The 288,358-nt window shown below is 46.3% G+C and overlaps 2 protein-coding genes across 2 annotated transcripts; both read left to right on the top strand.

Annotated features, from left to right (window-relative positions):
* The first annotated feature begins 26,683 nt into the window (after positions 1–26,683).
* On the top strand, positions 26,684–34,806 carry LOC139057552 (uncharacterized). The gene is made up of 2 exons (XM_070535970.1): positions 26,684–28,275; positions 34,746–34,806. Exons 1-2 carry the CDS (start codon positions 27,022–27,024, stop codon positions 34,782–34,784), a joined length of 1,293 nt encoding a protein of 430 aa, XP_070392071.1. The 5' UTR covers positions 26,684–27,021; the 3' UTR covers positions 34,785–34,806.
* An 18,718-nt stretch (positions 34,807–53,524) lies between these two features.
* On the top strand, positions 53,525–282,813 carry para (sodium voltage-gated channel paralytic). Its single transcript, XM_070531852.1, has 30 exons — positions 53,525–54,158; positions 213,272–213,730; positions 215,285–215,490; positions 217,025–217,153; positions 217,238–217,329; positions 217,957–218,154; positions 218,723–218,783; positions 219,933–220,077; positions 221,014–221,190; positions 223,896–224,168; positions 232,242–232,655; positions 234,633–234,732; positions 235,970–236,035; positions 237,681–237,934; positions 240,082–240,255; positions 244,043–244,218; positions 247,660–247,834; positions 248,832–248,993; positions 252,330–252,537; positions 252,652–252,773; positions 255,887–256,088; positions 260,299–260,579; positions 261,980–262,153; positions 268,822–268,944; positions 275,434–275,697; positions 277,748–277,804; positions 278,501–278,638; positions 279,108–279,215; positions 280,827–281,097; positions 281,716–282,813. The coding sequence occupies exons 2-30, from the start codon at positions 213,377–213,379 to the stop codon at positions 282,804–282,806; spliced, it is 6,195 nt and encodes a 2,064-aa protein (XP_070387953.1). The 5' UTR covers positions 53,525–54,158; positions 213,272–213,376; the 3' UTR covers positions 282,807–282,813.
* The last annotated feature ends 5,545 nt before the right edge of the window (positions 282,814–288,358 follow it).

The following is a 288,358-nucleotide window of genomic DNA, read 5'->3' as shown; positions in this document are numbered from 1 at the left end:
GAAATCGTGCGGTCCTCCACATCTCTTACACCGCTGCTCACCACGGCAGTACTTGGCCACATGTCCATAGCGCTGACGCTTGAAGCACCGAGGTGGTGTCTCAACGTAGTCAATGGTCTCGTGTCTTGTGAAGCCCAAGTTGATCTTCTCTGGACGGTCTGTATTTGGAGCGAACGTAAGAACCACGGAGCTGGTTCGCCTGGACTCCCAATCGGTTTCGGAAATTTGGACGCGTCGCATGACTCTCCTGGCATGGTAAACTCCTTGAGGTTTAAGGTATAGCAACAGTTCCTCGTCAGTGTACCACTTCGGTACTCCTCTAATAATGCACGTGTTTTGCAGGTACGAATTGGGCACTCGTGCTGAGATTGCAGTCCCTGAGATCGACTTGCAGCTGAGAAGGGAATTCACATGCTCTTCTGTCTGTACATCTAGAAGCAGGGCTCCTTGAGCAGTAAATATGCTCCTAACTGGCGATGCGCCAAGAATTTTTTCAATATCCGTAGACAGAACAATGGGATTTACTTTTTTCAGGTCGGCTCCTTCTGTGGCAGGCGTAACAATCACTGGGATTCCGACGGTCCTCTTCTTGCGGTGGCGCACAAGCCTGAAGCCTTCATCGTCCAGATCTGTGATGTCAGCTATGTCACAATCGTCAATAAGCGTAGACTCGTCGTCTGTTTCTGTAGCCTTGTATCGCTTACAGTCACGGTTGCTCTCGGGGTCAGTCGGTGGCCGCTGCCCCGGTGTCAGGTCAGGCGTAGTCATGACGGGGCTCTCGCCGCTACCAGATCGGGCTCTTCTGCAGGCTCCTATCGAAGCGACGGGAGGCGAAGGCCCCCCCGGCCTCCGGTAGGGAAGGTACCTTGGCGAGTCGTCCGACGTCTTCAACAAATCTATTTGACAAAACGTCGAAAAAATTCAAAAACACTAGGGAGCGAGACAGCAGTGCGACTGTGCCGAACCAAACTTCTTCTTCTTCTTCTTTTCTTTACAAAGCAAGTGGAACAACAGTGCATTTTACTGCAAGTTTGACGGCGCATATCTTGAAATCGGTGCCATCCCCAAAATTCATTCTAAGTCTATATGCCCTGCATGCTCACTAGCAAGAATTCATAAATAAAATACGTGACATAATGTAATTAGGAAATAATTAGCGTCATCATGGTAATTATGCAGTTAAGCATTTTAATGTATCGTAGAAGTAATGGCCGCTTCATAGAATAATTTAGACTAAGAGTTATGATTATGGTTTCTGCCCCAGAAAATTTTAAGGCGAAAGCCGTAAGTGGCTCGTTGCAATGGCTTATACTAGAAAAAAGCGGCGTCTAGTCTAGTGAAGCAAATGATATCATCATCAGGAATGGCTCATACCCCCGTAAGCAAGCAAAGATGCAATGGCTGAATGTGAATGAAGAAAAAACGAAAGAAAGAAAGAACCATTGCAAGAAATACGGAACGAAAGGAAGAACAAAAGAACCCTTATGCAGTTCATTAGGCACTTCGTGTGTCATTGAGGATGACGACCTACAGCTACATACGTTTACTTCAAACTGCGGCTCGTTAGGCCTTGCAAGTCTGACCACTCCGATCGCATAACTTATTGCATTACCACGTGGGCAGCAGGCTCTCGCCTTCACGTGTTACAGGAGTCTAACATGCTTACGAACATTTTTGGCTCTTTAAGAAATTGGTGTCGCTAAGAAGACATCTATCTATCGTTATATAGCATTTTGCCTATTTGATATTGTTCTTAAATTTCATGTTTAAAACCCCCCTCACTATACTGTGTCATTACCTACGCTTGCAATGACCCCGGTTCTATAGATCTCTTTCCTGCTTTATTTCCACGAATACTCTAATCATCTCCTACTTATCTCGACTGCTGACTAGTTATTCCTTGCGCCTTCTTTGACTCCCAACGCTTGTAGAACGTGAACACTCCCTGCAGGTCTGACTGGGTGAATATCTTAGCATTCCATTACCACGTGCCCAGCTGACTCCGGGCTCTTTTATTTTTGTTTTTCATCGCACACATGCCTCATACTGTGGCGCATATTTGCTCCGGTAGGTTTTGTCTTCAGGCAGCGCTCGGGCCTAAAATACCTAGGCAAGGCATTGTCCTTTGCGTTATGATACAGATTTTCCCTCCTGATTTCTTTCTTGCCACTTTAATGCGACAGCATCTTTTGCCCCAATTCGCGAAAGTCCGGCGTCGTCGGCGGCGTCGTCACCGAGCAACGGTACGAAAAATGGCTGACTGCGCAAAGAGTAAATACATGTAAAGAATGATCGGACTGACGTCGTATTTCTCAAGGAGGTTCCTGTACACAAAGTAAATATTAGCTTTGAAAATAAAATTTGTTACGTTTGGTGTGAGTGGGAATCGAACACGGGCCTCTGCGGTGCGAGACGAGCAAGTTCCCCAACGCCACGCCAGCTGCACTGTTCTGGCTGACTAAAGTTGTGTCTGGTGCGTGCGTCATTAAACACGTCACGTCGCAGCCATTTAGGCTGACTAAAGGTGTGGCCTAGTGTGTGAGTCATTGGGCACGTGACGGCGCAGCCAATCAGGAGGAGGTGGTGTCGCGTCCTGAGTGTGTTAATTGAGCGCGCTGCTTCCCGCGTGTCACATGCTCTTCGGATTCCATGGGTGCTGCGTCTACTGCCATGGACTCTCGACGCCACGTCACCTGTGTATAGAATGAACCACTCCGTGGAGAACGCACACGCAAACACACACATTCAATCATCAGAAACAACTTTAATGCCTTTCGAAAACATGAATCGATAACATTTTCCCAAAGGGACTATAATGCTTGCGCATTCCCACATGTAAGCAGTCTTAGGTGTGTCTGTCGAATTGTTTGTAAATCTTCGTGGTCTTTTTTGTTTCCATTCTTCGTGTACTGTTAGAGCTATTAGACCATCTACTACCCATTGACACAAGTTGGCGATAAAACGGTTAGAGACATAAAACCATGTCGGAAGGTGCATGAAGTATCTTTCGAATGCAAATCACATTAAAAGGTGGTGCGCCTGTCATTTCTTCTTCCGTGCTTCAAGAAATAGACCATCTACAAATGCCAGCGACACGGAGAGGAAGTAATTCAGTTTGTAAGGATCAATTAGGATGCCGCAGTCCCGCGTCACTCACACAAACAGACAAAATAACGAGGTCTGTAGATGAAGACTACAGCTCCCAGCCCAAACGAACAGTTTGGACACAGAAGTATATGAGGGACTTCGCCTACTTGCTGTCAAAAGTACCTCCTCGCTATACTCACGAACAGCGTGCGGGTAAGCACTACCACCTAGAAGATGCATCGAGGAAGTTCGAATGGGCGGGTTGACACATTAATTAAACGCTTAAAAAACGATGACGCGATAAGAACACTGTCATCCTTACAGCGACACATCCCCGTTTACAACGTACGTCAGCCAGAACCTTAGAATGTAAAGAGGAGCAGAACTACGCTATGGCCACCAAATGTTAATATTTACCGACGCTGTTGAACCAAATGCACCGAAATAATGGTCTCGATGTCCTACCTTTAAAAAAACTACCCGAAATATTTGCATGATGCGCACTGTCACCTTGACATAGTCACGTTCACTTTTGTTTCATCTCTACCATACCGGTTTCAAAAAGATGTATGAAATATTTCCATATTCATTTGTTTATGTAATCTTACCGTGGTTTCGGTGTCTGTATGAACTTCATTCTTTTTTTTTATTAATAGCGTTATGTAACATACGTGCTTTCGGTCAACCGCTACGAAACTGCCCAGTATATGAGGTGGCCAGGTTCCCCCCAAGCTGCGTTCTGCAGCTTTTTTGCCTGATCATCCGAGCTACTTTGTTGCAGAATAAACTCAATTCATTTCATTTACTTCCATGGGAAGAGATGCTTATCGATGCTGACAAGCAAATATCTCACCCTGCAGTGTTAGTTGTTCCACGACAGAGAAGACAAGGCAAAAATATTTGCCTTTTTCAGGTGCTTTATTTGTCGTGGAACCCTTCACACTTTTGAGTGCGTTATTGCTCGTCAGCAAGCATACGACGGATAAGGAAATATATGAATTCTAGCATGAATAGATTTTTGGAGCGAGTACTCTAGCTCCATCTGAAACGCACATACCACTGCATTCCTGAGAGCTGTCACGGACTACCGTTCCCCTAACTGCTGTTCGCAGTAAAATTACATTTTGGATATAAGCTCGCTTCTCTATGCATACACTGCACATCGCGCTTCGATGCAGTAAAGATGCAGTACAGAGCAATGCGGGGGCAATCCAATCCCACAGAGTTCCCTACGAAAGTGTGTGTCCGGTTCATCTTGGCACTAAAGAATTCTGTATTCTCATTCTTTTTTCTTTTGCTTTCGCTTGACGGACACTGTCCTTGTCGAATATTTTATTTCTTTCAACTCAGCCCCAACACTTTCTGTTTTTGGCTATCTTTGCTCATCTTTGCGGTTTGAATGTGAAGGTCTCCTCCTCTCAAAAGACCAGAGTAGCATGTATGCGCCATCTTCCGACAAAGCGGCGAAGTAACTTGAAGTCGTTCCGCCGCTGCCACAAGGTGTCGGGTTGTGTTTTTAGTGTACACCAGCTATATTCAGTGGGATTTCGCATGTGCAAAAGTTGCGAGGGGGGGATTGCTCTAAATAGAGCGTTTGGAAACATGAACACAAGTAAGCATACGAGCATACGAGCAGGTTAGAAGGGCGCATGCTGCACATGTAGAGCTTTGATGCAGATCGGATGTTACTCGGCTTCGCCATCTCTCGGCCCCAGCCGACAGTCTCGCACTGTGGCGCGAAACTTCTGCCCTAGGTTGCGCTACATACTCAATAAAGGGATGCTTTATTTTCAGTCCTTTAAATATGTACATAAGATGAGAAGCACGACTCGGAAGTTTCGTGGCCTCTGAAGTTTCTTCCCTAGAAGCAACGGAATCAAGCGTTTGCCAAGCAAACGTTTCAAGCAGCGGTTTCACGTTCTAGCGAAAAGCCAGCGCTTTTCAGATTGCGCTTTCAATGTGTGCATCCATGCCACGTGCCGCTTCAAGCCAGCAGCTGCACAGAACCTGGGTGCGAAACTTGGCTAACACGCCAATTTGGGAGACGTTGCGGAGGAGATACCTGGCGGATCTCGCAATCGCCTCCATGAGCAAAAATCTAATCCTGGAGCGACGGCTAGCAGGATAACAAATGGAACAAGAAATGGCATGAGTAACAGACGCTGGCAATGGAAAAAAAAAAAGAGCAGTGCCGACACTCATCGCTTATGCGCACCTGTTTTTAGCGTTGATTATCGACTGCCGACGTCTTGTGTAGCCGGCACACGAAAGCAGTCGCCTTTCGAACGCACCACGTGCGTGACTCTATGGACGGCGATCTGCTTCGATCTCTCTTTGCCTCGCGGGACAACCGTAGAAGCACTTAGTACGAGTGCTCAGCGCTACTTGCTCGTCGTCGGCGTTGTGACTGGTGTTGCAAGAAAGAGACGCATTCGCTCAGTGCGCACAATTGATGTATTTGTAACACGCAAGAATGTCACGAGGATGTCCTTTGTTCTGTAAGCTGCCTGGGAAGTATTGTTGATACGCCAGTCACAAGGACAAGGACTGTTTCTCGCGTCTGGTGGCTGCGTTAATTAGGTCAGCCAACGTAAGACTTTCCTCGTCGGATCTTTTTCTCGGTCTGTTTGTTACCTAAAGCTTTCTCTCCTGAATCAATCGCTGCAGCAGTTCAGTGGCTATGGGGTTCTGCCACGGAGTACGAGGTCGCGCGTTTGCTGAGCACGAGGTCGCGGGATCGAATCCCGGCTACGGCGGCCGCATTTCGAAGGGGGCGAAATGTGAAAACACCCGTGTACTTAGATTTAGGTGCACGTTAAAGAACCCCAGGTGGTCGAAATTTCCGGAGTCCCCCACTACGGCGTGCCTCATAGTCAGAAAGTAGTTTTGGCACGTAAAACCCCATAATTTTTTTAAGGTCGCGCGTTCGATTGCAATCCACAGCGACCCCATTTCGACTGGGCCAAATGAAAGACCTCTAGTCTACCGAACTACGGGTACATGTTAAAGAACCATTCATTCCAAATTATTCTGAAGCCATCCACTACATTTAATCAAGCAGTCATTGTATTCCTTTGGGAGGTTAAACCCCGGTAATCACTAAATCACTCAGACTCTTTGCTGTCAACATTGCAATGCTGCTAGATTGTACCAGGAATAGAGCAAACCGCTCCTAAACGACAATAAGTGACCACGGCCGTGAGGTGCGCCAATGAGAATGTTTTCTACGTTTCAGAGCCTGCATTGAAGCAACTGTGAACGTAATAAGCGCTGCTGCTTACTAGGCTGAGCCGCTGCACTACTGTGAATCTAACGTCGATAAAGTGGCGTCAAACGCTAGAGTGACGTCAGAGCTTCTCACTCGCCATAATTTAAAGGCTTGGTCAATATAGGAGGCTTTTGACGGGTCAGTACAGCAAGCACAGCTGTCGCATTGCTTAACAAGTCTCCCGGAGCCACGCCTTGAACTCTTGTTTTTTACATGTTTTGGTTCTTACCATCTTTATTGTTAGGCTGCGGTAAATAGCGACATATTTCATTTTTGGTAAAGCACCAGTTCGTATGATACAAGAATCGTAAGAACAGACGCTGGCGAGCAGTAACAGTATTATGAGCGAATGCAGTTGGCTGATAAGGCCAACGGCATTGGCTGGCATAGACTTTGATGAACTGTATGCGAAGGCGAATTGCTTTGCTAATGGGGCACCCAGAGCCCGTATAACGCAATTTTTTTTTTCGCCTGAACAATAATTTTTGTTCGCTTGAATGGGCGCACGTACAATAATTTAACTACTCTTCTAACTGAAATACAGAAATGATAGCAAAACGGGAAATTAAAGTGAACGAGAAGACAGCTTCCCTAGGTGAGTGCCGAACCAACTATTTCCGCATCAGACGTTCCATGCCCTACCAGTTGAGCTACGGCGGTAGCAATCTCCCTGTCGACTGTCTTGTATACTGATGTATGTGTATAAACCCTGCCTCGAGTGTGCCAATGCTGCACCCTTGAGTGCCACCCACGGCCATGGTGGATTGTTTCAAATTAGCGCATGGCCCTCCAAAAGCTGAGTCCATAAGTTACCAAATTTAGGCACTTCCTAAAACCTAGGCGTGGTTCCGTGGCCATGGTATATTTGAAAAAATTACCAAAATGTGACAATGTTTGGACACGATGCTGCTTAGGATGTTGGCGCTTTGCACTGAAGCATTCCCACAGCCAACAGCAATGCCGGAACACACTGCCTTACAAACGGAGAAAACAAAGTCCTTATCAGCAATCCGAAGCTGACTATTCTACCGGTTGAGAGACGACTTGATTTGCTGAAATTCTTTAACCAAGTGTGGGACAGAGGGTATATGCCACATTTACGGAAGGTATGGGTGGTACCGGTTCTGAAACTTGGAAAGAATCCTGCAGCTCTGGACTCGTACGGAGCGGTATCGCTGACCTCCTGTGCAACGAAGCTAATGGAGAAGATGGCGTGCACAAGACTCGCTTTGTGCGTCGAGCAGGGTCGGACACTGCTGTCGTGCATGACTGGCTTTCGGCAGCGCCTAAGAGCTCAATACAACGTTCTAGACCTGCTAAGTCAATAGAGCTATTCAGTGCGGATGGCCTGTCGACACTTGCTGTTTTTATGGCTATTTCCGAGGCTTACCACTACGTGTCTCAAACAGCCATCATCAGCCAGTTAAATGTTATACGCGTTACGGGTAATCTCTTGCACTTCATACATACGTTTCTCAATAACTGCCGCATCGGAGTTCGTCTTGACGGCATTTGAGCGATGAAATCAGTATATTTCACGAATCAGTATATTTCACGACATACCACAGGCGAGTGTTTTATTTCCCTTACTATTTAACATCCCCATGGCTAGTCTACAAAGAACAATAAACCAACCAACACCAGTTAAGATGTCTATGTATGCAGATGATATCTGCACATAGCTCTCCGCCTACCAGCGTCATCGGATTGCACGAATAGCCCGGGGAGCAGTAATTGTTATTCAGGGCCACTTGGCAAGGCTTGGCCTATCACTATCCGCAGAGAAATAAGCACCCATACTATTCCCTAAAATTAATAGAAAATCTACACCCCTGAAGATGAATTTGTACCGTTACCAGATTCAAAAAAGTCCCCAACGTCTAATTTCTTCGCGTACATTTAGCGACAGGCTACTCTGGCACAGCGCTGTTGATCACGTTGGGGCGTCATCGTCACAGAAGCTGCATGTGCTCGAGCGAGTTGCTGGCATACGTTGGTGCAACCAGCCTAAGTCGATGCTACGGCTGCATTCACCGTTGGTTACCAGTTGAATCCTATACCCCCAGCTACCTCTGATTTCACTCTCAGATAGTCTATACAAGCGCCTAGAAGCCATACACAAAAAAGCTCTTCGTATGTGCCAGGGAGTTCCCCAACCGGCTACGAACAAAAAGAAGTACTTTACGAACTTGAGCTAGGTTTACAATACTCTCATGACCCGTACACTACGTTTAAATGAATGTTCGCCCGGCAAAGGGCTCCTACGACGTATAGGTAACAGGTAACGCCCACACTTTTATGCAAGATGAACACGCTTCGAGTGTTAGGATTGCGCTGCTTGAGACAGAGGGTAAAAGGCAGATTTGCCCTTGACATTCGAATATATTACATGTAACTTAAGTTTACCACGATTGAAGTAAAAGAGCTGCCTTTCATCTGCAGAAGTCGAGCCACCAGTTCTGGAGCACTTGACCACGACTTACCCCTATCAGCTACAACTATAGACAGATCGGTCTGTCAAAGTAGACGAAGACCACTGCGCAGTTGCATTCTGCATTCCGTATTCGAGATATACGGGGTTTGACCGTCTGTACTGTATTGCCTTGTCGATAGTTGTGGAAGGCGTGGCTGTACGCAAACTGCTGCTCTATGCAAACTAAATACTTTGCCTCCGCAGAATGTGGTTCTTCTTACGGATTCAAAGGTTCTGTTGCATTAGCTCTATCGTGGTCTACCGTCCATCAAGTTCCCGCGCAAATCATTAGCCCTCGTGAAATAACTAAGCAACAAAGGGTTCACAGTAAAGTTTCAGTGGATTCGCTCCTACATTGGTATTTTTGGAATGAGAAAGCAGACGCTCTTGCATAAGCAGCGCTATATCATCCTGCTATAGTCAAGGCTCCAAATAGTAATCAAGTTAAAAAAAGCCTGACATTCGTAATCCCTTAGGGTCACACTGGGTTCCACCACATATGCCATGCGTGACCAAGAGATTTCGTCCACAGGAAGCCTCCCTTCAATATCGGATAAGGTGAAATCTGCTCGTACACCAGTGTGGTTATTTAAGACTGGGCGTATCAATCCTCCGAACTGTACGGAGTGCGACGAGACGGGAGACAATGAACATTTTTTGTACTCGTGTCCAAAGCACCCGAATGAAACATACGCTATTCTGGAGAACCTGAAAAAAAGAAAAATGACGTTCCGCGTGCGTGCCTGCAACACTTTGTGTTCGCAGAAGGATTAGTTATAACCTGCGAAGGAGCCTCACGTCTTCTTATTACATGTTGAAGAGAGACTCGTTTGATGGACATGTGATGAGACACCACAGTATATTGCAAGAGATGTTCGGGCGAAGCAGGTGTCGGCGTTGATCGCCAGGTTTAACCCGCCTGTTGCTCCAACCCACCACCAACAACAACAAAATAGAATTCAAAAGACGCGATTCACATTCGGCGATTGAGCTTCCAATCAGTCATCCCGGTGCGAGAGTGCCTGAGATCAGCAAATATTCGCATAAGCTGTCTCTCATGCGATGATTTGGCATAGTCGCGTTCGAGCACGGGGGCACGAACATTCGTGAGCTTAGGGTCTAGGCTGTGCAAAGCTCCGCGCGTAGCGCTCATACCAACGCTGAAACATGAATGCGCCTCTTGACGTTTGGAATGTCGCTTCATTTTCTTCGCAGCATTAAATTTCATTCTGGGGATTTACGTGCCAGAAGCACGAACTGATGATGAGGCCCGCCGCAGTGGGGCACTCAGGAATAATTGTGACCACTTGGAATCCTTTAACCGGCACACGATGTCCGTTAAATGCCAGTGTTGCCACCTCTGCAACTCTCAGTCACCGCACTTCAACTACAGCCACTGAACTAGCTGCACTACAGGCCACTTTGATTTACATCAACGACCAGAAATCTGAGTCTTTGGCCACCTTCAGCAACACAAGAGCGGCGCTGCAATCCCTGAACTCGCCACGCACGCAGGAACAACTCGTAATGAACATCAGACGCCTATGCAATAAAGCCTGCGAACTACATCACAGCGTTGAGCTACAGTGGTTACCAGCCCACTGAGGAATACAAGGCAACGTCCAGCCTGACCATGCTGCCAAAGCTGGACACGACACATCGAGAAAAATCGCCCGGGCAGATCTATCGACAAGGATGCGGCGACACTGGTACCTGGACACGCTTGGCGTCTCCAGAGATCCCTATTGACAGATTCCAGCTGCCAGTACGGACCCCTATACAAAATAGATCGATCGTGTGACTTTTACATGCCGCGAGGACTATACAGACAAGACCAAGCTGCCTTCCCCGCATAGGACTCAACGTGGCCAACACAAACTACTTCAGGTGTAAGATTCGACTTACGGGTGCGCACTTGTGCTCTGTAACGTGCGTGAAGACCTGCAACATATTCTGTGCGACTGCTGCCGCTATGCGTTAAAGAGAGAGAGAGAGTCTTTGAAAGGCCACTGCCCCTTCAACGGGGCTCGAGCTTGGCACTACACGCCACATAACTCGGCCCCCAGCAAAGCGCCACCTCCGCGTTACGTGCCACGAAAGCACTGCTGACGTTCTTGTGGGCGACGAGCCTTACAGTAACTTTTAAACATCTGTACAGTATATATATATATATATATATTATATATATATATATATATATATATATATATATATATATATATATATATATGTATGTATGTATGTATGTATGTATGTATGTATGTGTGTGTGTGTGTGTGTGTGTGTGTGTGTGTGTGGGTGTGGGTGTGGGTGTGTGTGTGTGTGTGTGTGTGTGTGTGTGTGTGTGTGACTGCATTGTGTCGACAAGTGTTTATCACTGTATATATCATAATCATCAGCTAACACTTCCAGCATCGGAATGCGGCTCATCGGAAGGCGGCCGCGGCGGCGAACATCGCACCCGCGACCTCGTGCTCAGCAGCGCAGCGCCATAGCCACTGAACTACCGTGGCTGGTTCTTCGTAACAATACCAGATAGCGTAGGTGACATTTGAATGATAAGTCAAAAAGTCCCACCGCAAGAATTCAACGGCAACAAACTCCCTGCCCTCCCCGACGGTAAATATTCTAAACTCTTACTGCTAAGGTAGCCCTTATATGACAAGGCGGTGTGGTTTCAGGCACTCCTGAAGCAAAGATGTGTTGCTGCATACTAAAGGCGCGTTTGTCTGTGAACAGAGGAGCACAAAAACTCGATCCGGCAGGTTAAGAGGTATCAAGCAGTATCCTGGCCGTCGGCGTTAAAAGATGGTGAGTGGTGTATAACGACCCTAGGCAGCTCTTTATCCGATTACCTCTTTCATATTTTGTATTCACACGTTCTTGGTGCGTGGCATTCCTCCCGTTTGAACCGGAGCGGAAAGCGCGCGGGGACATCAAAACGAAGCATAAAGAGATTGGTCAAAATGGCCCCAGAGGATAAAAAAGGGTCACGTCCAACAAAGGATGCCGCTAATCGCAATCGCAAGAGCGTGTGCGCATCACTTATTCATGACGCAGACGTCGGTAGCGGCGCGTTTCTTTTACTGTTGTTGATATTCGTAGATCTTCGTGATTTCCTTCTTCCTTCACCATTTCGTCCACATACCTTTTGCTTATCTCTTCCCTCTGCCGTCTGTGGCTCTCCCTTTCTCCTTCTCCCCGCTCCGCGCATCTGCGCGTGTTATCGTTCGTCGCGTATACTGTCCGTCCCCTTTCTCGTTTTTACATTTGGGAAACAAGGCCCCCGCGCTGTACAGATGCACACCGCCAGAACAGTAGCGACGGAGCCACAAACAAACACATGCGTACCCACGCACAAACACACACGCGCACGTGCGTGCGTACAGTCTGATTCCGGCGACCACGACAACGAGGACATAAAAGCCAAGTGCGTTGCGGCAGCTCTTACTGCTGCTGCTCGCTAACGCAGGGCGCGCATGAGAATAAACAGACGCACACGGACGCATGAAGGGGACGGCAGATCTCCTTTTTTTTTCTCTATCCTTACTCTCTTCATTTTATGTATATTCTTTACGTTTTCATTTCTTGCCTGTCGGCCTAATGGCACTCCCGTAATTGATCGGACCAACCCATGCATGTGCGCGCGCGCGCACCGCTGTCGGGCACCCGCCCGCCCCACCCCGACCGGACACCCCCAACACCCTCTAGAGAACTTAAGGCCTTCTGGCTGACCCTCTCCCCTTGAGCGACGTCACGCACAAGAGGCCAACATAGAAGTTCCGTGCAGCGTGCTACGAAGCTACGAGCGGCGCACCAGTTTTGAAAATGAAGCGCGGAAGATATACAATGGTTAACGCCGGCTATTCGAAGAAGACCGAGGGGACGAAAGCGGCGACAACAATTCAATTAGTTCCAGGAGCCCTGCCGCTCCTTGAATAGCTTCGGGGTTAAACAAGTCCCGGCATGCTCGGCCATGCTATTGCATGCTTCCGAACGCACATTTTTTTCTAGACGTGACCAGTGCATGTAGTCTCAACACTTGTGCTGTCCTTGCGATTGTGTGTACAGCGAGTCTTCATTGCCCCGGAATGTGGAATGCCATGCCAAGATATGCCTAATAAGTGCTGCGTGCCCAATAGCCGGAGCAATTACATGTACAAATCAAGGCAGAAAAATAATGTCTTCAAGTTTTGGCAAGATGAAGAAGCCCAGAGTGCCTGGATTAGGGCGCTACCACGTGCAGACTTCATTGTATTAGCGCACTCCAGGGTTAGATGTTCAGAACTTCTTTAAATAGTTACTTTTGAAAAATACGGAAAGGTTAATTGCTTAATTACAGCAAGTGCATTTACAGAAAGTGATGATTCCTCAGAGTTCGACGCCTGCGAGGATAGACAAATCTAAATTTGTGTTAAGGCACCTTTTGTAGTGTAGCACGAATATTTTATTGAAGAACTACTGCTGCAAGATGAATGACAAAATATTGGATGCCAATACTAAGGCAAGGAAGAGAAAAGCTGAAACTGCGCAATAAGGCAGCTGTTTTCGTGTAAATAGCTGCACAATGTTTTATATCCCATTTCTAAACTCATTTGAGTTGTAAATTGGTGGACTGCGGTAATTAGTGCGTCGAAAGCGAAATCATTCGTTTTACCATAATCTAGATTGTAATAAATACATGTGTCCCAAATAAAACCGTTCATACGCAATTGTGAAGCTAATCGAGTGCATTACATTCGTCATTGCCGTTCCGTAAAAACCACAAGTACAAAATACGGAAAGAGAGGTTTTTATAAATTCAATTTACTTGAAGTAATAGGTATGAAGTATGGGGTATAATAAATAATATTTCACAAAAAACGTACATTACAAAGATGACAAAGCGCGACGCTATAAAAGCTTCTGGCATCAATACATGCACAAGCTTTACAAAGCTGTTTTGTATCTGTGCCTCTAAATAAATGCTTTGTAAGGTGCCTGCTGCTCATTCCGCAGTTTCGACTGAAGAAAACGTGTGGAGTGGTCAATAAAAGCATACGGCTGCTAGGTGAAGCAAGCCGCGATCCCTTCACTGAACCCGTATCCCCGAGCGTGCCGATGGCCTCTTGCCCGTGACGTCACTCGCCGAGCACTCCGGCCTTCTAGTCTAGGAGGTGTTGACACCCCTCACCTCACGCCAGCGGAATCGTGAGAAGGGAGGGAGGGAGAGAGAGAGAGATCGGAGAAAATAAGAAAACCGCGACGCACTAACGCAGTTCCGAGAACCGCCGCGATGGCTCCGAACACCGAGACTTCATAGTTGGCAAGTCCACGTACCCCTTGATCCCCGGACGTCGTCACCAGCAGCCGAATCGCCATCGTGACTGAATATCCCCGTAGCTGCGACGCTTGGGTGCCACTGTGGGAAGGAGGGAGGTTATTCTAGAACAGAGGAGAGATCGCTGATCCTGGGGCCGGAAGTACAAGTCAGCGTACTAATTGCGTCTTCAGCATTGTGTGCGTGCGTGTGCGTGTGTGTGCGTGTGCGCGCGCATGTGTGTGTGTGTGTGTGTGTGTGTGTGTGTGTGTGTGTGTGTGTGTGTGTGTGTGTGTGTGTGTGTGTGTGTGTACGCGTGCGAGCATGGCCTCGCTTCTTTCTATTTATTGTCCTTGTTCAAAGAGATGTTTCAAGGAAAGAATATAGAAAAGAACACAGGGACAATAGTTCAAAAGTTCAAGATTCGCGCCCAACATAGGTACACAACATCTTCCTTCACGGCTTCTGTCTTGTTCTTTGTGTGGGCCCAGTCCTATTTCTCTGCCACTGGACACCATGAGCGTTACCTGTCGCATTCCGGCGCTGATGCACAATGGATTCTCCAACGGGATCATAACAATTACGTGCGCCCTCATGCTCATGCAGTGCACCACAAGGAGGCACGCTTTCAAGCAGGAGATTTATGAGTTTACTAGGGCAGGTCTTTATAATAGAACAAATAAATGGAACATACTGCGTGATAAAAGAAATGTGTGTAAAGCCTGGACGGTGGCCAGCCTCTAATACCGTACAAACCTGAAGCAAGTTACGCCTCCACTGTGTGACGGAGCCAAACAGGTAATGTTTTGGCAGCGTAATATTTGCAACACAGTGATTATCACGCGACCGATCCAAGTTTTATTTACAGAAACAAAATAACTCTAACACCGCAACAAATTTCGTAGCTGCTTTTATCTACGACACCCATACTTACAACACAAAAATACCACAATTATTTTACGCAGTAAAACTTTTTGCACATTTATTTGTGTTAAAGGGGCGTTTTTATCGTTTGTACGCCCTACATTGCACCTACTGAATATAAATAAATAAATAAATAAATAAATGGCGGACGACACCCGTCTCCTTTTGGTGCAATAGTTATAGGAGAAGCAAATGCGGATATAGAAGGCCGGATAATATCTGCGTCCAACACTTTTTGCAACTCCTTTTTAAGCCACACCTTTTTATCTCTCGACATTTTATAGGGGGCTCTACGAACCATTGTTTTATCTGCGAGCTCGAAAGGAATGACATGTGATTTCATCGCTGGAGAATAGTGCCACATGCATGTAAGCTCTGGGTGCTTTGTTTGCATGTCTTCCTGGTGAAAAATCAGCCTTGATATGCTAGGTTCGTCACCAGGATCTTCTGTTCTTATTGTGTCTTCAGCCATTACTCTGCCATCCGAATAGAGGTTTATCTTAAGTTTTTTCATGTCTGTGCGGGACAAAAGAAAACAATAGGTGACATTGGGAATTGCCAGTACGTCACTGGTAATAGAATGTCCTTGGAATTGAATTTCCAAGGTTACCCTTCCGCTCTGCATGGTCGCTGACTCATCGTAGGCTTGGACACACAATATCCTACCAGCGTGCAGACGACCGGAAATCACTCGAGTCTTGTTGATAATTGATACTGAAGCCCCACTGTCAACGAGAGCCTTCATTTCAATGCCATCTATCTACCTTAATGGGGGCATACAGTAAGCTTGAATACACCATATAAACTGTCTCACTGAAGTTATTTTTCTTGGGCTTGTGATCTACGGTAGTCAGATGATGTGTAACTAGTTTGTCGTGAACTGCGGTAATTGGTTCTTTACCATCCACACAGTCATAACTGACGCTTCCCAAGGGTTTGTTTATGAAGCTGTTTGTGAAGTCAAATGACGGGATCGACTCAAGATGTACACTCAGCTTACGAGAATCAAGTTGCTCTGTTCTACCACCTGGCTGTCTTCTCAATGTAATTATTGGCACTGAGTTCTGTAGAAAGTTCAGAAGGTCATCAAACGTTCTTGGACCTTTGAGCTGGACGGATCTCGATACACAACTCCTGAGTTACCAGGTCTACAGCAGCATGAGACGATTGCTTCGGTTCTGCAGAATAGGTGACGCTCATCAAGACAGTACTCAAGCAGTGAGCCACATGTATATCTGAACTGTAGTGCAGCATCCCATCTTTCTACTGCACTGCCTTCGAAAGGCTCTAAATAGTTGCTTTTCCACAGTTCCCAAAATGTTGGTCCATGATTCATGAGTTGCACATCATACCATATTCTCGCTATAGCCCCCATATAGCGGCGCACATTCAAAATCTTTGTCTCGTCGGAGTGCCACATATTCTTGTCACAGGCGTACTCGAAAAACAACAGCCATCAGTGCGCCGTTTGCGAGTTTTCTTCAAAAACATCCGGTTCAACAATACCCCGTGCTGGTTTCTCTCCATTAAGCGCTTGGACCAAAGTGCTCAGTATTTCATTCTGTTTCATAATGTGCCTTTGCAGTTGTTCTACAACAGTCAAGTCTAGGCTCACCTTCCCAGCAGGCGTTTCCTCTGTGAGGGTGCAACGTCGTATGGGTTCTAGAACGAGTTCGCTCCGTGTTTGGAGCTGTAGATTCACCGTCACTGATCCTGTTTGCGCCAGGGCTTGGCGGCTGATTGCAGATTGTTGCAGCACCACGTTGATCAGCGCGATAGAACTAACTTCGAAAGGAAGGTCCGTCGCTATCTCACCGCTCCAACCATCGTGTCTTATTTTATTTCTATTCAATAAAGTTTTTACTCTCTCTCTCTCACCATGCAATTGGTATCGGGTGAAAACAACAGACTCTGATGACGTCACCCGAATGTCTGGTCTTCGAAAACTGTCGGCTGCGCGAAATTGTAGCGTTCCTAACTAGAACGGCGGTAGAAGAGATATAATCTCAGTGAGACGGGTTTCTTCGGCCATTTTATTCTAACTTCTTCCTCGCTTCTCCCCTAGCCCAGTTCATCTTCTTTCATGCATCCAGCGCCGACCGCTTCACTTATCAGCAATGTATACTCATAACGCCATATTAAGTTTGTATGTGAGAAAAGAATAAACAATTAAAGTACTACCCATAAGAATGCTGAAAACAGTGTTTTGAAATCAGTACCTGCTGTTGCACTCTTTTCGCACAATCTAGGCAAGGTATTTATGCGCACCTCAAGCAGCCTCTGTGCAGGGTGTTTATGTGCACCCCATAAGGAAAGTGTTTTTAAATCGAATAACTTGTTCACTTACGTTTAAATCTCTCTTTACAGCTACAAGAGATTAAGAAAACATTTCTAGCCTAACGAATGTATAATTTTCTGCCATGCAAGATGCAGTCTGCTGCAAGTTTTTTTAATGAAATAAAGCAGCTTGATAGCACAAGAATTTTATTTGTTGAATAGTTAGTTTCTGTGTTCGATAATGATCATATTACACAATGTGCTTTTTTTTTCATGTCAGTACATCTATTACGTTGCACGAACGCTTCCTTTCTTTCTGCCCTAACCACACTATATTTATAGGCTACTTTTTTGCTCCAACTGCACAGGAAATTATGAACCGCAATTGCATGCATCTATGTTGCGTTCCTCGGCACTTACGACCAACTAGGGTATTATCAGAGCTTTAGCTGCAGAACATGCATGACAACATCACGCAAGTTTTTTGACAGATTATGAGCTCAGATACCAACATCTGAAGGGATGCAACGAGACAGCTACTTGGCGCAGAGGGTACAGAGTGTCTGGCTTCTCTACCTGATGCTCCTAGGTGCGAATCCACCTCTGTGCGTGTCTTCTGCAAACTGTTTACGGCTTAATGATTTGTCTTGTAATTGAGTACATGTAGTAATGTTAAACCAGAAAAGTGGAAAATGCGTCGCCCTTAAGAACATTCGGTTTTTTTTTCCCATTTCGGTCCTAGTTGGACCAAACAATATACTGAAGGCTGTTAATCGCAACACTCATTTTGTCGGGTGTTATCGTGTCACCTAAGGGGGTTAGCCATGGGGAAAAACCAGAAGCACCCTTAAGAATGCACATTTTTTATTTGATAGCTTCTTTATTTTTTCTCCTAGGGGCGCGGAGAAGCATTTATGTAGGAACGCAATGCGTATCACCCGAGGAATGAGACCTCGGACCGTGAATGTAGTACAACGGATATAGCTTTGAAAAAATGTACTTGCTCCGACCAAATTTTACGCGATTGAAGCGCTACACTGTACCTCATGGTGCGTAATACCGCAACGCTTACTATCGACAAATGCAAACTTTTGGATTTTTTGTATAGGCGAATGTCATCTGGCGGCGCGTTAACTGACTGCAACCGTGTCGCGCAAAGAGCAAGAAAGCCAGGTGCTTTCGAAGACGGCTCCGCGCTTGGAACAAAGCTATGGAATGCGATATGCTATGGATGGAAGGCAATAGGCGTCGCGAGAAGAAAGAGGCACCGCGGAACAATGACGCCAGATGGCATGCAGCCTACAGAAGCTCCCGGATGAAGGGGAAAGTGGTGCACGCGAGGCCGACGGCCGTGTTCGAGCGTCATCCGCGTCGCGCAGCGCGGATCGCGCGCCATCGTCATCGTGCCCGACGAACAGCGTTTGCGGAAACGCGTTGTCTCCCGATAGAGCTCACTCGAAAATGGCATTCGGCTCGGTCTTTTTCTGCGAGCGCGAACGCCGACACTCGCCGCGAAAGCTGTTCGACACATTTCCAGCACGCCATTGTTCTCGCGATTCTCCGTTTCCCCATGCGAAGAAACGAGAGCGGAAGGGGCATTTCTTTTGTTTCTTCTCCGCTACCGCCGATGATCCTCTGTCTTTCTGTCTTCATAGCTTAATGACCACCGGTAGCGTATACGGAACAAATAGCACAAACTCCGCTCTCTTTTTCTTCCTTTACTTTTTCCTCCCCCTTGCTTCTGACGACACTCTGAGGAGCTCGTCGCTTTTCTGAGGACGCCTTCAAGGAGTGCAGCTGCTTCTTTACCCAGAAGAAATAGACATCGGCAGAATATATGTGCGAAAATAAACGACGAAAAAAGTATTTTTCTTATATACGTTTTTGAACTTGACGTTGAGGAAGAAAAGCTGACCTATTATGGACACTTTTACTCAACACCACAGGCAAATAGAAAGAAAAAAAACACTATATTTACCTTTTGCCCTGCATCCCTTTTTTTTTCTCTTTGCACTGTTGGTGTTTGTTTAAATTGCCGTCGTGTTAGTTATCGAGGCAAGCGCACGGAAGTGTGAGCTTGGATATCAATTAATCAGCGTAGTTTCTTTACTTTTTTTATCTGACTTTTGACAAACAGACCATTCCATGACTTCTGTAATGCGGTGCTGCAGGAGCCTCTCATTCATCATTTAATTACAAAGTATGTACAGGTGTCACTGTCTATATCTATGTCTTTCTTTTTTGCATGTAGCAACAGTAAATATCCGCGACATTCACAACTCTCTGCTGAAATTTTTGTGTCGCCTGCAAGAGGTGCTCTTGGTTTCTTTAGCAACAAATGGCACCACACCTATCAGAGTGGCTAAACTCTGCATCATTAGCAAATAACCTAGTTGAAGTACACTCATGGATGGTGAAGCAGACAGTTGCGGAGTCGTCAGCGACTTGTAATGTGTCATTGCTTTTCATTATCTTCGTTCTTCACGGGAGTCGCTTCTATCACGATAAATACGTGCTAGCTCGACCACCTTTCAGTACCGCTGCGTGCTTGTATGTGTGGTGACATGTGAAGCTACTGAAGCATAAGTGAGGCACATGAACACGCAGATTACTTCACAAACAAGTGAAATTAGAGCTAAGCAGTCGCATGCAACCACAGAGGGCCCATAGAAAGAAAAACTGATAAGAATTAAGTAACCTTGAAGACAGAAAGAGGCAATGTTGTTTCTGAAAGTCTTTGCTGCTGTTTTTAATTGAGGGGTGCCTGCTTTGCATAATTAATCCACCGTAATATTCGTAGAGAAGAACAGGCTTTGGATAGAACTAAGCTTAATAAATTCTAAATTTAAAATAAACAGCATCAAGTTACCAGGTTTTTAACGCAAATCTTTTGCATTTCAGATTTCTTTAGTTTCAAAATGCTCCCTTTAAAAAAAAGTACAAGAAGATGCTTAGTAAACAACTTTGTTTGGTAATGTTTTCGCACTATCAAGCTCTGATCCGCAGCATGGAAGAACTGAAAATAGAAAGCCCCTCGATTCCACTTTCAAACCACATAATCAGCAATGAGTATGCTTGGCGTCGACAAGGCTTCGATGACATCGAAATATGAGTGCGCGCAATACGGCATTCTGCTGCGTGCTACGTGACACATTCGACAGCATAACTTGCGCCTGGCCTGAAACATTACTTGTTGGTGGTACCATTCAATGCGTTTATTATTTTTATTTTTATTCCATACTGCGCTAAGCTGCGCTTATGGATGATAAAAGTATTTGCTTGCGTCGGGCATGTCAGCTTCTTTTGTTCTAATCTCATAAATTACTTCGTGTGTGCGTGTATGCGTGTGTGCGTGTGTGTGTGTGTGTGTGTGTGTGTGTGTGTGTGTGTGTGTGTGCGTGGGTGTGTGCATGCGCGCGCCAGAATTCATTAAACACTCTCTCACTCTGCATTCTTTCTCTCGTCTAACTTCCCAAATGTGCTTTCTTATAGAGCCTTCTTCGACATTCGCCAAGCCCCGCAAGATGAAGTCCGGACGGACGCGACACCCCAGCGCGGCACCCTGTGTTGTCCTATCGGCGCTGCGGGTTGCCCCGACAACAACTTCATCGCCGCAGCCCGGCTAACGAGCGGAAGGAAAGGGGTGCCTCCAAAGTGGCGGGCGAGGCAGCAGAGAGAGGCCACGCAGGAAAGGGCGATCTGGAAAAGCAAAGCACAGCGCGGAAAGAAGCGGCCGGGCCATAAACGAAACGTGTATAGGCGAACGAAAACACGTAACGACCCGCGCCAGCGCGCGTACGGTGGCGGTGCAGCGTTTGGTACGGGACCTCGACATCACGTATTCCCCTCTTCAACCACCGCCGCAATCGAGTTACCATTTGCACACACACGCACATTCACACACGTACACACGGCGACGCTTGCCGGTGACTCGGCTGCCTGGAGGCGCAAAACGCGCAGTGAAGGGAAAACAAGGAACGCCCGACCACCAAATGGGATGTGTATCGACATTGAGGGAGCGCCCTTAATCTCCCATGCTTTCCTTTTGTAGGGTTACGTCCCTTTCGTTTTCTCAGCGTATGTACCATCGATTTTCTCCAACTGGCTAAAGCAAGAGGGTTTCTAGGGCGGAATAAGCTGTCAACACTCACCTCTGTTTGCGGGTGACGGTATGCGGAAACAAAGTGTTATTTCAATCTGAATAAGCACGAAGAGCTTCGTAGCAAATACAACCGCGATTGCACCCTCGTCGCCCAGCGCTTAGTTTACGATGAATCAGGGGGATCCTACAAACCCAGGTTGTAGCGAAGGAGGTTTTGTCATAACTGCGGAGTTCGTCAGCAAACGTAAGAGGGCTGTACTGTGAGAACCAGAAATAGGAATAAATTTCACGTTCCGCTAGGTGCTTCCTGCTGAGAGCAAACCTACACATATATAAGGCAACTGCTGGAGTCATTTTGCACAGCGTTATCGAAATGTCTTCGGCACACCACGGACATCAGTGACACACATCTGAAGCATATATTCAGAGCACCATAAATTTGGCTTTATGGGGGCTTGTGCCCCTTAACATATAAACAGTCGTCACAGACATGAAAACACACACACACACACAGAGAGAGAGAGAGAGAGAGAGCCTAAGGCTAACTGAAGGTATTTAGTAAACCAAGTACGTGGGCAGCAAGCTGCACGTACATACACACGGATAATTCGAGCAAAGCTCCTACCAATATTTTATTTATTAAGGAAATAAACTAAACTGCTTCACTGATACAAAAATCCATCATGACTAAAATGCCTAACACGATCAGCGGTCGGCCAAATACGCATATATAAAGCAATGAAATAAAATAAATGTAGACGCAAATCAAGATGTGTCGCATGCCCAGTGTGGCTTCGCTTTTGGAAAAGGAGGAAGGAAGGAAAAAGAAAAGCAGAAGACAGGAACGTTAACCAGAATAACGTCCGGTTGGCTACCTTACACCCGGGGGATGGGAAAGGGGAGAACAACGATGACAGAGATAGAAGAGGGAAGGAAAGAAGGAAATTAGTGGTTAGTTTGCTGACGTGCGTGGTCTAATAGTAATTGCACTAATAGTCACAGACGTTCACGCAAGCCCGTCGTCCTCAAGAAGTACAATAGTGCCTTCACCGCTTTATGGGCCGACGAGCGATAGGGGCGGTGTTCCAGCAGCACCCGCACGGAAAGCGGCCTATTGTCCAGTTTTTGGAAAACGTTAGGAAGTTCTTGTCTTTCTGGGGCATATCGTGGACAGTGGCACAGCAGGTGGTCGATATTTTCTTCGGTGCTGCAGACCTCGCATGCTGCACTGTCGGTTACTCCAATTAATGTAGAGTGTGCCTTTGTGAAGGCAACCCCTAACCAAAAGCGAAAGAGAAGCGTAGCTTCATGTCGAGGAAGTCCGAATGGAGGTCGGAGTTGCAGTGAGGGGTTTAATCCATGCAGTCGTGAATGTCTTAAGTTTGGCGACAGACGTACAGGCGCCCAAATCTTTAACTGGCGTGCGCGAGCGGCGACTTTTCCGTGCGTCAGCACCGTATGACGGGGCGAGGCTGGAAGCAGTCTGAGGCTAGGCGCATGCGGACAAAGCGCGCTCAGCTGGGCCCATCGTCTGCCAGGCTGTTTCCAGCCTCGCCCCGTCATACGGCGCTGACGCACGGAAAAGTCGCCGCTCGCGCACGCCAGTTAAAGATTTGGGCGCCTGTACATCTGTTACGACCATGCCCTTAAATAGAGGTATTTCTAGTATTCGCTGTAGTTCACCTACAGAAACCGTCAGGTGTGAAAGTCAACAATTTATACATAAACAGCGCTCCAACAAACGATAACGCAACCAGAGTAGCCTGAATTTTCCCGAGAATGTTCGCGACATTCATAAACGTCTTAGTAAATTGCGTTGAAGTAAGCCTTGTGACCACCTTCGGCAGCCGTGCCAAATGGAACCTGAATAGTGACTCTTTTCTCAGGCCTGTCAGAAAATGTTCTGCTGTACTGCTACTTTACTAGCAGCCTCAATCCACCAGCTGCGTAAGTCTGCGAATTGCAGTGGAGCATTAAAAGGCACGTCAACTTACAGAAAGTACTTTAGACCCTTGCTGCACTTTCTCAATAACAATCGAGTACTTCGCTATTCTAGAAAACTCAAGAGCCCGCCAGACTTGTCCGGTAAAGCATCGACGTGGTGCAACAAGCGTCCTTTGGCTTTTTTTTATTAGTGATGATGATGATTTATGGGCGTCGCCTTTGAAACAAAGCGGTGGCAAATAGCCACCTAATGTGCTTGATTTAATGAGGTACACCATGCATGTTTTCATTCTAGAAGTTTTTGTATACATCTCCATAAACATTATGCGTGCGTGCGTGTGCGTGTGTAAAAATTATGGGGTTGTACGAGCCAAAACCACTTTCTGATTATGAGGCACGCCGCAGTGGGGGACTCCGGAAATTTGGACCACCTGGCGTTCTTTAACGTGCAGCTAAATCTAAGTACACGGGTGTTTTCGCATTTCGTCCCCATCGAAATGATGCCGCCGTGACCGGGATTCGATCCCGCGACCTCGAGCTCAGCAGCCCAACACCATAGCCACTAAGCAACCACGGCGGGTAGTGTGTGTGTGTGTGTGCGCGCGCGCAGTGTTTGCCTCATATCCTGCTGCATAACGTCTACCATTTCCTTATATACCTACACTGTTGTAGGCAACGCCTCCATTTTCGTCTGTACTATTCTTGCAATCTCGGTTCTTTGCTTTTCATTCGTATTTAGAAATTATCATGCTATTGGTTTATTTTTAGCGTTAGGTTAAACGTTCATGATCCCTGCCTGAGCAATTATTTCCATGTTCTTCAATCATCATTTGGCCTTGTCGTTCGTAGACTGTTTCTGAAGAAAAGGCGCAGTCGATACATGATTGCCCGTTTCCGCATTGCCCCGTTACCTGTCCATGACAATGTCCATGACAATGTGAATGGCCTGTTATCTACTATAGGGTTCTGTTCATCGCACAAATTCAGCACTAAATAATGGTTGTAGTCTGTATATCCGAGATTCAGCTTTTGTTATTACGCCTCCTAGTGACGTAGTTTGCTTTATGTTCCGTAGTGATGAACAGAAAACTGAAGTTTCATATGTAACTATCAATGGGAATAGAAAGGCTTTACAAGGTATGTCCACGGCAAAAGCGACAGAAGATAGAATAGCAATATATTTGATAAAATACGGGAGTGTGGGATGTTCTTGAGACCTTATCTGCAATGACTCGCGATTGCAAGTGTACTATAGGCGTGGATGGATGTTAATATCACATTATTCCATACGAATGGAAACGCTAAGGAACTGAAAACTTGTAGGTCCATTAGCTTCTTCTCGGTATTATACAATATATTCAGGGCCGCAGAATCAGCGCTGCACTTAAATTAATTCAACCCAGCGACCGCACCAGCGTTAGGAAGGTATATTTAGGAATGTATTACATTCATGAATGAATCAATCAGGTAATTGAGAAATCTGTGCAGTAACACCAACTTTTAAGAGGAAGCTTTAGCTCAGGTGCTCCTATCTAAATACATGTAAAAGCAGAATTGGTTTTTCTCGGCAACCACTACACCAAATTTGACGAGGTATGTTGCATTTAAAAGAAAAACTTAGGGTCTAGTTACGATTGGTTTCAAATTCCGATTTACATCGTCAATTTTTATTAAGATTGGCAAAAATCAAAAATTTTCAGAAAACGAAACTGTCAAGTTTACAACTCTGTACGTGAGCAATGAAAAAATGATATCACAATTTTGTGAATTACACGTAATAGTACATCTAAAGCGGACAAAACTGATACGTTACGCATGAATCTTAAAAATTTAGCAATATGAAAATTCAGCTTTTGAAGACCCCTTGTAGACAACGTAACGAATTCACGTAACCTATAAATTGACAAATCGAATTTCATCGATTGGAATGATCTAATGGATGGCGTTTTCAGAACAGCGACATTGTTCTTGGTGCAGAGTTATTCATTTGTAGCCTTCGTGCTTCTATTTTTTTCGAACTGTCAAATTTTTAAAAATACTTTTAAAACAAACAGGCCATGAATCGAAATTCCGCTTCCGACAGTGACTAGAATTTAGCTTTCTCTCTCAAATGCAATAAATTTCATTAAAATCGGTCCAGGGATTATCTCAGAACTACGTTTTTGCGTTTTACATGTATTTGAATAGGCGGCGTCAGAGTTAGGCCCGTGCTAAAACTTCCCCTTAAGTACTATTTTCTAGTTTCTATTCGAGCATCAGCAGTTTTTAGCATTATGACTTCACGAGCACGCTCATGCTAGCCGTGACGGCAAATTTCAGGGCTGCCTCTAAAGGAATGCGGCCAGTGAGAGTGGAGTTTGTTTGCCATCATTGCTATTCAACAGTTCATACAGGACTAACTATACAAACTTTCCACGACACAGTAGATTAACGACAAAACTTAATATTCCTCGCATAGTTTATCATGATTGCAGTGCACCAGTCTTCTTCCCCGTAGTGAATGTTCAAACCTACACCTTCTCTCTCCCTTCTCTCTCTTCCCCTTCTCCCTTCGCCTAGCGTATAGGCTAGCCAATCAGACTCTTGACTAGTTGACATCCCTGTCTTCCTATATTCCTCTCTCTCCCTCTCTCTCTTTCTCTCTCTCTCCCTCTCTCTTTCTCTCTCTCTCTAGGTTATCCTTGGTTACACCTTTACAACCTAGGTTACACCTCTAAAAATATAGTACAGTAAACGTTTTCTCGCAGATAGTCACAACATCTGATGAAGCAGCAGGTGTCTGACCTTCATATCGGACCTCAAGAAGTAAAAAAAAAATAAGTAACGCAGTCATTGCCCTCCACACAATGCCACGCACTGTCATCACAACAAACATTCCTGTTCAGGCATAAACTGTTGTAGTTGCACTTTGTTCACTTTGGCGGAAGAGATGTATTCCTTAATGACGAGAAACATCACGCAGCACCGAATCGTGTCTGTAAACGAATGTCCCTCGTTAATAGTGGCAGCCCATACCACCGTGGTGCACCGATAGACAATCAACATTGAATGCGACACGGATTAAAAAGAGAAATTAATTAATTTCAAGGCGGAGTAAACGCTCGACACGCGAGAGACTGACGATTTTAAAGAAGTTCTGTTCGGTGACTCTTCTTCTTTAATCAAACCGAAGATAGCTTTACCTTAGCAGTATATTGGACCAGACCAAGAGAAATCCACAGTGCATTGCAAAACATTCAAAGCTGCTGCACGGGTAGCGAAAGGATTTCAATTAAAAACTCATAGAGTGAAGACAGGGGAAGGAAGAAGAAGACCACACAGGGCGGACGTGCTTCGTGTCGGCTCCGCTACTTTCCTATGTTTTTGGCGGTTTACCGAACTTCTCGTGGAAATTCTTCTTGCCAGCGACAGGCGGAAGCTTCAGGACTCCCTCAACGTCAAGTTCTGCCAGGTGGGCCCATATTCTGGACGATAGGCAGCGCCTTTTGTCCGCCACGCAAGCGCGGCAAGCTAAGCCTAGCATCTCCACGTACGTCACCATTGCGCGGCCGCCACGGCGGCGGGGCTTGCAAAGCCTAACTTGTCGCCGGAGCTCATTGGGGCTCCCAGTCGCCGACGGCAACGTGCCAGGCCTTTCCCGGCGTTAAATGGAAGTTGTCCAGGTAGAAGGAACAGAGATCAGGCCGCAAGATTTCGGCGAGGGAGCAGGGTGGTGCGATGTCAAGAGGAAGAAACAGGCCAACGGTGTGACCGAGTCGGCGGATAACCAGCAGGCGTATATGCAGCGACGGACGGCAGCCACGTCGAATACGGGAACCACCTCAGCGCAGTACAAAAGGAAGTACGCCCGACAAGTGCATCAGATTGCCATGGCAAGCCGAATGCCAGAGTTACCGCCGTACGATTACAAAATAGTCGTACGCCCCCGAGGTGGTTTCAACGTACGCGATTACGGGACGGATCGCATTTACTGCTGCCTACGTAACGCGGCGGGTGTAAGCAGAGAAGCGGCCGGGGAAGATAGCATCTGCCTGAACGTTAAACAGAACGTTGTGGTGCTCAGCACACCGTCTGAAGACAGAGCTAAACGTTACGGAGCTATCAGCAAGCTTTGCATCGGAGACCGAGAGTTCGTGGCGAACTCCTATCAAGCCGCCCCGGAGAACACTTCCAAGGGCCTGATCAGGAACATTACAAAGACCGAGAGCCCGGCAGACGTCATCGCTAATCTGGTGAGGCAGCGCAACATAATCGTTCTGTTCGACGGGTTCCACGTACCGAGATACGTATATTACGGACCTATGCTCGTCAGATGCTCCCTCTACAGGAAGCAAATTGACGTATGCTACGCGTGCGGGAGGGTGGGACACCGCGCCGACGTGTGCCCCAACCCCAACGACAAGATTTGCCGTGGATGCGGACGCAACAATCCGTCGCCTGACCACCAATGCGAGCCGCGTTGTCGACTATGTGGCAAGGGACACTTCACGGGAGACCGCAGGTGCAAGGCGCGATACAAGACCCCGTACATAGTCAAGCGCCGCCAGCTAGAGCGGAAAAGACAAGAAGAGGAAGAAGCGGCCGCAGAGTACGGCAGCTGTTACAACAGTAGCAGCGACTGTAATGGCAACGGATGCTACTACCTGAATTACCCAGAGATAGACCGTCATTTAGTCACCGACAACCGAAGAGGAAGCTCGGCTAGCCGCGGCGGGAAGGGCGCCGTGGGAAAATCCCGATCCCGATCCCGCTCTCGCCACCGGCCACAGCGGCCGAGAAGCACGTCGATGGCGCGCGGTGGTGCCGGTCCGGGCATCGCAGCTGTCGGCCACATCAGTCAACAAAGTCAGCAGCAGCAGCCGTGGCAGCAGCAACAAGATCACAGGAGCACTGGGCAACAGGTGAGCTGGGCGGCTGTCGCCGCTTCTCCCGGCGGCGGAGGCGCTCCGGTGGGACGCCCTGGCGGGCCCGCCGTCGGAGGCGGCGGTGGGAACGAGCTCGAGCGAGTGATAGAGCGAGTACTACGACAACGCCTAGAACCATTAGAATCGATGATTGCCGAGCTTAAACGCGAAAACGCGCTCCTTAGAGAGGAAAATTTGAAATTGAAAGGCGAGCCTCCACAATCGCAGCAACCACAACAACGTCACACGATGATGCCGCCATCCTCGGTGCCTCGATCACCGACTCCATCTCGGCCTGAGCCGGCCGGGTTGGACACGGATGACGAGGGTAGCTCGATGGAGACAGCGGATGAACGGGATAATCGTCCAGTTACCGCGAAAAGGATCGCACTAGATCCCGCAAGACCCGACACCAAAAAGCCATGCGGCCGTTACGAGAAATTAGAGAAACGAATAGACGGCATCGAGAAAAGCCTCGAGGAACGTTTTGCAAAACAGACGGCACATATGAACGAAATGTTTAATAACGCGGTGGCTAAGCTCTCTGAGCAAATAACACAAATGCTCGCCGCGCACTTGGCGCGCATAGACGACATAGAAGCGAGGCTGCCGCCAGCTGCGGGTAGACCAATAAGAACGATGAGCAAGCCCTACTCTAGACAACAACAACACAATCAGCCGCAGCAAAGCACGCTCACAGACGTAGAGACACAACCGCAGCAGCAACCAAGTCGCCTCGATGGCGACGGGTTAAATTAAACACAGGCATCATCATGGCTACACACGCAACGAACCACACTAACACTGGGAAACAACAACAATACACCATCTGGCAGTGGAACTGCCGGGGCTACAGGAGGAAGCGCGCTAATCTCCAGCAATTCATACGCAGCCGCGAGACGAAACCGGACGTAATCCTTTTACAGGAGACAAACCATCCGGTCAAACTAGCTGGCTACAAGGCCATAGATGCGACCGCGACGGACAACAGACGAAGAAGGAAACGGTCTACACCCCACGTGGCAGATGGCGCGGGGCCAGGGGCGGTGGTGGCGCGCCGGCCGTCGCCCCCGCCCCGCCCGTTGCCGGTCGCCGCCGTGCTCGTTCGGCGTAACGTCACTGTAGCGCAGCGCGAACTTCCCTCCGTAAAGATACCTCACGTATTCGTAGAATTAATTCCTAAGTGTGGCCGCGGACTCTTCGTCCTTAACGTGTACAGTAAACCCACGCTGCAGCACCGCTTCGCGGACCTGCTCCGGAGCGCGCGCGCGGCTTCTGGCGGCGAGCCTCTAGTTGTTGCAGGCGACTTTAATGCGCCCCACGGAGCCTGGGGCTACGCCCGAGAAACACCCAAAGGCAAACACCTTTGGGAAGACTCGCAAGACCATGGGCTTGAACTGATCGCGAATCCCGCCGATCCCACACGCCGAGGGAACAGCGTGAGTGTCGACACGCTACCCGACCTCGCGTTCGTTTCGAACGTAACCACAGCGCACTGGCAAAACACGCAAGAAGATTTAGGAAGTGACCACATGCTGATCGAGATGACGATAGGCACGGGCCCGAGCGGTCGTGGGACTAACCCTGTAAGCAAAGGCCGTAAACTCAAACTTGTGAAGTGGGACGCGTTCCGCAAGAAACGAGAAGAAGCGGAGCGAGGCGATGAGCCGATTACGGACATAGACAAGTGGACCGCGACGCTCAGAAAGGATGTAGACGCGGCAACGAGCGAAGTTCCGCCCGAGGCGAACCTTGAGATAATTGACAGCAGGCTGCTACACATGTGGGAAGCAAAGCGAGCACTTCTAAAGAGATGGAAATGTCAAAGACACAATAAGGCTTTGCGCAAACGCATAGCACAATTAGACAGAGAGATCGAAGAACACGCACTCCAGGTATCCAGGGCACAGTGGGAAGACACGTGCAACGGCCTCGAGAGGCAGATGGCCGGGGCGAGCGCTTGGCGCCTTTTTCAGCACCTATTAGATCCGGAGGAAACTAGGGCCGCTCAAGGCCACAAGACTCGTAGACTAGTAAGAGATTACAAAGGTGATAACTTCTTCGACGCAATACGTGATCGTTACTTTAAGAAGGCCGAAAGCATCCAATATGCCGAATACGACGGCGTCGCAAACGAGAAATTGGACGCGGAATTTAGCGAAGCAGAAATTCGGATAGTCCTGTTCGAACTAAACACCCGATCGGCGCCCGGCCCGGACCGGGTTACCAACAAGACTCTCCGTAACCTAGACGATGAGTCGATCTCCCGCCTCGCGACCTACGTCAACGAGTGCTGGCGAGGGGGCTCCCTTCCCGAAACGTGGAAACGGGCCCGCGTTATCATGATTCCAAAACCCGGCAAGCAAGTTACCCTCGATAACCTAAGACCGATTTCGCTTACGTCTTGCGTTGGCAAAGTCATGGAACACGCAGTTCTCACCCGCGTGACCGACTTTCTCGAGGATCGTGACGAGTTCCCGCACACCATGCTAGGATTCCGCCGCAACCTCTCCTCACAGGACGTATTGCTTCAGCTTAAACACCAGATCGTAGACGACACTTCCAGCTCCACTAAGGCAATCCTCGGCCTGGATATTAAAAAGGCCTTCGATAATGTTAAACACGAAGCAATCTTAAAAACAATTAGAACGTTAGGACTTGGTCAAAGAACGTATAATTACGTTAGAGATTTCCTCGCGTGCAGGCGTGCATGCATCGTCGTTGGCGACGAGGAATCGCCGGAATTTGAGACGGGTCCGTCCGGCACGCCGCAAGGATCCGTCATATCACCATTACTCGTTAATTTAGTTCTACTCGGTCTACCCGAGAAATTAACAGAAGTTGAAGGATTGCATCATAGTCTATACGCGGATGACATCACCCTCTGGGTTCCCGGGGGAGGATGTGACGGTCACGTCGAGCGAACGCTACAGGCAGGAGTAGATGCGGTCCAGAATTACTTGCGTGGAACGGGCCTCGAGTGCTCGGCTACCAAGTCCGAACTGTTAATCTACAAACCCACAAGGAGAGGTCGTAAAACCCTGCGCGACGAAGAACGGGAATACTCCAAAATACGTATTATATTGGCAGATGGTACTCCCGTACCGCACGTAGACAAAATTAGAATCCTGGGGTTACACCTGCAGGCAAATGGCCATAACGGAGAGACGGTGCGAAGACTTCGTCGTTCGGTAGATGACACGATCCGACTCTTGCGTCGCATCACGAATAGACGCAATGGTATGCGTGAAGACTGCGCGATCCGTCTCGTGCAGGCGTACGCGATAAGCCGCATAACGTATGTTGCCCCCTACCTTAAGTGGATAGGGTGCGAAAAAAACAAGGTCGAATGCATGATACGAAAGGCTTTTAAGAGGGCGGTCGGCGTTCCACTCAACGCGAGCACCGACAAGTTTCTGGAGCTCGAGCTTCACAACTCACTTGACGAGTTAATCGAGGCGCACGACATTGCGCAGTACGAACGATTATCTAATTCAAAGACAGGTCGATGCATCCTCGAGACACTCGGCATCGCGTACCACACTCAGCATGGAGTAAAGATGGCGGTTCAGGCCTTGGTCCGCGACCGCCTGATCATCCCGCCGCTTCCCAAAAACATGCACCCGACGCACCACGCCGCGAGGCGCAACAAACGAGCCAGAGACCTTCAGAAGAAGTTTGGCAACAACAACGAGGCGGTGTACGTAGACGCTGCGCGATATGAAGGAGAGAAAAGTGCACACGCGATCGCGGTTGTAGACCGCACGGGTAAGTGCCTCGCGAGCGCTACAGTGACTACAGGACACACGGAGGCGGCCGAAGAAGCAGCAATAGCCCTAGCACTGGCCACGGTGCCTAGCGCTGCGATCGTGATCAGCGACTCGCAGGCGGCAATCCGCGGCTTCGCGCGCGGTCGCGTCTCGCGGGAAGCGGTCCGCATACTCCAAATTTGTGACGGCGGCGGCTCGTCATCGCCCTCGCAACCCCAAAATTCTACAGTCTTCCTCCTCTGGACCCCGGCACACACCGATGTCCCGCTCGCGGGCAACGAGGCGGCCCATGCCACGGCTCGAGGACTCACACGCCGAGCCGCCGCTGATTATGTGGCCGCCTCCGCCCCCGAGAGCGGGGCATCGGATATGCCGGATCGGGACACTACAACAGAAACACAGCAACAAGAATCACAATGGGCGTGGGGTGATCGCCTGACCACGTTCAGAGATCTCACCCAACACTACAGACTCCACAGACGCACATTCCCGCCACCACACGACAAGTTAAACAGGAACGAGGCCGTAACTTTACGCTTGCTCCAGACGCACAGCTACCCTAGTCCCGCGGTCCTACATCACCTCTACCCAGGTTTATATCCCACAGATGCCTGTAAAGCTTGCGGACAGCGAGCAACGCTGCGACATATGCTATGGGAATGTGCCGGCAACCACGGTAATGGGACCACATCCGTTCGCGACGCGTCCGTAATCGCGGCCGTTACCACAGTACGGGAAGCCTCGAGCTCGCTTCTCCCCGACGCCGCCCCAGCTGCGGGTCCCGCCGGAGACCTTCTCCATCGGCGCCGCCGCCGCTGGGAGGCGGCTCTCAAAAGTTCAGAGTTGGCAGACCAACTCTGGGCCGTCCGGCACGCCAAAGATGCCGCCCGAGTCCAAGGACTTGGAGCCGCCACCTGAGGCCACCACAACGAAATTGCCGGCCATTCATTAATAAAGTTTCTTCTCTCTCTCTCTCTAGAGTGAAGACAATGACGTTCTTCTTATATCTATTTGCTTTACTTTCGTTTTTATTTCATATACAATCTGTAAGTATAAAATGAGATACAAAGTCACAAATTTCATGTAAGTGCGCAAAATGCATATAAACAGTGAGTGGCACTATGCTTTAAATAAGAGATTGTACACGGGATGTATATAAGGTGCCTAGGACTCTGGATGCCTTGTGCATAAAACAAAAGTATTTCAACACGAAGAACAAGGCGCTTTTAAATAGCCGTAGACAAAGTTTGCCTCTGTGAGTGGACATCTCCGGTCACGTAAGCAGTGGGTCCGAAACTTTCGCCTAACACTGCACATGATAAGAAATGGAGGGCTGGCATATTGAGATCATCGGGCCCCTTGTTGACATCACAAATCCACGCCACCCTCAGACGTGGTTATTTAACTAGCCTTGTCATGGCAGGCAAATGGTAACCACACTAGACTCGCGGAAATCTTTACGTCGCTATGTGGGGAAAGCTACGGAGGCAAATCGCGCACAAGTGAGAGCGTTTCTGAAGAGAGTCCCGTGTTCTAATTCACGTTAGCTTATGGTGGGAAATAGAAAACATAAATGCCGTATTAGCAACAGTTAAGTAAGACAGAACACACCACTGAGTGAAAAGGCTTACTTATTTTGTGGCTTTTCCCTTCCGCGTCTGGGAAAACGCGAAACCGTTGCAAGTGGAAGCTGTGTCGATTCAGCGTCGGTTCCGAGCAAATAAAAGCACTGTCAAACGCTGCCGAACTACTTGGCGCGGTAACACATGTGCAGCTGCCCCACGCCCGTACCTTTCCCTACATATCCACAGAAAGTTGACCGCGAGTATAACACGTTTACAAGTTTCTAAGGCCAATAAAACTACTATCCTCACTTCGTGTAGCTGTCCACTACTTTTCTATCGCAATCGATGCTCCGCCTTTCGGGCGAAACAGCGATTTTCTTTTATTTTTTTGTCTTGATTTGTCGTACCGCGGGTCACTTCATCTACGTAAACGTGGTTTAGTACAATTCTGGTGTATAGAACCTTTCCATATGGGATTTGTTAAATAAAGCACTTTTTAGTACGAAGCTCTTTTTACTAACGTTGTGCATGAATTAGAGTATCTATTTATTGAATGTATTGTACCTAGAGCTTCAAGAAACGTCAAGTAGTGCTAGAGCATTTTTGGTTTCTCCAGAAAACTTGAACAGCTTATTTTGAGATTTAAAAAAGTTGAACTAGAACTTGAAGACGAAATTCTCTGCGCTCTCGAGGCGTCCATACTACGAATGCCGCAGTAAGCTTTCCTCGCTTAGAAATAAGGCGCCACAAAAAAGTAATGACGTATGGATAAAGCATTAAGACGAATGAATGGTTCAAAGTTTTACATTTCCGTATTTCATAGTGCTTTGTCTGCGACGAATACAAATGGGCTATTATTACAGCACGTCTCGAACTGCTCGAAGGCCTCGTCCAGGCATGCGTCACGCATTCTGCACTCGGTAGATGCTCCTGAATGCTTGATCACCAAGAAGCGTAGAGTTTGTCCGTTTGAAGCCACTGCACCCTCTCTATGTGTTTCTTTCAAAGATTAATGTCGAACGACTCTCGCTGTTTTCGATACCTCCTCATTACCATGATACTGACTAGTCATCAGTCGGTGACCGTTAAGTGTCACTTCCAGAATCGTAGCACGCTTTCTGTTTATTTACAGTGGACAACCGCCAAGCATTTCACCCCTTCTTCCCACTGATGTGACATCAGATCAAACCAAATAAAAAGCCGCCTCCAAAAATTATGCCGTACTGTATCTGCGTATTGCGCGGTAACCAATAGATTACCGAAAGTCTGCTTTTACGGATGAGCGGTTACTGTCCCGTAAAATTAGAAACTTTTGCAAAACAAGCACGGCAATGAAAGAGCTACCTACGTCATCCCATTACAGATTTTTCTGTTATCAAAGGATGAAGTGAAATAAAGAAAGGTGCTAATCGATGTGTCAATCTCTGCTTTCACTGCACGCATGCTACGAGCACTAGCATGATGCATTAATATTGCATGAGTGGCCACGCACGCTATACCTTCGTTAAGTGGAAGTAATAAATAAGTTGGAAAGCAGTGGACAAGAATTAAGGTGCGCTGCGTACAGAATAAGAATTCACAACGCATGCGCCACCTGCGACTGCCTGCAGCGAAGGCTGCAAACATGAGCAGAGGATTTCTTCCCGCCCACATGGCGACTCTGCTGCACGGGACAGCACAAATGCAGTAGAACGGCAGCCGCGTCATGGTGGACATTGCACGTTGCCCGGGCAACGCCTACAGGGTCGCCCAGCTATGAACGCAGCCGTCACGGAATTCCGAACGGGAGGACCAGCCCTCCCTCACAGCTTTCATGGCGAAGCTGCTTTTGCGCTTTACCCCTTCCATGTTGGAAGGCTCCGTGCGCCAAGCCAAGCCTCTTTCCTTGCACCAACCCCCTTCCCTTTCCTCCCGCTTTCGTTCAGTGTAGTTTCAAACACGCACGGATAGCAGCGACAAGCGAAAAAACTGAAACAATAAAATATAGTCAGAAGGTTAAACAAAGGCAGGGTTACACCGGAAAGAGAGAGCGGCTGCCCGACACGGATCTTCTGCATGTACGTTGGACAGGAATGGCGTGCGGAACCGAGGAAGGGGGTGTCAACGCTTTCGGCCTCCTTTCTGCACCTTCGCGGCTGTGCGAGACCCAGCGGAGAATGGATCTCGCGAACGGCAGCTTGGACACTCGCCTTCTTCTGTGTTTGTCCGCGGGCGAAAAACATGCCGAAAAAGAGTTTGAAGCGCGACGAAAGGAAGCGACCCGGAAATCACCAACTTCAATGATCTGAAGTTCTGAAGGTAATCGTCCCCAAGCGGACAGCGCTTCGATCGGAAAATCTTTGCCGACCTGTGTCGTGAGAATCCTTCACGGTTCGCGTCTGGAGGAAATAAAACTTTGAGTAAGGTCGCATCATCTGGCAGAGTGATGTCACGCGACGCGCTGTTGTATCTATTCATGGTGCAACAAAGAACAAGAGGAGACCGTGCATATTTACTAGACAACGAAATTCGCATATCAAATTACATTGCACGTGGCTCGTGCTCTTATGAGCTTAGAGTGGTCTTCAGATCCTGCGTCGATAGCGAAAAATGATGTGCCTTCTGGGTGCTGAGTTTCATTCACGTGGGGACTTAAACGCTTACACGTATTTACACGCAGCCTATGCTGGTACTGAGAGTGTCATAACGAGGTTGACAAAACTGATTACAACTTTAGAGAACAGTTATTACTGTTAAAATTGGCTATAAGGATTCAGTCTTTTTAGTACATCTTTCTTCCGCCTTTCTTCGCTTCTCTCGCAAAAAAACTCCGCTTTCTTTTAACTGCAGGCTAGGTTCGTCACCTTGGCTGGAGGAGACTAAATATAAGTACTTGGGTGTCACACTCACTAATACTTTATCATAGAATTTACATATCGATAACATCTGCACTTTGCATTCCGCAAACTATACCTTATAAGACATAAGCTTAGAAATTCTCCCCCTAGCGTAAAATTACTTGCTTACGATTCACTAATTAGACCGAAACTTGAATATGCATGCGTTGTCTGGGACCCATTTAATAAACACAATATCACCCACCTAGAAAAGGTACAGAGAAAAGCTGTAAGGTTTATTTGCTCTAAATTCTCCCCGTATGACTCACCCTCTGAATTAATGCAGATAAACGGTATCCAATCTCTTGAACAACGAAGAAAAAATTTACGTTTGCGATTTCTTATCTTGCTTTGGAATCAAGATCTAGCTATTAACCCGTCGAGGTATACACGCCACCATCATCCTAATTCCCTGACGCCGTATTTTGCGCGAACAGATTTATTCAAGTTTTCATTCTTTCCTCGCACTGTAACAGACTATAATCATTCTTTATTGCCTTTCCCCACACTTTGATGTTTTTGAACTTTGTTATTATTGTTTTGTTGCCATTAAACCCACCCTACTTGGACCTGTACAAGATTTGCAGTATTGAATAAAGAAAGAAATACAATAATAGAATCCCAGCTGTACGAGAAGACAACTGAGGGTTAATAGAAATTTAAACTAATGCCTGTTTCAAAAATCGAACACATCAAAAATTTGTCCCGCGCATCATGTGGTGCCATTACTTATTTCTTGCACATTCAAGACAACAAGCCAATAGATCAAAAACGTTTTTGTGCACTGATTGGCGTTTGAAACCAAAGCTGTGTGTACGATGCCTCTATGTGCTCTTCTCCAAACAATTTACTGCTGTTTTCCGATTTGGCGCAAATGGTGGTTCAATTTGAATCATGGGCGCCTGCTTTCGAAGTTTGACTCACCCGTTCGCAATATAGGGAACTCAGTTTTTCTATTGGAAGCAATGCGGAAAAACGTTCGTGTACCTAGATTTAGACGAATGTTAAAGTTGCTGATGTGATCAAAATTAACGTCGCATTTTCGGCGTCACTTCATTTCTTATTTAGCTTATCTAAAATGAATGGTTCGGTGCAACTCCTTGATGCAATTTAGGTGTCGTGAATGAGGGGTCGTTTCTTGATGGGGCGTCAGGGGAAAAAAACTTAATATCCACTTGATATTATGTCTTACTTAAGTTACAGCATCCCCACTGTCACGGCTTGTCACCCGTTCTTGGAGCTCCATCTTGACATCATAGGCCAAGCGAAAGCATATTTTTGTTTGCTTAGCAGTTAATTTCCGGTTTATGTGTCATTAGTTTCCGTGGACATTATTTGACAAGTCTGCTGGAAATGCAAGAATTCCTCTGTCATCTCTTCGCCGTGACTTTGTTGCTGTGATAAGGTGGTTACGACATCCGGCGATTTGCCATCTCTGATTGGAGCCCAAGTGCGGCCATATCTTATTCGAGCTTTGTTGCCAACCAACCACTTGACTAAAGCATCGCGTCCCATAGATACAAGCATGTTCGTCAGACTCGCACTTTTTCTTTTTGCCAATGATGCGTTTTTGGATACATTTGGAACTTCAGATGAGCCAGACGTTTATGCACTCGTGTAGCAAGAAAGAAAACGTATTGGCAATAGCGCTGTAACAAAAAAAAAGAAAGTAAACAAGCTCAATATAAGGCTTAGAAGGGGCGTGCAGATTTTACACACGCTTGTCTGTCAGCCTATGCTACATGAGAAATGGATTGCCCTCGAAAACGCCCATTGCCTAGATAATTCAATGCGTGTTTTGACAGCGCACAAGTAGGCTCGGTTGACTTTTGCCGGATTCAATTCGGCGGCTGTCAACCAATCCTGTAACTCACATACGCCACCGCGCAGCTATATGTTTAATTCATTATTCAAGTCCACCGGGAAGAGCAAATGTCGCCACGTCTCAAGTCCACCAAGTAAACACTGCTCTGAAGATCTTGCTTGACGATCCTGCGTACTTTATGTTGTTCCTCAACAACCAAACATAGTTATTTATTTCGTCTTCATACTTAATATCAAGCAGACATCAAGATTTTTTTTTGACACGTACGCCTCACCAAGAAAAAACCGTTTATCATGACATCCGAATTGTGTCAAAGGGTCCCGCCGACCCATTCATCTTACGTCTGTCGACAACCACTTGTACACTGACCCCATGTTTCAGATTTTCTGATGACGCTTATGATATGTTATGTAGCATTCAAAGTCGGTACTTAATGTAGGCACTTAAGCTTGAAGTGTACAATATGGCATGAACAGTTTTTTGTACAGTGAAATAAAGCAGTCAATTAAACTACCTGCAACGCGACTGAACTTCGGTGCAATGTCACGTGCTGTCGAGTGCGCACTAGACCATGAGGTTGTATTTCTTCCTGACGGAGTTATAAAGCGAAAGCGATAGAGAGAAAAAAAAACTAGACTACACAGGCGCACCTTCACATGCTAATGTTTTGTTTACGCCGTATTTACTTCATTTTGTACGCTGTTTTCACTGTAACAGTCCACGTTGAGTACTCCTGCCGTAGTTTTTCGTCCTGCTTTCTTATAATGTTAATCCCTACGCCCAGCAGTTAAAAGATGAGCTGCTCTTTGAGCCAGCGTACGCATCACCTCGCATAGATCAGTAGCACAAATTAGGTGTCCCCCTTTGTCGCTCTAATTTTGTTTTCAATTTTCTTTATTCGAAATACTAACTGATGTAACCGCCTGTCTACCTCTGTCACCACAATTGTAAATGTGCTGACTTCTTTACTGTTTTTCAACTGATGACCTTGCTTTAAGTTTTTTGCTTGCAAACTCATTACTCTTTTGTATACAGTTATGCTCGTGCATTGGCGATTTTGTTAGTTTGTGGGTGGATGATTATTTGTTCTGTGCTTTATTATGTCATTCCTCAAACTTATTCATTTTGGTTCTTTGTATACATAGTCCTTTTTCTATGGGCCTTCCCCCCCTCTTTGAGACTTTAAACTTGGCTTTATTTTATTTTAATATTCTTACATTACTACTCAATTCTGTAACACCCTATGGCAGCTTGAACGAACGAAAATTATTTCATCAAGTAATTAATTGATAATTGATGAAAAGTCGTTTCACCCCAAAGGCAAAGCATCAATTACGTTTGCAAATCAGCGGACAGCTATACTAAGTAAGCATAGTAGTTTTAGCGGCCGTATAAAGTTGTAAACATAGGCGTACTAACTAAATTAACAAGCATAGCGTGGCGCGCGCACAAGCCAGAATGAACATATCTCACTCGATGACCACGGAAACTCGCTCTCAGAACGCTGCAGTGAGGAAACGGGGCAGCAGCAGTGAGCGTATTGACCTTCGTGCAGCCGCTCGCATCAAGGTAAACTACGCTGCGAAAACACAGTGCAGCCCAGATTATGTACCCGTATCAGATGGCCTTCAAGATACATAGGCCTGACCAGGCGCGCGCGGTCGCCCGGGCCATCCACAGTAGAACTCGCCGCCCCTCTTTACCCTCCTCCCGAAGCATTGCACGCGACGGAAGGCGGCGCGCTTCCTCCCTGCTTTCCGCCGTTGCGTGCACGAGATTGAGCCGCGATCGGCGGCTCAACGTCGCACGCTTTCATTCCCACATACAGCATACGGCGCGCGGCGACAATTTTATCGTCCGTGCATACTTAAAGAAGGGAATTGCGCTAAAAAAAAAGACACGGGCGAGTAAGGACATGGACGGTCGCAAGGATGGATGGACGGGTGCGCCCGTCCATGTCCTTACTCGTCTGTGTCTTTTTTATTTAGCGCAATTCCCTTCTTTAAGTATGTACGACCGACTCGCCCAACAACTTGCTCTCCTGAATTATCGCCCGTGCACTTTGTGCAGACTCTCACAGCGACACCGACGGCGACGGCAATGCTGACGTCAGAAATGTGCCTGGAGTGTCCATGTAACTGCTATCGCAATAATAAATCTGCCTCCCACCATATACTTTTTGACACTGCGTGCCCACCATCTTCCATTTTAAAACTCGTTCGCAACCACTCCGGGACTTCTTCCTAGGTGTGTATTGTTCGTTTTGTAAGCACCGCACGCGCAGTTGTCTTTGTTGAAAACCTTGTTACAAATAAAATACACGCTATGCTACAAACTAAGGCATCTACATAAAGCAGCAAATAAGTAAAGCTTTGCGGATCGCAATGTAATCCAAAAATAGATGACAGTGTACAATACAATCCGAATGGATTATGACTCACGTTTTGTACGCGGGTACCTTAACTATGAACCGAACAGGAGGTGAGTTGGTAAGCGGAGAGCATTTGCCGCATTTGCGATTTCGCGGCGTATACGGCGATGGAATGAACAATCGCGGAGCTGCTTTCACTGTACTGCCGCATCGGCATGCGCGCCTCCGTGGCCGACTCCCGCCTCGCGTTTTGTGCGCGCCGTCGGCACGCCCCAAAAAGCAGTATTCAGGGCTGGTATCTGCCGGCTACCGATGACAATAGCTGCAAGCAAGCCATATCCGCTTACTCCGTTAACAAAAGAACTATCGCGGAGCCTTCTTTCTTTCTTTTTTCTCTGCAGACATCAGTAGTCACCATGCCACCTGGAACGGTCAAACTGTGTGTCTCCATGAGCTCAGAAGCTTTCCGCTCTACTACGAGCTTCGTTCTGCCCGCAGCCTGTAGCGGTGAATTCATGCGCGCCGTCCTGCTTACCCGTGCGCCCGCACGCCATGCATCGGGGACCAAATTTCCGCTCCAGATTTTGCATCGTCGGAGGCGTACTGGCTGCGGAGCATAACTTATTCCAATCAACTGGACGTATTGCCAGCCGCCGCGCGAGTACAGGCCCTGGCCTGGGCGGTCGATACCGTAGCGTGATTTGTTCCTATCAGCGGGTGGGAGCAGACTTGACGGCGAACGCAAAAGGAAGAAAGAAAAAAAAAAGAAGGGCTAAGTACTTTGTCGGTCACGCTTAATTCGCAGGTGAACCATATCCTTGGAGAAGGATGCCGGCATTGGTCTTTTCAAGTTTGCTTGGCAGTGTCTTAAGCGACATCCGACGACATGTTTAATAAATGGAATCCTTATTGCCTAAATAATAATTAAAACGATGGCTACACCCCCCCCCCCCTAAAAAAGAAAAGAACGAGAAAGAGAAACGTTTCTAACAGACTAAGTTCGACTACGTAGATTCAAGAAAGCTATGTTTCCATCCGGTGTGAAGTGTCAACACTCTAGAAAGCTGCTATTGCACCAACGTTCACCTAAAGGTACCTCTCGAACAAAGACTAAATTCGAAATTTGCAAACCACCCGCCGATGTCGAAAAAGGAAAAAAAAAAGAAGGATAAAAGGGGCGCGTGAACTACGTCCGGTAACCCAGCCCAGAGCTTGTTGCTCCGGTGTCAAGATGCTCATGAACGGACCAGCGCTTCCATTATTGGGGTTAACCCCACGCGCAACACTCACTTTAACCCCATTCTTTTTTCTATTCTGTTCTTCTCGCCCCTGTTGCCGGTATCATAACAGCTGGCTCTGACCGTGGTCGCGGCGCAAGGTGCTAAAGGAAGCAGCTCCTTATACATTCCTTGTTATTACAAGGGATTCTAAGACGTGCGCTTCTCTCGTGCCTCTCTCCACATCGTTTGGGCTCTGAGGCCGCACCTCCTCATTCTCTTTCCAGGTGCGCGACGCTGCGCCGCTGTGCACCTATCACGCGAACCCTCTCCTTTCTTTTCTCCTTCTCTCGTTCGCTGCGAACGCGCGCGCGTGCCTTCCCTTCACGCACAGCGCACGGGTGGTCGTGTCGCGTCTTTTTCCGCGTGCGAGCGGCGGCCGCAGTTAGGGGTCGGCCCCGGCGGTCGAGCGTGGCGAAGCGTGCCTGGGTAACAGCCGCCGGCCCGCGCAGCCACTACTCATCAGCGCCGCAGTAAACTAGTAAATGTTTAATAAATCGGAAACGGCGGAGCCGCGGGGGCCATGTCTCGGTGCGGCTGCCGCCGGGTAGAGCGAAGCGGCCGCGCCACCCTGGCTTCTGTTTCGGATTCTTTTCTTTCTTTCGTTCGTTACCTTGTGCCCGAGCCGAGCGGCTCGCTGGCTGGCTACATGCTTGCTTTGCACGCTGTACGCGTCCCAACGCAAAGCGCCGCGCCCTGTCTGTGCGTGAGCGATAGAGAGAGAGAGAGAGAGAATGGGGGGAGGAAGGGGACGTGCTCGCTGCAGTAAGAAAAGCAGAAGTAAAACCGGACGAAACATGTTCGCTTACCTGGCTGCCGGTCGGTAGCTGGAGCATGTAAAAGTGATAGAGGGAGCAACTACAACTGCGCGTTTGGCCTCCGAGTTCGCCGGTTGGTTAGCTTAAGCGCGAAAACGGCGAGGGTAATTAGAGAGATAGGAGAATTGAAAGCACAGAAGCGAATAGCAGCGAAATGCGGAAATAGCGGGGTAAGAAAAAAAAAGCGATTTGAGGGCTCACCGAAGCAGTAGCGCGCATTCGATGTCCTTTCAGGAACCTCTCCCTTTTACCACGACCTGGAATAATTAAAACAGTAATTTTACCGTGCTAAGCCGACACTTCCATTATGGGAAGCGCCGTAGTGGAATTGTCGGAGTTAATATTCACCTTCTTGTATGTTTTAACGCTCGACTTAGTCTAAGTACGCTTGCTTCTTCAGCCTTTCATTCCCTTCCCATATGAACGCGGCCGCCACGACCGGTAGTCGAACTAGCGACCTCACGTTCAGCAATAGAAAGCGGTGGACACTTGGTATACAGCCCCCAGGTGGTCTATAAACTTGACTAGAGAACTCAAGTCTTTCTGGCTCTTAAATACTATGCTGCTGGATTATAAATACTGAATTGTGAAAAGGATATGGTACCGACAGAAGCGAACTTATGCTCAAAAGGACAAACCACATTCAAATCACAACGATAGTGGCGACTAGAGTCATCAGTCGTCAATTCTAATTCCGTACTGGCATGTGTACATTAGTAACCATACATTTCAGACCAATATCCGGTGCTTTCGTAGATTCCAGAATGTACAACACTGTTTACCTAACACGCGTAATTTGATTAAACGCGCCTTCTCACCATCGAATTCTAGATGACATTCGCTAAGTCCCAGATGCAGAAAGCGCCTCATGTGCGAGAGCGATAACCCTAAAGCAGTGGCATTTCAGTAAACTGGTCCTGTGCAAAAAAGTAAAACAGGAACGCGTGGCAATATGAAAAACTGAAATTCAAAGGGAAGACACGTGTTATCATCAATGTTTAAATACTACAACGCGTACAATGAATACGGCCTGTCTATTCACCGCTTATTTTTTAGGGTGCAGCGCATCGTCCTTAACGCAGGGTACCGCAACGAGGTTATTGGGAGATGTGTTTCTTCTTTTATTATGCTTTATTGTATCGCGAACTTGCATTCCTTGATTCCAGCTGGTGCGCGCACTGATTATTGAAAAAGCTCTCATTAAATCTCATTAGAACTAACGAAATACATATAGATTTTTCGTAATTCGTCCACACATGCAACAAATTGGGCGCCTTTGAAACCCACTTGTAGCTGCTGTCTTTCTTACAAGCAACTGACAACACCAAAAACCATTCGAAGTGCCCCTTCATTGTTCATGGAGTTTAATGTCCCAAGGCAACACTGGGGCCATAAATGACGCCGCAGTGAAGGCATCCGCGTTAAGTTTGACCGCTTGAGGTACCTTAACACGCACGCAAACCTAAGTACAAGGACGCTTTTACATTATACTGCCATTGAAATGCGGGCGCTGCTGCTGGGAATCGCGCCCACGACTCTGTGCACAGCAGCAGAGTGCCCTATAGCCACTGAGCCACCGCTACGGGTAAGAATCTCCCATCCATAAGTCACAGTAAATTATGAGTGAACATGTAGAGTACGGCGAGTACTCAGGTGTCAACTTCCATATCTCAAGCCTGTCTCCAAGTGCAAATAAAGTCTGCACCGGTGCGAGAGGGGAGCCTGTGTGTGAGAGTGTGAGAAAGAGAGAGAGGGAGAAAGAGAAAGAAGTAAATGAAAGGGCAGGGATGCTAACCAGGTTACACCTGGTTTGCTACCCTACACTAAGGGAGGAAAAAGTGCAAAAAAAAGAAACAAAGGTAAATAAGAATTAAGGGAATCTAGAATTGATGCGCTCCCAACACACAATAGCGTTCACTGCGAAATCAGAGGCGGTCGTAAATCCAATACATCTTCAAAAATTGCAGCAGTGCTCTTGTGGCCCACTGCGCGAATGAGGGTCGAGTCTGCGGTTCCAGTATTTTTGCTTCTGTGAACGCTCTGTCCTCCAGTATGGAGTAGCACGCAACATCTGTCTTTCGTTGTCAAAAGAAGGGCAATAGATAAGGTTGTGTTTTTTGGTCTGATCGCAATCAAAAACACGGCACGAGCTCCTGCCCATCATGCTGATACGGAAACAATGGGTGTTCGTAAATGCGCCGCCCAACCACAAGCGACAAAGAAAAATTGCATGAAAAGGTACCAGTTAGCGATGCAGCACTCTAGTTCTGCTGCACTCTATGTTAAAAAAAGTCCTTGAGAGAGATTACTCCGCGCGTATGTTCTTGCAGTGTTTCAACGTCACACTAAAAATGAGAACATTGGCCTTGCGGCTCAAATAAATTAGAAGCTGGTTAAGATGAAAGCACCCTAAAAATGAATTGTAACAGAAAACGAAGGAATACTCGATGTCAGTGTGCTGATTAATAGATAATTCATGACATTTATTCCACATCGGTTATGCCAACACCCTTTGAAGCAGCAATTGACCGAAAGCACCAAGGCTTGCAAAAATGGAAAACTACTTTGCAGCCACTGCGTCATTGCCAGTTGCATCAACATTATGAGAGCTATCGCACACAAGAAACTTATAATGCAGCGTGGGTGGTATAGTGAAACACTTATTTACTCACAAAAACAGGGGAGGGAGTGACAGATCAAATCAAAGAGACAGTAAATAGAAAATGGTAAATATTTAGGCACAGAAATACTACGGTGACAATGACGCTTCTGCAGCTGCTAGCATTCCTGTCATGGTCAGCTATCATGATCAGCACTTGCGCCATGGGACATAATCAAAACAGTGTCATTGAAGCAATGTGGCGGCCTGCCGGGCTGAGTGATATCCCACCTTGCATGATGATCCTGAATTAGTATTTAAACCAAAAAGCATATATCATGTATATGTATACATATATTCGGTTGAATGAGGCATACTACTCCCGTCTCCCTACTACTTAGGCTCGCTGCGCAGAAAAACTACGAGGTCAGTTACCTACCCCCGCCGCCCATTCCCACCTTCTCATTAGCTCTAGTATAACCACTGTCCAAAGCTGTAGAAAGAATGAAGACACCACTGAGAGCCGTCAAGGTCGCCTGCTTTGTGCCAATCTCAGCCCGGTAGTGAGACGGCGGTGTGACTGAACAGTCTGAATAGCCACCCAGGAACGCGAGTTTTCGGACGACAGCAGACAAGCAGACGCGACGAGCGAATCATACGACACTCAGGGCCTCTCGCCAAGCGATGAAAATTTTTCCCTTCTTTTTTCATTTTTACGCGCAAGCGTTAAGCTCTGTTCAAATTCAGCAAAAATATATCGTGTACCTAGGTGCGCTCAAAACAGCGTGCATGTGTAAGATGCGGGAAACAGGATAGCGCAACCGTGAATTGACACTATCTCGTGCAACCTATGCCGATCAGTAAAAACGCGCAAAGGGCGGACAAATTAGCGTATCTCTTACGCATGTAGCGCCCTCTGGGCCGTAATTATCGGCGACAAGGTAGCCTAGCCGCCTACGGGATTATCTTACTGAGCTATGTCTTATGCTCGGTAGCGATTGCCGGAAGTTAAAATCCCCCCTCCCCCCCCCCCCCTTTTGTTTAAACGATGGTGTATATGTGTATGACATCCTCCAGTGCACTACATGTGGAGGCTTGGAGTGGCGCCTGACACCGGCGAAAGATGCCGACAGCGAGTGGAGCTATACTAATCCAGGTACAACCAAATTAGGAAGGCCCACTAAGCTTGAACAAAGACACTCCCTCACTAGAACAGAATTGGCCCCCCTGGTGCAGTATTCGGCCACAACCTCCCTAATGAAATGATCTCCTCAATGAACCAATAGCCTTAAGTCCCAAGCGGCTGCGGAGCACCTGACCAAGGCGGCGGTAGCAACGTAGCAGAGGGTGCTAAGAATACCTGGGTCCGGACAGGCCGCCAACGGAAACTGACCATTGCAACGTTTAACACCCGAACCCTTTCGAGTGAGGCTAGCTTAGCAGGACTCTTCGAAGAACTATCAGACATTGTTTGGGATATTATCGGCGTTAGTGAGATTAGAAGAACTGGTGAGGCTTACACATTGCTGAATAACGGCCATGTCCTCTGCTATAGAGGTATCCCGGATAAGAAGCAATACGGGGTAGGATTCCTAATCCATAAAGACATAGCGGGCAACATTGACGAATTTTACAGCATCAACGAGAGGGTAGCAGTAGTAGTAATCAAATTCAATAAGAGGTATAGATTAAAGGTAGTACAAACCTACGCTCAAACGTCCAGTCACGACGATGATGAAGTAGATCAGTTTTATGAAGATGTTGAATTAGCGATGAGAAAAGTGCAAACGCGGTATACAGTAGTAATGGGGAACTTCAATGCAGAAGTGGGGAGAAAGGCGGGTGGACAGGCAATTGGCAACTACGGTGTCGATTCTAGAAACGCTAGAGGTGAGAAGCTGGTAGAATTCGCAGAAATGAATAAGCTGAGAATAATGAACACTCTTTTTAGGAAACGTAGCGAGGGAAAATGTACCTGGAAAAGCCCTAATGGTGAAACAAGAAATTAAATTGATTTCCTACTTACTGCCGATCCCAGCATAGTGCAGGATGTAGAAGTAATAGGTAGGGTAAAGTGTAGTGATCATAGGTTAGTGAGGGCCAGGATTCACCTCAATTTGAACAGAGAAAGAGTAAAATTGGTGAAGAAGAAACAGGTCAACTTAGAGGCAGTAAGGGTAAAAGCAGACAAATTCAGGCTGGTACTTGCAAGCAAATATGCAGCCTTATAACAGAGAGATGATGATGATGACATAGAAGTAATGAATGAAACCGTAACGAGGCAGGCTTCAGAGACAGCAATTGAAGTGGGAGGCAAGGCACCAAGGCAACCAGTAGGCAAGCTCTCCCAAGTAACAAAGGACCTAATAACGAAACGACAAAAAATAAAAGTGTCCAACTCAAGAGATAAGATAGAATGCGCGGAACTGTCAAAACTGATTAACAAAGCGAAAGTAAGTGATATTCAAAATTATAACGTGAGAAAGACTGAAGAAGTCTTTAAAAAGCGACGCAGCCTGAAATCAGTGAGAAGGAAACTTGGCATAGGACAAACCAAGATATATGCACTGAAAGATAAGCAGGGTAATATCATCAGCACTCTCGAAGGTATAATAAAAGCAGCGGAAGAATTCTGTATTGACCTTTAAAGTACCCAGAGGACTCAGGAGCACTCTATTCGAAACAATAATAAACAGTATACAGAAACTCCTCCTATAACTAGAGATGAGGTCAGAAAGGCCCTGCAAGGCATGAAACGCGGAAAAGCGGCAGGAGAGGATGGAATAACAGTCAATTTAATCAAAGAGGGATGGGACATAATGATAAGAAAACTGGCGGCTCTCTATACGAAGTGTCTATCAACTGCATGGGTCCCAGAAAATTGGAAGAATGCAAACATTATACTAATCTACAAAAAGGGCGACGTTAAAGAACTAAAAAATTACAGGCCTATTAGCTTACTCCCAGTATTATATAAAATATTTGCCAAAATTATCTCCAATAGAATAAGGACAACACTGGACTTTAGTCAACCAAGGGAGCAGGCCGGCTTCAGGGAAGGTTACTCTACAAGCGATCACGTCCATGTCGTTAACCAGGTTATCGAGAAATCCGCAGAGTACAATAAGCCTCTATATATGGCTTTCATAGATTAAGAAAAAGCATTTGATTCAGTAGATATACCAGCAATCATAGAGGCATTGCGTAATCAAGGAGTAAAGACCACTTACGTAAATACCCTGGAAAAACTCTACGGAGATTTCACAGCGACCTTAATTCTACACAAGAAAAGTAGGAAGACACCTATAAAGAAAGGGGCCAGACAAGGAGACACAATCTCTCCAATGCTATTCACTGCGTGCTTAGAAGAAGTATTCAAGCTATTAAACTCGGAAGGCTCAGGAGTAAAGATCGACGGCGAATACCCCTTAACCTTCGGTTTGCCGATGACATTGTTCTATACAGCAACAATGCAGACGAGTTACAACAAATTATTGAGGACCTTAACAGGGAGAGTGTAAGAGTGGGGCTGAAGATTAATATGCAGAAGAGAAAGATAATGATAAATAACCTAGCAAGGGAACAAGAGTTCAAGATCGCAAGTCAACCTCTAGAGTCTGTGGAGGAGTACGTTTACCTCAGTCAACTAATCACAGCGAACCCTGACCGTGAGAAGGAAATTCACAGAAGAATAAAAATGGGTTGGATCGCATACGGCAGACATCGTGAGCTCCTGACTGCGTGGGAGCGTACAGTTATCATTGAAAAGGAAAGTTTACAATCAGTGCATTTTACCGGTACTGATATTCGGTGCCGAGACTTGGAGGCTGACAAAGAAGCTTGAGAACAAGTTAAGGACAGCGCAAAGAGCGATGGAACGAAGAATGCTAGGCATAACATTAAGATACAGAAAGAGAGTGGTTTGGATCAGAGAGCAAGCGGGTATAGACGATATTCTAACAGACATTAACTGAAAAATGTGGCACGGGGCAGGTCATGTAATGCGCAGACTAGATAACCGTTGGGCCATTCGGGTGACAGAATGGATACCAAGAGAAGGGCAGCGCAGTAGAGGTATGCTATAGCAGAGGGTAGGGGCTGCAGCTTGACGAAGCCTCGGGGAGGGAACTCCGTTATTGTTTTCTTAAGCACTGCTTGCTTTATTTCCGTGCACTGCATTTCTGCTGAGAGAGAGATAGAGAATGAGAGAGAGAGAGAGAGCAGTGAGAACAATGGTAAAGGGGGCTGGAGGATGAGAACATGAAGAGAGGTTGACAGTATGCACGGTACACATATGTAATGAAGGTTTTATCCTTAAGTTTATGCCAAGAGGTCGCACAGGCTGGTTCATCTCAAGAAACGCTCTTCGAAGCTTTGCGCATCGCAGACGCGCGAGACCACGAAACCAGGATCGCCTCCTCTGAAAAAAAATATGCCTACCATCTAAGTACCCTAAAGCTGCCTGTAGAGCCAATCTCTCATCTTCGCACGATGGCCAGTCACACAGGAGGTGTATTAAGATTTCTTCTACACCACATATGTTGCTTTTGGCACTGTCCACCATTCGACTTACGAATGGATACGCGTTCGTAAAAGCAACGCCTACTCGCAGGCGGCACAGTAGCGTTTCTTCCCGTCGAGAATAACGGGGCAAACGTTGTAACTTCATACGTAGGCTCAAGATATTTCAGGCGGGGGGTTGCATAAGCAAACGAACACGTGTTCATTACCAAATATGACAACTTATCAAATAGAAAACGAGGCCGAGGTATGTGCCCGTGAGCTGAGTACTAATCCATGTCTACATTGTCACTATTCCGAGAGAACGCTGTTCAAGAGGTAAAGCCGCCAAAAGTTCTCGCTTTCCGGCGATTACACGCGCACCTCTCGGCACAATCCGCGAGTTAAATGTCTTTAGGGTCAGGGGCGTAAAACACGAAAAGCCCGGTGAGTATAACAGAACGGGAACTCGAAGAATTCGGGACTGAATAAATTCCTCCTCCCGAGAAATGGCCCTCCCTCTGAACGTCTGGCCGAGCCAGATATGGGACTTTGACGTCACCAACGACTGCAAAGGTTATGATGGCATTACTAGAGCTTACGGTTTTTCCGTCCTGAGTGGCACTCGAATATCCGACCCTTATACCTACCCACGTCGCGAAATCTTATGTCATAATGCCCACGTCTTTCGTCCAGTTCCTCCGTGCGAATAATAAAATGAATTTCAGCGTATAGTAATCCTTCTTTTGAAGTAAAGCATGACATTCGAGCAGATGCGTTCATGTCCATAACCTCGCACTTTATTTTTGGTCATTGTAGGCTGAGCTATATGTGCTTACAACAGCGCCGATGACACGGTTATGACATTTATATGAGCAAACACCTCAGTTTCGGCATGTCACAAGTGTTTGTAGATTATTTCTCGCCGTCTCAGTTTTCAGAAAGTTGCCGCACTTCCAGTGAGCTTCAGCAGCACAGCGCCCGCCGCGTTTACCAGTATTCAAACCACCGGGTTACGGCTTTATTTAACGCAACGCCATCTTTTCCCTTCCTTCGTCCGGTTTAGAAGCATATTATTTAGAGTATCATAAAAAAATCAACCGTTAAAAGAATAATGATCGAGTGAAGTAATTTTCAGGTCCAAAAGCAGAAAGAGGAATCGCGGTCTGGGAGCCTTAAATCTGTAGCCCTTACTTTTTGCACTAGAATATTTAGAAGGCCCCAGTGTACATTATATTCGAAAATACATGTATCGGCACAAGCATTCAATACAAATAGGTGAAGCAGAACACTTTCCAAACTGCTCAAGAGAGAGAGAGAGGAAAGGGGAAAGGCAGGGAGGTTAACCAGAGAAAAAAAAATCCGGTTGGCTACCCTACGCTGGGGAGAGAGGGGAGGGGGAGGTAAAGTGGAAACAAAGTAGAGATAAGGAAAGGAAGGAGCATAGACACACAATCACAATCACTGCTCAAGCATTTTTATTATAATAACGTAGCACACTGCCATGGGTCACGATGCTTCTGAAACAACTTTAGATTTCCTAGGAACCAGTTTTTAAAGCGGCAGGTTTTTTTTTTTGTTTTCTCTACCGACACAGTAGTGCGACTGAGTGCACCTCGGTTCACCTAATCGAACGATAAATCACGACATAAAACCTACTCATATAATACCAGCTCATAGGTCTTTTAATGAAATAGCGCATGATATTCAACGACTATTCTGATTTTCTTAAGTTTCTTATATTTAGGCAACTCAATCTTAGGGCAACTCTACTAGCTACGAGCCCTATATTAAACAATCCTACAGTATGGGCATGTGCTACTGTGACAAGGTCCCGAAATAATAAATGTGTTCAGATATGCGTCGCGGTTCTCTCTGCCATACAATTTCCCTCATAATTCTTCCCTCGATGAACATCAAGCAACAACTTCGCCCTCGTGACGTCACTGCATCCTCAATTTAAAGTGTGCCTTCGACTGAACTGCTCTGTGCATTTGGACATAGTTTTATGAACTGTGAAACGAATAGACGTAAACATTGCCCCACCAAAAAAGCTTGGCCAGTGATGTGCATATTCCTAAATACAGCATAGCATTACACGTTGCGTAGGCCTAAAATAAACTCTGAGTTGTACGCATCGCATTTAGTTGCATAAGATTTCTTTATCCGGTTCTATAAACCTTCGTTTAACGTATATTGCAACGTATGCTCCGGATTTGCATTGTACGATTAACGACCAATTTACTATCTCTGTATAAAGAACCAATTGTAAGTCGCTGTTAGTTAGTGGATGTGCTACACACCAGAATTCATGATGCCTTGCTGTGGAGAACGAGCTTTGCGTGCAATCAAACAGTATCGAGCAAAAATGCCACATTACTATAGACGACACACCTCGACACAACATAGCTTGTTATTCCTGCATACAGTTTGGCCCTAGACATAACAATATTCTACGCCTCATTCCAAACGACTGTTGCAGAATAAGTGATTGCCTTATTGGCGCTCATTTGCTTGGTTTCACAAAGTATCAAGCTCCTCTCTCTGCATTTTGCTTTTAGAATCTTTACCGACAGGTTTATTGCAAATAACGGAAGCGTATTAATGCTTTCATAGCCACACTCATATTGGAGTCCGTAAAATCTACAAGGTTAATTCTCCAGTTTCCAATGGTTGTCGACACTGTACACTAATTATCTGTTTATATAATAGTTGTTTACAAATTATGTTGCAGTTCCACATATCGAGGCTGCCTGTGCTTTAAACATGCACACTGATACGAACCTTGATACTAGCTTCAGTTTGATAGTATCAATACGCAAATTTGCTGTCAACTGCATTGGATTTGCGAATAATAGGTTCAGAAACAATCCCAGTCGAAAATCTTCGACTCAGCTAAGAGCAAAAGGTTCTGTAAAGAACTGAAAGCTTAACTATGTTTAGGTAGTTATCAGTCGTCAGTAATTATCTCACAGTTACCGACGTCCATCGCCGCTAGCAATACGTTGGCTTAAGGATATGTTATATTCTCTCCAACACGGTCTAAAAATTTTGCCCATTCCAGATTATCTCCAATATGTGTAACTACTATAAGCAAACGAGACCCGCTTTTTGCATATGCTCTACTAAATTCGGCCCCAGCAACTCGCGACCAGAACATAACGTACGCGTGGTGTGTGAACCTCTGGCGATGCCCGCAAGCGTGCAGCAAGAGCAGCCCCGATACCCGATACATTTGACAGCGCACGACTCGAAGACGAGGGCGAAACAAAGGAGGCGAAGAATGACCCACATTTGCGCTGAACCGGCGCCCCTATCCCCACTTCCTTCGCGTCTGCGCAGTTCCTGTACTTCCGGCACCTCCCTAAAGAACCCCAAAAACCTGCGCACCCTTTCCCTTTTATTCCAGAATCAATGTCACAAAAAGCTATGTCTCGCGGGCTTTCTCATCCTCAACGAGACACGCCGAGAGCCGTCTGAGTTCCGGTCCCTACTTCGTTCCCTAGATGGCGCCGCCGGCACAAAAAGAGGGAGACGAGTTTTGGGGAAGGATGGGGCCAGGGAAAGAGGGGGTGGCACCGCAGGTCCAAGCGGCCCCGGGGGGGAGTGGCGCCGATCGAAGGAACAGCGACTCGCCCAGGCAGCAGGACAAGCCTGGATCGAAGCAGGGCTGCAGCTGCAGCAGCGGGCTCGCGTCACGAACCGCCCAAGAACGGGCCGCCGCCGAAACCAAGAAGGAAACCCGCACGGAATATACCGCCGCCGGCGCCGAGGATGCGACCGTGGCACTGCGCCGCCCCCGGGAAGTAGGCGACGACCAACAGCAGCGCACGAGCAGTTCTTGTTTCTTTGGGAGGAATCCCGGGTCGTGTGGCCGCAGAGTGGCATAGCGTTGCCGCGCGGTCCAGCAGCGGGTCCCCGACGGAGCTTCGGCGCAGCAGCCTCCTCAGCAACGGTGTCGCCGCCGCCGTCCGCGCTCCAATGGTGGCAGCCCGGGGACGATGCTCTGTAAATGGAGGTTGCCCCCCGTGCGTCACCGCGTGAACGAGCCGGCCTAGGGGCGCCCGCCCTCCGCGCTAGGCCTGCAGCAGCTGCGGCGAAGGCCCACCCGCGGCCGAGAACATGCGCCCGCGCCCCGGCGGCGTGTGCAGCAGCAGCAGCCTAGTGGGCCAGCCCTGCGCGCTGTGCGAGCCGCCCACCGCCGCGTTATGATGCTTCCCTTCGGAACACCCACGGCCCGGAATCAAGACGAGCTTCTAGCTGCAGACACTTCTCCAAGGTGAGCCGACCCGCTTGGGGCAAACCCCTCTCTCGCCCCCGCAGCCGACGCCAGCCGCAGCCACGGCCCCACGCTGTTATGCGGGCCGGGACTCGGGCCACCGATGCCCCGCGACCTGGCTTGTTGGAGACGCGGGGCAGAGGGGAGGGGGCAAAGGGGCAAGGGCGCCACTAGGCCTAAAGCCAACGGCCCACGACCGTTTCCCGTTCCGGACAGTTCTCGCACGCGACTCGCGGTCATCCGGCCACTATACCGGAGAAAGAAGCATGCACGGAAAGGCGACGCGCGAGCCACCGCCGAGCCAGTCGTCGCACACAGAAACACCCGAGTGCAGCGTCATTCCTTCCACAGCCAGTGCACACATATACACACCTACCTCGCACGACGGCTACACGCACCCGCGAGCTCCGTACCTATAAGCCGACGGGAGACGCCCATGTAAACGCGTCCTTACACGGCCCGTGTCGCAGCGCCGGTCAAAGCTTTCGCCCTCAGTCCGGCGCTGGCGAGACCCTTTTCTGCGCTCGAAGGGCAGAGCAGGTCGTGCGAAGAGCGCTGCCAATGCCGGTGACCCACTTTCGGGACGGGACGTGCGCCGACACTAGGCCTAAGCGGTTGTCCAAATATGCGCAGTGCCTTCCCGGGGGTCCCGGTGTTCTCAGCTGCTTCTCTGTCCAGCCGCGGCTGCAGACACCAATTTTAAGTCCCAAGAATGGATATGAAAGGATCGATAAAGCAGTTGAGCCCGGTCTCGAAATGTTTAGCTTACCGTGACGCCTGGACGACCAAGTGGTGCACAATCGAGTACGGGTTTGTTTTGGATAGCAGAGTCGCTGTTTACGGCTGCGAATAGAATTACATGAAAAAGAAAAGTACCGGTATTTCGACTAGCATGTTGTGGTGCTGAAAGCAGGAGGTACGAGTGCCCACCCACTCCTCGCGGTGTACGTCTCTGTATCCACGTAATGGCTCTTGGAAACACCTACATGTACGGGTGTAGAGGCCTAGCCAGAGGTCACTTCGGGTAGGATTATCTCGAGACTGTTCTACTCTGTGATCAGGACACGTCACAATCAGTTTGCCGCCTCGCAAGACAGCATGTGCCTAGATCAGATCGCCTATGCGAGGGAAAGGTCACAGTGTCAAACCCACTCGCTGTTTCATTGATCTACACTGAGCGTCTCGGCGTATTAACGGTGGCCGTGGACGCCGGTGTTTTGAAACGTGAACCTTCAAACAAAAAACCCAAATCCTATCGTGCAATTTTTAAAAGCGCTTATTATTCTCTTCTACAATATCGTAGCCACCCATACTTTCATATTTAGAAGCAATTAATGTCTGCATTGAGGGTTTCGTTGCCGTGATGTGTTGGCGTATTTTGTATATCTGCTCAATGGTAACTCGTATTTATAACAAAGCGACGTTGCTTATGCCGTAATAGCTGCGACTTATTGCCAAAGCGCAGGAGATTGACTGTCCTCCTGTTTGAGTGAAAGAATCAGCCTGTCGATAAGCTAGAATCACACCCCCTACTGTCATTGTGGCATCGAAAGGATACGAGGACATTGTGTGGTTGCTTAATGTTAGTATTGAACTTTCACCGTGATACGTTAGCAGCTACGAGCAACCATACATACGCCATATATTTGCCGCTCGTGTACTTATCGACAAAAAAAAGGCAAAAAAAAGAAAGCTCTCACGGTACGAGTGCTTATATGTTGAGACGCCTGTTGTGTCGAGTACCCATCAAACAAATAAAACGCGTAAGTAACAGCGGAGCCTTCAAGTGTGCTTAGGAAATCGAGCTCGGAACAGCCGTTCCTTCTCTTTTTTTTTTTTTCGTTGGTGTGCTCACTGCAGCGTAGACGCAAGGCAACTGGCTGGGACACGCCCTTGTGCGTCAGCGGTTGTTTCGCAACCAGTGAATTTGGTTTAGGGGAGGCTTGCATTTATGACTAATAGAAAGAAAGTACTGAAGTTTTTGCCTATTTTAATCGCTAGACAAATGCGTAACATCTGTCAGCGTTATTTCTTTATGCATATTGTTTATTTCATTTGCCATTTTTCTTATTCGCAATTTGTCCGCACGGATTTATGCAGGACACACTTACTTGAAGATGACAAAGCCCAGTGATGTGCTTCATAGGTAACGGCTTTCCCGTGGTGTTGTGTGTCCATCCACCATAATGCATTATTTTCTCGTCACCGAGTGATGTGCATTACATTTTACCTGTCTTCTGTGTATATGTGCGTACGCTATACTCCTACCTGCTTTAAATTTTCGTTCAAGATGCTTTCTTCTTGTTGGTCTTTGTATTTTTTCTTTGTGTGTGTGCCTGTTCTGACACCTAGCTTTGCGTTTCCTTTACATTGTGTTCTTACTTTACGTCATAACCTTTATTTTACCCACCGTGGTTTCTCAGTGGATATGGTGTTAGGCTGCTGAGCACGAGGTCGCGGGATCAAATCCCGGCCACGGCGGGCGCTTTTCGATGGAAGCGAAATGTGAAAACGCCCTTGTACTGAGATTTAGGTACACGTTAAAGAACCCCAGGTGGTCCAAATTTCCGGAGTCCTCTACAACGGCGTGGATCATAATCAGAAAGTGGTTTTGCCACGTAACACCCCGTAACTTAAATTCCTTTTATTTTGTATTTGTTATTGCAACTAAATTAGATGGAGTAGGCGTCGTTAACGTAAGACGATAATGTACCGCATTCGTTCATAACTTTGCACCTATACAGAAAATCACAAGCCGAGAAATCAGCCGGCGAGGTGAAAATGTTCGTTCGCGATAACTATATACTGTAATTGGTCTATTGAATTATTGCTTCTCTAAAGATACTTCTCGTAATCATATCAATTTTGTAATGTAAACTATTTTCCCAGAAGGCAAGTGCCAACTATCGCTAACCAGTTCGGGCCTGAAATTAGATGCGTAGAACGTCCCAGCGATGCCATTCGTTTGCACTGCTTTCGTGCTTTCTGGATATCTTGCAACACGTTCGTCTTTGCAAGTAAGCTGAGCGTTATGTTACCGCTGATGTCGTAGACGTCACGCAGGCGTCAATGCGTCAAGAAGCAACTTGCACTAAGCTTCATACTCGTCTTGTTTATGTCCTTATGAGTTGATTAATACCTTTTTTCTTTTTTTGTTGTTGTTGATATGTGTCTTTGTACTTAAACGCTTTACCTAATGAAGAATGCTCCTTAAAATATTCCCTGAACTTGGTTCGCCTCCCAGGTGAGAATAAATGGAACACTCATGTAGGGCAACTCCGAAGCTTACTCTATGAAGTGCAGAAAAAAGGTTTTTAAAATTTGGCAGAAAATGTTTTCAAGCCAACTATGAGTATCGTGTCCAACGAATGACATTACAGCTGAACCACTTCAATATTAAAATCGGCAGATGAAGCTAAATTTTCTCACTCGATATGAAAGAAAGACTAGAAACTGCTGCCACTTGACGATTTAGAAACTTCAGAAGTTCAACGTGTTCAACCTGTCGTGTCTCATAAGCAATCTGGTTACAGCGTTACTCAACAATTCAGAAGATACAGTCTATTTTGTGCTACTGACAGCTGGTAGCACTGTTTTTGTGTGACATCGTCATGGTTTTATATTTATTCAGGTAAATAATTTAAAAAATGAATGTTATTCCTCAGAGAAACATAATATATGAAGCATTAGAGGTAGGAAGGTTAACAATAAAAAGGTCTCGTTTGCTACGGAATACTTAAAAAGGGAAGAATTTATGTTTTCATGGAGAGAGAAAGGAGCCTCTTCCTGTACCAGATATGTTTAATGGAAGGATGAGAAGCTAATAGAAAGATGAGACGGGGAAACAGAATGTTCTGTTAACACATACACCGACGAATAAAATCGCACGTGACCAAAGGCGACAACACCGGCCAGTCAACCTTCAGAGGCTTTCGCGCCCACAAACAGCGTGGTTGAGTTCCCGTATTTTACCTGTAGAAAATGGCCATCGTTTAAGGAATGAGAGAAAATCCTGTTGTGCATGCGAATGCGCCGCGAGTGGCAAACATACTATAGCGCATTTCCTTCTTCTAGTAAACGTCACTTCTCAAAAATACTTTGATGTTTAATTAACATTTGTCGACGCGGCCCCACGTTTTCACAAAATTTCATTGCTGAGATGACCACAATGTTGCGAACCTGATAGAGATTTACTAACAACGCCCAAATGCTTCATTTGGGAAAATTTGACTTCATCCTATATTGCTTTGGCTAGCGCAGGCATTCTGAGTGATGACATCATCGTAAATAAGACTGCCAAAGTGGAAAAAAAAATAACATTTACTTTTAGGTGCGCCGGGATTATACATGACAATCTTTTCGTGCCCAACAAGACAGCCTTAAATGAAATCAATATGGCGAAACGCACATTCCGAACGTGTACATAATTCAGACATCAATCACGACTGTAGGCAGAAGTGTGAGCATTTAGTAAACTATGCGCGATTAGTCCCTGGCGTAATTGTCCGGTGGGGATGATAGTCGGACATTGAATAAAACTGCAACGTGAAGCCACAATGTGCATCGTCTAAGACTTAGCAGAGTACTACGTTGTGTGAGTTGGTGCATAGCTAATCTGACGTACTGTGCGCAAACAAGAAGAAAACACGAAGAAAAAATAAGGAGACAGAAAGAGCGCTCTCTCTATCTCCTTCCTTTTTCTTCTGTTTTCTCTTCTTTTCTTTCTTTTCTTTCTTTTTAGTTCTTCTTTTTTTTTACTTTGCGCAACAGTAAGTCGAATTAGCTAAGGAGACTCTAGAGCCATGAATGTCGAAAACAAGGGACCAATACAGTTGCATGTCTTGCGAGTGAATAACGCCAGCGATGTCACCCACCTCGCGAAATAACGACAAACCCGTGGCGAGCTTTTGCCTCATGAGGACAGTCCAACAAATAACCGAGACCAACCCTTTCCTCGATGCTCTCTCCGTTACCGGACGAGCCTAACGGTGGGTCATCAGACGCTGTACGTTTGAACAGTCATAAGGAAAACGTACGAGTGCCACCGTCCTTCACTATACTGACAACCCATTTGAACAAGGGTGCCTGATGACGAGAGGACGCAGAGAAGCGTTTGCATTCGCCACCCGCTCCCTCACCATTGCCGTATCGAGTGCCTGGAATGACTGCCCGTGTAAACACGATACAATGGTCGCACAGAACAGCAGTGGGAAGGTACCCGTTGCTACTTATTCCGCCCGGCCACAAAGCGCTTCCGATGCACGTGCAGTGCAACTTTGCTGTCCAAGCCGTCTAATTCCAGTCAATAAATATCGAAGCTGTTGTGAAGATGCGTCCGTAAAACACAAAGGTGTCGCGCAGACGCGTCTGGAGAAACCAAAAAACCGTCATCATCAAGTCTCTTAAAATCAATGCTGTTGTGCAGACATGTTTGCAGAGGACAAGTCTGTTTTGCTGACGCGTCTTTTAGACATCAAGCGTATTGTCGAAAGGTATCGGTTAAAGAAAGAACAGTCGAAATTGATTTGCTGTTATGAAATTGCAATTGTTGACAACAAATGGGTTGCAGTCTCTACAGCGCCGAATCTTCTGAAAGAATAAAGAGGCGACACGAGAGAAGCTGATTCTTTACAGCAATAATGTAGTTCCATAACACTTGCTGGCCCGCGCAACAGTGAGAAAACGCTCGCATTTATTGAAACCTGCGCCATCAACACGGACCGGGCGATCAACAGAAGTAAAAGACGAGCGTATCTACGAGTACGAGCGGCCGCACCTCGGCATACTGCGTCGCATACCGACAGCGGCGCTGTGAATGGCTCGGCTCGAGGCGGGGTCGTCTTCGCTCGAAGACGCGCGACTCACATCCGACGTCCCGACGCGCCCCACAATGAGACCGCGCGTTTCAGACGTCAACACGCCGTATCGAGGGGAAGTCGAGGGGCCAATCAATACGCCATGAGCTCGGAACAATTGATCTTGGAAAGCTTTCGCAGCGGACCGCTCGCGGAGCGGCCACCACCGACCACCCAGCCACTTCTTCCGCTGCTTCTTCTGTATTAGCCACGAAACGTGGAATTTTTGCTCGCAGAAAAGGGGGCAACAACAAATTCAATGCTGCAACAATTGCAAAATGCTGTGCAAACAAGTCTATACAAAATCCGTAGTGGCTTCATCGTTACTTAGTTTCACTGCCATTCTTTCATTTGATTACTTATGTTATTATATGTTATATATGCCCCAGAGAGGCAAGAACTTGTCAAAGCTTTCCAAAAACTGGACAATCGGCCACTTTCTGTGCGAGTGCTGCTGGAACACCGCCCCCATCGCCCGTCGGCCCATAAGCGGTGAAGGCGCTTTTGTGTTTCTTAAGGACGACGGGTTTGTGCGACCATCTGTGACTTTTAATGGAATTTCTGTAAGACCACACGCACCAGCGAACTCGCCGCAATTTCCTTTTTTCCTTCCCTCCTCTCTCTCCCTGTGATCTTTGTTTTCCCCTTTCCCATTCCCCCGGTGTAGGGTAGCCAACCGGACGTTATTCTGGTTAACCTCCCTGCCTTCTACTTTTCTCTTCCCTTCCTATGTTATTATCATCGATTATTTCTTTAGTTCTGCTGAATATAACATGGGAAATGGAAAGTACTCTGCTTCAATTTTTTCACGGTATTTCGTGTATAACTGGTACAGGAGAGAAATAATAGGGAAGAGGAATAGCGCCGTCCCCCCAAGAGCACGAAGCTACAAAGTCGCAGTTTACCCGCCGTGGTTGCTTAGTGTTGGGCTGCTTCAAACACAAATGTACTGTTAGCACTGCGTCATGGGTCACATGAGCAGCTCGTCGCAGAGATCAGAGAAGTCCACCATCGCATAGTTGACGAAGGACACGATATATCAGCGGTTGCCCAGTCACTGTGGCATACATGGCAATGATCGAGCGGACGCAGCTGCCCAATCTGCCCATGGCGGCGTCAACTGCGTTGCCATTCCTCTTTCGAGAGCCTACACAGCTAAAAAACTTTCCGCGATTGCGCGTGACCTAACAATAGCTCAATGGAATTCATCCGAATTCACAAGTGCACGCCTTCATACCCTGGACCCTGATGTACAGCTCCTTATTCCGCGGTACCTTACACCACGTAACTGCACCCTCCTAGTCCATCTATGGCTTGTAGTAACATATTCAAATGCGTACTCATTTCTCATCAGAATGGCCAACAGCCCACTCTGTGACTTCTGCGGATGCAACGAAACAATCGAGCAAATTCTTTGTGAGTGTCCTCCTTTCAACCGACAAGGAGCAGCCCTCTCAGCCACCCTAGACCAACTGAACAAGCGCCCAATAAAAGGAAAACAACATCATTGGAAACTGGCCTACGCGAACATCAGCGCGAGCCGCTATGAAGGCACTGTTGTGTTATTTAAGAGACACCGGACTTTGTGACGAATTGTGACTGTACAGTGTGTGACGTAGATTGGGACGGTGACACTGTGTAACACTAGGAACGCCTTCGCAGACAGCGTGACAATGCCCACAGAAGCAGTTCTGTATTGTGTGTATGTGTGTGTGTGGACGTTCATTTTTTCATTCCCTTTTTTTTCTCTCTCGCCTATCGGATCCCTTTGCCCCACCCCGGTACAAGGTATCCAACAGGAGATAATCTCTGGTTAATCTCCCTGTCTTTCCTTTGCCATACTCTCTCTCTCTCTCTCTCTCTCAATCTGATATAAGCACGAGGCCACGGGATCAAATACCAGTCACGCCGGCCGCATTTCGCTGGGGGGAAAATGGGAAAACACCCATGCACTTAGAAAAATGCACGTTAAATAACCCCAGATGGTTCACTTTATTAAGGAGTCCCTCACTACAACGTGTCACACGTCATCAGATGGGGCTTTTGGCACGCAAACCCTATAATTTAAGTTAATACAACTTAATTTAATTAATTTGTACAGAGAAAGGGTGCCTATCTTAAGTGTTGACACAAGTCCAAGTATACCTTAGGAATAACTTCACTTTGTTCGCATCACAAACCAACCAACCAACCAATAAGCAAACAAACAATAGAATTTGTCAATCATTTTTATGTCGCGAGTGGCGATATCACTGGGTAGGGCCAGTAGAAACTATTTTTGGAAAGCACAGATTGCGAAAGTGCACATCAGTCATTACGATTAGTTTGCAGAAAACAAACACAAGTATTAGTCGCGCTGTTTGGCACATGTGCTCAACATGTATATCAAACATATATTTCACAACTGTGGATATATTAACATTGACGGAGACGTTGCCATCTGGCTGTTGCATTTCTTTTGGCCCAGAGAGAGAGAAACATATTTCAATTATTGCTCTCTCTCTTTCGGCCGAGAAGTCAAAACCCCGGCAATCCATGCCGCAGCTTAGAACTCAAACCTTGGTATTTCAACTTGGGTGTAGAGTTACCCTGCCACTATGTCTAATTTAGTATGTGTTTCTTCACAACTACACGAGAACAAAACACTCAGGCCTGCTTAATCTGGTAATTAAACATACACTCGCTACTAGGAAACCTAAGTGAACTAATTATAGTGAAGCAGTGTTCAAGACAAGCCCGTAGAGGTCGAGACACTACTGAAATCTCCGCCAATCCGCTCCTGTGAAGATGGTTGGTCAGCGAAGCTGTAGATATGTTGCACCTAAATTTGTCAAACACAGATCCTATGAGGTGCGCACATTACGCACATTGATCCTCAAAGTGATACATGACAGGAACACATGTTTAAATTCAGTTTACAAAACCTTTATTTTATTTATTACTCTGAAATTACTTCTGTAATTACTGCTTTCTGTTCGCTACGATACAAACAGATTTTTCCGTTATTATTTAATAAATGTTTCTGGCTAAGTTAAATCGATGCATCACCCGTAATTGGTCGAATCTGATCGTTGAAGTAACCGAGGCCAAAATCTTCCATGAAGGGGGTGAACCACTGCTTTGTTTCCGGTTTTGAGATGTCTACGTTGAAGTCTTTGACAACGACAACCGGCGAGGGATTGGCGGCAACGTACGTTGATCAACGCGGAAGTGCGCGCGCCTCGTCGTTAATCATGTTGTTTGAATAGAATGGAATGGAATGGAATGGAATGGAATGGAAAACTATATTGAGGTCCATCGGAACGTGCACTAGCACGCAGCGGGCCGCTCCCAAGTCAGGACAGAAAGGCCTAACCTCTCCGACGGCTGTTTTTATTTGCGTGTTTTGTATTGAAACGAAAGCTGTACTGTACGTTCGCTTCCCACCTCATCCTTACGGAGGTATGAGCCATTGCTCCTGGCCCAGGACTGTCACCGGCATCGGCCCAATGGGTTTCCTGTGGACGTCAAGGACGCGAAAAAAAAATCCCGGAATCCTAGCAATAGACAGCTTCGCTGTAATAAATCACCACGGTAACGAAGCTGGCGCTGCTTAATAACAAATTTTGAAATAGGAAAGAGAGAGAGAGAGAAAAGGGAAGGAAAGACAGGGAGGTTAGCCAGTGTAAGTACCGGCTAGCTAACTTGTGCTTCAGAAAGGGGGAAAGGGAATGAGAGAAGAAAGAAGAGAAAAAAACGAAAAAAATTCACACAGTAACGCGATACTACGCGCTACAACAGTCAAAGGTGGTCGCACAATTCACAAGCTCTTAAAAACTTCAGCAAGGCCCTTAAGGCCTTGAGTGCCGAAACACGTCTGGAACAGTGCCCTACAACTTTTTCTTCTGTGAAGAGGCGACTGTCCAGATTTTCGAGCGCGGTCACGAGCACTTTTCTTGGCACATTGTAACGGGAACAGTCACGGAGGAGGTGCGCGATCGTCTCCTCGTAGCTGCAGGTGTCGCAACTAGGGGCTGTCGGCCATTCCAATGCGGAAGGAATAGGAGTTCGTGAATGCCACGCTCAGCCACAGGCAGCCCAGAAGTGTTGCTTCCGCTCGTGGTAACCCTGGTGGAAGACGGAGTTGCAAACGTGGATCCAATCTGTGAAGACGTGCGTTCGTGAATTCACCGGTGTTCCACGGAGTTTGCGTAAGCTCGCGTGCGAGGGACGAAAACTTGTGGCTGCATTTGTTCTTGACAGTGGTATCGGTATAATATGGGCCCCATCGTGGGCCGATCGGCCAGCGTCATCCACACGAGAGAGGAAAGGCAGAAGTTAACCAAAGGCGAATTTCCGGTTTGCTACCCTGCACTCGGGCGGGGGACAGAGGGGTTGTAAAGACGACAAAGAGCGAGAGGGGAGAAATTAAGAAAAAAAGATGAAAAAGAAGAAGAAAAAAAGTAACAAAAGAAAGGCGTTCCAATCTCAGGCGTTCACGGAGGCCGGTCGATACTGTAAGCGCTACTGCGCTTGCACAGCCTTCTGATGCGATGTTAAGATGCGTAGATGTTTCAAAATTGTTTCTTCAGACAGAGGCTGGTCTTCCAACTGGTTCAGCACGACAGGAAGCGATTGTCTCTGCCCACTGTGCACCGGGCACTGGCAAAGAGCATTGGCAAAGAGTGAATTTAAATATTTGGTAGGCGGCTGTTTTGTTGTGTTTCGATTTGTGCGCCGTCATGTCTTTAGTCTTTTATAAAACAACTCTTCCAGATTTCCACAGAACTTTTCCACAGAATTTGTTTATTCGGTTATTCAAGATATGTATATTAGCTTCACAATAAGATATTAAGAAACAGTTCGGTGTTTATGTTTGTCTTGTGTTTGTTTCTTGTTCTTTTTGCCAGATTAACTACGAATTGTGACAGCGATTTCTTTATAAAGGTTGTTCGGTTATCATTGTATCCTCAGACGTAAATATGTAATCGTAAAACCAAAACCTCTGATCGGAGTCTGCAGAGGTTTTGATAGATTTTGTGTGAGATGTCAAGCGCAGCACTGGCGCAATTGACTGTTGAAATCAGTATAGCATATGCGTAGCAGATTACCTAGCGGTAAGTGGTGCAGCGCCATTATAAAGCGCCAGTACAGCCGTTTATTTAAGTTATGGGAAGACCAGGTTTATTTCCCGGCCGTGCCTGATTGTTCACCACCCAGCAAATACAATTGGAAGTTTGTTTGTTTGCTAGTTAGTTAGCTAACTAGTTCGTTAGTTAGTTAGTTAGTTAGTTAGTTAGTTAGTTAGTTAGTTAGTTAGTTAGTTAGTTAGTTAGTTAGTTAGTTAGTTAGTTAGTTAGTTAGTTAGTTAGTTAGTTAGTTAGTTAGTTAGTTAGTTAGTTAGTTAGTTAGTTAGTTAGTTAGTTAGTTAGTTAGTTAGTTAGTTAGTTAGTTAGTTAGTTAGTTAGTTAGTTAGTTAGTTAGTTAGTTAGTTAGCTGGTTAGTTAGTTAGTTAGTTAGTTAGTTAGTTAGTTAGTTAGTTAGTTAGTTAGTTAGTTAGTTAGTTAGTTAGTTAGTTAGTTAGTTAGTCAGTCAGTCAGTCAGTCAGTCAGTCAGTCAGTCAGTCAGTCAGTCAGTCAGTCAGTCAGTCTGTCTGTCTGTTTTTGTTTCTAAATAAAGGAAACAAGTACTTCTCGCATGCAAATTTCAGCAAGGCGTCGTACATATCGTGCTGCCATCTGTGTACTGCCGTATAGTGCTGCCATATCGCACTGCCAGTTCGTGTCTCATTTAAGGTTACTGTGTTTAATGAAGCATTCATCTGTTAAAATCATTATGCGTATATTTGTTTTATGTTAAACGTAATGCATGTCGGCTCCCTGAGAGTAATTAGTGACCTGCAATAATAAAGTTCTTTTTGTAAGCCTTCGTTCGCCTCTACATTCTTTTCACAAAGCAGCATAAATATTTATGTATGCCGTAATTTGAATGTTTATTATTTATTTTTATTTTTATTTTTGCACACAAGTGGCTTATAGTGTATAACTGAATGGTGAGACGTCAAACATCTAAACATCTGTTGCTTAATGATGTCGCCGATCTAAAAAAGTGTCACATATAGAACCTCAGGAATGATGTCAAAAATGTTCGAGTATATTACTATCTTCAAGTATCTTGCTTCTATAATGTAGTGCCAGTAAATGCCCCCTCCTTTATTTAGGGTAACACTAGTAAGCCGCAATATTGCTAGGACCTAAACTATAGAAATGCGAGCTCAGCGTTCATTTGAATCTCGATTCCTATTCAGCAAAGCACACCCATGCCTCGCGCTTGTAACGCTTATGCTGTTTTTCCTTTTATATAGCTCTGACGGTTCACATTTATTTGGAGTCATCCCGTTAATACAGCGTCCTCAATACGTTGATTACGCTGGACCTCGTAAACTTGGACTAGCGAGATAAGCATCGGTTCATCAATTTCACCGTTGTTGTTTTATTTACCTGAAATAGTGTTCATTATAATTGTGACTGTCGAAACATATTGCCAAGGATACCTGCTAATGTTTCTTGGCGTATCCTTTTGACTTTAGGCAAATAATGCAATGCTTAGCGCAGACTATTTCTTAAATGAGGGTCGTTGTGTCGCCTTCATCAGTTCCATGTGGTTGTTTTTGTTTTTGATGATGATGATGTTTTAAGTGCGCGAGGATGGGAAAGAACGGTCGTCAAAGCCTCTGAAGTCCAGTTGTGAAACTTTCGACAAGATAATATTTGTCCTGCGCTCGCACGGGAAACATGGTATTGCGATCAATACCTTCTAAGCAAGCGGTAGTCGCCCCTTTCGCGTTTCTCAACAACCAGTCCTTTGTTCTTTTTTTTTTTGCCGTCTTTAGCAACTGAAGACAACCCCATTTCTCTTCGCGGAAATGCAAATAAAACAGCGGTTATCACTGAATCATAATGCCTGCTTGCTGCGAGGGTGTTTAAACTCGTTTCAAAACTAGTTTTGTCAGATATGTTTCTTGGTCTTTTCCAGTGTCGTTATCGTCGACCGAGCGGATGCGTTTGCTGTCTTATGAATAAGGCATGTATCTCATTAGAGGCGACCATCTAAACTCCGATGACCTGTGCTTTCAGAAGTGGTTTCTCCTCTATGTGGCCACAGCCTACATGAACAATTGGAAGCAGAGATATGATTACACTACAATCAAGCGGTGGACGGAGGCACGACAAAGAATTTCGGGGGCTATCCGGGCACTGTAACATTGCTGGCAATGAAAGTGCCGACAAAGGCGCCCACGAGGCACCTGATGTACGTGAAAGCACCTCGATACTATTTCTAGAACGGACGCAGCGCGGCACACCAGCGGTCTTGCCCATATTATTAGCGTAAGAAAATCACCAACCGGCGCCTATATACGATCAACCCACATATTACATTGCAATTTTTACCTGGTTATAACCTATGGGAAAAAACGTTACTGTGCCGCTTGCGAGCAGCTGTTTCTTTCCCAAACATGGGGAGGGAAAGAGATAAGAAGAAGGTAGGGAGGTTAACCAGAATCACGTCCGGTTGGCTACCCTACACCGGGGGAACGGGAAAGGGGTAAAACAATGATAACAGGGAGAGAGCGGAGGGAAGGAAACATAATGCAAAAAAGAGGTGAGACGTGCAGACAGGACACAAGAGTAGAGAAGTGGACTGTCTGCACGCCTCACCTCTTTTTTGCATAATGAATTCTTACCAACTAGCTCAGCTTTCTGTCGTTCTAAGCTTTCACAAACGCCTACCCATTCCTAGTTTGAATGGCGGACACTCCCAATTGCAGCAGATGTGGTGTCGAAGAAACGACCAAACATATCCTGTGTGACTGCCCTACATACGAAGACGAGAGGAGTGCCCTTCGTGCAGCTTTGGAGCACTTAAATGAACGTCCTTTCACAGAGGAGAAGATCTTGTACCCGCGGCCTCGTGTGTCTGCTATGTGCAAGGCCACAAAGGCGCTGGTCCTTTTCTTGATATGCACCAACTTGTATGACCGCTTGTAACTGACTCAGTGGTGCACTCTTCTGTATCTAACAGTGGATACTGCGACCTTCCTTCTTCCTTCTCCTCTATGAGTACCATTTCCAGTACCAGTGCCGGGTAACCTACCGGGCTCAGCCAGGTTAACTTCCATACCTTTACCTTATGACTTATCTCTCTTCTCCTTTATGGCTTATTACGGCATGTGCTCAACGAAAGTGTACAACTACAGTTCTTCATATTATATAGTGAGTGAGACAGGATCGATTGTAGACGCATTCCGACGTTAAGCCCGTCGTAAAACCCGAACCCTCATTAACAATTCGTAGCTCTACCCGTGAATCACATTTTATGTGCCGGTAAGCCTGTGTTAACTATGGCGTAAACAACCGTCCTCTCGAAACGCTTTAAATTTTGGCTTGTTATGCTAGCGTCTGTAATTGTTAGCACGAAATAAAAATTTCTGCCTGCGGCTCAAACATGCGTCAGAGGCGCTTCGTTTCCTGCGCAATAATACACAAAACACAATCAGGCACCACAATGGTAAACATGACCTCGGCCAAAATACAAAAGAAACAGTACGTTGGTTAGAAAAGCATAATCTAATCATCACGTCAGCGTTCTGAGACACCTTCAGCACAACCATGAACCTTGCTAAAGTTTTCATTGCTTCGCCTTACAGGGCGCCACAGCAGTTTTTTTAAATTGTCAAGTTTGCATTTTCACCTGTATTTTACATTCCAACATGTTATCTTACATATTATATGTTTAGATTAAGAGGAAGCTCTAGCTGGTGCCCAACTCCGACGCGGCCTATTGAAATGCATGTAAAACGCAAAAACGTTTTTCTGAGATGATCACTGGACAGATTTTAATGAAATTTGTAGCATTTGACAGAGAAAGTTAAATTCTAGTGACTGTTGGAAGCGGAATTTCTATTTAGGGCTTGCGTTTTGTTTAAAAAATTTACAAATATTCGACAGTTTGAAAAACATAGAAGCACGAAGTTTACAATTTCATAGCTCTGCACCCAGAACAAATATTGCGGCTCTTTTTAAAAGGCATCCATTATATCATTCAAAGCGGACAAATTCGAAACGACATTTTACATCTTACGTGAATTGGTTACGTTGTTTAGAAGGGTTCTGCAAAAGCTGTATTTCCGTATCACTAATTTTTTTTTATGTTCATGTGTAACATATAAATTTTGTCCTCTTTAGATGCACTATTAGATGCAATTCATAGAACTGTATTATCGTTTTTCGTTGTTGATATACAAAGTTGTAAACTTGATAGATTCGTTTTTCAAAAATGTTCGATTTTTGACAATTTTTAATAAAAAATTAACAACCTAACTAAAGAATTCGAAACCAACTGTCACTAGATTTTAAGTTTTTCTTTTAAATGCAATAAATCTCGTGAAGTTTGGTGCAGTGGTTGCCGAGAAAAACGAATTTTCCTTTTACATGTATTTAGATTTGGGCACCCGAGCTAAAGCTTCCTCAACCATCTAACTTACTGTACACGCCGAGCACCATATGCCAAAATAAAGCCAATTATATTGTTTCTTTCCTATTTGTTACATCTTAGGGTGAGTGATTAGGGGAAAAGGGGACGGCACGAGAGACCGGCGGAGCCGAGAGTTATTATTCCACCTTTCCTTCTGTGTGCACCCATGATATTAGGTAGGTTGATTAGGGTCATTACTTGAACTTAATCAAAGTGTTAGCAACACCTATATGCTTATTATTGATTAGTGCAAGTGGTAACAGTAATTTGACTTTAGCGCTATCGTGTCCTACTACATTTAGTATTCAAGTAGTCCATTGATTTGGATAAGCGCAATAGCTTACGTCTGTTGTAGTTGTCTTTCTCGTATTCTTAATCTGGGGAGAACAGGCCTCACGTGCAGTTGTTTTGAGCTCAAATGGTAACCCTTTTAAAGCAGCTTCATAGTTCAAGGCGTCATTATGTCTCTCTATATCAGCATCACTGAAGGACTACGACGCGTGTCCACATAGTGGAACTCGCATAGTTCACATAGTGGTTGAGCTCGCATTTAAAAAGAATTGCAAAAGGAACAACCAAATAAGTATGATGTCGCTTCGTGAATCTAGGTAATGTTATCTGAACGAAAGGCATGACCCCAATCGTCCTCGCCATGGGCCCAACAGTCAATGGGGAATAAGAATTTCGCTACCATTTTCTACCATTGTAACTACATTGCTATCGAAGGCTGATTTCTTACATACCACACCAAATGTATGCTCTACAGCAAAAAGAAATCAAATTCCTTGGTCGGCGCTGTGTGCAACATGAAAGCTTGACACGCAAAGTGAACTAAACTACATAAATAGTCACACAAGCCACAGTTATTACTTGATGAGAAGCGCACACTGTACTTATTTGATACAAACACGACGCACCACCAACACACTCGATGCAAGCACTGTTTAAAAAATTCACCGAGGAGTACGTATTCTTTAATGCGGAATTTCGGCGCAGCTCTATACATGTTTTCATTTCGCGATATATTAGCTGCCGCGGACAATCTGTCTCGTGCGGCACGTTGCAAACGGAGCGAAATGTGGCGCGACTACCTCACTAATCGGGAGATCGCAAGAGGCAGCGCGTGGGTGACGCGTGGGCGTGATTCACCGCAGCCGCCGCAAAAAGACTTCTGCTCATGCAGCGCTTTGTTTCCATATGTGGCATTGGTAGATGCACTCGCCGCATGCCTTATGGATGGCGTAATCGGTGACCAGACGACGCGAGCTACTCTGGCGCCATCTCGCAGCGATCATCGCGGCAGAACACATCTCCGCCGCACGACACTTTTCTTCTCGCTCTTTCACCATACCTTCCTCCTCCGCTTTCCTATTCGCACTCTCTTCCCTATCATCGTCTTTTCTCTTCCGTTGCGCTCCGCATTCGCTCCTTCATCCTTCGCTGTGCTCGTTCGCTCGGTTACGGCGAGGTACGACGCTGAGGGACGTCGAGGGACGCTGACACTCAATGCAGGAACGGGCGCCTGAGAGCTGCGCTCTAAAGCACAGGTTGGTTTGCAGCCACAACGCGTGGCCCTAAAGGCAGATAACTTTCGGTGTCGATAAATCATATCAAGAGCTACATAGAAACTACGAAGCTTTTCCAGGACATTTGAGTGACAGCCATATACAGCACGTTACCGGCTTATTTTGGCACGTTGTCTCCCTGCGCCGGTGCATCCATTGGCACTGTAATCTTTGCCGAAACGTATTCTATCTGGTTTGGTGGCATGAGCGTTAAGCGCATGGTACACATTTCCACTGGAATGAAACCCCTTTTCTTATCACGTAGAATGAAGGAAACGCGCCTACCTCTTGCTATGCTGCTCCAAAAACACATCTGAAATACGTTACAGTTAGAAACATGCGCCCGCCTGGGCTTTCCGAAACCAGCCGGGATGTCGGCCACGGTTTTAGTGTGCTTATAAAAATGCAAAGCGTTTATCCAAGGCCACGCTAGAGCCACGCATTATGCTCCGGACTCAAAGGTCACTGCAAGCACCCCCGTGCCATGGCGCAACGTCTCTCACAATGTGAAGGTCAGCGATGCTTCTTTCGTGCCACGCTCGTGCATAAAGGCGCGCTTACGCGACGCGGCGCCGCATGCATCGTCTCGATGAGTCAACGACACCGCCGTTTCGATGCGCTGTGTCTTCGCGACGTCCTCTTATCCGCTATCCATTCAGTCGGCCAGCTTTGGTCGATTGCCCATTCACGTAGCCATAGCCGATTGCAAACGTGGGCAATATTTTAGAAATCGCTGACCGCATAATGCTCTTTCTCTTGTTTCGCGTGTTGAAACAATGCCCTTTTTCACAACTGAATGGTTGCAGTCCTGCTGAGAATGTATGTGGTATATTGATGACGTGCGCACAATTACAGAGCTAATATGCCCGCAAAAGTGAAGCCTTCTATGAGGGATAAACCAAGCGCCTACTCTTAACAGACGCCTAAAGAAGCCTCGAGTATCTGTGTGTTCTGCTTGATTTGTGTTTCTAGTAATTAATTAAATAATTTTTATTATGTTTAGGACAGCATGTCAATACGAGGATTTTAGAAGAGATGTGAAAACAACAAGTTTCAACTGCGTATGGAGTGCTGAAGCGTAGCGTAGCTCTAGTTTCTTATTTTAAGACACCCTGAGAAACCTAATGAAAGAAAAGAGAGAAGATGTCAGCGCAGTCTACTGCTTTAAAGCAACGGTAGTGCTTCTCTCTAAAACTCATATTCGCGGGAAGCTTAGATTTAAAAGCGACCGTATATACTATGATTAACTGCATACCTTGAAAAACTGGATATCTGCCAAGACTCATAATAATATTTCATTCGTGTGTACATGTGGAGCGGCGCAGTGACGCATACTCATCAGAAGGAAGGAAGGAAGGAAAAAGGGGGGAAGGAAAGGCAGGGAGGTTAGCCAGTTTAGCTTAACCGGTTTCCTACCCTACATATGGGAGAGGGATGAGAGCGATGAAAGATGGGGAAGGGAGAGAGAGAGAGAGAGAGCACATAGCACAGCACACACACATCGTCATTTAGAGTCCAAACTCTTGTTTACTCTCATAGGCGTGTATATATCGCCTTCCAGCAATTTCGATACCAAAAGATTTGCGGATATCTTGAGTGTTTGTCCCGCCCTATACTCATCAGAATGGGTGCATTTGTGCCAAGCGCTATAGGAACCATGCCTGTAGACACACGGGAGTTCTACATATAGGCCTGGGCAGCGTACAGCTGTGATACTAGTGAAGGGATACAAACGTAAGACCCTCACAGTCCCCACTTTACGAACAATAAGAAAATAGTACGCTCGCGAAAAGATTCAAGACCTTTAGGAATAGCGAACCCAAAATTAGCGGTCGATATCGAATCGAAGAGCGTGCGAAGAACTGGCAGCTTGGTTGACCATTCCGTCTCTTGCGATACGCTAACCGTCAGTTATGTTGTCAATTATTCCGTGCCATTCATTGAGATATTAATGGCTCAAGTAGTGCTTGGGTTTCACATATGCGCACGGGCGCACACGTTATTTCTTAGGCACGCTGATGTTCCTTCAGCGTAGAGAAGCCACTTGTACCTGTTACATCTGATCCTCTATAAATTCTTGCAAATTGGTCTTAACCCTTGTCGACATTTATCACGGTGACGCTGTTGATTGTTGCGGCAATCCGCCTTGGCAATATCGGCTTCTGTTCTCCACACTCGTGCGCTCCATCAGTGCGAACGGAGTGTCTACGAAATGAATGCTATGAAATCTTGTCATCAAGGAAAGACAGCGTCCCGCTATTGATTCCTATGTGGGTTATTAATGCCGACATACTTGATCGGCTATGTCTGTGTAGCGGGAGCGGCTGGCTGCACGAATTAATCGGCATTTGTCATCGTTGTTGAGACATTCGCTGTTAAAAATCAGGTATAACTGTCATTAGGGCGAGCGAGTAAGTGCATCATGTGTCTCAGGTATACGACGTGACTGTCTGATATGATGGGTGCAGCTTCTTCACGCATATCATTTCTTACAAAGGTCGCTAAAGAACGACCTACACGTTAGTAGTATGTTGTTATAGTTGTGCTTTACTGAACACAAACGAAAAGAAAAAAACGTAGGTGTAAGATGTGCACCTGTATTTGTAAGGTCCTCAGTGTGGGTGAAGCTAGCACGATTTACGACGAAGCTTCGAGCTGTGAGGCGACATGATGCTTAGTGGCGCTGCCATGGAACAAAAACTTTGGTTTGCTCGTCTGTGATTCAAACAAACATTTTTGTGGAACTGTCGATGGGACAGAAATGTTCGTCGCGGCGACAAATTTCCTGCCGTGGAATCGATCTGAAAGCCTCTCGGCACGACGCAATCGATTTCGTCGTAGCGACAAAAAGCTGCCCTAAAAACACATCGGCCTCATACAAGGAGATTCGGCCAGTGCATACGTATGACAAAATTTGTGTAAAATTTATATGGAAAAAATTTCAATTGGTTGTCTTTTACGTGCTGCGTAACTTTAATTTTCTCTGGGAGCGCTGAAGGCACTTCGATGTCAGCAGTGGTAGGTTTAATTAATCTTTGTCATGTTGTAAACTACAAATTTTATTCAAGAGAACGACGTAGGCTGCCAGAAGAGAAATCGATAAGGATGATGTCCCCAAAAAACTAGTGATATCAATAGTATCCATCATTTTAGCATCGTTTTGCTGCTGGCGCTTAACGAGTTCTTTAGCACCGGCATTCCCATGTTTGTCTTTTGTATAAAGCTCTGTTGGGACGCTTCATAAGGGCGACCGGCATGTTTGTTAGCACTGGCACACAAAGGAGGTTTTATCTATCCCTCTCTCTAACTTTTGGTAGGTGAACATTGACAAACAGTTTTACCTTCTCTTGGCCTCAATAATGAACTCTGCACTTTCTCTCTTGAGCACACACACCCACAGTCATTGCGTCAATATGACTCCTAACTAGCGCGAGTGAGTGCGAGTGATGTGAGCATGAATGTGAGTAAGTGCCTGTGATTGCGAAAATCAGTGACTGCCGGTGAATTTTCAACACGATGTGAATGTTTTAGCGAATGGGTGCCCGCGGGAGTGTGAGTACCCAAACGTAATGCTCATCAAGCAGGTCTGAAGCATCAAACTCACTCAAGGAACTCTTTAGGTTCTTGCGCACGAGTAGTCCATTAGAGATACTATAATTCTCATGGACACTCCCCGCCTTTTCTGTTTACTTTTCTCGTGCCATTGTTTTACCTCCCCCTATTATTCCGTCTTTTATTTCCCCTTACCGTTCCCTCAGTGCAGGATAGCAAACCAGAATCTCTTCCGGTTAACCTCCCTGCCTTAACCCCCCCCCCCCCGCCCCCGTTTATCTTTCTCTCTCTCGCATGAATGCGCTCGCATAAACTCAAATCCCGATGCCAGTTAGTGCGAACGCAACTAGTAGTACTGGTAAATCTGATCAAGCGAACACACCTGAATAAAGCGTGTGTGAGTGAGATTGAGTGAGGGTCACTCAGCCATATACAGTATGGTTTCTGTAGATCTTTAACGGTCATTACATTCTGACAGCGCATATGTGTTAATATCGAATACAGAACTTTAAGGAACTCTTGATCATCATCGTGTACTTGATTTTTGCTGTGCAAGATACTTAACAAGAACTTGAAATAACACCGGAAAAACGCTTCAGTAAATGCTCTAAAGCATACTTCAATACGTCGAAGAATCTTTTAATGTTTCATTTTTGGCCCATGCCTACACTCCGAAACCTCGACGTTATTCATGAACCGTAGAAATGCTCCCGTCGCTTTGCGAGACTTCGACGCTTGGGGCCATGGTCCAAAAATCTTTGTCTCAGAAAATGGTCTGATGTCTAATCGTTTTCACACACTCATGAAATCGACTGGCCTCAATGACCGATTGTAGGCGTGAAGTGATGGACAACCGCACATATTCATATTGATCGTACCTTTCTCCTTCTCTCTCATTTCGTTCTGGTCATCCCTTAACCCCCTTCGCCCCGCGTAAAGCAACAAACCGGATGCATGTCTGGTTTACCTCGCTACCTTTTCTTCCTTATTTTCCTCCTCCTTCTCGACGCTATGACAGCTTTACCTTTTCGACACGTAGACTTCAACTGTTTCGTTTGTGTTTGTAGGAAGGAAGAGAGTGTGTAAAAAGAGAAAAGGTAAGGAAGTCAACAGCACGAACGACCGGTTTCCTACCTTATATGGGAGTTAAAGGAAGACAGAATGAAGAAAAAATAGAAAGCGGGAACACGGTTCTGCCATCAAGGGTGTACCGCACAACAAACAGTCGCCCACCTGTGGCCAGTGCACTTTGAAAACTTCAGTAAGGCGCGAAATGATTTTATTGCCATAGCAATTCTATGGACAGTCCAGGCTCATTTCTGCCGTCGCCGTCGCCGTGAAGTCCCGCATAAAGTCCAAAGGGGATGAAATCGTCGCCGCGCGCTGTACGCTGTATGTGCGAGTGAAAGCGTGCGAGGGTGAGCCAGCGAACGCAGCTCAATCTCGTGTGCGCGAGCGACGAAGACGGGCCGGAAGCACGCCCTCTCCTGTTGCGCGCGAGGCACGGGGGTGAGGCGAGGGAGAGGGGGGCGTACTTCTCCGGTGGCTGCTGCTTACGGCGCGCCCGCGCGGGCGCCAAATCTTGAACGCGATCTGTGACATGGCCAAAGTGCCCGCCCGCGCGGGATTCACCTTCAAAGTGATCTGCGATGTTTGCAGAGTGTGCGTAGTGCTGGTAGCTACGTGTGCTCTGTGCTTTCGACAATTCGTTGGCGTTGAAGCGAGATATGCATCAAACTCAATATGATTGCTCCTGCCGGAATTCCTCATACCAGCATTTTGACAGCGAGTTTCCGTGTGCGCATGACACCATGCTTGTTAATTTAGTTAAAACACGCTGGCGGGGTAGTTAGTTTCAATCCATGATATAACAAGTAAGCGCGACTGAACGAGGACGTAGAAAGAAACGGGTACACAGAAACAGCGCTGTCTCTGTGTGTCGGTTTCTTTCTACGTCCTCGTTCAGTCGTGCTTACACATCATATTATTGTTAATTTAGTTAGTAAGCGAATATTTACAACTTTAGAGGGCCGATAAAACTACTATCCTTACTTTTTATAGCTATCCACTAATTTGCTATTGCAATAGATGCTTCGTTTTTCCGTCGAAACTGCACCTTTTTTGCCCTAGCACCAAGTTTAACCACACTCCAGGCATATTTGTCCTTATGCTGTACATCTGTGGCTGTAACCTTCGACACTCATTGCAGTATTCATCAAGTTTCCGCATACTACGCGACATGACACTTTCTCGCACTAACAGATACAAACCGGCGAAATAAAAATAAATATATGCTTGTTTAGAAGTGGCGTTAGCAAATCTCCGTGGCATAAACGAAAAGATAAATGCGAAAGCTTACAAGCCGTTCACACGGTGCGACGTTTCTAGTACACTAAGTCTCAGACCACACCGGCTGTCGGTGGCCAGGCACGGTTATAACAAATATTAAATGGAGGCAGCGTTTGGCGACCACGTCTTCCTTATTTCGTGAGCCTAAATGCGAATAGTGCACGAGCAGCGTGTAACTAACAATCAGCAACGGTGGTCTACAAGACCGCAGGTTCCCTGTTTACGGTTATTTCCCAAATCAGACGCCGCAAACGCCGAACACGAAAGAATATTGCGCAGCCGATCAAGTTCCTGTAAGAATCTTGCCAAGTACACCTGCACTGAAACGAGCTGTTCTTTCGCAAGAGCCCATTCGCCGTTGTACTAAATCTGCTCACCTTCGCTTCTCCTGCTACCCTTATCGAGGCCCGGACAAGGCTCCGGGATTATACTGCGCGCCCCCTTTCTCTACCACCACGGCTAAGAAACGCAGCGGCGGCGTATATAGGCTCTATTTTTTTCCCTAGCTCGTCTCCGGCCGATCTCTGAGTGCGCGCGAGGTAGTGAGCGCTTTCTGATCAAGCTTGGAAGGAGCTTGCATTAAGAAAGGTATGCGGGGATGGTAATTTCAGGCCTTGTCTCAATCCAGCCGTGGCATCAGAAAGCAAAAAGGACTTTCGACGAGAAGAAGGAGAAGAACCTAAGGCACTGCGGTGTGTCTTTAGGCCTTTGCGAATCGTGTAGAATACGTTCACCGCTAGTTCAGCCTGCTACCTCAGAGAGTAACCGACTTTCCGCTGCTTTTATTCCTTCCATTTCCCCTCTGGCTGCTCCTCCACATACCTAAAGCGTGCTTTACTGCAATAAGAGCGCTTATGCGGCGGAGCCAAAAAAATGCGCACGTTGGTGTGCTTAGAAAGAAAGAAAGAAAGAAAGAAAGAAAGAAAGAAAGAAAGAAAGAAAGAAAGAAAGAAAGAAAGAAAGAAAGAAAGAAAGAAAGAAAGAAAGAAAGAAAGAAAGAAAGAAAGAAAGAAAGAAAGAAAGAAAGAAAGAAAGAAAGAAAGAAAGAAAGAAAGAAAGAAAGAAAACATGCCATAAAGCATAGAGCGGGGAAGTTGGGCTGGGAAAACTGAGCACGACTTTGCGCCAGAACGCCGCGGCCGCCACCACCTCTTCGCGATTTTGGGTCGGCTGAGTTGCGAGTCCACGCTCCCTAAATACGGCGGCCGCCGACGGCACCGCCGCCGAACGCCGTGAAGGAAGTGGTCGATACTGGGTCTCAGGGTGCGCGAACGCCGCGCCGGCGTGTGTACATGTGTGTGTGCCGCTGGTGTCGTTTTGTTCTTATATGGCTCTGTTTCTCTTTTTTTTCCTGCTATTTCTTTCGTTCTCTTTCACTCCATCCCGTTCCCTTGCCGTTCATCTGTTCAATATGGCCTTGCCTCTTGGCGTCGGGTTATGTGCCGTATCGCGGACGACGTCGATGCGGTGGTGGTTTTTTTTTTCTGCTTCTGTGCCTGTTGTGTTTTGAGAAAACGCGGCGCTTCGTTTATGTCTCTGTATCCGAACGAATGGAGCTCGGTTAGGTGCTGACTAATGGACTCTACTTGGGTTCGAAAAATCTCGCGAGCTGAAACAGTGGGGTATATATGTGCGTTCGTGTGTGAGAGAGAGCGAGAAAGAGAGCTAAGGCCACTGAAAATTTTCTGTACGGGGAATAGGAATTGGCGAGACGCCTCTCTTTAGGCACTTAACGGCTTCTGTTTGTTTCTTTCTCGTCCTTGGGGGCCCCTGTGCGTGTGTACTTACGTTTGTGTAACCACTTGAGCAATTAGGAAGCATGGGTTGTACTTCAAGCCACTTAATCATTGACAAGGCCATCTTGAAGAGCTAGTTGGTACACGTTAGGTAATGGGTACCAACCGCGCCGACTCGGCAAATGATTAAAACTAAAAGACACAGAAAAGAAGTTTGAGCGCATAGTGCACAAAACTCTATTATTGAAACTTAGCGTTACCAAATATAGTGCAATGAATACTAGCAGAGCATGCACTTGTGCAACTTGTTTTATTTGTCTTCTCTTGTGACTTCATTTTCCAAGTGGGAACAGTTGGTACTTAACAGTTAGTAATAGTTATCGTGCATTTATAAGCAGCCCACACGCACACGAACACACACACATACTCCGGGACTTTTGTGAGCTGGCAAAATTTTTTCATAGAGTTAGAAACACCTTTATGAAATGCTCTACGGCGTACATAATTGCTAAGTTGATTGCCGCCAAATGCAATTACAATTAAGAACATTCTATTTTTTTACAATCCATGGCCTCCTTTGTTTTCTTCCCTTTTTGCACTACGACTTTAAATGTTGGATCAATAAATTGCCTAATTAATTGCTACAGAGCGACAAGGCACCAAATCATTGCTTTCCCATAGACACAAACATGTTTAACTCGACTTTTCCAACGTTACACACAAGGATGTTATGTATTTAAAGAATATAGCATCCTTGAAGATCAGTGAAATCAAACGGGATGAACGTAAAAACTTGCTAACCGGCTAACGCCGAAATCTGGGTAAGTGTTTGGTTGACTTGTGAGACACTTACAAAGCGCCGAAGACGAACGTGTAATATAAAATCGATAAGACGTCGCCTGTCCGTTCTATTTCATGTTAGGTGATCGTCTGTAACGCAGTTAATATGTTCTTTTGGTTGCAACTTGGATGCCTTGGCAAATGTGACACCATATCATACAGTGATATGAGAGCATAGCCTATCATACCACATCATATGATACGCTACCATGAGATACCATATGATATAATGACATGGTCACTGTGGCATCAAATAATCACTGCTTGTAGAAGACAATTACAGAAATATCTGTTTTCTTCCACCATAACGAACAAAGTGTCAGCGCACAACAGCAAAATAGTGCCTTTCCTTTTCTTTGATTCTCATTTGCTGCACCAAGTCAAAAACCGAGCGCGAAAGGAAGTAGGAATTACACTTGCTTTCTTTGGATATATCTAAACGTGTTCACAACTATATTGTGCGCTCTTTCGACTGATATGACCCTTCAATTTCTAAAATCTATAAATGATCATCATCAACAATCTTTTCTACGGTTTCCCCAAAAGTAACAAATTGTTCATTGTATAACATAAACTGAAATGATAAATTCCCGCGGAAATGTAGCTTTCACAAACGTACGTCAATTTAATATATAAATAATATGTAAAAAGCAAACAAAAAAGTCAGAAATATCAAAGAGAGTTCTGTAGTTAAAAGACTGGCTGTGTTAACAGATCGTAGCCTTAATAACATTATTTAACTAAAGTGTTGCTGTTTTCATGTAATGACACTTCGCGTGTTTTGTGGTATTTTTTTAAATGATTTGTTGTTCATAGCGTTAAAGCCGGTAACGCATCTTACGCTCATATATAGCTAAACCTTGATTTGCGATGCTTGGGTGACTTGTTCAATAGCAGAGTGTGTATCTTTTACGCGGTTGATTTGCTTGTACTTATCCACTGTTCCAAAGCAATAGCTCTCTTTGGCACTTTCACGGTTTTTCGCGGCCGTTCACTTTTCGTTCGCCTTCTTAGCCGCAAGACAAGATATATGTAACGAATGGGCTCGTACGTAGCCCCCCATCTGTTCTAGTCCTACACATGTGCCGGTGAACGCCACTCTTATCTACGGAATAGCGCAACGAATCAACAAATTACACTTAAACATCCTCACTGCAACAAATATAAGGCTTCAAGCGCATAATTCCGTAATTTAAGAGAAGCTTTCTTTGCCATATCTGGCGCATCTGCTCAGTCGGTTTCGCATTGATTAAAACTAGGACGCTGGCGGCGAGAGTGTAAATATGCGGACACATGGAACGCCTGAGTCGCGTGTTTGGGGGTCTCCACGTATCGCCGTCTCACCGAGCAGGCACGTATTCGCTGCGCCACAGAACACGTTGTGCCGAACACGATCCGTTACACTAGCCTATGCCTATACAGCGAAGCCACATGGCGCAAGACGTCTGCAATAAGAGAATAACGCGAACGATCGCTTGCACCTACTTGGAAACGAAGCAACAACGCACGCATCGTGTTTGTCATTGCATAACACTTGATTGCAACGTTACAAGAAAACTTCGCTTAACGCTGATTACATACAACAAGTACGATAGGTCTGCCGTAGCTTATTGTTACTGACTCCCGAACTACTGTCACTGGTGCGTTACGGGTATTGACTTGTGTCCGGTTGCGGAAGCGGGAACGATATCGTTCTGTCGTTCTAAATGAACAGCCGCATAGGCCATTAGGCTGTCGTGATGTTTATCACGAAATGCTCGCTGATTTTCCCTTCCATTTCTAATTGTATTCTTCTCTTTGTTTTGATAATAACAGCATCAGAGCTTAGGCTTACATTGCCCGCCACGCGCACCAAATACAGAATAAGGCGCGAGTTTGCACACATCTGGAAAAGTTCACAATTCGGGTGGCAACTGGTCCGAATACTAGTATGAAAGTCGCTTTTTCAATAGCATTGACAAAAGTCGTGTTTAAATTAGTACAAGTTTTGCATCACATCGATATTTTAAGCGCCTCGTATTTATATAAACCCGGATGATGCCCTAGGAAGACGCATCGCTTTAAAGTACCACACCTTGCAAGTTGAAGTCGCTTACAGGGAGTCCATGTAAACGCCTATCAAATCGCATCAAATGGAAAAGCGAAAGCGGGCCGCTGGGCACTCCTCCATTCAATGGCCAAGGCGTGTTCGCCTAAGAACAAATTCAAGCTCAGTTTTGGCGCCGTCGAACGAGGGTACACTCCAAACACTGAACGCTTGGTATTTTTTTTTTTATTTACTCTCATACCCACAGCGCCATTTAGGGATTGCAGTGTGTTTGTGTGTGTGGGGGGGGGGGGGTTCACATACATCAATATAAACAGCTTATGGCATCCAATAAACAGCATTAAACTATGCAATACAATGAAAGAGAGAAAAAAACCCGAATAGGAGAGTAGGATCCGAATAAGGAAATATAATCGACAAGAAACGATAAGAGAGAGAGAGTAGCGCAAGCGGCACTACTGTGCCACTTGCGCTACTTGGAGCTGGCGTCTCAACAGCGTGCTGGCCACGTATGCAGATGGAGCAAGTAAACGCGTGCCAGCAGAATGGCTCCAAAGCTTGCGCTCAGCTTCAAGGACACCTCGGCCCGAAAGAAGCGTCGCGCGGAACAGGAACGTCTTCGCTACGCAGCGAAACGTGGTGCACACAGCGAACGGGTGTATACAATGTATACATATAAATATAATAATTAGTTGGATTACGTAAATACGTCTCCCCGTGTGTTCTGTGGACTACGCTGACAAACAGCATCGGTGCACGTAAAGTAACGCCTAACATCAACTCACTGCTCTCGTGTTGGACCAAACGCTGAAGAAATTACACATTCGCCGCTAACATCACCGCTGATTATCGTCAATCAAAGCAAGCAGGCATACAAAGCTTCGCTTGCATCCATTCCCACAGCGCATGGGATCCGCCAATGTCTTCCTTTCTTGTTCCTTGCTTCTTTCTTCCTGCGCGATTCGCTTGCTACGTGTTTACAGGCTAAGCTATCTAACCGACCCGAGTATGACAGGCCCTGTCCTGTGAGTGCGTATATTTGTACTTCGGTACACTTGAGCAGAGTTTATTTCAGCGTGCAAGCTGCCAAAATGTGTCCTCAGAAAGGCTCGTCCGACGCCTTAAAGCAGGCGTGTCGAAACGTAAGCAAAACCGAAAACGAAAGAGCCCGCAATATATGCAGAGACGCTTCATTGCACTGAAATAGACATGCGCTGTCTCGCGAAACGGGCCGTCTGGAAAAGCAGACATGTCGTACAGATTCTTTTCTCTGGTCCAGGAGCAGCACGTAAATTTATGGACAGTGAACTGTTTAACCTGTGTTTTTTTATTATTATTATGTTCCAGTATGTCAGAGACTTGTAGTAGTACTATTACCTAACGTGAAGCTCCTTGGGTGTCTCTAGTCTGTGCAACCAAACATTGCTTTGCAGATGTGTCTGAAACGTTCGACCCCGCATTTCATCTTAAGTTTTAGCATTTGGCCTGCAACGTACGTTTTCTTTTTCCAAACTGCCTTTTTGTTGAACAAATTTTGAGCGCATTGCTTAGTTTTATATTAAACTTACTCGTATATAACGCCGCGCAGCCAGAAACAATGCTTTCCTTCTTCCAGAGAAGACTGGCAAGACTGGGTTTCATTTTTTTTAACTGTACTATTTCTCTGACGCGAGAGAGCATTCACTCTTTAAAAGCTATCACCATATATTACAGCTATTAAACGGAGACTTGAGGACTGAAAGTAAATGTGAGCCTCTCTAGATGTGGCAGTGAACTCAATCGGAACGCGACTGGGATATGAAGAGAAAGAAGCGATTAGTGTGAATATAAACAAAAAAATATTTTTTTTCTCTTTGTAATGCAACGTGGGAGGCAATGTTAAAGGCACAGAGCCTGGACGATCAGCGAAGTCTGGTGGACCGGGCCCGGGCTGCAGCATTGGCCAACGGCTTTCTGGACTGAGAGAGCCGCCCACCTAGGGCGAAGAAAGGACACTTTCTCGCTGTTTCTTAAAATAAACGTTCATTCCTCCTCCTCTTTGTAATGCAAGCGCAGGCTGCGAAAAAAAAATTGCAGGCAATTAGTCTTAGCCCTTCGACTACAGTTGGAGCTGCCCTGTTCAGCTAGCACATGCTGTACATGCGGGTACTGACAAGAGAACGACAGAAAGCTGAGCTAGTTGGTAAGGATTCATTATGCAAAACAGAGGTGAGGCGTCCACTTCTCTACTCTTGTGTCCTGTCTGCACGCCTCACCTCTTTTTTACATACTGACAAGAACACTTTAAGGGGCAATTTGGTTGATGATTATGAAGCAACTATCATGAATAAGAACTGTGATGATTAAACACTAAGAGGTCATGATGAACTGTGCTTATACTTTTTGTGTGTGTTCTTCTGCGTTATCCCTGTCTTTACATTCGCGCAGTAACTCCCCACGATAATCAAACACTGGCATTGTCAATAACAAGTAGAGAACTTAATTAGCATATGCATGATCACTCTCTCCTCCGCAACGCACATTCTGCAAATTGCGAGGAAATATAAAATGTAATAGCCAAACCAATCAAAAAAGTTCGGATTAACTGTATTCAATCTTGCTGGTTGAAGATATCCACAGGAGCAGCAAGGCTTACCTATGGTAGTCACTGACAATGGTTTAGTCGGTAAACTAAGGAGTATCTACTGCTCCTCGTTTGCTTCCAGGGGTCCGAGCCAGCGTAACATTCCACCAACGCAATGCACAATGTTAGGCCTTACAACTACTGATGAACACCAGTTATAGTTTCATAAGCTACACCTGCTAATGGCATGACGAGCGCTCTCAAACGCGACCATTCCCGGTCGGATGGGCAAACTTGCTGCCGAGATACGCCTCTTTGAACAACGCGCACGAGGCTAAATTTAGCTCCGCTTGCGTCATCAATGGCTACGACTACGGCGTCCTCAGCGAGCGCGACGCATGTATGTTCGAGTGATGGTTGCTTTCTTCCACACAGCGATACTAAAGTAAAACATGTGGGTAGTTTAGTTGCAAAGATATAAGCTATAATGTTATAGCATGTTTTCGTTGCGTCGGCTTCAGCAAGAGAGCTCCTTTCAGCGTTTTTAAAGACGATTCACGTCAAAAAAGTAAGGCAGGCGTATTCCCTCGAACTAAAGATTAAGTCTCTCAGACTGATCCTGCTGCTTTCGGATAACAAGTCTGTTGTCACCTTTAAGATCTCTAAGCAAGATTTCTTACTGCACTGCTGTTTAACGCGAAAGCGTTAAGGGCCCTGTGTCGCAGAAAATCCATTCTTCTACCACCAAAGTTGTTCATACCTTGTCTTTGATTCTTGACTGCGTTATTCCTCGGGATTTTGAGAACAGCATCCCAAAAACAAATGCAATAAAAAAAGACATTGAAAAACACTGAAATATTTAAGTGCGAAACAATAACAGGAGATCGACCCACGCAAGAGACCGTGTTTCTACCAGAAAGCTTGCCTTCGTGCATGGCGTCCACCGCCAGCGCTTCCCGGTAAACGTTACGGTTACATAAGCTGCAGTTGCCGGGAAGCATGAAAAGCAGTCAGGGGTCTTTTAATTCTATCGCGTTCCACTCGTAAAAGCAAAGCTTAAACGTCCTCCACCCTTTTTTTTTTCTTTCTGTCGCATCATGTATACACCCAATCTTGTTCCACGTAGCTGAGTTCCACTAACTAAACAGGACACATTTACAGAGATATCCCACATACCTAGTGGAAATTCTGCAGAACGAAGGGAAGAGTGCAGTCGTCGGTGTAGTTAAGACCTGATTCTGTTGATCTCGGCTCGTTCTTGTTTCAACTGAACTCAAGCGCAGACCTTGCTAATCTCATAAATTCAGAAGCCAAGGCAGTTCAGCACCATCTACAATATCGTTGACGAAAAAAGAAAACAGAAATCTAACCGCGTGCACCTATCATTTCCACTTTTCCGAACACTCGCGAACCTAGCAGTGCGCTGCATGTTGAATAGCATGAACTACAGCCGACTTATTTTTTTTCTCTCTCTATACAACGTAAACGCGTGGTCGCCTTCCTGCGCTCCGAAAAGACAGCTCCATTTGGGTCATCAGCAGTCCTTGAATAATTAATCGAATACGACAGGCGGCTTTGCTCAGGCGCTCTTCGTCAGCTTATATTATTCAAATTCGTTTTTGTTTTGAAGTAAATTAGAAAGGTAAGCTAGTTGGTGGCTCATTGTTGTGTTTCTTTACTTCCCAATTTATGCAGGAAGTTAAAGAAACATACTTGGGCGAGCCAAAACCGTACTGTAAGCGCCAATTTCGGAATTTCTCGCTAATGCGGTTCCCTTCCTCGGCTTATACCACTCTTATCTCAACCTTATCACCCACGTGGCCCCGTAAAGGCGTGTTCTCCCGATGCGACGAAAAGCCTGGTTCGGCGCAGCACGCCACGAACAAAGGTGCGACAGCCAAGGCACGCTATAAGACTTGAAAATGCCGCAGAATATTGATCCGCGTAGTACGGGAAATGACAGTCTGCGGGAGACGCGACGTCTTTTTTTTTTCTATGTCGTATTCCGACCTCTTACCTTTGTTATTGTTACCATCTCTTTGCTGCTTATAATGAAATAAAAAGTCAGCAAATTTGAGTATTTGCAGCGATATTTTTCGCATCGAAAAGGAAATTCTCCTCGGCCGAAACAACGCAACATTTAGAAGCACACTGGCAAGCTAAGGTATTCCGCCAATAAAGGCCCAGGCGGCGAGGCGAAACCAAGCTGAGTCGGGCTTCTTTTGTTGTTGCCGCAAAGTATGTCTCTTCGCTTCTTGCGTAACTCAATAATGCAAAACGCGGCTGCCTCTCTTTTCCTTCCGTCGCTGTGCCTTGTGCTTTCTTTTTTGCCATTTCGAGTAACTTCCAAGCTTTTTTATCACTTACCTTTTATTTGACGCAGTATTCCCACTTCTTCACCTTCTTTTCTTTTAGTGAATTGAGAGTCAAAGAAAGCTTTTGCCAGCGTTCAATGGCGACATCTACTCGTTTTCACACAGTAGTTATAAAGAGGGATACTAATATCAGAAAAATCCTAATAAATAACGTTACAATTTCACAAGATCACACGCAGAGAGAGGTGATGCAAAAAAAGTCGCTATATAATCCGAGGTATACATGAGCGTACGAACATAAAAGGCCAAATAAATGTTTATAATAAGATATACAGAATCCCTAAAGGCAGAAGTATACGAGCTCGCGGTGTAGACCAAGGTCTACGGGCACACATATGAGAAAAATGTGCAGCTTAGATATTACGCGTATGTAGATACTACAGGCGAAAGCGGGCTGCAGTATATCACTCTAAACACACTTGCACCCTTTAGGGTGTATGTTTGGCCCACAACAATAATAGTCATCTGTTTTTCTCGCATTTCCTTTCTTTAACGCTGCGAGCCCGGCACTTCCAAGTCACGAACGACATGCGCGTTATAAGCATGACAGCGCCGCGTTCTCGACAGGAAAGTAACGAGTGCAGCGTTTTCCAAAAAGGAAACGCAAGCAAGACAGATGACGATTATTGTTGTGTGACCGATATACACCCCAAAGGCTGTAGCTGTCTTTAGAGTGTACGAGACGCACGAAGTTGAGAATGATTCCCGCGTGTGCAGATTTGCAGTTAAAGAATGTTGGGCTCACACAACGCTACCCGGTCCTATGTGTGGCGTCACAGAACACTTCCACCAAACTGCAAAGTACGTTTTGTAAGAGGGCGAGAGCGAGTAAAGTACAGCCGTGTGGCACCCATAGTACATACCGGGCATGAATGGGTCCTCAAAACATATTCAAGCACATTCAATGCCTTCCGCCGTGTTGCTTTCGATGGCCGTGGATCTAGCAATGTGGGGCGAGAGAAACGGATCGATATGGGATCGATTCCCCGAAGTTCTTGCTCTAGTTTCCGTGTGTGCGTAGCGTGTCTGGGGCACTTGAGGTGCAAATTGCGAACGCCCTTCTCGTCGCGGCCGCAGTAGCAAGCTACTTTGACTTGTGCCGAAGGTAGATAGCCTCGGGAAACTTGGCAGACATTTAGGCCATTCTCAGACTTCTGTGCATAGTCGTTACATACTTGCACTTAGTGTTTCTAATGTTGACTCAATAAAATCGAGACATGGGTATCTCGGGCTGTTACGAAGAAGTGAAGGTCAGGAAGCGCTTTCGCTGACTCCAAGCTTATCAGGTCGCGCTCCACGTTTGCTGCAGCAACCGCATGAAACGCATTTCAGGCGTATGCATTGGGTGTGCATACGCCTGAAACGACGCTCGCATTTCGCACTGCACAATCATTAATTCTGTGATCACAGCCTAAACTGGCAGCATTTGGCTGCTGCTGAAAACTGATACACCACGTTGACAATGGTGCCCATTTAGAACGTGCGAATGTGTGGCCGAGAAATTGCGCGACGTTAAATCGGCCCCGACGCCAGTTGGCGCCACGCCGAAGATGTCCGTGTAGAAAATTTGGCGTGCGTGGTTGGTACTTCATATTCTGATCTGAGAGCTCCTGCTTGCCCATTGGAAAGCGTCATAACTTCACAAGTAATGTTCTGAAGGTGATTCGTTAACGCGATACAAGGGACTTGCTAATATTGCGCGCAACTTTGAAACGTTGATTCCAATAGCTTGCTTCTTCTCATTGTATTATCGTGGTGTCGGAAGAGAGCTTTTTTCTAGTCATGTGATTCCACAATCAGTCACATTCTTTCTATCGACAGCAGAGGCAAAACTTATTGCAACTCTATTGCTTCTCCGAGAGAACATTTTTAAAACGAGCGCGGATCGCTTCACCATCTTTATCCGATGTCTTAAAAGTCACTAAAGCGTCACTTAACTGTTCCTTGCTAAAGCAGCAAACAAACATAACTATGCGTTTAACCGCAAAGAGCCCAAAGGGGCAAGCCGTGCTTCACTTCTTGCCGTGCTTTTCCGCCTGGCGTAAGAAACAACAAACAATGCGCCTCCCAAGTCCTTGTAGTTCCCTCCGCAGTTTTATATAGCATTTATTTCCGGCCGAGCGTGCAGCCTTCACTCAAGCGGCTTAGCACGGGCGTTAGCACTGAGCGATATGAGCGGAATTAGGCGTTATCCTAAGCCGGGCTTAAGCCTAATCCACGGTCACAAGAGCCGGAAATATCCCGCTCTGTAAATAAAACAAAGGAATTAGAAGTTGGCTGCTCAGCGGAAAGCACGGAGCCTGCTCTTGAGAAAGAAGATCGATTTCGGAAAGTGTGCCTTCTGGTGTTTGATTTTCTGTGTGGAAGCAAACGAGAACACCATTAGCTCTAAGCAAACAACTGAACGGCGACAAGCATATGGTGGGGGAAAGCTCTTGAGAAAGAAAATAAAAATAAATCAAAACATATCTAAAGAAACACTAACGGCGTATTCGGGTTAACTTGAATATCTGACTTCTATCTAACTTTACAAAAGCTGCGTTGTTGTCGTTCTATTAGCTAAAATCCTTCTCAGCACCCATTCCGTGTATTCATTCTTTAAAGTCTGGTATAACAGTGCAAGCACTTTCTTTTTAATGCGGATAACCACAGAAACAACACGATAATTAAGGGCTATCGCGCAGTTTTCGAACCTAAAACAGACAATTTGCAAAACAGCCGAGATGCAAAACAGCTAAGATTCAAAACACCAAAGATGCAAAAAACGCCCGTTTACCACGCATTGGGTGCACGTTAAAGAACAGCACGTGGTCGAAATTATTCCGGAGTTCCCCGCAACAGGGCGTGACTCATAATCAGATCGTGGTTTTGGAACCGAATACCCCAAAATTTATTTTCAATCGAGGAGAGAATTAAAAGTCGTCGCCTTTGCATGTGTAACCTCCTGAAACGTGACGACAACTGAGCGACACAGTGATTTTTAAGTTAGGTCGTTATTCTGCGTCAGATTCATGCGCGTCGGAAAAAAAGTAAGCTTATTCTCGTATATATTGACGCATAAGCCGCTCTTTGTATAAACGCGGAAGATGAAGGTACTGTTTCACCGCGTATGGCGAACTCGGGGCATTGAAAAACAGAAAACGTACTTTGCGGATCTTTCTTGTCACCTGTGGCGACGAAATGTCTAGGTCAAATTAGTATCAATTATATCGATATAAATTGGCGACAAGAACACGATTAGATCACTTTCATGAAGTTTCGCATGCGTCTGGCCTTATACACATAGCGAATACTTTACGTAATCACTTGTGACTTCATTTTAAGAGGAACTGAATGCAAGGCGCACTACAACGTGGTAAAGTCCAGCTTAAGGTTTGCAACAGCGCAACGCAAGGCACGTACAAAAGCAAGGTAAAAAAGGACAACGCGGCACTGACTCTCAACTGATATGTTATTGAAGAAACGTGTAACTTGTATATATACAGGTGCCAGTTCAAAAACCATGACATGCGAGAGACACAGAGATGCATCAAGGCAGCTGCGACGAACTTACGCATAATCAAGAGTGTCAAAAGTAACGAAATTCATTGTTGTGAAAAGCGATAGACGGTTCGCTGATACATTCCGTGTCCGTAATCTTAATATTGCAAGCCTGAGCGATTTCTCTTGTCAATTGGCTCGCGCGTATATAAATCACATTAGCCTATTTTTTTTAGTATCATTTGAGGGTCAGCGACATGTTGTTATTTTTTTTTTACTTACCTTTTGTCCATGCTTTTGTTGCGCTGTTACGAACCTTAAAATGAACCCTAACGAACTGGCCCAGCTTGCCGTCTTGATGAAGGTCCATGTAGCGTGATCTGACATGCAACCGCGGTAATGCTCGGTGTTATTTTTAGTGCAGACTTAAGGCACTGTCCTTGCTGTCCGCATTCCCAGGATATATGTTGAACATTCCCATCGTGCTGGAGCGGCACAGATTCAGTGGGCGATAATCTTGCAAAGAACAACTTGTCAAACGCGTGGGTTTTTTTTTTTCATGTACTTCTTTATCGTTCATCTTTGCACTGCTATACTCACCTCTCCTTCGATGCTTGTTTTGAAAAGCTTGCTGCATGTACTTGAGGCAGTGCCATCTGTAAACATTTATTACTGTTGAGAAAGTGCGTTGCTTACATAAGCGCTCTTTATTATTATTATTATTATTATTATTATTATTATTATTATTATTATTATTATTATTATTATTATTATTATTATTATTATTATTATTATTATTATTATTATTATTATTATTCATGGCCTGACGACGACTTCTGCACAAAAAGCACAACTTCCTCCAGAATTTGAACACAGCTTTAGGCTGCAGCTTCAGCTTAAAAATGGTATATTATGCATATATTTTTGTCCGTTAAGGCAGTATCTCAAGATGTTTGGGATAACGCTTGAATTGCTCTGGTACCCATGTCTCAGTCCTAATAACAGAAGAGATTTTATGTGCAAAGTAGTCGTGAAACGTTTGTGTGTGTTGGGCGTACCCGCAACCACATTATTTAAACTTAGATTAGCGCGACCGACCTACTTTTCCTTGCGGTGCTGTCATCGTGTGCCCAATCTAGAAGCATCAGCAGCCTCGGTGTCCCTAGTTGGACCAATCTAGGTATCAACGCTTGAGCAATGGAGCCACCGATGCGTCAGTGCTCCCCTGAGGAAAACACGCTGACAAAGGGACACAGAAAGAAAAGAGACGTGCACCGCATTACAGAAGCGGCAGTCTTCGGTTTTCGTGCCCGCCCATCTACCTCGCATAAATGAAAAGTAAAAAAAAGGGGAGGAGTAGGAAGAAAGCAGAAAAAAAAAATGTAATGTAACGCGCATATTGTGATGCGTATGCCCGTATCGTGACCCAAAACGTGCCTCCGGTTAGAGTGTGAAACGAAAGAACTAGAAACCTCCATGAGGGCAAACGACGTGCGCTCGCGATGGAGATGGGCGGCAAAGAGGAGGAACGAGAGGAAGGGAAGACAGCAGAACAGAAGCAACCGTCGCACCCCGAACTTTCACTGACAGCAAAAGCTAAGCAACGAAATGCGACAGAAAGCGGGAAACCGCAACACACATTTGCGCACAGCGCTAGAAAGCGCCTATCGGAGAGACAAAAGGAGGAAGTGGAGACTCCTACGAAACACAAACACGCGCGCAGCAACGAAAGACAAGGAGTCCAACTGGAAAGCTGCGTTCGAGGTGGAAGGGAGGTGCGGTTCAACGTGGCATCTTCAGCGCCAACGATAGCATGCAGAATCGTGCAAGCAGGCGTGCTCAAAGGGGCGTGCGCGACCGCGTACGCTAAGCGAACGACGAAGACTAGTTGGCCAAGCGCTCGGCGAACATAACACCGCTCGCGAAGTTCCGTGCACCGCAGATGAATAGAAACGCGGGTGCGCGCACGCACGAACTCGCACCTACCATATAAAAGAGTACTTCACGTTCCCATCGCGATACAGTCACGTTCGCACGTACTTCATTCGGCTTATGCTAATATTTGACGCGCGGATTCTAAAACGTAGCGCTACCTTCGGACATCTCTGATGCTCGACGGCATTGCGGAGGGAGTGAGTGTTCTCGACCGAGAGCGAAGTGATGCCGCGGGGAGGAGCGTTATGCGAGCCGCAAGCGCAGCATCCACAACGCTGCGCAGAACTTGGCCGTTGACGCTAAGCGGAGCTCGATCGCTGTGCCGGCGCTGCACTCTTTATTTTATTCGGAGACATACCATCCAGCGTCGACGCGGGGGAGGGCGCCGACTCCGGCGAGGACCTTCCCTTTCCCCCCACGCGGCGGCGCCAGCCGACTGTCACGCCACCTATTGGCGCCGGCGCTTTGCTTCTCCGGTCGCCATGGGGCTCTTGCATTGCCCAGGGGGCGCTGCGAAATAGGTGCTAAAAAGCGCCCTCCGTCCTAAAATGGGTCGTACCAAGCTCGGTGGTCTGCTTCGGAAAGCACGTTTACAATATGGACCCGCCACTTTCGGTTGTGTTGTATCACGGCCTGCAGCGAATATCCGGTGCCGAAGATTTTTTCAGGGGTGGCACGCTGCGTAAGGGCAAGAAATTATGCAGTGCGGAATACCTGTATGCCGTTCAAGAATTAAGCGGCGAAGATTTAGCGCGCTGTCAATCGCAAGTGAAGCGAGTCGCGTACGAAGTGGAACTTCAGGTTAGGTTTGCACGCTGCTAGATTCAGGCGCACAAACGCGAGGAAATGCTTGATATAAATGAATCCTTAGCAGCGATAAGCAGACATCATGTGTACGGAACTGCTCGAGCACACGATCGTACGCGCCGCGAAGGCAGCGGTCTTTCGACATGCCGCGAAACGGCGGGCCTCCTGCAATCTTTGTTGACTGCATGCCGCTAAACAAGTAGTTATGCCTGCGTTGTAGTAGCGGCCATCTGTCCTTTTTAGTAACTGGTAATAACTGATGCAATGCATATGAGCTCTCACGTACCTGCGAATCGCGCTGCAGCGCGAGCTCGTGCGCTGCTCGCTTGACGTAGCTTTTAGTGACAGCGCTCGAACATCGATCTGCTGTAATCAATACTACCTTGCTGCGCTGCCTCAACATGCTGACTTGATGAGGTCAAGTATGAGCACATTTAACTCTAACCTGTGCTGCTCTTAGTGGGGCAGTGAATTGTCACCGAATCAGCCCGGCCATTTGTGGTCATTTACACAAACGGTCACTTAACCACTTCGCATCGGTCGAATTGTTAATTGTCGCTGTGGCCGGGTCTCGAATCGTGAATTACCAGCCATGCTAGCTGCTATGTCGGTGTGCTGTCGGGACTGTAGGTGCAAAAGACCGAAATTTAGAACGCAGATAATCAAGCAAGCTTCAAGACAGGCGATGGCGCGAAGTTTTGCTTACTCAGCTCGACGAACTGCAGCTATGCAGCGCGCCCGACGCTCCACTTCGTGAGGCCTTGAAGGAAAACGGTAGAATCTGATGTTGGTATTCAGGCCTTCTTGTTCATGGCAGCCCACGACGCAAGTAATGACGGTGACGCCTTCTCGAGGCTGGGCTAAGTCTCTCCGGATCGGCGTCACCGATTCCGTCTGCTCCCAGCATTACGTCCCACGGCACACAGAGAGCCCGTTTTCGGTAAACTATAGGCTGCGGCGAGCTCGCAGCGTGGTCGGCATGGTCTGCGAGAAGTGACGAGCCTTTTCGCACTCGCAACAGGGCAGAAAAAAGTGCGAATCGACGTAAAACTCGGCCTAGAAACGTGCTTCACCACAGCCAGGGCTCAATACGACCCAAGCTGGTACGCCCCAGATGTAGTTTCCCGCGCCGCCACCATGCGCCGCTACTATACCTCAAACTCCAGCGCAAGACGCCCATCGCGCAATGCAGGCGTTGTCCGCGGCGTTTGCAACGATGTCGCCAGGGCTGTTGAAGCGTCTTCTCTACTTTCTTGTTTCGACATTTCGCTTTTTATTCAGCTGCCCCAATTTTGAAACCGAAATTCGTGCGGATGACACCGGCGTCGCGCGGTTAGTAGTGAGGAATCTGGGGATGCGCGAATGAACATCCCGTCGCTGCTTTCCCAGCGCTTCGCGCTATTGTGTGGAGTCTGTGGCCGCGGAAAGTTTTTAGGATCGGCGCTCTCGTGAAGCGTAATGCTTGCTCTCTTGAAGCACGATCAATACACGGGTCACTCGGTCACCCACAAGGCGTCCTAGCGAACGCTTTGTGGAAATGCCACGTGAATAAAGAGAAATATCAGTGAACGCGTCTGTTTTCCCTTCCCCTGATTGGACATTAGTTACACAGAAAATAGTGAGCAAACGCTATACATTTACACGCCTCATTTGCATGCTATCCGACTTTGTTTTGCCCCCCCTCCAGTAATTCGATACTATGCTTATTTTCTAGTTCTTTTAAACAAGCCAGTAAAAAAATTAATATAATGAGTGTTCTTGTCGAGCTTGTCATTGTTATCGTGAAAATTATGAGTCGCTTTTGTTTTTGGTTTTTCATATTCATACTGCATTGTTGAAAACATGACTGCAGCCAGGAAATAACATTCGGCTCATTAAAAATGCACTCGATGGAAAAACTTGGGAGACGTTTAAAAGGAAGCTTTAGCTCAGGCCCAATTCCGACGCGGCCTCTTCAAATGCATGTAAAACGCAAAAATGCTTACTACTGGACCGATTTTAATGAAATTTGTTCAACTTGAGAAAGAAAGTTAAATTCTAGTGACTGTTGGAAACGGAATTTCGATTTAGGGCCTGAATTTTGTTACGAGGATATTCAAAGTTCAAAAGTTGGAAAAAAATAGAAGCACGAAGTTTACAAAGTAATAGCTGTGCATCAAGAACAGATATTGCGGTACTGTAAGCGGCATCCATTAGATGTTTGAAAGCGGACAAATTGGATATGCCATTTTTTATCTTAGGTGACTTTGTTACGTTGCGTACAAGGGTTCTGCGAAAGTTGTACTTCCATATTACAATTTTTTTTTTAGATTTATGTGTAACATACCAATTTTGCCCGCTTTATATGTACTAGTAGACACAATTCACAGAATTGCGTTATCATTTTCATTGCTGATTTGCACAGTTGTAAACTGGATAGTCTCGTTTTCTAAAAATTTTCTATTTTTGTCAATTTTTAACAAAAGGATTTACTACCTAAATAAAAAATTCGAGACTAACAGTCACCCGATTTTAAGTTTTCTTTTAAATGCAACAACCCTCGCCAACTTTGGTGCATTGGTTGCCGAGAAAAACGAATTCTCCTTTTACACGTATTTAGATAGGAGCACCCGAGCTGAAGCTTCTCTTAAGCTTCACCTTGAAGAGTAGAACGCGATAGCATTAAGGGGTCCCTGACTGCTTCTGACGCTTCCCGGAAATTTCAGCTTATGCAACCGTAATCTTTACCGGGAAACGCTTGCGTCGAATGCTATGCACGAAGGCCAGCTTTTTGGTTCTTGTTCTTGTCCCCCCCCCCCCCCCCCCGGCGCTGCTGCTGCGGGCGGTAGGAACGTGGTGTTCTGCGCTATGACTGGTAGAAAGCATACGGCGCGCGCCTCTCTGTGATTGGTATAAATGTGGCGCCCGCAGCGCTGTGATTGGTAGATTTGTTTCGCTCACGGTCAACCGCGGTCAATTCACGCTCAATGCCACGGACGGCGTGCTCACTGCGCGACGGGGCCCTTAAAGCTATGGCTTACTATAGCATCCAGCACGGAGGATGCTCAAGAACGGAGGCGGGAGCTACGGCGAGACGTCGTTTTGTTATTGAGCAAAGGCCTAACTGCGCGGTTGTTCTTCTATCTATCTCATCGTATAATTCAGGCGCCTGTGTTTGTATTTTGGTACTCAGTAGTACCAAGTCAGAGAGTTTAATAACGTTCTTGCTGAACTATAGAATGCGTCCTGGCCTTTCGCGGGCGTATTGGCACTGCTGTGGTGGGCAAAGTTCTTTCTTAGCTATACAGCGCCTCCTGGCCTATCGCGGGTGTATGTATGGGCACTGCTGTGGTGGGCAGCACGAACGTCATGAGGCGACAAGAGCAATACACGCCCCTTACCGATAGAAACACACACACACTCACACACACACGAATAAAGACAAAGTGCAAGCAAACGGTATTTGTTGAGCATATCTACACTACGCGTCCACATTGTGTTACGGTTTTCAATATACGCATCACCGACCTTTTTTGTCTCGCGTGTAAATAATGCTCTCAAAGCAAAAAGCGGAGCAGCCCATTTTTCCTAATGTTCTCGAGCAAGTCATCGAATTTACACAATCCGTCGCGACATGCACGCTCACATGCTCCGACACATGTGCATTCGCAACAACAGCAAGCCAAAGTCTCTAACTTCAAATAAATTATACAGGCGAGTGAAAGTGAGGTGAAGTCACAGTTTATTTATTACCGCAATATTGCTCGCAATTTCGTCTTTTACGTGTAACAGCAACGCAGGCTACAACTCAAACGCCGAATGAGAGATATGAGAAACTTAACAATGTTGTGTCGTGCTATGAATTTCAATAAAGTGTGATGTCGTGTTGGCACACAATTTAAGCGGAAGCTCTAGCTCAAACCCTGGTCATTCACGCAAGCATGGGACATGCAAACGTGCTCCAATGAGAGCTCCGCTAAACTTGTTTAAACAAATTTATTGCACAAAGCACTTTTAGTGGAGGGCTGGCAACAAATACTTCTTAGCCCTGAAATTCTATTGTCCTAAAGATTTGCAATTTTCGACGAGTTAGACGTTACGTTTATAAATCTTTAGGCCTTTAACAGCAGCAAAGAAGATCTGAAGTCCCTGCAATCCGCATTCTTTAGAGTGCTCATTAACATCGACAAAACTTTTCATCTCATACGGGGCTCTACAAGCAAGTCCCTACTTTGTACATATATCTTCCGTGAAACTCGAGTAAATATGGCACAATTTTCAAGTAAGTGCAAATTAAAATATTGGTTTTGTCCCTCTTAACAGCTTTATGTGCCAGAATTTACACGTTAGCAGTCACTGCTCTTGCTTTGCAGTTAGACAATTCTAAAATAGAGCCTTATATAGTCTTTCAACGGTGTATTTCTTTTGTGTTTGGTTTTGCTTAGGAAAGCAAACGTATCTAATTTGTCTTCCGGAATTATTTTTCTACAAGAACGTGATATCAGTGCATTTCTTATCATGTACTATAGTAAGCAACCAGTATCTCTGTCCACTACGAGCCGTCTTTCTTTTTCGATGAAGAAATTAAGAAACTGGGACAACCACACAGGACTCCATGCCATACTCTCATGTTATTCTTAGCTCAGCCTCCCATTTGTCATACCAAATGCATAGGCCTTACGGTGCAGTCGGAACGTGAATGCGTGCTGTTTCGTTTAGATATTATTGTAGTGCTCTTTTGTGTTACTACTTTCAATAAAAAGTTCTAACGAAGAGGAAGATTCATTGAAATTCTTTTTTTTTCTGTTTTGTTGATGCGTAGTCGACATGCGGACTGCCTTTGTGTGGGAAAAGGAAGAAAGCCTGCCCATAGCAGCATTTTGCATTCGAAAAGAAGGGAGGAAGAGGCGGAAATAAAGAGAGAAGGTAGGGATGTTAACCATTAATGCGTCTGGTTGGCTACCCTCCTCTGGGGGGGGGGGGGATAGAAAGATACGATAGAGAGAGGGGGGAGGGGGAGGAAAGCCGTAGTGAGCTCGCGCACGCACTTGGAGGGCCTGAATGAGTCAAATACGTTCACAAAAAAAAATTTAAAATAAGCTATGTTCTCTGTTTTTATTTAATGCTTGTATTCTAATACAACGAATGACCACCCATTTAGCTTTTTTTCTTCTTTAATAATCACGCCAGAAGCGCTGTCATTACGTCTTTTGCTTTTATTTGCAGCCTCTATTTGTGACTCGCAATAATTTTGCATTCGCAAAGTAATTTTTATGGAAATATATTTATCTGCGTCATATGCGTTACATACTACTAATTAACGACAATATGTTCAAGAAATTTCTTAATACTTCTACTAGCTTAATTAATCAAGTAAAGTTCACTGTGTTTGAAAATTTGACACATTAAAATTCTCATATTTTTCATGCGATCAGGAGCAGTGACCTTTCGGGCAACCAGCACGTAGTAAATTGGAATGAAGCATTTAAAAGACCTCTCGTACAGTGACTACATGCTTTACTAGTCGCAAAATCCACGCACCGCCTTTCTTTCATTCACTGATTTTCTTTTGACGCTTCAGTAAGTGTGTCAACATGACTGCTTTAAGTTCACCGCCCACGAAGTGTACTTAAGTCTTCCACTACGAGGACATTAGGCTTCGCGTGGCCTGCACATGAGATGTCTAACCCAAGCATTCAGCTCAAGCGCGCAATCAAATCTCAATCACATCTGCAGTCCCCGCGCTTATTCTCCCTCCCCACGACCCAGACAGCCGTTAGCACATCGGGGAAGAAGAAAGGACCTCATCACTTCCCCTCCATTGGAGACCGATACATGCGGCAAAAGGGGAAGGGAGGCTTTGGTTTTGATTTGCGGCGGCGCGTATATCGAGGGGGCCAGCGCGAAATGCCTGCACAGGGCAAAGCCGTCGCCATCCAATGGCACAGACGTCCACGCTCGCTGGTGACCCGTCGTTCCCAGCCTTGTTCCCATGGCAACATTGATCGCGAGGGAGAGTGGGGCGCCTGGATCACCGCTTTAGTCGCTTGTCTGGCCACCAAGGACCCGCCGTTGCCCGCCCTCTCCCCACTTACCGCTTGCGCCCGTTCTCTCCATACCCTTTGCTGCTCCGCAGCCTTGCACCCCTTTCCGCTAGCTGGTCGAGTTTCGCGAAAGAGCAGCGAGAGGGAGAGCGTGAGCAAATACTATCGTATGACTCGTTTCCGTCTCTGTACGGGATGATTTGCTCGCAGGCGTAGGAGAACTTCACCGGGCCGATGGTTCGGACAACGTGCTCGCATCCCCTGCTTAGCGGCTTTCTCGCTTCGCGTACAGCGGGCAGGGTTTAGGCAGCTACGCCTCGCCAGCGGCCACGATCATCTCCATCCGCTCTCCTGGGAGAGGAACGAATTGTGGAAAAGGCGCTACCGCTTTGGCCGGGACTAATTCTCTTCCTCCGCGGAACGATTAAACGCTTGTCTGCGGGGCTTTGCGCCCCGGACGGCACCGCGCGATCTCTACTTCGCGCTACGAGAGTCACTCGAGCACTGACGCGGCACTCCGGGCCGTCCCTGTGAATCTGCTTTCGCTTTGATCGCATCGGCCCGGCTTGTTCAGCTGCGCCTTTTCCTTTTCACTCTCGCGCTCTCGAGCTCCGAGTCTGAGAGCGCGGCTTCTGACTGAGCGCGCTGCCCACTTAGGGATTCTGTGCATGCGACGACGCCGTCGAGAGAACGGGATCGATGGCGAAGGAACCTCTTTGTTTACGATCATCTGAAGGCAAAGTTTGTTTGTCTGGCCGTAAGTGGGAAAGGCGGCGGCGGAGCGAGGTTCCGACAATGAGCTCGGGCCCACATCGGTGCTTGCCAGCGTCAGACCTTTGCGTTGATGCGGGCGCGAGTTTGCACGACGGAAGTATTCAATGTCAAAGCCCGAGTTGCTTGCTTAGTGCCCAGGTAACTCGCAGAAGCTTATTGGCACTGTTCCACAGCGTCAAAACATGTTTGGCACATAAAGCGCGGGATGTTATTCCGAAATGGTTGACTTCGTGACATTAGTTTTCGTTTTCCTGGCCAGGTGTGCTCCCCGAATACTGGTTTACTTGGTTAAGCTGGTATATATAGTGAAAGAAAGCACGAATCCCGGTTGGCAGTGTCGCGTATCATAATTTGATATTCATATTTTGTAATTCTGTGAGCATCTCAAAACGAGAGAGTGTTCGAGCAGAAATAATAGCAGTTGCGTTAAACTTCTTTCTTTCTTTTTTTAACTATCTTTTGCATAAGCACTAAGCTTATGTTTAGCTGCCAGGAACAGAAGTATTATGATTACATTGTCCTATATTTGTTCTCAACAGTGGTCGAACAATTAAAAGATGTACTTCGAGCCATCCAGAACAGTAAATATAAGTAGATTTTAGAGCGATTCCTAGGAGTCGGGCCAACACATCCCACGTTCATATTAAAAAAATATATAATACGAGAAGCTGAGTACGCCAGGTTATCCTGCCAGTAACGAACGGTTAGAGCTCTTCCAACTGATTCCCATCTTGGTAAATGCCGCGCGTAATGACAACGACAAATAAGACACCTCAAAACACCAGAGATTAAGTCTGAGCGGGCAAAAAAGCAAATGCTGATCATCGAAATGCAGCCCAGAACGCTCAAAGTCACTATTTCATAGTTTCCTTTTGCGTGGCACTTAGAGCGCTGAGCTTGTCGTTCTAAAACCGTGCAGTATTCAAGAAGACACAGCTACGAGTCAGTCATTCATGATACTGGGCGCACAAGTTCTCCGGTGGGCGGTGACTTAGTACGCATGGCGCTTTTGTGAAGCACTTCGGCGCATTGGTACTTGTAAGCGATGCGTATAGACGCTATGTCCCAGCTCTGCACTGCTTTATCTGGCGCGCTATAGTTGCCACGCACGCACCTCCCACAGCTTCCCCAACACTGCGCGGTTGTAGAGAGTTGCCGTATAACCGGGGCGCCCGGGCTCGAACTTATCTTGGCAGCGCCCATGCATCGGGGTCGCTCCTTGGTTGCGCCCTCTCCTCGGGAACTTCCCGTTAGGCTTCGCGCTGCGCTCGGGTGCAATAATCGCATTAGTGGGCCAGCCGGCTGCTTCTTCCACCTAGCACGCGCCGGCGAGAGTACGTCGGAGGGAGCCCTGGCCGGCGTACGTGTGTTCCCTGTGTGCACACTCCGGCTCGCCAACCGCGGAAGCTCGGCAGACGTCGCGTACCGCGTTAAAGGGCAACCGCATCGGACGCAACGTACTAAGTGCGTAAGCTATGGAAGTGGATACGCGCGGCCTCGGTGGGCGGAGACTGGAGCTGTTTGCCGAGTCATTACACGCAGCGTCGGCAATAGCGAAACGTAAGGCTGCTCTGATGGTGACGGTTGCTGTCGAAATTTCCATTAATAGACGATGTAAAAAAAGCCGTTAATGCTAATCAGCGAGCGCGTGTCGGCATTCACCATGCGTTGCGTTCTTTACGCAATGCGTAGCACGTATGAAGCAATGGCGCGTTGGTTACATAACTGACACCGAGATTTCATTTAGGACTTGTACGCCATCAAGTGGCGGGAAAAAGGGAAAGGGTTGGGTGGGGGGCAGTAGACGCGTCTCACGTGTCATGACGCCTGATTAACCAGCGCGCAGGCCTATGCAGAAAGTTATCGGCTGCGTCACTCAGGCGGAAGGAATGCTGGCAGTAGTTGTGCAAGGCCCATACACGGTAACACCATCACCACTAACGGCTACTCCGGCAAACAAGTAAGCGTGCTTTCAAAAACTGAACGAGGTAACACAAAACGGTGATAAGGAATGCACTTCTATCAGCTTTAAGCAGCGATACAGGAATGCATTGCTGACGTATTTTTTTTTTTTAATTGTGGGGTTTAGCGTCCCGGAACTCCTCATTTGATTATGGGGGACGCTGTAGTGGAGCACTCGGGATCAATTTTGAACACCTGGGATTCCTTAAAGTGCTGCACTATACACAAGCGTTTTTCGCATGTCGCTCTCATCAAAGTGTGGCCGCTACAGCCAGGATCGAACCTACGACCTGGGCTCAGCAGCGCAACGCCATGCCACTGATTTACTGCGGCAGGTGCATATTTTCGCCAGTACATTTTTTACAGGCATTGGCTACGGCTGCGTTATTTTTTTCTCGCACTTATTCAGTCCACGTGCCCACCGGAAGAAAACTGGATACCCAACGCTATACGCATTTTGAATATCGAACGACGCTGTTACGTGAAATGGACGTGCTGACTTCTGACGACGTTATTTCGTAGCTATGTCGGAATCACTTCGTGCATAGGGTTGCCATCGTATAGTTCGTCCAATAAAACAAATTGAGCGCGTGTTTCAATGCTGCTTTTATAGTTGTTGATGACTAGATAAAAATTTCAACATGTATAGTCCGCGATAGCCCTTTAGATATGAGTCCTATTTGCATTACACTGACACGCAAATCGCACGCTAACCTACCTTCCTGTATTATTGCTTTAATAGCAAAATATTACATGCTTCATGCGTGTTAAAATGAAGGTGATAACCACAAGTTCGTGTTACCTTACATCGGCTCAGTGCATTTGACCAACTTTACGATTCATTACGTGTGCGTAAACTACCTTGGTTTATTTGCATCAAACATGCACATCGTTATTACGAGGCGTCTGCTATGTGTCCATATTATAACCGATATCTCCCTTGCTTTCCTAAGCACTTTCCTGGCATGCCGGGCCCACTGCTACCAGAAAGTCCCTTCTTTCAAGTACAAAGAAAAAAGATACCTACGTGTGTTTCCACTTACGAAATTTGGTAATTTCAACATGAAATCATAGGTTTTTAAACGGAGCCTGGAGCATCCAGCACCAGGTTAAAGTGAAATATTTGCCCACGCCCCCTTGCTTGTTTCGTCAGGAAGGAATGAATCAATCACGAGCATCTCACTTTCTGTCACAAGGATGCAGCTCGTATGTGAGAGCAGCAGCTTGTACTCACGAAATTCCTCGCAGAAAACATTCCTAGCAGGCACATGACTAACCATTCATAAGAGACACGTTTCAGCTTGGGTCGTTCGCATTTGCTACAATTGCAGTGGTTAGCATTGTACTTGTCTTGCAGCCATCTTAGTTTATGTTTCTTGACATCTGCAAGCTGCGCTTTCGTGCAAGGTGCCAACGTGCAATTATTCTCGAACTGGCATGCTGGCAGGTCCATTACTTCTATGCGATAACAACTCGGCAACTTCATCGCGTGGCCGAAGTAGTGTGGCCGAACACGAAACTATAGAAAAGAAGTGTAGTTCTACGGTACGCGCTTATGCAGACGTTTTCTTTTTTGTGCTTTTCTTCCTTCGGCACTACTCTTCCCACTGCTGTTTCCGAAGTGACCACAGAGCGCCGAGTCGAGATACCTTCCTGGAAGGTATTTTACTTTTCTTTACTTCCTTCCTGCCCCGATGTTTGTGCACACGGACTTCGCAGGAAGCGCCCCCAACTATGCTTTTTTCTCGTCTATCTTTTTGTAGCCAGTTTGTACCCGGGGATGTTGCTTTTGTCAAGTTCTGTGCCGGGAACCTCGAGTACTTCCTCAATATGTTTGTCGTCATTCGCAAGATCGAAACGCAGAAAGTCGCCGCGTGGGCTTCGGAGAAGTGGTCGTGCTTGACAAATAACTTCTCCAATTTTGCTCTCGGATACGTGCGCAGAAAGAAGAGAAAACACTCGCGACACGACGCTTCCTACGACGAGCATGGCAAATAAAGAAACATAGGGGGACGAGCGCAAGGAAAGACGGGTGAAAGGTAGGAGTAGTTCTTAATGTTTCATGTTCGTCTCCTCGGAAATATAGTGGTGAAACACGTAACGCACTCTCATAAAGAATGATCACACTCTTAGCAGCGTAGGCTAGCATTCATAAAAGAAAGAAAGAAAGAAAGAAAGAAAGAAAGAAAGAAAGAAAGAAAGAAAGAAAGAAAGAAAGAAAGAAAGAAAGAAAGAAAGAAAGAAAGAAAGAAAGAAAGAAAGAAAGAAAGAAAGAAAGAAAGAAAAGCAAGGGCCCGTATTCACAAGAATCTTCTTACGCAAAAGCTTTTTGTAGGAGGTGGCGTCGGTCAATTGTCATGTTGAATATATCTAATGTAACGTGCAGGACAATGGTTAATTGTCCAGAGATACTCGACGAAGAGTATCTAAGATATATATAAGAGATGATGGTCACCAATCACAGGCGATGAAGAGGTATGCTGCTGCTGCTGATAGCGATGATGACGTACAGATGACAAATATGTGCAGAATAAATGCCAGCAATATTATTAGCGAAGGCGGCTGATTAATGACAGATCAATATGACTTACGAACAAAAAGTTTCATGTATTCGATGGAAGGAGGTTCTTGCGGGAAACACAGCCGGCTTTGAACTCTTTCTTATACCTGATGCCTTTGGATGACTGTAGAAGAAAACTTCCTCACTTCTTTATCAAACAGCACTACGACCCGGATGACAGACGTTTGGTCAGAAGTCATATTTAGTGCCAATAATACTAATCTTGTCCAAATTACCATACTGTATGCAACTTACTATATGCTTAGCGCGTGTTTATCTATCTTTTTATTCTTCCTATATCAGGCTGAAATGCATTTTGAATCTGTTATTGAAAAATTTCCTGCATTGCTCAACCGTTAGCAAGATGCTTCTTGGGGAGTTTACACGTCTAAAGTAAGGTGGTGGTGGTGGTTGCTGTAGTGCTGGTAATAATGACGATGACTAATAATAATAAGAAATAGGACAAGCTACAGTACAGTCAAAGGATGCGACAGCAAGTGGAAACACCTAAATCGACATAACATATTGCAAAGAAGATTTAGCACTGCCTTTACGACATACCTTACAGACTGTTCTATTAAAAACCGCTTACTTAATTATCTGGCACACTTCCCTCGTCATATACGCTTCCACGCATTGGTAAGATTGTTACACTAAAGAAGCTCGCTCATGTACACGTTTCTTTTTAATGCCCCAATCAGCCATACGGAGTTCGCATTCATTTCGTTATTTTTGTTTTTTGGCTGCATACATACGGGTCACGTATTAAAAAAAAAGTTTGGGTAACGAAGTGTATTTAGGAGGCGCTTACTCATACAGAGTGCAGAAGAGAGAAACACGTAACAGCTCCACCGCATTTGCAATTCTGCTGCCCTCAGCGCCTTCGCTGCATTCATAGCGGTGCGACCGAGGAAGGTCGAGAGCTGGGCGGACATTGAAAGGCCACGGGGAGCGAGAGGGGACACAGTGTTTGTGCCGCGGCGACAGCGGCGACGAGAAGAGCAAGCAGGCGACCGCCGGTGAGCCAACAATGGCCGCGCGAAAGGGACGACGAGCAGCGGCGTTAATTAATTGGATGACCACAATCAGGCACCGGGGAGAAGACAAAAGGAAAAAGGCGCCTCTCGCACCGAGGCCCGCCGACCGGCACGGCGCCGACACGGCAACGGAGCTCGCTGTGCCGCGCGCGACGAGCGAGCTGACGCCGAGCGCGCAAAACGGGCGCGTGTGAGAACCTCGCATTCGGGAAGCACCAGTGACGAGCGGGGAGGCAACTCAGGGAGGCAAGGTGCAGCGTCAACGGTGACTGCGAATAGTTTCAGCACAGCTAGCACCAATGCTACTGAAGCCACCGAGGAGACTTTTCAACACCTTCTTTGTGACTGTCCTCGATATAATTTACAGAGACAATCACTCGCAACCGCGATAGTGCGCTCTGACCAAAGACCTCTCACAGAGGAGCTTATTTTAAGATACCGCAATCATAAGCCATCGCAGCAGAGGGCGACGAGGGCACTGTTGCGGTATTTGAGGGCGACAGAACTGGACAGGCGGCTGTAGCCTGAACAGATGTTGATAGTGCTGGAAGTGTCACTGTGCTGTGCGATGACAGTGTTCGGTGACAGTGACCGATTGTGATTGTGTGTCTATGCTCCTTCCTTTCCTTATCTCTACTTTGTTATCACTTTACCTCCCCCTCCCCTCTCTCCCCAGCGTAGGGTAGCCAACCGGATTTTTTTTTCTCTGGTTAACCTCCCTGCCTTTCCCCTTTCCTCTCTCTCTCTCTTTTCTCGTATCTTTTCTTCGGGAAACGGCATTTGTTTAGGCTGTTTCACAATTATGAGTATTGCTAAAACGGGAAGAGTCCAGCGATGAACATGGTACAGCAAGAATCAAAACGCGACGGTCATAAACTGGTTCTGATTCCTTGTGTATGCAGTGTTCAGCGCGGTTCTTTTTCTCTTTCATCGTTTCTATTGCTGCAATTGCTGCACGTTTAACGTGCAGCAATTGAACATACTGCCACCTTGCTAATGTGGCAGTATAGCGGGAGCCACAACTAATTATCCTGTATTTACCACCAGCCAATCTGGAGCGCGATTATACGATTGCCCGTGTTCCTTCAACGCGTCTGCCATTGAACGTCACTTGCTCAGTAACCGCACGTAGCGTCGACCTCCAGCTAACGCCTCTCAGCAATAACTACACATGCCTCACTTTGCAGCGCATAAGCACTTACTCACATATACAACGGCTGGCGTTCGTCCTTCGGTTAAGAAATCGTCGCTTTTAGACAATTTCGTTTTACGACGAAGATTCAGCAACTTCTCATGCTTTCCTCAATCCCGACATTTACATTCAGGAATCGCAGCGCAAGAAGAGATAGGCACGCAAGGAAAGGTATAGGGACAGCAGAAGCGCTGCCTTTAAACTAAAGCTTTATACTTGTCACATATTTTCAACATTTTCAACAAACCTCTAATTAAAGGACAGTGCTCGTGCCTTTGCTAGCTTTCCTTGTCTGTGTCTTTTTGCCCTTTTAAATCATTGAGCTGTTCCATTCTCCAAGCACCTCATTATTGTTGCCGGAATTTGGGCTCTAGCGCAAACTTACGCGCTCCTTTGTACAGCGCTCGGATAAAGCCATGACTATGTAAATTTTAAAAAAAAGGGGGGGGGGCGGGGGACAGCCTTTCCGAAAGAGTCGGAGAAAGGGATTAAGCACAGAACCCTCGCCAAGGACGGACCTCATGCCGCAGTAATTCACGTGCCAGAACGGGGAATTACACGTGAGAAAAGCTGTTGTTAGAGGTGATAATATTGTTACGGGAGGATAAAAGAAAAGAAAGGAGGAGGAAGATTGCGAGACGCTGGCTGCTGCGTGTTGTTACTGGTCAGCCATCTTAACCACATTGACTCTGCTTGCAGATATATTGTAGATACAGTCTGTTTATACTCCCAACATCCCCGTAACATATTGGTGGAGGTGCGGTGTACCACGGCTGGAAACGGAGCTGCGCAGTGAACGTCGCATCACCGTCCCCACCCTGAATGACGGCGAGCACGCGGGATCATCGTCGTTGCCGCCTCCAACGCTATCGTCGCCAGCTACGTCGCTGTCCCCTTCGGTTGGGGTTATGCAGCCCAAGGATCCCGGAACTTCCTGTGGGATCGATGGCGCCGATATTAAAGAGTGGGTTGCTATATACGAACGCGTGAGTGGAATCGACAGATGGGACCCTACGCCTATGGTAACTAACCTGCTGTTCTACATAAGAGACTCAGCAAAGATGCGGTACGAGAACCACGAAAAGAAGCTAACCAGCTGGAACTAATGCAAAGAGAAGTTAACAGAGTTGTTTGGCAAACTAGCCGGCCGTAAAATTGCCACAAAGCAGGAACTGGTCTCCCGTGCCCAATGCCCCACGAAGTCCTATGTCTCGTACATCCAGGACGTGCTGGCACTTTTTCGTAAACCCGATCACGACATGACAGAAGCTGAGAAGGTCGGGCACGTGCTGAAGGGAATCGCTGACGACGCCTTTAATTTGATCATGTGCAAAAGCTGCTCTGCAGTTGATGCTATCATCAAAGAGTGCCGACGATTCTAGCAGGCCAGAAGTCGATGCGTCCTTCCCAATACTGCCACAACCTCGGCGTGTGAAGATCAGCCCGCACAGCAGCATGCGTCGCCATCAGAAGACGTGGGGCGAATCGTTTGACGTGAACAGGATTCGATGGCGCCCACATCTTTCTGTTCGCGTAGCCCTGATGCTACCTATTTTTGAGTTCCCCTCGTACAAGCCATCGTTCGCCAGGAACTTCAAAGCATCCGTCTACATTCTGTCTGTGCTGTCGCCAACTTCAGAGCCAACGAATGCCGTTCTACTATTTTCGCTCCACCCCGACGCTTCTCTCCGCGTTATCGCAGCCCGACTGAGTGGAGAGCTGCGGACGACCAGCCGATATATTTCACCTGTCGCAGCATTGGTCATGTCGCCCGATACTATCGTAAATCCTGGCCCTCAAAACCTTGCACGCCGACCAACCTGAGCCGTTTTGATGGGAATGCCCGCAATGTTTCGCCCAGCGCCGAGTCTAACAGCGCCGGTAACTCAGGAACACGTGGTACAGTCGCTCACCATCGCCGCGCGGACACGGAAAACACGTCGCCCACCTTCCTATTCACCGCAGCCACGTCGCCTTTCATCCCCTGTGGCTGTCGCCAGCACCTTTTCGGGAAACTAAGAAATGCAGCCCTTGGCGGTGGTGCTGCATTGCCTACTGCTGCAGCACATCCTGTCTGTGCCCACAAAGAGAAGTGTTCACCCTTGAATGAACAGCTAATCTCTATAGTTAAATGTCACCTTTTCAGACTAGCTCCGCGGGTCTTCAGCAAATCACTAATGAATAACCGACATTTGCCATTTTCACTACTCCGCTATCGCTGCAGAGTCGTTAAAGGTAGCTGATAATTCACTTGATGATTTCTAACAGCATCCCCTTTGAATCGGGGTAGCAAGAAACACCTTTGTGAGCTATCGTAATTGAGCCTATCTGCTTTATGTCTAAAAACGTATACCTATGCCTGTGATGACTCCACCTTCGTATTCACCCCAATTCTTGTTCCCCCTAATGCCCTAAACGTCTGTTGCTTATGTCGATCGCTTTTCACTTACCTTTACCCTGCATCGCGTGTCACATACAGTGATTTGCCCTGCGTATGAATGTCGCGCCTGCCGTGTCTGTAGCCACTTCAACGCTTAAGCCACAGCCCAGAGACAGCGAAAGCATAGCAATAAACAACGGTGGAATGACCCTACGCTGTACAAGTAGTTACGATACCGCAAGTTTACTAGGCAGCGACGATCCTGGTACTTGTTCAATGATCCTAGAACGTGACAACAACTTCTTTACCGGGCCGATAAAAACCACCATGAACGTTTAATTTAAACACACGCCGCTTATTCTAACGCTAATGATTTTGCAACATGTTCACACTGTTGCCAGCTTGTTATACACATAGCATGCTAGGCGCATGGCCCGGCAACATCAATAAATGTCTCTCCACCTCTCTCTCTATTGCTGTCTATCAGTATTAACGCGCTGTCAATGTGAACACTGTCAAACGGTGCAATTCAAGCGCTTTATCCTCTGCCATTTCTCATGTTACGTAACTGAAAAATCTGTCACAGCTTCCGTTACATGATGCGGCCTACTAAATATATTTGTAGCTCACAATTTCATATGCTGGCTAACGCAGGCTCTGTCTCTCCTTATCATGGTCAAGTCATGAGTTCGTTTGCATCACTTTGACTTCAGACAAGCCGTCCTCGTAGCCGCCTTTATTATGAATCTGCCAGAAACGAAAGCCATAAACGGCTTCACCTAAATTGTACCATACTAGCACTACCAGGTTGCGCCCACTGTAATTGAAACAAGTGCAGTTGCTTACCAAAACAAAAAGGCTAGGAACGAAGGGCACAGAAGAGAAACGGTGGATTGACGTTTCCAAACCATCACGTAGACTGTTCACCCTGAGATGCATATGTGTCAGTCTTTTGTTGTAATAAATAATGCATAGCGTATTGATCGTACGCACATCGCAGGCAGGATGCCACACTGCCTGTTTATAGTACGAGGTGCCGTCTGAATCAGTAGTGAGTGCAGAAAAGGCTAAGCTGTCAAGATTAAAAATCTTCCCATCCAAACTATGCATCTTAATTCTACTTTATGCCTCGGCCCCAGCGACAAAGCACTAGGCTCTCATGTCCATCGTCCTGACAATGGAGTGAGCAGCAATCTATAGGTCATAGCCACATTACAGAAACTACACAACTCGTTTGTTTGATTGTTGCTTTAATCACTGCCAACTTTTACAACACCCCGTGCAATCAACAAAAGGTACAGAACTCCTCTGAGAACCGAGAAGATATCAGCCTGCCTTTTGTTTGCGTTCGCACTTGCCAGCGATTTCTTTCCCGGATCAGTAGACCGTTTTGCCGTAGCGCGGTCCGTGACCGTGGTGTTGTACACCCTCCGTCCAGGTGAGCGTATCCACCTCCCATTCCCACGTTATTCCATCGCGCAGTATCGTATAACTCTTAATCACGTGCCGCATAGGTTTCAATAAGTGGAACATCTCAATCTCGTTTCAGATAGGCTCCACCCATTCGGTGCGAGATATTTGCAAACATTTTCCGCTTGTTCGGAGGAACCTAGCGGAGCGAGATTAACAGTGTTGTCTCGGTAAGCGACTGTATCTCTGCAAAAATGCAACAACGATTGCAACAATGACACTCGCTGGACTTTCTACGAACTTATGTCCACCAGTTAAGTACGCACTCGGCGTTCAGGACGCGCCATTTCTTTGTCACCGCTACGTACGCCCTCCTAAACGCTGGCCTGAATCCACGATTTATCACGTGGGAGGAGCTTGACCCGTCCTTTCGCCGAGATAGACGTGCCGCCTCTGAGGACTTATTTCCAGACTGAACCACAAGCTCTCTACGGCGGCTCTGCAAACTGCGCTGTTCTTCGTTTTACTGCACAGAAAACAAAGCGACGCTCGAAAACAGACATCAAGCGCAAAGACAAAACGCCGTCGCGTAAGGGAGTGAGGGAAGGAAGCTTCCTGCGCCCCAAACTGCGGTGGCAGAAAAACGGGCTGCGGTTGTGAAAAACAATTTCAATGAGCTGGGCGAAACTCCTCGGGGGGCGCCCATTTTACGGTCCCGGTGGCCGTAAGTGAAGGAAACGAAGCGACAAAAAGACGAGCAGCGGGGTCGATGAGAGAAGCTGAAAACAAGCAAATAAGTTATAAAAATGGGACAATTTTCAGAAAAGTAATATACGTTGGCGAAAGCTTGAAGGAACCAAAGACGAGAGACACAGTAGAAGCGGCGTAGTGGACCGTAGAGAGGGCGAAGAGCATAGCGGGGCTTTAGCGTGCCCATGATGAAAGGCACGCGCGGAGAGTGATAGAAAGTGTGCGAGAGCAATAACTTAAGCCTCGGGCCCCCAGCGCAGCACGTCCGAACACGTCCGAGAGAAGTGTGTGCGCGTGCGGGGAGAAAGGGGTAGGTTCGTTTGGCACGAGAGAGAGAGAGGGAGAGAGAAATAGAGTGCTTATGTCGGGGACGAGAGAGTTGCGGTGGTGCCACAGAAGGCCGAAGGTTGATGAGGAAAAGGGAAGGGGGAATAGAAGGGAGCGGGGCAGCGTAGGGGTGCACCAAAAATAAGCCTCCCGATACGAACCCTTCCCCGCTCCTCTCCCACGAACTCTTAGCCGAAAGCACTCGCACGTTTCCTTCCCGGGGCCTTTGTTTTTCTCCCTTTCCTTCGCCAAGGTCGTAGAATCGATCCCCCACCCTTCGCTCGGGTGCGCGCTGCCCCGAGCCGTCGGCGAGTTGTGGCCGGGGTCCGAGTGCGTAGCGGTGTGTCCGGCCCAAACGGACCCCGCCGCCGCCGGCGTCAGCGGCCGCCACCATTAGAGGCGGTACGGCGGGGCCGCCCAAGGACAGCCCATGCGAGCGCGCACACACATACGCGCAGCCCCGACACAGCAGCGCCCAGTACTCAGCCAGCAGCACGTCGCCGTCATGTCCCTCTGCATAGACGTTGCGATATAGCGCCGCCGAGCCTATGGGGAGTGAGAAATGGAGAGGGGCAGAGGAAGCAAGAGAGAAGCGAGAGAGAACAGACAGCGGCATCGCTGTTTTGTTAAGCTTCTCTGGACACGGCAACGCTGCTGACGTTTCTGCTGGTGCCCTTCGTCATTAAGTGGCGGTGTATATAGACCGCAGTTAAGGGGGAGTCACGATAGCGTCACCCGACGGTACCAGGTGTCGCGGCCACGGTTCTTGATAGTACAGAGAGGGTGAGAATAGAAAGGAATAGTAAATAACAAATATATCTCGCCACATTGGTAACGTTGATGAGTTGTCCGAAATTTAATAGCTGATGACGATATGCGCAAAAGCGACGTTAAAGAAAGCTAGAATTCTGATCTTACGCAAAAAAAAAAGGTTCGCAAGTACGAGCGCCGGGCACCTGCAAATGTTTTATGAGCTGAACAGTTTGCGAGTTTGGCACAAGTTTTTTGCAGTTGAAACACTTGAGAAGCTCATGCAGATAGATTAACATATCGAAACCTTCTATTTGATGTCTGCATGATACAGTATGAATGTGTACGTCAATATTGATTCAATTAAAGCAGTACAATCTGTTTATTTTTCTGCCTGCGTCATATAATGATGACAACCTTTACGAAATTAAGAATCACTTTAAGGTAATTTTGTCATACCTTTGACTAAAACAAGGTGAAGATACTGATATTTTTTCTATCTAAGTTCGCGGTGATAAGTTGTAACCTCATTTTCGCGTTCCTGCATCAACGCTTCCGTTTCGAAAACGATTATTTTCATAGTCATGGCTACTTAGTCAACATTATAACATTAATAATTACTTCTAGATATTTGCAGGAAAGTAAGGCATCTGTTAGTTAAATTGCGTCAGCAGACGCGATTCAAATACACCCACCAGGACGACACAAGAAACTAGGATGCTAAGGTCCCTGTACAGTGTGGAGTTGTGACGAGCAGGAGCGGATGGCACTCATCAGCAGACCTGTGAAACAAGAACTCTATCGGTTAAGACCTGCTTACCTGCCCACTCGTGTTGCTGAGGGGGTACCTGCAGCTGCCTCCATGCCTTCATTGCTGGATCAGGTGGCTCGGAAACAGGCATCGTAAACTGCATTTGGAAGAAATAAAAGCACACTATTACCACTCTCTTCAAATATGTGCTTTCAAAATGTGGAATGAAAACTTAAGTCAATAATTATTGCCTCTGAAGTTTCCAATTGCATATGGATGGAAGAAACTTTATTGAAAATCCGGCGAAGTTTAACGACCCGGGCTCAAGTCCCCCATGAGGGGACTTCAAGGCATTGCCTTGTCACCGCCTCTCGGGCCTGCTGGACTGCCCACTGTTGTGTCTTGAGGTTGGAGCTGCGTAGAGCGGCGGCCCATTTCGAGGCAAGAACCTCCGGGGCTCCTGCCCTTTTAGCTGCTATAACAGGACACTCCCACATGTGCGAGAGCGTCGCTCTAGTTGCCTGACTTAACTTGCAAAGAGCACTCGTTTATTGCACGGGGGAATTGTGCCGCAATCGCACCGTACTGGGGAAGATATGTGTCTGCAGTTGTCGCCAGACGATTGCCTGGCGACGTTCCAATTAGGAGTTAGGTGGGGGCAATATCCGCCTGCCTAACTGGTAGTGCTTGGTGATGTCATTGCATCTGACTAAGCGTTCTCGCGTGTTTCGCCCCAGCAGGCCCGAAATCGAAGAGGGGGTTCCCGACTCTGCGCGGCCGATCATTTCTCGCGCATAGCGTTGTGCTACCTCGTTCTTAGGGGGGCCCTCATCGGTGAGGGTAGCGCCGCGCGCTGAAAACCATATGATTGCGGTGCTATCAAGGTGCTGTCTACCAGCTTTCCTTAGCGCCGAAATGCGCCTCCGCGCGTAGTTACGAACTGCGGATTGTGAGTCGGCAAGAACTACCTTGCAAAGGGGGTCGGTAGAGCGCAAGCGCTATCGCAACCTATTGCGCTGTTTCCGGGTGTTCCGTGCTGACGCTACACGTGTGCGTAAGCCGAGAGTTGACGTCTACGACTACCGCCTTGAAGCGGCGTACTTTTGTGTATTCTGCCGCGTTTACGAAGGGCGTATTCCTCTTCCCACCAAAGGAGCGCAGCAGTGCCTTGGCACGGGCCTGACGTCGGCCACCGTTATGTTCGGGAGGTATGTTTCTAGGGGTAGCAGATCACTGATACATTTCCTGCAGCAAGTCCGAATCATGCAAACAGAAGCAGCTCCGCGGGGGATTGTAATTGTTCCCTTTCTAGGGTACACTGCTAATTCTTAAGTTTTAATTCCACTTGGCTCTCTGAAGCCTCTTTACCTCACTGTGAGTGTGCTGCTGCTTGCGTCATACCTCCAATCTAACGTTTACGGCTGATGATACGAATGCGAGTAGGTTCCGTTGGTAGACTAACAAGAATGGACACTGTAGCCCTCATCACGGCTTCTTTTTGCGGACTAGCTGATGGCACATGTCCAGACCTTACAGTTCACGTGCAGTTGCTCTTTACTTCGCCCAAAGTCCTTCAACAGACAGTTTATTATACAACTGTAGCGTTATCGCTCCTTTTGGAGACCAACACTACGTCTCGAGAGGACATATATTACGTCTATACGCATATGCAGTAGCAGAAACATTGCGTTCGGGAACGCTTCGCACGGTTTTTGCTGCCGCCAGTATGAAAATAAATCGATACTATAGTTTGATGTTCTGAAAAGCTGGCTTTGCCTTCGTATGATAAATCTTGCGGTGCAGTACCATTTAGTTTCAGAAACCTGCTTACAAGCACTAATACGGAAAAATGCTCCGTTTGTGATACGCGTATTATTGTACATTAATGGCTCTGATGACACCAGCGTGCTTGGCCTCAATATAACTGTTCCTGGCACAGTTGTTTCACATAATAGAAAAAGTATGTCATTTTCTCCTTTATGCTTGCGAGTGCCTTCGGTTACCCACCGTGAAGAATAGACGCCAGAATCATCCGGCAATTCGCTTTATTTAGAAAAAATCTTATTCCATTTCTACGTTTCTGTCTCCTCCTTTCTGAAGAGCAGGCAGGGTTGTGCCCCTTCCGGTGGCAGTTTCCAACCTGCTCCTCGCTTATCCTTTCCTGTCAAGTGCATATATTTTTTATTATAATAATAATAATAATAATAATAATAATAATAATACTAATAATAATAATAATAATAATAATAATGACGACGATGACGGTGGTGGTGTGATGATGATGATGATGATGATTATGATGATGATGATTATGGTGGTGGTGGTGGTGGTGGTGGTGGTGGCGGTGGTGGTAATTCTCATGCATGAAGCCTGCAACATTTCATGTTACTGCAAAACTCAGAATCAACAACCTAAACCAAGTTACAATGAGCCCAAAGAAGAAGAATAGAACGACGCTTGATTATTGAGACGCAGCCTCATCCCGGTGCGTCAAAAATAGGAAGGTGAGACAGCAGAAGTCGCTCAATACATCTAGACAAACTTCCATATCGTGAGAATACGTGTAAACAGTGGTATCAGAGACGACAATTTCTGTAAGGTTGTGCTATTCATAGAAGCAAGCCTGATCCAGCAGACATTTACATGGTTTGTACAAATGACGCAGCTTCTTCCTCAAGCCCAACAAACTGCTTATAAAAGGCTGAACGCGCAGCGTAGGGGTATAATCGTGACCAGAAAGAAGAAAGCTAAGATGCATGTGTTCTTAAGTGCAACTTTCCGTAAGTATTTCCTTTCTCAAATGGGGAGGAAGACGGAGGTAGAGAATAGCACTTTCTTGAGCACGTTGTCAAAAAGATTCATGTTGTTTTTGCTCTGTCAAGTCTGAGCGTCGCAACGTCAATACCTTCAGGCAATTTAAAGATTCATATTAATTTTTTATGCCTCAACGCTGAACCTCGCAACGCCAGTACCTTCAGGCAACTTCTATGAAGTCAGTAAGACATAACAATTTGTTCAAAATTATACGGGTATTCTACTTCAGCTGGTTCCGCATACACTAAAGTGAAAAATGATTTCTCCTGCATCAGTAAATTACTGTTCTAGAACACCAAAAACACCACTCTTGCAACGATGAGACATTTGGTAAGCCAGAAAAAGCGCAAGAACAAAATACCGGGTGCGACGCCTACTTAAGTTTCCGCACCTGAGGGCTGTGACGTCTTAGATATTGATGGCATCTTCTAGGGCCTACTAATTGTATATAGCGGTACAGATTGACTACAATGTGTCCTGATGGAACCAAATATTAAACAGGGTAAGTTTCGGGAACCTTTATTCAGCCAACGTGGCCCAAATGCGAAAACATAATTTGGAATCCCTGACGTCACGCTGACGTACCGGCGCTGGGGTTTCGGCGCGAAATTCAAATACTGATACTTCGACCTTCATTTTCTCATCTAATAATCAAACTATTTTTTTAAATGACTGACTGCAGAGTTCTCAAACAATACTTCATTAGTCTAAACTGATTGATTGTTTCGCTCTAGTGTCCCTTTAACGTCGCAACGCCACATAAGAACTCTCCGAGCGATACTAATACTTTAAATTTATTTCTTGCAAAGAATGTTATCGAACATCTAGCGAGGAACGTTATCGAAAATTAAACTGCGTTACCTGGATCTCAGACGTCCTTCACTCGATAGTTAGAATTAAATTTATGTGAAGTGACATGGCTGTCAACAAACATGTGCGTGCAATGCTGACTTTCATCTATTTACACTGCCAAACTTCTTAGCATACCTAAACATCTACACAGCAGAAAGACAAAATGGTCACCATTGAAATTAGCTTTAACTTACGGATGCTGTTATGTTTCGCAGGCGCGCTAAATAGTAGGACAGCCAGAGCGCCCTCCCGGATAAAAAGGAACAAATCATGAAGATGGCGCAGCAAAGAACAATAAACAGGAAAGTAAGCCCGTGTGTACGGCAGAACGCTGAGATTAACATGGCGTGTTAGGCGATAAAGTTTAGAGGCCTCACGATAGGGCAAGCACAGCGAACACGGCAAAAAATCTGCCCCCTTTTGAACGTCGTTCCAAATTCCTTTGTTATTTGATTTCGTTTCTAGCACGCTCTCAAGATTTACGCCCTACTGAGACGCGCGAAAACGTTCACGCCTTTGGCGGTACACAAAATAAAACGCCCACAAAATGTGTCAAGGGAAAACACACCGTAAAGAAGCCCCGAGGTCCTAGCCCAAATGCGAGTGGCGGGAAGGCGGCGTATAAATGCAGAGAACGTACGTTGCAGGGGGCTGTAGGAGGGAAGCTAAATGACTGGCAAACATCGGGCCATGCATAAAACACAACAGGCTTTGTTTTAAACATTGTCTCCCCTCGGAGAAACAACAGCGACAGAAGAGAAGCCTTGCTTCAAAAAAAAAAAAAGAGGAGGGAGAGAGGGCAGAAGAACACAACGATGAAGCAAATTAGGACGCCAAACATCGTGTCGGTATCACGTAAGAAGGAAGAAACTACAATACAAGTGTTTTTCTTTTTCTCACAGGTGCATAATATCCGAGCGAAGAAGAATATAAGAAGCCAAGAAGGAAACGACTAAAAGATGAAAGCGTTTCTGTAGAAGTTCTCACTCGCTCCGTTTTGCCGTCCTCTTTTCTTGCGTTCCCGCAACAGCGACAAAAAGTCCAAGTGAAGCGGTGTTTACAAGAAAATTGAGAGATACACATATACGCACGCACGCGTGCACGCCCTCTTGAGCAAGTAAAGAGGAAACAGAAAAAAAAAGATAGGGAAGGGAGTTTCGGAAAGGCGAGGCTTAAGGCTCCTCGGCGATGCAAAAAATTTCAAGGGATATGTGAAAATCGTGCGAAGTGCAGGGTAACCCCGTGCACGGGCGCAAAAGACAAAGAAACACAGGCGCGGCCCGCGAAGCCATCGAAGGAGGCGGCGCTACATCTGCGCCAAGCGTGTCTCTTCATCGGCGGCGCAGGCGCGATCCCTTTGTGCGATGTCTGGCACCTCGTTCCGTGTTTTGCGTTGGACCGGAATAGCTTAACCTTTTTTTTTTTGTTCTCTTACCTACTTCAGCTTCGATAATTCAGCTTAACTCGAACAGTCGCTTCCTTTTCCTTTCTTTTCTCCTTTTCATTTCTCGGTACTCAAAGACTGCTTCCTTGTTCGTCTTCGCCTCCTTCTTCATACACACCGAAAAACGTTCTCCCTTCCTGTACGACAGCTGACCTCACCGAACGATACGCTGTTCGCAAGACACGAAAGTCAGTAGGACGAATTAAAGATTCGCAGCATGGTTGTTTAAAAGGTGCTCCAGCAAAGCTCGCTGCTTGTGGGTGTTGCATCTCACTTATACAGCCCGTTCCCCATTTCTTTTCTGAGCACTTTCTTTATTTTCATAGCTCGTGATTAATCGAATTCTTCATATAATGATTCGCCTACGTTACTGGCAAAACCTCATCACAGCTTTAAACAATTCCTCCCGGCGGTAATTGAAATTACTAGAACAGTAAACTGGCAACGTTGACAGCCTCTAGAAAGTGGCACCTGAGCACGTTTGCGTCATGGTAGAGAATTCTTCAGTGCATGAACTAAAATATTCAATTTAACTTTGTTGCTTCTTTGGGGTACCAATCATTCGAGTAGAGACGTTAACGGAATGGCTGCTTAGATATTCTGGCACAATGCTTAACTATGAAAGGAAAAAAACGTGAAAAGATAATCGCTATATATAAGCATTTCTTATTATTATTATGTTTATAGTAACAAGAAAAATTTCCCTTAATATTTTTGCTTCCGTAATTTACATTATATTCAAAAGTGAAAGAGGGAGGAACATTTCGAACAGGGCTTATACAGTCAAAGGCGACGCCGTCAGAATCCATCTGGGTCTCTGACTGTAATGCCGAGTCTAATCGATTGCACCCGATGACGCGCTTTATGTGAACCGTCAGCGGTGGCCATATAACATAAGGCGTAATGTTTCCGGTGGAGCTATCCAGGGGCGCTATAACGTAAAGCTATTCCAAACTTTTCTATTCCAGTTCTGGAGTCAGCCCTCCACGATTGGTCAAAATCTTTTTTGGGCCACCCTTACTTCGCCTGTCAGTCACACGACATCACGGAAACCGCGATAGCTCCCCATCTGATAAGACGTGTACACTGTGATTATGCATGATTGGACTGAAATAAAGAAAAATAGTTATTTCAGATTCGACCCCTCTTCACCATTAGCACTCGGCTATTGGTCAAACGTTTTCGAGCTGCACCCACTTCACCTGCCTGTCACGCGACGTCACAAAGCCGCGAAAATTCACCGCGCCAAACTGACGTGTACGCGTTAAAGATGCATTAATATGCCGAAGAAAACTAAATTTTTCGCTAAATAGCGCAGGCTTCCCCGTTTCGAAAGGAATAAAGCATGTGTGCCTCCGATCGCTCAGGCCCTGGCTACTCGGTCCTGCCGGAGAGCATGCGTTTATTTGCGTACAATAAAGCTATTTACGTGGCCGCGTAACGTTTACGACCTCACTCAGCGAACTTTTATTTGCTGAGGATCCTTTTTAGCGGCATTTTTAACCTTCCGTGGCACGCCGCCGCGATTTCCGACCAGCCACCGCAAGCTAAATAAAGGAAAACACACCAATCGCAGACGCCGGCACCACCCTCTTCATCCGGTTATCGATTTTCAGTGCACTGGCTCAGCCCCATCGAATCCCTCTCCACTTGAGCGTGCTGCTCGCCTCCTGTGAGCCAATTAGATAAGACAAGCCGCTCAGTGCAGGCAATGTATTCATTTTTAAAGCAAACAAAAGTGACCTCTTATTGAACGAGGAGAGCGTTCGAATGGTCTGTTTAGACAACCCTGCGGGTCACCGCCCGATGCTTGCGTCGATGGTTACGCAAATATGACGTCAGGAGACTGGAATAAAAATATATTTGAATAGTTTTACGTTATAGGTCCCCAGCTCTCTCAATTGCAAGGCACTGAAAGTGCCATGCTCGAATAATTTTGCATGTGGCGGGAATAGCACTGCGGGGTATTCCAGGTGATGATATGTAGCACGTTCGGATACTTGTCCCATACCTGACACGTTGGTTTGCGCAGTCTGGTATTGTATACTATCTTCGGGTAGAATTAGGACCTGTTTCTGACCTTTTAGCATTACCTTGTTTCTAGCGTGCTTGCGTGCGTAGGCGCGATGAATATGCCAAGAAGTGTGTTGCTTGTAAATTCTTGAGCCGGTTCAATAATTAGCAATGCTTGGCTCTGTTTCCTATGGGGCAATAGGTGTCGTGCCAATTTACGAAGTCGTTCGGTGTCCATGAAGTTCTGAGCTTGTTTGGTACCCTGTGTACCTTCGTGAGCCAGGCCAGCTGCAGAGAAATATATAAGCTAAGATGCTTTTGCAATATATTTCGTCAATGCAGTGCATGCATGACCAGGTAAGGGCACGTATCACACAAATACATATTCTCTCTAACTATCTGCACGTGTTGTAATAATTTCGTAATGTAATAAGTCCGTTCTGAGCCATGAGCAAGGCATAAGTTGTAGTTGTCGCGACCGCACGTGGCTGTATTATCAGCATCGGTTTTTCGTCTGCCTTGTTAAGTGCCCACGTTCATATCTTTGAAAATGAATGCGACCTTCATGTTCGATATGGTATCATGGCGCTGGAACTGGTCGAACTTTATGCAGATACCGTGCGTCCCACCCCAGACATCGAAGCATTGCACGACCTTAATTAAATAAATTATGGGGTTTTACGTGCCAAAAGCACTTGCTGATTATGAGGCACGCCGTAGTGGGGGACTACGGAAATTCGTACCACCTGGGGTTCTTTAACGTGCACCTAAATCTAAGTACACGGGTGTGTTCGCATTTCGCCCTCATTCAAATTCGGCCGCTGTGGCCGGGATTCGATCCCGCGACCTTGTGCTCAGCAGCCCAACACCATAGCCACTAAGCAACCACGGCGGGTTCACGACCTTGAGTATACGTTATTAGCCGAAGATCTTGAGCTTTTTTGGCATTACTCGTTTGTTAGAGTTTGTTCTGCGTGGCGGTTATCTGTAAGTCTCAGGTCTTGGAATAGAACTTCAAGCTCTGTTTTTTTGGCGTCTTCAGACTGTGCTTTAAGCTAGCTTAGTTGCGATTTGTTGATACAAAGATACACGTCAAAATAGACCATCACCATTTCCTCGCATCAAGAGAATGTCAAAAGTCGCAGAAGTTGACGTCTGGCGTTATGCTTTAGCACAGAAACAACATTAAACTCCTCCGCAAAACGAGAAGAAAAGACGAATTGAGCATCAAGTAAACGATGGTAGAAAAACTTTGGGCAGTTAAAACGGGGGCACTTACTTTCTTCTTCGTGGCAACCTTTGATTGCAATAGTCAAGAGAAACCATTTCATCTTACTCGATAGATGTCAGTAAAAGCCATGCTAATGAACCTCAGAGCAGGAATCAGAGACAAATGCCATTGAAGAATATGGACTAAATGCAACCAAAAGTTTGAAGCAGTGTTACAAAACCCAAGCTACGAAAATCACGACGTATAACGACTGCGACCATGGCAGTTAGGCCTAGACAAATATGAATTTGAGAGCATCCGTCCTGAAAATATTTCTTTCCCATGGTAATGTGCATTGAATAAACAACTCTAACTCTCTGCTCAGCGCCTTAGAATAAGAATAATTCACTGCTTGTGTCATGTGAACAACTCGTGTCGGAGATACGAGAAATGCACCATCTCATGATCGCGAAAGGACACGACGTCGTGTTTCAGTGGCTGCCTGGTCATTGCGGTATCTCCGGCAACGACCTCGCTGACGAAGCTGCTAGAAAAGCACACGAAGGAGCAACCCTTGTTTCAATACCTTTATCGCGGACCGACGCAGCCCAACACTTAGGCAAGCTAGCGCACTCTTTGACATTGGAGAAGTGGCACACATCTGAATTCACTCACCATCGCTTGCATTCTCTCGATCCCTCTATGCAACTGCGGCTGTTACCAGGTCTTCCACGAAATGAGGAAACAGTGCTGTGCCGCTTACGTTTGGGAGTCGCATTCACAAATGCTTATGCATTTCTGATTGGAATGGCTGATAGCGCCAAGTGCAATGCCTGCGGTGTCGAGGAAACCATAGAACACCTACTGTGCTACTGCCCATCTTATGAAAACGAAAGGCAAGACCTCTGCACAGCTCTCAATCAGCTGGATGGGAAGCCGTTAACCTTGAAGAAGATCTTGGGACCATGGCCTCGCATATCGCAGCTACAAAAGGCCACAAAAGCGCTGCTGCGATATTTGAAAGCGACCGGATTGAGTGAGCGCCTGTGATTCGGACTGAGTGACCGACTGATATCTCCAGTGGACTTTCTCTTCTTTTCATCTTTCCGTCCCCCTTTCCCTTTCCCCAGTGTAGGGTAGCCAACCGGGCTCAGTCCTGGTTAACCTCCCTACGTTTTTTTTATCATTTTCTCTCTCTCTCTCACTGCTTCTTTGTGTTGGAATCTCACGATCAGAGATTATGCCAGCCTAGAAAGACTTGTTAAGAACGCCTTAATCATTTTAACGAATTCTCTAGCATATTGTCTTTCAATTAGGCAATGCTTTTGCAGCTCGAAGGAATCTTCCTTATGTACTGATGCTACGACTGCAATGTCCCACACAATGAAGACACTTTGCTGCTCATTTCAAAAAGTTGCAGGAGTGACACAAGAGCATTTGGCACGTCTCATGGAGCTTTCTGCCCTAACGTGATACTATCTGGCTGCTCTTCGTTTTTCAACTTTTTCTGACAACCATGACAGAAAGGTAAACGACCGCGTGAGCAGCACGTACACTGACCTGTCCTCCCATGCACGACCTTTCCGGACGCGGTGAGAAGGGCCGTGAACCTTGACGGCACCTTCATATGTCCCGTGCTTTCCCGCAACCATGATTCCCCGAACCACGAATCTAAAAACACTGAAAATAGCCCCGTTCGCTGGCCGTCTCTTAGCTAACAACACCGAGCGCGCTTCCTTCTTCCCGCGGCCGCCCACTGTAGTGCACAATTCCGCTCACGACAGAATTAATCATCGGATAATGGAGGGTCGAGGGGGAGGGGAGGCCTGGAAGGCGCTTAGCGCTTGCCACGCGCGCGACGGGTGGGATGATAAGTTCAATTACGTTCAACGACCACGATGGCCGGAATAGACGCGGCGGTGCAGTTGACGCGGCCCGCGATGAGCTGCGTCCTTGACAGCGGCGCTACCGACTCCCTAAATGGGGATATCTTCTTCCCGGAGATGCCTTCCCCAAGAAGAAGGGAAGACGCCGCCACTCGGAAACACGCCGAGTGTAAGCACCTCTTCTTCTTCGCGAGCGGTGGCCGAGAAAAACAACGCGCCAAGGGCCGTCTTTCCCCTCCCCGGCGTTCCGCCGTCCGAAACGCACGTCTCGGTCGGCGTCGCGCGCGCGCGCGCTGGCCCTGCGTCGTCGCTGCAGCCGCCTCCGCTGCCTTGGCTGCCGCCCCGGCCCAATTGAATCAATTTCTGGCCTGGGGCTGGCCGTCGCCGTAAGGAGGGAGTGTGAAGGAAGAAGGGATAGAGCGAACAACGGGCGATCCGCTGAAAGAACGAGGAGGAAGGGGACGCCAAGAATAACCGTGGTAGAAGCCGAGAACAAAGAAGTGAAGGAGAAAAAAAGGAGAGAGGGGGACAGTGAAAGAGAGAGAAACAAAATGTGGGAAAAGAGGGAGCGACGCAGCTCTTCTTTTTTTTTTCGGGAGAAAGGAAGACGGAGGAGGAGGAGGGTGACAGTGGTCGCTGCGGCAGCCGGCTTTTCATGCCAACTGCAGTGACGTCACAGATGATCGCTGCACCCTAGAGGGGCTGGAACCAAAACGTATATACCTCTACTCTAGCCAGCCTCTCTCTCCCTTTGTCTCCCGCTGTAGCGTACGGTCTGGGCGCTGTACTTCGAGGGCAGCTGGCTTCCTTCCCCGTGAGAGCAATAAGGCGACTCCCAGCCCATGTCGCTTTTACTACGATCTTTTCGACTTTCGTTCAGAGAGTGGTTATATTTAACCAAGACCGTGGCAGTCGAAGATTTCACGATTATTTGTTTTTTTCTTTCCCTAGAGTCGTCGTTTCTCCTTTCCACGTCGGACTTGTGTTGTGACAGATCCATACTCATGCGTGTGCACAATAGAAAATGTCGCAGTGAATCTTGAAACGCAATCGTTTCTGTCGTTACATTTTTTGCAGTGCATAATAAGTGAGGGAACTGCATGCACTGGGTCATTAGACGTATTGCATACCGATGTAACTTAGCTCTGCTAACACGAAAGTTCAGATACGAGTGCTTTAGCTAAATGTATTCTGCATAATAGTGAACTGGGGTGACAAACGCAGTTAACTGAGACGTCCGCACAATTAGAACAAATTTCGCGATCTGTGCTGTAATAAGCGGTCAAGCATTCCCATTCCAGTTGACGTTGCATGCACTTCGAGCTGCGTGGTTGCGCAGCTTTCTCGACAAAGACACAGTTGTCCACGTTACGTCTCAATTATATTTTATCGCTATAACATTGGGACAAATTTTAATGGAGCTGACTTCATAAAGACTAGCGGATCCTTTAAGTTACTGCTGTCCCTTATACACTTTCCATGACCTGCAGTTACCCTTGCATGATCGCTTTACTGCACCACACGTTGCCGCTTTAGAAGTGCGAAGCGCTTCTAAAGCAGCCGTTTGAAAGCGTTGACATGCAGCCGATCCGCATGGCACGAACTCGAGCAGCAGCTTTCGCGATACGGCCACAAACCCCCGCCAGCTATCCGACAGGCACGACTCGCAAGACCGCCAGCGCTTAGCGAACGCAAAGCGGTCGGCGCAGCGGACGGAACCGAGGACACGTACCGGACACTCGCGCGGCCTTTAATATCGAGGAATAAGGCCTGACAAATGGCGGCCACTTTCGCCAGCGCCGACCCGGCGTGGTCCTTCTCTCCGCCGCTAGAAGAGAAAGCGCGGTAAAGGACGAGAATACGGCGGCGGGATCCGAAAAGTAAGGACGACGGCGCGACGGCGAAGGGAGGTATTCACGGCGCTGCGAGGTTGCGTGAGCCGAAAGAAAAGAGCGGAGTGGCGCACCTCCCGTTCGCGCTCGGCGCGGTCATTAGTCTAGTCCCGCCGGATCTAGCAGGCCGGCAAGACCGACTTGGTGGCCGCGCGTGTGCGTGCGTGACTGTGTTTGTGGGAGTGAGCGGGTGAGCGCGTCCCCAGAAGTATTGAGCACGTCAGCGCCGCGTCATTGTGTCGCCGTCTTCGCCACAGCTGTCGTATCCGTCGCTGAAGGACGCCGTCTTTCTTTTCTTTTGAGTACCACTTCCTTCCTATGGGCAGGGTAGGAGGACCCGAGACGCATCGCTTAAGGCAAAAGCGCCGCTCGAACGACGCGTATACTTATGGATCAGTGTTACAGTGTGGAATTGTCGGTATGGAATCGTAAGGTTTTATAGTAAAGCAAGCAGAAACATGTTCCTGTTTCCGCAACAAAAGGACCTCATGATAGTATCCATGGATTGCCAAAATCAGACATGCGCCTATCGGTATCCTACAACTCATTAGTGTAATTTGAGTGGAACATGAGAAGTCGTGTAAGCGGAAAGCGTTTCTTTTTTCTCAAGTCTCTTCAAACGTATTTTCCTAGAGCCAAGACGCTTCGCAGTTCTTGACAAAACATTATGAGGCGATAAATGCTCTTTAATTATACGGCACGCATCGCTGTATCTGATGACTGAAGGCGCAGTGGGACCTGCATCACGGTAGTCGATAGCTGTGGAGGCTAAGAAAAAATGTATCGTCCTTATTCTCAACAGCCTTGGAAAGCCAGGAGTGCTGCTGCTTACTGGAACCACAGCGGGCAATCGCATTCCGCAAATTCGTGAACGACGTACACATAAATGGACCTCTGCATGAAGCGCTTCATGCGCAGGACTGTACGAGAGCCACAAGATGTTCCCTTATATATGATATGATTATGAGGCAAGTCATAGTTGCAACCTCCGGATTAATTTTGACCCCCTTGGGTTCTTTAGCGTGCACCTAATGCACGGTAAATCGGCGTTTTTGCATTTCGCCCCCATTAAACTACGTCCACCACGACCGGATGTCAAAACCTCGACCTCGCGCTCAGCAGCTCAACGCGACAGCCAGTAAGACACCCCGGCGGGTAGTCAGGTTGGTTTTCCCAGCAGCCGCAGTAAAGTGGAAGCACTGGCCATTCTGCATCGTGTGCTAGGCGCTTTGTCAACCACATCGGACTCTTTGTGAATAAATGTCGCTTGTTTACTTAGACTCAAACATATGTTCTTCAAATATGGTTTCTTCAAGCCAATTTAAGTTCATTGAAAGTTGTACGCTTTCCGATCAACGGAAAACTGTATAAAAAATTGGGAAAACATACGTATTTCCCGCAGAAGTGTTTGTCACACGTTTGCTGCAATTTAAAGAAGGCTCTTGATAGTCGGTGTAGTTCGATCAACTGTTATTACAATATATTACTATCAGATTTTAGTTTGCCTTTTGTGAAGACTGCAACATGGATACTTGAGATTTTCTCTATTACATTTCATTTTATATCCGCATTACGAGAGTGCTACGTGCGCTTTCCGAGTGCAAGCACGTGATAAATATGCATGGAGCCCTAATAAGCCAACACATATTTCGTGATTGAAATGGGCAAGTCATAAGAAATGACGTGTACCATTGCTTATAATAAAGTATTACATGTGCTCAGGAGGTACGTGTAATGATATGGCACGTTGCGCAATGAGTAGGTACTGTTCTAGAAACATGACTCAGGAAGTTCCACAAAATTAAAATTGAATGGGAACTAGAAAGGTTGTTGCAGCATTGATTGACGCTTCCCCGAATACGTCTACCACTGCAGAGCATGCTGGATGCCGCATGGATCTCTATTTTCTTGTTCAGTTTATTCCAACAGTCTCGCGCTGTTTGATGTATGATCATTTTTCACCTTTTCTTGCGCGCATGTTAAGTAAACTACAACCACACTATAAAAGGGTTCATATATAGGGAAAGTACAAGCTTAGTAGAGAGTGGCCCTTGTCCCGATTGCACTTTCTCAGAGGTGCATGTATTTTTCTCTCGATGTGCTTTGGAATGGTATAGTGAAGAAACGGATACGGCTGTCAAGAAAACGCTATTATTTAACTATATTCACGTAAACGTGAATGTCTGAGCCTGCGTGGCTATAACGCTATGACCTATCACCGGCCCCCATTCTTGGAAGCCTACGTGGTTCTGCGGATGATGATGATGATGATGATGATGATGATGATGATGACGACGACGACGACGACGACGACGACGACGACGACGACGACGAAGACGACGACGACGATGAAGTCTCAGAGAACAGCACAAACCCACTGTGGGGGATAGGCCACGAACGCAGCGCACGAAGACCGAAGAAGAAGCAGTATTTGTGTCGTCTCTTTCTTCTTTGTGTTTTGTCATTGTGCACTTAGTACTGAGGGGGACTCATTACTGAGTCTGAACGCGTACCATATTGCTCAATCATTGAATTCACAGAAATGCGAAATGAGAAAAGACCCGCGTACTTACATTCAGGTGCACGTTAAATGACCGCAGGTGATCCAAATTTCTGGAGTCCCCCATTCCTAGGTACGCACCTCATAATCCGATCGTGGTTTTTGCACGTAAAAGCCACCAACTTAATTAAATTTTAAGATGAGTTTTGAGCACGCAACACAAGTCCACAGTACGGCCCGGAAAAACAGACCTACATAAGAACAAAATTACACCGATGAAACACGGAAAAACAAGTCAAAACCGCTTCAACTTACCAACAGGTGGACTGCTAACAGATTTGTGCAGAAAGGTTAGAGGATAGTCATGTTAAAGGTGTAAAAGAATTTCATGTCACATTATCCATCCATCCTACCATCCATCCACCCACCAACCCGCCCACCCACTTACCCACCCACCCATTTTCGCAGTGCCGGGATGGCGGGTCACTTTTTTTTTCTTGCGTGTTCCTCAGATGAACGCTAATGCTTCCGCCATCTAGTACAACTGTAATGCCAGGCAGGTGCGTTACGAGCCGCGCCGTCATTTCGGAAGACTCACAGCGCAAATATTCAAAGCTGGGCATTGGCTAGGCTCGATGAGTTACTAAGCACGGTCTGCAATATGCGCCATTCCTAATGACTTCCAACTCAGAAAACTATCTACGAGGTGTTCGACGGGCTCGGAGATTTCCGTACCATCCACAAGAAGCACATTTGCATCCCTACCTGGATGAAAAGACTGCAGCCTCGGCTCGACTTCATGTGTTGCTGTGAAGTCAGTACGCTTATATTCAAGCCGCCATACTGCTGATCAGAACGGAAAGTTCCCTGCAATGTCGTGATCGCGAAACCCACCGACGAGCTCGCATCGCGCGATGGAGACAATCAGCAGTGGTTCTTTTTCTTTCCGTTTATTTATTTATTTATTCATTCATTTATTTATTTATTCATTCATTCATTCATTCATTCATTCATTCATTCATTCATTTATTTATTTATTTATTTATTTATTTATTTATTTATTTATTTATTTATTTATTTATTTATTTATTTATTTATTTTTATTTTCCTCCACGACACAAACGTGCGCCTTTTAGTACAGCTCCGCCGCAGCAACGATGTTCTTGCAGTGAAGCACGCTTTAGGTCAGAAGAGGAACGAAAAGAAAATGGGAGTTTGTCAGTGTCTCACGAAGGCGAAAGCGTGGAAAGTGACAACAAAGTTTTGCGTTGTGCTGAAGGTGTCTTAGAAAGCTGGAACGATGTGGATCGCCCCCTCTCTATTTTAGCAGGCTTCGCATCTAGATGATGAAGGAGATGATACAAGGAAAACCACCAGCGCTCAGCAGTGCCAAAAAAAAAAAAAGGGAAGCCTTAGAATGTCCTTGATGTTTGCCGGTCCTACCGTTCAGACCAATGTACGCACCATGGTGTAATTTGTACGCAGCTTCTCAGCAGAGATGCTAATGGGTGAGGGCACATCGCTCATGCCAACAGCGGAAGCCATAACGCGGTATTTGCACCGGCAGGGACTTTCGGGCACCACTTAACGGTGCATCGAGTTGGCCTCATCGCTTTTTGCAGTCAAACGCATTGTGCGTCTCCGGATATAAGCGATCACGCACGAGTTCGCGCATGTGCGTTCTTATCGTGACAGCACGACAACTCCAAAGGCGACGACACAAGCGTGCCTCGAGAGTACGTAAAGTTGCCATCGCAATAAAAACAAGCAGGGGGAAGAAGTCATCTTTTTAATGCAGCAGGTTCGGGGGAATTGGTTGGCTTACCGCCGCGCAGATGCAGGGATTGCTTACCCACCTTGTTCCCTTTCTTTATCTTTATATCTTGCTTTCTAGTTTCTCTTGAGCTAAAGCTTACATGCCAGGAAAATGACAGTGCGTGGGCAGAAACCCTTCTCTCGGCATTTGTATCACTGCTTTGTGGATAATCACGGCATTAGTCTTTGTAAACGACTTTGGCAGCGCAGCACCAGCAGTGTCAGTTACGCCTGCTGTTGAATTTTCTGGGAAAACAAGCACGGACGTGCCCGTGAATCAAGGTAAATGTCCCTCACAAGATTTAAGAAGTTAAATATGCCGGGCCACTTGCGGGGTCCTGAAAGAAAGGAGTATATTTCGTCTACTTGACACCGATGCTGTGATAAATCATATCGAACAAACCACTGAGAATAAGCATTTCCTTTAAGCGCTAGAGGATTAGTTTAAATTCTCTTGAATTTATGATTCTGCTTTCGTACACAGAAGTAGTCAAGATATATATTTAGAAAAAAAAGACATTTCCTAGGTCAAGTACTTCATGTGTCTCTTTCTTATGCGGAAAGTAAAGCGGCTTATGTGTGGCTTACCGGAGCCTCGTGAGCTCCTGCAAGATTCATTATTTTTTGTGACTTCGTGGTTCCATAAAATGCCGAAGGTTTGTCGTACGCAGGATGTGCATAGCGAACTTCCCGTACACGCTAACACTACAACTCCTAAAACTTGCTATTAGATTCAAACATCCGGGCATAAACTTCATAGAAGATATATCACTGTTTTGCCCAGCTCAGCCTATAACACAACATATTACATACATACTTTTTAGCGGCAGAATAATTTATACTTATATTTGTACAGTCGCATCGCACTTGCTATGCAGGATGCCAGCTGCTTCCTAGGGAATCCAGTTGAGATAATGTGCTTGATCAAAATTTTGGCCTGGATTAGCTAGTTAAGAAGTCAACTAAGTTAACTAAGTTAAGAAGTTAGTTAGAAGTTAAGACACGCGGGAGTACAAGACACAAAATAAACACACGTGCACACACGGGAGCCATTTCTTAAAACGGTTGTGCCACAAGGTCGTTAGCCGAACAGAAATTTTCCGCTGTCATTGACAGTGGTAGTTTGGGGCGCCTAAATTAGCTAAGCGGTTATTCACTCGCAGTGATAAACGCCCCATAGACAACAGCGAATACGTCCATTACTCACGCATTGTAAATAAAAGCCATTGTTTACCAAACCAATATACCACATAACTTGAGCCAAGAATTTAAAAATGAAAGGAGCGTCGCAAGTGAATTGAACCGAACGCATGCTATTCGCAATAGCCTATAGTAACTCAGACGTCTTTTTTTTTTGTTTTCCCCATAACTCACTAATTAATTAAGCTTAATTACGCAACTTTCTAGTTATTGATTGAGGACCCCAAGTACGATACGCAGATTTGTAGAGCACCTTCAGAAACCACACAGTCACTGCCTTCGAATCCGGTATTTAAACACTGCCACTAAGGCATTAATAAAAAAGTTAGTTATTAATTTTCTGTTAGTTTATCTTCCGGGGATCATTTTATTAGCAGTAATGTATGTCCGCCTCACCTAGGAACTCGTCTGCAAGAACGCCACGTTCGCTGCGCATATAGCCCTTGTATAAAGAAAAATCTGTATTGTCTAAAAAAACACCCTATGTATAGAAAAGAGCGCAGCCACATGTCCAGGAAGAACATACCAGGCACGGGCCCACATCTCTCGCGTTCATCAACACGACAAAAAGCTATAAAAATACAGCAGACCTTAGCAAAATTCACTAGACGGTTAGAAACATTTACACATTTCTTTTCTAGGGTGTTCGTAACTGTGCGGTGAAATTTGGTAAGCTTTATAGAATGCTTAGAGTGTAAATGATAAGCCGTGCAGGTCGACGGCGGAATAGAGGGCGCGTAGCCTGTTGTACCCCTCTTAAGACCTATCCTTGCCATTAGTATTCCCTTGTGTTATCAGATGCCACGTGACTGGCTCCTATCAGGATCCTACCACTTTTGATAAGTGGAGCTCGGGTATAGCAATCGCTGGCACATTTTACAGGGCTAGGTTCGCCTGCAGCTCGCAATACTCTGCCGAGATTGTAATTGCGAGTGGCTTCAACCATGACATGAAACCCACACAAGTTTCCAGTCCTTAAAAATAGGCCCCTTTTCGTTAGTACCGCTAAATAAAACTCAAGTATCTCATCAAGAAAAAAACGCCCCCCTTGCACAATCATTAGAGAATGTGGCAGCGACACCCTTACAGTATCCTCTAAACGCTACGGATAAATAAATGCTATGCTAACGAGAATTTACCGCAAATTATGACCTTATCGATCAGTTCCTCCGAATTTGCCAGCAGTAGTTCAAATAACCTTGTCAGTTTCCTTCCGTGCGCGCTTAAGTGTCTTAAGCCCGTTTTGATCTTCACAAGCAGGGAGCCTCTCTTTTGTCCACCGATGTCCCGCTGCATTTACAGAGAGGATAAAAGAAAGGGAGAAGACAGGGATGCTAATCCCATAAACGTCTGGTTGATTACTCTGCACAAGGGAGAAAAAGCGCAACAGAAAGATGAGAGATTGAGGCTGGAAAGATACGGTGAATGCGTGCACTCACGCGAAGGGTATCACGCAGTCGAAGGCGCTGACACAATAATAGCAAGGAATGAGAAGACCAGCCGTATGAAAACGACGGGGCTGGCCGATCCTCGGACCATGGATCAAGACTGCACTTGTATGATGGGAAGGGTGTTTGTTGTGAACTTATTAATAACTTAAGTCACAAGCTTTCCACAGACCTCTTGCCACATAAACAAGAAATTTTCATTTCGGCTGCGCCTGTTTGAAGAAATTAAAACTAGGAAGTGACTGGGCTTGTCAGCTATTCCGAATGTTTGGTTAATATTTCCTTCATTTGAAGATGCAGATTAAGCTGCAGCCCTCTATAGAAGAAGAGATAGGTGCCGACAAGAGTGAAGAAGATACTGAACTCCAAATATTGTGAGCTATCATGTTCACAACTCAGTTACTTCGTATTATGAATCTCAATGTTATACGATTCGTGCAATTTGCTGCGTTAACAGCGCACTTTACCGCCGTATTAAATTGCAATGCGCGTAACACTGTAAAGGCAGAGAAAATCAGTTTCACGAAACCATTAGTTAATATACAGTGGCGTATGCAGCTCTTCCACGCCCTCCAGCAGCAGTAGTTCAAAAAGTACTTGTATTATAAACTGCTCTTGTACTTTGAGGAAATTTCGTTATTTTAGGTCAACTTTTTTCGATTACAGTCATTCTTTAGGATCAGCAATTAGATTAAAATGCTTTTATTGAAGTCAACGGAATTCAATGTTATTTACAGGCCACAAGCTTTATCGAGAACAGTAAACCAAGCTTTATCGAGAAATGTCGACGCATTCACTACATACTGTACTACACACAGCACAGTAAAATCGGTAGTCTGTAAACAAGACTAGAGTGTACTAGAAGGGGGAGTAGGTCCAGGGCGGGCTTCCCGGTGAGGCTATATTTTACTGAAAGTTGGTGGCGCCACCGTCGCCTTCACCTGAATGACCAGCCCTGCCCGCCGGCAAGACGCTTGTCTCGTCGGAAACCCCACCGCTGCAGCAGGAGCTTTGACCAGCGTTTCCCTCTGTTGCATCTAGTTTTCACACTCGGTGGCGGAAACAGTGATCTTATTCCCCACCAACCTGTAGTCAATAAAATAGAGAAAGAGCCGGGAAAGCGATGCAAACGACGAAACAACGATGGGGCGTTGAGCAGAAGACAGCTACTCCGCCCGAGCTCGCCTCAGCCAATGGGCGCTTCCGCAACAGCGCCACCGCAATTTCAGCGCTTTTCGCATCCCCTTCGGCGCTTGTTAAGGCGTCCGCTGGACCCAGTCGCCTACTCTGGTACACTCCAACAAGACCGCAGTGTTAGCTTTAACGCGATAGCGTTATGGGGCCCGTGTCGCAGAAAATCCGGCGCCCGGCAACTGACGTCGTTACAGCAAAAATATTTTCCAACCACGTATACACAGGCCTTCCACGGGACGCAAGGAATTGACTGAACTAATTTCTCAAGCTAAAATACGTAGAAAAATCGTAAACTACGACTTGCAAACGACCTACAAACATGATAGCTCTCGAGTTGTAATTTGGCTATACGAGGAAAGATAGTTCTGTAACGCGAAAACTCACAGAAGCCCCTTCACACACACAAACCGGCCGCGGATTTCACAGACAGGCCGCGGCGTCCGCCATTTAGCGCGCGCCGGTGCATTGGGTGTTTTGGGGGCCATGGAGCGGCACGCCCAGTTCCTTGCAATAACTCCAGCCGGCGCTCGCCTCCGCCGCATCACGGCCCACTCAAGAGGCTGTGCTTCCACCACAAAGCACGCCTTCGTGCATAGCTTTCACGGTAAGCGTTTCCCAGTAAACATTACGGTCACATACGCTCCATTTGCCGGGAAGCGTGAGAAGCAGTCAAGGATCTTTGAATGCTATCGCGTTCCACTCTTAAAAGCGGAGCTCAAGCTTCCCCTAATTTTTTTTTCTTCTTTCACCCCCGCCAGTTTAAGCCGCAGCCCCTCAAAATTAATCAGAGAGGCGTAAATTTCTTTATTCAGATTCAATCTGTAGGCAGGATGGTCTTCATCTACGCTGGATTAAGGCACCCGAGAAAGAAAATACAGTAAGGACCGCGTTTCTGAAGCTAACGAATAAACTGTTCTAAAAACAGTTCCGGTCGACTGAAAATGCAGGCCACGTCATTTCCTGTATGGCACCTCTATGCGTGCGTAGAAGGGCGATTTATCTCAACGGCAAAATTGCATTAACGTCTCTGCAGTGTCCTTTCGCTTGCTTACGCAGTTTTTCCTTTTGCGCACAGTGTATCGGGCGTTTTTCTCAGCCCCGCTGCCGTGATCACTACACCATTTACATTTCCTTCGCAATTCCTGTATTACGTGCGTGCGTGCGTGCGTGCGTGCGTGCGTGCGTGCGTGCGTGCGTGCGTGCGTGCGTGCGTGCGTGCGTGCGTGCGTGCGTGCGTGCGTGCGTGCGTGCGTGCGTTCGGGTGCGTGTCCGTGCGGGGTGAGGGCAAAGGCACAAGAAAATTATCTGGAATGAGTGCTGGTTCATTGGCAAGGTTCAAAGCAAATATTGTGCCGAGTTTCCATTTTTCTGGAAATTGATCCCGGTAAATGCGGACCCAACACTTGCGTGAACTTCGAATGAACGGCTTTCATAAGCCGATTGTAATGAAATAACTGTCACGTTATACTTTAACCATAACTAGCGGAAGCCGATGTCTTACTTGATGCCAATAAAAAACACGACGTGCGGCAATGCTCAAACTGGCTCGCAAGCACTCCATCACATCGCGCGCCTTCTACATAAAAAAAAAAACTTTTTCTTTACTGCTAATTCGTAACGGGGCAGTAAGGCATACTTAAAAAAATAAAATTTGGGGGTTTTACGTGCGAAGATCACAATCTCATTATGACGCACACAGCATTGCGGGACTCCGGGATAACTTTGTCCACTTAGGCTTTCTTAGCATATACCCAATTCATGGTACACGAGTGTTCTTCTTGTTTTATTTTTTTTCCGCACTCATCAAAGTGAGGCCGCCGTTGCTTGCATCGAATCCGCGACATCGCGCTCAGCTGCACAACGCCACAGCCATTGAGCTACCACGGTGGGTCTGTAAGGGTGTGATTCCGGTAATTTCAGCAACAGAAGTGGTTGCCTTGCCAGTGAAGGTTGCACTGAGCATTGTATTGGGGGATCAAACTAACGCCACTGCGGAAACGTGCAGTTGAAAGTCGAGTGCACTAACCACTGAGCCACCAAGCAGTTGGTACGGGGATTGTAGCGTGCTCGACGCAGACATGGTAGGTGGTGGCACCTTGTGCATATTTTCGGAAACAACGGCAGGCGTGACACTCACGCGGCGTATACGGTGCGCGAAACTGCAGGCGTTGGCAACGCGAATTTCAGCGTACAGCTGTCAATTTCGGCGTTTCTCTCGCAGAGATGGTTTATTTTAGCTGTCGGTCAACCAAGTGTCGTCGTCATTTCTTCGCCATCCTTGTTGTCCTCCGCGCGGTCGTCACGCCACCGTCATTGTCGTAGCTGCCGTATCTTCGTCGGCTTCGTAGCCGGCTTGTCATTGCATACAGGCAGGGGAGCATGGACAAAAAAAATGCTGGGAGCTTGCACAAATTTGGGGGGCCGGTGTTGGGCGAGCAGCTGCTGCCGCAGTAAATGAGGTTGGAGCCTGCTGCGCTGACCTCATTCTGTCTTTCTTTTTCTAACTTTTTTTATTTCTTTATTTTATTTTTATTTTTTTCGCTGAGAACTAACGTTCATGGCGGAGCGCCGTCACCACTGCGCCACTACGGTAGGCTTCAGTCACCTGCAAACCCACACTGCAGTTGCAGTTGCGGGGACGAACCAGTGTGCACGGCAAAAGTAAAGCGATCGCACCACGTAGTGTCGTTCTATTTTCTTCCTTTCCAATGCAACTTATTTCCTCCACCATACTGTGATATGTGTTTGTCGTGGATCGTTCGTTTGTGCGCTCCGAGCTGCATGTATTCCACGCGCATGCTGAATACATCTTGCGACGGTGTGTCACACGGGGCGAATAAAGAATATGCGGAGACCGCGAGTAGAACGGAAGGTTCTACTCGGTTGTATTTTGTTCTGCTTTGATCGCTTTCGCACTTCTCCACTACCACTGCGCCACAAGCTCGTCCCCAGTACTAGGAACTGCGATTGAAGGTGTGGGAGATCTGGCTAGTTGATATTAAATGACCTTTTCTTTTGTTGAGGGGGTGGGGGGGGGGGGGGTTCTCTCGAAAACTACAGACACAAAAAGGGCGCAACAGGGACGCGCGCTTGTCTTATCGCTTCTCTGCGCGCGGTTCCTGTACGGCAAAAATTTTTTGCTGTTAACGCGAGGATACGAATGTTCGAAGCACGCAACTTAAATATCAAAGTGAGCACACGAAGACGCTATTCGCATGTCGATGGGGGGAAAATGCGAAAACACCCATGTACCTAGATTTAGGTACATAGGTGTTTAGACCCAGGCGGTCCAAATTTCCAGAGTCACCCACTACGGCGTACCTCATAATCAGATCGTGGTTTTGGCACGTAAAACCCCATTATTTTTTTAACGAAGACGCTATTTGCAATTTCGTCCTTACAAAAGTGCGATGGAGACACGTGCGGCCCACTCGCAAGCACTCGAGCTTACGTGTAGATTTCGCGTCGCGTTGTGCATTCTCCGCGCCCTTCGATTGGATTGGATTGGATTGGATTGGAGACAACTTTATTTATGCCTGCAGTTGGGCGCGCGCGCGCCCCGACCAGGGTCTACGTCGCGCCCTTCGAGAGCCCGCTGCGAAGCATGCCAGCTCGTGAGGAAACTCGCAAACCCTTTGTTGTTTTCTCATGGGAGGGTAGTGCTCAAGGAAGGGAAGCCCTTCGGAAGCCTTGTGCTTGGAATCTAGCGTGTTATAGAGTAAGGATGCAGACAGATGAGAGTTGCGCTGAATAAACACATACGTTCTTAGAAAAGAAATGAAAGAAGCTGCACCCTCTTATCTGTCAGTTGGAGAAGTGTCGTACGAAGAAAACCTGGCTTTAAGATTCTCTCTGGCTCGTCTGTATGTACTTACGAGACTTCGTTTTTTGCATTAATATGGCTTTTGTATCTGCATGTGACCTTTATTCAGTAAAGTGCCGTTTCACGCTGTGCATGGTTGTGCTCTTTCCTCTTTTCTATTATTATGTGTCCATTCTATGTACATCTAGTAGTCCATACCATTCGAAAAAGCAATTATCTCCTAAATATCACTAAGTTGTTTCTAAAAACGTTGAAAAAAATTAAGAACTAGCGCAGTTTTTTTACGACTGTGCGGTGAACCTGGGACCAGATTCACAAAGCGCTTGTCGTTCGTAAGGACTCTTTTCCATTAGCCGACGTCCTTACACAGTACACTCTCTTAGGCATCGACCCACTTTGCTGTGACACTCACTTACCAAGGGCAATGACAGCGTAGTTACGATGATGGGGTATTGTCAATGGTACGACAAAGGCGACGCGACGACGACACGAAGAGCATGGCATGGCATGGCAAATGATGATTATTATTATTATTATTATTATTATTATTATTATTATTATTATTATTATTATTATTATTATTATTATTATTATTATTATTATGGTGATGATGATGGTGGTGGTGGTATAACGATGGCACCGTGACTGCGAGGCTTCAGAACAAAGGAATAATGACGAGTGTATGACGACGACAACGTGACGACGACGGCATGCCGACAACCTGATTATGAAGCTGGAATGATGACGAAGGCATGACCATGACGTTATGTTGACGACAGTGTGACAACGCATGAATCAGATCGACAGCATGACAACGATGGCATGACAAGGGTGCCATAATCACGATATTCAATGACGACAACATGATTATGACATAATGATGAAGAAAGAATATGACGACAAGGGCACGATGACAATGGGATCACGACTACTGTGTGACAATGATGGTGTGGTGAGAGTCGCATAACTATAAGTTTGAATGAAGACGGCATGACGACAATAAGAATACGTTTCTGAAGCGACATCGACAGTAAAACGACCACGTGACGACGACAGCATGGTGGCAATGGCATGACAACGGCTTTTCGAAGACAGTGGCATGAGGACGACGACATGTCGAGGTTAGAATGACGACAATAGAACAACCACGATGACTTCACGACGAAGGTATAACAAATGCACCCGCCGTGGTTGCTCAGTGGCTATGGTGTTAGGCTGCTGAGCACGAGGTCGCGGGATCGAATCCCGGCCACGGCGGCCGCATTTCGATGGGGGCGAAATGCGAAAACACCCGTGTACTTAGATTTAGGTGCACGTTAAAGATCCCCAGGTGGTCGAAATTTCCGGAGTTCTCCACTACGGAGTGCCTCATAATCAGAAAGTGGTTTTGGCACGTGAAACCCCACAATTTTTTTAAAGACAACAAATGCATGACGACGACTGTGTGACAACGATGCAAAGACGCTAATGGCATGACAGTGGTACGAGGTCAACGGAATGGCGACAAGCATGTGACGATGATCGCGTGACGACGATTGTATTAGGAAAACTGTATGATGACGGTGGAATGACGAGAGTTGAATGATGAAACTGGAGTGACAACGGTGAAACGACCAGGACAGCCTCACCGTGACGGTGTGACAAAGAATGCATAGCTACTGCATGACGAAGACGGCATGACGCCGAAGCGAAGACCTGATGAAAGTCGGAAGAAAAACCAGGAATGACGACAATGCAACAACCACGGCGTTACCCCGGTCTTGAGCTCATACCTAGCGGCCCAACCCATTGGAAAACTTGGGCCGCCTGATCGGAGTAAAGGGCATGACGATGACTGCATGACGAGAGCCAGATGAGGAAGCTTTAATGACGACGATGGAATGACCGTCACGGCATTACGGCCAGAGCACATATTTGGTTGCCCAAATTGGTAGACAACGTGGGTCACTGGGTCGGCGCAAGATTAGATAGATAGATAGATAGATAGATAGATAGATAGATAGATAGATAGATAGATAGATAGATAGATAGATAGATAGATAGATAGATAGATAGATAGATAGATAGATAGATAGATAGATAGATAGATAGATAGATAGATAGATAGATAGATAGATAGATAGATAGATAGATAGATAGATAGATAGATAGATAGATAGATAGATAGATAGATAGATAGATAGATAGATAGATAGATAGATAGATAGATAGATAGATAGATAGATAGATAGATAGATAGATAGATAGATAGATAGATAGATAGATAGATAGATAGATAGATAGATAGATAGATAGATAGATAACAAAACGTCTGAAGTGGGCAAAGATTGCTAATCGCATTAATAATAATTCACTAATACAGCGCTTTTTGCGAAAGGCCATCATCCTTCCGCAAACGAGACACATGTCTAGGAAATAAATGACAACCTATGTCTAGCTAACGTAAAAAAAGCAATCAAAACTCTCTTTTGCCGGCTATACCTATAATTACAAATCTGAATACGCCGCCGGTCGAAAAAAGATTGCCACACACGCCCACGTAAAATTGCGTTATGCCGGCAAACAGAAAGTCATGACGCAGAAGATTACGCGAAGCCCAGAAATGATTACGCGGCTCGGGCGAAACTTTGCAACTTCTCTAGAAACATTTCGCAACACAACAACTGTCTCGAGCCAACACCGTCCAAGCGAGATCCAAACGAGACTTGAGGCCACCTGCTATCCGCAATCCAGTTACGCTTCGCATAAACCCTACCTCCTCATCCGCGAATCATCTTCGGGCTCCGCTTATTACTGTCGACACAAGTTAGACCCACGTAGCGGTGTAAGAATACAACACGACGTTGCGCTTTTTTATTTGCAAACTGTTAATATCTTCTGTCGCAAGGACGTAAGCTCGAGGGCGTGATAAGGATTTGCAACGCCGTTAATTCTGCGGGCGGCGAGTACCAGCGCACAAATTGGACGAAGGTTGGGGAGAGCGGGGCGCGCTGCGCCTTCGGCTTCGCGGTACTAAGAGCGGCAGTTGCTTCCCACGAAACGACCCATGCATCCGAGACTTAATTTGACGCCCCGCCCTGAACGACTAATGGTTGCCGCTGCTTCGTTAGGGCGCGTCTAACGACACCGCCGAACGCTCGTCGGATCTTTGCATTAGCGTAGCGGGATCTTGTCGCCCACCGACTATATAGCTCCACCTCGAGCGCAGCCTGCGCGCGTTGTGTCTTTCCCGTGAATACGTTTGCGCGTGTCTTACTCAGCTGCGATGTCTTTGTGATCAGTTTCACCTCGACTGTTAGTTTATCGACTCGTTTAGCTCCGGCTGTCTTTTCGTGCCTCGAGCAAAGTTATCACAATTTACCGGCTAAAATTTTTGCCTGTTATGATTACTTTTGTTTTGTTTTTTTTTTTTTTTTTTTTTTGCACCGAAGCTGTGTATGGCTAGGATTGCATGTATTTTTGGTGTCCGGGCGTCAACAATAGCAAATGTAAGCGTGAGCCGATCCCGGAGATTGTGCGATACCGGGCGGACCCACGGCGGAGCTGAAGCAGGCTTCAAGCATTCCGCCTCTAATAATAATCATAATCATGGGCTCACGAGCAGGAAGCATTGCACTCAAAGGACAAAATTTATGTACAACCATACACTTCCGAAGCACGAGAGGACACTGCCACTGACTGTGAGGATGTCTGTGCAATACAAACGAAAGACAGAATTGTGACATCTACTATGCGCATATCTCCAGGCACACTGAAGTGTGATATCGAGAAGTTCATGACCACGCACTTTGCATGAGTCAGCCATGGTGAGAACAACCCTGTGGTCATCGTTGGAGAGCTCAATGTGGACACTTCAAAACAAGACAAGAAATGAATCACTCAATTTGTGCTGGAAGAGTTTGAAGTGTCACACCAATCCAAGTCACTCAATTACTCAACGACGATCGTGCACAGACTTAACTCTGTCCAAGATTCTGTCTAAGGTTGTAACCGAACGTATCAGTGTATATCGCAGTAATCACAAAGCTATCGTCACTACCATTATCAAATGATGAAAATAAGTACATGAGCCCATGTCTAACCCTGTGTGATGTGCTGCAGCTTCGCTGGTCATCCACCTTCACAGAGTGGGATGGCTCGTCAATTTTTCTGACGCGGGCTAGATTCAGCCTGCAGGCATCATTTCCTACGCGCTTTGAAATTGTACGTAAAGGTTCCGTTTGAACGCTGCACTTAACTATGCGGCAGAATGCTTCACAATTCACATATTATACCATATGCTGTAGAACTAAGCAAATCGTCCGGAACACAAACAGAACAACGCACAATGTCGACGCTAGTGACCTGTATCGTTCGGCCTGTAATTCCGCCCCTTTGCGATGTTTTAGCGTTGGTACCCTCCCCACGTATAGGGTAGCGAACTAGACTCAGTCTGGTTAACCTCCCTGCCTTTCCTTCTTCCCTTCTTTCTCTGCTTCTTTTGGTGACTGCGATGGCTTGTCCTGTTCGCTACTACTTCTGAATAACAGACTTTCAAGAGACGCTGACAAACACCGAAAAAATCTCTTAATGCTTCTGATATGAGTGTTCACGCAGCAGTCGGGCACAGTCAGTTGTCGTGAGAGTGCTGACTCAATGATGTGACTGTTTTCCGTGCCAAGATTACAACGTGTCTCGGTGCTACGTGTATATGTAAGTATTAAGGGAAATGCAGTGAATGTCTGTACAACCTCCATTAGGAGCTAGCGAGCTTCTTAAAGATATTGAGTATTTTGTAAAAAGTTGTCAAAGAATGCCTGGTTGGTGCATCACCCTAACCAAAGTCATGCGTGATATTTAATTGCATCTCAAGAAAAACTCTATTGAAAGCAGTAAAAAGTCAATGTAATCATAATTAAATTTCAGGGTAAATTTTCCTTAAGGCCATATTTAAACGTCAGTACCGTAAGCAATGAAGACACATAAAGAAAAGTGTCTGAGTAAATAAACGTCTTCAACCAGCAATATATGAACAAAAAAATAAATCTTTTTAAGAATAACAACAATAGTATATACATTGCCTTGAAAATTAACTCAAACGCCCCTCCCAAAGTATGACAAATGAGCTGACAACTATTTTCTTTTCTTTTCTTTTCTTTTTTTTACATGGTAAACGAAACTTATAACTCACTCAGACTTCGTAAGCACTAGGATACAAACAAGTTGTGAAAACACAGGCTCTCTCTTTTATTCTACCCTGAATAATTTGTTTGGCGCTCCATCCGGGTCGAAGGCAGCAGGCAATGTTATGTCCTAAACACTGTTTCCAAACATTTCGATTCTCTCCAAACATCATGTCCAAACGTAGCAAATTAAAAAAAATTATCACCACCAACAAAAATCACAAAATTTTGTGCCCATGTGTGGAGGTCATCCAGGTTTGTAAGGCGCTACAAAAGAGCATTATACCAGTCACTAACTGGGATCTCCAGGCTCTTGGAATGTGTCTAGCACACCGCGTCATTTATACGCTTAAAAACGGGTAATGCTGCGACCACTGTTCACATGGATCTCCATTTAGTGACATCCACGAACAGTGAGTTGTTCGAGCTGTCCATAGAAGGTGATTATAGCAAGAGATCCCATTAGAATGCTTCACTTGAGGACCTCTTTTTGTACATTTTTTAGCCAAGCACTGTGTCATATTCCATTCTAATAAACTTATACCAGAATCGAAACGCTGAAGACAGGACGGAGCAAAAGCGAAATACAATTGCCATGCCACTGCAACATTACTTTACATAAGCATAGGTGACCCGGGCCGCCGCCGAAACTCATGACACAGCATTCGAAACAGCTCTTACGTTTTGTACGTAAAAAATAATCTGAGCATCTTCAAGCAACGGCAAACAACATTACCTTGGTTCTGTCCAGGTACGTGGAATGTGCATATGCTTAATGTTTGGCTCAAATTACGTGGTACACCCTATATACGCATCAGGAGCAGCTCTTCGCGGTGGCTCGTTGGTCGGGTGTGTCGCCACAATATGTCCTACTGAGCGGAAAAGGAATCCTAGCCTTCAGCATGAGTTCTGAGTCACTGCCTTTCACTTGTAAGCTGGGTTTTATAATGAATAAGTAATAAACAGTACTTTTGAAGTGACCGAATGACCAACTTTGAGCATAACGTGAGACCCCCTAGCATATCATAATGCACATGGCCTTTATTATTTTTCAAGGTTAACTCGCAAGCGATTACATATAACTTTTGCTGATACAACAAACATGTTAAAATATCCTTTCTTGAAATGAATATTGAAGCGAATAATTGCTATAAAACAAAACGGGACATGTCATGCTGTCTTTATTGTAACCTAAGCAGCGTTTTATGCAGTCTTTTTGCTTGTGCACCGTACAGGATGCAGCTTTAATGTGACGTAATGTTTATCTTTACGGCGCTACACCATTCACAACTTAAGCCGTTATGCGAACACCAGTTCATGTGAATGCGCACTGCGAGACGCTGACGCGGTGATGTTCCGAGGACGAAGGTGATGTCTGTCGAGGGATGACCGGTGAGCGGAGATGTACGTGCTGAGAGAAGTACGACACGAACTACACGGGTGAGGATGACCATCAATTTTCCTTCCCGCTTCATTCCTGCGTCCATGGCCTAACAGAAACCGGCGCCCGCAAGCATGCTCGCGTGGTTACGTGCACACGTGCTACGCGAAGTGAGCCACGCGCCTATTCGGCAAGACCGTAGATGTCACGGTCAGGAACATCTAGAACGGATCGCTAAGAAAGCTTGGCGTTAAAATATTCATCGCCGATGAAGCGTCGGATGTACACTGGACTGCGTGGAAGTAGTTTAGTCACGGTCTTGCCGTCGGCTTTCGTGAAAATTGTCAGTAAATTGATATGTGACACTGTGTCGCCATCGATTACGAAAAGCCCACGTGAAGTGCGTCTCGAATAGGCCGAGTTGGTAGGAAAGTCTAGCGTGTAGCATCGACATGCAAACCTGCCTCACGGTAATACACCTTCGCTGTATTTAGACAAGGAAAAACGGCGGGTGCTATAACTTAAAGCTACCCCAAACTTTTCTATTCCAATTCTGCAATAAGCCCTTCACGATCGGCCACAAAATTTTGGGGCCACCCCCACTTCGAGTGTCTGTCCCGCGATGTAACGAAAACCGCGATAGCTCCCCATCTGTTATGACGTGTACACACTAATTATGAATGATTGGACTGAACGAAAGAATAATTCTTATTCCTGTTTCTACGCTTTTTTGCCATTAGCCCTCTGATACTGGTCAAAAGATTTCGGGCTGCGCCCGCTTCACCTGTCTGACCCGCGACGCCACAAAACCGTCGTAACTCACCGCGTCAAAGTGACGTGCACGCGTTAAAGAGACATTAATATGCCGACCAAAACTGGATTATCTTATGTACAGCGGGAGACTGCCCAGTTCCGAAAGGAATAGAACATAGCTGCTCGCCGATCGCTCAGGCACTGGCTACTGGCACCTGCCACAGAGCATGGCTTTATTTGCGTATAAGTAAACTTTTTTCGTGGCAGTATAACGTTATCGAGACCCGCCGTGGTTCCTCAGTGGCTATGGTGTTAGGCTGCTGAGCATGAGGTCGCCGGATCGAATTCTGGTCACGGCGGCCGCATTTCGATGGGGTCGAAATGCGAAAACACCCGCGTACTTAGATTTAGGTGCACGTTAAAGAACCCCAGGTGGTCAGAATTTCCGGAGTACCCCACTACGGCGTGCCTCATAATCAGAAAGTGGTTTTGGCACGTAAAACCCCATATATTATTATTATTATTATTATTATTATTATTATTATTATTATTATTATTATTATTATTATTATTATTATTATTATTATTATTATTATTATTATTATTATTATTATTATTATTATTATTATTATTATAACGTTATCGAGCACTTTCGGCGCGTATGCGACATCGCGCTGCCAGCTCTTCTTTGCTGAGGATCCGTTTTAGCGTCATTCTTCGCCTTCCGTTGCACACCGCTGCTATTATCGACCAACCACAGCAAGTAACTAAGGGGTAGCAGACAGCACCACAATCGCAGACACTGGCACCAACCTCCTCACCCGGTTATCTATTTTCGCTGCGCTGGCTCGGTCTCGTCGAAACCTTCTCCACTTGAGCGTGCTCCTCGCCTCGTGTCAGCCAATCGGATAAGAAAAACCGCTCAATTCAGGCAATGTTCTTCGTTCTTGAAGCAAGCAAAAGTGGCCTGCCATAAACGAGGAGAGCACTTGATTTCGCTATTCAGACAACACTGCGGGTCACCGCCCGATGCTTACGTCGGCGGTTGCGCGAATTCGACGTAAGGAGATTGGGATGAAAACAGATTGAAATAGTTCTGCGTTGAAGGGCCCAGTGTTTCCCACGTACGTGAAGATGAATAATTAAGCATTTAATAGGAGCATTTAAACGAAAAGAATTACATACAAGTCCGTAATAAGACCCCAATTGACAGGCGACTGCGCCCTTGGGCTATCTTGGGCATACGCAACTTGACGCGCAAGGAAATTGACTGCGCACGCCCCACTGCGCGTGCTTCTCAGCAGGCTTGGCATTGCATCCACTGTACGCGATGTGCGACAATAAACAAGGGATCTCTGTGAGTGCGTAGACAGATTCGTCTTGTGACAAATGCTAGATTCGCAAGAAACAACGTAAGTGAATAAGGAGTGCCTACACATCGAAATATGGTAACTCGTGTCAATATATTGCAAATGGCGGAAGCCCGCTGACAGCTGCATGTGGTGACTCCATTATCAGAGGAAACATCGGTTCCCCTCGGTTATAACTGCTACAGCTCATTCACTGTCAAAAGCCGACAGGGTCATAATTTTCATCGCACTTCTGTCAGAAGAAGAGTCACGTTTTCATGCGACATATGCTTCCAAAATAAACCAGTTCCACCTAGACAACGTCTTACTGTTGCAGAGTGATGTATGGATGCAAAGCGCAGCTAAAACTGATAATCTGTGCGATTTACTTATGGAGAAACTTCATTGTATTGAAATGCACTATCAGTGGGCTCATAGTGTGCTGTAGTATGTTATTAAAATTTGATACTATGCCTATTAATCTCCTTTATCTTCTTCCATAGTTCTCCAACTTATTTGTTCGCTGTTCGACAGGTTTTTTTTATTATTATTATTATTGAAACGAAAATACAAGAAAGGGATCTAGTCACCATGTAATTGTGATGACTACTCCTTTTCGCATTGCAGAAACAACAATATAAAAGCATAGGTAGTAAGAAAATTAAAAGAAACCATGTCATAGGACAAGAAATCCACAGCAAACTGACCTATACACCCAGGAACATACATATATACAAAAGCAAGTCGCACCACAGCGAGTTTGTAAACAAAATCACAAACACTCACAAGCGGCCTGGATGTGGCCTGTGTGACGCGCATATAAACAGATGAGAATACACAGAATACAAGAGTATAGCACGTAATATACAAGCGCTATCAGTTACAAGTAACAGAAGCAAGTTGTAGTTACATCGTCTGACTATTCAGTGGAATATCTAGTACTTGCTAAGGATGCCCGTGTCATCGTAAAAATGTTCGAATGCATTCAATGTTTTTCGCTATGCTATTTCCGATGGCCATGGGCCCAGCAGCGCTGCGAGTGAGAAAGGTTGATGAGTATCAATAGGGTGTAGCTCTTATTGCCGTCTTTGCGTCGCGTATATGGGACATTCGAGGCGAACATCCTCATCGTCGTGGCCACAGGAGCAAGCCGAGGAAGAAGCCCGTTTTATGCGATGTAGGAAAAGTTCGGTGTACGCCGTCCCAGGGAGCAGTCGATGATCTAGTGTGGTCTACTAGTCTAGTCTACGTCCAGCTGGTATTTGAGTTGAGGGTCCACTTCGGAAAGAACTGATTCCTTAGCATTGTCATTAAACCAGGTTGACATGCACAAGTCCTTCTTTAATACTCTTAATGTACGTTGCGTGTCCATTGGTGATAAAGGGATGAGTTGAATTTCTGCATCTTTGTGGGCCCATTTACGAACGAGTTCGCTTATTCGTTGCCTGCCATACCAGCATGCCCCGAGACCCACTGCAATATCACTTCATGTTTTCTTTCAGTAGACTAAGTTAAACTCTTCAGTGCTGCGTATCTTATTCATGCATGCGGTTGGCTGTCATCAATATTTTCAACACATGCTGAAGCCGATCAGAAATTAGCACAAATTGCCCCCTTTTATGGCTTTTCATTGTTTTGATAAAATAGGTGTTCGTTATTGCTTTCTGTTTGGTGTGCTGCTTTCAGGCCTTGAGGCCAATTGGTAAATCCTGTAATAGCAACCAAAATCTACACCAACCAATAAACTGCCAATTAATACCTAAAACCCGTAGCGACTAAAAATTGAATGCGGTGTATGGAGACTGGCCCTGTTCAGCAGCAATTGCCCTCATGTAATGTCCCTTCTGGGGACCCTTGAGATTCAAATCAAATAAAAAAAATTAAAAAGGTAGGAAGAAAAAAAAAACAGACGAGGACACTGACAAACCAAATTGATTTGACCCTTGCTCTCTCAAGGCGAAAGTGAAGGCAAGAAACCATTTCCTTTTGATACTGCACTGCGCGACCAATCACATGCATGGATGGCACGTTTCCGTCGTTTATGGTTGAAGCTATCTGCCATTTGTTGGGGGAAAAGCAATGCGATGACGGTGCCTCAAATATCTTCATTAGTGAGCCGGCTCTAACTCGGGGAAACGAATCTACGACTCCTCCCGTCCGCCGTCTGCTTGTGAAGCTTCAGAAATCGCGTTTCCATAACAACGCGCACCATATTGTTCCACCCTTGGAACGCTGGCGACCCCTTTACCTAGATCATCTTTATTATTTTATTTTGCGAAACTTATTTTCTGATTTTCTTGTTTCTTTTTTCGCTCGGGTAGCTTTCAACAAATATTGGCGGCGCTGTCACCCTCCGCCCTTCGCAGCCTTTTGTTCCGTCTGCCAGTTCGTATGCTGGCTCAGCAGCGCTTGTCTGGGCCAGACAAAGAGAAAGACGGTTGAAGAGAAGAGAAAAAAATATACGCTGCAGAACTGGGCGAAATAGAGCAGGCGAGCGTAGTGGAAGCGGCGGCGACGATGGCGTGTACCTCGCTGTGGCATCGCGCCGCGTCGGAATAGTAGGGCGCAATGACAACGTCACAGCCCTGTGCCTCATCACCAGCATCGCCCCCTTCCTTCGCCTCTCCGAGAGCGATTTTTACATATTAAATTCCGGCCAGCCTCACTATGGCCCACTGCGTGCTATACAGTGAGAAAGAGAGAGCGAGAGGAAAGGGCAACGAAACGCAGAGCGCAGAGAAGGGAGGCGTGCCCCTCGGCCAAGAGCGCGCGCCAAACACGACCGACGCAGGCGCCACTCCGCTTATGAGAGTCGTAATGGCGCTTGCCCCAGTTTCCCCGTTGGCGCCACCGTGACGCGAGGAGGAAACGGCGAGGGAAAAGGAGAGAAGCATGCCGCGTGCGGTGCTTCTGCTGCTGCTGCTGCTGCTGCTGCTGCTGCTGCTGCTGCTGCCGTTAGACGCTGCTACCACTTTTGTTGCTGTTTATTCCAGCGCTGCGGCTTCCGGTGCAGGGAGCTTCGAACAGAGATAAAGGAGAAGGGCACAAGGCCGCCGTCTACCCTTTCCACCCTTTCTTTCTTTATTTATTTATCTCGCTCGTTCTCCCTTTCTTTCCTTTATTCTTTCTTTCTGCTTTCTTGCTTGCTTTTTCTGATCGTTTTTTTTTTATTATTATTATTTTCTCCTCAAGCACGAACGTGCGCGTTTTGCGTCGACTTCGCCGCATAAACACTGCGCTTGCAGAGAAGCACGCTTTAGGTATCGGGGGAAGGGGCCGAAGAGAAAACGAAACGAGCAAAAGAGCAGTGGAAAGTGGGTTACTCTTTGAGGTAGGAGGTTCGGTCGACCCGATGCGTTTGCAAGCGGCTGCGCGGGTGCGGAGCTTTGCGCTGAATAACGAGGCGAAAGCGACCACGCGTAAACATTGGCTTCGGTTTTTGAGAAAGACTGAAAAGCGAGAAAAGGTCAGGCAACGTAATCGGGTTTTCGGCGCTCCTGAAAAAATCCAGAGCTACGTGTCGTTTACCTTCCTACGCGACATTTATCACGAGATCCTGAATGAAACTAAATAGTTAAAAAGGAACACGCCGGGTTTCTTTGATTGCTGCCAATCTGTCTGTGCACCTATGTCCACAATCCCTGCCACTCCGTATTTTGATGGTAAAGTTTCTCGCTCCTTGCGTTTCGGGTATGCGCTCCTTGTACGTCTGTGCAATTTCTCACGGGAACTCAACTGGATTACTATAAGTTCTATATCGTCTCGTGGAGCTCCAGCGATGCATTTTGATGTTCCAGAACAGACGCTTTAAGCAAAACAGAGTCACTGATGGAACCCAAAGCGTTATGGCCGAAACAACCAAAAGCCCTTAGGTTTTATTACTGTAACCTAGAGGGATCTACGGACCTCAGCCTAAAAACCTGAAGCCATTGCCTACGGCAATGTTAGCTTCCTCTAGTTCGTGCGCATAAAAGAATACTCGTGCAGCTTAAACAGTTCAAAAATGTATCGCTAACCACAAGGAGATCCACTTCCTCGGGGCCCTACTCGTAGGTTGGACGAACGTTGGCAATAGTAAAAGTAGACTCGAGCGGTTCGCTTGCTTAGCCGTGGTTTGCCTCGAGTCGGAAGGGTCACGCCGGCCCGGTTCCAGAAAACCTCCGCCTGGCTCTCACCGACAGCATGGCCGGGTTAGAAAAAAATAAGGATAGAAATAGAAAAAAACAATGTAGGCGTGGACATGCATGATTCATGCCGCTCCACTGCTGTTGCCGTTGGCATAGCTTCTTGTCTGTTCCTGGTAGGGTTAGACGCGAAAGAAACTGGCGGAAAATATTGTCGGCCTCTCTTGCCCCCCCCCCCCCTCTCCTTCTTGCGCTCGCGTAATGGCCAGAAATGGAGGCCAATCGGCATACGTCTGCCACTCTCTGGCGCCTCGAGAGTCCGGCCTTTGCCATAAAAATTGCCTCGTAATTTCTGCATCTTCTATTAGTATTTTCTGTTCGTACGTCCCTCTCGCGTCTCCCAGTCTTCAGCGGCGTCTGGTGATCTGCAGTTCTTTTCCCGAAGACTCACGGCTATTTAGTATACGTGGGAGTTGTGCCAGGTTTGCTCGTATTTTATGGGACCACTTTACAAGCAAAATATAAGTAGAATATTGTTTAGGAGCAACTTGCAAAACAAAAATTTACACGACAAAGGGGTGAAGCACGAGGCGTACGCGAGCTTAACCTTAGCTATCCTGAATCATCATTATTGACTTACGAACACCCGAATAGTTGTGAACAGTAATTAATTGTGGAATATTGTTCGCCTCCGCAGAATTGTTTCTTTAGATCATCACCCTCCTCTCACTCTTAGTCTTGGTTAATCTCCTTCCTCTTAGCACTAGCACCAGTCGCTCACCTCTTCCTCAGCGTCTAAAAGTGGAAATGTTTTTTTTTTTCACTGAAATTTATATTGTACTCACTTGGAGAGCACGCAGCATCTTATGCCTTACAGTTAGCTGTATTGGTTGCGAATATTGCTGCCGATACCCACTTACCACGCGCCCAATGTCACCTGCTTGTCTTCTACTGCCATACGCTTTAGGGTAAAAGGAAATGACGAAATATTAGTTCGTAGACTTCACACCGAAAACTAATATCTATTTAAGACTGCCCAATATATGTGCATCTGAACTTGTTTTAAACCTTCCAATGAATCCAGGATTGTTGCAGACTATGGTTTCTGTTCATGCACGCATAAGCAATTCGTGTAAGACGCAGAACGATGTTCCTAACATGCTCACCAAGTTCGTCAAACTCGCAATCATAGGTCATTCCTTGCAATTCACTTCCACTCCCGGATAGGGCGCGCTTCGCTTTTCGCTGATCAGTGACACACGATGCACAGTCCGCAGCAAATGTGTGAAGAACACGACGGTGCCTTAACGTTCCAGCCATGGCAGCCAACTTTGGTTCGTAGCAAGATTAAAGCGTCGTTTCCCGGTAGGCGAATGACGGCTAGTGTAATTCGTGGGCCTATGCATCGCCAGCACGCGTCAGGAAGAGCTCACATGCCCTGGCGACGACAGCGGTGACTTCACACTTTTGTAATGACTCCACAGTTTTAGTGAGAAATTATGATGACACTGCGTGGAGGGAGGGCCGATAAGTTGATAGACTAGATGACGGGCAATTTCTTTTCTTTAAAAATAAATTAGCTACTTCCCGAACAAGATTCTGTACGCGAGAAGTTAATAGCTCTTGTTTTTCTTTAACGTTAGTATGCAAATTTCACATGCATTCTGCCTCACCCTTGTTCCGTCGTCCCCGTTGTTTCTTCAGGCGCCTGAACGTTGTTGTTTTTGCGGAAGGCGACCCTCAGGTACGCGAAATATTTCACTGCGTCAAGCGGTGTGATGCCGCGCTCCAAAATAGAGCGCTGTCGCGGAAAGCGTGGACAGCAAAGCGCAGCCCGTTTTCTGCTGAGGACCACTGTCATAATGCCAAGGCACGGCCCTGCAGCTGACGTCGTGCTCACTTTAAGCCTGTTGCTTACGGGCAGTGTAGACAGCGAGAATATAGTTGAAGCTGACGTAAGCGCGCGGCTGAGCATCCCAACCACACTTCTCCGGAGTGAGGCAGAAAGGTAATCTTTTCCGCATTAAAGAGCAAACACCTCGTACCTACGCTTAACTAAAAAAAGTACGTTACAGAGTGTGATTTAACATTTTGCTATATCAAAAAATAAAAACAAACAAAAGTCAGAAGGTCTAGCTGGATCAATATTTTACTTTGTGCTAGATAGTGATTGTTTATTTGATAATCTTTGAAGAAGAACACACAAGGAAAAAGAAATAATGTATGAATACAGCACAGCGCTGCACCCGTAGTTAAACTTCCTTTAAAATTATGTTTCATTTATATAACAAGAAACAAACAAGCACCAAGAATACTAGTCTATTTACCAAACCACAGCATAGCAGAGCATAGCAGAGCCTAACGGTAGGATGCGCTTTCACAAGACTCTTAAACGCTTTGTCCAATTGATATTTATTTATTTATTTATTTATTTATTTATTTATTTATTTATTTATTTATTCATTTATTTATTTATTTATTTATTAAACTTTTTTATTTATTTCTTTATTTTTATTGTAGCTAGAATTTTCTCGTCACTACCGTGTTTACCTCTTATTGTGCATATGAAGGCAATTTTTTAAACTTGCAACACTAACTTTTGTTATGATCGCTGCGGAGTGTCATCGCCTTCTGCCTGTCTTACGCATGCGCTGTCTCAAACAAAGACGAAGTTGACAGGCGTACTCTGGATATACTTAAAAGAAATATATATATATATATATATATATATATATATATATATATATATATATATGTATTGTGTGCTTCCTGCGTTACCCGCAAAGACTTTTCGATCAAAGCCTGTTGCACCCGATTTGTGAGAGGGCGCTCTATCTCTTACTGTTATTGGAAGACGGACGAATGACGGCACGCAGACGTCCGTGGGTGCAACGATTACTGAATATGGCTGTCGGGCCCGCGATATAAACGGTCTAAGCAGGCCGCAGGCTGTAGAAGTTACACTTGAACAGCAATCGGGCTGTTGCAACTACGCTAGCAATGAATAAGTGAATGTTTGCATGTGAGTTAGCCCTGTTGTGACGCCTACATACTGCGATAACAGATGGCTTGTAATGCACTGTTTGTGGGATAGTTGGTTTTTGGGTTATGGTGAACGTATAGCAGAGTTGAAGCATGGGCGTTGATGATGACTCGCTAGTGCGAGCAGACTTTTGCCAGCGCCGAGCAACCACTGCAAAGCATTACAAAAACGATAGACGTGCCTGCTTCTCGCTTGCAGAGTTCCTAATAATTAATACAATAAAACAACTAAGCGTTGCTTTTAACAGCAAAGCTGTGCTAAGTCCAGCCTTCGCCATCCGGCGTGCGGTGTCACACAGGGGGGCCGGTTCCAAAACTCAGTGCCAGAGGGTGCGCCGAGGGTAGGAGCTGGGCCCCACCAGGATGGGATCAGGCCAATCGGAGGGCGCATCGGAGGATGGGGAAGAGCAGACCAATCAGAGCACGCGCCGGGGGAGGCGGAGAAGAGGGGTACAGGAGCAGGTGTTTCGCCGGCGCGCGCCATTTCGCCCCATGGATTCCGCTCGGCGCGAGCGGCAGCGGCAGCTCGCACGAAAGCGGCAGCGCCGACGTCGTGCGAATCCCTAGCTTCGAGAGCGGAAAGTACAAGCAAAGCGCCAGCGGAGGCGAGCCGCTGCTGCTACCACCCGATCGAGAACGGGCAGCGCAAGCCAAACCACCCCCACCCCCCTTTGAAGAGGCAGCAACCCAAGCCAAGTGCCAGCAGAGGCAAGCTATCCCCAAACTTCGAGAACAGGAGGCTGAGCAGAGATGTCGACGCAGAGAGATTCCTCCCACGGAGGGTGCCGATGGACGGTCGAAGAAAGGATTCCTCGAGCGTGAGTGCGACCACAGCTGCAAGGTGTGTGACAGACTGGTTTGAGCACAACCTCACGGAACTGAAGAGTGTGCGCAATCCGGAACCGAACCTCGATTCTAGCAAAATGACGACAACGAGACAGACTTTGAAAATCGAGCTAAACACGTGTTCAAACTTGACAAAACGACCACCAGCTTCGCTATTTTGACAGCTTTCACTGCTTGGGACTGGCCTTCTTTTTTTTTGTGCCGCCGAATGCCTGCTTGTTCTAAAAGCGAAAAACGAGGAAAAGAACAGGGCGATCCCAAACCAATAGGAGATCTTCAATAGATAAAGCTAAGAGCAGGTTCGTATGAAGCGACGAATGGCTTTATCAGTGTTTTCTTAGAGCACACTGCACCTGCACTGCGGTATCTTGCGCCGATCTGGTCCATGATTTAGACGCATAATTCAATCAATCAACCAATCAATCAGTTTGCATGCATGCAGTCAATCAGTAAGTCAGACAATCAATAAATAAAGCAGGCAAACAATATTGCAATGAATATACATCGCCCTTGCAGTCACGGTGTAATCATTTGTGCACGCGACTTGTTTTTCGCCAGTGGTGGCAAAAAAGAAACCTCTGACATCAAGTTGCGGGTAAATCTAACCTCCTGCATAGTCAATGTGACTTGATTTCGGTTCAGCGCACTGAGTATTGCTACTTTGAGCTACTTTGGTGAAGGCATTGCCTTGTTTGCCATAAGTTCGACGTTCTGCATTCCGCTGGCGTTAGCAAACGAATCGCCTTTTCTTTCTCGTAATGCTTGCATCCAATGACTAACCTGCTCACGTGCTTTGACCCTGTCAGTCCCTTATTCACAAAAAAAGGCAAGATCAATGGCTGTACATTAATTGAATATTTCATCACTCCATAATTATAAGTACTGCATGTACTACAAAGCGTCATCCTACGGCCTTGACTTTTCTACGGTGTCGCATTTATGCAACTTTGATGCATTTATGAGCAGTAGATTGTAATGCGCGACTGAAGCGGATAGAAATCGTCAAAGAAAAAGAAATAAAACATGCTTGGCCGAAAGCCAGCTGTAACATTTACTGGTGTATGTTGCGGTAGAAACGATCGTGACAAAGCTTTTGGATGCGAAGACGCTCGAGTGGGAAACGTGCCTTCTCGGAAGAAAGAAAAAAGTAAAGCTGCATTAAAAGAGGCGGCGGAGCTGACTTGCACGGTTCGTGAACTGAGCGCAGCGAAACTTTCCGCTACGCTATTTATATCCCTCCGAGGCGCGGTCTAAAACAGCCGATGATTAGCGTCGCGACGCTCTTGCGTTCATTTTGTTAAAATATCGAGCGAGTGAAACGTCTTTCTCAAGAGCGCTCGTCGACGATCGATCACAGATTGCGATGTATATAGGCGGCGCAAAATATATAAATCTAAGAAAGGCACGACGCGCGCCCGCATAAAGTAGCACAGGCTAAAAGCACATATGAAAAAAAAGGAGCACACTCACACATACACACAAACAAATCGTAGTGCATTATGAAAATGCTACTATTGAAATCATTAGGAAGAGTAAATCGCGAACAAAGTGAGATCAGGGTCGGGTAATGTAGGCAGTACGTTGGAAAAAAAGTTGATATCGACGCGCGAGGTTTATTAGTTGTCGCTACGAGGCGTTTTTATCGTGTTTTCTGCTCTCGCGCGGGTACGCGCTCGCTGTGTCAGACAACGCATAACTCTTGAACGTGGGAGTAAACAGGCCCGTCACATATCAGTTTGTAGGTGCGCCAACAGATTGTTGTGCCACGTTATACAGTGAAGTGGCTAGCCGATTCGTCCGTCCGTCCGTCCGTCCGTCCGTCCATAGATCTGTCGGTCACCTGTACCCCGAAAACTCCGGCGCAACCCCATGCGCAAGCGCGAAAAAGAAAGAAGAGAGGGAGAAAGGCATGCGATTAACCAACGCCACCTAGATAGGACAAGGCCTGTTTACTCGATCCGCTCTATGACGTCACGCTACTTGACCCGAAATTTCCATTGAAAAGGCTGACGTCAAAATCACTGTTGCCTAGTCGGGAGCATCCCCATTAGATACTGTGGCAGTCGGGCCAAGTAACATGACGTCATGGCTCGGAGTGAAAAGGTTTTGAGCTATCTAGGTGGTGTTGCACTAGCTGCGCCAGTAGTCACGTCGCTGCTCTCCGTCGCAGCCAAGGGCGCGTGCAGCGGTTTCTCTCCGGCTCCGAAATGGATAGGCCACGTGTCATACGTACTCCTGAGGAGCAGGCTGCTTTCGATCAGCAACGCCGCGATAAAAAGCGTGAGCGAGCTCGTCCATGCCGTGGCGATGCTGCAGCCCGGGCACAATAAGAACAGGCTCTTACAGCCGAGCACAAGCAGCAACGGCTTACCGAGGATCCGGCAACCTACGACGCCGTCGTTTAATGAACTGTCGAGATTAACCCAGTGATAAACACTGGGTCCGCGCGTTTCAGCTTCGCTGGGTAACCACCAGTGCGGAGTACTTGGGTGGCGATTTTACATTGCTATTGTAGCTATCGAGCTATGTATTAGCTTAGATGAAGTAAGTTCACCCAATAAAGTGTTTACAGTTTATTGCTTCTCCTCCTGCCTGCCTATCTCTCTGCCTGTATGCCGTCACAACTATTGCAATTATGCTTTTTCAAATGCTTTCATCATAGTCGCTGTGGTTTGATTCTCCAGTTATTCGGTCGAAAGGGAACGCGCACTTGTCATCGTGGCGCATGTCCTTAGAGTACAGTGAGAGTGCAAGATCCCTCTACTTGGGACAGTAGAAATTGAAAGCTAATACAAAGGAAAAACACGAAATGAATGCACTGATCACGCTCTCGCTCTAGGCCGCTGATCGGCGAGCGATATGAGGGAAGGCGTCTCCAGCTCAAAATTTTATCACACTGCGGTGACTTTTGTTTTGCGTCTGCGTTGGATTTGGCATAAGTCCATGAGACGAGCCCGGCCAGTGCGAGAAGCCACAATTTGCTGCAAGTCGTATAGGATGACTGATTGGCCGGGTCGGCATTGGCTTCGCGTTGCCCTAATGGGATAACGCCTTTCACGAGCATGCGCAGCTGATGATGCATTCACTCATGGGAGGACTCCATCGACACCTCATAGAAAACAGAAGCTCTCTATGAGGTTTTTCTACGCGCCCTGACTGGGATGTGGCCTGAAAAGACTGATGCTCCAACTAAGGGGCGTGCTTCGGGAAAAGGACGACGTGCACGCTAATCTGAAATGTATGGATTGTCGGCCTTCGTTGAGGATTTCTCGGCTTAAAACACCCATGCCTCCCATTAATAAAAGATATTGGTAAATGGTCATCTGGCAATAATATTATACAGCAAGTGCTATAATTCTACATTACGAGGACTCTATTAGCGCAGGAAAGTGCACCGAACAATTTTCAAGTGCACTTGGTTGGTGTATCTATGCGTATCTATCTGGCATAATTAACGTGTATCCGTCATTTTAATAAATGGCATGCCTGCCGTGTGAGCAGACTAGCAGAACTTTGTAGGTGCGCGTAGTCTCGAGAACAACGCTTTGTCAAGGCGACGCAAGGTGACTGAACACTGTGTCACCCAGATCAGGTGTTTTAATTGCAGGCACTCAGCGTCATGCGTCTTATATCAACTAAGACACCGGTGCAGGTTGTTAATCAGGAGTACTTCTGGTTGGGGACGTTGATGCAATGTATTTCAAATTTATCCTTCGCGCAAATATAAAAACAGAAAGACGCGGAAACACAGGTGCTATGTTCACGTGTCTGTCGGTCTTCATGCAAATTGGTAACCAGTCATTTTTTTTTTACGTATATGAAAGTGTACTGGGCCCCGAGTGCGTAATATATTTGCGCATCATGCCTCAATCACATTAGTAATTCGATGCTGCCATCGCAGCGCTCCATGAAAACCCTTGAGGTTGAAAGCTGCAGTAACAATAACGTAACTAGAAAGAAAGAAAACAAGAAAAAGAGACAAAGTGTTCGCTACACACACGGAAATCTCGCAGTCTCCGTTATAAAGAGCGCATGGAAGGTGTAACATTAACCACTCCTTCCTTCTTTCGTGGTCTGAAGTCGGACAGCAGCGAAAACCGAGTAAAGATAGAAAAATGAGATAGTAAAGGCAGGGAGGCTAACTGGAAGAGAGGCTTCGGGTCTTCTATATATATATATATATATATATATAGAGAGAGAGAGAGAGAGAGAGAGAGAGAACATACAAGCACACAAAGGAAGCAGGGAGGGCCGGAGCAAACGCACAACTGCCACCGAGAGGGGCACAACGCCTGCTTCCTCTTTCGGGAGGAGGGGGAATGAAAAGAGGAGAAAGATAGAGTAGATAGAGTAGAGGTAAACCAAACAAACTATACAACACAACGTAATCCGGGGGTATTTTGCACGGAAACCTTTTTCTTTTTATTTTCTCACGGAACGAGATTTCCGGACGATGCGACACACAGATGACCATCCTCCGCGCGTGCAACGACGTCTCTACGTGTTTGGAGTGCGACGCCGAGGTGCGGCAGCGTACGCTATTCTGGCAGCGGAGGCAGCGAGAGAGCTTTCCGGGGCGCATCAATTCGAAGCGCAGGCCGCCGGCGCTGTCAAGTGCACGGATTCGCCTCCACGACGCTGGCGGCGGCGGCGGCGGCTGCGACAACGACTGCGCGCAGCGCAATACGTCACGCCGCGGCAACGGCCGGCCCCTTTACTTCGCGCCGAGGGCCGATGTTTGCGCCCCGTTTTACCCCGTTTTTACGGGACGGGCTTCGCGGCGCCAAGGGGCCTCTTTGGCGAGTTGAAGAAATGAGTGCTTCGACGCGTTGTAAAGGTGTGTCGCACGGCCTCCGCATGTTACGCCGACGAGATTTATAAGCATGCCGAATCTGCGCGCTTCATTTTACGTGGAGAGCTCGCCGACTTTTTTTCGGTTCCTAAGCTGGAGGCGACGCAATTGATAACGGCCTTCTACGGACGGTTGAAGCTAAGTGCTTGAGGGGGCAGAAGTTTAGCAAGCATAGCAAACGCTTTTAAGTTGAACATATTGGTTATAGCTCTGGTGAGCCCGTTTTCTAGCGCTCGGCTGCTAAACAACGCCATCTAATTTTCATTCCTTCATTCAGCAGTAACTCGTTTCGCGATATGTATTGCAGTCGGTTGCCACGCCTGATTCTTTTACCCAACTTCAACACTTATTGGTAAGGCGATGTGCAAGGAACTCTAAGAAAAAAACCACCCAATATACCACCAGCATATCGACAACTCAAGAAAAAGAATGTATACTTGCGCTTGTCTTTAAGGTTTCAGCCCGCTCAATGTCAACAGTTTTGATAGGAAGGCACGTTCAAGCATACTTTGTGAACGATGTATCTCTACACAAGAAACGCTTGGCAGCTGGTATATTTCATCGCTTCTAGGATTGACATCCCATTCCGACAAGGTTAAATCTACGGACTATTCCTATACTCTGGCAGCTGTACAAAGCTCGCCTGCCAGATCGCAAACACGCGAGCAGCGGGCCTACATGCAAAAAGTCTACATACGGGATATCCTCCAGTCCGGCTGGCCGCGTATGTAAGCTCCCTACGGCGGCGGCGCTTTGCGCGCCAACAAAGTAACGAACGGTTCGTTCATAGGCCCACTCACTCAAATTCACACATATAAGACTCAAGCGTGACTCTAACCACGGTATTCACAAATAGAAGCGTACTCGAAGTTCTTCCTCCACATCGAGGAGTGCGGCATGTCGCCGTCTGTCGCCAGTTCTTTTATAACCCTCATCCGCAACTCTCTCGACAAGTATTTGCTTTTGAAACAGCCCTGCGGTTTGTCGAATTTCAATAAACCTTGAGGGGGCATGGGTAAAATTTCTGGCTCTGCAGAAGGTTTGCCTTTCGTTCGCTCGTAGGTGTGCTATGAAAGTACAGGTACCGTTTTATACGAGATGTCCCGCTGCCCTCCCATTTCTGGAGTGACTCTGAAGTATTCAAAGTGCAGTGAAAAGTGAAGTTCGAACTGCAGTCTAATCAGCTCCTACAAAGATAGAATGCACGCAAGATGTTATACAAACAGAGACCAAAATTAGCGAACGTTTCATGTGCGTTATTACGCCATCTGATCTGTTGCCGTAAATACATATATATGCTTCCTAAACTCAGCAATAATGTAGCGAGCGCGAGGTGGCTTAAATACGAACGCGCGAAATTGCAACAAAGTTCAGTTGGTTCCTGTGTGTGTCCTTGTGCGCCCCACTTGCAGCCCGCGTCCTGCAGCGCATCCCCGCACAATTGCGAATCACCAGCAATGCCCAGGAAGCCGAACTCCTAATACATGTCGCGTTCCGTGGTTGACGCGGAGCTCAGCTGCACCTTTGGCGCCGCTTCAACGGTCGCGACGCTCGAGTGACCGCTCCATGTCCACAGCTGGAGACTCTGCGTTGACATAGAGCCAGTGTCGCGACACGTTTGCTTGTAAGCGTCCACCAAATTCGACACCGTAGCTGAGGAAAGTCTCGGGAACATGCTCGTTACCGACTTTCACTGCATGAGATGCCGGAAAGACAGTGCGGCGTATTCTATACTCGCTTACTCTTTCTTGCGTGCTCAGCACATGCGTTCTCTCGACGGTGCCTTAAAGATAAAGATTTTAATATATCTTTCTTAAAACATATGCTTGTCAGATTTTTTTTTCACACCTGTGTCTTGAAATTTTCAGTGTTGATTATCTTCTGCTTCGCCGTTTATAGATATGCTTTAAACCCACTGATCATAGTGGTAATGGTCAAAATTTGGTTAATTTCTCGCTGTATCAACGGAAGAAATTTTGCAAATTTCGGCCGTCTTTCCATTAACCCAGCTGGCAAGGAAAATTTTGAGGATTTTCCTTATGCAATGTCAAGGACAGCTAGCTAAGGACTGCCAGTACAACATATATCAAACATTTTTATCCTGCACGTTTGTTCGGAGCTATGCGCTGCGAACAGAGTGTTGCTGAAATGCACTTCGAAGTTATATTCGTCTGCTCGGTTACCTCCGGTTAAAAGCGGGAAGCTATTTTGTTTCTGTTCATTACAGCTGCTCGTATCCACTGCATCGCTTTCTCCAACGCAGTCCTCACATGAGGACGGCGTGCGACGCCAAATCGATAGCGACCTTTTGGTCATTCTTCAAGGTTACTTGTTCCCACTTCCATTTCTTCGCACCATATTTGTGTCATATTTGTCGTGGCAGTTATGAGGCAAACTTTTCAAGCAACTAGACAGAGTCCTGTGGAACTTAACTAAATCACTTCAAGCAAATGACTTCGTGTTCCATGTGCCGCGAGAAAAACTCTTCTGCCAAGATCAAACAAAGACATTCCTGAAACTTAAGTAGCCACTAAAGCAACGAGAGATCAGTGAAGAGATCACGGAACATATTTTGGGACGCTCAATTTGAGTTTGGAATTATGCCTGCCTTCGTCATTGGCTCGCAAGAAGCCGCGTCGCCGCTATCGCGGGAATCGATCATTTGGCGCGACCAATGATTAAGAAAGAAGAACGGGAAATGAAATTCACTGTCATAAAGTGGACCCATTTCTCGCGCCCTCATGTCTGCATTAACGAAAGTGGGCCGGAATAACGTAACGACTCTATTCCAATCCTTCTTTCTTTCTTTCTTTTTTTTCTTTTCAAGCTTCATCACTGACCACTGATGCCAGTAAAAGTGGCGCTCCCGATGTTTTCACCGGGACCGACCTGCCGTGAATGGTGGGTGATAGAAAAGGAAAAACACTGAGCGAAAGGCACCCTTATCTTACATCTGCCTTGCTGTTATCGCAAGTACTGTACGATATTACCCTTCGCCTCGGGGATCACCTCGTTATCGCGGCAATAACTACCGAGTTTCGCGGGCGGTCCGAACGTCAGCCAACGAGAAACTCTTATACGTATGCGTGAGGCTTTGTAAATACGAGCCCTATTGCTTTAGAAACTTCGCTGGGCCCGAAAAAAAAAATGAAGCGCGTTGCACCCGCACAGCTAATCAGCACAAATCGTCCCGGCTAGAGGGCGTTTCGGACGTCGCGGAGCGGTGGCAGTTCTGTTCGAGCACCGAGGCTTTCGGAGCCGCGCGTCCTCGGGTGCGTCCTTCCGAACCGCTGATGGTCGTTCAGCGGCGCTGCGCAGCCGCGGCGGCACGTATTGTGTAGCAGTATCTGTAGTACGTGCGGCAAGGGTGGCCGATACTGCGGCGCCGGCGTGGCCCGCCGCCGCCACCAATGGCGTCGGCGGCGGCGGGGAGGTCCCGTACCGTACCGCGCTTTGCAGCGTGTCGCGCTCTACATCCCAGGCCGACCTTGACCGTGCGCCGCGCACCCTACCACGCCGCCGTCCTGCGCCAGCCGCTATTAGGCAAGGGTATCCCTGAGCGTCGCGCTGCTGCCGGCGCTGATGAAGCGTCGTCCGCTGCCTGACCACCGGCCGCCGCCGCCGCAGCAGCAGCCGTGCGCGGGTACGACGCGGGACCGCACCCGAGCGCCACTGAAATATTCACCTCTCGACCCGCTGCACGGCTGATTGTGCTGCTGCCGCGCGGGCAGTGCTACCGATGCTGCTGCCTTTCCCATCGCCTATCTTTATCCGTTACCCTTTTTCGTTTCTTTTTTCTTGCTCCTTTACTTGCATGCTCATTACTTCGCGCCCCCATCTTCGCGCTCGAGTGTGTCGTATCTCTGGGCACTTGATTGCAATCAAGCAAATTGAAGAAGAAAACGGGACGGGGGTCAGCTCGTCTCACTGGCCGCAGTTTGAGGGAGATCGAGCATGGCGCTCCCAGCGACAAGGTCTGCGAGCGTGGTCAGAAGTTAAACGCGAGGGGGGCGATGCCTGTTTAAGGTGCGGCGTTTTCTTTTTTAATCATTAGTATTCATTGTCTTTTTGTTATCGCTTTCTATTTTTTTCCGTTGCGAGTGCGTACGCATGCCTCGTAAATATTACAGCCGTCGCCGATGCTCTTACGTGGACTGCAGGAAAGAGACCCACGAGTCCGAGCAAGATGAGAACACCGTAGTTGGACAGGTGTAAACTGTCATTGCACTCGTCGCTGGCGTCCGGTTTTATCTAAAGAGACGAAGTTGGCTGCATTGTTTATTAACTCAGGACCTCACGTCGGCTAAGCGTGTGCTTATAGTCTCCGTCGTGTTGTTCTCTGCGTACATTTAATGAGCATTCCTGCTCGCTCGTGAATTTGTCTCCTCGTCAAATCCGATGCGCGTCGAGAGCCGTCGGGTGAGTAACCACAGGAGCGTAACTGCGGGCTATCGAAAATTGCTGAAACGTGAAATTCGCTACAACTGCACTACAACATGAACTTCCCATGTTTGGATGTGCGGTTCGAACTGTTTTCCTAAAACGGTGACTAATTAAACTTTGTCATTTAAAATTGTTTCGATGTGTCTGGCCACAAAAGTACGAAAATGAAAAGACGGGCACAAAGCGAGGCTCTCATATATTTATGGACGCATAATTCATAAATGAACTGTTACGTCAGATGTCACTGGCGTAGTGCGTTATCATGCTGGTAACTACTTTCCTGCCAGAAGCGTCTAGATGTCCTGAACGACTAAATGTCGGAGTGCTTATCTGCAAAAAAAGATCACAATAAAAAAATGTAGCTCCTGTGGGTTCTTCAATATTTAAAACGCATTTTTCCTTTTCTTTTTCTTTTTCATTTTTTGGGAGGCGCGTTCTACTCCGGGCCGCTGTACTTTGAAAGCCATCTTCGATGAGGACAGAGTCCGCCGCGCGCTGTGTTTTCGCGTTATAGTTCGCGTTGAAGCGAGAGGCAGCACAAAGAAAATTCGCTCGCTGCTGCTGCCGCGCATCCTCACTGTAGCGTTTTGACAGCGAGTTTCCGCGGTCACCGAGTGAGATGTGTTCGTGTTTGCTTGTGCGCCTGTGACACCACGCTTGTTAATTTAGTTAGCAAGCGATTGTTTACAAATTTATACGGCCGATAAGGGTGCTATCCTCACTTCGTACAGCTGTGTACTAATTTGCTATCGCAATCAATGCTTTGCCTTTAGGGCGAAACTGCGACTTTTTTTCGTAATAGATACATTCGAATAGCCTTTTCATTTTTCGCCCACCTTTAGCGCTTAGAAATATCTATGCCACGCATTATAGCATGTCGGTAAAGTTTTGGTTGTATATTTTATATCTTACAAATTGATTTTTGTTAATGTGATTTGTATTTTTATGCCTTCCCTTCTCGCACATCGTGTTTGCAGCATGCAATAAAGAAGTACAATTAACTAAATATGTCAGGCAATGAAGGGCCGTCGTCATCACTGTGGTCGTTATAGTTACATGCAGTTTTCTTTTTTTTTTTCTCTGAAGATTAGAAAATGTGGCAGTAGTCTTCTACATGGTCTGGAGAAATTATGGCAAGCCTGGCGAGTAATTGCTGTCTCACTAGTTGAGTTAAGGAGTATAATATCGCTGGGTCGCCTGCAGATGTTTTTTTTTTTTCTCGCGTCATTTGTACGTTTCTCTTTGCTAAATATGGAAGATAACAAGGACGCCCTTTCTCTCTCTCTCTCTACATTTTCTTTGAATTACCTTTCTTTTTCCTCTCCGTATTCTTTCTTAGCGAAACCGACACAAGCCAGAAAAAGTGCCCGGTGAGAGCCGTAATGAAGAAAAGAGAACCAAAAGCGAAACAAAAAGAAAGTGGGAGTACCGACAACAGAAAGGAACGGCGATGAGGCGAAGCAACTTCCTTCTCGTGCGCTAATAGAGCTCATCCCCCCTCCCCCTCCGCACCTCCTTGCCGACAGTGCGACCAGCCACAGCGGCTCAGACGCAGCCGTGCCATCCGCGAGAAACGTGCTTCCGAAAATTAGCGGCCTCGCAGAGCTCGAGAAACAAAAGGCCCCAGCCCCGAATGAGACGTTGTCGTCGTGTAGCGCGCTTCGTAGCGGCTCCACAAAGAAGGAGAAAACGAGGAAAGGGGGACGGAAGGAAGGAAGGCGTCGCGACAGGAACTCTCCACTTGACTTGGAGAGAAAGAAAGGAAAAAAAATAAAAGAGGCAGACGATACAAAAATACAGCGATGCCACGTCAGAAAACAAGCATCGCGTCGATGCGACTTGCCTCAGTCAATATTTCGTTTCCATTTTACTTTACTTTTTTTTTCTCTCGTTCTTTCTGTTCGTGCTTTCTGACATGCCTCCAACATCTCGACTCGATCGAAGGTATTGAAAACTGTCTGGAACTTCGGAACGCACTGCGGGTTACGGTTTTTTTTTTTTTTCTCGGAGTCGTAATGCAAACCGACGCCGCATGCATTTGGTACACAGCGCACTGCGCCAGCGATAAGAAAAGGGTAAAATTATGCAGGAGCCATTAGAATAAAAAAAAAACGAAAGTGTTGATGCGGACTATACTTGGTGACGAGAAGCACAGGTACGCGCCCGATATAACCTACAGCGTAAGTGTGGAAAGTGCCGGGAAAGGCTTATGTTTCTATATACTACGATGTAAGCCGTGCTCTAGATGCAGACTAAATGGACAAGGCAAGGAATGACGCTCTTACAGCCTATGTGATTTTGCTTCCGCCTCTGTTCGTCGATTAAAAAAAGACCATAAGATACGTCAACTTGCATTTCAAAAGAACGCGCTCAGCGCTTCAATTTTACTACCTCGTGCCCAGCGCTTTTCAATGAAAAAAACTCGCTAGAAAGTTTTTATTATTAAATGTATTTAAGGAGAGGCTGGTGCCTATGTGTGGCGCCGGCTACTCGTTTTCTCTTACACGATAGTTATCGTCGAAAAGTTGTCAGCAATAAAAAAACTGTACTAATAAACACATGAAGGAACATTCACGTACTAAGTCTCAGTACTGCAATATAAGCAAATGTTCGCTCAACAGAAGAGCTCACATAGCATAAATACTCAAGAACAGGAGTGTTCACACGCAACGCATGAGTTTACAGAGAAGCATGGATGTTCAGAAAACCAAGTTGTTCACACAGAAGATGCTGCGAATTAGGTCCCTTTTAAATGCCGCACTCTAAATACAACAAATACAAATGTTACACGAAAACGAAAACACAATGAAGATGTAATTAAGGCTGCCTGTTAATATAATAACAATGCGAGCAATAACTGTTGTATGACTTAAAATTTTCATGATATTTTATTTTATTTCTTCAAAAATTGTACTGAGGCGCGCGCAGTGATGTTTCGAAGTTTTTCTGTTGCCCACGGACCTAAAATTCTTTCTAAGCATAGTGGCCGTCTATCGTTCTCCGAAAGGTTCTTGATGGGAGCATCATGATTTTTACAGTGTAGAAGGTGTTCTATGTCTTCTTCAGCCTCTTCAGAGGAGCATGTAGCGCTGTTAGTTTTTCTTATCCTATAGAGGAAGCTTTTCGTATAGGCAGTGCCTAGCCGAAGCCAATGGACTGTTGTTTCAACAGATCGGCTAACTTTAAACGGAATATTTAATTATATTCCATGATCTATATTATATAATTGAGAGTTCTGCGCATCACTTATAAACCAAGTTTCCTTGGACAATCTACGGCATAGTTTGTTCAATAGACATCGCGAATCACTCGCCGCTAGAGAAAGTAGTGATAATTCATTCTCTGGATGTGCTGCACTTGCTATGTGATCAGTTGTAACATTTCCTCTGATTTCATAATGACCTCGAATACCCTAGAAAGTTATGTCATGTTGTAGATCTTTCGCTACGGCGTACATTGTATGTGTTCTGTATTTCGTATTTCAATGTGCTGTTTGCTTTTCTTAAGCTGATTTCATTTAAGCACACCAACGAGGCTTGTGAGTCACTTAGAATTACCCGGCGAAGTGGTTCTGACTGATGACGTATGTAACGCAAAGCAGAAAATATTGCGTAAAGTTCGGCCATTGTGGACGTTGTGCATTGGCAAAACGTATAAGCTCCTCGCTCTTGGTATGCAGATTTATATTCGATTTACTATAATAAAACCAAAATTGATAGGTAAATTTACCTACGGGAACCTCATTACATTTCAAAACGAACTGATCACAGTTACAAATCCTCGAGTACCCTGCCAAGACGAACATGTATGCCAACTCATTTTTTGTTCGAACAATTAAACAGTGAAATAGGCTGACTGAAAAGTAAGTGCATTGTGTGAATGAAGATGTACTTTATTCCACGTTGTAATCCCCCTGCTGTAATGCATTTGGGCGCTGCGGGGTAATTGATAAATAAATAAACAATAAAGAATATAAAACGCAGATGTAGAGCTCTGTTTCCAGCATGATTCATCGGTATACACGTGAATGCGATCTACGTACTTACTGTAGAGATGTGATAAAGTTAATTGCTTTATCGCAACTACGGGCATATCACACTTGCGAGCTACTCTCGGAATTGAAGTGACTTTTTTTGGAACTGCTAGTCGCCATGGGGGATAAGTAGCGCGAGTAGGCCAGTGTTCGTAAGCAGCTAGTAACTTTTTGCCGTGCCATACTTCTACATGTATGCGTGCAGCGGTTCTATCCTGAAGGTCTTAGCATAGCGGATGATTAGCGTGTTGTGTAGCCAAACGAAAAAAGTAACGACAAGTTGCCGTAAATCTCAGTGCATGAAAAGCTGATTGGTGGAACTCAGCATTTACCAAAACACTGGCAGATGCACGCGGAACACCAAGACAGATGTGAAGGCTTATGGCCAGCAATATTTGAATTGTTTCCTCTAGATTACAGGATATTCCGTGTAGTACAGGACCAGAGTATGTTATCCTTTGGCTAATGATTGCTGAGTGAGTGCGTAATAAGGAAGAGGTCCTACTACCCCATCTCACTCCAGCAAATCGATGAAGAATATTGATTAGAAAGTTGACTTTCTCTTCTAATACTTTCATTTGGGGAGCCCATGATAGCCGTCTGTCTATGACAATACCCAAGAATTTGTGTTGCCGCACAAGTTGCAGACGCTGAGAGTCTAGGACGAGCTGGAAGCTCTTGAGGCATTTCCATGTAAAATGAAGCACAGCAGTTTTCTCATGTGAAATAATCATACCTCTGCTTCTCAAAAAATCCTCAATGAGTGTTAGGCCAGCTTGCAGCTTTTGCTAAACGGCTTGAGTACTCGAGTCAGATGCTCGAATGCACAAGTCGTCTGCGTATAGTGAATAATTCAAGGTGGCAGGGAGGCTATGGGGTGATTCAGCCATAACATAGTTACATAGAAATGGACTGAGTACACTACCCTGCGGAACGCCTTGATTCACTTTATGCTCTGTGCTTTTGGCATCAGCAGTTTCAATAAAAAAATCTCCTGTGTTTTAAGACATCCACAATTCATCTCAGTGTGCGGCCAACTATGCCCAACTGAATTAACTCGTGTAGTACGTGAGTAGGGCTGGCTGTGTCAAACGCACGCTTTATGTCTAGAAACACTACAATAGTTATTCTTCCACAACTCCTCTCATGATCCACGTGTGTAACAAGATCTAAAATACCGCCCATCATACACCGGCACCTGCGGAAGCCCGCCACATTTTCGCGTAGCGCGTTTGTGCATTCTGTCCCCCGCTGAAGCCTAGCGTCCGTCATATTTTCCATAAATTTACATAGGCAAATTGTCAGACTGACAGGGCGGAAACAATTTAGCGATAAAGGACTTTTACCCGCTTTTAGCATTGAAACCGCTCGTGAAATTTTCCAGGAAGGGGGAAGACATTCCGATATCCACGCATCGTTCAGTAATTTTAACAAAGTTTTTGTGGCCACAGGACCCAGGTTCCTCAGGGCAGCATATGTGACCCCGTCAGGTAGAGCCGCTGTCCTCTGGCGACACGATATAAGTGTTTTCTTTAATTATTCTAATGAAAACGGCTGGTCTAGGGCATGATGATGGCTATTGATAGAAAAATTGATCGATGCTTTAGCTTCTTCGACAGAGTTACTGTGTTCAGGCGTGTTTACTGATGCACTTGGGCATTGTCAAGAACGGCGAGTTGCGCAACAAGATTGCCACCTTGCCACCCGATTACGACAAGGGGTGCAAGACGCGCACCTCCCCCTCTCCGTCGCTGCAGCTGCGAGGCGTTCAAAGAAGCGACCTTTGCGCTGGAATCCGCCGCCTCCCTCCAGCCCCTTCGACATTGTGACGGGACGAGTTCGGTGTGTGGACAATGATTCCACGCGGAGCTGATTCGACCCGCCTGGTCAAGCTGCCGCGGGAACGACTTATTTTTGTGCTTCTCACGGTTCAGAGTGGCTCGGAACAATGAGCGACGCGCGATCGACAACGACAGTTTCCCGGAACGGCACCCCGTGCGGTTGCCTCTGTGTACGGAATGTGTGTGCCTTTGTGTCTGTAAACTGGTCTTCAGAGCAGCTGCGAGTTGGTGATGTGTAAACGAACAGCCGCCGCGTCGTAGGACCGGCGGATCGAGTGTATAAAAACTGTGGTTGTGCGAATGTTGGACACACTTATCTTGAGCAGTCATGTTAGACTGAGTCACTTCTCTCATGCAGTCCTGTTGGACTAATACTCTTTTTCTCAAGCAGTCATGTTAGACTGAGTTAATTTCTGTAAATAAACCCCTTTTTCCTCGTTCTCGATGAGAAGCAGTTCTTCACTTCATCAACAATCTCAGCATAAATAAGTTGGACGACGGCATGGGCCAGCTACCTCCGAATTCATGCCGTACTCCAATCTTGGCAAAGGACCACGGACGATGGGATTAAGCCCCCAATCCTGACAACTGGCTGACAGCGGTGAGATGGACTTTGCGACATGGTGCTGTATCTGCGGTGAGTGCTTGGTTTTTGCTTTGACTCTCTAGGCTTCATTTTGTGGTTGTTCTGTTTAGAACAGTAGGGAAGCTAGATTGTTGTGTGTTAGCTAGGTTGTGTTTTCCTAGCTAGATTTAGAGAGCAGAATCAAGGCAGTAAAGCAGCAGTCATGGAGTTAAGGACACTGCTGAGAGACGAGTTGTTGATTGTTGGTGAGGAACTGGGCCTAGATGTACGCAAGGAAATGCTCAAATCGGAATTATTGGAGCTAATTTCCAATCAGGCCAGTGAGCAAGATATTGAAATGGGATTGGAACTTCTCAAAAAGAGAGAGAAACGGGAAAAAGAAAGAGAAAAACGAGAGAGAGAGGAACGCGATAAAGAAAGGGAGGAACGCGATAAAGAAAGGGAGGAACGCGATAAAGATCGCGAGTTAAGAAAAATGCAACTGGAACTTGAAAGCAAACGTTTGGAGATGTCTCAAGGAAGTGAAGGCGCTCTGGGACGATCAAGTGAGGCAGAATCGTACCGCATGGACAGGCTATTAAAGCCATTTGAGGTCGGGACCGACATAGGCTTGTTCCTAAGCAATTTTGAAAGGACTTGCGAAAAGATGAACTTCGGCCCGAGTACATGGCCACAGCGGTTGCTGTCTATGTTGCCGTGTGAGGCGGCGGAAGTAATCGCCAGACTAAGTGTGCAGGATGCATATGATTATGCGAAAGTTAAGGCTAGTCTCCTGAAGAAATACCGCCTTTCAGCCGAAGCTTTTCGGCAAAGGTTTAGGAGCACAGGCAAGAAAGATAGCGAGGGCTATCCGGAGTTTGCATATAGCTTAAAGGCCAACCTAGTCGAGTGGCTTAAAAGCGCGGAAGCGTACGACAGCAGAGACATGATCATTGAATGCATGTGTCTAGAGCAGTTTTACAAAACCATCCCCCAAGCTGTGAAACTGTGGGTGCAAGACAGAGGTAATGTAAACACTGTGGAAAGGGCGGCTGAATTAGCCGAAGAGTACGCAACCCGTAGAAAGTTGAACGCCGAGGAGGGAAACTGGGACGGTCGAAATGGACCGCGGAAACCATTTCCGTTCAAAAAGGGTGCGCAAACGAGACGATCAGAGCCTGTAGACATGGCGGAAAAGCCCGCAGAAAAGAGCGAGGAGAAACTTAACGGAGAAACCACACAAAAAGAACAGAAAAGAAAATTCGAATCTGTTAGACCAATTCGCTGTTACAAATGCCACAAACTGGGACATATAGCTGTAAACTGCGAGAAGTCTAGCGTAGTTTTTTCCTACGTGGAGGAAAAGGATGAGAATATGGAACTTTTAAGTCCATATCTCCACGACCTGCAAGTTAATGGAAAACCATGCCGAGTGCTAAGAGACAGTGCCGCCACGCTGGACATTGTCCATCCGTCCTACGTGATGGTAGATGACTTCACCGGAGAAGTAGCATGGATAAAACAGGTTGTAGAAGAACACAGCGTGTGTCTGCCCATGGCCAAAGTCAAAATCAGTGGACCATTCGGGGAGCTAGAGACTGAGGCTGCAGTTTCCAAATTTTTGTCACTGCAGTATCCCTACATCTTTTCGAATCGTTCGAATCAGTTACTGCGTGACAGAGGGCTCAAACTGGGAGAGGGCATAGTACAGGCATTGACCAGAGGCCAAGCTCGTAAGATCGCGGCGCTTTCGGCTGAAAATGCTCAAGCTCCTCCAGCTGAAGTAGAAAAGGGGATAGCTTCAATACCCGAATCCGAGCTAGGCCCGAGGGACAAAAGAACAGGTGAGGAGAGCCTGCCAGTTGACCAGCTCAATGAGAGCGTAGCACTAGAGTGTCAGAGTTCTAGCCTGCAGGAAGAGCATGCAGATGCGCTCACAAGCGAGACAGGGTCGTTATTATCACCGGCCTCAAAGAACTTTGATCAACTCTTACGCGTGGATAGAGAGTCACTGGCAGCCGAGCAAAAGAATGATGAGAGCTTAGCTAAATTACGTGACACAGCTAAAGAAGGCATTGCTAGGCGCAACGTAACGATACATGAGAGAGGAGGATTGTTGTATCGGCATTACAGAGATCGAAAGGGTAAGATTTTAGATCAGTTAGTCATACCTACTAAGTATAGGGAGGACCTTTTGAGTCTTTGTCATGGAAATGGGTGGTCCGGCCACCTAGGCATAAACAAATCAAAGGAAAGATTGCTTATGGAATACTACTGGCCTGGCTGTTTCAAAGATGTAGAAAACTTTGTAAGATCATGCGACACCTGCCAGCGTTCTGGTAAACCAGGAGAGACTTGGAAAGCTCCACTGAAGGTAGTGCCCTTAATAACAGAGCCTTTCAGACGGCTTGTAATAGACACGGTAGGGCCTCTTCCAAAAACAAAATCAGGCTACAGGTACTTGTTTACCATGCTGTGTCCGGCTACCAAGTTTCCAGAAGCAATCCCTTTGAAAGAGCTCAGCTCCACTGAAGTAGTAGACGCGCTTTTGACAGTGTTTGCACGAGTTGGGTTTCCAGCCGAAATTCAGGCAGATCAAGGGTCAGTATTCACGAGCGCACTGACTTCCACATTCTTGCAAAAGTGCGGGGTAAAGTTAATACACAGTTCTGTCTATCACCCTCAGTCAAACAGTGTAGAGAGGTGGCATTCGGTGCTTAAGCGAGTTTTGCGTGCGCTCTGTTACGAGCACAAGGAGGACTGGGAGAACTGTCTGCCGGCAACTTTGTTTGCTTTGCGAACGGTTCCACATGAGGCGACAGGGTTCTCACCAGCAGAACTAGTGTATGGGAGGACACTCCGGTCTCCACTGAGAATGTTAAGAGAGATGTGGGAGGAAAGAGGGGAGAGTCCAACCGTGGTTGAATACGTGCTAAATTTACTGGAACGGCTAAGCGCAACCCAAGAACTAGTCGGAAAGAACATGGCACTAGCTCAAAAGAACGCCAAATTCTATTACGACAGGAATGCGAGGCTTCGTACGTTTAACGCCGGAGACCAGGTAATGATCCTCAAACCTTCAAGAAAGAACAAGCTTGAAGTTCACTGGGACGGGCCCGTTAAAGTGTTGCACAAACTTTCAGAAACTAACTATGCTTTGAGAATGCCCGGTCGCAGGAAGGAAGTGAGGATATATCACTGTAATTTGATGAAGCCGTATGTAGAGCGGAGCGGAGTCGTTAACTATACTGTCAAAGAGCCGGATGGCATTGGTACCCAGTTTAAGGAGTATAGAACGACATCCAACTCTGAAATCGGCCTAGAAGAAGTAGTAGAACACTCGGTAAGCTCGCATGCTCTAAGACCCGAGCAGCTAGATGGGCTAAAAGGGGTGTTAGGGGAATATATCGACAGATTTAGCGATCGGCCGGGTAGAACCGAACTGATAACGCATGAAATTGAGCTGACCTCTGCCGAACCAGTAAGATCAAAACCTTACAGGGTGTCTCCAAGACAGAGAGAGATTATGGAGGCAGAGATACAGCGCATGCTAGAGTTGGGAGTTATTGAGCCCGCTGAGAGTGACTACACGTCACCGCTAATACTCGTAGAAACCCCTAACAAGGACCCTCGTCCATGTGTTGACTACAGGAAGTTAAATGCGATCACTAGGGATCAGCTGTACCCGATACCCAACATTGAGGAACGAATTGAAAGAGTTAGCGCTGCTAAATACATTTCAACTATAGATCTCGTGCGGGGGTACTGGCAAGTTCCCCTTTCAGAAAGTGCCAGCCGCTATGCCGCATTCATCTCGCCTGTAGGCACTTTTCGCCCTCTCACACTCAGCTTCGGGCTGAAGAACGCGCCGTTTAGCTTCTCTAAGTTAATGGATATTGTCCTAAAAGACTTTCAGGAGTTCGCCTTACCTTATCTTGATGATGTAGCCATTTTTTCGGACAGCTGGGAACAACACGTATCGCACCTCAAACAGGTGTTCTCACGGTTAAGGGAAGCCGGCTTAACGATGAAAGCGGAAAAGTGTAGGTTTGGTTGTTCGCAGGTTACTTATCTGGGCCATGTTGTTGGTCAGGGCATGAGACGGCCGGCTGAGCTGAAAATAGCTACGATTGGAGATTTTTCTCAGCCGCGCACGAAAACGGACGTTCGTTCATTTTTGGGACTTGTGGGGTACTATCAACGGTACATTCCGAATTACTCGCAATTGGCAAGTCCATTAACAGACGCCCTCCGAAAGGGAGCACCGAGTAACGTACACTGGGATAAGGACAAAGAGAACGCTTTCCAAAGTTTGAAGACGCTATTGGTTTCTCGCCCTGTGCTTCGCGCGCCAGACTACACAAAGGAATTCATAGTTCAATGCGACGCAAGCGACAGAGGTATGGGCGTGGTACTTAGTCAAGTCGGCGACGATAACGAGGAGCATCCTATCCTCTACGCCAGCCGTAAACTAAATGTAAGAGAGGAAGCCTACAGCGCTTCAGAGAAGGAATGCGCTTGTTTGGTTTGGGCCGCCCAGAAGTTGTCGTGTTACTTGTACGGAGCGAAGTTCATCTTCGAGACCGACCACTGTCCTCTGACGTGGCTCAATCAAATGTCACACAAAAACGGCCGCTTGCTCCGATGGAGCCTCACTCTCCAAGAGTACAACTTCTCCGTTAGATATAAGAAGGGAAAGTTGCATAGCAATGCGGATGGTTTGAGCAGGCTAATTTGAATTCTGCGTTTGGGGGTCCCGCCTAAATTTTAGGGTTACTAGTGTTAATTTTATTAAGCGAAGAAGATCCCCTCTCATTTAGCAGGATTCCCTCCATGATTGCTGAATTTGTCAGCAGGAATTGGCTTCAGAAATTGGCATAGCGAAATGCAGCATTTTTTGTTTGCTTCTGCACTTATGTTGTTGTTGTTTTTTTTGAAGCCTAGCGAGTTTAAAGTGAGAGCCAATGCGCGTCATCTCGGCGCAGAGCCGTGTTGTGGGGTTCATTTTGCAGTTGCCTGTCCTTGTTGGATGTTTTGGGGCGGTGACATCAATGCACAAGTAGTCGCTGCGAGCCAAGACATCAATCCCCCCCCTGACCAGCAGCCGTTCTCTTCCTGCCTAGCGGTTGTCAGCGCTAGACAGTCGAGACTTTTCGGGCCATGGAGGCGCTGTCAAGAACGGCGAGTTGCGCAACAAGATTGCCACCTTGCCACCCGATTACGACAAGGGGTGCAAGACGCGCACCTCCCCCTCTCCGTCGCTGCAGCTGCGAGGCGTTCAAAGAAGCGACCTTTGCGCTGGAATCCGCCGCCTCCCTCCAGCCCCTTCGACATTGTGACGGGACGAGTTCGGTGTGTGGACAATGATTCCACGCGGAGCTGATTCGACCCGCCTGGTCAAGCTGCCGCGGGAACGACTTATTTTTGTGCTTCTCACGGTTCAGAGTGGCTCGGAACAATGAGCGACGCGCGATCGACAACGACAGTTTCCCGGAACGGCACCCCGTGCGGTTGCCTCTGTGTACGGAATGTGTGTGCCTTTGTGTCTGTAAACTGGTCTTCAGAGCAGCTGCGAGTTGGTGATGTGTAAACGAACAGCCGCCGCGTCGTAGGACCGGCGGATCGAGTGTATAAAAACTGTGGTTGTGCGAATGTTGGACACACTTATCTTGAGCAGTCATGTTAGACTGAGTCACTTCTCTCATGCAGTCCTGTTGGACTAATACTCTTTTTCTCAAGCAGTCATGTTAGACTGAGTTAATTTCTGTAAATAAACCCCTTTTTCCTCGTTCTCGATGAGAAGCAGTTCTTCACTTCATCAACGATCTCAGCATAAATAAGTTGGACGACGGCATGGGCCAGCTACCTCCGAATTCATGCCGTACTCCAATCTTGGCAAAGGACCACGGACGATGGGATTAAGCCCCCAATCCTGACAGCATGTAATAAGCTGACAGAACTCGTTTGCAACGGTCGTTTCCGATACAACGTCGTTTCCGATACTTTCCCGACTAAAGCTAGAGTTCTGAATGGTTGTTGGTGCGTTACTGGCCCATTCAAAGAGCGCAAAATATTACATAATTTTGATTCGGGTATAAGGGAAGTAAGTGAAGTGCAGAATTCCTGCCAGCGCTTTGTACCTAGGCTTCCAGCTGCCAACCCATACGATCATATATCTTTTGATTTTATCGGCAATCTTCAATAAGGCATGTGCGTTGGTATTTTCTTTAAGCTTTGCGGCGTATAGCTTTGAGCCTTTCGTATTCAAAGTGTACACCAGCGTAACCTTCAGGAATTTCAACAAACTTTCAAAACAGGTTTAATTTCTCTTCTATAAGCGATTATAGACTGTCTGTATCACTGACCGCCTAAGCTAAGTTGACCTCTAATGTGATATCGAAATGCCTGCCAATTTCTTTTGATTAATTTTCATCTAAAAATATCTATATTAACGCACATGGATAGCAATGTTAGATAAGTTCTGCCCGATTTTTTTTTTACTTAATTCCTGGTATCGGGGCAAAGAGCAAGCGTAAATGTGGATCAAAGTGGGCGGTCTGGGCCATTTGGGCACTGCCGTGTTTCTTACGCAATCACGGTGACGGTAGGCCACGGTATACAAGGTGCATGCACCGATGGCCTAACGTAGATGCATTAACATAGTAATGTCGCGGCAACGTAGACGTATTACGCAAAGCTATAACTCTCTAACAGCAATATGAGAGCGTTTTATTGTGAGTAATTGGTTCTGCGCTTTCATAATCTGATATCTGCTGATCGTGTCAGGAGACAACTTTCTCTAAGTTATAGAATATATAGCAGTGGCACTGGGGTAGCCAACCAACCCGAATTTAGCGGAACAGTTCAGACGTTTGAATAAATGTGCCGTGTTCTTACTTGAGCCAGTTGGGAAGGCGAAATGTCTAGACATTTGCGTTTTATTTTCTACAGGATAACAAATAAGCAGGTGAACTTTCCTTTTTAGAATGCCTGACAGCTCGTTTCCACATGCGTTTTTTTTGTATTGCGTTTCATTCTCATAAACATAAAGACAGTTTCGTTTTGTCATGGCTCTTTTTCTGTTATTTTATACCTAACCGTTTACAGTACCTCTATCCGTATTGGTAACTCATCTACTGTACCTTTCTTGTTATAAATCACGATACGGTAAGACTGAAAAAATATTGTTCAACTTTGTTGCGTGTACAGACTGGTTACTCCTGGCACTGACAGGGACAGTAGTTCCTACATCCATTCAAAAAAAAAGAAGAAGAAGAACAAGAACAAAAGCCGCTGCTTTTAATACGTCTACGCGGTCCTACTGACCGATTTTCGCAACTTGGCGCTGTATATGGATCTGGCCTATGAAGCTCACTACAAGGGAAAGCTTCCGGGGTAATATTGACAAATTCTTCCTAATCGACATTTTTCTCTCACTTCTTTTTTATCATTCCGACTTCCTCAGAATGCAGCTGCCGTGTAATTATTGTCACACAGCATCGATTTCTTGGCATAATACTTGATAGGCAGCTATCCTGGGCACCCCACATGACCAAACTCGAAAACGAGGTGAATGCAATAGCAACTGTACTTCGCAGACTTGCAGGCACATCATGGGTCGGATCAGTATCGTCCATGCTGGCTGTTTACAATGCATTAATACGACAAAAAATTGCTTATTCTGCGGCCATCTTACGCGGACTTTCCACATGTCAGAAGAGTGATTTCAAAGACATTTAGCTAGAGGACTACGCATATGTCTAGGAGTTCCACGAGCGACTTCTAGCTGTCCTGTCATAGCTGAGGCTTGCCAGTCACCATGTCCAGTTATGACAACTGCAGAAACATGCCGACATTAATTCCCTTTTTAAACTCAGCATAAAAGCCACCCATTGGCTCTAGACATAATCAAACGATATAGATGTCATGTTCGTAAAGAAATTCGAGAAAATCTTCATATATTGCCAAGAAATTAATTTTGGAACTCAGACGTCGAATATCCTCCATGGCTGCTTACACTTCCAAAAATCGTATTGTCAGTAGACGGGATACTCAGAAAAATAGACATGTTCATTCAAGCTGCTTAACAACTAGCACTTTACCAGATATATATGCGGTATTCAGGATACAGACACGTCTATACAGATGGCTCCAGTACAGCAACCTTTTCAACTTTAGCATTCATTATACCGCACCTCAACAAAGAAGAATCATTTAAGTTTTCTCGTGCGACTTCGTCAACAACGGCTGAGCTGTTCGCAATTCTATGTGCGATAAAATTTATATTGTCAGTAAGAGATGAGCAAAAATGGGTAATTTTCAGGGATTCACAGGCGGCTCTAACGTCACTCTACAGCACAAAAAGAAAAACTATAAGTAATAGTATAATATACGAAGCACTTAAAGACCTCACAAATGCAAACCAAGCGAAGCATGAAATAGCATTCCAGTGGATACCAAGGCATTGAAACATTCGTAGCAACGCAGCAGCCGATAAAGCAGAATGACAAGCACACCTAAAAGATGATGTGATTCCGCTCCCAATATCAAAGAATGAATTATGCCGCATTATAAGGACAACGTCCTTCAAAATGTGTAGAAATACGCGGTTTGATCAGAATTCTAAGAGCTCGGATTTGTATCATATTAATCCGTTTATTGAATTCAAGGTTTCATTCTCATTAGGCAGAAATATGAATACCGTTATTCATCGATTAAGGCGAGGCACAGCCTACACAAAACATTTCTTACACAGAATTTGCCGTGCGGAAACCCCCAAGTGTGATTGTGGATTTGTAGACGACGATAAACATCACCTCCCTCTAGATTGCCCACATCACGACACACCAAGACGCCGACTTAAATCAACCCCTATTACATTAGACCGCAGATCTTTCAGTTTAAAGAAACTTTTGGGTCCTTGGCCAACAGCGCCCTTGCAGAAGAGCGCGGTAAAAGCACTAGAAATTTTTATTGTAGACAGCGGCATTGTTGGCCGTTACTAACTAGTTTATTATTCCTTTCATTTCAATGTCGCTGTATATATTTATGTGTTTGTGGTTATGTTAAGTTGACTGTTCTGTTGTGACTATATGTGATAACGCATTTAAACGATGTATGTACCACCCGCTGACTAGAGACTGAGCTATTAGGCGACAGTACCATTTGTATTTTTGAGACGTTTTTCTACAGAACTGTAGAGTCACTTAACTTGTATATTTTATGAGCATGTGTCTCTTACGTCATAGTGTTACTGTGAAAGCGTTGCTTGACAAGTCCTGGTGCTTGTATGAAAAGGTCACTTGATGTGTAATCTTGTATCCTGTATGTTGTAAGCTAGACCCTTTCAAATGCTAAGGAGTACACGGCACCTTGCATTGTGCGTCAACATCTCCTGATATCATATCAATAAAATTTAAAATAAACTAGACCCGCTACATACAGGGGGAGGAGGAGGAGTGCTGCTTGGCGCAGGCGGAACTAACCTTGCAAAAGTTGCCGGCAATTGCCCCGCCTGAAGGCCACCTATCAAAAATGATACGGTCTGAAATTCTTCGCAATCCATTTAACAACACAAAAACAAGTCTATGCAGAGCCCGATGTGTTGCGTGCTTTCCAAACCGAAACCATCCACACGGCTAACCATCCACCTTCGTATTCTGTATCACCTGTGTACGTCAAGCAATATATTCAAGTGTGCGTGTTGCTTCACTGTGACCGCAAGCAGTCCTACAAGCAGGCGTAAGCGTTAATCGGTGTTCCGTGGTTTTAAGAGAATATTCTTTGTTAAGCAGTTGAGGTGGCCCCGTCTGGTTACTCATTTAAAACATGCATAAAATTGCAGTAATTTTGACTTTTGTTCATTAAATTCGGTTGACAACAACGTTAAAAATTAAAATAAGTCTGGAGACACTTGATATAAGCACAAAAGTAAAGTGTCAATTATTGTTACTTGGTAACAAAGAGGAGAAAGGACAAGCAAGGAGTAGGCTGGCAACTGTCACCGAAAGGGCCACAACGCATCCCACCTCTTCAGGAAAGAGGAGGGGACAGAAGCATAGAAATGGAAGACATGAAGAAGAAAAAAAGGGGGAAAGACAGAACAAGAATGACAGATCTTAAAAGAACAATGCAAAATAATGACAACAAACGAAATGCGGCGGGTCACTGTAGGCCACTCTACTAAAATTATATATATATATACTTTCTTGTTGACCGGATTGTCGCGAAAAGAGTATAGCGCGGGCCTCTTTGCTTGCTTTCCGGGAATTTTGTGGGCTCCTCGACGCGGGGGGACACCTTTGTACCCCAAATAACCACGACGGGGCCGGGCATGTACTGCCGCCCGGCCGCAGCGCCTGACGTCACACGTGCACCTGACGCGTCCTCGTCCCACGCTCGGCTGTCAAAAGCTGATTAGTTATGGTCAGAGTGCTTTTGTATACGGAGTGTTGACGCGACCATTTCTTGACCCCTTGAACCCTGACGCTCACTGGATGATGTCGGCTGGCCTGATTGGTCGGAGTAACGAAGTAGCCCATTGGTGGAGAAAAGGGTCCGTTGGATGCTGTGTAAACTTAGGGATAGTTCGAGTAGTTTTTGAGAGTGAGCAAGTAGACAGCAGCAGGCACAGCGCAACTTCACCAGGGGAGACCAGGCCGGTCAGGCAGGCCGACGACGACGGGTATGACATCGTTCTGTTTGTAAATATTTTTATACAGTGTTAACTCAAAGTAAATCTCAGGTGAATAAACTTAGTTATTGAAATGCTACTTCTCGTCGTCGTACCTGTGAATTTGGACTTGCCCCTGCCAGAGCTCATCCCCGTTCAACTTCGTCTCCCTGGTGAGCTGATGCGTCAGAGATCTCACGGCTGCGTCACTTCGCTACAGTATGTTTTAAAAAATGTCGCAGTTTCTCCCGAAAAGAAGCATCGATTGTGATAGCAAATAAGTGGACAGCTAGCTGTACGAAATACGTAGAGTAGTTTTATCGGCCGCATAAACTTGTAAACATAGGCATGCTAAATAAACTAATGTGTCACAGGTGCACAAGCAAACATTAACACATCTCACTCCATGACCGCGAAAACTCGCTGTCAAAACGCTGGAGTGAGGAAGCGCAGGAGCAGCAGCGAGTGAATTGATGTTCTGGCTGCGTCTCGCATCAACGCGAACTTAGCCGCGAAAACACAGCGCGCGTTGTACTCTGTCCCCATGGCAGATAGCTTTCAAGATACAGCGAAGTAGAGCGCGCCCTGCCCCTCCCTAACCTCCTCCCGTATCCTTGCGCGCGACGGAAGACGGCCGCGTGCTTCCTGCCCGCTTTCCTCGCTTGTGTGCGCGAGATTTAGCCACGATCGCCGGCTCACTCTGGCGCGCTTCCATCACACATACAACACATGGCGCGCGGCCACAATGTTATCGATCTCGGACTTTATAAGGAACCCCACGATGACGCTGAAGGCGACGGCAGAAATGCACCTGCAGTGTTCATGATTGTAATCGCAATAAAAGTTATGCATAGTCAACTTACGTGTTGTAATGTATGTCAAGAGCGAGAGAGAGAGAAATTGACAAATGCAAAGCAGGGAGTTTAACCAGGACTGAGATCGGTTGGCTACGCTACACTGGGGAAGAGGAAAGGGAAAGGAAAGATTAAGAGAATAATAGAAAGTCCGCTCTAGATATCGCCGAATTACAACAGTTTTCTGTGGCGAAGCGGCTAATTAAATTATATGTAACTAAATTTGATCCATACAATTGTTTTTGCGTTCACCTACCTAATAATTCACCTACCTCATTCTCGGGTGGCTGCAGGTGTGTTCCCGTTATTGGCCAATACCCCGCAATATGTATCTCCAACGGTGACACAAGAGGTATAGAAGGCTGGAATGTACTTGTATATTATATGTACTGCACTTCTATCTGCGTGCATGTGCCTGTCCTTGCCATTATTCTCTCGCGACACATCGAACATTGTCTTCGTCTTCACGACATCGCTACGTGGACATTTTGCTTGTGCCTAGTGTAGCATATGCACAACCATAAACGTTGCATGACGTTAAAATCGTGACGTGCGCGGCGCATAAATAGAAAACGTTATTTAGTTTAGGCATTGCCTTGGTTGAAAAGTAACAAGTTATGCGCACCGGACTCAATTTTATAGCATTTATTTAATCGCTTCCCGAATTCCTCGCTGCAAATAGATTCCAACCAGTGCGTTGGATCTGCATGGATGTTATCTCAAAAAACGTGGTCTATGTTTAAAAGAAAAGTATAACAATAGCATAAATTTCAGTGCAAGTAAACTTATTTCACGGCACGAGAAATTAGACGTCTTAAGTGCCTCTTTTGAGTAACTTCAGCTTCACACTCGTGCTCTTTCAGACTGTCAGATCGCGGCACTATAATAGAAGGTCCAACAAAATGCATGGGCGATCTAAGTGGATTGCAAGAGTCGTTTTGGCGCAATGATTGCGTGGAATAAATTTCAGCGCTTGGAATCCGTTCCTGCCGTGCTTTCCTTTTTTTTTGTGGTGGTTGTTGTTGTTTTTTTTTTCAATAATCCTGACCCCAATAATACGTGTGCACGTTGACTCTTTGATGCGTGAATAAATGTAGAGAAAAACACCATAACGTCTTTATTGCTGAAGGTTGCGTAAGTAAGTGGCAACGCGCAACAATTCGATCAAGCTCCTATGCTTCTTTTATTATTCTATTTTATTCTCTATTACTCTCTTCTTATTTTATTTTATTTTGTTATTATTATCTGGCTCTTTATATGACATCGGTTAATCTTCGTTCTATGCCCATGGCCTTTTTCTCTCAAGTGATGGATAAATTTCACGATTTCGCACGTCAGTTGATCGTGACTGCCCTGTCGGAGAAACTACTGTATACACAGCAAGGCCGGCCTGGAATCGCAGAAGACTGACCATTTTCCAGGACTCCCTCTATTGATCACAAGAAGCGCACGGCGGAGAGCCGCGAGCTCTGCAGCTGTAGACGTAGTGATACGGGAAGTCTTGAACCTTTGGGTTATTGCCCTTGTTGGTATACCTAGAGCGCCACCGGAACTGGTTGATGTAGTTCTCTTTTCAATGGATACCAGGCCGCTGCGGTACCATTGGAAATTATGACGCAGATAAAGCAGCTCGGACGTCAAACCAAGAGGACCGCTGCGTCGCCATTCATCTCTCAAGGGCAGACGCTGCGAGATAGCTTCGCATTCTAGCACGCACACTCTCGTTAGCTGAGTAGAATACCGCACATACAAGGTGCACCAGACTGCACAAACTGAGCATTTCGCTACAAGTTGGAAATCCGGCCGGACGGCACCGACGCGAAGCATCTTTTCTGTGTCGGTCATGAGTGTGACGAACGCTTATTTAACAGTAATTGGAATGGCTGACAATCCTGCATATGACGCCTGCAACTGCTAGGAGGAAGATTGACCACCAATTTTTCCACTGTCCTCAGTTTGAAGTACAAAAACAAGTCGCATTCAAGAAATTAAATTATCGTCTTCTGAGTGAACAGAGAATACTAAAACACCGTCCCCACCGATCATCGGCTCAGAAGGCAGTGAAGGCACTTTTGTGCTTTCTCAGGACGTCTGGCTTGTGCGAGCGCCTTTGACTCAATAGTGCTGTCTGTGCACGTCTCGCTACCTCTCTGTCTCTCTTTCTCTCATTTCTTTCTATTCCTCTCTTTTCTTTCTATTCCTCTCCTCCCTTCCTCCAGCGTAGGGTAGCCACGGACTCTTCTTGACTAGTTGACATCCCTGCCTTCCTTTTATCTCTCTCTCCCTCTCTCTTCCATGATACCACTTCAACACTAGAAATCGTAAAGCAGCGCGTGCATGCAACATATTTATTTATTTATTTATTTATTTATTTATTTATTTACAAGTAAATATGGATGCCCCTTTCATGTAGATAGTGCAACAGCCGCTTGTGAAATGCATAGTTTATGAGCCATCGTTCATAGTCTTCAGTTTGGTCACTTCTTAATAATTTTGCACCCCTAAGTACACTTTCGCATTTATAGACCACATAGGAGACATGTGAACGTGACGTACAGTATATCACACACACACCAATATCAATTTCACACATTATAAGGTATACATAGGCACACACAAAAGTAAAAAAGTGCGAAATTGGTACGGTAAACAATAAGAAACAAATGAAAAGTGTTTGGTCAATACAGAATCAGAGTATAACCGCCACAAATAGAGTCAGCGTGTCACCTGCAGAGCGAGATGTGAACTAACAGTTAGAGAGTACATGTTTCATCCGCGTGACTACTTCATTTCGTAATTAGGCTGGAAAAAAAGAAGTCAAAGGTTGCACGGGCAGCGCTTAATTCTTTCCCGTTCACGCTTCGGGCATCAGGGAACAAGACGGCTCGCTTCCATCAGGTTTCGTCTTTGTTACTGTTGAAGGGTTTTTCAGTGATGCAGCAGCACTCGGTTGATTAACGCGTCCCCGTTTTCCGAGTGTGAACTCCGATGGAGCAGTTGCGTTAATTTTTGAGAGAAGCAGTTCCGGATCGATAGCTACCACGGTGATCCTTAGAACGCCCGTACCTTTGGAAAAGGAAGAAAGAAGAAATGTCAGAAACACGAGAACGCGTCGTTTGCGAAGAAGCGCGTTGCTCCCTGAGGCGTAAAGCCGCTCTCTTGAAAAATGCAGGGTGAAAGCTCGAAGGCCAAGTCGAGCACGCGAGCGTGCAAACGGAGCGGACGTAACAGATTTGCACTTTGATCTGCCATTCAGTGAGAAAGGAGAGACAAAGAAAGAAAGGATGGTTCTAAAGAGCGCTTTCACTAAGATCACGTTCATTGTGATCATCCACAGTGTAAGAGCCCGACACAAGCGCCGATTGCGTCTTTAACACGTATTAAAAGCCACATCAGCGCTTAAACAAGTATGTTTCGGGTCTTGCGTTGCATACGCGATTGATTGATTGATTGATTGATTGATTGGTTGATTGATTGATTGATTGATTGATTGATTGATTGATTGATTGATTGATTGATTGATTGATTGATTGATTGATTGATTGATTGATTGATTGATTGATTGATTGATTGATTGATTGATTGATTGATTGATTGACCGCAGCCTGCCGGCCATACCTTTCCTTTCAAACCTCCTAGCGGGACCTAGCTCCACTCAGTTCTAGTGAAACAGCACGGAAACAGAAATAACGGAACGCATGGAAAAGAAATGGTAAAACATGCCCCCCCCCCCGCCCTCTCCCCGCTTCGGCGATGACTCGTTGGATAGACTGAGTGTAATGTCTCCGCGGTAACACGGATCACGTGGGTCGCCTGGTGAGGTTGGCTGATTGATCACGTGTTAGCTAGGTGCCGAAATGCGAAACATGCCACCGCTATGTTTCATTCATTTCCCTGTACCTACACTTCTGTTCATAACGCTTTCTTGAGTTCTCGCAAAACGTCGCATTAGCCAGCAATTCATCGTTGCATCAACGTCGCAGACTATCAGGCCATGTAAACACGTGTTTTTTCTTAAGCACAAAGAGTAATTAATCGCACAGGTTTGAAGTAAAGCACAGTTGTTCGCATTATGTGTCTCTGCAATGCATTTAATTGAAACGGTTCAAGAGAGCTTCTCTTAACGCAGATTCCAACAAATTCATTGGATCAGCCGTAATGTATTTAGCTCATCTTCACTCTACGGCGATGGCCATGTCATTTTTGCGTTGTTATATAGAGACCAAATGATAAGCGACTACGTCTACCAGGGTGTCTCTCAGTCTCTTGTTTGGACGAAGTGCTTAACAATTGGGCTGAACATTCCTACACATCTGCACGGTTGGATGCGCTGCGCAGAGTACAACTACGCAACAAAAAATGTATCATAAGTTTTGAGAAAACAATTTAAATGACATACACAGCGATAAGTAAAAAAAAATGAAAGGCTTTCTTCTCACTTAGAGCCATGCAGTTGCCAAATTTTGCGTCTGCACCACAAACTTCAACCTGCATGCAAAACCTGCTTTTTGGAATTTCCCACAACACCAACAAACCGACCTTTCGGGCACTTTAGTTACTTTCCCAACATAGTATGTTCTAAATGACAGTTCAGCCTACGGCAAGCACATTTCTGATGGCTTTCTGCTTCCCTTGGTTCTTACTGTGCTTTTCCATTGGCGACATTCAGTGTTCGCGGACCAACGTTTCCCCTGCACTAACATACCCTCAGCTGTGTCGTAGAAGTTTCTAGGTGCAAAGGGACGATGGCACCCGTTTTGTGCTAATGTCCTCTCTTCGTAACAAAAAAAAAGAAAGCAGTCTGCATCATGCTCGACAAGAGTCACAACCGTCCCCTTACAGAGAATGAAATTCTCGGACCCTCTTTCCAGCCAACGTCAGCTCGAATTGCTCTGTCTGAAGAACCAGTGTGTGTTCTTTAAGGATCGGGACGGAACGGTAACGTGTAGTCGTTGTCACTTACCTGCCTTTTATGTAGCACGTACTGAGCGAAGGAAAGCTGTATCAGGAGCTTTTCATGTTGCTCTACAATTTTCTCATTGACACTTTTCATCTAAATACAATATTTGAGAAGGCGATTAAATAATTGAGACTAATTATCTAATAAGCGCAATTCAAAAATAATCTTAGTATCTCCAAGCGACGGGAAACGACAATATCTTGATTACGTCCAGCTACGTGGCATTTTCATACGTTTAAATCTTGGTGCATGATAGTTGGGAAACCCTGTATGTTTGAGTTGAGAGTGTGTGCAATGCTGATTCGCTGTCGATGTTCAGTAGCTAAATGAATTTTGTATCCTTAGACAGTGGCCATCATTCACTCTGAATAGCGTTATTGACGTGTCACCCTCTTTATCGACGACCGGGTGCCGCGTTGTAGGAGTCTACCTACAACAAGTTCATAAGAATTCGCGCATATCTAGTGCGCATATTCATGCGCATATCTAGCGGTGCAGAACCTGTCGACGCTTCTCTGTAATCTATAAGGGCATAACTGGTAGCAGGCGCAGGCGCTGAGTTTAGCGCGAGATAGGATGATAGCTCTCAAAACCTTACAAAGGCTGTTGACGCTGAGTACGCAATATACGTTAAAGGAAGGTAGTAGTTACACGTTACAACGAGGAGGGGAGTGCAAATCATTTGCCATCACGTATCTGATTGCACCACATACAAAAATTGCGAGGCAGGCTTACGTAAAAGAGTAGCATATTATTAGACCGGCTCCTTATCGTAATACCGTATTTTCCTTACTATAGTCCGTGCACCGTGTATAGTCCGCAGGGGGACATTTGGGCTTGGGATAAAAATATTTTCTTACGTAGTCCGCTGCATATTCCGCAGGGACAAATTTCTAGTGAAAATGGGTTTTGCAGCTTGTCTGCAATAGTGTAGCCTAGGTGAAAAAAAAATTATTTCTTCGTCTTTCTGATACCACGAAAACTGTTCCGGTTTGCGCATATATGAGGTCACGTATAATTGCGTTCCACGTTTTGAAACGAGGTGCAAGTATGAGCTGGAAATATTGCCTGCGCACAGCTACACTAATTGCCGAACTGATTTCACTGGGTGATCTAACCCGGAAAAAAATTTGCAGGATCCGTCTGGTCTTCCCTTTTGTCAAGCGTGCCTCCTATCGTAAAAAATAACATCATGTGTAGTTCACACCCTGCGAAATTTCGCTTTTCATCTTGTAATGTCTGCGGACTATATTCAGGAAAATACGCTCGTAACGTCGTGGTATCTGTTGCGCCACGCAAAACACGATATCAACAGGACAGACAACAGGGCAACTCGCTACTGAAAGACTTCACTAATGTCTTTGTCTTTTTTTTGTCGCTTGTTTATTTTAGCCGTTCATTTTTTATAAGCTGAGTTTGGATAAGAAACGAGTAGTGGGAGTCACCCATGATGCCAATCTCTCCTAAACGCACATTAATTTTTTTTAGGTAACCACACATGTAAATAGCTCCAAACAACCCACACCGGAGTCATGCATGCGCAGAAACCAGACAAAGAATCAAGGAGGTGTGGACAGCAATACAACTCTTTTGCTTGGACTATTTTTCTTTCGACGTTATTCGTATTGAACTGTTTGTTTCTTCGGTTTTAATAAAGTATTTCATTTGCGAATGGCGAAATCGTCCGTATTCTTATTCTCTTCTGCTTCTTGCCCTAAGACGCCACTATGAATCTATAGCAACTAGCTCAAATTTAAGCTAATCTTCTTAATAGTAACAAAGGGAAAATTAGCATGTAGTATGGCGCAGCGGCGTGCAGTTCAGTAATATTGCAAACAGCTTGACGGAAACTGCACGGCCGAGAAAGAAAACAAAGACAGTCTGGCCTGCACAAGACACGTATAGCTAGAGCTATAGCTATAAGTACGTTAACAAGAAAATCTGCAACAACAATACAGAAAACAATCTGCAACCACACATTTAGGCTGCTCGTCACTCGATTCCACGCACTTCCACTCCGAACGGAAATTTCCGACTGCCTACTTCGGTGCGACACACTTCAGCTCGTCGGGAGCTCGTTTGCGAGGTGTGCAATGCTTTGATGGAAAACACAATGCCGAGGCTTATTCCAGCTTAAACCAGGCCGCTGCGTTCGATGCAACGAGAGGGTCGAAGCCTGTTCTTTATTTACGTTCTTCTTTTAAGCCCGGACGTGAGCTGCTGACGTGCTCCCAGCGAGAGCCTGTTTGCTTTCTATGTTTTCTTCCTTTCTTCTCGGCAGATGCTCATTCGTAAAGGATTTTAAAAGTGAAAGTTCCTAGCCGCGAGCGCCAACATGTTGAAGTATGGCCGATCACGCTTACACGCACATGTACCGGGTTTTCTTTTTACAGCGAAGCTGTTTATGGCTAGGTTCTGGTGAATCCAGTCTCCGTGGGCATAGACCAACTATTTTTCATACGTGGGCCGATCCTGAAGACAGTGCAATATCGCGCCGACCCGCGGCGGAAGTTCAGTTCGCCAGTACGGGGCCTACATTCACAACTTCGCTGGTCATCCTTCTTCACAGAGTGGAAGGGCACTGAATTTCTTTTTGTTTCTTTAGCTGGACCAAATTTTTGAAACTTGCGTGTCGCATTTAGCACAATTCTAACCCTTGATCAAAATTACTCTATGGGGCGGCCGTTACCTTTACAAGGAATGTAAATATTTTACTGACCGACAGCCCAACCTGTGACCACTGCGGCCATGAAGAATCAATTGGCCATATTCTGTGTGCCTGCCCGCAGTACAGTACACAGAGGGCATGCCTTCGCCACGAACTTGACAAACTGGACGACCAAGCGCTATCCGAAAACAGAATTCTACAACATCGAAAGGACCTACCGTCACAGAAGAAGGCCGTGCAAGCGCTATTGCGCTTTTTGCGATCTACCGGCCTGAGTGAACGACTTTAACTGGAACGCCTTTTTGTGTGTGTGCCTCCATGTGTGCGTGTTTTTTTTTCCTTTTTTTTAGCGTTTTCCTCTCTGTCATCTTTCTAACCCCTATCCCCCATCCCCAGTGTAGGGTAGCAAACCGGAGACTCATATCTGGTTAACCTCCCTGCCTTTCCTCTTCATTCTCTCTCTCTCTCTCTTACTGAATCATAAACATAAGTGCGTTAATTGTGTGTTGACGAATTACTTTACCGCACATATTTCAATCTACGAATTGGAGCTAGTGAGTTTGAAAGGCATATCAACTTCGAACGTATTCTGAGGATGTCATTGGCATCGAGATATGCGCCGTCAAAGTTGCGGTAAGAAAGCACTGGTGTTTCACTTACTTTTTAAAGAGAACGGCTGTTCTTTACATTGAAGCACAAAAGTAACTGGAACGCCAATGCATTTTGTCGGACACTTTGAAAATTATTATCTCGAAACTGGTGGTGTCCTGAGGATCCGTTCTAAGTTGGTAAGTTTTGCGAGCTCACCGGCAAGAATGCATAGATTATTTGTACCGTGAAATAAATAATTGAAAAGTTAATCAGCATAAGTAAGATAATATTTCAATTAAAGATTTTGATTTAATCTAAAGGTGATCGCAGCCACATCGAGTAATTTAGATCAACGGTTAGAATTGCGCTAACTGCCACAGGCTATTTTTTTGCTTTTGAATTTGGTCGAGCTAAAAAAAAATAAAACACCATGTATACCGGGAACGTAGGCAAAGACTGTATTTCTCTCTGCCAATTTCGCGGACTTATTTTTAAACTGCGGCCGAATACGCATAGCCTTTGGTTCATAAGAACCGCTTGAGAATGGCCGGCTAATTTAGCCAACATAGCCCTTTTAATGTCGTATCACATAGATTGTATAAAGTAACCGGAACATACTTGAAAAAATGTATCATTTAGTAAGTAAAACCCTTTGTGGAACGCATGTCCTTGTGGTTAGGCTCTTCCTTCGGCGGAGCTTCACGCAACTGCTATTATAGTGTATTTCTCAATCTCGTCTTACATAGCTGTGATAGTTAAGTAGAAGATCTTAAACTCGTTCCACTTAGGTTCCACTAAATAAGTGGAGCGTATATGCAAAATTGTTTCACCTAATGAAACTTATACGGAACAATATTTAGAGCGCGTGTTTGCTATAACGAATAGCAGGCGCATCTACTTACCCATCAATTTCGTGCGCGCGCTGTTTTATAGGTAACTATGGACTCTGGGGCCCGTACTTACAAAACGTTGTTACGCCAGAAGAGTTCGTAAGAGCAGATGGCAGGCGATCGTGATGTCGGGCGGTTAGCGAATACGGCTGGCAAAAAAAAGAAAGCTCTGTGAATTCGTTTTCTATATTTAGTATTACACACGGTGAACATTTAAGGAAAACAGTCGTTGTTGTAAAACGAGGAGCTCTTTCGGCGACAGCGTGGCTGGAACGGGGGCACCAGCGGATTGGTAGGCGAACGCCGATACCTTTGAAGTCCCGCGAAGCAGAAGTCGAGGCGAAGAGTATGATAAAACAAAACTTTTCCCACCACCACCACCATTACAATAAATAAATAGGTGATAGTAAAGATGACGATAACAAAGATAAGGATGCCGCAATGGAGAACTCGCTCAACAGCATCCGCCACTGAACTCAAAGTTCAGCTTGCCCGCAGTACCTTGACGCAGGCTAGTTAATAAAATTTCAAAGTTTATGTTCCCTGAAGAACAGTCAACACAGTGTATGGGCCAATATCATCATCAGCAGCAGCAGCAGCCTGGTTACGCCCACAGCAGGGCAAAGGCCTCTCCCATACTTGTCCAATTATCCCGGTCATGTACTAATTGTGGCCATGTTGTCTCTGCAAACTTCTTAATCTCATTCGCCCACCTAACTTTCTGCCGCTCCCTGCTACGCTTCCCTTCCCTTAGAATCCAGTCCGTAACCCTTAATGACCATCGGTTATCTTCCCTCCTCATTACATGTCCGGCCCATGCCCATTTCGTTTTCTTGATTTCAACTAAGATGTAATTAACTCGTGTTTGTTCCCTCCCACAATCTGCTCTTTTCTTATTTCTTAACGTTACACCCATCATTCTTCTTTCCATAGCTCGTTGTGTCGTCCTCAATTTAAGTAGAACCCTTTTCGTAGAAAGGGTTAGTAGAAAGGGAAAGTAGAAACCTCCAGGTTTCTGCCCCGTATGTGAGTACTGGTCCAATATAAGGTAACTCAAAACTTCTGGACGGCTGATCAGATCAAATACTCTTGTCAAGTCGAGAGCCTTAGGAAGAAGGAGAACGATCTATGAAAGGCAGGGAGGGTGACCACGACTGAGTCCGGTTTGCGATCCTGCACTGGGAGAAGAGGTAAAGGGGAGGGGGGAATATTACGAGCTTGTCATCCTCATAAGCAGTCGCATATAGCTGTGTGAAATATGAACGCCAGTTTATTGCTTGCTTGTTCGTTCGTTTGCGTGTTCCTTTTTATGTTTGATGCGCATGTCATGCACCTGCAGTATACATAGTGCTTCCGTTGTTGTCAGAATCACCAAATACCGACTGAAACACTATACAGCTTGTATGAACTGCGCTACGCTTTTGTACGTTATTAGCGCTTTTCGTATAGTAAAATGCTGTAGGTGAGCCCCGTTCACTTGAATAGATCACATTCAGACAGAAACAATAATTGAGATCATTCACAATGACCGTCATTAGCACAGCACATATTCTACTGAAAGAAGTGGAATATGTACTGTGCTGAAGCAAGGGGTGGCCTTCATTAAGTCCTTTGCATTCCGAATCGAGTGGGCCGACGACGCCTCGTGTGATGACTGTGGTAGCGAGGAGATTCTTCAACACCTTCTCTGTGACTGCCCTCGCTATAATTTACAGGGACGATCGCTCAACATCTCTATAGCGCGATTCGACCAAATACCTCTAACAGAGGAGCTTATTTTAGAATGCCGAAATCACAAACCATCACAGCGGAGGGCGACGCGGGCACTGTTGCACTTTTCAAGGGCAACAGAAGTGGACAAGCGGCTGTAGCCTGAACAGATATTTATAGTGCTGCAAGTGCTACTGTGCTGTCTGGTGACTGCATACGCTGACAGTATTTGACTGTGATTGTATATCTATGCTCCTTTCTTTCTTTATCTCTACTTCGCTATCACTTTACCTCCCCCTGCCCTCTCTCCCCAGCGTAGGGTAGCAAACCTGATCTACCCATCTGGTTAACCTCCCGGCCTTCCCCCTTCTTCTGTCTCCCTCTCTCTATCTCTATCTCTCCAATGAAACACAAATGCGCAGCGCAGATGGGATAGCGATAAGTTAAGCTACCACTGAATATGTCATCCGGTACGACTTTGATATTTCCTGCAGTTTTCATTCTGGCAATGTTTTGTGGGCGCAGAATTATTTTCACAGTGCTAGCTGCACGCCTTACACTGTAGTTGAAGCGAACGCCGAACGGTGGCCGTACGTGCAGATGTAAACAAATGCTACGCTACGTTAAATGAATATTAAAACGCAGAAAGATGCGCTCTAGTGCCGCGACTATGAAAAGTGGCTTCCTGAGAATGGGTAAAGCGAATGAAAAAGCGAGCAGCACATGTCGAAATCCGCGGCAAAAGTCAACGGCAGCCACATTGGTGTGGGACTAGGGTCGTCGTCTCGCTGCAGTGTGGCGAAAATTGCCTCACTGTCTGCCAACGGCTGCGCTCCCGCTGACGCGCCGCCAACGCGGCCGTCCGCGGGAAGTCTGCAGGCTTTTAATGTTGGCACAGTGCGACAGCTACGTAGACGCAATGAAGAAAGCTGTCGCGTAAGGTCATCAGGCCGAAATCAGCGGCGTATCGGCCTAGTGTGGCCAGGCCTTTATAAGAATGCAACTTTCTCCTGGTTATAGAAACTATTGTGGATTCGCAAGAACGTTGGCGTCTTAGTGGCACGTGCAAAATGAATTTCATTGCCCTTGAAGACAGCAGCAAAGATGCATACAGTGCTCGCAGAAGCATAGAAGTCGCCGTTCTCACCGCCAGGGTGTGCTACCTCCGCTGTAGGGGCGCTGCGCTCCCAGCCACTCTCACGCAGCGAGACTGGATTTTTATCTCTCTCCGTACACATGCTGGCGACAACATTCTTGTCGTACAAGAACTGGCACGAACTAACGAGGAGGTCCTTGTTCTTAACACTTTTGTGACAGGCAGAAAGACGCTGTTGTCATTTATACACTAAGCGACGATGTTCATTTATAAGTATATGCACAACTGTAGATGCAAAACTATATATCATTCTGAATGTATGTAATAAACTTGAATTACATTGAAAAGATGTGTTTCTGGTTTGTTTGTTTGTTTGTTTGTTTGTTTGTTTGTTTGTTTGTTTGTTTGTTTGTTTGTTTGTTTGTTTGTTTGTTTGTTTGTTTGTTTGTTTGTTTGTTTGTTTGTTTTGTAAACAGGAAACAAGTGGCTCTCATATGCAAATTTTAGCAAGGCGTGGTGCATTTCTTGCTGCTGCCACCTGTACAAATTATATCTGCAAGATGCCGATGTGGTAATAATTTCAAGTAGGTTTTCGTCACTAGAAAACGAAGACCGATGGCTCCAAATTCTCCCCCATTTACGAGGGCACAGCTTAAATGTCCATGCTATGCACTAGATACTTATTTAGCTGACGAGTGAATCAGTATACGCGTGCTAAAAAATAATTATAAAAAAAACGACAAAAGTTGCTTTGAATACATGACTGCGTATGTTATTTTGCAAACACTACAAGTATTTATTCTTTTTAAAAAAAAGCTTTGTGTAGCGTTCGCAGAATCACGGGATATAACTGAAACAGGCCTGAGACACTGCTCGCTCTGCTTTCCTGCGTGCTGGCTGTTTCGTAGAACTCCCGAACCCTATAATGTCAGTGTCGGTAAATTAGTTCAGGTCTGTATTTCAACTCCGTCTGATGAAACGCTTCTCGCAAATGCTACGGCGGCGTCTCGTTCGAAGAAGCCGTACATACTCTGTCAGCGACACGACATCGTGTTTCGAGACGGACTGGAGTCGACTGCTATGAGGATTTGCGTGCGCCGTGTCGAGTGTGCGTTGTCTTATCTCGAGCCGCTAAAGCTTCTTATCTAGAAGCGCCCTCCTTAATCCCACGACAGTCTCAGCGGCTTATGCAGGGCACAGTAGGGATTCGCCGGAGGGGGATTCTCGTAGTCAGATTAAGAAGCCTTCGGGCCTCCTGCAGCGGACATACGCGCCGCGCTAATCGTGCTTAAACGCCCCGCAGCCGAGCCAGCGTCAATTGTTTTCTTTGCATTCGTCCCTTGTTCGGTGGTCACCGCGGCGTGCTTTGTTTGTTCCTTTGTTTCTTTTTTATTTATCCATAGAGACAACCTGGTCGAGGTACAGAGGTTAAATAGGGAGAATTCTTCCAAGAACACATTTAGCAAACGTCAAAAAGAAAGGTAAAGGGTGTGTTGTTTAGCATAGAAAATTGATGCACGGATCTCACTCGACGATGCATGGCGTAATGCCTAAGCGCGCACGTTGAAAACATTGAGTACACGTACATATGCAGCAGTTTCAGCTCCTAGGAGGTTTAGCGTCACAGGATAGCAACGATTGCCTGCAACGCTCCCTTCGCCACAGAAGTATGGCGCGACACAAGCCGCAGTCGGTCGATGCAACACAGTTTACTTCCTTCGTCAAATTTGAAGATGAGTAGCCGGAAGTGCAAATCTTCGTTTCGATTTCAAAGGCGGTCCGGACCATCGCTGAAACTTTTTTAAATGATGCTACGTAGATCCTCTGATAGCGCAGGAGATAAGAAAAAACTGATTTGGCTGTTCTCCGAAACCTCTCTGTGAGCCGTGTCGCGCTCGTACGCTGGCCGCGAACCACGCATCTTTATTCTCTTCCTCCTCGCATGGCTGCTAATTCTGCGATCGTTCTTAAGCTGTTGGATGGAAAAGGTCACTACATGCAAATGTTCTGCGATGTTCTCGCCTCCGTTAATCCGTCTCGTGTTACATACAACGTAGTAAGGAATGTCCGTAACGCTGTAACATTCTAGAAATTTCAGTAACAGACTTGTGCCTGATGGCTGGTGTTCGCTCTTCGAGCTTTAGCATGCCAAAGAAGGGGGCAAGCTATTCATCTTCCCGTTATTTCTTCGATACACTTATCACCCATGTAATCGCGAAGGGTAGCAGGAGTTTAGCACTTCTGTGTCTACCAATTTATGAAATGACCATGGCCGCTCGAGATATGCTATAGCTACAAGGTTCAATGGGAACTGATTACGCCTTCCCATCAACATCTCGTGTGTCGCTGACATGCGCACACGATAACATGCGTGTACCGGGCTAAGTATGTAATGCTCTTTCTTCTTCTTCTTCTTCTTCTTCTTCTTCTTCTTCTTCTTCTTCTTCTTCTTCTTCTTCTTCTTCTTCTTCTTCTTCTTCTTTTTTTAAGTTACGTTACGAGCGTTCTCGTATAGCAAAAGAGTTGCCCATGGAGCCGAATGTATATTCGCGAGCATCGTATTACTGCTGCCGACGCCTTCGTCAGCAGCACAGATCTGTGTAGCGTATTCTCCCATCTTAATAACAATTTCGCGTACCTTGGCAACGGATGTCACCAGCAATGTTGCTGTTTTTTAGTAAGCATGGGCAAGAAGGGGATGTCACCGACAAGGCTGCTGTGTTCTAATAAGCCTCGCGCATAACAGTAATGGCTAAATGCAAACGTCCAAGCTAAAAATACTCTCTTCGACAAAAACGTCTAAGGATGACTCGCATATAATTCGCATATCAAGCTTACAGCCTGTGCTAAATTGCGCTTACTAAATGGAATATTTTTTTTAGATATGTTCCACTTACGTAGTGGTACATAACTAAAACCTGCGTGGAACGCGATTAAGGACGCAGTGTAGAATCCCGGAGCACTTCACATTTCTCGCATTGTGCACAACGGCCACAGCAAAGGCAGCCAGTCGTTATCGCGTTCTTTCCCTGCTTAAGTGCCGTTAGTGCTAGCCATGATTGAAATGAAAACTCATTAAAAAAAGCCCGCTCTAAGCACACAGAGAGTTAGTGCATGGAGAGGTCATTCTAGGTGTTTGAGCCCTGCCTATTACGCCTGCTATTGTTAATGTTTTAAATTTCCCTCTTCATTTCTTCTGTCCGTCTTGTTGCTTCAATTAAGGTTAAGATCTCCAAGACAGTCGGTTATATCACAGCCTATTTTCCCACTTTCTCGTCACTAGTTAAACAAAACAAAAAAAAACGGCACGAAAAAAAGCATGCTGACGAGAGCCGGCTTCTGAAAAACACCACGCTCATCTGCCTGAGAAAAAGATGAAAGTAAAGTATAACTTCAAACAAAGCACATTACAGACCCACAGGAAATTACTTAGCTGATGCTGCCTACTTCATAAGAAGTTTGAACATGATTCAGTAGAACCCGCCACAACCGCCGCGGTAGTTCAGTGGCTATGGCAGTGCACTGCTGAGCTCGAGGTCACGGGATCGATTCCGGCGGCGGCGGCCGCATTTCGACGGGGGCGGTACGAAAAAACACGCTCGAGTGAAGTGCATTGGGTGCAAGTTAGGAAAACCCCAGGATCAATCCGGAGCCCACCCCGACTACGGCATGCCTCATAATCAGATCGTGGTTCTGGCACTTAAAACTCCAGTGTTTACTTCTAATTTTTAATGGTCTCCACGGTAGTTCAAGCTGTGGCTGTCTCAGACAGGAGAGCCAGTAAAGTGCGCAGTAAATGAGGCCGACAAAACTTACTTGTGAACGCGAGGCGAGAGGCTGCTGGTATCGATTCTCATCAATATTATCAGCAGATTGCCGTAATTACTGTCCTGGGATTATGGCGGAGGCAAAGATACAGATTTTTAAAAAATATCCCTGTCTTTTGCCAAGAACTAAAGTCATTAAGGTTTCAGGGAAGTGTCGCATCTAAATTTGGGATGCAGGATTTTAGCAGAAGGTCATTAGCAAACAACAAGAAACCTGAGCTTCCTGTTGATCTGAGCGAGATTAAATTTTCTGTTAATAAAAACTACCAGCTATATTTCAACATGCGCAAAAATGTGAGAAGTATTTCGCAACAATTCATTGTATTTTCCATTTTTCATTCCTTATCACTCGTTACGACCGATCCCAGCTGTAACAGCGCTGCGGCGACGTCCAAGTCATTTACGAAGGTGTAAAAGTAAAGAAAATGTAGTGGATCGTTACGAAACATGGTCCAGGTACTGATTTAGAACGGCACGGTGAGTTATCGTGTAATTCTGCGAAACACAAGCAATAACGGGTCTTTTCGATTCCCTGCACTAGCTGAACCAGATCACGAGGTACGGCATATTGTGATGCGTTTCAGCGGTGCAGTAATGGGGCCTTCAGAACCACGGCGTTTGTTTCAAACGATGCAGGAAACGTGCAGGGCTGGTACACAATTTCCCTGCACCCTCTCTACTATTACGACTTTGAGGTTGTACCGTAGCGATCGTCACCCTTTCGTGACAGAGCGTTGGTAGCGAAGACTCCGAGTCAGGCGTCGGTGAGAATAACGAAAGGGACTTTGTACATTATATACAGGCCATTATACAGGACAGGATCGGATCGGCACGGGGGCCGAGAGCTAACAGCAAACGCGACTGTTCCCGCTCGGCGACGTCCGGTGAGACTCCAACGCGTGACACATCTCGCTCCACGATTCACGATTCACTCACGATTCAGTTCCGCATAAGGCGATTATTTTCGCACTTGCAACCGCGGGAATTTCGGGTCGTCTACTCCAGTTTGTGCATAATTTTCTATCGGAGCGCCGCATGAAAGTGCGTGTCGGAGGAGTAACCAGTGAATACCGAAATGTGAAGTGCGGTGTTCCACAGGGCAGCGTATTATCGCCGCTTTTGTTTAACGCGGTACTCGCCGCGCTTCCAAGTCGTTTGCCTCGACACACTGACTTCCCTGTGAGCATAGCTGTCTACGCAGATGACATTGCTCTGTGGATCAGCGGCCCTTCGCACCTTGGTCCGCGGCTTCGTGCAAGCTTGCAAAGAGCTCTCAACGCTACTTCGGAGTACTTGGGTGAAGTTGGCCTGCTCATATCACCTGCTAAGTCGGCTGCGATAGCATATCACCCTAAACAACGCGCTCGTCGAACAATGAGCCGACTGTATCTTGACGAAACGCCTATAAACTGGGTGCGACAACACCGTTATTTGGGCTTAATTGTGGATGATCGCATCTCTTGGCGTCCTGCCGTTAAATCTGTACGACGCAAATCGCATTCCCTTCTTAAGTATGTGGCCGCCTTGACTGCTCGAGGTGCTGGTTGCGACCAAACAACGGCTCTTCAGGTGTACCAGTCATCTGTACTCTCAGGCATACTGTACGCATTACCACTTCTGAACATACCACCTAGTTTGATGGCCCAACTGGAGCGAGATCATCGCGTTGCCCTTCGACTAATGCTTGGCTTACCTCGTGAGGCGCAGTCTATTGCATTACTTACTGAAGCACATCAGTTACCCCTGAGGCTGCAAGCAGATCAGAGAGCTCTATATCATACTGAGCGTCTGCACCGCACATCGAATGGTCAAGCGCTTTTTGATCGTCTGATTCACCGCCCATTATCTCGCATGGGAAAAATTGCGGCATTATTTATGGATATCACTACCATTTCTGATCATGCTGCTTCAGATACGTCTCCGCCTCCAAAAGGTATCACGACACATGTATTCCCCATTTTCCTCACAATCCCTGGCATGCACAAGAAGTCTGATATGGCTGTTTCGGCAATATTCCAATTGGCTCAATCACACTTGTTCGAAAAGTTTCCAGATCATCTTCAAGTTTTCACAGATGCATCTGTACACAACGACGGTCAAGGCGCCTCTGCAGCTTTTTACTGCCCTTCAACTCAAGTACGACGTATCTTTCAGATACCTCATCCAACTTCGTCAACAACTGCGGAACTAGCAGCGATTAATGTTGCATTGAAATACGTGCTAGAGGAGTTAATTACATCGAAGGTCGTCATCTTTACGGACTCTCGTGCTGCCCTTAGCAGGTTACAACGCAGTGAGCTTGATTGTCCACTTGTGCGCAGTATTAATGACTCTGCGAGCAAAATTACATCACGTGGCGTATCTCTCGTTGCTCAATGGATACCTTCACACGTAGGAATCACCGGAAATGAAGAGGCTGATCGGCTCGCTTCAAGTTGCGTTCATAACAACTGTGACTGCCCAGAAATTTTGTGCAAGCTTGATGACGCTCGTCTGCTGATTCGTCGCCACCTACTCAAGCAGCATCCAGATCAGCGCGTCGCAAATGGAACGTTCCCGCCCCGTGTTCGTGGTCGAGGCTTGCCTCGTCGCGCTAGAGCACAACTGCTCAAGCTGAGGGTTGGTTGCGTGAACGTGCACGAACGTTTATACAGACAAGGGCGTGTGGAAAGTCCATTGTGTACGTCTTGTGGCTGCTACGAGACACTTCAGCACCTCATACTTGAGTGTCCCGCTTTCAGTGCGCAGCGCATGTCGCTAGTGAGAAACTATCATCTCCTTGGCCTGCGGTGTGCGACACTCGAGGAATGTTTATACCCCAGTGGCTGTGCATATAAACGTGATCAGGCCCATCGCGCCCTACTAACCTTTATAGAAGTAACTCACTTAGGTTCACGTTTGTAGCATAAACATTGAACATTGAACATTCTGTAGTAGCGTGACCTTCAGTGACCGGCCCTACTGTGTGTGATCTGTACTGTGTTCTAAGACTTCTTCCTTCGAAGATGGGAGGTGGCGGGTTCAAACACCTTATAGTGTATATTGTGAACCGACTAACGGTGAAACGGTGATTACGTGCAGCTTTACTTGGCGTCTCATCGTGGAGAACACAATTAGCCGCATAGCGAACTAGCCATGGATGTGGTTGATAATTGTGGAGGCTGCTCGACGCGGCGTCACTTTCATTCCGGATGCTGAGTTCTACTTCAGTCTTTAGATTTGTCCTGTTGCAGTGTCCTGTTGCTCTCCTTTCCTCTTTCCGTTTTCCTCCCCTCCTTCCTATCCTCTATTTCTGTGTTGCTGTCACCTCCCTTCAGAAGAGTAGGCAGGCGTTGTGCCCCTTCCGGTGGCAGTTGCCAGCCTGCCCCTCGCTTTCCCTTTCCTAATACCTGTGTATATGTGTATATGTGTTCAAAACAAATAATGATAATAATAACACTCCACTCGAGAGCGGCACTCGGCTACCGGTGGGTCGGTGGATCCGGTTCTGCAGGCGGCGGCGTAGAGGCTTATAAAGCCCCGAGAATCGATTGGTACTCAAACGGCCCAATACAAAGCCAGCACTCGACGGTCATCCGAGAGGTCCAAACAGCGACCACGCTGGCCACCCGCTTCAAAGTTGCCGTACGCGTTAACCTCCAGGGAAAAGGAAATACGGCGCCGGGCTGTCTAGCACTCTGTTGCACGTTTGGACATGTCGCTTGCCGATGATTCTCCTCAGGACGCCGCTGCCTGACGGCTCAGCATCTTGACTTGTCAAGGGAGAATTTAGGGCACTGTGCCTTTCGGCGCAGCCCCGGGTTTGTCCAAAGGGCGTTCGCAGGATAAATTCTGCATCTTGTAGATTCGGATTCCGGGCTGGTGGTACGGGCACAACACTACTGTCGGTACCGACTCGGCGCAGACGTACAGGTGCGAAGCAGCAGCGCAGCAGTCGACACCGCATACAGGCGAAAGGCCCGCTGAAACCCCACTTACGAGCATAAGCTCTGTCTGTGCAACTACGGGGTGTATTTAAGCTTATCATACGTGCGGTTCGGGACATCTCAAGCTTACGCATTCGGTGCACACTATTCGGACAAAATATGACGCCTGCACCGCGTCTGCACATCGGCATTCATTTCGAGTGTCGCGTTCCGCCTACACTGCAGAAATGGAGCTGCGAAATTTTTCGACTTCTCGTGCATCACCGTGAACTGATTCATAGTGGTGCAGGTGAATCGAACGGACCTGATATGGTGTTGCGTCTAGTCCCAATAGCTCAGCTGTCGCACACAAATAACACCCACATGTTAAAAGACACGAAACACATTACCCCGTGCGAATTTAAATGAGGGGAGCATAAGATGCCATCATTTCATAATAGACTCAATATACCACACAGCTGAGCTAACTACTCCAAGACGCATCTTTCCACAGCCTTCTTCGCGAAACCAATATCCTACACTTTACATTTTCTCATTTAGCAGTCAGCGAATGGAATCGCCTTACACGACATATCGCATGACATACTAACGGCGGCACTTCCGTTATTTCTCTTTCCCCCTCCCCAAATGTAGGGTAACCAACCGGGCACGTCCTTGGTTAATCTCCCTACCTTTCCCTCTTCGTTTCTCTCTCTCTCTCTCTCCCGTTACTGCACGCCAAGAGGCCGCGACGAATGTGTGCCCCATAAAGGGAAAGAAAAACATATTCAGTATTTTTCCTTGTCCCAATTTATTTAGAATGACTATTTCATTTTTCTATGTTTAATTATTCGCAGTTGACACTTTGTTAAATTCTGAACTTGTGACAATTTTCTTTGTATGCATGAGCCTACGCTGAATATATTGTGCTCATGAACTGAACGAATTTTGTTTGCTTTACCTACATAGTCGTTCAGAAGCTCTTTCACGCTTACCGACCATAATACGGCCTTTCTACACCGACTCTTTTAAACGTCAAGATAGCTTGCAGAAATTTCTTCTTTATACGTGTATCATGGTCATGTGCATACTTGTACCATATATTGCCTATACTTAATAGTGTTGATTGAGAAGGTTACCGTTCGCAGTTGTGCTTCACGGTCTATTATCTCGTAAATAATTGTTAGACTACTTAACATTGTTTTGCTTTCCGCCCTGTGTAGTGCCTTGAAATGTACGTTTAGGTTATATGAATGAATCAATGAAAGAATGAATCACTAAACTAAGTAATTTGTTGTATTTTAACATGCGAACCGAGACGTCTGGTTCGTGTACGTTATACTTATCAAATAAAGTATTGCAGTACGCTGCAGTCAAGTAGCGCGCGGACAGCGCAATTAACCCAAACTCCACATCGGGCGCAAGAGATAGCACATAAGTACAGCGGCCTGCTGAAATCGAGATATCGTCCTTGTGTAGGCGACATGCGTCAGACAGTATAAATGTTCTGTACATTAAGAACGAAAATAATGGGCACGCTCCCCCGCACCCTCTTACCCTCGTCGATCCGAGCTAAATCTTGTGCCAACTATATAAACTGCAAGTTAAGAGTTAATGCCATCCTTACTCCATTAATTTAACACATGGAAGATGACTCCGATGCGTTATTTTTTTTTTCTTGCGCTCTATTGAAGCAAGGAGAGCTTTTGCCTTTTTGCTGCTCACATGATAAAGTTTCTTAACACGGAGTGATCTGCAGATAGACGCAAAAGTCTGCATGCGTCATGTGTATCACTGTGGGCATAGACGACTATTAATCATACGTGCGGTATTTAAATATTGCAATTTGGTGCAAGACATCAACGCAGTGTCTCCTCAAAGAACCGAGCAAATTGTTTCATGATCGCCTTTTTCTCTTTCACCGCCTCGCAAGAAAAAGAAAGAAAACAAAAAAGCAAATACTGCGCAGTACGCGTTATTCTGTTTCAAGCTCGCCGGCACACATCTGACCCGATTGCAGCCTGAGAAAAACCACTAACGCAAAGAAAGAAAGAAAAGTACGTTGTTCTGCGGCCAGCCACACGCGCCACGCTTGACGTCACGCCGCCACCCGATCTCGTCCAATCTCGCCAGAGCGCGAGATCTGCGGCCTGCTCCAGACAAGCGGCGGCCCCGCAGGGGCGCAGCAACCACTGCACCAACGGCGCGCCGACTGCTCAGTGCCGCCGGAGTGTACCCGTACTCCTAGCGCGACCTCGACCGCGCGGCACCTTTCGGAAGCGCAGGACGCATGCGCCACTTTTCCCTCACTCTTCCCCCGCTTCCTTCCCCACTCCAAAATGCGTTCCCCGTGCCTCACGCCGTTTCCCTTCCTAAGGATCGCCTCTCTTCCCCGTTGTATTCCTTTTTTGCGGCTCAATTCCCCTTCCCTTCTAACTGGCGCCCGCTGTGCCCCGTCACGTCTTTCGCTCTTCCCTATCCTCTCCCACGCGCGTTCACCTTTCCCTGAGACGATTGGCCTACCCTATACCCTCGGCCAGTTTAGCCCCTCCTTGCTTCTTTTCCTTTGCCAAATGCCCCGTTAGGCTTTCCGGCTAAGGTTCCTTCTTAACTGCTTGACAAGTGAATACTGTGACGCTGTTATTGTTGAGCTCGCTCGCGTCTTCGTCTGTCGTAAAAAGCTGAAAGAGGGCGTGGCCAGAAGGGGGCATCTGCTCCCCAATGCACTCTCTCTCCCTCCCGTCTTCCCTAGAGCGTCTTCGGCTGAGGTCTCTCTGCCGGTGTTCCCTCTTTCTTTCGTCAGTGATGGGAACGCTTTATCCCTTAGCGCGCCGCGACGCGCCGTGAGGCCACCGCGACCAAGTCGTCGCCGTCGCGTCTTGCTCTCCAAAGTCAACTGCCACTCCCACCCTCCCTCTTTCTCAATCTTTGCCACTCCCACCTTCGCCCGGTCCTTCTCGCGCCAAGCCGATGCCCTTGCGCCGTTTCCGCCTGATCGACGGCGAAAGCGAAAGCGAAGAAAAAGCCCCCTTCGTAACCTCGCGCTTTTCATGAACACCAGCCAGCATCGCGTTTGCATTTTCTTTCATTGTTTTCACCTCGTTACTCCGCCGAAGAACCGGCTCGGGCTTGCCTTTGATCCGGCGCAGTTCGACGAGCTCGCGCCAATCTCGGCGTCCAAATCTTCACGCTGTCCGCCGCCCCTACGCTACGTTCGCTCACATCCTTCCCTAATCCTCCCTCCCCCCCCCCCCTTCGACGCCTCGGTCATCTCGCGAAGCGGCAGTAATTTCCTGCAATGACCCCGCCGTCGCTTTGTTTGCGCCGACATGATCGGAGACTGCGGCGCGTTTGCTACGAAAGGATCGAGCTAGGAATCCAGCGATCTTGTCTTTCATCACAGCGCACTGTTAATATTTAGTCACGCTCGTTCTTGGGTACATAATGTTGGTGCAACGCACGTGGCAAAATAAGCGATCTGCATATAAGAACACAAATAGCTCAATTCGTTCGTTGAGGCCCACGAATACATATGAACTCTCTTTTGCTGACATTGACAGCATTCAATATTTTGCAATAGAGCTTCTCTTGGGGACTAAATGGCACATACTTTAACAATAAAGGTGTTGTGCAAGATGCACAAGAAAAACAGGACAGAAAAGAGCGCAGGTCTGTCCTGTTCTTTATTTTTTTTCTTTTCGTGTGCATCCTGCGCAGCACGATTATAATTCGAGCTTCTCTGCACTGCACACTGCTGTAGGCACGCTGGTGGTTCGTACTGCACAAAAGCTAACTTGCAGAATTTTATTTCGGCGTGTAGGTATTGCGATTTCTGGCGTTTATTGCGATAAGCAGATATGTAATCTTGAACCCTGTATGTTGTAGGCTAGACCCATACAAGAGCTCCTTACATATACCATATCTCCTTACATCATATCAATAAAGGATAGGTTGAATTTAGTGGTAGAGAAGGGTAAGCGTTTCATAAAATATTCTTTTCTGCTAAATCCACAACATGTTTCACGTAACAATCATAGAACATGAAATGAAATTTTTGTTGGTTTCTACATGACGTTGCCATGACAACCGCAAGTGTTTCTGGCAAGTAAGGCTGCTTGCCAAATTTCCAGAAACGGCTTAGGTAGGCGTTTAAGCGCATGCATAATTACGCCGACAGGACCATCTCTGTCTCACATCGCAATCTTTTTTTTGTTGTTGTTGCTACGGTGCCGTTGCCGCAGCATATATTACAGTATATGAAATACAACCGCACAAACTGTACGTAAATAGGCATGACACTAAATGCCATGGAAAAAAACAATTATTGGCAATAATAACCTAGATTACAAGAACAGCAGAAACTACCAAGGCAAGATTTGGGTTTGAATTCACCAAAGCTTTTTATTTATAAAAGCTATTTGTCAATTATAGGCCACATTCACTAATAATTCTACTAAAGATTTAGACCGGCTCCTGTTCTTACGAACCGATCCCGCACAGCGAGCTGTTTGCAAAATTATACCCTTATTAATTGGTTTGGGAAGTCGGGCAGAATCGGGCTGAAAAGGATGCTCGTATTGAGAACTTGAAAAAAATGTTTGAAAAAAAGAAGAAGAATGCGTCGCGCGTGCGTGCCCGCAACACCGTGTGGTCCCAGAAGGGTCCATCGCAGCCCGCAAATAACTTTCATGCCTCCTCCCCCCCCCCCCCTCCTTGCATTTCTAACAGACTTCCGTTTGCTGGGCGTCTAGTGATCTATCCCGGTGAGAGGGTGGGGTAGAGCAATATATGAAATAATTCTGCAAGTGCACTTCTCCGCACATATAGTTTGACCTACACAAGATGGCGGAACATCGCCCTAAATATAGAAATGAAGCAGAAGCGCACAAGCTGGTGCCGCAGTACTGGTCACCATCTCTACCTTACTGTATCCTCACTGCTTGCAAGCCTATACCCTTGGCTCAATGGGGCTGTAAGCGAGCGGTCGGCCACCGAGTGTAGGGCAACCTTAATTTTCTGAAAAAGCCTACTTCCAGTATTTCGTATATTCGCGATCGCCGGCGAACTCGCCTGTAAGGCTTCCACCGTCGCCTCTCAACGCATCCCCCGCCCCGCCCCACTCACATCAGCCCTTGGAACAGACCAAGTAAAAGAGCAGCGCTCCCATATGTGAAGAACAAATTAAAATTCGTTTATAGAAATTGGCATGTAGCCAATGAGGAAACGCTTTTATGTAAGAGAAGTTTTCTGCATACCTGAAACACCTATTCACACTTTTTTTTTGCGAGTGCCGTCGTAGGAGCGTTCGTGCCATTACCACGACTATCGCTATCATAATTCTGATAATCTGATAATTGATAATCTGATAATTGAAGTAACGATCTTACACAAAGAAACTTAGTGCGGGCCCAGAGACCGCATTCATGCATGAAAAACTTTTCTTACGCAAGGACTGTTCGTGAGGAGAGGTGCACCCCTATTGTGGTGCTGAACGTATTGGTGCAGAGCTGTAGACGTTTGACTACCGCACGGCCTGCAATGCTACACCAACAGCTGCCAGCTGAAAAGTATAATATAGGTAATGACCGACAACGCAAAGGTGGCACATGCACCCACGGACACGCATGAGCGCATGACTATATTCATAAAATATCATTAAGGCATGCAGCATTCCAGAAAACTAGACGCGCTTACGGCGCGCGCAAATGTCACACCATGCTTATCTACGAGCCGAGATTGTACTGTAGACACGCGCTCAAGTCGCACTGCACGCGCAGCGTATCTCACAAAGCTGATCCGTTTTACGAATAACGGCTCCAATCACAAGAAGCATGTTGCGAGTCCAAGGGGACATCGCTCACGGAACACACCAAGCCTGACAACAGACATTCATATTTAAAGTAGTTCGTGTGGGTCACGTTGAGCCTAATGCAGTGAAAACGTGTTCGATCTTGCTGTCTAATGTTTCGCGTCATCGGAAAGCCACCGGGTGAATCGATTTCATAAAGAGCTTCGTACTGAAGGCTCTCGTCCCACCAGACAGACCATTGTGAACGCGACGCGACAAGGAACCAGAGTCGCTGTGTCCCTCCATGAAAAGAGCAGTGAAGTTGTCTCTGAAAGGGGAAAATTGGCATCCGCCTAAGGAAAGCCATACGGGTTTCTCAGAAAGAAAGCTTCGCAGTTGAAAACAAATTTGTCCTGATCCGGGATTGATGATGATGATGACGATGATGATGATGATGATGATGATGATGATGATGATGATGATGATGATGATGATGATGTCTCTGTGCGCGGTGCCTTGGCATCGCGGCCATTAAGAACGTCGCCTTTCTTGACACAGTGGGTGGCCAACAACCGCAGCACAATATGACCGAGTATGCAGATTTTAGTGAACAGCCAACCGGGCACGTCCTTGCTTAACCTCCATACCTTTCCTTCTTCGTTTCTCTCTCTCTCTCTCTGATTTTGTTTGTGAATTCAATGACTGTAGTGCAGATCGTGAGGAGGTGAAGATAACACGAGGTTGAGCTCTTTGATTCAGAAAATAAAAAATAACTACGCGCACTGCTGCTAGTTTCATGACTGAAGTTGAAGTCCTGTGTTTGACCATGACATAGATGGTAACACGCACTGACAGAATCCATAAGCCAATGGCAGATGATGCAGGTTAACACAGCTGTCACGGTAAATTGATGATATATAGTCCGATCTGTTTGCAATGAGCGGCACAAACCTCACCAAGAATATCACTGTGCCGGAGGACGGAACGAAACCTTTAATGTAACTAGTCAAAGTTGCCTCGAAGTCAGTCGGAGTGCTCACTGCGTCTAAATGTGTTTACTGGCCTAAAAAGCCCGCGTCTTCACTCCACGAAACCATCTTTTTCATTTCACAGCAATGCGTAATCTGCATATATAGTTGTTTTGAGAAGTTTGTTTTTCATGTTGTCCTACAGCTAAACAAGTTTATCATGAGATTCTTGGTTTTGCAGTCGGACTTGATGACATGACCTCCCGGCTCACTTCAATGATAACGAGAAGTGCTGAATCCCACATGCAACACAAGCGAAACGAACAGTGTAGACAGAAGTGAGGATTGTTTACTTGAGAGCTCTGATGAAGGCTCAAATCCACTGGCCATGAAATGAGCTTTAGCTGAATGAAAAATGTTACAGACTGCCCTGCCTTATATCTTTGCAATGAATGATACAAACACCTGTGTTTTCCTGTCCTTCTAACTTAGCCTTCAGGAATGCGTTGCATCGTCATCTTTGCCTTTATCTTGTGTATCATTTCTCGGTTCTGTATGCGTTTTGTCTGGCTATCATCCCTCCTTTCACATCACTTCAATCACTTTCATTTCAAGAAGCGAGCCCTGTAGGAATCGGAACTGATGTCTTTATTTTTAGAGCGTAGCCAGGTGCCCATTCCTGCGGCGCACGTCGGCGTCGGTGTTGTACCTCGTAACCGAGCGAACGAGAACAACGAAAGATGAAAGCGAACTCGCGGTGCGCTGCGGGAAATAAAAGAGGGTGAAAACGAAAAAAGCGCGAGGAAGAAAGCGATGGAGGAGGGTGCAGCGGCACCATGAGGCGGAAAGCGGAGGAGGAGAGTATGACGGAAGCGCGAAAAGAAAAGTGTGGTGCAGCGCAAGACGCGCTTTGCGGCGACGATGGCTACGAGATGGCGCCAGAGTAGCGAGCGTCGTCTGTATCGAAACAAAGCGCTGCATGAGCGGAGGTCTGTCTGCGGCAGCTGCTGTGAATCGCGCCCACGCGCTGTCTCTCGTGATCTCCCGATTAGCAACGCAGTCGCGCCACACTTCGCTCCGTTTGCGACGTGCCGCGCGGGAGAGAGTGTCCGCGCCAGCCAATAAATCGGGAAATGAAAACACATATAGACCTGCGCTCAACTTTCGCATTAGGAAGTATCGTAATCGTCGGTGATTTTTTTAGCAATCTGTCAGTCTCATCAACATGCCTATTTTGAACCTTGTTGTTTTTGTCACCAAACAGTAGCATAGTCAGCTCTTAATTCTACACATGTTTTAAATCTGGTCTAAATTATAGGTCGTGTTTTGACCCTGCTAGCAACCTGTCTTCAGTTTTTCTCATACGATATATTGCAAATTCTGTGGGTGTTTTGACATCCACACCATGACGCGTTGCCCTGGTTATGCCACTTTAACAAACCACAACCTTTATTGCCGGTATACTTATGTTGGGCAAACAATGACAAGTGGATCGATGTTTACTACACTTGTACCGACACAGAGCTCAATGTTCATGTGAAGCGTTTTTACAAGTCAATTGTTCAGTGTATGTTCTCGTGCTGTCTCCATGTTTTATTTTTCTTCTTTTTTCCACACGTGCTGCACTGAACTCGAGTTCCGGCACACGGTGTAGGCTGTGTCGCGGCAAGTGAAGCGTTCCGTATAAAATTAACATTTCGTCATCCATAAAAACCCTAGGTGTAATATTCACAGCGCATATGTCCTGGAATGAACACGTTAGTCATGTTTGCTCAAAGGTACGTAAAGTTGTTGGTGTGTTAAATCGGAATCGAAGTGCACTACCCTTTAAAGTTAAGCGTCTTATTTATCATGCTCTTTTCCATTCACACGTCAGTTACTGTTCACTTATATGGGGTAACACTACAGCGCAAAATATTCAAATGCTGGAAATACTTCAAAAGAAAGCAATTCGGGCGGTAGCGAACGTTTCTTTTTTCGAGCATACGCAAAGCTTTTCCAACAAAAGAGAATAATCAGAGCCCGTGACATATATAAATTGAAAACGTTACTGAGCTATAGAAATGCTATGCTGGGAAAACTCGACTCATTCCTAACCCTGGCAACTCTACAACAAAAGAGAAGTACATATTCATATCGTCACTAGGCACTATGGCACATTCCTTTCTCACGTACTAATTATGGCTGCCAACGCCTTAAACATACACTACCTTCCCTACTTAACTATTTCAACCAACAAAATGTCGATGTGCTATCTCTAAACAAAACTAAAATATTGGATTTGTTCTTATACATGTGTATTGTTAACAGCTCTAACAGTTCCGCAAAACTTACCATGTACTTTCGTTGCGTTTATACGTTCACACTTGTAACTATTATTCCTACAATCCAGGTTTTCCGCGGCAGTGATTGTGCCCGGACCTCGTGGCAGGGTTTGGGTTGTAAACTGGATGCTGTAAGAGTGTCTTCGCGAAAAAAAAAATCGAGGATGTGACGACGCCCTGGGCTACGTTTGGTGTCTGTCACGAAAGCAGCAGTCTATATGCAGATTATCTTTTTTTTTCTGTTTTTTAACCTGGACGCACATATGTATTTGCAAGTATGTAAACTAATTTCGAAAAAAGAAAGAACATTTCCTGATGGTAACTTGTGTTTGTTGTATACCTCTGTGAAATTTGTTATGTTTATTTATGTATGTGTATGTAAAAAAAATCCGCGTGTTGATAAAATTGCATAACCAGGCCTGGAGTGTGGCCTGATCCCGGTGACCAGAACCGGTAACGCACTCCCTCACCAGAGCAGGATTGGCCACCCTGGTGCAGTACTTGGCCACAACCTCCTATATGAACAATACAACCAAACCCCGGCCCTCAGTCCCCAGCAGCTGCGAAGCAACTGACCACGGCGGCGGTCAGACCTGCGACGCTGCAGAGGGTGCTAAGAATCACTGGCTCCGGACAGGCCGCCATTGGAATATGAACCTGGCAACGTTTAACGCTAGAACGTTATCTGGTGAGGCGAGTCTAGCAGTGCTATTGGAGGAATTAGAGGGCAGTAAATGGGATATAATAGGGCTCAGCGAAGTTAGGAGGCCAAAAGAAGCATATACAGTGCTAAAAAGCGGGCACGTCCTGTGCTACCGGGGCTTAGCAGAGAGAAGGGAACTAGGCGTCGGATTCCTGATTAATAAGAATATAGCTGGTAACATACAGGAATTCTATAGCATTAACGAGAGGGTGGCAGGTCTTGTTGTGAAACTTAATAAGAGGTACAAAATGAAGATTGTACAGGTCTACGCTCCTACATCCAGTCATGATGACCAGGAAGTCGAAAGCTTCTATGAAGACGTGGAATCGGCGATGGGTAGAGTGAAAACTAAATACACTATACTAATGGGTGATTTTAATGCCAAGGTAGGCAAAAAGCAGGCTGGAGACAAAGCAGTGGGGGAATATGGCATAGGCACTAGGAATATCAGGGGGGAGTTATTGGTAGAGTTTGCGGAACAGAATAATATGAGGATAATGAATACCTTCTTCCGCAAACGGGATAACCGAAAGTGGACGTGGAGGGGCCCGAACGGCGAGACTAGAAATGAAATAGACTTCATACTCTGCGCTAACCCTGGCATCATAAAAGATGTGGACGTGCTCGGCAAGGTGCGCTGCAGTGACCACAGGATGGTAAGAACTCGAATTAGCCTAGACCTGAGAAGGGAAAGGAAGAAACTGGTACATAAGAAGCCAATCAATTAGTTAGCGGTTAAGGAGAAAATAGAGCAATTCCAGATCAAGCTACAGAACAGGTATTCGGCTTTAACTCAGGAAAAGGACCTTAGTGTTGAAGCAATGAACGACAATCTTGTGGACATCATTAAGGAGTGTGCAATGGAAGTCGGTGGTAACTCCGTTAGGCAGGATACCAGTAAACTATCGCAGGAGACGAAAGATCTGATCAAGAATAGAACTGGCAGAACTTTCGAAGTTAATCAACAAGCGAAAGACAGCTGACATAAGGAAGTATAATATGGATAGAATTGAACATGCTCTCAGGAACGGAGGAAGCCTAAAAGCAGTGAAGAAGAAACTAGGAATTGGCAAGAATCAGATGTATGCGTTAAGAGACAAAGCCGGCAATATCATTACTAATATGGATGAGATAGTACAAGTGGCTGAGGAGTTCTATAGAGATTTGTACAGTACCAGTGCCACCCACGACGATAATGGAAGAGAAAATAGTCTAGAGGAATTCGAAATCCCACAGGTACCGCCGGAAGAAGTAAAGAAAGCCTTGGGAGATATGCAAAGGGGGAAGGCAGCTGGGGAGGATCAGGTAACAGCAGGTTTGTTGAAGGATGGTGGACAGATTGTTCTAGAGAAACTGGCCACCCTGTATACGCAATGCCTCATAACGTCGAGCGTACCGGAATCTTGGAAAAATGCTAACATAATCCTAATTCATAAGAAAGGGGACGCCAAAGACTTGAAAAATTATAGACCAATCAGCTTACTGTCCGTTGCCTACAAACTATTTACTAAGGTAATCGCAAATAGAATCAGGAACACCTTAGACTTCTGTCAAGCAAAGGACCAGGCAGGATTCCGTAAAGGCTACTCAACAATAGATCATATTCACACTATCAATCAGGTGATAGAGAAATGTGCGGAATATAACCAACCATTATATATAGCTTTCATTGATTACGAGAAAGCATTTGATTCTGTCGAAACCTCAGCAGTAATGGAGGCATTACGGAATCAGGGTGTAGACGAGCCATATGTAAAAATACTGAAAAATATCTATAGCGGCTCCACAGCCACCATAGTCCTCCATAAAGAAAGCAACAAAATCCCAATAAAGAAAGGCGTCAGGCAGGGAGATACGATCTCTCCAATGCTATTCACAGCGTGTTTACAGGAGGTATTCAGAGACCTGGATTGGGAAGAAATGGGGATAAAAGTTAATGGAGAATACCTTAGTAACTTGCGATTCGCTGATGATATTGCCTTGCTTAGTAACTCAGGGGACCAACTGCAATGCATGCTCACTGACCTGGAGAGGCAAAGCAGAAGAGTGGGTCTAAAAATTATTCTGCAGAAAACTAAAGTAATGTTTAACAGTCTCGGAAGAGAACAGCAGTTTACAATAGGCAGCGAGGCACTGGAAGTCGTAAGGGAATACATCTACTTAGGGCAGGTAGTGACTGCGGATCCGGATCATGAGACAGAAATAATCAGAAGAATAAGAATGGGCTGGGGTGCGTTTGGCAGGCATTCTCAGATCATGAACAGCAGGTTGCCATTATCCCTCAAGAGAAAAGTGTATAATAGCTGTGTCTTACCAGTACTCACCTACGGGGCAGAAACCTGGAGGCTTACGAAAAGGGTTTTACTCAAATTGAGGACGACGCAACGAGCTATGGAAAGAAGAATGATAGGTGTAACGTTAAGGGATAAGAAAAGAGCAGATTGGGTCAGGGAACAAACGCGAGTTAATGACATCTTAGTTGAAATCAAGAAAAAGAAATGGGCATGGGCAGGACATGTAATGAGGAAGGAAGATAACCGATGGTCATTAAGGGTTACGGACTGGATTCCAAGGGAAGGGAAGCGTAGCAGGGGACGACAGAAAGTTAGGTGGGCGGATGAGATTAAGAAGTTTGCAGGGACGGCATGGCCACAATTAGTACATGACCGGGGTTGTTGGAGAAATATGGTAGAGGCCTTTGCCCTGCAGTGGGCGTAACCAGGCTGATGATGATGTAATTATGTATATGTATATATGTATATATGTATACATTGTTTTTGCATTCTTATGATATATGCGACGGAGTCTGTGTTAAATAATAAAACGCAAGGTAACAGATTGTAATTGTATACTGGGAGTTATTTGACACAACTGTATTATAACTAGTTTCTATGTAATAACACGAAAATGTCTATGTATTTCTGTGTAAAAATACTCTTATATCCACACTTCATGAGTGATTGTATTGCTACACTAGCCGCTACCGTGCATATCTGGGAGACCGGAGCTTTGTCAAGCCGAAGCATTTTCGGCTTTTTTTCCGGCTCTCCCTTTTTCACCTTGTAGCGAGTGGTGAAAATAAAAAATGATGATGATGATGATGATGAAGTGGCTTAAGCGTCTCTTGTTTCCTTCCGCGCAGGCGTAGCGGCCGCGGCGGCAGCGGCAAGAGCAGCAGCAGCAGCGGCGGGCAGCGCGGCGGCGACCGAGGAGGGGGCGGCGGGGCTTCCCCGGGCGGCCCGCAGCGATGATGCGCGGCGAACCCGCGTCGGCCGCCGCGCCGTCGCACGAGGGAGCCCCCCGCGAGCCGGAGGAGCCCGAGGAACCGGTGCAGTTGTTTCGGCCTTTCACGCGCGAGTCCCTAGCCGCCCAGGAGGCGCGCATCGCCGAGGACGCTGCACGGAAGGCGCTGATCGCCCAGCGCATAGAAGAAGGCATCCCGGCCGGCGACGACTACGTGCACCACTCGCGAGAGAACAAGGACGCCGATCCGGACTTGGAAGCCGGCGGACCGCTGCCGAAGCGCATCATCAACGACTTCCCGCCCGAGCTCATCGCCACGCCCATCGAAGACATCGACAAGTTCTACGAGAACAAGAGGGTACACACGCACGAACTTGTTTTGCGTACCACTTCATCCCTCTTCTACTTCCTTGTGCCTAATTTATTCCTTCACCCTCACTCGTTCCCTTATCCGTTCCCTTATCCCTCCTCTCGTTTGTTGGAGCTGAATTCACAAAGCTCTTTTTTTCGTAAAGGATCTTGGCCATTGACTGGCTGCCATCGCTAATAGATAGTGGGTCCAGCATCGTACTTGGCTAGAATTTTCTTTTGCGAACAATTGTGGCATAAGAGCTTTTTGTTAATACCGACGCAGTTGCTTTTCTTTCCTCAAGCTCGCGCGGTTGATTGACCGAATGCTCAATTAAGCTGTGCACGGGCTATGCTGACGACGGGGATTCCGTGCTACGATTACGGGAGTTGGAGGCAGGTTAGGGGCAGTGACGAAACTCTTGGCAGTAGCTGCCTGCCTGTGTCGGAAGCCGAAGACCGCGCGTACTCTGCCTTTCCCGCTAGCACAACTGTGAGAATGACCGTGGTTCAATCTCGAAACATGAGATCGCCTAACACGCGAATCATTACAGCTTTTCCGAAGGCAGTTGTGCCCAGCGAATTAAATTGTGCGAAAATCAACAACTGCGAAAACACACGGGCCGAACCTCATGCATACAGTGGCGCAACACAAACGAGAAGTAATCTGCAGAAATTATAACTGAGCGCACACCAACGCCCCACATTTATTTTTTCTTATTTCTTGGCTAACTGCGAGCCGAAGGGTGCGCTACGATACCTTATGCAAAAGTAACGGACACCACTGTTGATATAGAGCCACGTTCTTGCCTCCATTGGCCAAGCAGTCGTGGTTTCTGTTTGAGATTTTTGTTATTGCACGGGCCGATACGTAAGTAAGAAACGGCGCCAAATAGGCCGCCAGGTGGTACTTAGCCGCAGCTTTAAAAATTTATGCAAGGCGGAGTCTCTTACTTTTGCGCGCGGGTGGGCATTTCGACATCGGTGCGGGCCCCGAAATGCCGCTAAAAAAAGGGCCAGCGATGTGCCCTATCTACGAGATACTCACTCTGAGTGAACTTGACAAGGTTTCCACTTATGCTGCAGGGGAAAGCGAGCACAAACATTTACTGGGTTGGGATAATGTAGCAATTTCATTCCAACACGATCCCTTTTCGCGTTACGTCAGTGGTTCGAGCCGTGCTTCGCCCTCATTATCACCGGGACCGGCCGGCCGTGAAGGGCTGATGATAAGAAAGGAGCAGAATCCAGCAAAAGGAGTACGTACGCTATATCGGACCTTTGTGGCTACGTGCAGTTACTTCCACAACCAACGTTTTTTTTTTTTCTTTCTGTGTCACCTCATCTGCTTTCACAACAATGCGAGGCGGTTGTAAGCAGTTACATTTCAAAGCTTAACGATCATATGCGAAAATGGTGGTAGAACCATACTTCATCTCTGAATAGCTGCATAAATCTAGAACATGAACATTAAAAGGACCTTCGGGAGTGTCTCAAACCCAATGCCAGAATTGCATTTTTCCCACATTTGCTGACTTTGCCCGACTGTACTGCTTCTTCGCAGACGTTCGTGGTCGTGAGCAAGAGCAAGGACATCTTTCGGTTCAGCTCGACGAATGCGCTGTTTCTGCTAAGCCCCTTCAACCCGGTCAGGAGACTGGCCATCTGCATCCTAGTGCACCCACTTTTCAGCTTCTTTGTCATCGTAACCATTCTCGTCAATTGCGTCCTCATGACCATGCCCAGCAACGACAAAATTGAACAAACGGAGTGAGTAGCCTTGACTTAAAGCGATGCTTGTTTTGGCTCAGAGGCGATACTCAGTGAGCTTACAAGACAGCTCGCAATGAAGAATGTAACTGAGCACATGAGTCAAACTAAACCAGAAAGGACGGCGCTTCATTTCCCAGGGCCATATTTAAAAAACGGTACAACATAACTATTTCGAGTACCATGAAGCACGTACCAAAATTCGCGTCCCGGTTTCCGTGGCTGATTTTAGGGAAAAAAAAGATTTCTAGGAGCAGACTACGATTAATCGATCACGTGACTGGAAACAATATGACCGCGCACAGTCGAACCGGCCAAAAGCAGAACATTTTCGCCAGTGCGCATAAAATTAAGATGAGCTTGTCTCAGTGCGCGTATTCAGAAAAACTTATCTTACAGTGGCAGAAAGATCCCCACCATCGTGGGGGTCTTTCCGTTGCCACGCTGATAGCTATCATGAGTAGAGAACGCCTGAACGCCCATCAGGGAAGGCACTTGCGTAAGCCAGGCTTTGTAGATACAGGCCGGATTCTTCTAACCGCAAGTTTGTGTTCCTACCAAGATTTTATAGGTAACATCGCGAATCGGTTCTTATAAATGGTGTTAAAGTATTATTAACGTTGTTGCCTTCTCATAAATACTTGTTTCGTTAAGTGCTACTTTAAGTATTTAATATAGGAAAAGTTGTGACTTACGCATTGAAGGATGCGTATACTGTAGCGTTGTTTTTCGTTTGGAACGCACTCAAAATACTCCAAACATTTTGTTTCTTTAAGTACCCCAGTGTAAAGTTAAGATCCGTCACTTCATATCTCCCTTTACAAAGATGGCACAACGGTGAACTTAGCACGGACTTTTGTAGAGAGCAACGTTTCGGCATCTATTTAACTGTGTGCTGCTTTAAAAATTCTGCGGCAACGCCTATATGAAGAATGGGCAAGTGAACTGGGCGTTGATACGTTCATTTAATGTAGCACTGCAACGACGTGCGTACCATGGCCGAGTTGCTTTCCAATGACTGTCTGCTTTGACGGGGGTTAGGCAGAACATATTTCGGGCCCCTGTCTGAAAATGCGATATTCAAGCAGCAAAGCATGCACGCCGTAATTCAGGGTAGATGCACCCAGTGAAAAACACTGACAAATTCGCAACTACTTTCTTCATCTTCATTGTGGCTGAAGATTGAAATCAGTTCAGCGACTGTGCAGTTAAGGGTGATGAATAACGAAACGAAATAGCGAGAAAGCTTGTTCCTTAACAATGGAAGCAATTTCCGTGTTCTGCATATGCTAGCAATGTAATGAAAATGCTGGCGCGAAGTTTATTAGCTGTAAATATGTGAACCTCCGATACGTGAACCGTACTCGCGCATATCTTTTTGTGTGTGTGTGTGTGTGTGTGTTTGTGCAAGTACCCTTGTTATGTGAAAAATTGCAGCCGACACAATTTAAATGTGCGAGCATCTCATGGCAATCGTGAACTTAAAGACAACCAAATAAATAATGTGCTCATGTCTTTTCTCTCTCTCTCTTAGGACGATATTCACCACAATCTACACGTTTGAATCATGTATCAAAATGATTGCTCGAGGATTTATTTTAGAACAATTTACATATCTTCGAGATCCATGGAATTGGTTGGATTTTGTTGTTATTTCTCTAGCGTGAGTATCTCCGCCATCTCGGTTTGATTGTTTTAAGAGAGCTACTTTTACTAGCCGCACTGACATGTTTACTTCGTCTTGCAGGTATGTTACAATGTTTGTTAATTTGGGAAACCTGAGCGCCTTGCGAACCTTTCGTGTTCTCAGAGCCTTGAAAACCGTAGCCATAGTTCCTGGTAAGTCCATCACGTGGATTTCTGTAATATACGTTTGTTGCGCGCTAAACAATGTGGAAGCGCCGTGTCCAAGCAACGAAAGTGCTAAGACTAAATGCACCCAAAGTAAAGCAGAGAATGGCTATTGTACAATGCAATAATATAAGAAACGAAACATTTGCCATTCTGAATAATATTTGCCTTCAATCAGAAAAAGACAGCTTATAGCTGTAGAAATTTACATGGCCGCTGTGCGGGTGCGTTACTTTACCACTCTTAAGTTTTCTCAACTAACGCTTTCTTGAGGCTTAGCAAGACTGCGTGCTCAATGGGCAAACTGGAGATCTGATTTCAATCCAAATCGAAGCGTAATGTGAGGCCTATGTTCCACGTGAACCTTTTCCGAATATTCCTGAACTGCTCTCGGTTGTTCAGAGCTCGTTCTCTCTGCTGTACTGAATTCCAGTGATCAGTTTCATGTTCTTTCAAATTGGCTGCCTCTTATTTGCGTTACCTTAGCACTCTGTTGTTGTTACGCAGACCTACGCTTAGCAGCGAGCGCGTACGAATGGTGTATTTAAAGCCACGTCGTGGGTGTCCCTCTGGTTCTAACGAGATACGATTTGGCCTTCCTTCCACGCTTTGCAGGTCTCAAGACTATCGTCGGAGCCGTGATAGAGTCTGTGAAAAACCTCAGGGATGTGATCATTTTGACAATGTTCTCACTGTCGGTTTTTGCCTTACTTGGATTGCAAATATACATGGGGGTACTGACGCAAAAATGCGTACTCATACCCCCAGCCAATCTCTCAGATGCTGAATATGCAAGTTTCATCGATAATGAAAGTAAGTATCGCACGCCGGCTGCTCGGCTTCTCCTCTATGCCCCGTTCGGTTCGGCGGCCAGTGCACGTGTTCGTCCTCAACGAGCTACAGAGATTGCTGTGAAAATTGCACGCCTTCCTATCGCTTCCTATCGCCCGTGACCACGCATACACCTGCTGTGTACGTAAACTGGGATACATAGCGCAAAAAACGACACAAGAACAAAACAGGGACAAGTGTGTTCCTGCTTCGTCCTTGTGTCGTATTTTGTGCTATGTATCCCAGTTTACGATTGAACTTCCAACATGCCCAAACTTCTTCCCTGCTGTGTATGCCTGTGAAAGCAATCTCGTGCGTCGCAAACGCCGTGTACTTGTTTACCGTTGGATCAAACGCCCTTATTTATTGCACACCTCTGTTTTTATGCTCTCTCATTTCTCTTCTCGTTCCTCTTTTTCTTCTTCTTATGCTCGTTCTTCACTCTGCTTCGCCTCAAGGCGTGGTCACGTGCCGAAAGCAAGAAAGTAATCGTGAGGCATTGTTTTCCGGCGCTTCTCTGACGCGTCTCTTCTCTTTATCTGTTTTTCAGCAAATTGGGCTACTGATGATGATGGCATGCATCCATTGTGTGGCAATTCGAGTGGTGCAAAGTAAGCACTTCCACTCTCGTATTCTGTACCCTGTGTTGATAAAGCTTGTTAGTCCGTACGCTATTACACCACAACCAGTTTCACCTGCAGCGTATAGAGTCATTAATGCACTTAATGGTTCATCGGGCGCGACTAACATTGTCACTAACTCAATTTTCTATCCTTCGGCAAGGCGTGTCGGTAAACGCTGCTGACGGACCGATCGATGCTTGATGTTTTGAGAACGCTCATAATAGTGTTGTTCAGTTTGTAGCGATATTGATGTGACCCGCAAATGTGATTCCTCTTAGAGCGCTTCGCTATACATGCAATGTCAGAATGCCGCTAGCGATGCTAATAAAGAACTTATCGAAAAAAATTAATGCACCGATGCGGACGTCTCTACGCGCGCACATGTAAAGTAAATAAGTAGCCGGCACCATCTATGAAGTCACTATTTCCTGCACACAGTGTAAAATTTCTGCAGCGCAAAGCACTGGAGGGCGGAAATTTTACACCATGGACTTAAATCAACTCGACCAAACGCTATTCCTATCTCCTGCACGCTGTTAATAGAAGAAAACGCGCGTGTCAATATATGCACCATGCCTCCAAGTTACCCGCAGTGTAGCCGGTTCAGACGCAGCTATGGTGGTGCCCCGCGTTACGCGACGGAGACGGCGTCACGTCATCCAAATGGGAGGCTGTTCTACGCAGCCCCGATCTTGAAGCACAGCTATGGGCTGTCCATCGGGCCCGCAGCGCAGCAGGGAGGCGGCCCGCTACGTGCTGACGCCCGTTCCGAAAGACCAGAATAAAGTTTTACCATACCATACCATACCATACCATACCATACCATACCATACCATACCAAACCATACCCGCTTCGGCAGCGTTTAGTCCACGGAAGACTTCAGCGACAGAAATGGCGATCGAATACAGAAGTATACCTTTGAGTTTTCCTTTACTTGTCTTTTTTTTTCGTAGCCGTCATGTAACAAAATCAAAGTAGCTGTTAAACTGGCCAGGTCCGTTTTATCGTGGGAGCCAACCGTGCTAGCTACGCATGCGTTTTGTAACGTTTGCTTATCGAGCGTCAGTTGCTTGTGTATCATTGGTGAAAATGTGCGCCCTCAGTTGCTACAGTTTTCCCTCGTGTTCTCCTCGCAGGCAATGTCAAGAGGGCTACATGTGTATCCAGGGTATCGGAGAAAATCCAGACTATGGCTACACCAATTTCGATACTTTTGGTTGGGCATTTCTTTCGGCATTCAGGTTAATGACACAAGATGCTTGGGAATTATTGTATCAAATGGTGAGTGACATCTTCTCGGCCATACTTTGATTTATTCGGAGCTCATTAGAGCGCAGGTGTGTGTTCCCTACTGAATCAAAAGAACTGAGTTCTGACTTATTTTTTTTTATCGAGCGCTCAGTAGTGCCCCCTATATTAGTGTAGAACATCATATAACTGGTCTATGCAGCTTCGATTCAAGAAGATATATTGGTGTTGAGATCATACAGAAACTACCATATATAATGCGTACTAACATATGTTAGGGTGTGTTACTATATCTTAAAATCCATGTTATTATTATTCATGTTTCGTTATTATTCTACGTCGGTCGGCTTTAGCGGACTTCTGTATGCAATATTTCTGTAAGGTTATGAAAGAGTAAACAATGACATCGACAACATAGTCAAGCGCTTCAGCACGGGTCAGTGAGTTTGCGAACGTTGATAACAGTTATCGGTAAAAAGTAACAGAGAATGCTAGAATAGAAGCACGAGGGATGTCATTCCAGAAGTCATGCGACCCGAATTTGTAGTAAAATACTAGCGCTAAATAAATAGGCACACGTAAAGAATGGACGATGCGAAGCGCTCAGTCTCAACTGGAGGTTGCTAACCACGCGCAAGAACATGTACACACACAAGCCGCTTTTTTACTACTGAAAACACAGACAACGACACAGAACGCAAGCTGCATAAGTGGTTTCTAGAGGTACTGTCTCCAGTGACAATGCGACACAATAAAGACGCACGCGTTTGCTATTTGCCTTCGTGATATGAAAAGTCGTTGCCTATCGCCTCTGGCCTATCCTTATTCCTGAAAACCGTTGTACGATCCAACTGTGACACTTACCTACTGTTGTGGTTCACTTTTTTTTTTCACCTCTTTTTAAACATGCTGTTATTTCTTCTTCTGCTCTTTCTCTCCTCCTCCCAACCCCCCTTTCATTCCTAACAGGTGCTAAGAGCGGCGGGTCCCTGGCACATGTGTTTTTTCGTGGTGATAATATTCTTGGGCTCCTTCTATCTAGTGAATCTGATCTTGGCTATCGTAGCCATGTCGTATGACGAATTACAAAAGAAGGCCGAAGAGGAGGCGGAGGAGGACCGCCTTCTCGAAGAAGCCATGCGGGCCGTGAGTACAACTCAATTTTTCCACGTCTTTGTTGCAGACCAACGTTGCAACAGGATTTCAATAACAGCTTCTTTACGGCCAAACCTTCCACCATTTACAAAGTAGAGCCCTGTGGCATCCATTGTTTTTGTCAAATGCGCGTTGTCAAGGTCCAAATGCCATTTCAGCGGTTATACGAACAAGCCATAATCATTGACAAAAACGATCGCTTGCAGATGTACAACACGCTGTAGCAGTGGGGTTTAACGTTGTATCTAAACAAAGTAAACTGCTGTGGACTGTGTGTTCGGAAACGATATTGCACGTTTTATATAAATTTCGATGGGACAAAGGAACCTAAACATGTAGATGTGATAAAAACCAAAAACTTGTTGTTGTTGTTGTTGTTGTTGTTGTTGTTGTTGTTGTTGTTGTTGTTGTTGTTGTTGTTGTTGTTGTTGTTGTTGTTGTTGTTGTTGTTGTTGTTGTTGTTGTTGTTGTTGTTGTTGTTGTTGTTGTTGTTGTTGTTGTTGTTTGAGTACAGCTGCGTTACTTCTGCAGTCCTTTAACAGCGCACAGCATCTTCTTGCCAGGCCTGACCGAGAAACCTAAATTTTTCATGAAGTAGCGAAATACCGCACATATGATCAACTTAAAACAGGCGCAAAGAAGAGAACGAGCACAAAGAAAAAGACTGAATCCTTTCTAAGCTGTAAAAGGCAGGCTATAGTGACCTTGTGTTTACGCATATACTCTGAAGGCCATGGTGAACGTCCTAGCTCGAGTTAGCAACTCAATGAATGGTGCCTTGTTATACCACGGTGCTTACCACGTAACACGTCTTGCTTCACTCTGACTCTTAGAAAATGCAACTACAAGAAAAGGTCATAGCGGGACCAACACAGCATATACAGCTTCACGCCTTTTTTTCGCTCAGGTTAGGTAAAATAAAGCAAATAACTCGTAGAGGTGCGAGGAAAGACTGCACCACAAAAGCTGCTTCCACGATGAGCCGAAAGAAACGCTACTCTGTGCGCTGGCATTCTCGTATGTCCTTGTGTGTTACCTATATTGAGCCAAATGCTTACGCGACTGAGCCAACAACAAGATGTGAAATACGATATTCATAAGTCTAGCGCTTGCCGATGTGTAGCTTTCTCGTACTCGCTTAATACAAAAAAACGATCAGTGAGCTGTCTGTGGGCCTTATTCCCGAAAGACTTGGCACACTGACTTTTCCATGGCTCCTTCATGAATGTGAAACTCTAACTGCGTGTTTTAATGAAGCGAAAGCATCATATGCCATATCACGCAAAAATCCGTCGTCGTGATCAAAAGGTGCTACAAAAACAACCGACGACGAAAAAAGTAAAAACACGTCGCAATATACTCGGATTGACGTAAAGTTTTTCAGGAAAGTTCCTGTAAACAAAGTACATTAATGTCTTTGAATAGAAAACATGTTAATTTTCGGTCTGGGTGGTATTCGAATCCAGACCTGCGAGACGAGCACGCATCATCGACGCCATGGAGGCTCCACGGTTCACGTTGACTAAACATTTATCTAGCGCGTGCGTCACTGCACACGTGACAGCTCAGCCAATGGGCAAGAGGTGGCGCCACGTCATGAGTGTATAAAATAAAGAAAAGCATTAATGTCTAATTGAACGGCGCTGAGTGGTCCTTTCAGTCATGGAACTCCTCGCGGGCAAGCGAGCATATTCAGACAATTGACGCGTTTTGATTTGGCCTTACCGAGGCGCCGTTACAATGCGGGCGAGAGTTCGCGCGGGCGAGGAACGCGCGGAAAACATTTCTCCAAAGGGACTACAATGCTTTCGCATTCCCACACGTAAGCACTCTTAGGCCCGCCAAATTGGTATCGTAGTTCAATTTCACTAAATAAATTTATATAACGCGGAGCCTTTCATGAAGATGCCGCACTTTCTTATTCGTGAAACTAATCGTGCATATAGTAATTGTAAATTTCTTGTCCTCGCGGCTCGTAAAGAATGGAACGGCGCACTGTTCACCTCGCAGCTTCCTTCTTGCGAAATCAACAGACCTGTCTTATTGTGCTATTGCTCTGTCCTCGTAAAACTGAAACTTGGAAATCGAGTACGATCATCTAAGTGGCTTATTCGTCAATATAAAGCTGTAACAATGCATTGCCTGGCCTATGTGGTAAGGACAAGGAAACGTACAGCCCGACGCAACCATTGTGCACAACTATACTTATGAAAGTGCAGGCAACGATCTGCGTCTTATGGCTTGTTGTCTTCTTGTTCGACAAGTCTACATCTGCAAGACTCGTTGAGCCGACCTGAAATTCCGCAGTTAGGGTTCTGTTGTCCCTTCACGCTGCCTCATGTATGTGTGCACTTTTCTTCACCCACCGTGGCCGCTCAGTGGCTATGGCATTGCGGTGCCGAGAAGGATGTCACGGATTCGATCCCGTCTGCGGTGGCCCCATTCCCATTGCAGTGGCATGCCCAAACGCTCGTGCACCTTGCATTTGGTGCACGGTAAAAAACTCCCAGCTGGTCAAATTAATCCGAAGTACCCCCCCCCCCCTCCGTCCTTACGGCGCTCCTCAGGACTCACTGTGCAGTTTCGAGGAATATAAACGCCACGGTTTAATTGAGCCCGCAATCTTCTTCTTCGAGAAAGCAAAAAAAAAACAAACATGGTTCCCGCGCGCTCACTCTCTGTTTGCCCCATCGCAGGAAGAAGAGGCCCGCGCCGAATTGGCGGCCGGCGGTCGGCCGCACGACCACGGCGACAACGGCCACGGCGGCGGTCAGGTGGTCAAGAGCCCCTCGGAGTTCTCGTGCCGCTCGTACGAGCTCTTCGTGGGTCAGGACCGGGGCGCTGAGGATCCCAGGGACCTCCGGGAGCGGGCGAGCCTAAGGAGCGCAGACGCGGCTGCCGAGCAGCTAGACGACCTCTGCTACCCGGAGTCGCGGCCACGCTCCGCCGCCAACTCTAAGGTGCGGAAGGTAATCCTACGCCCACCCACCCTCTCCGCGCCACAATAACACGCGCACACAGATAACGCCGCGTGTTAGGGCGCGCGTTATCGACAATTCGATAACGACAACGAAAATTCGACAGCGGGACACGGAAAATTACTTTCGGATCAGAGCTAAGTCAGTGCTTGCATAGCTAATCCGATGAACTGCTATTTCGGAAAGCTCCCCGGGTAACTGAGTGCGTTTGATGAAAGCTTCGGTTTCGCTATATTGTGAGGACCTTCCGCAATGGTAGTTGCTCCGAAACGGTGAGGAATGACGGCAGAAGTTCTGCTTACCTTCCGTAGCGTGTGACTGCTGGGGATAGAATTGCATCTCCATTGCGTGACCATAAGTCACCACAGTGACGGTTAAGCCTCCGGCATTTACTTAAACGTCAGGGCAAGCGACGTATTAGATTGCACATACTATACTGAGACACAGATAGTAGCGCTTTAACATAAGAAGGCCCGAAGGCTCTAATCTCGAATGCGAGCTCTGCAGAACATAAGTCACAGCTACATTTGCGCAACTCATTTGAGCAAAACAATTTAAATAAATGCCCTTAGGTTCGAGCTTTCTTTCGCTATGAACCTTTGAAACTACAGGCAAAAAAACTGCGAAGTAATATGAGGGGCCCTATCTCAACCAATTGTTCAGGTACACGCATGGTAGAGCAACGTTTAGGCGTTACCTTTGCCAACCCGTCCAAGTTTTATGCAGAAAGGCCCTCACTATCGTCGCATGTAAAGCCTAAGGGGCTCCTTCCTTCACGAATAGAGCTTCCTCTGTGTTTTATTTCTCGAAGCAAAAAGCCACGGAACTTATCGAAGGTCGCTGCCTTTCGTGATGATGTAATCAGCGCAAGATGGGACACAGAACACAAGAAAGTCGACAAGGACACACATTGCTCTCACACCTTGCTGCCTTTCGCACGTGCGTCATCACAACCCAGCCTACACACACAATATCGAGGCACAGAACACGTGGGAATCCTATGGCGATTGCTCCCGAAAAAAGAAATATACTAAATAGGCGGGTCCCGCTTAAATAAACTGCCGATTTGTTCTCCACCGCTACCTATTTCTGGTTATTTGAACAAATATGATGCGCTCGGCGTTCGTCGTTAAGTTTAATTATACGTATCTGCGAATTATAGCCGCCTGAGCTTGAATCACAATGCACAAAACACAAAATGTGAAAGGAAATGTCGTAAGCAAACTGTTGTCAGGATTATACGTGCTTCCTCTGAGCGCCCTAAGCTGTAGAAGAATGATGGCTTGTACAAGCTGCAGTTCATATTCAGTGAATTAGTGATAGACCACTTTAAGCTGCCTTCTCTTGCTTTCTTTTTTTTTTTACAAGTAGCCTGCTGAGACAGCTTGGGAGCGAAAATTGACTGCATTTTTGAAGCTCGTCTGAGAATACGTCAGAACCGCAGTTCCTCTTCGTTTCGCCACAGAGAATGCAGTTTCAGTAAGGTAGCAGGCTTTAAGCTTAAAGTTTGCGGCTTCCCAATGCTAATGCAGTCAGCAGAAATTTAGCGCGATTCTTACGCTATGTTTAGTTTCACTGTGCTCCCTGTCCCGTCCCATGTTCTTGCAGAAATAAGGAAGTCTAGCGTCGTCTAGTGAAGTCTTTCATTTTAGAATTGACGCGTGTTTCGCTCACTGCGAATCCAGATATTTCAAACATGACTTCAGCAGCTTACGAATAAAATTCACCATAAACAATTTTTTTGTCGTCACAGTTAGAAGTTTACAGGTGGGAATATTGTGGAACCTCGTTATAGCGGAATGTTGTCGAAGTAATGACACTGTCGTGTAGAGCCTTTGAATAAAGTCGACAATAATAAGCGGCACAGGCCAGCGATCTGGCTCTAGTAAAAAGCCTCAGATCACGAGCAAACACGGAACCTCTCAAAGATGCGCTATTCAGAACCTGAACCATCCTTCTAACACTGGCATACTTATTTTTCACACCGAGCTACATTGAACATAGTGAGCGGGATATGCCGAGATGAGTTCGCAGGTCTATAAAGTATTTTGAGAAGTTCTTCGAGTCGCCAGATGTTGCGATTCCAGCTTCCACCCATAGCTAGAGCTACGTAAAATCCCAGCCTTTCTTTTTTCGCTTTGTACGTTCGATAATGAGCGCGGTGAAAGAAATAAAGTTTTCTATGGCCGACATCTCGTATGGTAAACACTGAGATTAAGCTTTTGTTAAAAACCGTCTATTGTAATTTATCTCGCTGTGTCCAAAAATTCGTTATTTCATATTATTCGTTATAACGAGGTTCGGTCGCGCACGCGAACAGAACCTGTGTACAAAGCAAAAGGCTTGCCTTTCCGGTGAGAAGGCTGGCCGCACGCATGCGAAGCGCGTCACTGCGCCCAGCTGACCAACACGTGGGTTCAAAAACTCTTTGTTTGTTTGCAGATATTAGGGCGGCGTTATAGCAGTCCCTTTGTGAGTATCGGGAAAGGGGGTCCCTCCTATTCGGGCAACCCTCTTCACTTGTCGGCCTGAGTTTGTGTGTTGTCCCTCTTCTGTTTGCGCTTTCGTTGCCGGTGTTGACTATTCCCGTGTTTTTCGACTGATTTCACTTTTTCACTTATCTTAACTCTTCGATTTGATTTTTGCTTTCTTTTTCTTACTGGTGTGGCTGAAGAGCTTGTTCGGTTTCGCCTTTCTTCTTTTTGTACTTTTTATTTTCGTGTGGTTCTTAGCATTGTCCTGTTGTAGAATATTGTGCAAGCTTAGTTCTTAGCTAGAACTAGACTAGACATGCCTATTTTTTTTGTCACGTCGACTTGCTCCTTCATAAAACCAGCCGTGGACAATTCCCTCCTGTGTTGAACAAAGGTGTTGAACAAAAAAGGAATCATTTGTCTTTATGTTACTGCAGGAAAATTGCTGACGTCTGTCTGTATCACAAAACAAATCCACCGCATGGCACATTGCATTTTCATTTGTGGTGCCAGACCTTTTGCTAACAGGATGATATTGTTTTCGACTACGGTCAGCTGTGCCTACCTTTTAGCTCTCTAGAGCTGTTGTGTAAGTTGTTGAATCTTTACTCCTAAACAACTTGAAACCCCTTGCATCCGATAATGTCAATTTGGCATTAAACACCTCCTGCGTTTCGGAATATGGTTTCCGCGTCGACATGCAGCATTTAGCGCGAGCGAGCGCCCATGTGTTCTGCCATTTGCGAAATTGCACACGGCTGGTTATAATGAACATTGTTTTCGTACGCTGCCCGCTAACCCTTGTATAAACTCTAAAATTAAAAACGCAGGAACCGCAGCCGCTCGTTGAATTAGGATTGGAAGTAGAAGGGAAAGAAACATGCTTGCAGCTGTGCGGTAACCTGCTTACAAAAGTATACAGCGGCGTCCTGCTCTCGTGCCCGTATATTGGGTGCGACGACTCGACTGCCCCTCGCTACAGTGCATTGCGCATACTGCCCCCGTAGCTGTTGTAGCGGTGTCGTGATACTGTAGAACTTGTTCTGCATCACATCCCCCACCCCCCCACCCCCTTCACCGGACTTCCTGGTGCGGAACAATGCAGCCATCGAGCATATCCGCAACGAGCACGGCTCTTTCGAGTATTTTTCTACTCGTAAAGGTGGCACATTCCCTTTTTCGTATATACAGTGTCGCCCCCCGTAGGTCCCCTTGCGACACCAGTAGCAACTGAGAAGGCTGGAGTGACCCCCTGGTTAGCCGATAGCCTCCAGTGGCAGAGACGGCGAGTTTCTTTTCAGACTCGTGGGTGCCTTCCCATTTAGTGCATGCGGCTGCTCTGCTTGGGTGTCTCCGCTTTACATTGTGCCATTTGCGTCCACCCTGGCTGGACTACTGTGTGCATGAGTGTGGAGCTGCTACCAGACGACCTTTTCGACGCACGCCGATGCACGGAGCATGCAAGATCTTCAATGCTTTGTGTCACATCCATAAGACTCGTGAGCCGTCAGAAATTAGAACTAAACTTTGTTGTTGGTTCTCTGTTTACCATAGCAGGCTCTCCTTAAGTAAGAAAACCTTAGCATACAGAGATATATCCATTGGTTCTATTAAAGAACTTAGCACTAAATATATTTCTTCAGACGGCTAACGGGTCCACACGTACAACGCAATTACACCGTCCGTTTAAGATAATCAAAGTAAACGACCTTTGTTTCGTTAGTACACGTTATTCTGTGTTCGTTTAAAACAAAAAAGTGTGTGTATCTGTTGTGTTTTTGTGCTGAAATGCAGACGATTACACGAAATTCTACACTTGTGTTTATATATGTCATGTTCACGTTTGCAACAACACAGTGCTGCTACACATACAATAACCCTTGCTCATGCGTGCTTCCAATTGCTTTTTAAGATTTCGTTGCGAAAAAAAAACCGCTGTACAAGCGTGAGCACAGATAACGCGAATCCGGAACATTTCTCACGGTGCTTGCTCAACACTGCTAAAAAAAGTTACAATGTCATCATTCATCTACATGCCATCATAGCGGGCATGCAAGCTTCCCTGATTTGCGCATCTCCATCTTAAGTGTGTCCTTCAGTGTTTGGCTTGACCTTTGAGCGGAAGTGTGGCAGAACAATGCAACTTAGACCTAACCAGCCCATAGCAAATTCTAAAAAAGATTACTTGGCGATTCCGAAGAATATGAAAAAAAATTCTCACCTACGGTTGTCTTTGCAGCATGGCAGCGCTAACGGCAAAGCAAAGCTGCTCTAATCTGTCACCACTTGGCAAGTGTAACACATGGCTACACGTCCTACAGTCCAGTAAAGCACAGCTGTAGAGACCAGGGAGAGAATGTATCACACTGTGTGAGACGAGACATAGTTCACTCAAAAGGCAGGTCTCTCTAAAGATGACGCCAAGTCACGAAAAACGGAGTGCTCGCTCGTGTCCGTCGTTCGTGTCTGGCAGTCCCGGTACTGTATTCCTCCCGGTATGTGCTACCAACTAGCACTATTATAATTCATACTGCTAGGTATATCCATAAATGTGCTTTATAAACGTAAATTAGTGTTTGTAACTAAATGTTGGTGCTGCTTTATTGGACATTGTCCTCTAGTCGCTATGCAGCACAATAATATTGTATTTAAGATTAGGCAATTCACCTGCTGGTTGCTTGGCAAGAAATTTGAGCACAACTTTTGTCCGAACTTAGGACTCAGAGAAGTTCTTCATTGTAAAACGTAATTTGCTAAACTGCCATAGCTCAGCAGAGTATGCCCAAAAAGCGTACAGCGAAAAATTTTCAGCTGTCAGCCATCACTTTTGGCTAGTGCTTGGTGTTCGCGTTATAACTGCTCATGGCTGTACGTTCCGCCTTTAGCCAGACTTTCGGCTTTGTCTTGTTGCGTTTTCGCCTGCCCGTTCACTGCTTTTGGGTGGTGCGCCATTCTGCGTTGCGTTGAATCCCTGTTTATCCCGCTGCTTCACCCAATCTCTCTCTTCTGTCGGCTTCTCTTTCTGCCGCGATCTTTCTTATGTGTTGGGCGACCTGGCCAAGCAAGGCTGTGTTCATCCTGCATGTGTCACGTGATACCCCGAAGCCCGGATGTTTTTGCAGCGCATCACTAAATGGGAAAAGTGACGAAGGCTATTCGCACCGCGGGTGCCACAGAAACGTCCCCTTTCGCATTGGCCCAGGGTAAGTAAAACACGCACGCGCGACGCTCCCTTGCCCCGCAACAACCTAGCCCTCCCCGGAATGAAGCCGTGCTGCGACGCCAGCCTGTCCCCCCTGTGACGTAGCGATCCTGATGCCCACGTAGAGGTGCAGGTTGCGTCTCTCTTTCTGACGCTCTCTCTCTTTCTCTTTTTCTGTCTATCTTTCACTCTGTCTGTCAATCTTCCTATATGCGTAGATGTTTCCGGGGACAGAGACGAACTGTAGACACTCCCCTGAGAAGTCTCTGAACGCATCCCCCATGTCCAGTCAGTTTCACATTTCTCTACACCGCTGAGACGTAGCATCCCGTTTTCTTCCCTGCGTAGACAAGGAGGACTTCTCCTTAGAAATGCGTAGAAAAGGCAGTCCACGTGCGGAGGCGCTTTGTGTGAGCTTCGCACTGTCTGCCTAGCGATCGGCGTGCAAAAAAAGAAAATGTGCACGTATGGCCTGTTTAGATTCTAGCTCTACAGGACTGAGCGTCTGCTCTCGCGCTGTGCTGAGAGTTTAGATGCATGCAGCGGCTACGGCGTCCCTCTAGTCCGTAGAACTGGCGGGTTATATTGTTCAAGTGATACGTAGTATCACTTTTTGATTATTTGTATGTAAAGTGTGCGGCATGAAGGAAAGATAGCTTTCGGTTTCAGTTGAGAAGCGAAAGCAGTGTCTGCGGTGCAGTCAAGGTGCTTCCAAGCAGTGAACTAGTGACTGTTTCTTGAGTAATGACAGGAAATTTTAGTTCTGTCTCAAGTCCACGTTGCTTTCTTCGCAGTTGTTTCAACTGCACGAGATTTGGTCAAGTGAATATGTTCTACGCTACATTTCAGGAAATAAAACGTAGAGGCGGTTTGAATGGAATTGGTCAGTTCTCTCTGATCATACAAGGCAATTGGTCCCATTTCTAGTGGAAAACAATAGTATCGGAACAAAGGCAAATACGAACAAGCAGATAACTTGTAGAAATTTGTTTATTTGACAAAGACACCACTGCCTTGCGGCAGCTCCGAGCATGCTTTCTCGTTAATTTTCTATAAATTAGATCCAACAAATTATATCGTACTACTTGGGACTCTGTCAGACGTGGTTCAACTTCAAAAGTGTTCAAAAATATCTCCATTTCAAGGCAACTAATAAGAATATATATACAACTGTCACGCTTTCAAGCCGCCGTGCAGCTTAACACGACACTTCGAGATGCTTTGGCAATGTTAAAAGTTTATGCATTTTTGTTTGCCGTGTTCTGAATAAGGAGTGTTTTCTGTGTGCAGCTTCCGCGCGATTCACTCAACTACTGCCTGCTATTGACATCGTGATACGATTAACCGCAAATGAGCATTCCCTTTTCCTTTTTTTTAGGAAACTAGAAATTCAGGATCGTAGAATTATAAAATCGGAAGCACACGAATCTGCAAACATCGGTTTGCACCTTGTCACTGTATTGCCATACACTTATAGACATACTTACTGCGCAGACACTGTTTTAGAAGCCATAGCAATCATGGTTATTCATTCGTTCAGTCATTTCTCGTAGCATATATTTAACACTCTTTAGTGCCATCTTATCGGCTAAGTGCTAAATGTGTAAACCTTTGCTGTGCAGTACGACGTCATACATCTTCGACTTCATTGACACCACTGTGACACATCTGTCACCTTGCCGGTGCTCACAGCCTCGCGGTTTGCACGTTCACGGTGCACACGTAGAACTGAACATGTGTTGCCGCCGCTAGCCGGGGAGAAACCTTTTATAGGTCACTCAGGCAAAGAAAAAAACGGGCATATTGCGGTACATTGTCTTATCGCCACCTCGTTGGTTGGTTGGCCGATTAAGGTTACGTGCTAATAATACTTTCTATTCTGTTATAAGGCTGGCTTGCATTGCAAAGCAGAACAGTATTTAGTTTAGTATATTCGGGCAGCTTAAGACTTCATTAATTTTTTCCGAGGTGTTCAGAAAGATACGGCATACGGTCTCAAATGCTACACGATCGTTTCGACCAGCTTGTTGTTAATCCAAATGTCACGCAGAATGCTGAAGAGCTTGTCATATTAGTTAATTGACAATGCCTAGGGATTCTTGCCGTGTATGAGGCACACGAACAAGGTAATTGCCATTGAGACACCTGGAAAAATCTATGAAAGTCGTAAGCTCACCCATAGGCATAGCATTCGTCTGAAGAGCTATAATTGCGTACTTGTCTCATCATCTCAATCCCTGGCTAGCGGCGGCGGCGTTGCTTGCAGTGCCTCTGACTCCCCGCTTTGTCTGCTTTCTCTCTCTCTCTCTCTCTCTTTCCTCTCACTCTGTTCTGTCTATCTCCCTACCTCTCCTGTTCCTCCATCATGCGGACTTGCCCGTGGAGCAGGCCAGCCTGAGCCTACCCGGCTCGCCCTTTAACCTCCGTAGGGGCAGCCGCGGTAGTCAGCTGAGCGTGAGCTGGCGCAGTAACGGGCGTCGCCTGGGCGATCGCAAGCCCCTCGTTCTGCAGACGTACCGGGACGCTCAGGAACACCTGCCGTATGCCGACGACAGCAACGCCGTCACGCCCATGTCCGAAGACAACGGCGCCATCCTGCTGCCCATGTACGCCAACCTGGCGTCGCGGCACTCCAGCTACACGTCGCACTCGTCGCGCCTGTCGTACACGTCGCACGGCGGGGACGTCTTCTGCCGAGGGGGCGCCGCGGCGGGCGCGGGACCCGGCGCCGGTGGTGTCCTCACCAAGGAGAGCCAGCTGCGCTCGCGATCGCGAAACCTGCAGGGATGCTACTACTACGAGGTCTCTCACTCTCTCGCCCTCTCTTTTCTTTCACTCTCCCTTTTTCGCTCTTCTTCTTTCTTTCTCTCTTTCTCTTACTGTCTCGGTCTCTCCCCTCTTTTTTTTTTCTATCTCCTTTCATTATGCGCTTGCACTCCGGCCTCTGCCGCATTCATCATGCTTTCCGCACCACCGCTAAGATCGCCTCCACCGGTCCTAGCACACCCGCCGTCTGCTGCTGTAGAAGCGACCTCACCTGCGCAACCTCACGTTCCATTTGAAGCATTACACATAGCGCGACGTTACCCAGAGTAGGACGAACCACCTTTTCCGGGCTGTTCCGCATAACGTGCCTTAGCGGCAACCACATGGAACGTGTTTCCGACGTGCTGTCGACGTACAACTCCTACTGCCCACCAGGCAGTTTCAGCTGTTTAATAATGGCTGGAGTGCGTTATGCGGGTTTTGCTTGAAATTAACACCGCTTGTAAGGCCACTCAGCCTCGATTACAACGCGGACATTGCACCACGTGAAATAGGCATGTCGACTCGGCGTCCAATATAAGTCGCCAATACTTTTCATGTGCTTGTCGTCTTCATGTGTAAGCCAGCACCCTAAGCAGTACAATCTTTGTGCGCTCCTAGCCCATAGAAGTGATCCCATCGAACGTTCTGATCAAAAAAAAGAAAAATAATACCTTAGTTAGAAAGCAAAATTATGTTACCTGGCCAGCCCTCTCCGTCGATTCTGGCTCGCGTGCTCGTTAGCATGCTTTTTGTAGCCGATGTTTTGTGTATTGCCAATACTGTATTTCTCTTAAAGTCATCTTCGCACTGCATAAAAACTGAATTGCTTATCATCAATACAGACACCGTGCATGGCCGCATGGCATGTCACATCATTTTCTATTATTATTCCACCGCAAACCACAATAAACTACTTTTGCCGTGTTTCTCTATTCTATGAAGAGAAGCTTAATATAATATAATTAAGATCAAGAATATCTGACAATACCATTTACGAATGTTGTCGCTGCACGCACAGTGAAAATCCAGAACTATATCAACGCCTAATCAAGCATTGTCACAACCAATTTTTTTTTTATGTTGCCCGTGAAAGTCGTTCTGTTTGAAGCGCTTTCTTTCTTTGGCGTTTATTCGTAAGTTCGCAAGCTGGGCGATTCAGGAATTTAGCGGATCATCGCCAGATGTTTTATGTAATTTCGTAAAATCTATTGACGTTTTGCATCCTAACCAATCTATGTATGGATCCCCTGACCTGTTCTCAAAGCATTCAGCTATTATATTTAGACCAAATATAATATATTTCGCCAGCAGATGAGGTGTACTCAGAAAAGTGGTGCAAAAGTAGAGTCATTTGCATGTTTGAACCGTGCCTGGCCTACAGACTCGTCTGTGTCAATCGAACTTTAAAGCCCTCTTCTTCCTCTAACAGCGCGCGCACTAAAACCAACTCACAGTAAAAAAAAATGTCGGAAAGGCACAATTTGGCGTGATGCTTGCGAACAGTCCTTGCATTACTTCATTTTATCATTCCCATATGTAGTACTTATGTTGTTAATGCCTGTACTTTACTTTACCTGCATAGTTAAATTAATATTATTACAGTAATTAGCGTTTTTTTCAGGATTTGTGTTGTAAAAATTGTACACAAATGTGTGGTTAGCGCTTTTCAAAGACTGTGTTTTAAAGGTTGCGCTGCTCTTTCTTGTATTTAGCACGTAGATTCCTCGCAGTGTGTGACGGCAAATTCTTGTATTCTTACGCTTGTGTTGGATTTTCGCGCATGTTCTGCTACGCAGTTGTGCGCATGTAGTGCCCGTTCTTGTACAATATTGCGAATTGCATTTAATACACACCCCTGCCTTAGGCGTGAACTACAGGCCGGCAGTACTTAAATAAATAAAATAAAAAATACTGCATGACTGGTGCAATTGCGCCAATTCTGCAACTTGTGAATGGAAATTTACATTCCAGGAAATGACTCTGGATGGGGAGGAATGTTTGGCTGTGAAGAAGCAACCGGACAACCCTTTTATTGAGCCGTCGCAGAGGCAAGGCCTCGTAGATATGAAAGGTAAGTGCCATCGGCTTTTCGCCAATTCGGCGTCACCATGTCGGGTCTGACATGATCAGCTCGGGAGAAAAAAGAAATTTACGTTGAATGCGATGGCAGTGCTCAAAAATAAAATCCTTTAATAAACAGCTGTGTAAGGCTAAACAAGAATTGTTTTACGAGTTCATTATTTAGCTATGGAATTATTTAATTTATGTTTTTACTAGCGATACGTGTCGTGGTCGAATCGGCGATAACGGTGCTTGTTGTTATAAGGGAATAACCAGTGAGTCTTGACAAGACCTTAAGAAAACACCAGTGACAGTCGAAATCACATCGTGCACACAATGATCCACTAGAACGTTATAAAAACCAAGGCGCTGCGCAAAAAAAAAAAAAGGTTTCATCGGTAGGTACAGTTCGACCTATTCGTGCCTAGAGTAACAGACTATAAAACGAGCACTGTCGCCTCCAAGTAATTCCTTCGCATTTTGTGCGTTCCACTTTTCAAATGAAGTATTGCAAGACTGCGTCGAATACTGCATTTAGTGAAATGTTCGCAGTGCTGTATAAACTTGCGTGAAATCATAAACATCTGTACAGGCAATCTGCTTGTGGGTAATTCATTGTCGATACCTACCGATATGTGGCCAACTTGTATTACCAGTGCAGTAGAACGCATGCAGGTGCCATCACTTAGAAAACGAAGTTGCAAGTTGCTGGGATACAAATTGCGGGAAGCTTTGTGAAAACACTGACACTACGCACACGATTAAAACATAAGAAAGTTATATAGCAGACATTGTAAGCTAGGAGCCTACTTAGTGATATTTGAAACCCAATAACAGCGTGTTGTCGCTTTTCTTTTTACTTTAATAAGGTACAAACGCGCCTTTTACATTACTTTTTTTTACTGATGCATCACGGCACTTGAAAAATTTAGTTTGGGGGCTAAGTAATAATAAGCGCGAATTCCTTGACAGCCACGAACTCGCCTTTTTTACTTATTGGACTTTCTTTTTACTTCCGTTACACACCCTGAGGTATCTGCCGATAAACATGTGACACCTAAATTCAGAGCGAGAATATGTTTCCTCGTATCGTTCTAACTGTCATTTATATTTGCAAAAATAACTGCACTTACCGCTATCAAAGCGAATTAGCACTAATTGGCTCACGACGAAGCTTCGCCAACCTCAGCTTGAGAGATCGCTCATACGCGAGCAAAGCGTAACGCATATGCTTGCTTTCTCTGCAGACGTGATGGTGCTAAACGACATCATCGAGCAGGCCGCGGGGCGCCAGAGCAAAGCCAGTGAGAGAGGTATCTATCAACTCCGATTCTCACACCAACCCTTTGAAGCCAACCCGCCCGCCTCCTTCGACCTTTCCTTTTTTGTGTGTGACCTTGTGTTTCGCAAGAGAGCACGACCCCTTCGTAGGTTGTCGCCTTGGAGTGCTGGCACTCGCGCTGAAGCCTGCCTTCTTTATTTTATTTTTCTCCTGTAATGAGTGATAGGACCACGCCTTGTCCAACGGGTTATGTCCACCGCTTAACTGAGGCATATTGTGCCCACGATTTAATCTATGACCAAATTTAAACCTGGTGTAGAATGCATATGACTTTAACATATGTCCTGGGCCTTTTTATCGACACTTCTGTTAGGTCAAGAGATGTAAATTTATATACAATTCGGCCATGAACGCCTGTGAACTATGCAGTTAAATATCACATGCTTTCTCAGTTCTTGGTTACGTTTCGCCAGGTAATGGCTGTTAAAGAAATATTTGCACTCTCTGCTGTCTTTACTCATCATGCGTGTTCGGCTCTGTCTTGCTAGTCCTCTAAACCGTAAAAGCTGAAGACGTGAAGATTAAAGACACTTTTCTAGCATAGGTTATAATGAAAGCGAGTTTTCACGTTCGAGGACTCTACCGCGTGTCTACCCTAGTTGACATGTTTTTATGCACGGTACAGTATTGTACTTGTGTGTGAAACCTACTCAGTTGTTTTCTTCTGATTTGTAGTGGTGTGTTCCTACGAGAATATACGAGCATGCGGATTTCTTTCAAGTGTGCATTTTAGCTTTGTTTGTAGCCTTCGTGAAATGATGTTGATAATTTCACAAGGCATGTGAAACGCCTGCAAGTTGTCTGGTCTTGATGACATGATATATTACACCACGTGATTTATTTTTATTTTGCAAGTTTTCACGCTGACGGGGAACACTGACTCAGCCGAGAAAAGTCGTAGATATTTGAGAAGAAGGGAGAGAATCTGAACTTTCGGAACCACAGTTACCATTTAATTTTGCAAGATTGGAAGCTTTCTATAAGTTGAAACTTTTGAAAACGGTCTACATAGATTTATATTGAAACCCGCTAATTCTGATTTGAGTGCTCAGCGCGTCTCTCGACGAGCTACTAAATAACGTATGTTGTATGGCGGTGTGCATAAATTTTGAGTGCGGAGAGAAATGTAGAAGTGTCTTCTCCGGACTTCTTTTATCTCTCAGACAAGGAGAAGACTTCTGAATTATGATTACCGTTTATCGAGCAAGAGAGTAATAAATAAACTGAGAGACAATAGCACGCACTTTCTCACCCACGAAGTGCGAGTTCTAAAGCTTCATATTAAAACATCCGTGCATGGATGAAAACATGCACGCAGAGCTACATTAACACAAGCCGTAGTTATCGGAACTTGATCCAAGACAGACGCTAAGCTATGTAGTGCAGCGACGACGATGGCTGAGTAAGTGCAGCCCCCTCCGGCGGTGTGTGCGTGTGTGTCTCGTGTGCCTGCCGCAGTTTGGTGAAGCCCGTCGTTTCTTGCCCCCTCGTGTAGCTGCCTGTGATTCTTTTTTTCGTACCGTGTGTCCCTAGTTGGCGGCGTTAGACGCCCCCCACGGGCTCACTGGCGGCCATACTTAAACATTATTCAGTGTCCATTTATTATTTCCCCACAGAAAGGGAGGAGCAGGAGAGGCCCAAGTTCAAAGACAAGTGCATGGCCAATTGCTTGAAGTGTATAGACATGTTCTGCGTGTGGGACTGCTGTTGGTACTGGATCCGGATCCAGGAGATACTAGGACTCATCGTGTTTGACCCGTTCATGGAGCTTTTCATCACTCTATGCATCGTGGTCAACACGCTATTCATGGCCATGGACCATCATAACATGGACCCAGACTTTGATAATGTCCTCAAGAAGGGGAATTACGTAAGTGAAAGTGCCTCGCTGCGTAGTGCCCAGTGCGTCGTCGCCACCGCCTGTGCTGTGCTCTTCGCCCAGTGCCTGTGTGTAGTTCCGCTTGGTGCTTCCACGACCGCATCTTTCTCTTTTTTTCTATCTCTTGCACCCAAAGTAGTGTGCTTTTCTTCTGCCAGAGCGTAGTGTCTTCTCTCTTTTTTTCGTATTAATGCGCGAAAGCAAAGTGTCCAAGCAGAGCGTTGGACACTTGGCACCCCCGCCCCTCCGGCGCCGTTTTCGGAGGGGCTTCGAGAGGTGAGAATAGCAAGTTCTTTTCCCCGTTGAATTCATCACGCCTGATGAATGTGTAGAATGTTTCATTTTTGCACGGGTCTTGAGTCATTTGTCTATTTTCTGCACTTCATGACGGTTCGACTCTTGGGCATGTGCTGAGAAGCAAGTGCTCTGGAAAACAAGCTCCTTGGTATATACATACATATTTAAACTATTTTGATAAAACTATAATTGGCTGGCGCCAACAGTGTTTATAGCATGGCGTTCACATATAAAGTTCTGTTAAATGATGCTTGACAGAAAGTACAAAGAAAGAGAGCATAGTATAAAGATGGAAAGTGCAAACAAGGTAGGAAAAACCCACGTAAATGTACAACTCGTACAGTTCTGCTATTTTATTGTTGCTTATACGAGTGATGCCTAGCGTGTAATTCCTTTGTTCGTGCAACTTAAGCTGCTACGTAAGTTTGCGTCTCGTAAGGGAAAGGCAAATCCTTTACTGGCCTGACTGTACCTGTGTGTTGTGCCTCTTAGATCTCAAAGCTTTACGGCAGTCTGAAGTCGGTGGGTTTAGTATGAGCGTGTTTGTGAAGTACGAGTGCGACTTTATTGCAGAAGTAAGATGAAATACCAGCCATTGCACATTTATTTCGTCAGAAAGTGAAACTGGCACCATAACTTTGGCATATGCACAAGGAATGAAGAAAATTCAAGCGTTATTAACGGTTATACGTCTCAGGTACATCGGTCATCAGAAGGAGGCATTATTATATTCTACAAAATATTTTTGTGAGGTAAGAGAAAGTCTGGGCTATCTCCACTAAGGCATGTAAGGCGTCGATAGACAACAGTGAATGTAAGGATCTTGTCACCAGACGCAGCGTAGTTCACGCTTTTCAGTGCCTGGTAGTGCTTTTGTCTGTTTCTTTCAGCATCCGTAGAAACCATGATCACAGCGTTGCAAGACGTCACTGTAGCTGCATGCCAGTAGGCAAAGCCTTTATTCTGATACCGCTCTTTGCCAGAATTGTAGAGCTCTGTCTGAATGGTTTCGCGTTGAAACAAGCCGGAGACGCACATTTCCTTTCACTGGTTGTTCCGATGAGAGGAACGGCGAAGTTGCATGCCTCGCACCGGTAAGTTACGACCGCTCATCAACTCTGCGCTATTCCGGCAGTCACATGCGTCGCGAAATTGATTGTAAGGACAGCCCTGCTTTGTAGTTGCTTGACTGCTTTTCTGCGTGCGTACGTTTGGGCATGTAGCTTGAGTAGAAGCGAATGATGCTGTAATATTTATAGCATCCTGTCGTTTTCTAACTCGATGCTGAAAGCAGCGTCATTGAAGTGCTACCTTGCTGCGCATTCAAAGGACAATGTTTGAGCATGCAAACTGTTTTTGGAAATTACGGGAAAACAATTGTGTAACTTACATGAAAGCTCTGTAAGAGAAAAAAAAAGGAATGAGGGGCAATGCAGTATGTAGATCGCTCGAGTAATGCTAATGAGAATGCTTCGAAAGTGGCTTCGTGTGCGCAGCGGCAAATCGAACTTTTCATTTATGCTGCCAGTCTCTGAAGTGAAGCATTGGAAACTGGGACCGCACTCGCAAAGATTCGCCAACAAGGGAATGTCAGCTCTTTCACTACCATCTCCCCCTTCTCCGCCGCAGTGCTTCAACATTAGCTTTACTAAACGCTCTTCAGCAAGAACGTGTTCATGAGTGCCGGCCCTGATCATGAGCTGCCGTCTTTCTGTGCATTTAGGTATTTAACGTGATACTTTACAATGCAACTTGAATATCCTACCGCCGAAGCCAAAACTACCTTGTGCTGCCCCTCTATTCAACCTCATTTGCTTTCCATGATTCTCTTTCTCTTGCAGTTCTTTACCGCGACATTCGCGATAGAAGCTGGAATGAAACTTATGGCCATGAGTCCAAAAAACTATTTCCGCGAAGGCTGGAATATCTTCGATTTCCTCATCGTCGCGCTCTCCTTAATTGAACTCAGTTTGGAAAACGTCCAAGGATTGTCTGTGCTACGTTCTTTTCGTCTGGTGAGTTAACGACTGGTGCACACTGCCTTCAAGGCAAGTTGTCTCCACACTGTACAACATACACAACGCCCGCATATGTAGATTTAAATATCGACACCATCGACATCACACACACACAGATATGACTTTGCTGCTGTTGAAACAAAGGTGATGTGTATGCCTTGTATGTCTGGCCGATATGAGTGTTTGTGTGTGCCTGTCAACGAGCCCACTTCGGTACAGCATTTTAAGAAACCCTTCCAGCAATGTGTAAACCTACAGATTTATTTGCTACTGATTGTTTTGGTGTAGTTGTTCAAATAGGTTTTATTTGAGGCCGAAGTTGCAGCAGACGCTACGATACGCTTTTTCAATCTCCATGGCAAAAACTCCACGGTAAAAAGTATACAGGATAGAATAAAATACCATATTGCTCCAAAGCCTAAATAACAGTCCTCCAAGGTACTGTTACCATGTTTAGCATGTCAGCCTAACCTACTTTTACTGTTAAGAAGCTATGCATTCCGCTTTCGTTCCATTCGACACCAAGGGGTGCCGCAAATGTCGAATTAACTATGGAGAGTCGTGCTCTGTACAGTTGACTTCACAGTGCGGAAATAAGTTTCGTGGCCATTAATTAAAGAGTGTTTGAAGGTTGGAACACTTAGTGTCCAGTGCTTGTTGATTTGAGTTTCACAAGACGGCACGAACATAGAAATCCGGGTCCGACGTCTAGGTAGGCGAGGGTAGCTTTGTCGGGGCGGCATTGGCTCTTCACTTAGTGTCCCTTCGGCCGATTTTACCACGACTCCTTAATTTAGTTTACTCGTAACTTTACCGAGCAACGTTATGTGCCCGAGCCACATGGTTTAGACATCGTGTCAAAGGTGCACTGTGGTTGCAAATGCCTGAAGCCATCTTGTTCCTTCACGTACCCGATATGCTAATGGTACATTACTGATGTCTCAAATAGAGCGCTACGGCGAACAAATAAATTCATGACGTTCGACTCATTTTTCCGATGAGCTGAGTAAATCATCTCCCGGCTGCTTGTAATATGCAGCTAATGCTGGTACACGATACCTACGTCACATTATACAGGACATTCAAATCAAACTATCAGTAATTTAAAAAAAGGCAATACTGGCTATGCAAGTGCTGCCTGCACTGGGGCTACGCGCGTTTTGGCAGACACACACACAAAGGCGTAGAACCGAACCGGACATACCAGCTCCTTACACATTGTCTGGATACGAAGCTTTTGTTTCTTTTACGCGCGAAGGACTTAGTAAAGATCTCGTTTATATCCGCACGGACTTACGTTTCATATGCTGTTCAACCTCAGGACGACAACCATCACTTACTGCTTCGTATCAAAAAGAAAAGAATGCCGCACTTTGTTGGTGGTTGTATTTCGCCATCCAGCCTCTCACACTTGAATGTGAGAGTCTGAGAAATTATATTATTGGAGACCAATGGCTCCTGGATCCTCAGTGGTGACATCAATGCGCATCACATGTTTAGGGGGAGCACCAATATAACCTCCAAGAGAAGGAATGTTGTCATCTGCATCTGATTGTGACTTTTGCTTTATTAACAATGGTAGCTGGACCTATTTATTTATTTATTTATTTATTTATTTATTTATTTATTTATTTATTTATTTATTTATTTATTTACATGTACCTTAAAGGCCTCCGAGAAGGCATTGTGTAAGGGGGGAAATACGGTAACACATTAGTATGGAATCGGAAAAAAAAACATCAGTACAATGAAAGGAATATTTACGCAACATGGAAGACTAATACGACATTAGCAAATACAATATGTAGAGCAGTAACAATAAACAGTAAACGCAATGACATAATAGCACAATAACATTATACACGTTTTTGCATGTATACAGCACTAAGTATAGTAAAAAAAATTAGGGCACTGAATTTCTTTTATTAAGTTGTAGAAAATGCAGGAAAGAAATGAAAAGAAGGCAAGACGTGTTAGACGGTTGAAATGGCATATTCATCGATTAGAAGACTGTGAAATGCACTATGTTTAGATTGGCAAGCGATGTTATCTGGTAGAGCGTTCCATAAATGAACCGCACGGGGCAAAGCCTAAAAAATTAAAAGCGTGTGTATTGCCATAAATTCTGGTGTAGCTGATCCGATTGTTCAGTCTTTGTGACGTCGAGGGTGGTTTTTTGTTTTTCAGGTTTGACATGGTTAGGCCAACTGTGTGAATGAATCTATGAAATAATATTAGAAGAGAAATATCGCGGCGTGTAGTTAGTGGTAACTGTGGGGTCCTACACACAGCAGATGTCAGAACTTGGCTCTGGTGTCACAGTGCTTCACATCAAAAGATAAATTGTTTTGCAACATTCACCCTCCCGGGAGTGATCGCGTACACACCTATTTAACGATCAGCACACTCACTGAGTCTCTCCCTAGTGATGTCTGTAAAGGGAATTGATAGGATTACGTTCAGATCACGTAGGAAGGACACATGTCACAAAGACCTCGACAGTAAAACAAGCGACACCACCGCAGAAACAATGAACACTACTAAGTGTCAGTTACTGCTATAATCGAACTGAATAGACTTAGGCACGGCAATCAAGAAAAATTCAAGTGATTCGACGGCTTGCAGAACGACAGCACACACGCACTGACTCAATTTACGATCTGAGACACTCACAACCTGAAAATGGCCCCACATCTGAACATTGTACCATTTCCCAGAAAAGTATTGTTAAGCCCTGCTTAGTTCCATGTGACTCTCATAGGTCTCGCGAAATGTTTACCTAACACAGGTTGTTTTTAGATATGTGCCGATGATATTTGCCTCTGGACATCTTTAGTTACTCGATTTCAAGTGCGGGCGCGACTCCAGCGCGCAGCAACTCTGACACTAATCTTTCTTGGAACACGAAGCTTGATTGTGTCCTCCAAGAGACGTACTTTAGTTGCGTTCACATGCAAACGACGGACGCTTATACCCCGTCTCCATCAGTGGAGAAACTATAGCTTATTTTAAAAAGAAACTCATCGATTCTTGGGTATGGTAACTGATAAGAATCTTTCTAGGAACTCCCATTGCGCATGCCTTAAAAAGAGGCTGTCGTCTATTGTGCATGTGCTGAGATACATGTCCAGGAAAACATGTGCGGGAAGACGAGCGTCTCGCACAACTCAGCTCATTCCTTATGAGACACCAGTTCTTAAGCTAGGTGAAGCTGATAACAGTAGTGCTCATACTCTTGGCTGGCACAAACAAGACTGATTACCTGGATACTGCCACCTCTGAATGCAGAATTACAGTACTGAATGTCAAATATGATTATGAATTCCTCGGAAGAGAAACGCTCTGACATATCAAGTATAAATCCAGTTCGAATTCAAGTTACTGATAAAAGTGTATGCCATAAATGCAATACCTTAAAAGCTAATTATGAAATATTTATTAATACTTTTTTACTGAATAGTTCGCGAAAATTGTATCCGCCAAAGCGTACAAAGCTCCTGCGCAAGCACTGATTATGTATCCAGGTTCTTCTTTAATTATTGATTGCCTGTGAAGACACTTTACATATAATGAGACTAACGTTAATGCTTTTTGTGTTTTCTTCATTCAGAAGAATAAGAACTATAATCAGCCCGTGGCTACAAATCTAGACAGTCGTGTATACGTCTGCAAATATTCTTGATGCTGAATAAGTTTCAATTTGGAAAAGAAACACGACATAAGCGTAATTGACCATATGCATATGGAGCGAGTAGCTTACGCTGAACCTATTCTTTTTTTACAGCTACGTGTATTCAAGCTAGCCAAATCGTGGCCTACCCTTAACCTGCTCATCTCTATCATGGGGAAAACCATCGGTGCCCTCGGGAACTTGACCTTCGTCCTGGGAATCATCATCTTCATCTTCGCCGTGATGGGAATGCAACTCTTTGGCAAGAACTACGAAGAAAATAAGCACAAGTAAGCGTCCTCTTTTTCATAATCACATCGCATTACTATGGGAAACCTCGGCGTGGACAAAGCTACTAGAGCTACCTCCACCACGTAGAGCTGACACGCACAGTTACCAGCTGGAGTAGGCCCGTAAAAAGGGCCTAAGGTAAAAAGTCCATCTTCTAAAGAGTAAAGAGTCAACCTTTCCCGGGTTTCAACTCTCCGTAATCCTTCACAATTTTTTCGTTGACATTATATGCTTGTCGCAGCATGAAAGATGAAAGCCACCACCAGCCAGCTTTACTAAGTACGCGAATAACAGTAGCAAACCGTCTCGGTGAAAAAATGGTGACGGTAAAAACTTACTTATTTAAAAGATCAAAAAGTCGACTTCGGACCTTATTCAGGCCAGAGTCCATGATATAGGTGATGAGCGAATAAAAATGTGTGCCGCGAACCCACGCTCGAAGGCCATCCGGGTCAGCAGGTGACATCAGTCCTCAATGAAGGTCCCTTCTTCGTGTGTCTTCTGTGGCAGCGTACTTCCAAAGAAGATGTGCCGCAACGGCTGCCTTTTCTTGGGTTGTTGCACTATGGGCAGGGTAGCACTTCCTCTTGCGCTTCACAGTCCTGAAGACGCTGCCACCAAAGTTCCAAGATGGTCGGTGTGACGGCAACCCCAAGACAGACTGCGTTGCAGGATTACTTCCTCCTTTGTCTTCGGGTGGGTCGGAAAGATAACGGAGCGTGGTGGAATTGGAGCGCTTGTTCCCCGTCGTTCTTTCTCGCGCTGCACTTAAAGGGACAATGTAGTATCTTATTTACTGTGCAATAGCAGGGCTCGGGGTTAGATTCATTTCCAGGGGTTCACATGTGGGCGCTTACCCATTCTACTGGTACATTACATTACAGTATGCTTGCTGCGCGTTCTTCGGCGATTATGTGCACGCGCCTGGCTGGCAATAATGTGTTATGCCCCTTTTTGAGTTCAGTCAGTGCCTTGAGTGCATGCAGGATTGCATAAAGTTTTGCTCGGGTCGGTAAAATTTTCAGTTTGGTTTTCCGTGACCGGCCGTATATGCATACCACATCTCCTGCACCAAGAAGAACGTGCGCCGAGCTCCACGGCCCCGGCACGCGGCTTGCGGCCCCGGCAGCAAAACGTTTGGGTGCTTGCTTTTCGAATGTTGCATTTTATTCATGCACTAATCGCTCTGTACTTCTGAGCAATTTTCAGAAGATTTGTGCTCAGAGATTTGTTATCTTGAATAAAGCTTCAATTTCACACGAAGGTCACAAAGCTGTCCTGCAATTTTTCTCAACTACAAGGCTGGACTGCTGTCTCTATAGTGCTCACACTATATGTGTGTGCAATGTCCTGTTTTGTGCTTTGCTTTCTTCTTATTTTTCTTTCCTCGTCTTCTTTTCCTTTAAGAAATGCGTAAAATTGCAATTTTGGTCACAAGGGCCACCCAATATCATAAGTGTGAAAAATAACAAAAACAGGAAATAAAATACACGTAACTGTGAAAAATCTAAAAAATGACAAAACACCAACAAACCAAGTTCGTCAATCACGAAGAAAAGAGAGGGGAAGAGGGTTCACGGACTACAAGAATTACACAAGCATGTACAAGTAATTTGAACATAGGCGGAACTAACAATGCGCAACAACTACCGTTCACAAGAAATTTATCAATCCATTGTTTACGATAAGTACTCGTAGAGCTTTAAGAGCCAATCTTTGTTTGTCGGGGCACCTATTCAAGCGGGTGATCGCAATGCCCCTCTGCGGAGACAAAGTGTAGCTAGCTTCCCTTTTTTTTCTCTATTTTTTTAATGCTTGTGCGATTCCATAATTATTAGTAACATTTTGTTTTTGTAACGCGTCTCAATATCCTCTTTTTACTATCCAAGTTGTTTTCCCCTTCTTTACTAAACAGTTTTATTGTATTTGTTCTAAAAACAACATTCCGGCAATGGTACGAATCGCAGCCTCATAAGCAAAAAAACTGTTCCACGAGTCGCATTACACAACTTCTTTAAAATGAACGCTTGCTGCTCTGCGACGACCTAGTAAGTGCGGACTGCTGCAAGAGCGCGACCCTCCAACATGCCCAGCCCCTCAAGAAAATGGAGGGTGAGCTTAAGTTGTTGTCTTTGGCAATGTTCAGTCACCGCACTCAGGCCTTTTGTGAGAACACCTAATACGCCGAGATGTTTATGGCTTCGGTGTCGTGTCGCCACCCGTGCTTTGATTTTGTCCACAATATGCAAAAAAAGTTAAGAATGTTTATTGGCGATAGTTTCATTGAAAATAAAGCTGCTTTTATGCCTTTATTTTGTCTACGAGAGTACGTGCTGAAAGTTATAATGATCTTGACGTTATGTTGGGGCGAGATACTAAACACCACGCCGACACCACAAATATATACAACACGGAGAACAATGTCACGACAGCACTAAAGCGACGCAGTTGAGGAACGTCACAAGCCAATTTCGCCGTAAGCTGTTGTTCTCTAGCATAACAATCGGTTTATGATGAAGCCAGTCATCGGACATCGAATTTTCTTTGGTGGACAAATTCAAGATAGAAATGGGTTACACACGTTTCAAACTCGGCCGCTCCGGTGTAACCACTAACCTGCGAAGGAGTACATGGCTGTGCATCGATGTTCTGACAACTCCGACGAGGACGAAAGGGGGAGAGAAGTTGAGGGTAAGCGGGAAAAATATCCCAGGTGAGCTCAAGCGCACGCACAGCAAAATCAGCTTGGGCACGCAAGCTTTACCGTGCTTCTCCTTCTGGCTAGACGCATACGTGGACTCTGAGCTAAAACCGTCTGAAAATGAGACAATTGCGTGAGCTGCAAACAGTCACAGCTTTGGTCACGCGAAGTCACCGACAGAAGCAGTGTTCGCCACAGCACCGTTCCGAGATAACTGCAAGAGTCCGCGCAGCGCCTTTACGGTGCGCTCAATGAAACCTGAAACATGCCACCTTTGAGAAGCAGCTTCATGTTCGTGTGGTTTAGAATCACTTTCCCTTTTCATCGCCATTTTCGTAAGCATGCGGGTCTTCATAGAAAGCTGCACCTATGTGACCTGTACACACGTAGCTCTGTATGGTCAACCATGGTCAACGCAGCTTTTGTATGCTGGTAATCCGTTCAAATGCGAAATGGTGGCTCGCTGTTTTTTCAGTTAGTAACTAAAGCAGTAATAGCCGCAGCTGACTTACTTGCAAGATGTGCATCTTTCTTTTCTTCCTTCTGTTCATTCATCGGCAAAACATAATGAAAACTGATAGTTGTACATTTGAGTAAATCTATATTCCCATTTACCTGGTCCGTCATTCTTTATGGCTGTGTCGCGTGCCATAATTGGTGTCGAGCACTTGCGATGTACCGATGCAGTGTTCGGAAACCTATGCACCTAATCGCCTTTCTTCATTTCTTACTTTTGCAGGTTCAAAGATAACCTGGTTCCTCGGTGGAACTTTGTTGACTTCATGCATTCATTCATGATTGTGTTCCGGGTGTTGTGCGGGGAGTGGATCCAGTCCATGTGGGACTGCATGTGGGTCTCTGGCTGGCCCTGCATCCCCTTCTTTCTCGCTACGGTAGTCATCGGGAACCTTGTGGTACGTACAAGACTCTCTGCCCTTTCCATGTTTCGATTTTCTGCCAGGATATTGGTTGGCAATAACACATACAGTTGAAAAAAAGAACATTTGTTCACGTCCTATGGACCCCGCGTTCTTCACTAAAGGTGCCATAAAATTATCGTGTGACAATCCCGAAAAAGTGAATAAATGGGGCTGGAAATATCTGTATAAAGGCACAGCATAATACTTCCGCTGTTGACGGCTGCATTATGTGGTGAAACAGCATATCAAACATGTAAAACTGATAACTCGGCGTTTAAGAGGTATATTCGTTTTCGTAGAATATCGAAACCCCGTGCTATTGTACGTCACTGCAAGCACATAGGACGAGCTTGCCGCTCTATCGCTATTTCCTACTGAACGGGCGACATTTTTTTCTTATTTCTTTAACGGTGTACAATTATAAACAATACGGAAATGGCCCTTGAACCTCTGCACAAACCTTCAGTACACCTACATAATCCTTTTCAACGGTCTAAAATGTGTCCACAGGCAAAGCTTCTTACTGCTTATAAAACAATCGTTAGGGATAAAAATTATACGTACCGGAGGCAAATTAAAGCTATTCCAAGTAGCCCCTTTTGGTGGCGTCGATGCGCCAGCTACAATTTTAGCTCAAATAAGGGTTTAGCGTAACTTTCATTGTATTAGACTGAGCTGTGAGGCACCTGAACAACATTCATGTCATTTGACGATAACGTGCTCGTAAAGTACGCTGAAATCAATACGGAAACGATCGTGAGAAGACAAAACGTGAATCCGCCAATCTTGAACAAAGCTACACCAGCATGTTACTTCGGTGCCTTTCTTCCACTAGCCCCGGCTTATCTTAGGTAAGATTATTTGTGAACATGCGACGCAAAGCGTGTGATTTGGTGCAGTCGTCAAAACTGACCACATCCCACACAGCAGGTCTTGAACGGTTTGCAAGCGTTCGGGAATAACGAGGTGCGTTCTTCCTTCGACGCCACAGGTGCTCAACCTTTTCCTCGCCTTGCTGCTGTCCTCGTTCGGGGCGTCCAATCTGTCTCAAGCGAATCCTGACAGCGGCGACACTAAGAAATTACAAGAAGCCATTGACCGGTTTCACCGGGCCAGTCGGTGGATCAAGTCCAACTCTATGAAAGTTTTAAAGGTACACCTCGCCTTGTTTCTCGTCAGTATATCCCCAGACAGCATTCAGTGGTAGTGAAGAGAAAGCTAGAGGGGCGAAACTTCTACACATGTGCCAATGCGCCAAGTAGTCTGCTCAAGCTGGTCAGCGCTTTCTGATTCGGTTTCTCAGAGCACATGAACGATCATTGTAGCTTGCTACTTGCGATGATATTACATTTGCCTGAGCGCGGAATAGTGAAGCGAGCAGATAAAATTCAGATATAACACAGTGGTGTGCTGTATGTCTCTTTCTACAGCGAAGCTGTATATGGCTAGTCGATTGGTCCGTCCGTCCGTCCGTCCGTCCGTTAAACCATCTGTCGGTCGCATGTACGCCGAAAACTCCACCGGCGCAATCCCATGCGCGTGCGCGAAAAAATGAGAAAGAGAGGCGCGCGATCAGCCAACACCACTCAAATAGCACAAGGTTTGTTTACCCCGATCAATGACGTCACGCTACCTCGCCCGACATTTCCATTGACAAGGCTGGCGTGATGAAAGCAGTGACGTCAAAATCACTGTTGCCTACTCGGGAGCATCCTCGATTAGATTCTATGGCAGTCGGGCCAGGTAACATGACGTCATGAATCGGAGTGAAAAGGCCCTGTGCTATCTATGTGGCGTTGGATTAGCTGAGCCAGTAGTGACGTCGTTGCTCTCCGTCGCAGTGGGGCGCACGCACAGCGGTTTCGCTCCGGCTCCGAAATTGGTAGGCCACGCGTCATACGTACTCCACAGGAGCAGGCAGCTCTCGATCAGAAACGCCGCGAGCAGAACCGGGAACGAGCTCGTGTACCCCTGCCGATGCTGCAGCCCGGGAACAAGAACAGGCTTGTGCAGCCGAGCGCAAGCAGCAACTGTGTACTGAGGATCCGGCAGCGTACCAAGCCGTCGTTTAACGAACTGTCGGGATTAACCCAGTGATAAATACCAAGGCCGCACGTTTCAGCTGCGCTGGTTAACCATCTCTACTGAGTGCTTTGGCGGTGATATTTTTATATAATTGTTGTAGAAACTGACATGTTAATGTTTTTCGTTCCCCAGCCTAAAGAAAAATTAATGGTACTGTGCGACTATCTTCAGGAGCCACCCGTGCGCTTTGCCTCCGTAGCTTTCCCTTTTATACCAGGGGAAGTTGGATGCGAGTATAGGTCACGTGTCGCGATTAACCCATTTATTGTTTCACGCAACGAAAAAGAACTACCGGGCAGGCTGTATCGGGGACGCAGCCGCAGTGAAGTACGTAAACGTCTCGTGTGTGCCACCGAAGGCGCATACGGGCACGAGCGTGCAGAAATGAGGCGACAAAATACACGGTGAAAAGGTAGACAGAGCCCGGGGCACTATGCCGAAGAAGTAAAATTTAAAAGAAGACGTTTCGGCTCCCACACGGAAGCCTTGTTCACAGGTAAAATACACAATCGACATTTGTTCACGCATTGCAACGCTTACATCATTAACTATGATACAGCTAGCGAGGGTCCTACGGTCTAATATTGCAATTGTGCTCGTTCGCTATGCGTAGTTGACGCGCCGTGGTGAAGGTTGTGGGCGCAAAGTGGCATTCCTTTGTTTTGTTGCCCGACTATGTTCACGCTATTTCTTTACCCTACGTGTGAAATGCCGGGGCCTTATATCCGAGCAATCTCAACTTCCTGTGACCAATTGCACAATTGTAAGCCTTCTAACTTCTAATGCGCACAGGTTTGAGTTTGATGGATTATACCTACTACAGCTGAATGAGCCCCCTCAAGCGCGATCATTCCCGCTCGGATCGACATACGTAGCGCCGAGCTATATGCCTCTCTGAAAGCCGAGCCAGAGGCTAAACTTAGCTCCAGTGGTGTCATGCGTTGCGCGACAACGGCGTTCGGTGCACGATAATCATACATGATAGAACAACGGCTTCTTTCCTCTACGCATCCATACCAAAGTAAGACGTGCGGGTAATACGGTTACAAAGAAGCGTTGAGTGACGCATCCTATTACGAAGTGTTTTATTCTTCTCTGTCTACTTGCCTATAGCAGTAGCTAACATGTGTGAGAGAAGTTGGGCATATTTCCGCTGTGTGATTTATGCAGTGAATTATATTTTTATTACATTGTTTAAGTACGGTAACTTAGAGTTCCTGAGCATTGTTGTGCCAGAAAAGAAAAATATTCGGGCCGGACCATTCATACGGTGGCGGATTAGCCTGCGAAGCTGCCGATCGCAGACCGAGCAGCTATGGTCAAACTCCGCCACCAGAAACATTCTCTTTAATTTGGAGTTCGCCCCGGTGAAACTCGGAAGAGGCGGCAACTCAGGCTTCTGTCGCTTGGACGCAGACTTGAACGACCTAGCTCGACGCTTACAAGCGGCCTCCAGTGAGCGATCTTCATCGGTAGCTTGCGTGCAACGCCGGCGATTAGACTCTCGCATCTGCTCTCGCTGACGTTCTTCAGAGGCAAAGGCACTGGCCGCATACTCTGCTTTCCCAAGTCACGTTGTCGTTGGTTATACTCGCGTCTCTGCTGTCGACGTCCCTTCTCGTACTGAGCTTGTTCTTCAGGTGCGCCCACAATGCGTGGTCTTCCCACTTTTCCCATTTTCGTTGGAGTTGCAACGGTTGCAGTGGCCTACCTCTCCAATGACAATCCCGTTCTTAGACCCTGCAGCTAGCTGCTACTGCGGCTTACGTCCCCGTGTTTTCCAACCAAAACTGCCGCGCGGTTGTACTGAGAGCAGACGACGGCAGGCGCAGCCGGCAGCAACGGCGGCCACCGCGGGTGCACTCCCCCACTGTGCAGGTGCAGCGCGCGGTGAAATCACGTGTTCTTTCTTTCTAATGCCTCGTACTATCATTCGTTATTATTTTTGTTCACTTTACGGACGCTATCCACCCGAGATACCACACCTCCCCCTACGATACCTCGTAGCGCCGCCATCATTTTTGTTCACTTTATGGACGTTAGCCACCCTAGATAGCCTCCCTCCACCCCCGCCCCCCCCCCCCTCCGCCCAACGAGACCACGCATACAGCTAATTCATACAGGTCCGTCGGGTAAACAGTTTCGCTGTAAAAATAAAAAGGAGTGGGCGTAGCTTCAAGCGCCATAATCAGCAAGCTGGTAACGTAAAGCTGTGTTATACTATGGCTTGTAAACGACGCACTTAAAGTGGGCACCATGTACCTGGCCATGTACTCTAAACCCTCGAACGGCTCAACTGTGTTTTTGCGACGTCCGCGTAACGGGGTATTTTCCCTACACGTTCGAAGGTACGGCAGCGGCGGCACTATACACAGCTTAACCGCAATGACTGATCTCATTGCAGGCCTTTCGTCGGAAACCACGCAACCAGATCGGGGACCAGACAACAGACATTCGTGGTGGCGGCGCAGGCGAAGAGTTGGAGGCTGACCCGGGCGTCGCAAGAGAAGTGGTTCTCCTCGACGGCCGGGTGCCAATGCGAGACAAAAAGCCCCAACACAACAACGACCTCGAGGTTGTCGTTGGGGACGGCCTCGATATCGCCATTCAGGGTAACGTCAGAGCATCAGACCCACGTCGGTTGCGATCTTTGCATTATAGTATTCTGCTAATGAACCGTAGTTTCTCTAAGCTCCAACAGCCCTTTTCTACCGATTTTATTCCAGGTGATGGCAAGGCCGTTAAAATGAAGTTGAAAAACAACTCGAAGCCTGTGATGAATTCTGTTTGGGTGGGACCTATGATCGAGCCTAAGAACAAGCAGCTAGAGAAAGACAACAAGGAAAAGGTGGGTCTCTTTTCTTGTGCATTACGTTCTTGAGGACTCACGAGGAATACCTGTTCTTCGTATATTAGGTGTAGAAAAATGTGAACGTAGGCCACAATTAGAGCGGGCTATTCCAAAATCGCAAATTCATTATTCAAACAACAAAAAAAAACGCAAAGCAAGAAGAAATTATCAACAAGTACTAGACACACACGAACACGTGATAAACGCACAGAGCGCCTATGCGTTTCTGTGCTAGGGCCACTAGCACCGAAACAACAGTCCAATACCAATGGGATGGTCACATACACAGGAGGGGGAGGGAGGGAAAACTTTTGAGTCTTTCGAGAGTTTCGCGGTTATGAAGTCTCCGTCGTCTTCATCTTCTTGGCGCTGGCGACTGGAGACTTCTCTTCAGCAAGGGTGGGCCCCTATTCCAGGGCTCCACTGAGTCGCGCTGCATCGCTCGCGTGCTGCACTAGGGCCCTTTGGGCCGTGAGCTCGCTGCTGGTGAGCTGACTCTCCCATTGCTCCGCACTCGGGTGTTCGTGTTTGTGGAATGCTTTGTTGCGTTCGCACTCCCAGGTGATGTGGTAAAGTGTAGGTTTGGCACCGCACCAAGGGCAGGTGGCCCTGTATTGTGTGGGAAACATCTTATTGAGCACGTGTAAGTTGGGGAAGGAGTTTGTCTGTATTCTGCGCCAGCTGGTCGCTTCCTCCTTTGAGAGGTCTTTGTGTGGTGGCGGATATCTAATTCTAGTTCCTCTATGTAAGTTCAGGGTCTCTGCGTATCCCCCCTCGCAAGCCTGCAGGTGGGTCTCCGGGGCATTCGACCACCCAGCTCGGAACGCTTCACCTCGAGCTAGGCTGTCTGCCCTTTCGTTCCCCACTATGCCTACGTGACCCGGGATCCAGATTAGTTTGTGTCGGGGCTTTTCCTTCTCGGCGGAGGTGGCTCCGCTGAGTATTCTGAGGGCAGTTTTGCTGATTCTGCCTCTCGTGTAGTTTTTGCACACCTCTTTTGAGTCCGTCAGTATGTTGAGAGATCGGCCTGTTCTATAACCTTCCGCTGCCGCCAGCGCTACGGCAATCTCCTCGGCCTCCGCTGTGCCAGCGACCTTTGCTGTGGCATACGTGATCGGGTTTCCTTCCCTATTAACCACTACCGTCGCGGCTACGCGTTCTCTTCCGTGTGGATATACGGCGGCGTCCGTGTATACTGTATTGTCTAGCTGGGCTAGCGTTCTCTCAACATATTCGGCCCTAGCTTTTCGCCTGTTTTCGTGTAAGTTGAGATCCATATTTTTTGGCAGTGGTCCCACATTAATGGTTTTTCTGAGGTGGTCCGGTACGTCCGCGTATCTGTCTGCCAGTCCGCTCGTATCCCGACCCAACCTCCTCAGGAGCGCTCGTCCCGTAGGGTTGCCTCTGAGTCTCGCGGTTTGCGTACCCAGCAGAGCCTCGGCGAGCTCGCTGAAGGTGTTGCTGATGCCCAGCTGGAGCAACTTCTCGTTCGACGTGTTTCTCGGTAGACACAGAGCCGTCTTGTACGCCTTCCTGAGGATGGTGTCTGCTTGCTCTCTTTCTGCCTTGGTCGTCACGTGGTACGGCAGGGAGTACGTGACTCGGCTGACAATTAGGCTGTTGACTAGCTTCAGAGTGTCTTCTTCTTTCATTCCGTATCTCTTTTGGGACACCCTATTGATCATGCGGCCCACCTGTTCCGCCGCCTTGCTCAGCAGGCTAATGGTGTGGCTGCACTTCCGGCTGCCTTGTAGCCACATGCCCAGGATCCTAACCATGTTCTTCTCCGGGATGTTGTGTCCCTCGAGGGTCACCTCCAGTGTCGCTTGCGTGGGGTGCTTGCCGACCCTGAGGAGCTCCGACTTCTCCGTGGAGCATCGCAGTCCCCTTTCTCTGGTGTAGTTTTCCACGCAGGTCGCCGCTTCCTGCAGTTTTTCTTGCTTCTCTCCGAGGGATCCTTGGGTGACCCAGATTGTGACGTCGTCGGCGTATATCGCGTGCTGGATGCCTCGGATCTCCTTAAGTTTTCTTGCCAGGCCAATCATTGCCACGTTGAAGAGGACGGGTGATATGACAGATCCTTGGGGTGTTCCCCAAGATCCTTGGGGTGTTGTTTTGAGAGCCCACACAAGACCCTTAATGTGCACATATATAAGAACAGCAATGCCACTACATCAATGCGTTACCGAAGAAGCACTATGTAGAGAAGACGAAGCACATAATTTCACTTATAAACACTCCGTGAGATTAGTGTCCACTAAGAAAATCGCGAAAGCTGCTCACGGCACGCCTCTGCTTATCAGGGGATAACTAGGCTCCGAGCACCTTGGTCACTGTTGGAGGATGTCTGTTAAGGATGTTCACATGGTCACGCGGACGAATGCACCAATCGTCATATCGAGGAGACTGTATGACAACATGCTCCGTTGAAGCGTCTATATTATCAAATAAACTACAATGTGAAGACATCCTTCTTCTGTTGTAACACAAGAAGAGAGGTCTGTACACTGCAAGAAAGCTAGACAATGGAAGAGCGTCTCGAACGTGCGATCGACTTCGGCTTGGCGAATACCTGTGAATTAGGTCAACTCTGTAAAGGAGTGACCACTTTGTCTGCTCGTCGAACCATGTTTTCTTGCAATGCTTATGCCGCATGGTGCGAACAACCTTCCTGAAGTCTGATGCAAAAAATGCCATGGGTCTCGGAGTAGTTAATGTGTATGTTACTTAAGCGAACTTGTCTGGGGATCTCGAAAAATTTATACTTTTGGTGGCTGTTCTTCTTGACGTTATTGTTGTCGTTGACTGTCCTACTGAAGCATTAGCGCATCGACAAATATGGTGAGTATTTTGGAAGTTTAGCTTAACTTTATTTTAGTCAGCCTTCTCAATCCCTTTATTTGACATTTCACTTTTATTTATCTCACTATAGGTTTTACAGAGTTAAGTGGGCCTTTTAATCCTACTTTATTTACTTATTTATTTATTTATTTATTTATTTATTTATTTATTTATTTATTTATTTATTTATTTATTCTACGTGAGGAGGTTCCATAAAGCAAATGAAGGGATTCCCCAGCAGATTGAACAGCCCACCATTCCCTTTGCAGGAGAAAGAGGTGCAGGGTAATAAGGTGTACCCGCAAAAGGACGAGGATACCCTCAGCGAAAAGTCAGCGTCCAGCCCCAAGGAGAAGGCCCTCCTTGTGAACAAGCCGTCCAAAGACCTTAGCAACAGTTCCCTGTATCTGGGAAATAACCTCGAGGAGGAGAAGAAGGACGCCAGCAAAGAGGACCTCGGTACTAAGGAAGGTATGCCACTGCTTAAGCCTCACATTTGTTTCATACTCCCCCTTCCATCCCTACGTCAGGCCTTTAGTCAATTAACATTGCTTACGAAACGTCTCCGATACAATCGTCTGTACTATTCGACACAAAAGTGTCTTTTATTGCGAATGCATTATACGGCCCATTACGCGAAACTGCGTTGACGTAGTCGGCGCGACCAAAAGGTGGCACCAAAAATGGCCGACGGCGCAAAGAGTAAAAAATCACAGCCCGAGCACTTCATACAGATGGTTAAAGGGACACTAAAGGTTAATATTAAGTCAACGTGAACTGTTGAAATACCATTCCAGAAACCTCGAAACGCTTGTTTCCTGCGAAGCAGAGACTTTTTTAAAGAAAAAATGCGTCCTGAAGCGTCATGGTCTCATAGTGACGTTGGGCCATCGGTGAGTAAAACGGCGCCCGCAGATGGTGCTGCTGCTTTTCTGCGCAAAACGCAAACGTGCGACCAGAAACAGAGCCGACCGCAGAGCGAAAGCGGAACAATGGTGGCTAGCGGAAGGGAAAGCGTGCGACGATAAGCCGGTTCTTTATTTTATGACGCCAACTTTGACGCTCGTTGCAATGGACGACTCTGACAACGACACATTGGCTCGCGATGCTGGGCTCGACTTCAGCGATTTAAGCACTGATGAACGTGACCGGCTGCTGAGGGCTCGCGCTGCCGGCGTCGTTGCGTAGTACTACGACGGCAACTGTATGTCATGGCTGTACATTTTCGCACATTTGTAGCTTTTCCTTCGTGAAAACCAAATGCCGCACTCACCGCCCCCCGTCTTCGACCTGCTGTTGTTCTTGCGCTTCGGAGAATGCAGGCAAGACCGACGGAACAGCGCTACGGGAAAGCATTGCTTTGAAAGGCACTCCACCCGACTTTAGTAAGTCGGCGTTGGACTCGTAATCCTCTGGACGAAAGTGTAGCGAGCACACTATGCAACTTTTTGGCTCTTTGCCAACACGCTGTGGCAGAGGCACGGCACTTAATCACTTCGAACGGAGAGGTTCACTCGTTGGCACACAGTGATAAGTAACGTTGGATTCGCCGCTGCAGCTGCCCTTGGCCAAGTTCCGCGGACCATTCGGGCATCCCACGGCATCACATGGACGTGGCATTCTTGCTGCTTGTTCCCAATGCAAGTTTCGGGAGCCAGCGGAACCAGTGCCGCACGACGCGATAACAAAACGACTGAAACTGCAAAGCTCGAAGCGCGCAGAGTAGAGCGAAAATGAAACCTTTCGACCACCCTTACTACTGAAGGGTAACGTCAAAATGTTATTTTTTTCTTAGAATCGAATAGAAGTAGACAAGTAGCATTTTCTTCCGTCTTATAATCTAATGAAATTATCTTTTTAATACGAGTAGTTGAGTACTAGTGACATAAATTATGATGAGGCGTGCCTTCGTCATCGGGCTAGTACCGGAATGTCGCTGGGCGATCTCAAATCGTGTCATGCATTTATCTCAATTTCTCGGTTACTAAGGTTCTGGTCGCGATTATATTGACGCCTTAGACGTTCTAGAACATTGCTCCACCACTTTAACTTGACTTAATAGTAACCTTTAGTGTCCCTTCAACCAGTGAAGCTGAAAGGTGCGGTCCCGATGTTTATCACTGGGTTAATCACGACGGTTCATTAAACGACGGCTTGGTAGGCTGCCGGATCCTCGGTACGCAGCTGCTGCTTCCGCTCGGCTGCACGGGCCTGTTCTTGTGTCCGGGCTGCAGCATCGTCACGGCGTAGACGAGCTCATTCCTGGTTCTGCTCGCGACATTGCTGATTGATAGCTGCCTGCTCCTCAGGAGTATGTATGACGCGTGGCCTACCCATTTCAGAGCCGGAGAGAAACTGCTGCGTGCGCGCTCGGCTGCGACGGAGAGCGACACCGTCACTACTGGCGCAGCCAATCACACGCCTCTATTTCTCTTTTTTTTAGCGCATGCGCATGAGGTTGTGCAGGAGGAGTTTTCAGCGCACAGGCGACAAAAGGACAAATCGGCTAGCCATATACAGCTGCGCTGTAAAACAGCAAATCTCGGATTGTGTCAAATTTCTCAGGGAGCATCCTGTAAGCAAAGTAAATTGATGGCTTGGACAAAAAAGAAAATTGGTAAATTTCGGTCTGGGTGAGAATCGAACGGGGCCTCTGCAGTGAGAGACGAACAGACTTCGCCGACACCACGGCGGCCTTTTTTTTATTATTACCTGCATTACAACACCACGCAAATGCGTACAAAGTAGGTCACTCAATTGGTGCAGAAAAATAATATTACATCATTTCGAGAAAATGTACATATTTAAAAGGCCCTCAAAGAAGATATCACAGACACCAAACTGTCAAGCTCTTAAAACCACTCTGGAAGTTTAATCGTGTGCTTGAGGGCATCACGCGTGTACCTAAGACTTTCCTTTCGGTGTTCCCTCGCAGACCTCTCACCTACGCGGGCATTCCTGACATTCATACGCGTTTTCCACACGCTGCTCATACACAAAAGCATTATCAAGTCAGCCGGCACTCCCCCTATGTCTGCGCATGGTAAGAACCGAATACCGAAATGACTTAACGGCAGTTCTTTCTTCAGAGTTCATTTGAGAACGTCCCGCAAGAAAACAGAATCATGGCGATCCAAGAAGATGTGCTCAATAGTTTCAAGTTTCTTACATATGATGCAGTTAACAGACCATGGAACAAAAAAGCCCTTGCTTTGTAGCCATGGCTTCACAAGGAGAGTGCCCGAATGCAATTGGAAAAAGAGGGTTTTCGCTGAAGATCTAACCGGCATTTTTTAACGCGTTTGAGCACATTGCGTTCAGGTTTTAAGTTATACATCGTGCGTTAAACAGGATGCGACAAGAAAACATCAACCAGATCACTATAAAGTTTCTTACGCGTCACAGAAGTCAAAAATTCATTCGAAAAATACGGTTTCAGTTAAGAAAAGGACATAACTTCCCTCAGAAAGCCAATTGGTGTTCGAGTTTGTTCATTTATTGATGAGACAACCCACTCATGCAAGGAAAAACTTGATCTCACTTGAATAATAGTACGCAAAAATATATCACTTTGGTCCCTTAAGAAAAAGAACCTACTAACAATCTGTTTCAAAAACAAATGTGTTGGCCCTATTCCTCCATTCTTCACCGAATGAAACAAGTTATACCGGCTAGTCTTTTCCCAAGTAGATCCCCATATATATACCGCAAACACTCTGTGAAATTTCTGTACCGAAATTCTTGCCATGCATAACGCTTGTAGTACATAATACACCTTTGCAGCTAAAAACAAATTGCAAACAGTAGCTTTTGAAAACAACGAAAAATTATGGCCGCCCCACTTTTCCGTCTGACCTTTAACTCTTCTTACTTCATCGATCCAATAGGCGGCACTGTCACGATAATGTTGTAATGGCACCCCAAGATATATTCCAGGGGTAACGCTCCAGTTCATATTGCGAAAATACTCTCGTACCTGCGGCCAGCAGCCGTGCCATAAACCTAGGCACTTAGTCCAGCTGACAACACTTCCAGTTGCGGTGCAAAAAGAAACAGCCTCTTTCATAGTTTTATTCACGCTTTCGGCATCCCTGCAGGAAATTGCCACGTCATCTGCATGAGCCAAAACTCTAGTCTCAATTCCTGCGTAGATAAACTAACGAATAGATTAGCTTTTAATTATTTTCAAACAAAGCGGCTCTAAATACAAGGCACAAACAGCATCCTTGTTTTACTGGGCGGCTTCACGGTCCTCGTTGACAAAAGGTGTGCCTAGTATGTGCGTCATTGCACACGTAACGGCGAAGCCAACGGGGAGGAGGTGGTGCCACGTCATGACTGTATAAAATGTGTATAAAATAAAAAGCATTAGTGTCCAATTGAAACGCGGTGAGCGGTCCTCCAAGTCACGAATCCCTCGCGGCCAAGCGAGCGCGTTTTGATTTGGCCTTACCGAGGCGCTGGTAGAACGCGGGCGAGAGCTCGCGCGGACAAGAAATGCGCGGAAAAAGAAACATTTCACCAAAAGGACTATAATGGTTCCGCATTCCCACACGTAAGCATTATTAAGTGTCTCTGCCAAATTTTCTTTTGTCATGGCATTAGCGTCCACGTATCGATACGGTTGTCTTTCCCACTTGCCCAATTCGGCGCTGAGCCATTCCTCCCTCGAATCGCGCAGGAGAAGAAGCCCCCGCCGAAGAGCCCATCAACCCGGACACGGAAGATGTGGACACAGACAAACTAGAAACGGCCACCTCGGACATCATCATCCCCGAGTTGCCGGCCGACTGCTGCCCCGATTGGTGCTATACGCGCTTCGCCTTCGCTTGCTGTTACGACGAGAGCAAGGTATTTTGGCAGCGCTACAAGATCGTGCGCACCAAAGTGTTCGGGCTCGTGGAACACAAGTACTTCGAAACCATCGTCGTCGTTCTCATTCTCACCAGCAGCCTGGCGCTGGTAAGTCCATCGCTTTGTTCTGCTGCACCGCCTCCCTTTTGTCAGGAGAAAACGTGCCTAGATCAGCACATGTAGAGTGTGCTCCAATTTCGGCCAGTTACCTTTAAGAGAGCTTCAAGTCAAAGTAATGGAACGCATTTAAAACACTTGTTCGCTGCATCACGCCAGCTCACGTTGCGGCACTGAATTGGCACCCAAAGGTAGTTTGCCCCATGACATCGTTTGCACCGTGAGCAGTCGCGAAGGGCACTGACGGCATGCCTCTTCTAATCACCGTTCAAGCACTCGCGTCACCGACAGAAGGCATCAGACATTAAATCATATTGGGATAATTCTGCACAACTCCTACTTAATATAAATGACAGCCAAACTTGCACATAAACTTATTGAGCGGAACGCATAACACTGAGCATGGCACCCAAAGGACGCTGGTGGCATGCCTCTGATTATCAGGGTCGAAGCACTGACAGACGGCGTCTGACAGCCGAACACCATAGTCACTGAGCCGCCGCCGCGGGTAGAGGGCAAAAATTTATTATTATTATTATTATTATTATTATTATTATTATTATTATTATTATTATTATTATTATTATTATTATTATTATTATTATTATTATTATTATTATTATTATTATTATTATTATTGCGATAGCGAATATATGGACACTCCAGGCGAATTTTTGTCGTCGACGTCGGCGTCGCCGTGTAGTTCCGTATAAAGTCGCAGTGTGATAAGATTGCGGACGCGCTCTGTGCGAGGGAAAGCGTGCGAGGGTAAGCCGAGAAGGGTGGTGGCTTGTAACAGCTGGTGTCTTCTCGCGCGCTCAAGGGAGGAAGGCGGGCAGGTTGCGCGCCGAATTTTCGCGCGCGTAAGTTAAGCAACGGGAATTGTGTGCGCACATCTCCAGCCGACGCCGCACCTGGCACGGCTAAGCGCGGCGGCTTCGCGTCCTGTATTGGTGGCAACCTGCGGTGGGTTCGAAGGCTAGCCGACGCGAGAAAGCTGACGGCGTCGTGCGCGCTGTGCTTTCGCGCGCCTAGTTCGCGTTGAAGCGAGACGGAGCACGAAGGGGAACTCACGCTCCGTTGCTTCCGCTCATCATCACGCGAGCATTCTAAAAGCGAGTGTCTGGGGTAATCAAGTTAGATGTGCACATGTTTGCCGGTGCGCGTATGACACCGTGCTTGTAATGCTAGTTAGTAAGCAAACGTTTACAGCTCATTGTACAGCTAATGAAAATAATAGCCTTACTGCGTATAGCTGTCTAATAATTCGCTATCTCAATAAAGGCTTCGCCTTACCCGGCAAAACACGACTTTCTTTTTTTCTCGTATAAACATTGGCTGTCAGTGCTTCCCTGCCACGTTTCACATGTCTTTCACTTCTGACTTGGCAGGCGCTCGAAGACGTCAACTTGAAAGACCGACCTATGCTCAAGGCTGTCCTCACATACACGGACAAGTGCTTTACAGTGATTTTTTTCTTCGAGATGATTCTCAAGTGGGTTGCCTTTGGCTTCAAGAAATACTTCACCAATGCCTGGTGCTGGCTGGATTTTGTCATCGTGCTCGTAAGTGACCACACATCAGCAATGCTCGTTCATTCTGGAATTCGCACAGCTGCGGCATGCACTAATAGCATTTCTCATAGCGTACTGGTCCTCATAAATACACATTAATTATAAGTTCACGTTTTCAAATGCACATGTGAATCATTCATGCAAATTAATACAGGTTTGTAAGGGCTTCGGCCTCAACGCAACACACCCAAGGCTATGTCATATTTTCATACTAGCGTTCTACATAATAAAAGATTCAAGAATGACTTTTGTTACTATGTTGGATCCTGCAAGACAATATTAAAAGCAGCTATGCACTGCGTTATATTGCCTCGCATATACGTATTTTCTTTGAAAGACATTGCACAGTAAAGCCTCGTCACAAATAAGTGATTGATACAGGAAACGGAGTTTTTTATAAACAGTACATAGTTTGCTAAAGGTATAGATGCCCTAAAACAGCCACAGTAATGCGGGAAGTCCGCTTCATCTTGGTGGGAATTCCTAAAACTCATTCTGAAACAAATCTGCGCTTTACAGCGTCGAGAAGCCAGATATTCATTTTGAAGATACAAAAGGACGCAAGCAGCGTCAAACGCCTTGCAAGAACGCCTGACACCTGGCGAGATATTTTAGTAACTAATAAGGCCCTATTCACTGCCACCGCACTCCAGTTTGTTTCGAAGCGCGTCCCCAACATGGATGATATTTAGCGAAGTCCACCTTCCGCCAAAAGGCCATCTTCGACAGGTTTTTCCTACAGAAATTGGTGAGGGGACTCCGACTCTGCGAACGTGCAGCCACACTGGGGTTAGTACACGGACATGGTTAATATTCATGCTTGTGGCTTGAAACATTCCTGTTGCGTTATTTATTATGCTTCATCGTTCAAAATTTCTAAGCATTCATAGTTTTTTTTTTCAACCGAGCGGGGCAGTTAGTCTCTGTAGTTATTCCGTTGACAGCAATAAGCAGCTACCTCATTTGTTCGCGTTCATCCCATGATATATAGATTCCAGGAGCTGCCGTCAGGTGGCGTGCTACGTTTCGCTACGAACTTCGCCTTTCCAGACTGGCAGAACTAAAATCAAAGGCTCAGGGCCTACGCTGCACCGAGTGGCACCGTGTAGATTTATACGTACTAAGTCGAGTTCAATGTTACTTCATATGGAATAAAATATCGCTGTAAAATCAATGTCCTGCTGTCGGCACCAGGAAAAACTTTGTATAACGCAAGAATATGAATAAAGCACTATCGTTATAACGAGAATTTACTGTATATTATGGCTATTAGCACATCCAGAAAGGATTAATTAGCAGATTCTACCTAATTAGATTCAAAAATCGATTTTAAGATGTATGACATATTATAAGCCTTCATTATCTGGACCTGCGCAATGTCGGTAATAGGACATGGCACCGCTTGGCGTGCTACATGACACTCTTTCAGTCTAATAGTATGCGATGTGACAATAACCTTGCAAGTTCAAACGTAGTAACATCTGTCATACCATGTGCATTTGAAATACTCATAGCTCGTTCAGCATTGGGTTGGTTCATTCGGCTGGCATTCAGCATCTCTGGTTAGTTTACGGTGAAAATACTCGTCAAGGCGGTCGTATGAAAGGTTATGTTGCAGGAGTTAACTGCTTCAGCTTCGCTTGCACGCATCAATCATCAAATATTGTAATCGTATTGTTGATGATAATTATTAGGTAAATGACTAACTGTTACTCTAATGTCTGCCTAACTAGTAAAATATAGGGTGTCCCAGCTAACCTTAACCAGAGCTTAAAAATATGTCGCTGCACTTTAGGACGACGCGACCAAATGCATGTTGCTGACTATTGTGTTTAGTAAGTCCCTATGCTTCAACAAAGACACTCCCTCACCAGAACAGCAATTGGCCTCCTTGGTGCAGTATTCGTCCGCTACCTCCCTCATGACTCCTGCAATTAATCCGTAACCCTCACTCCCCGGTGGCTGTGGAGCACCTGACCAAGGTGACGGTCAGACCTGCGAGGCACCAGAGGGTGCGTCGCAGGTCTGACCGTCTCATTGAGGATGTAGAATTCGTCAATGCTGCTCGCTATATCCTTATATATCAGGAATCCAAACGAAAATAGCATTTAGCAGGTTTTGCTGGCGCGACAGGGCAGAGACGCAGGCGTTGACTGTGCGATTGACACCAGCAACCGTCATCGCTTGCGCTGCGATAACGGTTGTCCTGTCGCTTTCACGCGGCAGCACACCTGGCTAAATGCTATGTTCGGTTGTACGCGGAACGTTCGAGAGCACTGCAATCACGGCGTGCAAGCGGGCATGTCACGTGGTATTGCTTTGTATTTCGCGGGCATCTGCACTAAGAGGGAATAAAAATAATGCTCAGGAGATAGAAAGTTGGGAACTGTTCAATCGAACGTTTTGCAAACCGCTCGACAACTTTCTCATAGGAATTTCTTGCCTAGCTTTGTTGCTTCATAAGTTCATTAATTAATCTTGACTAATTAGGAATTAAGCAGAATCAAAGAATACAGTGTGACTTACTACATAAAATAGTCATCCCCATGCATTTGGTCACGTTGTCTTAGAGTGCATCGGCATATTTTTGAACTGTGGCTAAAGTTAGCTGAGACATCCTGTATACTTATAAGGAAAGAAAAAGTATTTCTTATCTGTGGCTCTTCAAATGCAATATAGCCCGTGCAAGCATCCAATCAAGCAGATTACTCAGATAATAAACTACGTAACAAGGCTGCAAGGAGAGTATAACACATAAAGGGTACGATTCAAATGCGGAACTTTCTTTTTCACTTTGCCGGTTGGTTCACCATGTGTGCGATACTAACTAATACTACAAGCTCAAAAGTGACATGTGAGCATCGCTACCAGACCCTTAGCAGCCGCTAATAACTACTGAAATTCTCAGACCATGGAATTACTCTGGGCACAATCCTGAAGCCTGACATTTGAATTCTTTTACGAAAGCACAGTTCATTCAAACTTAACGCTTATGGACCTACTTTAACTGAACTTTGCCAAAACGTGCAGTTAAATCGAATGTGGGTGACCTACACAGGGGCCAAACGCAGATTTTTCGCATGCAGGAGGCCTCTGTCATAATTAGGAGCCTCGGTCATTCATGTCGTTAGATATCCTGTTTGAGCGGCCGACCGTCTCGGCTTGCGAACAGCTTTGTGAATCTGGGATTCTGTCGCTTTGCCATCAGTGACTTCGACAAATGCACGCGGTAAACCATAACGCTCTTAACAAGAACGGCTCCTCGAAATAGCAGCTAACCTAACATTGATAAGTGCATAAGAGAGAACTGTAATCTGTTTATAAAATATGTGCATGCATTTGACCTGTGTTGATGACAGGGCTATGAAGAGGCGACCTGGTGGCACGACCCCAACTCTGTCCGCAAAATATGTTACGCAAGTACCAATAATATAGAAATATAATCCCCTGAAAAGAGGTTCCAGCTCTGAAGTTCACATTATCGATTCGACTGTAATCGAACTTACGGCCAGAGGTCGCTCTCTTGATCGCTCTCTCAACGCCCGTGTCGCTTAAGTGTACACAAAGGAAATGAGATTGAATACGAATGCGCCCTACCTCAGTGTTCACCAGTAACAAACACGCACTCGCCTTGTGCGCTGTTGGCCGCACTTCGATCCGAATGAACCGCAAGAAGTTAGACTAGAGTAAAATAATTGCGCAGCTCACAAATCTGCGCATCACAGAAAAATGAGTAACTAAATTTAAGGCATTGTGACCTTTAATGGTATAATGTAATATAAGAAGGATCATTTATTGGCGTAAAAGAAAGGAAGATGAATCTGGCTATCCCCACTGTGAAATATTCCAAAGCTTTAGTACGCAAACGTAAGAAATAACCTGATAAAAAACGATGGTTACTCTGCCGGTATTACAGCAATCTACATGTGCAGTCAGTATGCTTTGCTAACACGCCATTAGAGCTAATACTACGTAGATTTGTAAATTGCCGTGACGCTTCCAGCTCTTCAGTGCTGTGGAGATTGAGGAGCAGAGTTCTATTCACGCACAAGTCAGTCAGTCAGTCAGTCAGTCAGTATTTTTCACTCCGTCTGTCAGTCAGCACGCAGCGGCCCCCGATTTTTTTTAAAAGGGAGTTACAACGGACCCTGCGGCAAACTGGACCCATTTATACGGGCAAGATTTCACTAAACAGCCAGCGTATGCTCCAGCCACGGCCATGTCGTTCGTATTCTGCTCTCACTGCCTTTGTGCTTCCGCCTTCTGTGCAGTGCCGCCTTGTTGTTTTCGCTTTCTCTTTCCCCGAGGCCTCCTCGTTCGGCCTCGGTTCTTCCTTGCCCTTTCCACCCAACAACCACACCAACCTGCCTCCGTCCCAGGTGTCCTTCTTTAACATGGCCGTAGCCATGATGGGCTACGGACGAATCCCCGCCTTTAAAACCATGCGCACCCTACGGGCGCTCAGACCTCTGAGGGCGATGTCCCGCCTGGAGGGAATGCGCGTAAGTAGCCACACACCAACCACCCAGATTAGGGAGCACCCACATGCACACACACATACCACACACATACTTCATTCATCTCTCAAGGTCTGCTACGGCAGGCGTTGTGAGGCATACATCAAGATTCTGTGCACGGGCACCTGCCCGCTGCGCTTGCCAGCCAGACAGATGGCGCCTCCGGATGCAGCTACGTCGCGTGCGTCAAGTTCGTTCGAGGCCAAACTGTGTTCTCGTCATCGAGAAGAGCTCGACTGCGCAGCACTTTTCGGCTTAACCCAGGTTAACTACTGACAGAGAACAAAATTCGAAGCATGCCAAGCCATAAATTACTGGAAAACAAGGTGCCTAATAAAGCGCTTTATGATAACCATGTGTATTTCAGCGACCTAAAACTCTTGATGAGCTCAGCAAAACAAAATCTCGCGTCTCTTTAGCATCCGACGCATGACGTGATCATTATAGAGCAACTATAGGGCGAAATACTGCCGAATTATGAGCGGTTTCAAGCTATCAGTAAAACTGGAGACATCTAGGTCTCACGCTTCCAGCGTTCAAACGGCGCGGCACACATGGCAAGCACTGTGGGCAGAGCGCGGCGCAGCGGATCATTTCACTCGTTAAAAAAAAAGAAGAGCATTGTTTGCCTCGCACTCACCTGCGGTGTGCGCACGCGCGCGCGTGTGTGTCGTGTCTGCTGTCCGTCTGTGGTGCTGTCCTAGTCTCGTGTGAGGCATGCGCCACGAATGGCTTCTGGTCGCAACTGCTCTCACCAGCCTTCCTCATCTGTTGGTTCCTGCTGCGGCAGTAGCTTTTACAGCAGTAATAGCCAATGATAGAAGACACACTTTGCCATGATTTACAGTAAGGACCACGTTTCAAAATGATTAGTGCAAAAGTTGTAGGGTGAACGCCGCTGTCAGCGGATGCCAGGCACTTGAAAAGCATTATAACTGACATGATAACCAGCATTACAAATTAGTTGGCAGCTGAGATATCAGTGTTAACAAGATGTTTATCTTACGAACTATGGGAAGCGTACTTACTTTGCAAATTTCGCAACGATCGGGTCCTTATGTTTACATGTCAATAACTTACAATGCTTATCTAAAACGAACCCTCCAAAGGAGAGGGTAAAAAACCAATAAAATCCACTGTACACATCTCTTTATGTGAAATTTCAACGAGTACAAGCCGTTAGACAAAATTAGGTAGCAATACTTTCACGTAGCAAAGCGAACAGGCATGGGTTAAAAACTGGTGTGTTTGATTTATCTGTAGACTTCTAGTCCTTGACAATACCTTAGGGACATTACAGTAGTCCGATTACGAAAACAGCATTCCATGCGCTAAATTGGCACTGTCAGTAAGAGTAGAAACAACGGAGATCCTTTAAAAAGGGTTCTTAGTGTGAAGTTCTCACCGAAAAGTTCTAGGTGGTACACTTGCAGACAGTAAACAATGAGGGAGGTTGGCGAGAACTAGCGGCGACGCATATGTCTTGTGTCTATGTTGTCCGTTGTCCTTGCTATACGTGGACGTTGCACAAGAAACAAGGGACACTTGGACTAATCAACAGCGACGCGATGCGCAGACTTTACACTTGTGAAGAGAATATTCACAAGATTCCTGCTTTCGTCATTTAGTTCGGAGCAAAAACCATGAAACTTGGAAAAAAAAGCAATAACGCCAGTGGAAGGACCTTCTGTTATGCGTTACTTTAATCAGCGAAAAAACGTTACCCCACTTTAAGCGTAGCACGTCCCCGTAAACTCTCGAACAGTGCCACAGTAACACAAAAGAACACCATGATCTGGCATTTCGATACAGCTGATACCAACCCAGACTCGTTCGCAATACGAAAAAATTCCGAGGTCATACGAAGCGAAATGCCAGGCTCACTTAGTGTGTCGAACATTTCGCGGACGTGGCCTACAAGCGTGACGAGCTCGTATTGCCCTCCGGTCCACGGGAGTAGCATCCCAGTGCGATCCCCCCAATCCGCCCGTCCGTCCTCTCCCCGTCCCCCCCATTCCAAATGTCCCCCAGGTAAGTGACCCCCCTCCGAACCAAAGCCACCAGCGCAGAGCAGCGGGCGCGCACTGTAGCGCGTGCCGCATGCTTCGACCAACAGCTGCCGCGGACTGTTCCTTTCGCCAGGTGTCAGTGGTCAATCTAATCGCGTCAGCGCTGGGGGCGGGCCGCATCCAAGCCTTCAAGACGATGCGGACGCTCAGAGCCCTGCGACCACTCCGGGCTCTGTCCCGGTTCCAGGGCATGAGGGTGAGTAGAACGCACCGTGTGGGCTTGACATGCTCGGTGGTCGTTGTCGTCACCATGTCTGGTTTTGTGCGTGTCTGTGTGTAGGCCCGTGCGCACCTGCATTTATTACATAGGCGTTGTCGTCGCCGCGCTCGTGCTGGTCACAATGCTGAAGCACTGCGCCAAGAGCTTCGCTTGGACTAACTGATAGCACGGAAAGGCGCATCTGTTGAGAAAGGCCGAGAGAGACTGAATTACTCGCTAGTTTCTAAAAATTGGTCGAAATATATTGAGAACAAGAGCAAATTACTGGTTATCGCTAAACTTAAAGGGATGAGGCGTCACGGTCTGGTGCTACAATTGATGAAATGCGGCAGCTCCTGCATGTCTCTAAACTTTTCTACCTTTGCAAATGTGTCACCTTGTACAATATTTCACATAAGTTGATGGTCGCATTCGTGCAAAAATCGCTAGCTTACGATAAAGTTACGAGGCTCGCACTGTTGCTGGTTCGTCATAATCTTTACGGTTAATTTGCCGGTCGAATACGACACGACCTTGTACGACGGGTCAGTTAAATCACACTTTATATTGATACTGATGATAACGCATCAAGAACAAAGTTAAGAAACCAGCGCGCTAGCAGGAAAGATTAGTTATATGGTACAGTTACTGATCAAGAACAAGAAAGCTACCTTTACTGTGATGAGAATTCTCAGTAAGGCGACCAGTATCACAAAGCGACGCCTTGCATCAAACTGGTCATATATCCATAAGGTTATTTACAAAATGAGGCAATGGTGCTGTTAAAACGAAAACTTTCGCCTTCTTTATTCTGCTGAAGTGTTTTTTTTTCCAAACAATAAGCAAACACCTACAGCTCTTTGGGTGACACCCAGAAGTACTAATATCCTAATTAAAAGTTTGCCGTCAGTAATTGATGACCAGCAAGCCCCACCACGGTAGAATATTTAACCTAGCGTAAAAATAAATCGCAATAAATGTTGTGCCACGCTGTAATTAATATGATCACATATTCACCATGTCTCTGTCATGATCAAGAAGTGCTTGTGCGACTAAAACGATGCTCCTAACGCAATGTTTCACCATTGGAATCGGGTGGTGTAGAAGGTGTAGTGGCTGCGCATAAGAGTAGTGGCGCTAAGTACAGCAGCCACATCGTAATTTCTTGTGCACTGTTTCCAACGCCTACCTTCCTACTGTACGGCTAATTCAAATCACTAAACAAGTTCTGTTGCTTTATTTCATTCATTATCATTAGTTAGCGTAACTAAGCGGCAGCGCAGGCAGTTAAGCCATCCTAACAACCGCGAGCAAGCACCATTCGGTTTGCACTTAAGTACTCTGCAGCAGAGATCAGTTTACAAACCAGAAAGTACGAACAGTTTTTGTCAAATTGTATCCAACGTGAAATTAATCCAGCAGTAGTCGAGATGTAGTCTATTCTAGGACAAAAGCACGTATAGTAAAGGCAGAGAACGTCTATTGTCACACAGGCACGACGTGCCGACTTTCAGCAGTAATTTTCTTTTCTTAATATGATTATGCATATCTTGTTTCAACTCCTACGATAAAACGCACTTAAGTATCAAACTGTGCAGTGTTACAAAATACTTGCTGACACATATCGCTTTATTATTTGCGCTTCCATGAAAGCGTAGGAAGCAACGGTAACGCCACCATAGTGTATACAACGCGTATATTCTTTATCGCGATTTACATCCAGATAAGAGAGAAAAAAAAAGCTTTGCAAGTTGCTTCAGTACGCTTATTGTGATTGGCACATGCCTTTATGCTGCTCGGTGGTTTCCTTTTTCACGTGCTTTTCAGCTTATGGCTGTTTCTCTACGAGCTATGTGTTGTGGATGACGACCACAGCGCCTCTTTTTGGGAGCTGCCAAAACATTTTGCTAAGCGTGGCTGCAACAATGAAAGCTTGTTAAATATGTGCTAAACCAACGCGTTTCTGGACGTTTTCTTATCTCCTTCTTACTCTTCTAACCGTTTCCGTTTGACTCGCGCTGCTTTTGTACTAAATGTTCATACGCCACCAAACACCACTTCCTTGATGCCCAGTGCGACGTAGAGTGCATGTTAGAGGACACATGCCCAAATAATACAGTAGGTTGTGTCTGTTACCGACGCACATTTAGTGCTCGTCTGCAATGCATCCGCACTTAGTACTTTGCCACCGACACTGAGCCCTTGCAAAAGTCAACTTTATTTTATGGTAGGCACTGTGCTGCTGAGAATGCATCGATTAGTATGTGCGCGTTGACTGCTTCACTAATATGTTAAATACAATGTGTGGCTGCGAACAGTTGGCTCAAATGAACGTGCTTCACATGTACATATGCCTGCGAAGCATGGTCAGAAACACTCACAACGAATGTGTTGGCTATTTGTAAAATATAAACAGTCAATGTATTGTTCACATTGTTAGAACACACTGAACACGTGACCCCGAAGACAGCTCCTCAGAGACAAACTTGCACTCCACATTTAAACCACACCCATGTCTACATCCCGGGTCATTGACATGTCAGAGATCACTGACGTCAACTTCTTGTCGAGTTGACTTGCGGGGACTCGTGAGGTTCAAACAGCACACGATACATACAGTGTTCGTGCTTTGAGAGACTGGAATGCGATGCCTGCTTTACTATGTGACCCTGCATGCGCCTGAGCCTGCATGCGCTGACATTCCACACGCAAGCACCATCAATCCTGATTGCTGTTATTACGCGCCAGGTAAGTATTTGTCGTTCGCAATTTTATCTTGCCGGTGAAACACTGTGGTGTTCCGTTCGTTCCAACCGTGCCCCTACTTCTAAGGTGAGCGACTCAACGATGTTTGTTCGTCGAGTATCGATGTCGCATGTTTGCGTGTTTCACGTCTCACAACACTGTTGTCAAACGAGTAGGCAACCTGGTGAACGGAGCAGCTCGCAATAATAAGTAAAACTGAGCAGCAATCGATAAGTCATAAGTTAGAAAATTATAAAGCTTGTGCGTGCAGTGCTTGACTTGCTCCGTTCTTGCCCAGTGTTGGCTATTCGTGGAAAAGGAAACATTTCAATGTACTACATAACTCACAACATCATCTTTTCTTCCTCATAAACAGCTCTTGCATCTAGTTTTCATTTATTGCCTCTAATTGTTTTGTTCTTCTGTATTCTTGTGAAATGTGCTCCTGAGCTTGTTTGGACATGTTGCTTTGTACAAATAGTAGAGTAGAACTTTTCGCACAATTTTTCATATTATTTATTACTTGAATAAATCCCTGCTGCATGAATACCTTCGATTAAACTTAATTATCTATTTTGGTTGTTTCATTTTTTATTGCCTCGAAGGTTAATCCTCAGACAAGTTTATCGATAATAAAAAAAATTGCTCGTTTGTATAATATTGTCTGGTTAATTTTGCCTCTCTTCTATTTCTGCCGTGTGCATATGAACGCATGTTTATTTGAAGCAAGCAATGAACTCTGTAACACGAAATGCGTTGAGCGCCATGATACATAACTAATTTGAACACATTATGCAGCGAGCATGTTACAGCGAATCTCGATCGCATACAGCATCAAGTCTTCGCTCTGATTTGTCTTACCAATAAGCAGTCTTCTAGTAGCGTGTTTATTGAATACATGTAGCTACTTACACAGACTTTAATTCTATTATTAGTTTTGCGCCAATGCTTGCATTCTTTGTGGTACACAGTTGTTGCTTAGTCGCTACTCACGCATTTCTCAACGTGGACTTAAAAATACGGTTTTCATAAATCTGGATAAACTACAGTAGATCCCAGCGAGGCAGTCATGGTTCCATAGAGAAATCAAATCAAAATAAAACCAGATGACAAGTGCTGTGAATTTTGGAAGACTGAGTTTTTCTGAGCCGCTGTCTTCTGCAATATATTTCATCTTGAGTTTTGAAATATACTGCATGCCAGTGGAGATACATCATTCTGCTGAGGCTACGCTGCGCCAGTGGCTAGAAATGAAGCGGTCCACTTATTAGCACGTGTACCTTGTGCGTCCTTTCTTTACTGGCATTCATCAAGTGCAGCAGTGGCAGCGTACGTGGCAAAGTTGTAAACAGGAATAGCGGTGTTTTACGCACACCTGGTGGCGCATGCTCGGTGGCAAGCACTCTTGCGCGGACGTCCTTTCCCATAGGCGTACACAAAAACCCCAGTTGAATTTGACCAGAAAAGTCACATTTTGTGCACCTGCACCCATTTGTGAACAAGTGCGAGCACAAGTCGAAAACCCCTTCTTCAATTTGTCATCAACCCTAAAGTAGCAGCCATGTCCCACGTTACAGGCTGCCTCCGCAAAGGCATCGACCATCCTTGCCACTTGAATGGCAACACAGCCAAATAAGCAAATAAAGCATTGCCAGTAGAATACTTCTGCCTAAAAGCTATAACTTTCAACGCAACCAGGCATACTCGAGAGCTTACTCGCAAAATTCGCCTGCGGGCGTTTTTCGTGGTCAAAATTTACGTGCGTAGGAAGAATATCCAGGTCTACGCACACAACTCGTATTGTAAAAGATAGTGAAAGTGCAATTTATGGATAGCTTGTGAAAACAGCGATTCAAAACCACAAAGAATGCATAGCGTACAAGCATGCACAAGTTAGTCACAGCTAACCCAATCAAGTACTCGTAATAAGTAATACGAATTCCCTTCTTCGCTAGGTGAAACAAGAGGTGCATTCCTGCGTTCGCCATGCTTGCAGAACTTTCTTCTTACAATAAATAAATTCTAGCAATAAGCAATTTGCACACTCTTTCTTTCCTTTTTCATGCTTACATGTTGTCAGCCACGCTTGATACTAGCACTACTACTCAGCCGCCTCCCGTCAGCGTCGTCCAAATTTCAATAATCCAGGCCACCTTCTACTCTTATTACTCTAATAAGACAGTTCAAATCATGACAGCTCGTAAACGTTAAGTAACAAGGAAGGTCATATGATCTGTTGGTTGCACACAATATCTCAATACATTGAAAGCCTATTGCTTGAGGCTCCAAATTTCATTTTTTCATGCGCCAACTATACTCAGTACAATCACTAGAATACCTTGCGTTTCTAGCACTTTCATCAACCTAGACGGTTCAGTATAGTTGCGCCAGGTCACGTGCGAAAAGAGAGACCACCTCGCTCTTTCGCGTTAAAATTTTCATAATCCAGGCCACCTTCTACTCTTATTACTCTAATAAGACAGTTCGAATCATGACAGCTCGTAACCGTTAAGTAACAAGGAAGGTGTTAACCTTACTTGCGAGCACTTACACGTCATCATAGTCGGAGTCTCTGCGTCCGTCACTGTACAGGTAGCCCAAACAGGCAGAAACGTTTTTGCCCTGTGTAGGTCCGATGCCGTGTGAAAAAACGAGTGGGAGCAATGCGTGCTTACTTCAAGAAGCAATGCGAGAAGTGTGCGAACTCAGAAGTGCGACACTATTCCAATCACTCCAATAGGAGAAATGCTTGACCAAATAGGCTCGACCACTCGAATGGTTTGGTTCAATCTAAACACGACAACTACCGCCTAAGGGGTCACTTGCTCCAGCTTTAAAAAAAACTACAACCTAGAAGGAGCAGCAAGATCAATGTATTGACGTTTTCAACCAAGCTACGGGTTGTTTCACATACGAAGCAAGTTACCACCGGCATAGCGAAAAGCCCGGTAGACGGCTTCGGATTGCATATTGACTGAAAATGCATGCACAGGGAATAATGTTTCATTAAACGTAGGACGCTCAGTGAAGTAATAAGTCAACAACACGTCTTCAACAATTTTTGCTCGACCCGCCGTGCTTGCTCAGTGGCTACGGTGTTGGGCCGCTGAGCAGGAGCACGCGGGATCGAATCCCGGCCACGGCGGCGCATTTCGAAGGGGGCGAAATGCGAAAACACCCGTGTTCTTAGATTTATGTACACGTTAAGGAACCCCAGGTGGTCGAAATATCCGGAGTCCTCCACTACGGCGTGCCTCATAATCAGACAGTGGTTTTGGCACGTAAAACCCCGTAATCTTTTTTTTTTATTATTTTTGCTCCAGGAAGTCATAGTCACGAAGTGCCCTTGCAGCGTTGCGTGCACTATACCGGTAACCGAAAACAAAGCATCACTGTGGTAATGTATCTCCCGCGATGTTAGCACACTAAGGTTTTTTTGCCGTAGCCGTGATTTTGCAACAATGCAAAAATATGCAACAATAGCTCAGTTTTGTCACCACTGGCAAACCCCGCCACTGGTCACACACTCTCTTTGGTTACAGAACGGCACAAGACGTAACGGCTCGAATGACGTGATAGTGCTCGCTACTCACAATATTTTAGTCACTGAAAAAGAACGCAATGAGGAGGAGGAAGCTTGGGAACACGCCCGCTCTATGTCGCTTTTGTGACTCCACCGTGATGGCTGCCCATCTGACGCTGGTATGTTTCTTGCCCCCTTCGCCTCTGCCGTGGCTGTAGGTTGTTGTCAACGCCCTGGTGCAAGCCATCCCAGCCATCTTCAACGTGCTGCTGGTGTGCCTCATCTTTTGGCTCATCTTCTCCATCATGGGCGTCCAAATGCTGGCGGGAAAGTTCTACCGCTGCGTCGATGCCAATGGCACGCGGCTAAACAGCTCCTTCATCGCAAACCGCAAGGCATGTGAAGCCAACAACTTCACTTGGGACAACCCCATGATCAACTTCGACAACGTCCTCAACGCATACTTGGCCCTCTTCCAAGTGGTTAGTTGTGTTAACGCTCACTCAGCCTCTCACGCGCCTACCTAACGCGGAACAGTAGCTGACGTAGTGTGTCCGCTATCTTAACGATGCCATGCATTTGGCGGATTGCTTAGTTTGCGTAGTGCCGTGGTTCATCAGTGGCAATGGCGTTGAGGTGCGAAGCACGAGGTCGCGGAATCGAATCCCGGCCACGGCGGCCACATTTCGATGGGGGCGAAAACACCCGTGTACTTATATTTATGTGCACGTAAAGAAACCCACGTGGTCCAAATTTCTAGTCTTCCACTACGCGTGCCTCATAATCAGAAAGTGGTTTTGGCACGTAAAACCCCATAATCTTTTTTAGAAATGTGAAACACGAGATGCGTTGGCCAATACAAGAAAGATTAGTTTGTCCCCAAACAGCTGTCTATTCTTGATATTCTTGAACGTTCCAGTGATTCAAGTGTTCTTTGTTAGCTCTCTTTGTTTCATAGCTTCTTCTGGGCCGGCCAGAGTGCAGTTTTTGACGGCACATACGTCGTGACGGCGTTCCACTTGCCGTTAGCAGTAGATTTCTTGAGTACCATACATGTTCTTCTCAACGGGTATTCCCAAACGACAGAGTTTCTGATCATTTTAACATTGTTGAAAAGTGACCAATGTCTAGAATTAAAAAATCCAGCATAAAAAGCAGATGCCATATGAGGCTTCTTCACTGGAGAGCTTCTGAATGAAGCGAATCTGACATACACGAAGAGTGATTCTTAGTGTTACGTCAATCCAAGGCGCACGTCTCTGATGTATAGCTTCAGCCGCATCGTCATAGCGTCTCAATGGCACATAAAAGTGGCTGTCAATCGCACCCAGAATAAAGCCAGACTTCTACAATGTGAGAGGCTGTTCTACAATTTATGTCGGTGAAATGGTTCAAATAGACCAAGAAGCGGTCGCACTGCAGTCAAATTTGAAAGGCGTTCCCCCAACCACTTAACACTTTCCTAGGACAGCTAGGGGCAAATTTTCCAAATTTATGGCCAATATTTATTGCCATATTTCAGAACGTAATCTAGTTAAACGTATGCGTGTTTCTTGCGTGCTTTTTGAACAGTTGAGATAACAATGGTCATCACTTTGATCAGTTTGTACTACGCTGCTATAGGCACGCTCTGGTACATGTGTAAACTAGCGACAAAGCAGCAAAATATAACAAGTCTTTAGCCCCATTAACAATAGTTCTGCCTTTTTGGCGTTTAAGCGACATTATTGATGCTTTACAGACACAATTAAACAGTAAAAATGTCCCGGTAAAATTTCTCAAGAGAGCTTGGTTAAGTTCAATGCGTTACCATTTTTATCCCAAAGGGTAACGCGCCTACATTTGTCGCTGCGTACTTCTAAAGGTATACAGAAGATTCTCTTAGTGAATTATCTGAGAACAACACAGCTACTTTTCTTGGCTAAGCAAAATCTCGAAAGCTATTGCCGTTTGAGGAAATCAGACGTTGTTCTGCCTTTTCACATTCCGGCTGTTGACTCACCAACGCAGTGATAACTTAGAGCTATAGCTTAAGAAAATAATTAAGAAAAACGTCTAAAAAACAATCAAAACATAAAAGAACAAAATTCTTGAAAATCTACCATCATACAGGGATTTTTCGCTAAAGATGAAGTGTCGTGGGCAACGACCCGTATTTTCAACACTGAGTATTTCCAGTACTGATTGTACTGTCGTGAAAAGATCAAATACACACTCTCTAATTTAGCAAAGTAAATATTACTTCCCCTCGACGTCAGTAACTTCATATGCGCATGCGTAATAGCTGTTACGATGCATACACATTCTTATGCACAAAAAGAAAAACTTGCCATGGTAAATTACAGTTTTTACACCATTGCCTTGCAGAAATGACAATTATTACCTAACAACGTAAGGTATCCACCATAGTAAGTCGTTACAAACTTCGGGCCAACGCTTACCTATTATAACACGCCATAGAGTTTCGGAATCTTTATTTTGAATTTGCAGCTGCCATGTCTTTTGTACAAATATTTACTTTCTTTTACTTAGGCAACGTTCAAAGGCTGGACGGATATTATGGACAATGCGATCGACTCCAGAGGCGGAGTAAGTTATCCCTTTTATTTCCGTGACTTAGATGTTCCTCACATTTGTTACTTATAACGGGCTACTATCCTCAGAACCACAATTGTAGTTGATGACACAACTAGCATGTTTAACCTGAAGGAGTCAATTAACATCACTCTAAAGAATAAACTAAAAAGTGATTGCCACCCGTTCAAGTCCTTCTGCGACTTGAGCAGTTAGCAGGATTTTACGGTAGCCAACTACTGCTGATGAAATTTCCCATAGTCCATCACCACCGATTTTCGTTAAGTATTCATTTGATGCGTGTTCATAATGGAGTCCAGAAGTTATCACAACTATCATAGGCACTGGATTGTTGTCGACCACTCTATTTCAGAGTTTCTAACCTGTTCCTGTACATAATTCTTCAGTATGCTCCGACAGCTTGCAAGTACTACGACTAGGCTGCATTTGTTGTCATTAAACATGCATTATCGTTTCAGCTAACTAAAGGCGAAAACATAAACACAAGCATGCTTGAGAAGCAAGTAACTGCATGGTGTGAAAGAAATTCCGCAGATTACGTTAATATCTTCATGACGATTTCTTGTTCTTCAGAGTTCACTACTGCTGGCTCCGCTAATCTTTGAAGCTAAGCTTGAACTATCTGAATGAAACGCACGAAAATCTGATTATGTCGGAACTGACTGCGCGTACCGCTCTTATTTTCCACAGAAAGAGGACCAACCAGAATACGAAGCTAACATCTACATGTACCTATATTTCGTATTCTTCATTATCTTCGGCTCCTTCTTCACCTTGAATCTATTCATCGGTGTAATTATCGACAATTTCAATGAACAGAAAAAGAAGGTGGGTACTAAAGGAATACTTTCGGCTTACCATGTTATCTCTGCATGCTCATTTTCGCATTTATTTTCTTCCTACGCTAGTTGCCCTCGCCTACGTCATGGTTCACAAACTGAATACATTTGAATGTTTCAATAAGCCGCTTTCTGATAGCTTTCTATATTTGTAAGAATAGCAATGTATTTCGGATTCATCAGGTTAAAAACTCAAATACTGCCTCATAACACATGTTTCTACTGTTTTTTTTATTTTCTTTCTCAATTTATTATTTTTCTGGGGCATAACGCTTTCAAAGGGGCTTTTAAAGCCATATTCCGACGTGTTTTTTTTTCCTCTAATGATACATGAAACCACTGATTTCACTGTGATACGTGTCATTCACGAACGCTGGATGTTCCATTAGCTTTCTAACGGTGCAATAAGATAATACCTATGCCTGAAACTCTAGCTTTGTTTTTCCCCTACATTTTAGGCGGGAGGATCGTTGGAAATGTTCATGACAGAAGACCAAAAGAAATACTATAATGCCATGAAGAAAATGGGATCCAAAAAGCCAGCCAAGGCAATTCCAAGGCCCAGGGTAAGCGTATGCTGCCTCTTGTTTAATTAGGTTACCTTTTGTCTCATAATTAATACAAAGGGCTACTGATTATTCTTACGGATAAAGTCAATTGCCTAATTTGCTGACATCCCATCTCTGTGTCAGAGCACCGAGACCATGCCTAGTCAAATTACTTTCCCGTTTACACGGATGGCTATCTAGAAAGGCCATTGTGTTTGCAAAATTTTTTTGTACCATTCTAGCATTACTTTCACAAACTTAAGCAAACCGAATAAACGCAATGGTTTTAGCTGCAGCGCTTGAGTAACTAAAAGCTGAAGACGTTGCCAACACAAAAACCCTTATTGAAAACGCTTGTACTTGTTAGCTGTACACGTCTATGATGTTGCTTCAACTTGATATGAGCGACACGTAAACAGCCTTTCGACTAATATTATACCAAATCATTTGAGGGAGTGATAAATGCAAGTTTTGTTAGAGCTCTGCCAAAGTGTTCGGACTTACTTGCAAGCACATGACATTAGTCGCTTGTTGTCACTTTTCTGTACATCAAGGATCAACTGGCATCATCCCCAAATTCTATAATTTTATTTTATGCTAGTGTCACCAAAAATATTAGTAACTTGCATTCTATGTGGAGCCGCTTATTCCTATCTTCAGTGGCATCCATCCACTGAATGGTTGCGAATGGCTGAAACACGTTAGATGAAGGGATTCATTTGGTCGCTATGCCCGCTCGATGTTCAACTTTTGTTGCACTAATGTTGAAAGTTTTTGTTAAGATATCACAAACCTTTTATATTTTACTCAATATTCTTTTCTTTCTCTGCGGCACCCAGTCTTTGTCGATTGAGTGGTTTGGCGCATACTAATCATTTCCTTCAAGGGCAGAAAATTCGTTTGCTACAAATTCGCGATGCGATCTTCTTCATCACGTATGACACAACGGGTGTAGTAACCGAGGTTATTCGACCCGCAAAGCCAACCGAGTTCTTGTATACATGCTACATTTAAGTGAACTGGAAAGAATCAAACTGTAAAGGAGACTTGCCCATCCACCTGACAGCAAACAAACTACAAAACAACTATATAAGCAAGACTTCGTTTTTCGAAAATGATTAAACAATGCCTATTTGACTCGATACCATGCCTGATTCGCCTTTGTTGTCTGCAGTTCTGTGGCTCCTTTGTCCTGGCACTTTTGCTAAAGTTAACCCTTGCATGTGATGTCATTAAAGTGCGGGTGGTTTTGGGATTTATGTAGACAAATTTAACTAAGCCCTGCAAACTCCTTAAAGCCTACGATATAGCTCTGCTGCATGTGCAGACAAATATTCAACTTCGCATAAAACTAAATTTATCCAATTGTAAACGATCCTCATATACAAAAAACAACAAGGAAAGATTTGATACAAGTCAGTTTTCTGCGCACATCGCTTTGCTAACTTTTTTCTGTTACCTAATGTTCCCCGTTAACGTATAGCCTGGTATCTTCAGATCGGAAAAAGCCAGTCGAATTAGAGGCATACTTTATACAATTAGTTCAGGGACCATTGCACCATTGCATGGCAACATGATTTAAGTGACTCCGAAACACTCGCTCAAAGCATTTTTGTCTTCTTTTTGCAGTTCAAAATCCAAGCAATGGTTTTCGACCTGACTACAAACAAAATGTTCGACATGGCGATCATGATCTTCATTGCCCTTAACATGACGGTCATGGCGCTTGACCATTATAAGCAATCCAGGTTGTACGAGTCCATCCTAGAGCGGCTCAACATCTTCTTCATCGCTGTCTTCACAGCCGAATGCCTGCTCAAAATATTCGCCCTGCGCTGGCACTACTTTCGAGAACCATGGAACATGTTCGACTTCGTAGTCGTCATCCTCTCTATTCTAGGTAAGGGACCAGCGCCATTACACCTTATATAAAATAGCTTGTTCTGGGTAAAAATTAGACTGAGCAATGCAATCATTATTCCAACTTACAGAAGTAAGTTGGTGTTGCACGTTTCGGTGCACGTCTTCACCAAACTGTAATGAAAATACCCCTTAGCGGATTACGCCTACGCTTTCAGACCAGTGCATGAATCCGCCTGAGTGGGAATGTCTCGAGTATCTAGCGTATCTAAACCATGTTTAAGCGCAACTTTATTTTTTCTATTTGCGCGTAAGATAGTCCGTTCTATAGCTAGGCCTGTATCACGCAGCCGTCATCCGACCCGTCACCGTCACAGCACAGGTATCCGCTAGGAAAGTGCGTCTCCTCGTCGGCTTCTTTTCGATGCTCGCCTGCATCGCTTATTTTGAAGAGAAACCGGCGAGGAGACGACGCCGCCTGGCGGACGCCTCTGCCAAGACGGGACGGGGCAAATGACGGCTGTGCGAAGTAGGCTGCCACTCGGCGTCCGCCATTCACGCGGACGATCCTTGGCCTCCGACAGAGTTTCCTTTCGATGCTGTGCTCAGTCGGTCATGGATGTCAGAGCCACGACAACAGGCGCCTCTTCTCGCGCAGGTACGGTGCTCAAGGACCTGATCGCGGCCTACTTCGTGTCGCCTACGCTGCTGCGTGTGGTGCGCGTCGTGAAAGTGGGCCGTGTGCTGCGGCTGGTCAAGGGCGCGCGGGGCATCCGGACCCTGCTGTTCGCCCTGGCCATGTCATTGCCGGCGCTGTTTAACATCTGCCTGCTCCTGTTCCTTGTGATGTTCATCTACGCAATCTTCGGCATGTCCTTCTTCATGCACGTGAAGCACCGCTACGGCGTCGACGAGAACTTTAACTTCGAGACCTTCGGCCAGTCGATGATACTGCTGTTCCAAATGTGCACGTCAGCCGGCTGGGACGGCGTGCTGGCCGCCATCATGGACGAGCATGACTGCAACCGGCCCACCGACGAATCGGAGGGCAACTGCGGCAAGCGGGGCATCGCGGTCGCCTACCTCGTCTCGTACCTCATAATCAGCTTCCTCGTCATCATCAACATGTATATCGCCGTCATACTCGAGAACTACAGTCAGGCCACCGAGGACGTGCAAGAGGGCCTGACCGACGACGACTACGACATGTACTACGAGATCTGGCAACAATTCGATCCAAAGGGCACCCAGTACGTGGCCTACTCCAACCTGACCAACTTTGTGAATGCGCTGGAGGAGCCCCTGCAGATACCCAAGCCCAACAAGTACAAGCTGATCGCCCTGGACATACCCATCTGCAAGGACGACATGGTGTACTGCGTCGACATTCTGGACGCCCTCACTCGGGACTTCTTCGCCCGCAAGGGCCACGCCATCGAGGAGCCACCCGAGATCACCGAGACCGTCATACACCTGGACCGGCCGGGCTACGAGCCGGTCAGTTCGACGCTATGGCGCCAGCGCGAGGAGTACTGCGCCCGCGTCATTCAGCGGGCCTGGCGCCGATACAAGGGAGGCGGCGGCGGTGGGGACGACGCCGCCTCCGACGGGGAGCCTCCGACGGCGGCCACCGCCCAGCAGCAGACGGCCATAGTGGTGGACAGCGACGGTCACGTGACACGCAATGGACACCGTGTGGTGCTGCACTCGCGTTCGCCCAGCGTCGCCAGCCGCTCGACGGACGTGTGACAAGAGTAGACGCCTGCCCGTCCGCACTCCGCGGGCGGCCAGGATTCCCTCAACCCGCCGCTCTTCTCTCTCTAGCATTGTTTAACTCAAGGGACTCAACTTTACAATTAACTCCAATTGCTACATACCCTCGACGCAGCAGCACACCCTTTCTCTCTTCCTTCGGCGCACTTTACTGCAACAGGTCGCGTTGTGAGTGTGTGTGTCTTCTCTTTCTCTCCACTGCATCCGGCCAACGTCGAAGAGAAAAAGCACCGTAGCTTTGGAACTGCCACTTCTGCAATGCAGAAAAGAAGAAAAAAATGCTTGCTGCGATTTTGAATTTTAAGACGAAGATGAAGAAGATGAATATATATATAAATATATATAAATATAAATAATATATATTATACATATATGTGTGGTGTAAAGAAAAAAAAAAGAAGCGCTAGTTGCACCTGGAGGTGACCGGTGACCCTCTCTATAGCGAGCAAAAAATGCTGCACTCGCCAACAATGTATGCACACAAGGACCACGACGCGGGGCTGCTCTTGCAACCACCCGCGCCGGGACTCAAGCCTCTCGTGAGAGGAGGACTGCTGCTGACGCCGCTGCCGCCGCCGCCGCCGCTGCTGCCACCGCCGCGATCTTTCTCTCTTCCAAGAAAAAAAAAAAGATTGAATTGCCGCACGACGTGCACACCTGATGATGCGGCCTCCTTACCGCTGCCGTCGCCGGACCCCTCGGGACTGCCCACCAACAGCGCGCGGGTGCGCGCCTCGTGCACCTTACTAACGCCGCTCGCCGCCAGATGGGGCTGCTCGATGTGGGCCGGACCGTCGCCGGCTGCGGCCAAGCCTGCTTGGACCTTATGCGCACGCTCCGAGAGAAGAAAAAAAAATCGGGGGAGGCCTCCCGTCGCGGGAAATGCTCCTCTCCAGGTTTAAGGGAAACGCATACAATGCTCAGCACAACAAAGTTTGCTTTTTTGCCGTTAACACTCTACATAACACATAGTCTACTTAATACAAGCTGATACTTTGGCCGAGAGAGGGAGAGGAAATTTAAAAAAAAATAGAGAGAGACAGCAAGGAGACCCGCCGCGAGCTCCCGCCGACGTCCGGGCCCACAGGCGCCGCTAGCGTGCGCTCAAGAAAAAAAAAAGGCATGTGTACATAAGGTGTATATCTGCGAGGAAGGCTTGCTCCAGAAGCCGTTCACAAACAGATTTTATTTCCTATGTGCCTTTATGGGTTAATACCTGCTTTTCATTGACTGCATCAGCTTTCAACCATGCAACGAGTGTCCTGGTTTTTCTCTCTCTCGTTTTTCGTCCCGTTGCCGCGTCCTGCAAAGTTGTTAGCCAAGTGTTGTCGAGTTTTTTCATCGGGACGTCTAAGGCGGCTCCAGGAGCGTGCATGCAAACATAAGCCGCCGCCAGCCAAGCTGTTCATTTGCGTTATTCCCCTCTCCACTCCCCTCCCACGTTGCACGAGTGAGCCTACGCCCTCTTTCCTGCCTTGTGCCTGCTTCGGTGACATGGGATGCACTCGCCCGCACCCGCCTTTGCCTGAGGAGAGCAACAATGATCTTGGCCTGAGGAGCCGCGCTTAGGTGTAGCAAAACTTCTGCAGCGTGAGTTCGTTGTTTCAGCAGTACAGACACCGTCATTCTATTTCTTTCTTCTTTTTTTTAGGAGAGAGCGAGGACGGATCTAGTTCCACAGAGTCCAGGAGTACGTGCCGCAAAGCCTTGTCCAGCGACACAGATGACAAACGCGCTGAAACCGTATACAGTAATCGTTTACTTGGTTGTTTTTTTTTCTTTCGTTTTCAGCGAAGAAGCCGCGCCACACCGCGACCGTACACGTATAGCCCAGTCTCAAAAAGCGGAACAAATGAGAATATATAAATATATTTCTCTCAAGCCTCTCGAAGGAAGGACCAATACTCTACTTAACGTCCATTGGCGCTAGACTTCGGAAGGCCGTCGCCAACTCGGCCCGGGAACGCAATGATCGCCGGTCCTCTCTCTCTCGCCCATCTCGAGTTACCATCCAACGATTCGCCTTCTGCTGGCGCGCAACGCCCTACGAGTAGCTTTCGATTCCGCCATCGCGAGCAGCTGTCGGGCGTCACCGTCGACGCGTCTTTAGGCTGATCACTAATGCGCACTGTACCAGCGCAGCCAGGCTTCCCCGCGCGGCTCCTGAGGGAGCCAACATCACAGCCACGCTGTCAAAAAAAAATAAGAAAGAAGAAATACTCGCTTGTGCTTCATACATCTCCAGGCAACAGTCGATCGAGTAGACGCTTGACGCGGGCGAGTCAATCGAGCAGAGGCTGTGGTGGCCGCGGCTCGCTCGCTGCGTGTGCATGGAGCCGCGACGATCCTCTCTGCAGCCTCCCGCCCGCTCGGTTTCCCGAGGTCTTCCTCGGGCAAAGCTCAACACGTAGCAAATAACTATTTTCTTTCGCGACATCGCGCGCAAGCACGCCTCGTGCCCGCACGCGTCCGCTCAGAGTGCACTCGAACGAGGCAGGGCCTTCACGCTTTTATTTGATACACATCTATGCCGCAGGGCCCAGCTGCTCGAAAGAAAGAAGGGCTCAAATTTCGTTTGTTGCTTCAGATAAATTTTACCCTGTTTCCCCTGGTCCTATCCTATGATGTCCCGGTACTACACATATTTTATCCCCGCTTCAGACTCGCTGTAATCGCAATGCGTTGCAACGTCGTCGGCGTTTTCTTAACCGGTGGATGTAAAACAATTGGCTTTGGTGTATGCTATAGTAGGCGCAGCGTTAAAAGCGCTCTGGGTGTTTGCTATTAAGCTCGCGGCAAAGGACTGACATTCACTTTTTTTTTTCCTCGTGAAAGGCAAAAGTACGAAGCAGCTTACACTATGTATGCAGCCTTCGGCAGTCGCTGCCGAGCTTAAGTCCTTCCAGTATATAGCTAACCTATTTCGGCTGTGCTAACAGAAAGAAAATCATGTCTTGAAAGCGACCAGAGCAATTCAGCGTTCGCAAATTTGTACTGTATAGCGAAAGAGCTTCTCGGCACTGTGATTACCACTGTTTCCTTAAGAATCGGAAGAAGAAAAAAAAAAGCAGATCTTTCCCTGTCATTTTCAACGCTACATAACCATGCTGCGGCTGGGTTTGCAGCGACCTTACACCCATACTTAGTCGTCGTAGAAGCTCTTTGTTGACCCTACAGGGAAGTCGGTCGCTGTGCGGAGCTGCACCATATAACTTGAGAGAGAGAGGGAGAATTTACTGGAAGGAAGGCAAAGAGGTCGGCCTGAGCTAGCGTGCTCTAGCCTGCTACCCTTTATAACTTGGTCTCTGTCGAATGCGCCTTAGGAGTAACAGGGGCAGATTTCGACGCAGCCCGTATATGAGAGGCAGTCGAAGCGGTTCTTGTGAATATCAACTTGCTGCACTTGTAGATCGCAACGTTCTCACCAGTCGCTTCTCAACGGTCAAAATGAAAGAAAAGCCGAAGATGAGCACGAACCAAAAACATCCACATAACTGTTAATTATATTTTCACTAGCATAATCTCAAAGCTTTCCGGGTACTTATTGCAGCCTTTAAACTTGTCATACGAAACCGTGAACCCGCTGAAATGACGCTAAATCGATTCGCTATAGTTTCCTGGCGAAAAGTTTCGTGATTCGTGATTTCGAAGTCGCAAGGCGTGAGACATGAAAGGCGGCGCTTCGGTTTTGCGTACCGGCAGTGTCTGTCCAACAATAGTACCGCAAAAGTATTAATCAAAAAACACAGTAAAATCAGAGTCGTTCGGTGCAAATGCCTCCACAAAATTGGAGTTAAACCAGGTGGCTAGGTACAAACGTCCCGTTTGTTTCAAACAGTGGCGTAGCCAGGGGAGGGAAGGAGGGTGTGTCCGCCTGGCTTCACCCCCCTCCCCGAAATTTTTCCGGCCGGCGCCCTGCTCCCGCTTTTATGCCTGGCACGTCGCCTATGAACAAAGGCGCATATCCTTCGAACGTTCGAACGCCCGCCTTAGACAAGTACAGGATGGTACACACGTTCAGGCAGACAAAGGGCTTGCTCAAGGTAATATTGTATTATATGCACCAAGCATGGGAAACTTAACAGTGAATAATGGAACCTTAGCTCATACGCACCCGAAAAAGAAATCCTGGCTACGCGCCTGGTTTCGAATAGAACCATCCGTGACCGAAACGTCTCGGCATTCTCTTGTGTAGCAATGAAAGCGCTGACGATTGGAAAACCACAGTTTTGTGTAAACACGTCGGCCCTACACTGTGACTTCCACGTTTTCTCTGACATAGTGGGCACACACGCCAGCATAGGCTGCCGTTTTATGAGGCATTCCGTGGTAGCGTAAGAATTACTGATTTGAGTATTTTTAACGACACAAAGCAGCAAACGTCTACCTTTCACGTGGAAATGTAATTGGTTTATAAAGGTCAAACAGGCATGCATCTCAACACAGCCGCGTTTATCGCGTAGCAGATCAAACGTAAGGACCGAGCGAACTGTCCGAGGCAGGCAGGAAGGTAGGCTCTAGCGACGCCTCCTATATGTGAAGGCGCTGGCTCTACCTCGCTCCTCCGCCCCCTCTCCCTCCAAGCCACCTCCCTAGCCATCCTGTCTGCTGCTTCCCGTCTCCACTTCCGACAGTTGGGTAGTTTGGGATCGACAGCATGCCCCCTCCCCCCACCCCCCTTGCGTTTTGTTCTATAGTGCGGCGGGCTCGCCTCCTGCTGTGTTGTTAACGAGGCTGCATCGCGAAGGTTGTATACTGCTTCCATGGTTTTAAAATACATATATATATTATATATATATAGCACTTGTGCGTTTGCAATGACAAGTGTTGGCCACACGCAACAATGCGTTTTTTGCTATCTGCAATTTTATTGTATCTGTTTCTGTTTTGCTCCTTGTGTACCGCGGAAAAACTCACGCTGTGCATCAAGTGAATGAATGCAATGTAAAAAAAAAGGTGAAAAGGAAGCGAGCGAGCGAGAGAGAGAGAGAAAAATACAGTTGGGCTACTGCAAACAATGGTGGCACGTTTCTAGGTAGGCTGTTTTCACACATACACAGAGAGACACGCATGCGCGCGTGCTGTTGAACATTGTTTTCTTTTTTTTTTCACCTCCCTTTGCCCAGCTCGAAGCACCATTGCTTTCATTTGCTCTATCACGGCTGTGGCTAAGTGATGCCATGCACACAAAAGAAAAAACGAGCGCAACATGCTTTTTTTTTACTTGTTGTCATTGGCTCCTCTCTCTTTTTCGTCCTCCAGTCTGCAACGACACATCCCAACCACCTGCCACCACCGCATATTGTCGTTCCCTGTTATCATGGCGCACATTGTCACTTTTTCGCAAAACGCGAGGGCAAATAGTGTGAACTTTTGACTCGAGCCCGCTGATGGTTGTGTCTTTCTCACTTATTAAGAACCGGTTACATTCCCTTGCCCCCTATTTGCCCCCTACACAATCCCAAAAGAGTATATCGCGCCGACCCAACCCACATACTTCATTTATGTTGCCATCCCATGCACCCATT

The sequence above is a fragment of the Dermacentor albipictus genome, chromosome 1 (assembly GCF_038994185.2).
Source record: "Dermacentor albipictus isolate Rhodes 1998 colony chromosome 1, USDA_Dalb.pri_finalv2, whole genome shotgun sequence".
NCBI lineage: Eukaryota > Metazoa > Arthropoda > Arachnida > Ixodida > Ixodidae > Dermacentor > Dermacentor albipictus.
Note: the sequence above shows the minus strand (reverse complement) of the source record. Positions and strands in the feature narration are given on the sequence as shown.

Excerpts from the sequence above, each read along its gene's own strand:
- LOC139057552 (XM_070535970.1), top strand. The coding sequence starts at position 27,022 with ATGGAAGTTGTCCAGGTAGAAGGAACAGAGATCAGGCCGCAAGATTTC. Across the intron at positions 28,276-34,745 it reads ACAGGAGCACTGGGCAACAG|TGGACAACCGCCAAGCATTT; the intron begins GTGAGCTGGGCG and ends GTTTATTTACAG.
- para (XM_070531852.1), top strand. The coding sequence starts at position 213,377 with ATGATGCGCGGCGAACCCGCGTCGGCCGCCGCGCCGTCGCACGAGGGA. Across the intron at positions 217,330-217,956 it reads AACCGTAGCCATAGTTCCTG|GTCTCAAGACTATCGTCGGA; the intron begins GTAAGTCCATCA and ends CACGCTTTGCAG. Across the intron at positions 248,994-252,329 it reads ACTCTATGAAAGTTTTAAAG|GCCTTTCGTCGGAAACCACG; the intron begins GTACACCTCGCC and ends ATCTCATTGCAG.